Source organism: Melanerpes formicivorus, unplaced genomic scaffold (assembly GCF_026170545.1).
Source record: "Melanerpes formicivorus ecotype bairdi unplaced genomic scaffold, bMelFor1.0.p_v2 SCAF_13, whole genome shotgun sequence".
NCBI lineage: Eukaryota > Metazoa > Chordata > Aves > Piciformes > Picidae > Melanerpes > Melanerpes formicivorus.
In genome coordinates, this window is record NW_027142365.1 from 786,133 (window position 1) to 1,035,010 (window position 248,878).

General features: G+C 55.9%; 8 protein-coding genes across 11 annotated transcripts; 4 read left to right on the top strand and 4 right to left on the bottom strand.

The window, feature by feature from the left end:
• Window positions 1–1,029: 1,029 nt before the first annotated feature.
• Window positions 1,030–125,094, top strand: GPR158 (G protein-coupled receptor 158). Its single transcript, XM_068145757.1, has 11 exons — window positions 1,030–1,898; window positions 11,463–11,568; window positions 53,621–53,723; window positions 56,274–56,491; window positions 68,293–68,361; window positions 89,625–89,734; window positions 106,068–106,306; window positions 115,572–115,710; window positions 119,027–119,132; window positions 121,076–121,222; window positions 121,811–125,094. The coding sequence occupies exons 1-11, from the start codon at window positions 1,030–1,032 to the stop codon at window positions 123,263–123,265; spliced, it is 3,561 nt and encodes a 1,186-aa protein (XP_068001858.1). The 3' UTR covers window positions 123,266–125,094.
• A 17,766-nt stretch (window positions 125,095–142,860) lies between these two features.
• LOC137444781 (M-phase inducer phosphatase 1-like) lies at window positions 142,861–163,400 on the bottom strand. Of its 2 annotated transcripts, XM_068145758.1 has the most exons (25): window positions 162,984–163,400; window positions 161,700–161,786; window positions 161,459–161,551; window positions 160,397–160,627; window positions 160,084–160,106; window positions 159,681–159,796; window positions 159,383–159,415; window positions 158,278–158,459; window positions 157,329–157,437; window positions 155,699–155,786; window positions 152,973–153,058; window positions 152,309–152,363; window positions 151,296–151,331; window positions 151,132–151,168; window positions 150,486–150,584; window positions 149,740–149,850; window positions 148,680–148,799; window positions 148,280–148,354; window positions 147,396–147,548; window positions 147,004–147,096; window positions 146,150–146,212; window positions 145,957–146,055; window positions 145,163–145,293; window positions 144,714–144,825; window positions 142,861–143,359 (listed from the first exon to the last, which is right to left on the bottom strand). In XM_068145758.1, exons 1-25 carry the CDS (start codon window positions 163,371–163,373, stop codon window positions 143,219–143,221), a joined length of 2,763 nt encoding a protein of 920 aa, XP_068001859.1. In that variant the 5' UTR covers window positions 163,374–163,400; the 3' UTR covers window positions 142,861–143,218. The 2 variants fall into 2 exon arrangements, with proteins under 2 accessions (XP_068001859.1, XP_068001860.1); XM_068145759.1 differs by lacking the exon at window positions 161,459–161,551.
• A 3,022-nt stretch (window positions 163,401–166,422) lies between these two features.
• On the bottom strand, window positions 166,423–204,800 carry LOC137445005 (uncharacterized). The gene is made up of 32 exons (XM_068146408.1): window positions 204,564–204,800; window positions 202,894–203,313; window positions 202,680–202,806; window positions 202,170–202,283; window positions 201,510–201,620; window positions 201,307–201,426; window positions 199,932–200,661; window positions 199,609–199,631; window positions 197,410–198,289; window positions 196,941–197,217; window positions 195,846–196,094; window positions 194,223–194,483; window positions 193,832–194,098; window positions 193,541–193,627; window positions 192,461–192,755; window positions 191,622–191,733; window positions 188,602–189,498; window positions 188,205–188,483; window positions 187,546–187,681; window positions 187,225–187,499; window positions 186,050–186,980; window positions 185,049–185,175; window positions 183,229–183,342; window positions 182,174–182,284; window positions 180,494–181,403; window positions 176,823–177,066; window positions 175,682–176,248; window positions 174,534–174,926; window positions 172,218–172,344; window positions 171,334–171,447; window positions 170,002–170,256; window positions 166,423–167,629 (listed from the first exon to the last, which is right to left on the bottom strand). Exons 1-32 carry the CDS (start codon window positions 204,789–204,791, stop codon window positions 166,536–166,538), a joined length of 10,875 nt encoding a protein of 3,624 aa, XP_068002509.1. The 5' UTR covers window positions 204,792–204,800; the 3' UTR covers window positions 166,423–166,535.
• LOC137444784 (tigger transposable element-derived protein 3-like) lies at window positions 187,100–190,216 on the top strand. Its single transcript, XM_068145765.1, has 3 exons — window positions 187,100–187,455; window positions 187,693–187,818; window positions 187,948–190,216. Exons 1-3 carry the CDS (start codon window positions 187,422–187,424, stop codon window positions 189,720–189,722), a joined length of 1,935 nt encoding a protein of 644 aa, XP_068001866.1. The 5' UTR covers window positions 187,100–187,421; the 3' UTR covers window positions 189,723–190,216.
• Window positions 191,754–198,509, top strand: LOC137444785 (uncharacterized). The gene is made up of 4 exons (XM_068145766.1): window positions 191,754–191,920; window positions 193,712–194,346; window positions 195,764–195,967; window positions 196,861–198,509. The coding sequence occupies exons 2-4, from the start codon at window positions 193,809–193,811 to the stop codon at window positions 197,892–197,894; spliced, it is 1,776 nt and encodes a 591-aa protein (XP_068001867.1). The 5' UTR covers window positions 191,754–191,920; window positions 193,712–193,808; the 3' UTR covers window positions 197,895–198,509.
• Window positions 204,801–209,609: 4,809 nt separating the features above from the next.
• Window positions 209,610–225,762, bottom strand: LOC137445006 (zinc finger protein 850-like). Its single transcript, XM_068146409.1, has 13 exons — window positions 225,748–225,762; window positions 225,014–225,491; window positions 224,689–224,815; window positions 224,066–224,173; window positions 223,694–223,807; window positions 221,674–222,729; window positions 219,757–219,848; window positions 219,015–219,516; window positions 218,784–218,885; window positions 217,685–217,783; window positions 216,363–216,464; window positions 216,114–216,227; window positions 209,610–211,433 (listed from the first exon to the last, which is right to left on the bottom strand). Exons 2-13 carry the CDS (start codon window positions 225,392–225,394, stop codon window positions 210,451–210,453), a joined length of 3,780 nt encoding a protein of 1,259 aa, XP_068002510.1. The 5' UTR covers window positions 225,395–225,491; window positions 225,748–225,762; the 3' UTR covers window positions 209,610–210,450.
• A 242-nt stretch (window positions 225,763–226,004) lies between these two features.
• Window positions 226,005–231,567, top strand: LOC137444786 (zinc finger protein 777-like). 3 transcript variants are annotated; one of them, XM_068145767.1, is made up of 6 exons: window positions 226,005–226,259; window positions 226,812–226,938; window positions 228,170–228,280; window positions 229,195–229,377; window positions 229,463–229,597; window positions 230,289–231,567. In XM_068145767.1, the coding sequence occupies exons 1-6, from the start codon at window positions 226,158–226,160 to the stop codon at window positions 231,176–231,178; spliced, it is 1,548 nt and encodes a 515-aa protein (XP_068001868.1). In that variant the 5' UTR covers window positions 226,005–226,157; the 3' UTR covers window positions 231,179–231,567. The 3 variants fall into 3 exon arrangements, with proteins under 3 accessions (XP_068001868.1, XP_068001869.1, XP_068001870.1); XM_068145768.1 differs by having other exon boundaries at window positions 226,006–226,259; window positions 230,292–231,567; XM_068145769.1 differs by lacking the exons at window positions 226,005–226,259; window positions 226,812–226,938 and adding an exon at window positions 226,949–227,060.
• A 6,281-nt stretch (window positions 231,568–237,848) lies between these two features.
• Window positions 237,849–246,720, bottom strand: LOC137444782 (zinc finger protein 783-like). Its single transcript, XM_068145760.1, has 7 exons — window positions 246,608–246,720; window positions 245,781–246,053; window positions 244,362–244,488; window positions 243,343–243,561; window positions 241,787–242,128; window positions 241,005–241,118; window positions 237,849–240,358 (listed from the first exon to the last, which is right to left on the bottom strand). Exons 1-7 carry the CDS (start codon window positions 246,629–246,631, stop codon window positions 239,403–239,405), a joined length of 2,055 nt encoding a protein of 684 aa, XP_068001861.1. The 5' UTR covers window positions 246,632–246,720; the 3' UTR covers window positions 237,849–239,402.
• Between the last annotated feature and the right edge of the window lie 2,158 nt (window positions 246,721–248,878).

Here is a 248,878-nt window from a genome sequence, read left to right on the forward strand (position 1 = left end):
GGGAGATTCTGGAGAGCCGGCGCCTCCCTCCTCTCCTCGCATACCGGCCGCTGACGGGCGGCTCCCCCAGATCACCCCCGACGCGTAGGCGCCGCTCCCCGCCCGGCCAGCGGGCGCCGCTGCCACGCTCCCTGGACGAGCCCCGGGCACGGCACGGGGGGGTCTGCCCTGGGGGCCGGTTCCCAGCCCGCGATCCCCCACCCCAAAGAGAGCAAAACCACTGCTGGTGCGAGGGGAGGGTTTCTCCGCACCGCGCCGAGTCAAGCCGGCGGCACCGGCAGGTGCAGCAGCTACCTCGACGCCTCCCGGCACCGCCTCCCTCCGCACCGCACGGCACCGCTCCCCGGCCCCGTGAATGGCTGCTGGCTGACTGACAGGCGCGGCGGCCACACAGCGCGGTCGCTGCCGGGTGTACACCTATAAGGGCTGGCGGGGAAGGGGTGTCGGGCGGTGCGGGGTTGCCGGTGGCGCCCGGTGAGCAGCCGCCCACGGGCGCAAGCTTGCGTGTGCGTTCTCCGTCGGAGAGCCGAGCGCTGGCTCCCGGGCAGCAGCCCCGCCCGCCTCGTCCTGCCGATCCTTGCAGCGAGTGGCGGTGCCGCGCCGTGGACCCCGCTCTCCCGGCCAGCGGCGCCCGAAGGATGCGGAGCGGCGGAGCTCGGGCAGCGGCGGCGGCGGGGCGCCGCGGGGGGACCCTCCGCTGCGCCGGGCGCCGCCGTCCCTGCGCGCTGCGCCGGGCAGCAGCTCAGTGAGCGCGGTGGCCGCGGCGGGAGGAGGCGCGGGCGGGCCGGCTGCGGCTGTCGCCGAAGGGGCTGCGAGCCGCTCTGCGCCGGCGGTGGGGCTGAGCGGCGCCCGGCGCTGGGCTGGACGCGGGCGGTGCCGCCACAGGTGACTCGCGGCCCGGGGGCCGTTTTCCGTCCCGCTGCCGCTCAGCCGCCCCTGCGCGGTCGTGCCTCTGCGCCGCGGCCGCCTGCGCGCAGCCCGGTCTGCAGCCGCTCCGCTGTGCCTGCGCCACCGGCAGCGCCGGGGGACATGGCTCTGCTCCGGCTTCTTCTCGTCTTGTTCCTCGTCCAGCGGGGGCTCGGGGCTGCCGCCGGTCAAGGGCAGGCGGTGCGCGGCCGGGAGCGGGCGCTCAGAGGAAAGCAGCCGATTTACAACCACATCAAGAGCCAGGATCCTCCACCCGCTCCGCGGAGCCGCTCCACCGAGAGCACCATCTTGGAGCAGCGGCTCGCTGAGGAGGTGCCCCAGGACGTGGCCTCGTTCCTCTACACGGGTGACTCCCGGGAGCTGCGGCGTGCCAACTGCTCCGGGCGCTACGAGCTGGCCAGCCTCGCCGGCAAGTCGCGCTTCACCTCGCACCCCTCCCTTCACGGGGCCCTCGATACCCTCACCCATGCCACCAACTTCCTCAACATGATCCTCCAGAGCAATAAGTCGCGGGAGCAGAACTTGCAGGAGGACCTGGAGTGGTACCGCGCCTTGATCAGGAGCCTCCTGGAGGGGGACCCCAACATCTCGAGGGCAGCTATCACGTTCAGCACGGAGCCTTTCTCCACCCCGCAGGTTTTCCTGCAGGCCAGCAGGCATGAGAGCCAGGTCCTCCTGCAGGACTTGTCCTCCTCGGCTCACCGCCTGGCCAATGCCTCTGTGGAGACAGAGTGGTTCCACAGCCTGAAGCGCAAGTGGAGGCCACACCTGCACAGGAAGGTCTTAAACACGGGCCCCAAAACTTCAGAGAACAGCTGGAAGAGACGGGAGAGCTTCGCTGCTGATAAGAACCACATCAGGTGGTCCTCACCTTACCTGGAGTGTGAGAATGGGAATTACAAACCTGGCTGGCTGGTGACTCTCTCGGCAGCTTTCTATGGGCTACGGCCAAACCTCCTCCCCGAGTTCAGGTAGGAGCAGGTTGCCTCTGCTTGCTTTCTGTTGAGGAAGGGGTGAGGTGGGGGTCTGGTTCTGCTGTCCTCTCCAGGCAGCATCTCTGGAGTGCCCTGAGCAGCCCTTGCCAAGCAGGCTGCTCAGTCACACCGCAGGGGCAGAGCAACCTCGGGCCTGCTTGTGGAGCTCTGCCTTGGTGTGCCTTAGGGAGCTCTTGCTCGGTGCAAGAGCAGCTTCCGTCCTCGGCTTGCACGCGTGGCTGTGTTCTCTGCTCCCATCGGAACAGGTGTGCTGCTGGGGTTGCTCCTGGTCTGCTGCTGCTGGGGAGAGCTGCAGCTGCTAGTTGTAGATTTTCTCACTGCAGGAGGAAGAGGTTTACTGAGGTGCTGCCTCTTACTACACTGCAGAGTTGAGCTTAGATTGACCTCGGCTGGGAAACAGCATTGCTGTGCTGAACTGTGAGATCTGGTGTCCAGAGCATGTCTGCTGAGGGGTGCTCCAGCCTGGACACTGTAGGTAAAGGAGTGTTTGTGGCTACAGGTCTGTCATAGGGCATATGGCTACCACCTGAACTGGCAGTAGGAGAGCTTTCCTCAGGGCTCTGCTGTTACACAGCTGTGTAGTTCATACCTGACACAGGTGAAAATTGTTCGGTTTATTGCTGTTACCCTCTGGACTCTGCCCCTGGGCTGCAGCTAGCAGAGAGCAGGTAGAAAAACCTCCGTTCTTGTGTCCTCTCCATTTGACAGCAAAGAGGAATTTCTCCAAAGAGGGAGAGCAATCTGTGAGTAGAAGATGCTGGATTTTCCCACTGGCACTTGGGTGGTGGTGCTCTTGGGTAGCTGTGCCCTGGGGGATGCCCACTGCCCAGAAGCAGCTGGCATTTCTCAGGGGGTGAGAGGGGAGGACGGGACTTGCTTTGTGCTGCGAGTCAGTAGTGGGTAGAAGAGAACACAGCAGGTGATAGGTGTTTGTGAACAGTTTCCCTGGGTTTAGTCCAGATTCCAGGGGGATCAAACAGGTATGAATGAATCCTTGAAAGAAACCAACTTAAATCTGAATGGAGAGTGTCTGCCTGTTTCTGTTGAATTACCTCTTGCCTTGAGATGTTCACACCTGGGGGGACTGGTGGGGTTAAGGTAAAACGAGCTCATCTGCGGGCTCTGCCGAGTTCCTCTGAGTATCGCTCTCCTGCAGGGCTGTTAGGGACCCTAGCAGGGGGTGCAGCGAAGTGCAGGAAACTTCAGAGGATTGAAATGCAATGTTGCACACTTGATGAACTTGAGGGTGCAGATGAAAGCAAATGCAGGCTGATATGCTTTTGTTGGGGTGAGAGGTTCAAATAACCTGAAGAAGCACCAGGAGGGGGATGGGCTGGCAGCTGCTGACCAGCTAGCTGGGAATTTAAGATCCTGATGGAAGCCAAAGTCAAGCCTCAGTCGTGACTTCAGTGAAGAGTGGGGGGGAAAAAGAGTGTCTTTTCAGCAGGAGCCTACAGCTTCAGCCTCAGCTCTGTGCCAAGATCCTGTGATGCCAGGAAGCATCTCAGTAGTGTTGGTTCCTGCTCTGATGGCTCTGGTTTGACAGAGCACACCGCGGCCACCCTGGCCGGCTGAGGCAACCAGTAGAGGTCCTCCGGGGCGCAGTACAAAGCGCTGCCTCCACTTCCTCACCTTCCCAGCCTCTCTTTGCCATGGGGGAGTCAGTTCAGTTGAAGGAATAGAATAACCTGTGGTCATGCAGACAATTCAAAGGGCATTCATTAAGTACGTTTAGACTTGGAGAAATCTCTCAATGGGATCTGCTGTGTCAGTTGCAAGTGTTCTGGAAGTTTTGTTGTGTCAGATCCAAGAGTGTGTTGGTAAACATTGGTGAGAAAGTGTCAGTTTGGTTTTGGTAACTGAAAAGAGCAGCAGGTGGAAGAAGTCTTTGTAAACATGTGCCTCATCTGGCCAGACTAAATGACAGCTCAGGGTGAATTACATTTTAAGACAGGGTTCTAATAAAACCTTGTTTGGGATACTGAAAAAGTCACTGCAGTTACAGGGGAAATATCATGAGCAAAATCCCCTTCTCCCAAGGCTTATGGGATGTCTTAGTGTTTGCACAGTGGTTTACTTATACTGGATAGGCACAGAGCCTTGGTGTGAGCTCTGAGGAGAAGCAATGGCTTAACGCCTAAGCATGTAATATGAAACTGTAAAACCTAAAGGAGATATTAGAACATTAGTATTAATTAATCTGAGATGCCTCTTGAAATAAGCTTTCTTGCCCCCTCACCATCTGCCTGAGTGACACAGTGGTTTAACTTTAAATTCCTACTTAAGGCCCTTATGCTGAAAAGCAGTATGTATTAACCTTCATCTTTGGAGAGCACCACGTTGGTTCTCCCAGCAGAGTCTCTCTCAACCATCTGTTAGGAGCATGTTAATGGATCAGTTTACATGCTCCTTCCATTTAATAGTCTGGCATCAGGTCATTTATGGTAATTTAGTGCATGCCCCTTTAATAATCTTCTAACAGTTGATGTACTTGCTGCTTTGCTGAGGTTGGGTTTATGGTGTGGTGCATTAGGGCAAGAGACACTCAGGAACAGGTTACCTCAATGGAAGAGTTCCTTCAGATTACAGAAGGAAATCCATTGCTCCTGCTTCTTGGTATCTTGTCTGTTACAGTCACAGGTATGTCAGGTGGTGTAGCAATGGAGAGTTTAATGCTGGCAGTGCTAATGACCATGTTCAACATGTGCTGTTCTGAAGCTGCAGCAAGCCCCCTCCAACTTTGTTCTCCATGTCTTGAAGGGTTATAGTGCATTCTGCCAGAGGAGGCAAGTGTTTCAGGATGGGCCCTCACAGACAGCTTGCTATCTGTCTTAAATTTCACTTCCCCCTCCCTTCTCAAGAGATGACAGCTGAGCTGCCCAGAGTAAAGGCCAAGGCAGGTTGACAGAATGTGGTTGGTTATCTTGCCAAGGCTGGCACTGTAGGCCAACACTGAGATGAAGTGGAGGAAACAAAGATAACCTGATTGTTCTGATGAATGACCCAGAAGCTGTTCAGGCCCAACGAGACCACTAGCATCAGCTCTGAGTGCTGACTCTGCAGCTTCTTAGTGCTTGCTGGTGTTTTGTCTGCATTCACTGATCTCTGCTCTGAAGTGCAGAGAGCATAGCCCCCTGCTTACCACACACAGTGGAGTCTCGTTCAGAAATGAGGATCTACAGAGACCAGAGGAGATCACTTAGTGAGGCTAACCAATCCCTTCATCATTTGGTGGTTACTGAGCTTCAGTGACCTTCCTCTTGCTCCTCTGCCTCACAGAATGAGCCACGTTCTGTGGGACATGGCGATCCAAGGGATGTCTTTACAGCCCTGAGGCGTGAGAAGCTCTATGCTGTGTGTACTTTACCTTCTCCTTGCTGCTTGGCCCCTGCAGAAGAAATGGAAGGTTTTCATTGCTTCTGCAGTCTAGGAGGCCCCTGGAGAGGATCACTTCTTGATGTGGAAGAAATATGTGCAAGTAATCAGCTGCTAGGAACAAACAAGCTTAAAACAAACAAAACCCCAGAAAACAACTCCCCTGGGGTCACTGACTTGATCTCCTGCTGCCACAAGCCCACTTAATGTCATCAACTGACCAATCTCAACCTTAAAGCAGGAGGGTTTCATTCTTGACTCTCCAGTCCCTTGACATGTCAGGTTGGATAGCTGCTTCTGATTCCTGATCCAAAGCCATTCAGTCAGTTCTCATCCATTTATTCCTGTTCCAGAACTGCCTTCTCTCAGAAATAGCTCTTTGGTGATTGTTGCCCTGAGCTATTTATAGGCAGCAGTGCCTTCTCCACCTTTGTTTACTAGACTCCACAAACCAGCTTCCTTTAGCCTCCTGCTATAAACTCTCTGTTGCCATGGTCCCTCCTCTCCAGTCGTCTTCAGTATCTCTTGAATGCAGTTAGTCAGATTCATGTGCGGTGTTTCAGCCTTCTGCAATGACATCAATTACCCCCAAAGTCTGATGAATGAATTGCTGCTTTTGCAGTTCCCAATGTTCTCCTGCCTGCTGCTTCACTTCCTCTGATGCTGTGCTGTCATAAGCTAACATTCCTGGGAGCTGGTCACTGCACTCAGTTTTCCATCTAGGAGGTCAGAGTGTATTTGTCTGTTCCTCACTCAGGTTTATGTCTCTGTTCTCTTTTTTTAATGTTGGCTTCCACTTTTTTCAGTTTTAAAATTATCTTACTGTCTTTAAATAACTCTTCAGTGTCAGAAGATTTGGTCTAGTTAGGCTGAGGACTCAGTCTTAAAGGTCTCTTCATAGTTTCATTCAGGGTTGGAAGGGACCACAAGGATCATCTAGTTCCAACCCCCCTGCCATGGGCAGGGACACCCCACACTAGATCAGCCTGGCCAGAGCCTCATTCAGCCTGGGCTTAAACACCCCCAGGGACGGGGCCCCAACCACCTCCCTGGACAACCCATTCCAGGGTGAAGAACCTCCTCCTCACATCTAGCCTGAATCTCCCCACCTCCAGCTTCATTCCATTCCCCCTAGTCCTATCACTACCTGAGATCCTGAGCAGTCCCTCCCCAGCCTTCCTGTAGCCCCCTTCAGATACTGGAAGGCCACAATGAGGTCACCTGGGAGCCTTCTCTTCTGCAGACTGAACAGCACCAACTCCTTCAGTCTGTCCTCATAGGAGAGGTGCTCCAGCCCTCTGCTCATCTTTGTGGCCCTGCTCTGGACACGTTCCAGCACCTCCACATCCCTCTTGTAATAGGGGCTCCAGAACTGGACACAGTACTCCAGGTGGGGTCTCACCAGAGCTGAGCAGAGGGGGAGAATCACCTCCCTCGACCTGCTAGCCACACTTCTCCTGATGCAGCCCAGGATCTGATTGGCTTTGTGGGCTGCAAGTGCACATTGAGAGCTCCTGTTGAGCTTCTCCTCCCCCAGCACCCCCAAGGCTCTCTCCTCAGGGCTACTTTCCAGCCAGTCCCTGCCCAGCCTGGATTTGTGCCTGGGATTGCCTCCAGCCAGCTGCAGGACCCTGCCCTTGGTCTTATTGAACTTCATGAGGTTGGCTTGTGCCCACCTCTCCAGCCTGCCCAGGTCCCTCTGGATGGATCCCTTCCCTCCAGCTGTCTGCTGCACCACACAGCTTGGTATCATCAGCAAACCTGCTGAGGGTGCACTCAATGCCACTGTCCATGTCCCCCACAAAGATGTTGAATAAGACAGGTCCCAGGACTGATCCCTGAGGGACTCCACTTGTCACTGGCCTCCACTGGGACATGGAGCCATGGACAGCCACTCTTTGGGTGCGGCCATCAAGCCAGTTCCTTATCCATCTAGTGGTCACCCATCAAACCCATGTGTCACCAGCTTGGAGACCAGGATGTGGTGTGGGACACTGTGGAAGGCTTTGCTCAGGTCCAGGTAAATTACATCAGTTGCTCGCCCCTCATCTATTAATTTTGTCACCTGCTCATAGAAGGCCACCAGGTTGGTCAGGCAGGATTTGCCCTTGGCAAAGCCATGCTGACTTCCAACCAAAGCAGTTCTGTGATTCTATGTGGGATCCTTGTGATTCTTGTTCCTAAGCTCTTTTCTTACATCACTTTCTGTTCTGCTCCTTGAGGCCCTTTCTTTCCACCTTCCTCTAACCCCATGGATAGTAATGAGAACACTAAAAAAAAAAGCTGGTTTCTTACTAAATAGCTTGAATTTGGCTCCAGGAAAACTTCCCACAGGGAGATTGATGCAAGTGGTACCTCACCATCACCTTGCATTCCTATCCAAGGTGATGCTTTGTGACAGTTAAGATGCTTGAGCATCCTTAAGCAGAAAACTAAACCAATGAAACCATCACCAGCTCCTGAAGCATCTTTGAAGCTCTGAACTGCAGGAGGTCCCCTGAGGGGCAGCACTGCATGCCATAAACCTGAAGGCAGATTCAAATCTGAAGCAATTCTTCAGACAACAGAGGATTCAGCTCTTAAATGTTTTGGCCCTTGCAGCACTGTTCCAAATGGCCTAGAGGGATTTTCTTTGCAGGTGAATCCTAACTCTGTGCCCACACTGCTATTCCTTACTCTCCAATTCAGCTCACTTTTAGTGAGGAGTGGTTCTCACAAAATGTGTGCTGCAAAGCTGCAGTCATGCTCTGGCTGAGGATGAGGGTAAGTGTCTGTCCTATGAGGTTAGTGGTTACTGTGTGACCAGATGGAAATCATAGAATGCTTTGGGTTGGAAGGGACCTCCAAAGGTCATCCAGCCTGACCCCCTTGCAGGGAGCAAGGACATCCTCCACTAGATCAGATTGCTCAGAGCTTTGTCAGTCTTCACCTTGAATATCTCCATGAATGGGACCTCAACCACCTCCCTGGGCAACCTGTTCTGGTTTTCTACCACCCTCATAGTATAGAACTTGTTCCTGACATCCAGTCTAAATCTGCTCCAACTCCAAACCATGCTGTAATTGACAATGCTGTTGTATGTAAGGTGCCAGTGACTTTGTGCAGTGACTGGTGCTTTGTGAAGTCAGCTGGATATGCTGAGGTGAGAGCTTGAATACTTGAGCGATGCAGAGTCCAGAAGCAGCTTGCACCTGCAGAACCTGCTGATTGCCAGAAAGACCTGCAGCTGAAAGTCACTTCAAGTGATGTCAGGATGAATTTGGGATGCTCTGGTGATACACTGAAGGAGCCTCAGGTGTCAGGTAGTGCACTGCTTGAAAATTAGCATTCTTGAAAGTGTCAGCCTCCAAAAGGAGAAGCCAGGAAAGATCTCTGCTGTGAAGCATGGGCTGTGCTGATTGCAGGATGCATTCTTCTGGAGGGGATTTGGGAGAGAACTGGAGGAAAAAATCTCTTTTCTCCTTGGTATATAAGGAGGACTTCTGAAGGACAGACAGTGTGTAAGGGTGAATGAACATGGCAGCAGGAGTCTGGGCAGGCATTCAGATCTGGGGGATGATATCTGCTTCAGCATGTGATCACCATGCCTTAGACCTGACAGCCTGCAGTGCTTACAAGTGCAGAAACAGCCCTGCAGACTTAGGAGGCAAACTTTGAATGCCTGTTTAGCTGAGTTGTGATGACCTCTGTGCTGAGATCTGGAGGACAAAAATACTGTTTGTCACCATTGAAATGTTGGCAGACTATTGTTCTGTGCAGTTCTGGCTCGAGCTGCCAGGGAGAAAGAGATCAGGCTCCTCCTGCTTTTATTTTGCTGTGGTCTAAGGGTATAGGCAAACAGCCCTTCTGTAGATAGGTTTTACACCATGTTGTTACAGTGAAATATTGTAACTACTGAAACTATCAAGGCAGCTAGTAGGGTGGGGAAGATAAGCCTAAATCAATTCCTGGCACAGACCTGAAGGCAAACAGCATGCCAGCAGACAGTGGTACTGGGGATGAAGGCAGACATGAAAGCCTCTTAAATCAAACCTCTGACCTGACAGAAAATCCTTGATGACATCATTCCTCAGTGATTATCTCTCATGTACAACACAACTAATTCTTCCAGGACTCAATGTTAAACACGAAGGTGCCATCCTTAAGCATCTCTTTGGTGTGGGGACTGTAAGATCGTGGCAGCAGGCAAATATTCATTGTAATAAGGAGATTAACAAAACAGTTACTTGCCAGATGGTCCCCAATCACCAGTGATATTGTTGCTAACTTATCACTGGCTTGGGCTTAGCCAGGCAGCACTGTCGGTGTGGATGACTGTGGTGTGCTGACAAGCTGAGCATGCTCTTAAACTTGGTACTTGTCTTGACTGCTGCTCTCAAGACAGCAGAGCTGCAGTTATTCCCAGTCAGTTCAGTAAATACAACCCTTAGAGCTAGCTGCTCCATATACATTCTAGGAGGATGTGTTCTTCCATATGTTCCATTTTCCAAATGCTGAATCCAAAATAACTGCAACTGTGGGTGGCTAAGCAGGCTCTGCTAGCTCCTGTATTAATCACAGATGAATTGCAGAATGACATCACCCTGTACATGTCAGTGCACCCTGGTGATGGTGGGCTACAGGGCTGAGAACTGAGTGTCACACAACCACAATGCTGGAGGTTGGATGGAACCTTGAGAGATCATCCATCCCAACCCCCCTGCCAGAGCAGGGTCACCCAGGGCAGGTCATGGAAGAACACATCCTGGTGGGCTTTGTCTCCAGAGAAGGAGACTCCACAACCTCTCTGGGCAGCCTGCTCCAGGGCTCTGCCACCCTCACAGTGAAAAATTTTCTTCATGTTCATGTGGTGCCTCCTCTGCTCCAGCTTGCACCCTTTGCCCCTTGTCCTGGCTTTGGACATCCCTGAGGAGAGCCTGGCTCTGTCCTCCCCACACTGCCCTGCACATCTTTATCAAGAGGAAAGAGGTCACCCTTCAGGCTCTTCTCCAAGCTAAAGAGCCCCAGCCCTCAGCCTGTCCTCATAAGGCAGAGCATCCCCAGTGGGCATGAGGATGTTCTGCTTTCTGACTCCTGGCCCACTAGACCATAGCAGTAATTCTTCACATTGCATCATGTCTGGTACGAGGCCATGCTCAAGTGCTTGCTCAGTGTGTGACTGTGCCTAATGCTTCTGGGTGCTCTGTGTCTCTGTCTTGAGTCACTTCTAGGGAGGTTCCTTGGAAATTTGTGTATCCCTTTGTACTGACCCTGTGCTTCTACAGGGCCTGCTCATGGAACCATGCAGCATGCTCTTAAGATGCTTCTCCTCTCCTGGCAGTGATTAGTTTACCCTTAATTTGCAGCCTGTACCTCCCTCTTCATGAAAGTCTGTAGAGGGAAAGGGGAGCTGCTTCTCCTACCAGTTAAAACCAAAACACACCCAAGGGAAAAGCTTTCCATGTGAAGGAAATAAAGACCTGCTTCCCTGAGGTGTTTGAGAGGCTCCCAGGTGACTGTGCTCCTAGTAAGGATAAACCATCACTGTTTCTCCTACTGCATGAACTGATTTCCTTAGAGTAGTCAGAATGGTGCTCATGCTTGAGGGACCCTTGCCAAGGTTATGCCTTTAAGGTTGCTTCCAACTCAAACCCTTCTATGAATCACAGCACTGCTGGCTGGCAGAGATGGGGAGATAAGGGTTTAGTTGCTTGCTGGAGGGGGGACACTGAGCCATGGAGGGGAAACCTGAAGGTGCTGGAGGCTGGGCAGAGTAAAGGGGAGGACACTGCTGTCACTGGTACAGGGGCTCTGTACTTGGGATCATCTGGGGAGGTTGCTGGCCTCAGAAGTGCTGCAGGTTCTTCCTTGTATTTGTCTTAGTTCTTTGCTGCATTGGTAAACGTGAAGGGCCTGGAATTGAGTGTGTAACTCATCCTTAGCTGCTGCCTTGCACTTTGTGTGTTAGATTTACTGAGCTCTTGCCATGATGTCTTGCTGAGGGTCTGACACAAGAACCTGTCTGCAGTCATGGCTTCAGCAACACACAACTCCTCTTCAGAAGCCTCATGCAATTCCAGACTTAGAGGAAAGATGTGGCTGTGCTTTGCAGGTTTACAGCATCCTCAAGAAGTTTAACCTGGTTCTGTAGCTGCTGTGCTCAAGGTTGCTTTTCTCTGTTTGCAGAGGTGTTGTCAAAGTGGACATCAACCTGCAGAAGGTGGACATCGACCAGTGCTCGAGCGAGGGGTGGTTCTCGGGGACGCACAGGTGTCACCTCAACAACTCTGAGGTATGTCTCTCCCTCAGGGGCTCAGCTACGCTTTCACTTTCCGCTAGGAATAACTTTCTGTGGCACAAATGCTGCTTTGTGAGCTTTGAAGGTGTTTCACAGGCTGGAGAAAGCCTGACTCTTCCTGCAGAAGGCATGGGGGTGCGTGTGAGCTCAGGAGTGTCTGTGGTGCAGGGGTGTTGGTGCTTGAAAAGTTACTGTGCAGCAATAAGAGTTTCAGGGGGGAGAAGGATTTGACCAGGGAAACAATTTGTGAGGTGCTACTTGCAGGTCAAAGAATTACTGATTTTTGTGATCAAAGTAGTTGTTTTCCATGTCAGTGTTGCTTGGAAGCAGACAGCCTGGGAGAAATGCAGTGAAAGTAGCACAAATGCTAATAATTATCCAGAAAAATGTGGGCTTTTGGTAGACTGATGCAGCAAAGCAGGCAGAGTTGGATACTCTTAATTCTTTCTTAATGGAAATGCCAACATTTTGACAGAGCTGACTGAATGTTTCTGTTCAGCTCCTTCCTGCTTCCTCCTTCTTCTGAAGGTCTGTCTGGCTCCGTCTGTCAGCGTATTGCTTCTCGTGCAGCCTGACCACTCACGTGTGCTGCATGAGGCTGCACAGCAAAACAAACTAAGTGTGCTTTGGTGTTCTGGGTGGTTTGGTTTGGTTTGGTTGGGGGTTTCATTTGTTTGTTGGGTTTTTTGTTTGGTTCGTGTTTTTTCCTCTTCTTGTGGCAGATGATGTTTTGCACGACGCCCACTTGCTGTCTGCGAGAGGAGGCCTCTTGTGCACTTCTACTCATTCAGAAAAGACAATTAAAATATGGGGAGGGTTGGCAGCTCTCTACCAGAACTCAGATGATGTTTGCCTAATTTGTCACAGAATCACAGTATCATTTGGCTTGGAAGGGACCTCCAGAGCTCATCCAGTCCAACCCCCTGCAGTCAGCAGGGACATCCTCAACTAGATCAGGCTGCCCAGAGCCCTGTCCAGCCTCAACCACCTCCCTGGGCAACCTGTTCCAGTGTTCCACCACCCTCTAACATCCAACCTAAATCTCCTCTGCAATTTCCAACCGTTGGCCCTCATCCTATCACTCTGTAATCAATCCCTCTGCAGCCTTCTTGTGGACCCCCTTCACGTACTGGAAGGCTGCTCATTTATCAAGGCCAAACCTGAATTTAGATCAAGTCTCTTAGTTGTGATGAATTCATCTGCTAGTGTTTGTGCAAGAGCAACTCAGCATTCCTGGAAACATGGCTTTAGCTGCTTTCTACTTGGGAATATTTTTTTTTTTGCCTTTAAGTACTTTTTGACTTCTGAATTCAAGAGAAGACTTCTTTTCTTCTGGGAGGAAGATTATTAAATAGTTTCCCCTGAGTTGTGGTAGATCTTGGGTGCTAATGCATGCTGGTTATCCTGAATGTGGTGATGTGTTTTGGCAAGTGCTCCTCCTTTTCCTAATGTCTTATAACCAAAATTGTCAGCAGGGAGTTGGGACTTTTAAGTTGTATTTCTTCCACCAATGCGGGGGAGGGGGGAGAAGGAGAGGAAGAATATTGAAAGACTAAGGGAATAAAAAAAGGCAAGGCAAAAGGTCAGTGGTGGGTTCAAAGCTTGCTGTGTGCTGTAATGGCCTCTGAATTATGCTCTGTATTCTTAGTGCAGAGGAAAACAGAATCTGACCCAAACTAAGCTGGATATAATCCCACAATAACACTTCCCTTCCAAATCTGAGAGTATGGAGAGCACAGTGCAAAAAGTTCCTCTCTGGGAGGATTTGTTGGAGGAGGGGAATAAAAGGACTTCTTTCACCCTTCACAATTTCCATGGGAACAGAGCAACTTTTATTTCTCTCTAGGATTTGTTCTGCTTATGAAAAGGGATTTTCATCACTGTGGCATTCAATAAAATCTGCCTTCTGTTTTATTACTGCACAAGGCAGGTGGAGAGGCCTTCAGGAAACTGAGTGCAGAATGAAGTTGTACAAAACACAACCTGAAGGGTTGCAGGAAGTTTTCTATGGCTTGCACTATACCCATTCTAATTCCAGTCTTGAGTGCCTCAGTGGAGAATCTCACCTCTGCAGTTTGGTTTCTTGCTGTGCATGAGAATCTGAGGTGGCTGCCTCGGGACTGTTGGGGGACAGGGACTCCCCAGCCTTGAGCCAGGGCTTAGCATTCTGGGCTCCATCCCCTGCTGAGAGGTGGGTGCTGAACACAGGCATAACTTTTCTTTGACTCAAAAAGGCACATTTCAGCTCAGTTCTTCCTGTTGGTTTCTGGGGCGTGCTGTTGTAAACCCGGCTGTGCTCAAGCAAGTTTCTCTGCAGAGCTTTCATTTGCCAGTGTGCTCTGTGCTGTTTTGACAGTAGGAAGCAGGCTGTTTGCTGGTGTGACAAAGGAGGCTTTGTTTTTCCTGCTGGACAGTTGCATGTTTTTGTTTTAGTCAGCTTGCTTTGACACTGTAGTGCATCAGTGAGTTCCTGTGATGCAGAAAGGAACTGAAATGTACATTCTGGAGCAGCTCTTTAATGAGTGATGCTGTACAGGCGAGAGTGGCTCATGTTCACACCTCCAGGTGTTAATAGCATGGGTAAGGAGATGAAAAGCCATTCATAAAGAGGTGCTCAGCTTGTGTGTGGAGCAAAAAGCTGCCAGCTGTTCTTCCTTCTCTGTGGCACTTATTAGAGTGTTACATCAACAAGGCTTCGTGGCTAAGAGCAGGATGTATAGGTAACACAAACCTCTTCTAACAGCAAGCAGGGAGCTCCTTTCCTTACTGTGCCTGAAGGAGGAGACTCCTTGTTTGATACCAGATGGGGAGTTGCTGAGAACAACTTACAGAGAAGGCTTCTTTCCTCTTGCCCTATGGGCACCACTTTAGGAGAGTTCAGTCTTGACTACTTGATTTTTCCAGGCAGGTCCCAGATGCTGCTTTCCACACTTTGTTTCACTGGAATGTGCCCTGTGGAGTAAGGGTAAATGACATAGTTGTGCAGCAATGCTTTCCACCCTGTTTGCCTTATAAATGCTGGTGGAATGATATTCCCAATCCTCTCTTTTATCTTCTTAGAGGCAGAAGTACCTGCTGACTCTGGCATGCTCTGCCCCAGACTACAAAGTCTGTCTCCAGCAGAGTAAGGAAGGCAGAGATCTCTGGATTTCCAGTTCTGCTGAAGCTAGACCCTCCTTCCCCTCTCTAGTTTTGCTGGGTGAGCTGAGTGTTGGGGGCAGCCTTTTTGCAGACCACTTGGTAAGCTTTTGCCATAGTGAATTTCTGAAAGTGGTGACTGCACTCTGCACACCACATGGCCATTAAATCTGAGGTATGAAGGTGAGTGTTTCAGATACAACTTCCCTCTGCCCTAACACTGTGGAAATAGAGCATGTGACAGAGGAGGAAAGGGTTAGCTTAGGAAATGGACAAGAGGAGAAAAGGGAAAAATCCCAGAATGGTTTGGGTTGGAAGGGGCCTTAAAGATCATCTAGTTCCAACCCCCCTGCCATGGGCAGGGCATCTACAGTCTCCCTGGGCAACCTATTCTGGTGTCTCACCACCCTCACTGTCAAGAATGTCTTCCAAATATCCAGTCTAGATCTGTCCCTTCTCAAGTTTAAGTCCTCTCAACCTCTATCTACAACTTAGGGGCTCCTAAAACCCTTCTTTATTTTGTCATATTTCAGTGGCTAAATTCTGCTAGACACTTCAGAGACAACTTTCCTGTTTTCTGTGCTCTCCTGAAGTATGCTGGACAAAAATAATTGACAGTTGGGAGCTGGAATGTAAACATCCAGTAAAGCAGTGGTCTGTGTGTTCTAGAGAGGAAGGAGGAGGGAATGGCTGGGACCCAACAGCTACCAGCAAATGGGTTGTTGTTGAGAGCACTGTGCTGGCTTCATGTGCTCTGGCACTGAATCAGTAGGATATGATGCTGACTGACACTGAGGTTTGGAAGGTCGTCAAGAATTGCCTGAGGATGTGATGGAATATTTGCAGTGCTAGTCCGTGCTTGAAAGAAAAGTAGTGTGTGGCTGGGGAGTTGGTGTTGCAGCTGATGTGCACAAAATGCTTAGGCATACTGTTCCTTGGTGTTCCTCAGCAGCTGGATTGGTGTCCCTGAAATACTTTGCTTGATGGTGCTTTCAAATTTCATACAGAACAAAAGCAAGCACTGGAAACTCTTTCCACTCCCCCTTTCCAATGGGCTGCCTAAACTGCTCAGACAGTAATGCTCCCTGCTTTGTTCTCTCCTGTGCACAGGACACACATCCCTGGTCTGATAGCAGCCCAGATGAACTGGCAGAGAGAGAGTGCCTCCCTTCAGCTTCAGCATGACTGGAAGCTGCCCACCCTGAGTAGGCAGGAAGTTAGGTGAGACCTCAGAGGGAAGCCCAAATGCAGCAGTGGCTAAGGCTGTTTCAGGTGGGATTTATTTGTTCTCTCAGGATTTTATCACCCAAAAGGAGGTTGCTGACCAGGTGTTCTTTTCTGGATTTGGAGGAAGGAGGGACAATACAGAGCTGCAGTCTGCTTTGTTCCCCCTGCCTCATCACCCAAGTAGGGAACAGTTCCCCCCCAAAAATGCATGGGCAAGAGATTGGGTTGTGGGGGGCTGCAGCAGATGAGGCAGGTGATATGTGTAGGGTCAGAAATGATGAAAGTGAATTGGGTAGAGAAGAAAATGATGCAGGTAACTCTGAAATGAACCAAAAGAAAAGATAGTTACCCAGAAAACATGAAGGGATTTCCTTGTGCAGCAGGGCTGGCTGTGGGGGTAAGGAAAGCAGCATTTTCACCCTGCTGGAAGAGTCTTATTCCTTCCCCATACTGCTGGCAGCAGCTGCCAGCACTTTTAGTAGCAGCTTCAGAGTCCTTGTTGAGACACCAACAATAAAATGAAGGCTGAGGAGTGTCTGAAGAAATCAGCTGGCACAGCCCATTGAGCTCGGCCAAACACTTCCACCCCGGCGGCATCAGGCTGTGAAAAACGACAGCGGACTCTGCCGCTCCCCCACCCTTAATGAGGCTGCCAGCAGCTTGCCATGCGAGGCAGGCTCAGCTGACATCCCTCTGGGTTTCAAAGTATTCCACAAATGACAGCGTGCAAAAATATCTGGAGGGAATGAGAGAGGCAGAGTAAACAGAGAAGCTGCAGTGCTGTCTGCGTAGTGCGGGGATCTGTGTGTACAGAGATGCATAGCCCTGCTGCGTGTTTGTTCTGCACACACAGAACCAGCTGAGAAAGGAAAACAAAGCAGCAGAGCAGCCAAAAAGCTTTTCTCCATTGTTTAACAGAACATTGGAGGAGATTGTGCTTTGTACTGTATGTGGTGGTACAGACCACCAGTGCAAAAGAGAGGGAGATAGGAGCTGATTAAAAGTAAAATCAACATGGGGACTGAGTTGGGGGAGAGGAGGGGAGGGGGCAGTGCTTCTCGGGTTTTCTAGGCAGATGCCTTCTAGCGCCCTCGGCAAGTCAGGGAGAGGCTCTTAGTGCACATACTGTGTGAGGGGAGGCATGACAAGAGGTCAGCATCCAGAGCTGGTGTCCCTGGTGTTGCTTGGTACTTGCATTGTTTTGTTGGTTAGGAAAAATGCAGTCAGAACAGAGGGGAAGAAGGGAAAATGAAGCTGTTTGGTGATTGGCTCTGAGTAAGCTGAGTTTGTGGAATGCAGTTAACCTCTAATTCAGAAATAATCATCACCCTTGGAGGTACAGATTGTAGCCACAACAGGGTGAGAGAAGAGCCCAGACCAGCTGCAGAGTGTATGCCAGGATGCCTTCCCTCTTAGAAGAAAACAAGGTCTATGGTGGCAGAGGACAACTACCGAGTGCTGCATCCAATCCTGAGCTGAAGGGGCAGTCAGAAGGGAGCAGCTGGGTTCAGTACTGATGAAACAGGCAGTGCTTCATGGCTGCAGGAGCAGGAAGGTGAATCTGTCCTCACAGGCTGATGGCTGCTCGCACAGCTCGCTGTGTTTGAGGAGCATGCAGCAGACAGAGAAGGTTTCAGATGCTGCTTTAAAAATAACATCATCTGCATTCATGGGAAAAGTCCCTTTGTGACAGCATAGCAGAGCTGATCTGGCACTCCCTCAGACACAGTTACATAAAGTAAGGTGGAGGTTTGTCAGAGCTGTCGGTGACAAACAAGGTGCTATGAAAACCAGTTTTGGTTTAAGGAAGAATCAGGTTGCTTAGCTACAGCATCTTGGCCTCTTTAGGGGAAAAAAGGTGACTCTGTGTTTTGCAGGAGCTGATCTGGGCTGTCAGTTTTCTTCTTTTGAAGAAAACCTTTGCAACATTCCTCTTGCCCCATTTAGCAGGTTGAAGTAGGAGCATTTCAATTCCTCTGGGTCAGTTTTGTTTGCTGCTCTTTTCCTTCCCCCAGATTTGAAGAGTGAAAAGCTGCAGATGATTGGCTGAGTGATGCTGTCTGACAAGGAAGGTAGCAGGGAGGTGTTTGGTGTCTCTTGCTGCTGACAGGTGATGACAGCATTGCATCAGTTCCCAGTTCCTGCAGCTCTGCTGCCACAGATTTCAGATCTTCCTCTGCTGGACAGAGACCTCATTAGGCACCACTAGTTAGTTGAACTGGTGCTTCTCCTCGTGGTGACCAGGAAGGGAAGAGGTGGGGCCCAGAAGTTCAGTTGGTTGGAAGAATGTAGATAAAACACATCTAGTGGGAGCAAAAGGGAAGTTGCAGAGAGGGAGCTGAATGCAAAGAGCAGCTTTTCCTTGGAGGCAGTCTAGAAACTGACTGCTGGTGGCTGGGGCAAGAAATGGAAGATCAGCATCTGTTGGGATCCAGAGCCTTGCAGCAGGGAGCCTGGGGTCTGCAGCCAGACTGGACTGTGCTCCTTGGGCAGGCTAGCTGCACAGCTTCAGTCAGAGCTCTCTCTTGTTCCCACCACATTCAGAGTACTGTAGAAATCTGAAACACTTCATTGTGCATGAACTTGTGCATTAAGCACTAATAGATGTGTGCAGTTAGAGACATGTTCAGCATTGTGGTATTAAAGCATCTGGCCCATCCCATGTGAGGGTCTACATGCTTGTCCTGGGAGGTATGCAAGGAAGATGTGCATCTCCCATATCTTGTGGGGTAATATGGAGACCCTTACCCCCATCTATCCCCCTCTTTCAGCTGGGATGCAGGAGCAAAACAATCAGCTCCAAAGGGATAGACGCTCAGACCCCAACTGGGCTGTGATCTCCAGGTGTGTGAATTACCCTCTCCACGGTTTGGCTTCTGCAGAAAGGTTCCCTGAGCTTGAGAGCTGGAAAGGAGCCTTGATGTGCTCCAGCCAGGAGCATCTTCAGAGTAGGGGTTTTGGGGTGCATTGCAGCATGCATCTACCCCATGGTGCAGACACTTCCAGGAGGAGTTAAGCATCCTGGTACATACTTGAAACCTGTCTGATCAGCTTGCTTAGTGATCTTGATTCAGGATAGCATCCTGGTCAGAAATGAAGCTGCCAGCCTGCTGGCAGCAAAACCTAAACCCTACTGTTGCTGCTCTTGTCCGTGGAAAGCACAGCAGCTTCCTCCTAACTGTGCAGGCTCTGTTCCTGACTGGCATACTTAGCTCTTTGCTTACTCAATGTACTGCAGAGGGGTTCTTGGTTGCTAAAATTCTACTCATGCAGGACTCCCATAGTTAATTTTGTTGCAAAAACCTGGGGCTGGAGGAACAGTAAACCAGTGGGCAGGAACCCTCTTCTGCCTTACTCTGACGGAAAGCTTCCATTAATTGTAGCAACTTTCTCCTGCTTTTTTTCTTGCAATCCTTCATGGTACCTGCACAAGAGGCAAGTTTAATTTAGCCTTGAGATGGAAGCTCATTCCCCTTTTTTTTGCATAACACATTAAAATGAGATTGAAAACACATTAAAAATCCCAAGATGAAAAACTAGAGAGGAGAGCTGCTGGATCTTTGCATCCAAAGTAAGGTTCTGAGGCCTAGTAAGAGCCTTAGTGGAAGCAGACTCATTTAGCTTTATTTTTGGAGCACAGTTTTATAGCTCTAGACATTCCAACACCCTCATTTTCCCTGGGGACTTCTGGTAGGAGGTTGTCTGTCTGTTTTCAGGCAAATGGAAGCTGCTTTGGGCTCACCTCTGCTTTTGCTTTCATGGAACAGATTTGGGGACTGGTTGCACCGCTTGGCATGCCTGGGTGATGCCTGGGCGAGTGCAGGTAGCTGAAGACAGGATTTCATGTCTCGTGCTGAGGACATGTTCTCTCAAGTGTTGCATAAATGCTTAGGGGGAATCACACCTCATAAGTAATGCCCCAAAAGCATGACCTTAGGAGGAGAAAAATGGCTGGGGACAGCCAGTGTGAGCTCAGTGACAGCTGGTCCTACCTAGGGTGAAGGTTAAAAGCAGAGTTATGTTAACAAAAGCCAAGGGATCCTATCACCCATTTTTACAGAGGGTCACTTCATTAGAAGTCTTTCTTGGTCAAACTGGTGATCACATCCTGTGGCATTTGCTAATGTCAGCACCTAACTCTTGAAGAAACACAAATGAGTAAGGGCCAGCCAGGAGAACACCCAGGCAGAGATGCAGCATCACAGCAAGGCTCAGCTGTCCTCTTCCACTCTGCTTGCAGCCCTCTGCTGCTCTCAGATGCACACAGCCACTGCTAGGCACTGCCTGCTTTTTTCTGCTGGAAGCATTTGGGAGTGTGAAGATCCCAGGAAGTGGTAAAAAAATCTCCTTACCTTCAACTGCTTGTGGTCACCAGTGGGAATGATCCACAGCTAGGTTAGAACCATATCTTGTCCAGTGACTTTTTGATGTGTCTTAGCCCAGCACACCATAGAGTGTAGCTGCATCTCTGTTACCTTGAAGATGATGTGCTGCTGCCCTGAGTTGTTGTCATCCAAATCTCTCTACACCTCTTCACTGTTGTCAGTCCACCTCTCCACAACTCCCTGAAACTCCTTTGTAGTAAGGTGGCTGTTGGCCTCTTCTCCCAACTACTAGGCATAGAACAAGAGTAAATGGCCTCAAATTGCTCCAGAGGAGTTTAGGTTGGATAGTAGGGGAAATTTCTTCCCTGAAAGTGTGGTCAGGCATTGGAACAGGCTGGGCAGGGAGGTGGTGGAGTGACTGTCCTTGGAGGTGTTTAAAAAACATGGACATGGCTTAGTGGACATGGTGGTGTTGGGCTGATGGCTGCACTTGATCTTAGAGGTCTTTCCCAGCCTCAATGATTCTATGGAAGTGAAATGCTTCACTTCTCTGTGGTACAGTTAAGTAGTACCACAGGGCTGACTTCTGAGTCAAAGTAAAGGCTGTAGTAAGCTTACAGTGGAGACTGGAAAACATTGTGAATCCTTTCCAGTCTCTGTGGTTAGGACAGTTCCTTCTGCTGGTGTGACTGTTAGCCTGGGAGATATAAATCTACCTCTCTTAGCACAGAAAAAGTAATCTGACCTTCCAAAGTATCCTAAGCTCTTCCAACCAAGCTCTCAGTCTCCATGTTTTGCTTCAGGTTTGTGCCCATTGCCCATGCAGAGCAAGCACCAGCATGTGCTGGGAGCTGGATGTGTTGCTGTGGCTGTTTCAGTTATATCTGGAAACTTGCTCAGTGGTATTTTTAGCCTGTTCTTGTCTTAGCACATCTCTAATTTCTGCTTTTTTCCTTGCTTGTGTCTGAACAGTTTTGTTGTTTCCTGCTGGCTAATGGCTGCTACTAGGAAGGGCTGCTGCTGTAGTAATGGATGGTGACAGACACATGCCAAGGCTTCAGGAATGCAAAGTATGATTCCTTTAGGCTATCACTAACAGAAGAGAAGAAAAGTAATTCTCTGGAGCAAAAGCAAGCCCTTTAGTCTTGTGAAATGTTCCTTTTGGTCTTCTGGAGAAGTCTTCCTGCAATGGATGCTCTGCTCTCTTGACACCACAACCACTGCCGGTGCTCACTAAGCTCACATGTCTGAGCACCACTCCACACAGCATCAACCAAAGCTGGTCAGATGTCAGTGCTGACTCAGCTGGGGTGAAGTGTCTCAGCTCCCAGTTTCTGCTCCCTACAGTACATTTTGCAGGGAAAAACCGGGGTGGGGTCTGCCTCCAGCTGTGTTGTAAGCAAATGTGACTTGTCCCTCCTTGTTCACTTTCCCTGTGGCTGGCATTTGAACAGCCCTGATCATGCCTCCAGTGAAGCAGATCTGATCCAAGCTGCCTAGTCCCACTCTGTGCAGTTCCTCACTCATACACATTTTCTCCTTAACTTCTTTTGCATGCTTAGCACGGCCTTTGCCCCAGGAGAGCTGAAGTTCCGACGAGAAGCGCAGGTCAGAGGCACTCTCAGCTTTTGCCATCAGGAGCAGTGCCTAGAGGCAACAGAGCCAGAGGCTAAAGCATTCCTGTTTCTTCTTTGGAATTGGATCACAGACTCACAGGATGTTAGGGCTTGGAAGGGACCTCAAAAGAGCATCCAGTCCAAGCCCCCTGCCAGAGTGGGACACAGTGGTGCCTTGTCTAAGACAGCAGGAGCCTGTGCTGGCCACGTGGCTTCCATGAGGTATTTGCTCTGTCTGTGGAAGCCAGGAGCTGTAAAGCTTGGCTGCAGTTGGCAGCAGTTTCCTTGATGACTGTGGTATTGTTCAGGCTATGCATCACTACACTGCACTCTCCTGTAAGAATATAGACTACAGCAGAGAGAGGCAGTGCCTGTTCCTAGGGCAGCTGCTTCTCTTTTAAAGTAGCTATCATCCCATTGCTCATTTTAGTCTTGAAAACATAATCGGAGCTATGAAGTTGTTCTAAGTTTAGGGCAGATGTCAGCATCCTTACCCAAGCAGCAGACACTGGATGCTCATGAGAGCTGAGATGAAAAGGGTTGAAGCCTCCTTACCTTGTATCCCCAAAATCATTGCCTGGAGTGGTGGTACCACATCAGGGGCTGTGGTTGTAGCTGGGTGGCTCTGAAGTCCTTTGACCTTCACACCCTAGTCCTCTGTGGCAGTATCCATGGGAATCGTGGAATCATTGAATAGTTTGGATTGGAAAGGAGCAAAGAGATCTCTTCTGCCCCCCTGCCTTTGTTTAATATTTAAAAGGATGTTCTTTAGCACTGCTTTTTAAGTAAGTTTTTCAGGTAATCTTTCTAGTTTGAGAAGCTGTCAGTGCAAACATGACTTGGAGCTCTGGTGTGGTGAACCCCCTAAATAAAAGCAGAATGTACACTTTGTCAGCAAGCATCACTCCCAAATTCAATCAACTACTGAGAAAAGTAAACAGCTAATAACTGGAATGACATCAGATGGGGGGGTGAGAAATAATCAGAATGAAGGAGCTGAAGCAGTTGTAGCTCCAAGTCTCTGCTTCTTTTATTCCATTTAAGCATTAAATTGAATTTTGTATTGGTGAAGCACACAGTGTGATGCACCCAATAAATTAATGGCCAAGTGAGGTGGTGTGTAAGAGGAAAAGGAAGAGATGAGCCAACAGTGTGTGCTTGCAGCCCAGAAGGCAAGTGGCCTCTCAGGCTGCATCCAAGGCAGCATGGCCAGCAGAGCCAGAGGGGCCCCATCCCCTCAGCAGGGCTCTGGGTGACCTGACCTAGCAGAGTATGTCCCTGCTGACTGCAAGGCACTTGGACTAGATGGCATTTGGAGGTCCCTTCCAAGCCAGGCTCCTCTCTGATGTCTCTGTCCTTGTTTGTGTTGCTGGACACAGCCTGGTCTGCCGTAAAGGGCTGGGCTGTTGGAAGCAAGCTTGGGCATGAGGCTGTGCACACTGGCTCTGCTCCCAGCTGCTCATGGCAGTGGTGACTTTCAAGCAGACTCTGCTTTGTGTTTCCCAGCAGCAGATGCCTTTATCTGACCATACTGGAAACCTGTGGTGACAAAACCTCTGCAGTTCTGCTGCTTGGGAAGATTGAACTGCTGAGGTTGGAAGAGACCTTTGGGATTGAGTCCAAGGGCTTGCCTGGAGCTCACAATCCCACCATTACTGCTGGGCCACTGCCGCTGAGCCGCAGCCCTCAGTGCCACATCCATGTGTCTTTTAAACCCCTCCAGGGATGGGGACTCTACCACTCCCCTGGGCAGCCTCTTCCAATGCCTCAGAACCTGTGCTGGGAAGACATTTTTTCTGAATAGCCAACCTGAACCTCCCTTGGCACAACTGGAGGCTGTTGCCTCTTCTCCTGTCACATCTTGCATGTGAGAAGAGGGTGACTCCCACCTCACCCCAACCTCCCTTCAGAGGGTTGTAGGGAGCAAGGAGGTCTACATGTAATACCAGGGTGTCTGAGACTTTAAAGGACACCGTCAAGAATCCCACTGCTTGACATCCATGTTGTCCCCTGGCACATTCCATAAGTGACTTTTCTTGAAGGAAATGGTCAAAAGGTCCTGAGACCTTCAGTGGTTCTTGCAGTAATGTAAAACCTGTGCCAAGTCTTCTCTGTGCTGTGAAAAGATGCTCTGGCTTCTCCTCTGCTGTTAGATTTGGGTCATGTTGGAAGGAGCACTTGGCCATGGCTTCTCCAGGGGGCTTGGGGTTGGACAGCAGCACTACAGCAGTCAGCATGCCTGGCTAGACCAGGCCAGTAGTGGAACAGAGTGAGAGTGGGGAAGTCAAGGTGTTAAATACAACAAAACTGGGTGTGGGGGGGTGGTGTTTGGTTTTCTTCTCTGTTCAGGTACTGACAGACTTGAGACTTCGAATGCTGTGTGCCCTGATCCCACTGGCAGCTTGCTGACACTCCTGTGTTGCTTTTATGAAGGTTTAAAAACAATATGAAAGTAACCCAAAGTCTCTTCTGTCATTTGGGAAAAAGCAGGAACATTTTATTTGGTTCCACTGCTCCCTTTGCACGAGGTCAGGCCCAGGGAGAGCCTCACACTAAGCCTTTTTTTCCTGCCACTAGATTGTGGTGCTTATGGAAGAATAAAGTTTGATCCCTGTTTGCTTTTTGGGGTCAGATTTAGTCTTGATATTTGTTGTTTTCTGGGGGTTTGCAATGACAGTGGGTCCTGCAGTGCACACAGCAGTGGGAGAAGGGATACAGTGCAGGGTGCTTCCTGGGGCTGCTGTGGGAAGAGACAACAGAGTACAAATGCTGCTTGGAAATGCTTATGTAACCTTGTGTTATTTATGCCTTTGTCAAGGTATTTATTCACTGTGAGGTACGACCCTTTGATAGCTGCTCCTGCTCTCACATCCTCCCATTTCAGACATCACTTAAGGATCCTGCAGAGAGTGCCCTTAAAAGAAAAGGGGAAAAAAACCCAAACAAGTTAAAGAAGGTTAATGCTTCATAGCCTTGGAAATGGTTTGGGGCTTTTTAGGAGCACCTCCCCTGTGGAGACAGATGGAGGGAGCTGGGGCTGTTTGGGATGGAGAAAAGGTGGCTCTGAGGAGACCTAATTGTGGCCTCCCAATATCTGAAGGGGGCTACAGGGAAGCTCAGGAAGGACTTTTGAGGGTGTCAGGGAGGGATAGGGCTGGGAGGATGGAGCAGAACTAGAAGTGGGGAGATGCAGATTGGATGTGAGGAAGAAGTTGTTCCCCACGAGGGTGGTGAGAGCCTGGCACAGGTTGCCCAGGGAGGTGGTGGAAGCCTCCTGCCTGGAGGTGTTTGCAGCCAGGCTGGAGGTGGCTGTGAGCAACCTGCTGTGGTGTGAGGTGTCCCTGCCCATGGCAGGGGGTTGGGACTGGCTGAGCCCTGAGCTCCCTTCCAGCCCTGACAATTCTGATTCTATTCTTGGTTAGTAGAAAGATCTTGGTTTCTATTTCTGGCTGTTCTTGAGTTATTGGTTGCTAATATCACATTCCCATGGAAATGAGGGGGAAGGAAAGCAATAATGTTATAAAACTGAAATGATGTGATTTTAATGTCTGCTGTTGTGTCACTTGCCAGGAATAGGCTGAACTGCTGTCTGGTACTTGAGCGCTGCTGTGTTCCATTAGCAGGCAGGATGTTCTGCTGATGGTGACCCATGAGGTTAACTTCCCCAGCCTCAAGCAGTTTTCTGTGGGGACCTGTGGAAGCTTGCACTGACCCAGGCTTGCACTGGTGTAATTCTTACTCTGATTTCTTCAAAGACAAAAAAGAATACAGTAGAGATTCCAAACTCTCTTGGTGTTGCTCTGGCTCAGTATTGCTGCAAGTTAGCAGGGATAAGAATTGATGATGCTGTTGAAAGGAAATAGTGGTGGGGTTTGTTTTCTCTCCTCCATACAATCTAAACCTGATCATTACTTTTTTAGAGCTGTGGCTTGTGCATACAGGAGATGCTTCTGAGGGAAAATGAGACTGGGGTTAAGCTGAAGCTGAGAAACTAGTTCCTGTGCAAAACCTAAGAGCTGGAATCCTCTAGGAGCTGGCACCTGGATGAACTGTGCCACCTTGCAGTTGTGTTAGGCAGAAGCTAGTCTGTAAAGCCAGCTATTCGTTCGGGAAGTGGAGGCCACATCCCATCAGGCATTGTAGCCTCAGCCATGACTCATTGATTGCAAGGCCACGTAGAGAACGTCTGCTGGTCTGATCACCTGCATCATTCAAAGCACAGAATGTCACTTGGTAATTCCTGCTGTGGAGGAAATTCATCTTTCTAGGATGTAAGTAAAAGCTGTCAGGTCTGATAAATGGGAGCTGAACTCAGGTGTGTCTCTGAGAAAAAGCTGCAGTCTGAAATGAGAGACTCCAGTCAATGAGAAATTCCCTGGTTCCTGGGGGAATCTTTCCTGCTGTGTTACTCATGGCTGTGAGCAGCTCCTACTCTGCTGTTGGACTGAGCAGAGGTGTGATCTGGGTGGGTGATCTGTATGCTAATGCTACCCTTTCTGCATTTCTGCCTTTCTCCTCGTGCACTCTTTCCAAACTGTAATTCTCAACTTGATGAAAAATGTGCAGAGCCAAATGAAATGACTAAATTATAGTAGACTGAAGACTAGCAGGAGAGAAAATTGCCAGTGAAGAGACAATGAAAGGAGAGAATTTCAGCTGTGGAAAGCACCTCATCTTGCAGTGCAGTGAATGTTGCAGCTTCTGTGCCAGCAGGCAGGAGTGATGCATCTCAACCCAGACAATTAGGGTAGTAGTGCTGAAGTCATTGAAGCTGTTAAAGTTTGATTGAGAACAGAATTTGGCCACTTATGATCTGTTTTTAGCATATTACTCATACAAAAAACCCCACAAAGATTGGTTTAGTTTTCAGAGCAGATGTCTTCAATGTTTATTTGAGCAGCCTTGTCCAAATGTTCTGAACTGCTGCTCGTTGAGCAGGGTGTTCCTTGAAGCTCTGTTTGCACAGTTCTTGGGTAAGGGGAAGATGTTAGCTCTGCAGAGTGAAGATCATCCAATTCCCCTGCCATGGGCAGGGACACCTCCCACCAGCCCAGGTTGCTCAAGGCTTCATCCAACCTGGTCTTGAACATCTCCAGGGAGGAGGCAGCCACAGCCTCCCTGGGCAGCCTGTGCCAGGGTCTCACCTCCCTCACTGTAAAGAATTTCTTCCTCACTTCCAGTCTAAATCTGCCCTCCTCCAGCTTCAATCCACCCCCCCTCATCCTGTCACTACAAGCCCTTGTAAAAAGCAGCTCTCCAGCTCTCCTGCAGCCCCCTTCAGTTAGAGGAAGGCAGCTCTAAGGTCTCCCTGGAGCCTTCTCTTCTCCAGGCGAAGCAGCCCCAGTTCTGTCAGCCTGTCCCCAGGGGAGAGGTTCTCCAGCCCTATGATCATCTTCATAGCCTTGTCTGGACCCTCTCCAACACTTCAGTGTCCTTGTTTTGAGGGCCCCAGAACTGGACACAGTACTCCCCTTTGGGTAGAGCAGAGGGGGAGAATTGCCTCCCTTGTCTTGCTGGTTACACTGCTTTTGATGCAGCCCAGGACACTTTGTCAGAGCAAATGCTTAAGATGATTTGTGTGTTAGATGTACAACTGTTAGCACACAGTTGCTGTTCTGAGCTGTATTCTTAACCATAAAACCAGAACCAGTTTGACTTTTCTTTCCAGTTCAACACTCTACTGCTCTAATACCGTAAGGTGTGTGCTTAGGTTGTCCCTAGGAGTGTTTGTTTATAGTCAAACATGATGACAAGCAGAAAGTCAACACTTGAGATTGTTTTTGAGAGCAGTGCTGGAGAAGTGAGATTGGTTATCCTGATCCCTGAATGCAAGAGGGATCTCAGCACCCAGGGGTAGGCAGAAGGGACTTAGGTTTATCCTCTTATGAAGGCTATAAATAACTTTATAATTAAAATATATAGCCTTTGAGTTGAAGTTCTGAAGTAATTCCAATGTCAAATAATATCAATACTTCATCATTAGTCTGCTACTTATGTCTGATCTGGGCAGTGCTTGGAGTCTCCTGTGGTGACCATGGGTTCTGGCCTGGGTTTGCTGGAGGCTGTGAATTAACAGAGGCAGGAACACTGCTGGGCAGCAAGGCCCCTTTCTGTTGTCCATGGAACTCAGGACCTTATCAATTGCCTGCAGAAGCAGCTTGTAAAGGTGGATTGTGGTGCAGGGGTTAAAGTGTCCTCCTCGTTCACTCAGCATCTCTCAGTGATTTTTCCCAGAGGGAATGACAGGAGCTAAGGAGAGAGCAGAAGTGCTTGGGCACTGGGAGACAGAGCTTGCAGACTGAGACAAGAGTAGGGATGAACCTGAGCATAACTCAGCTGTTAGCTTCTGGAGCTGCTGAAGCTCCCAAGATCAGAAGTCATTAAGGATGTGCCTGGACTTGTCTGGTGTCAATTTATTTTTCTAAGCCACAATGACAACACTGTTCCCACGTCCAGGCTTACCTTGTGATGGCTCTTGAAGTCTCATGTAAATCATTCTGGGTGAGTAGGAGAAATAGACCAAGACAAGAGGAAATGACCTCAAGTTGTGCCTGGGGAGGTTTAGGTTGGACATTAAGAGAAGTTCTTCACCAAAAAGGTTGTCAGGCCCTTTGGAACAGGCTGTCCAGGGAAGTGGTGGAGTCACCATCCCTGGAGGTCTTTAAAAGAAGCAGCATAGATGTGGCTCTGAAGGATGTGGTTTAGTGGGGGGCTTGGCAGTGCTGAGTTAATGGTCAGACTGGATGATCTTGCAGGTCTTTCCCAACCTAAATGATTATAGGATCCTAAGACCTGCAGTGGTACTGGAGACACTTAAATGTGAGGGCACCTGGTCCAGGGAGTCAGAATGGTTTGGGTTGGAAGGGATCTCCAAAGGTCATCCAGTCCAAACCTCTCTGCAGTAATCAGGGACGTTCTCAGCTAGGTCAGGCTGCCCAGAGCAGAGTCACTCTCTCAGAAAACTTCTGTGCTCTTTTGGAGCAGCCTGGATTCAGCCCTGGGTGTGCTGCATGGCTTCTCAGCAGAGCCTGGGCAGGTGGCTTCTTGCTTTTGCCACTGCTCAAATTTGCTCCTTGCAGCTCCACAGGGCTTGCACACTGGCTGAGAACTGCAGCCTGCCTCAGCCTGCTCCCATCACATCCTTTTGACTCTTTACAGTCGGGGAGCCAGAGACACAAGAAAAGAATACTTGAAAGCTTTCAGGAGCTGAGGGGCAGAGGGGGGTGGATGTGCTGGCCCAGGGCAGAGCTGCGTGCTGGTGCAGCGGCGCAGTGTCCTGGCGTGCAAGGCAGCCTCTTTAGAGATGGTATCTCTGTGCTGCACTGCGTCCTGCAGCAGCCACACACCCACTGGCTCCTGCTGCTTCCTCCCTCCTGTGCTCAGGGGAGCAGGGCTTTCAGAAATCTAAACACAAGAGTGTCCAACCAATTCCTTCTCTCTGAAGCATTCCCCAAGCTGCTGACTCTGACAGTGCCCAGCAGAAAGAGCAGGAATGCCACACAGAGATGGACACAGAGTCACTCTGACTTGGTTTGTACTTCTTCCATACCTTTTCTTCCACACTGCCTTTACTTGCTGCTTCAGGGGGAGCACTCTGTGGTGGGACCTCACAGAATCACAGAAGTCCAGGCTGGAAGGGACCCTAAGGCTCCTCTGGTCCAACCTCTCTAGGTAGCAGTAGAGTTGAAGTGAGCTGGCCCAGCACACTGTCCAGCTGAGTCTTGAAACTGCTCAGTGTTGGAGAATCTGCTTCTGCCCTTGGGGGAGGATTCCAATGTCTGACTGTGCTCATGGGGAAGCATTTTCTTCTGGAATCCAGCTGGAATCTCCCTAGAAGTCACTTGTCCCCATCAGCCCTTGTCCTTTTCATGGGACTTCTGTAAGCAGGGAGTCTCCATCCTCCTGGCAGCCACCCTTTGTGTACTGCTCCATGGCAGTAACCTTGAGCTTTGTTTCTGAGAGGTGACAAAAACATGGAAAACTGAGACAACTGAAGTAGAAAACTTGTAAGAAGCTGGTGATAAAATTTCTGTTAGCCAGCAGGAATCTTGCTGATTCATGCCCACCACGGATCTAGTGACAAAGGAAGAGTCAAGGAGATGGATCAAGTGTTGGAGCTGGGTGGAGGCACAGGGGAGCTCAGCCTCCTCAGCATGACCTGCTCTGGAGAGGGCTGGCACTTGGTGTGCTTGGGAACTGAGCCTTTTCAGGGCAATCGAGCTGAGGCATCCTGAAATCAGACTAAGTGCAAGGCTGGCCACTGTGGGAAGCATTGCCAAGACCTATAAATACCTTTGGAGGTGGTGATGGAGATGTGGGAGGGGAGAGCATTGCTTTGCCTGCATCCAGGGGAAGTCAAACAGTTACCTGAATCGAAGTCCAGGGAAATTCCATGCTCTGGCAGATGTTCTCTGGCTACATGTGGTAGAGTGAAGCAGTGCTGCCCCCAGTCTGCTGCCAGTCCTGCTCTGGTGGGGCAGTTGGGCTTGAAGATCTCCAGAGGTCCCTTCCAAGCCCTAACATCCTGTGAGCCTGTGACAGAGAACACAGACCAAGAGCATAAGGGAGCAGGGTGTGTTCACCAGGCAAGAAAATGAACTACCAACAGCTGTGTGATGTTAGTGGTGTGGCACAGTCATCGGCCCTGGCAGTGAGGTCCTGGGCACAAGACATCATTTGGAGGCACCTGCTTCAGCACTGGCTGGAGAGGTTAGCTGAAACAGAAGAGATCAAACCAGATGACTGGATCCAGCTGTCTTTCAGCCACTGAAGCTCTGTGTGAGACCCAGGGGAAAAACCACCTCATAACTGCTATGGACCAAGGCACTTTTGCCATGTGGTCCTCAGAGCCCAGACTGGCTGTGCTCCACAGATGGAAGCTTCCATGACTTCAGTGCTCTGTAACTTGAATCTTTGCACGCTTCCTAATCAGCAGAGTTACAGTTTAGCCTTGCAGGTCTAGCCTATGGGTTTTGGGTGATCCAGTCTGGTGTGGAGCACGATGGATCAATGCCTCACCCCATCTCCATCTACAGACATGATGGTTTGTTACTCAGTGTGTCACATTTACCCACTTCTGCTGACAGCTTTAATGAGCCAGAGATCTTCAAAGCTGTATTTTCCCCATGGTCACTCAAGAAGTCATGGGGTGGTCAGTGAAGTCAGGCCATCAAGAACTTCAGCGGAAGGCCTAACAATTCCATGTGCCCTGAGGGGAGGAGGAGGTTATTTATAGAGTAGGAGGTCTGCCAACGAAGCTCTGGCAAGTCACACTGTAGCTGGTGCTTCTCTTCTGTGCTATTAATACACATCTTGTCCCTTTGCTTTCTGATGATGTAATTCCCTCTCACTCCTTGCATCCCCTCCCCCAGCCAAACCTACACCTCCGGGAAGCTCCTCTCCAAGTTCTGGATTTGGGAAAGTAGGGCAGTGTCAATCCTCCCTCCCAGAAAGGTTCCTTCTCCTCAGGCTTCTGAGTCAGCTGGCTGTGACTCACAAGTCTGCACTGATGCAGATGAGTCACTCCCCTGGCCGTAGGACCATCCTCCTGTCTGCCAGTGTGTTATCTGCCCTGCACGGGGAGCGCTCCCGGCTGCGAGCAGCTCTTAGGGAGAGGTACCAGAAGAGGGAAAAGCTTCAAGCAAGTGGTGGTCAGTTTGTTTCATCCTTTCAGGGGAGAGGGGGAGGTGGAAGAAGGTGATGGTGGTATAGATTATTCTGGTGATGCTGGCAGCTGTTCTTCCTCTGGCTGCCAAGTTTAGTGGGCAGGAATTCAGGAGACACTGTAAAAGAGTAACTCTTTGCTGGTTAAGTGCAAGAGAGAAGTCTTTAAGAGGATGAAATAGCTGATAGCTGGGAATAAGCCTCTCTCCCCTCCCGCAGCCGCAGGAAGCGTGTCAGCAGCTGCAGCAAGAGCCAGAAAGCTGGATAGTGACCAGGTGCTGTGGAAGCTGCGAGAGTAAATAGTCACAGCTCCTGAGACCTGGTGTTTGTTTCCTTCAGAGGACTCGGAAGAGTGGTATCAGCAAGAAGGGTTTTGCTTTCATCCTTTGACTCAGACCTGCCCCCTGCGGAGGCTCCCCCGGCGGGCAGGTTGTGCCCCTGAGTCTTTCCCTCTTTAACGCTCTCTTTTCTCCTTTTCTTCAAAGGAGGGGACTAGCACCCGGGCATAAAACCAGCAGGGGAGGAATAGAGTGTGTGTGTTGTCTTGGATTGGTGCGGGAGGAAAGGAGCTGAAAGGCTTCAGCACTCTGCAAGGCAGCTCCTGTGGAGCTGGGGAGTCCTGGGCAGCTGAGCTCCGGCGCGGGGAGCTCAGAGATGCAGCAGAAAGGGCACTGGGTTAGGAGGCAGAGTGAGATTCAGCAGCTCTGCAGCTGAACCACTGTATGGCTTCAGGCAAGTCCCTGGTGGCAGCAGAGAGGTCTCTTTCCATGCTGCTGGAGTTACCCCTTCCTTGTGGGCAGCCTTCTTTAGTTTTTCCTGTGGAGATCACTAGTTAGGTTTAGAACACAGCTGGAGGAAGAGCTGCTGCTGGTATCCCTGCCCTGCAATGGCCCAGTGATTAAAGCTCCCACCCAGAATGAAGGAGTCCAGAGTCTAATATTATTCTTTCTGAGTGCATACAGAAGCACCTCGGGTCAGAGGAGTAAAATGCCACCATCCTTAAGGCCCCAGTCGGGGTGGTGGTGTCCCCTGTTGCACTGCTTTCAGCAGCTCTGGCTGGCACAGCAGTCAGTGCCACGGAGAGGCTTGGAGCATGCATATTGGAGTGTTTCAGGGGAGTGCCACACAAAAGGAGAAGTTAGGCTGTCTGCTGTATTATCACTTCACCTTTTGTAACCTTCTCAAAGGGTTTTTTTGGATAAGAGAAGCTGCAGCCTATGAGCACTGGGGTCAGAGATCACAGGAGTGGGGAGGAAAGCGAAGGCTCGTGGTGTCTGAGGACACTGCTTGTCACCTTGGTGCATGCCATCTGATCATCCCCATTTCAATACCTGAAGGGGACCTACAAGAAGGCTAGGGAGGGACTGCTTAGAAAGGTTTGTAGTGATAGGACAAGGGGCAGTGGCTTTGAACTAGAGCAGGGTAGGTGTAAGTTGGACATAAGGAGGAAGCTCTTTGCTGTGAGAGTGGTAAAATAGCAGAGCAGGTTTCCCCCTGATGTAGCTAAGACCCCACCTCTGGAGACATTCCAGGTCAAACTTGACATGGCCCTGGGCAGCCTGATCTAATTGGAGATGTCCCTGCTCCCTGCAGGGGTGATCAAACTCTGTTCAGAGCTTTGTTCTGGGGTTATATCAACCCCCAACACTTGTTTCTGGCTTTTTTTGGGGGGCTAAATTATATGAGCTGCTGGCTGGGTATTTCCCTTCATGAACTCTGAAGGCTGAGAGTCATGTAGGATCCATAAGACATAAAGCATGGTTTACTCAGCTGCTCTCAGCCCTGTTGATAGAAATGCAGCAGTTGCCTGTTCAAAAATAACCCAGCACAGCCTGCATCCTGCTTGTGTTTTGACTCCCAGCATACTTGGAGGCTAATTCAGCTGTAAACCACCATTGTGAACCCTTGGGTAGAGGCAGCATTGTGCAAGTAGGGCTGGGGGCAAGGTGCTGTGCGATTGCCTGGCTGTGCAGGAGTGTCTGGAGTAGTATGGCTGCAGATGGAGAACTGAGGGAGGTCTGCTCTGGGGAGACCTCACCTGGAGTACTCTGTCCAGTTCTGGAGCCCCCAACACAGGCATGGCATGGAGCTGCTGGAGCAGGTCCGGAGGAGGGCCACAAGTATGTTCAGAGGGCTGGAGAGCCTCTGCTGTGAAGAAAGGCTGAAAGAATTGGGGCTGTTCAGTCTGCAGGAGAGAAGGCTTCAGAGAGACCTTAGAGCAGCATTTCAGTGTCTGAGGGGGAGCTACAGGAAGGCTGGGGGGGGACTGTTCAGAACAGCTTCCAGTGAGAGGATGAGGGGCAATGGTTTGAACCTGGGGCAGGGGAGATTTAGGTTAGGCATAAGGAGAAAGCTCTTCACTGTGAGGGTGGTGAAACACTGGAACAGGCTGCCCAGAGATAGGATTAATGCTCCATCCCTGGGAACATTGAAGGTCAAACTTGATGGGCCTCTGACCAGCCTGATCTAGCTGGAGGTGTCCCTGCTGACTGCAGGGGTGTTGGACAGGATGACCTTTGAGGGTCCCTTCCAACCCAGTGCATTCTGTGAACTGCAGCAGTTGTTATCCACTGAGAAAGGCAGCAGCCAGGGGTAGAGGTGACCTCCATGCAGGATGCAGATGATGTGTGCAGGGAGCTTGGGGAGCCAGTGGGTGTGCACTGAAGCCAGCAGAGCTTGCTCCTGCTGCTGGGGCTGAGTGGTGTCAGGATCTGTGCCCCTCACTGTGCCGCTGGGGGAGAGAACAAGCACCCTGTGAGGCTGCAAGCCCTGGTGCTTGGCATGCAGCATGCTCCCAATCTGAAATAGCCACAGGCTGCTCAGCACTCTGCCTCAAACATCCATGCTGTGAGGCAGCCCTGCAGGACTATTTGCAGAGAGGTGTTAGAGGCACTGTGAAGGCAGTGCTCACCGAAACTGGAAGAGGCCTCGAGCAGCCTGGGCTGGTGGAGGTGTCCCTTGCCCCTGGCAGGGGGTGGAACTAGGTCACAGAATCATAGACTCAAGCAGGTTGGAAAGGACCTGAGAGATCATCAAGTCCAACCTATTACCTAATACCAAACACCTCCTGACAACTGAACCCTGGCTCCAAGTGCAACGTTCTGAGCCCACTCCAGTGATGGTGACTCCACCACCTCCCTGGGCAGCACATTCCAAGGCCAATTACTCTTTCTGGGAAGAACTTTCCCCTCATCTCAAGCCTAAACTTCCCCTGGTGCAGCTTGAGACTGTGTCCTCTTGTTCTGGTGCTGCTTGCCTGGGAGAAGAGACCAACCCCTTCCTGGCTACAACCTCCCTTCAGGGAGTTGCAGAGAGCAAGAAGGTCTCCCCTGAGCCTCCTCTTCTCCAGGCTAAGCAACCCCAGCTCCCTCAGCCTCTCCTCAGGCTTTGTCATTTCCACCCTAAACCAATCCACGAATCTGTGCCAGCTCTTTGTGTTGAGAAGTAGCTAACATGGCTTCTCAGTTAGGGCAACGATTACTGCCCCTGCTCTGAACACTTCATTACTTTCTAGGTCAGTGTGGGTTTGAAGTGAACAACTGCAAATGAAGAAGCTGTGTAGAGTTTGAATCCTTTCCAGGAAAGTCATTTGGAGAGGTGTCAGAACTGGGTGCTCTCAGTGCACAGCCACTGAGGAGTGAAATGGAAAATCATGGAATTCCCAGACAAATCACCCAAAACAACCCAACCCAGCCCTGTCCTTGATCTAGCTGTGAGGGTAAAAGCCTTGTTGGGCTTTCCCCATACCCCAGAGAGCAGATCTGGAATCCCACCAGAAGGCTGAGCACAGATGCAAGTGTGTGCCTATATCCTCCCTGGAAAGAGTAGCAGCACAGACATCAGAGGCATTTTTCTCTGTCCCCAACCATCAGGGCACAGCCCAGGGGTGGTTTATCCAACCTTCAACTTGATTTTATTTTTTAAAGCAAAAGAATTACCTCAGTGGATTGACCTCAATTGACTTCAGTCCCTGCCTTTTCCTGCTCTTTGTACACTCATGTTCTGAGGCTGAACTCCTTTATGGAGGCATCTAATAATAATTAAAACTCTAGAGGCTTGCTAAGAGTAGGAAGAAAATAGATGTTGCCTGTGTCCTAGACTCTGTCTCCTGTTTCTCCTGGCAATCCTTGCACACTGCTGTTGCACTGCTTAGGGGACAGCCAAGACCTATCAAATGAAGCAGCTGAGGGTTGGCTGCCTGGGGTGAGTGGCTGGCTGGGGCTGTTGGCTCCCCTGCAGCTGACTAAGTGGATGGGACTGGGTGGAAATGGTATTGCACTGCCCCTGCTCAGGAGGCAGGAAGCTTTGGGCAATTCACTTCTCAAGACACCATCAAGCAGCAGGAGCCCATCTTCTTGTCTCTGCTCTTGGATGGTCACAGAAGCTATTAGCATGCTAATGTCTTGACTTCTGTCTCTTGTACTTGACTCAGTGGTACTGGACACCGGAGATGTGCTTTCCAATGGCTCCACTGAGACTGCCTGCAGCTCTGGCAGTGCTGTGGAGGCATGGAAGCTGTGGAGATAAGAGTCAAAGAAAAAGAATGGTTGGGGTGTTTCTTCTGATGAGTTGTGCTTTGCACTCAGGAGCTAGGCTAAAGGTCCCCTTCCAACTGCTACAAGTTGGTGAAATGTAAAAATGCATTGGAAACTCCAGTGTTTCTGCAGCCACCTCTCTGCCCAGGCCCTGCAGTTGAAGTTGTGACTGCAGGGATGGGTTCTGAAATTGAGCACTCTAATGGGGTTCAGTTGTGTCCTGGCATAAGAAGAGCCAGACCTTGGCAAATCTGTGGGCACACTGATAGTCAGCCTGACTAAACAAGGAGTCTGCCTGGAAGTGGTTTGGAGGCCATCCAGGTGCAGTAGGGACAGTCTGGCAGTGTGGTAGGTAATGAGGACAGGATCTGGGGTCTGTGAGTGATGGGAGCAGAGGGGAGCTGTGCTGTTGGGTGTACTTCTGTTGTCATTTTAGCCTGGCTTTCCATGGAGAAGACACATTTGTGATTGATGTTGTACCACTGCCAGGTTGTCTCATGCAGACAAAATTGAGCCAGCTGGCCAGTAGGACAGGGGTATGGAAGCCACAAATATGTTCTGACCCTGCACACTTTGTGAATAGAAAGGAGCTGAGGACAGTGAAGGATCTCCATGAGGTGGAAGTCTGCAGCTGTTTCAGACAGGAGAGGTTGCACAAGTGCAGGAGGTGTAAGTGTCCCAGCCATGTGAGGGGACTCAAGTAGAGCTCACAGTGCACCAGGAGGTCCATCTCCTGAGAAACTAAACTCCCTCCATTGTGCTGTGGAATTCTGTTTCTTCAGATGGTAACAAAGGCATCCAGAGTAGCAAGAGAGATGTTAAATCCTATTGTCACCCACCCTTTATATGGTCTGAGGTCTAAAAGCAAGGACTTGCATTCTGTCAGTACTACAAAGCACCTCTCAGTCTGGGCACAAGATTTTGAGCAAACCAATTTCTAACACAATCCAAGGGACAAAGCCTTGTGCCAGCCCAGGAGCTTGCTGAGTTCTTGCTGGCTAACCACAAAGGGTACCTCTGCAGGTCACTCTGGGTCTTGGTTCCTCTGTGGCCTTTTAACTGTTTGCCATTCTGATGGCACACAAATGGGTAGTGAAATGTTACACAAAGCAGCATTTCACTGCCAGCTGCACCCCTGCTGTTGATGCTTCCCACTAGGGAGCCCTTGAGTTAAATGGTGCATAGTCAGCTGGCTGTATTTTTCTTCTCTCCCATGCAATGACTTCACCTCATTACCTCCCAGGTGAAACTGGAGCTGTCTGCATCAGCAACCTGCTTCTGATTTCAGGGAAAGAGTGAGGATTTGACTGTTGGCTGTGAAAGGCAGGAGCATTGGGGCACTAAGCCTATTTTAGATCTATTGTACCAACTTTCTGTTGCAGTCACTGCTGCTGGAATTAATTGCTGGGCTTCCTTGGTCAGTTTGGCTTTCAAACACTGCAGTAGAAAGCTGAAGAATGGGAAGGGAAAGGAGAGCAGCAGTACACAAAACCCCAGTGTGTTAAAAACCTTCCCTGTGCCTCCTGAGCAGTGCACAGTAGCCTTAGATGCAGCACTCAGTAGTGCTTGCAGCTTTCCACTGAGCAGTTCTTAAAGCATCTGAGTGTGCAGAACATAAAAATGCATTACTGAAAGAAAGGAGAATAACCCAGGCTGGTTTGCTCCTCTGCTCTAGCAGACCTTTAGATAACACAGGCTGAAAGCTTTTAATTGTCTTTGTAAGACATATCTGAAAGTTCCTCAGCCCCTTACCCATTATTCTAAGGCAGTTAGTTGAGAAAATGTAAATCCTTTCACTTCTGTGGAGAGGAGCAGGGACAATAATTACCAGTGTAAGCTAGGATCAAGTGTATCTGCAAAGAAAAGCCTGTGCTCTCCCAGGGCATCTGCAGCAGGCTGCCCAGGGAGAGGTTCCCTGGCATTCATCTCCTAGCAGGCTAATCCTACACTGACAACACTTAAGAAGAAGAAATCTTTTCTTGCCTTCGTTCTTGCTCAGCATTCAGCATAACCTATTTAGCAGAGAGGCAACAAGCAGCTAAAGCAAAAAATCACAAGCTCAGCTTGTCCTGGTGCTCTGAAACTCGGCACAGAAACTGAGGAAGCTGGTTCCTGTGGAGCAGTTTGACTTGTCTGCGAGGCAGCTGCAGGCAAAGGAGGAGGGAAGGCGGAAAACATCCTCAGGCTCTGTCCCCAGGCAGTTTGGTGCTTCTGCAGGTGGTGCTGTCTGCAGTGCTGCCTCCCACAGGGCCCAGGTGGGAGAAATGCTTCCCACAGAGCCCTGGGGAGCTGAGAGGGTGATGGTGCTCCACCAGCTTGCATGCCAGCGTTCTGATCCCCTTGGGAGTTAGCAGCTTTCCCTTAGCAACTGCTCTGAGGACACAAGGTGCTGAAGACCTTTCAAGCTAAGGGTACAGTGAGACACTGGAGCAGGGCTGCTGGGAGCTGGTTCCTCCACCCAGCATCTCCAGCTGACCTAAAAGTGCTTCAGAGTTTGTGTCCTTCTTTGAATTGCATGGGTTTCTCTGGAAGAGTGGTCCCCAGACATGGACCTGCTTGATGACTTCCTCATCCCTAACCACTCCCTGTGTCCTGTATTCTGGGGCTGTGTAGTGTGGTGGGGATTGGCCTTGGGTTTGATTTTACTCTCATCAAACTGAGCTAACAAAGAATGGAGAAGGAAAGACAGGCAAGAAGCAGAGGGGGGAAACTGAGCAGAGCAATTCCTGCAGGCTGTGGAGGGCAGACAGGAGAGGAGCCAGAACTAAGGGGGAAAGCCCAGGAAGAGCATCTCCCAGAGCTCAGTAACTGTGACACCAAGCTGCCTCCCTGTTGTCTGCTGCTCTGGACTGAGTTCCCTGGACAGGCATCATGTGTCTCTGTCATCCAGGGCTCTCCTGAGTGCTGTAAAATAGTTCAGTGCTCTAATGAAATGTGAAAACCTAGAGGGCACCTTGGCTGGGAGAGAAGTGTGTGAAATAAATGTAAGGAGAGCATTTTGGTGTGAGGAAATGGAAGAGAATTTTACACTTCAGCTCTAGCCCATGAGTGTCACTTAATAAATCACTGACAGTGCTGCCAGGAGGTATGGAAGCACTGAGGAGGTGTGAGTGGAAGTGTGCTGGTATTTAAAGGGTGCAGCTGAGAGGTGAGAGTCTTCTCCTAGGGCGGGGGGGAGACTTGAACTCAAATGCTCAGAAATCAGTAGCTTGCACTGTTCTGGCAGGGTCTGACATAAACCATCCCCAGAAGAGTTTTGTGTGCTAGAGCAGGCTCTGGGGCTGCAAGATGCAAGTTTGGGTCCTTCGATACAAGGGCAGGACCCTGTCTCTGGTGCCTCCTCTGTCATGTAGTAGGTATAGGTACTCCTGGGTTTTCAGTGCCCACTGGGAGACTCTCTTCCTGCAGCCATTACTGAACCCATGTTTTAATCACACAGCATGAAAGTTCTCTCTCTCCTCACCTGTAGCTGTCACTGGAGTGGATTCAGAGAGTTAGATAATTTAAACATAACCCAGGTAATTCTTATTTTGCAAATAAAAGTTGAGAAGTATTTGCTCAGCCTTGCCTGTGGCAGTGCTGGAGCTTTGCTTCAGCCCCTCTCTAATCACTGGAAGGTAGCAAGCTAGGAACAGCTGCAGTTTTTCAACAGGGGCCCTGGATCTGCTTTCCTCAGTCAGTAGCAGTCAGCTCTTTGATCTCTCCATCACCCATCAGTTTGTTAGGGCAGAGAGCAGTGTCAAAGCTGGGCAGCCAGGGGCAGTGCTCAGGGGCAGCACTGGGGCACTTTCCAGGACTGGGCAGGGGGCAGCTGAGCAGGGCCAGGGGAAGGGCGCTCAGTGTGCTCTGCTGCTTAGGATGACCACAAAAAACACAGGTGGAGAGCTGGAGCTGGTCCTTCCCTCTGGAGAATCACAGAAGGGTGGAGGCTGGAAGTGACCTCTGGGGAGCATTGAGTCCAGCTCCCTGCCAAAGCAGGCTCACCCAGGGCAGGCCACACAGGAATGTGTCCAGATGGGGCTGGAATCTCTCCAGAGAAGGAGACTCCACAGCCTCTGGGGGCAGCCTGCTCCAGTGCTCCATCACCCTCAAAGAAGGTTTTCCTGGTGTTGAGGTGTAACCTCCAGTGTTCCCTATCCTATTACTTGGCACCACCACAACGAGCCTGGCACCTTCATTGTGACCCCCCTCAGATATTTGCAGACATGGATAAGATCCCTTCTCAGCCTTCTGAAGACCAAACAGCCCCAGCTCTCTCAGTCTTTCTTCACAGGAAAGCTGTTTCAGTCCCTTCATCGTCCTCATAGCCTCCATGGGACTCTCTCCAGAGGTGGTTGGCTGGGACCTCTGCAGCTGGGCTGTGAGGGCAGGCACCCAAAACCTCAGGCAGGAGGGGAGGGGGACCACAGGGGAGGCTGGCACAGCAGTGGCTTCCTGCATGCAGGCTTGGCTTCTCTTTGGACATCCTCTTTTGCTCCCGTGGGAACAAATCACACTCCTGTCCCCCAGGCATGATTTTCAGCCAGGATTTTGTCTGCCTTACCAGGGGGAGGACAGTGGACCACAGCTTTTGCCACTGGGTGGGACTGATGCCTTCAGGCCACTTACTACCTCCTTGTGATCCATATTAAATAGAGCAGAAAGTAACATTGTGCTGTGCTAGGTATTCTTTGGCAGGAAAAAAATGGTGATTTGCTAATGGCCTTTCCCCAGTTCAGTGCTGTACAGCTCCATTCTGGTGATTAATATTTAATCAGGCACTAATAGCACTTTATGCAGAATTCAGATGTGCTGGTGAGACCTTGCTGCATCTCAGGGCTTTGGGCTCTTGTGCTGCCTGGGGAGCAGTTGTGTGTGTGCTTTAAAATGACACAGCAGCAGCCCTGCTGACAACTCTGCAGTCAGTGCAGAGGAAATATAATAGAACCTAGATAAATGTGACTGCAAGTCGTGACATTTTACACCACTGAGAGCAAAATGAGACCTTTGGAGGCCAGAATTCCTTCAGAAGGCTGGGCACAGCGTGGTTAGGGAAGTGGCATGGAAGTGCAGCTGGCACTGGCTGTCTCTTTGCAAAGTTTTACCTACACAGTGAAAGGTTCATAAAAGTCACAGCAAGTTGTTCTCTTTTCCTTTCTCTCCCCTCTGGCCACTGGCTATCAGCTCTGTGCCGTCAGGCACTATGGCTTGGTCTCTTCTGTTCCTGGACTGCACTGCTAAACAGAAAACCTCAAAGCCAAGGCACCATTAAAATGCTCAGTGAGATCAAATGGAAAGCTCCATGTGTACAATTAAGAGTAATGATGGGGAAAGTCAATCTTCCTGGGGAAGTGAGTGTTGACACACCAGACATTGCCTTTCAGGTTGCAGTGAAAACCCTCGCAGTGTTTTCCTTCAGTTGTCATTCAACTCCCTGGTAATGACACCGCAGGGTTTCCCCACTGACATGTTTGTTGGGCTGTGTGTAAGTGACAAGATGATTATGTCTAAATGGTTGGTAAATGTGTTGGCTCTGAGGGCTCAAATATTTGTGTAAATGATTCTTCCAGAAGCTGAGGAATGCTTGACATCTCCAAGGACAGCAGGGTAGCAGCTTTGCTGGGCACCTCGTTCTAGTGTCCTTTGGATTTCTTGCTCATTTTGGTAGTTCCTTGCTCCAGCAAAGCCTCCATGAGACTCTGAGGAGTTGTTTCAGTGTGGGAAGCAAACCTGTACAGAGAAGGCGACAGAATCTCCCATGCAAGGCAGGGGTTGGAAGGGACCTCTGGAGATCATCCAGTCCAAGCCTCCTGCCAGAGCAGGCTGACCTAGGGCAGGCTGCACAGGACAGCACCAGATCTCCAGAGAAGCAAAGTTTTTGTTGCAGCTGTGAGACATAGGCAGCTCTGAGACCTGCTTCTCTGACAGCAAATGAGGAGAAAATCTGTCTGGAGTTAGTGTCTTCCAGTGGGGCTGCCTCTTACCTCTGTGAGGCTCATTTGTGAGGACAGTTAAGTTTGATCCAACTCACAAAGTGGTTTTGGAGGATGACATTCTGTAATATGCCTCTTGATTGAGAGCTGTGTGATCTTAATAGGAAGAACAATTGAATGATTTTCACAGCTAAGGAGCTGCTGACAGCTTGAGTTAAGGAGATGTGTGTGATGAATGGATGCCAGGATGATGGCCTGAAAACCTTTAGCAATTTTCCCCTAAGCATGTCTTAGGCCAGAAAGAAAAGTGGAATAAAAGAAGGCAGGGAAGAGAGAGCTTTAACTTTCACCACTTCAGGTTGCACAGGTAGAGAAACCTCCCAGAGAAGCAAAGGGGGCTGCAGGCAGGGGCAGGGAAAGGGCAAGCTCTTCCTGTAGGCAGATGGCCTTTCAATGCAGCAGGCAGCTCCCGTGAATCCTGAGTCAGGACATGGAAAGAGTGATGTGTTGACAGGGTAAAGGCAGAGGCTGCTGCTGCAGAGAGGTCTGGGTGGCTATTCTCCTGGTCAGCCACGAGTTGCTGGTGTAAAGAGCAGTGAACCTTCCCGAGGTGAAAGAGTCCCTGGGCTGCCAGAGGTTCTGCTGGTGGGACTGCCTTTTGCAAACAGAGGTCCTTTGCACCCCCACAGCTCTTTTGATTGTCCAGCAAAGATGTGACTCAGTGCAGAGCATTGTTTGGAGCCAGCTTCCCCTGTAATCTCAGGTGATGCTACAAAACAGATGTGCCAAAGGATCTTCAGTTTTCTTGGAGCCCATCTGTGGTTTAGTCCTACCAGTGAGGTTCAGGCTGTGTCCATCAGCTCTCTGGCATTGATTGTGGTGAGCAAGAGGTGCAGCAAAAAGAATTGAAGTCCTGTTAGCAATCATACAACTCTCTTCCTCCCTCAAAGATCTTGGCAGTTGGTTGGGATCACAAGGCAAGCTGACTCTAGCTTTGACAGCAGGGAGTGGGGCCTGCTGAAACAGTGCAGGATGTGAGGATTCAAAAGGTTCAGGAAAGTACTCACTGATAGCACTGGAATTTGCTGAGGACCTTGGAAATCATGAGTGTTATTTGCTAGCTGTCAGGAGCAGCAAGGCTGCCCTACCCTCTGCTCCTGGAGTCTGCTGGAAGGTGGCATCATGGGTGGCACTTGAGGCTAGGGTGCTCTTTGTTCTTCAAGTTTTGTAACTCCTTATTAGCCTTAACAGATGGATGTGTGTTAAAGAAATTGAGTGTCAATGAAAGTATAAAAGCAGGATGAAGCAGGGTGGGGTTGAGTCTATCGTCATTAGCCAGTAATATCAAGCACTGGAGTCACTGGGATGCTGTTTTATTCAAAATAAAGGCAAATGAAGACAGAATTGGATCCTTCTCATTTTGTCTTTCATGTGTCTGTTACAATAGACCTCATATGACAGAGACTGTAGATGTCTTTCGTTCTGTGCAGCTCTGAGCATGTTTTCATGGTTCTGAAATGAGCCACTCCTCCTTTCCTGGAGAATTGTCCCTTTGCATGAACCACTGAATGCTCAGCTGCTGTGGACATGCTGCTGGAACCTGCTCTGCCTTTCCCCAGTGCAGTTTGGGGTTCAGCAGCACAATGGCAGGTGAGGAAAAACGGCTTTGTCTGGAAGATCTGGAGATCAGAGTGTTGGAGAAGGAGAATGAGGAAGGAGAATGCTGGTTCTGGGGATAATGAGAGACACTGCATTTCCCCCTTCCTCCACACTGTTAATTTTGACTTGAGAGAATTAAAGTAGGACTCCTGGTCAGTGACTGCCAACCAGCACCCTCAGGTCCTTCCTTCACCCCCAGGTCCTTCCTTCACCCCCAGGTCCTTCCTTCACCCCCAGGTCCTTCACCCCCAGGTCCTTCACCCCCAGGTCCTTCTCCAAGTCGCAGCTTTCCAGCCACACAACCCCAGGTCTGTAGCTTACCATGGGGTGGCTGTGACCCAGCTGCAGGACCTGGTACTTGGCCTTGTTGAACTTCATACAGTTAGCTCTGGCCCATTGGTCCAGCCTGTCCAGATCCCACTGTAAAGCTTCCCTACCCTCCCTGTAGTTCAAGCACAGTTGCTGCTTTGGCTTTAGCTGCCTGATGGCAATCTCGAACGTCCACTTGAGTTGTCAGTGCGAGCTCACATGCAGACTCTTCTGGGGCGGCTGAGGGTGAGTTATGTATTCTCTTTGATGTGAAGTTGATGTGATTGGCAAATAAATTTCTACCCTTCATATTCCAAATGAACAGCAGCATTTACTTTCATTGCAAAGAGAGGAGTGCAAGATGAGATGTCCCTCCTTGCACTCTGTGTATTCATTTCAGAGTGTTATGAGTTTGCTGTGAGATGTGGATGGGGACCCTGTAATGTCACTGTGAAGAGTTTTCAGGATGCTAATAGTAAAATGTTATAAAGTACTGAAGTGTGCTCCTGAAAGCAGTGTTTCTGGGTTAAATTAATCTGCCTTGAAGCTGTGGAATCTATGAAGAGTAAAAGCATGCTGGGTGCAGTATAGAAATGCTTCTCCTCTCTCCCCCAGAGATGGGTGTCTGGAGGTGGATTCTGGAGGTGGAGGTGTTTAATTGCTCACTTCTTTACATTTGGTCCTTACCCTGGCAACTTCTCCTTCACAAAGCTGCTAATTGTTCTAACACAAGCCTATAAAAGCTCACTGGGGGAAGGAAATTGTGCATGTACAGTAGATTGTAATTTGAAAGGTAGCCAATTGCTGAGTGCATGGCAGTACCTTTCCCAAATTGACTTTAGTTTGAATAGAATTAACTTTAGTGTGTCTGTGGCTTGCTCTGCCAGTCCCAGCCTCACTGCCAGTATTAACAGGGGGGTTAACAGGTTGGGGTCAGCAGTGTGCCAGCCTCAAATGAGCTAATAAAGATAGCAAGGAGTTACAGTAAAATCCAAGCACAGTTTAGCTGGTCAGGGACCCCTCTCTGTCTGGGCTCCCTCGTTCCAGAAGAACAGGGACTTGCTGGAGAGGGTACAGAAAAGGGCTGCAGAGATAAGGGGATTGGAACAACTCTGTGATGGGGAAAGACTGAGAGAATTTGGGCTGCTTAGTCTGGAGAAGAGAAGACTGAGGAGGATCTCATAGATGCTTATCAGTACTTGGGGGTGGGTGTCAGGAGGATGGCAGCAGGCTTTTCTCTGTGGTGCCCAGGGACAGGACAAAGGGTAACAGGTGCCAGCTGGCACTCAGGAAGTTCCATCTAAACATGAGGAGGAACTTCTTAAATTAAAGGATGACAGAGCAGTGGAACAGACTGCCCAGAGATGGGATGGAGACTCCATCTCTGGAGACATTCAGAACCTGCCTGGCTGCATTCCTGTGCAACCTTCTCCAGGTGACCCTGCCTTGGCAGAGGGGTTGGACTGGATGCTCTCCAGAGCTCTGCCCCTCCCAGGCCCTACCACTCTGTGAAATGCTTTCATGATGTTTACATTGTAGTGGGCAAGTTACTACTGTCCAGAGTAAGGATCCTTTCTTCCTTTTCCCCCTCTTTGTTCCCTTGTGAGTGCAATGCTGGCTACATATCCTGCTGTCTATAGCAAAAGACTTCTCATGGTGCAAAGCTGTATGAAATGCCTCATCTTGAGATCCCTTGCAAGTGGCTTCAAAAGAGAAAGTCTTCCAGCCCTGAGAAGGCCATAGGTAAGGACAAATGTGCCACTGGCCTGTGGCCAGGCTGCTCTGTAGTGACTTCCACTCACAGGGCTTTGCTCTGTCCCCTGGAAAGTGAACTTGACATTTGGCTGAGTCTGAGGCAAACTCTTCCAGGTATCTTACTGTCTGCTGAGGTTTCTGTGTCTGCAGTGTACCAGCTGCTGTTTCACCATTTCCAAGAGCTTGAGAACAAGAGGTACATTTCTGTAATTAATAATAGAAAACAATTTCCTTTTCAATTTTAATCTAGGTCCATCCTGCCTTGGGAACCAGCTCCTGGCAGCTGCTGAATAATAAAGAGGAAAAGCCAGCTTGCTTTCCCTGCAGTGGATGAGCCATGGTAGTTGTTACTCATTAGTCTGTTTCCATCCAAGTTCATTCAGCAGCACGGGTGGGTGCTAGGTGCCTCACTGCCTGAAGGCTGCTTTACTTCCTGGGGTTTGGTTCCTGCCACTGCACACTTACAGGAGCTCGGGGAAGAAATAGTTGCAGTGCAGGTAAGCTTGCTGAATTTCCTGGTGAAACCCTCCCCTCCCACCCCTCAAAACCTGCCTTCCAGATTGTCTGCTGTTCAGATAGTGTTATCAGTAGCTACCCTGCCAGTTCCAAAGCTTTTGGTTGCAGGGATGATTGATGCTCTGCTTTGGCTTCCTCTGCAGGCTGGAACAATCTCATCTTGTACCTCTGTGGTGCTGCCGGCTGCCGCCGAGGTTAGCGGGGAGCTCACTTTAGAGCTTCCTGAGCCATCTGCTGCTTTGGGACACCCACTCAGACATGGTGCAGTGCTGAACCAAGGGACAGCAGTGCACTGAGCACAGCGTCACGAAGTCACAGGATGGTGGAGGTCGGAAGTGACCTCTGGAGAGCAGTGAGTCCAACCCCCTCCCAAAGCAGGCTCACCTAGGGCAGACCACACAGGAACGTGTCCAGGTGGGGTTGGAGTCTCTCCAGAGAAGGAGACTCCACAGCCTCTGGGCAGCCTGCTCCAGGGCTCTGTCACCCTCACAGTCAAGAAGCTTTTCCTAATACTGAGGTGCAGCTTCCTGTGTTGCAGTTTGCAGCCCCTGTCCTATCACAAGGCACCACCAGAAAGAGCCTGGCCCCTTCCTGCCCTGCACCCCTCAGATACTGATAGACATTGATCACATCCCCTCTCAGTCTTCTCTTCTCCAGGCTAAACAGCCCCAGGGCTCTCAGCCTTTCCTTGTCAGACAGATGTTCTAGTCCCTTCATCATCCTCACAGCCCCCCTGTGGACTCTCTCTAGTGTATCCCTGTCCCTTCCAGCTTAGAGCTGAACTTAACCTTTGCTTTGGTGTGTGCATAGTTATATGCAGAATCATGGAATGGTTTGGGTTGGAAGGGACCTCTGAAGGTCATCCAGTCCAAGACACACACACCCACCCCTGCCCTGCAGTCAGCAGGGACATCCTCCACTAGACCAGGCTGCCCAGAGCCTTGTCCAGCCTGACCTTGAATACCTTCAGGGATGGGGCCCCAAGTACCTCCCTGGGCAGCATGTTCCAGTGTTCCACCACCCTCATGGTGCAGAACTTGTTCCTAACATCCTATCTAAATCTGCTCTGCTCTGCAGAGTCCTCTTGGAGGATGAATTAAATGAGGGTGTACTTCTGTAGTAAAGATCAGGTTTACTCCAGAGTTGTACAAGAAGGAAGCTGTCCTGTTTGGGGCTGCTGCTAAGACTTGAAGGCACCTGGGCACACTGGTGAGTCTGGGCTGTTCCTTGTAGGTTCCTGCAGGACTCTGGAACCACTAAACTGCAGGTGATGTGCTCCAGCAGATTTCCATGCCTGCAAGAAGGCTCTGTGACCCAGGGGCTCCTTGCTGGGGAAGGGAAGAGAACATTTGCTTTCATATGCACAATAGTTTATTCTCTCTGATAAATACAAATGCTGCTCATAGGTCTGTCTCAAAGCTTCAGAGAACATCTTTATCATGAGTGGCTTTTGTGTTGTTCAGTGGAGGCTGGCTGCAGCTTTGTGTAAAGGAGGAGCTCAGCTTGGGCAGGAAATGGCAGTCATGCAAAACAGGGAAAAGTGTCTTTTAATCACTGAGGCACAGGAATAACCTTGTTGGATTCAGTGCAGACCTGAGGGGAAAATAGTGATGAGCAGAGGGAAGCATCATTAAATATCAAAAGCAGTCGTTTAGAAGCCTTGCAAGGAGGTTACATTCATGGCTAAACCCTGCAGCTCTTGGAGGCAATGGGGGAGTGAGATGTGAGTCACCAAGGCTACACAGGCTTGGGATAAAAACTGAGAGTCTAGATTTCAGACAAGGGAAGCAGAAGAACAGAGGAAAGATTTTTTTCCAGGTGTCCATCTGGAAGGTGGTGGCTCCATATGGGGAGCTGGTTGTGGAGTTTCTTTCCTGGAGACTTCCAAATCCCACCTGAACACCTTTCTGTGCCACCTGCTCGAGGCAACCCTGCTTTAGCAGTGGGCTTGGATGATGACCTCCAGAGGTCCCTTCCAGCTCCCACCCTTCTGTGGCTCCTGGGAAATGCAGTAGAAATGTCAGGATCCAAGAGCTGGCTGGGAAATGCTGCTTTAGTAATGCTGTCCCTTTTAGCTCATTAAAGTATTGCCAGCTCTTTTCCACCACTTGTATCCTCTCTTTGATCTGTGCCTCTACATTGCCCCTTACAGCAGCTGTTTGGGCTGAACTGGAGGCATTTTTTCCCCTGTCCCCGTGGCAGGGCCAGCAGGCTAGCCATGCTGGTGGAACTTCAACAGCCAAGCCCTTTCTGCAGGGCAGTGCAGCCTACAAGATGTTTGGCCATGCCCTGCTGTGCAATCACAGAGCGTTAGGGGCTGGAAGGGACCTGGAGAGATCACCCAGCCCAACCCCCCAGAGATGAGCTGCACAAATATCACACACTCTCCATTAGCCTTTCCTGTTCTGAATGGAGGCAACAAAGCCCAGCTGAGGGGTCTGGAGAACAGCTCTGGTGAGGAGAGACTGAGGGAACTGGCACTGTTCAGTCAGAAGAAGAGGAGGAGAAGGGGAGACCTCATTGCTCTTCACAACTACCTGGAAGGAGGTCGGTGTGAGGTGAGGGTCAGGCTCTTCTCCCTAGTATTAGGTGATAGAACGAGAGGAAATGGCCTGAAATTGTGCCAGGGGAGGGTAAGGTTTGATATCAGGAAGAGTTTCTTTATGGCAGGGGTGGTCAGGCTTTGGAACAGGCTGCCCAGGGAGGTGGAGGAGTAAATATCCCTGAAGGTGTTCCAGAAAGGTGTGGCCATGGCACTTCAGGACATGGCTCAGTGGCCATGGTGATGTTGGGCTGAAGGTTGGACTGGATGATCTTAGAGGCCTTTCCCAACCCAAACAGGTCTGTGATTCTGCAAACTTGGAATGAAGTTTTCTTTGCTTGAAGTCCACACTCTCCTCAGGGCTGCCTGGGCTGAGCTGGCTGTGCTGGTGTGTGTCCTGGCTTGAGAAGGAAACGGGAGTGGCTGCTCTTAGTGTCGGGAAGATGTGTTTTTAATCAAGTTTATAAATGTGCAGGATGGATGTCAGGGTGAAAGCAATGCCTGTTGTCCCAGAGCAGAGATGGTCACAGTCATTGGCAGAGGCAGGCCAGCTCTGAGAGTTTGCTCAAAAACCCAATTAACATCAATTAGTAACCTTTTGCCAAATCCTGCTAGTTTGGTAATTCAGGGAAACACAAACAGGGGAGGATGAACGCTCTGCTGCTCAGAATTGCACCCTCCATGGAGATCAGGACCAGTTCCAGCTCCTGCCCTGTTTTTTGCAGGTTTTGGCAAGCTTTCTTAGTCCCCAGTCTTACCATGTGGCCCATCTCATCTTCCAGGCAGGCTTGTGCCACGCTTGCTGCCAAGTCACAGATGGGAGCAGAAGCAGTTGGCAGAACCAGACATCCAGAGGTAAAGGACCTCTGTGTGTTTTGACAGATTCCCTAACAGCTTCTGGAAGGTCTTCTGCAGATAATGTTTGGTATTTCCATTATTGCCTGTGTGTAAAGCAGGAAATTATCCCAGTAGTGGGGAAAGAGAAAGGTAAAGATGGAATATGAAGAGAATCCTCTCTGATGTGGGCAATACAATAAGGAAGCGAATTAGACATTGCTCTGAAGACAGTGCAACCTGTGCTAATAGTGGAGGGAAAAAAGAGTCTTAATTTATCCTCAAAGCCAAGGAAATCTGGCCCTGAGAAGGTGCTTCAAATGAATCCCCCTGCATTATTTAATGGCTATAACATTCAGTCCCTTTGGTCTCTGTTAGCAGGTTCCCTGCAATTGCTGCGTGGCTGGCTGGGAGAGGAGAAGTTGTCACATTGCTGTGTGGCACATGAGCCAGGAGCAGCCCTGAGCTCTGCTGAAATGCTTTTCAGTACCAGCAGTTCCAGTCCATCATAGGAAGAGCTGGGGTTTGGGGTAGGGTGGTTGGGGTTTTTAAGTAGCCTGATTGTAGCCTGCACCAATATCCTCAGTGGTCTGGAGAGAAGCTGTCTGAAGTGCTGTGGCTGCTGAGAGTCTGTGAGTGTCCAAGCCACTCATCTCCTGCAAACTGCTCTCCTGGTTGGGCTTTCACTCTCCTGCACAGGGTCTGTACTGTGGGAGCACAGTTCATGAGCTGACCTTGGGCTCTCCATATGCATGACTACAGCTGATGAGGAGTGTGGTGCTGCTTATCCCCCCCTACCACCAAGTAACCTGCTTTCAGAGGCCTCTAAATCCACCTTTTCTCCTCTCTTCCATACCTCCTGAGCCAGTACCACAATTTGTATGTTTCTGATCTCCTTTTTGCCATTTCTTAGCCAGGTGTTCCATTTCCACCTTTTGACTTTAGCAACCACATTTGTCACATTTCTCCAGTAACAGGCTGATAACTTTAGCATCTTGGGAGTGCTGGAGAATGGGAAAGGAATCCTTTAGGGTTCCTCAGACATACAGCTGGGAGACTGAACATTACTAAAGGAGTTAATGAGGAGCTAAAGACCTTGCAGCATCTTATACTTAGTGATGCCTCCCTGCTGTAAGTTTGCTGTCCATGCTTTGTCAGCAGTGACAAAAGTATCCTAACATAAAGCTGTAACTGGAATAACCTCTTCCATTGGCTGAGTATTGTAACTGAGATTAATGGAAAACACGTCAGAGGTGTTGCCTTTGACAATCATCTCATGATCTCTGTGACTGAGCTGGCACTCACTGCCACCAGTATTGCTCTGGTCCCATGGTTTAAGAAGAGCAGAAGAATGTCAAAAAGCAGTGGGGAGGTTTCAGCAAAGCCTCAGACTGCTGATGCACATCTTGGCCTGGTGGCCTTGCTCCAGCTCTCTCCAGGCTGTGGTGGATTCTGTTGTGGACTCTTTGGTTGTTGGTTTCTTTTGGGGGTTTGTTGTTGGGCTTTTGTTTTGGTATTTTTGTTTGCTTGTGGCTTGGGGGTTTTGAGGTTGGTTTGGGAGCTTTGGTGTATTTAGGGGGGTGTTGTGGGTTTGGTTTGATTTGATTTTGTTTGGGGGGTTAAATTCTAAAATGCCTGGTTTAAGCTCTGTGCTGCAGGGTGCCAGAGGGCAGATGTTTGGGCTGGTTTGCCTAAGTCCCTAAGTGCCGTGCAGGACACACACCCCTTCTCTTAAGCCACCGCTGGTTTTTGCTCTGCTCTGCCCCTCTTGCTTCCTGCTGTGGCTCTAACACCTGCTTTGTGTATCTGCTGAATACTTTTGTCACTCGGTTCCTGGCTAATCAGATCTGAGAGGGCTTTGCCTCTCTTTTGGCAGGAGGTTTGGCTCAGGCTTCCAAAGCAATTGCAAATGTTATTCACAGGATTTATTTTCCTTCCCACAGATAGATCCTTTATCGCATTAGATTTTTCCCCAGCTTTGTCCTTTGCAGCTAGCAGCATAAAATTGAATCAATGCAACCTTATTTTCAGCTGGTTCAGACCTTGTGTCTGAGTTCTGTTTATTTATAAACAATGCCAAGGTAAAGATTCTGGTCTGCTCTGACTGTGTAATTTAAGGCAGACTCCGCTAACCCTGGGAGCTGTTACATTATACAAACCCTGTACAGCTTAACATAGGAACTTGCAAAGCAGGGGAGAGGCAGCAGGGATGAATGTGCTGTGTGAACTGTGGAGATGCCTATTACTCTCCTTTGAGCAAATATTGTGATGAAGCTGCTCTGATTTGTAGCCAAGCCATCTCTTGAGCACTGCCAGCTGGGAGTTAAAGCAGTGCAAATTCCATGTAGCAGTGTGGTGTCCTGAAGGGCATAGCAGAGGGAGGTTCACTTGATAGCCACTCTGCATCCCTGCGTGCCCCACTGCTGGCTGTGGGGCGTCTACGAGATGGGACACCAAAGGGAGATGCTGGTCTAACCTAAGGCAGCTGCTCTCATGGGTGTCAGAAAGCATGATGATCACCAGTGATCAACTCACAAATACTCAGGAATGTAGTGGAGTTACTAGAATCAGGGAATGAATCACAGGGGGCCTTTGAAGATCAGCCAGTCACAACTTCCCTGCAGCCAGCAGGGACATCCCCAGCTAGATCGGGGTGCTCAGAGATGTGTCTAGCCTGACCTTGAATGTCTCCAGGCTCCACCTCCCTGGGCAGCCTGTTCCAGCATTCCACCACCCTCACAGTCAAGAACTTCTTCCTAGTGTCTGATCTAAATCTGCCCTGCTCTAATTTCAAACCACTGCCCCTCGCCCCTTGCTGCTTGCCCTTCTGAACAGTCCCTCCCCAGCTCTCCTGGAGCCCTGCCTCAGGTACTGCCAGGCTGCTCTGAGGTCTCCTTGGAGCCTTCTCTTCTCCAGGCTGAACAGCCCCATCTCTCTCAGCCTGTCTTTGTAGGAGAGGTGCTCCAGTCCTCTGACCATTTTTCTGGCCTCTAGACCCTTTCCATCAGGTCCACATCCTCCTTGTGTAGTGCCCCTCAAAGCTATTCCCTGAGCTTTGCTTTCACATTTAAAATGAAATCTGAAAGCAGGTCAGTTTTCTGTTTCCATTTTTGCTTCTGTGGAGGTGGATATTTTTCACACATTGGCTTTTTTTGATCCTCTAAGTTCTATATGGATCAAATCCTAAGTAACTTAGCAGCAGATGAATACTTCACTGGTTGTGTCTACACAGTCTGTCGTGGGTTGCTCAGTCTCTGTGCTCCTGGCTGCCTGAAGCCCATGACTGCTGCCGTGGCTGTGCTAGCACAGCCTTGCCAGGGCTCTGGGATCACAGAGTGACAGGGCTTGGAGTCACTTGATCTGCTGGCTGTGCATCTTGCCATGCAGCCCAGGATACACTTACTGCCTTGGGAAGGGACAGGAGAGCTTAGAGTAGTGGGGCTGCTGCTGCTGTAGGTTTCTTCTCTTTCCCCTGGGTCAGATACAGATCTGCACTTTCTCTAACCTATTGCTGACTCTCTTTTGACTGGGCCAGTGTCCACTGCAGTATGATTACCGCTGGGGGGGTGCCAGCACATGCTGCCTGCAGAAGGTTGGTGGCTCAGCTGCCGCTGTGTCAGCCAGCAGTATCACATGGAGCATGGGCTCCAGCCGTCCGAAACCCACCTGCAGCGCTGGGGAAGAGTGCTGCAAACTCAGCAGGAAGAGCCACAGCTCTCTGGTGTCCTACCTAGAGCCAACATGCAAGAGTCAGACCTGGCCCTTGGCTGGTTTGCCAGTGGGGCAGGCTAGAGCACAGCTCTCTCTGCTGTGTGTTGGTGCTGAACGTCAGGAAGAGCAACAAAAACAAAGAGGAGTTTTATATAAGGAGAAAAATGCTGTCAGGCTGGAGGGGCTGCCTGGTTTTCCTTAGAAGTGTGTTGAGTGTCTTCAGTGTTTTGATGCTGGAATGTACCTCTGAGCAGGCTGTGGTGTGATCAGCTGTCTGATGTGTCTCTCTCTCCCTTCCTCGCAGTGCATGCCCATTAAAGGCCTTGGATTTGTGCTCGGAGCCTACAAATGTATTTGCAAAGCTGGATTCTATCATCCCAACATCTTCTCAGTGAACAGCTTCCAGAGTAAGTGCCTCTGCTTGAGTTCTAGAAAGAAAAGAAAGAAGAAAACCGATCTGGCATTAATAATGCAGGGCTCCGTTTCATCCCTGTCAGGGTTGTACAGTAAAATCCCAGCGGTTTGCAGCACTGGGATTATATAATCACTGAAGGAGTTCTAGCCCTTTGGTTTGCCACTCACCACTCTCTGGAGGAGCCTGTAGAACATACCCTCCTGAGGAAGGTTTGGTTTGTAAATAAATTGACAAAGCATGCAAAGAAGGCTTGCTGTGGGGAAGCAGAGAGCTGGCATCTGTGCTCAAGCACAGGCAGTGAGGAGATTAACCTCATGACTTTCTCTTTGGTCAGGGCAGACTAGAGTGCCCCAGCCCCTGGCTTTGTGCAGGCTTTTATTGAGGACCATCCAAAGGAGCAAAACTCTAACAGCTGCTGCTGGGATGTGGCTCAGGCCTGAGAGGTTGGCTGTGTGCTGTGGGTGCCCGGGACACACAGCACAGGCTCGCAGGACTGCTGGTTGGCTGCTCTCCATGTAGTATGTGGTGACATACACACAGAGAAGCTCCCATGCATGACTCAGTTTAAGGAAAACCACGGAATCACAGAAGGGTGGGGGGTGGAAGGAACCTCTGGAGATCATCTAGTCCAACCCCCACTGCTAACACAGCTTCACCCAGAGCAGGATGCACAGGCCGGCATCCAGGCAAGGTCTGAGTGGCTCCAGAGATGGAGACTCCACCACCTCTCTCGCAGCCTGTTCAGTGCTCTGCCACCCTCAAAGTAAGGAAGCTCCTCACATTTAGATGGAACTTCCTATGTTCAGATTTGTGCCTGTTGCCCCTTGTCCTGTCACTGGGCACCACTGAAAAAAGTCTGGCCCCATCCTCCTGGGACCCATTAAGTATTGATCAGCATTGATGAGATTCCCCATCTTCTATTTCTTAGGCTGAGAAGCCTCTGGTCCTTTAGCCTTTCTTCATGAGCTGAAGCAGGTTTGCCTGGAGCAGGTTGCACAGAAAGGTGCAGGTGGGTTTTGAAAGTCTCCACAGAAGGAGACTCCACAGCTGCTTGGGCAGCCTGCTCCAGGGCTCCAGCACCCTCACACTAAAGAAGCTTGTCCTTAAGTCTAGGTGAAACCTGCTGTGTTCTGGTTTGTCTCCTAGGCCTGGCTTGCTTACAGTGAAGATTGCCAGCAAATTTACTTTTCCTTCTTATGCAATAACATTCTTTTTTGCCACCTTTTTCTTTCACCTCTTTCTTCCCTTGACTGCCTGTAGGCCAGGCAGCCTTACAGGGATTTCCAGGCAAGTGTTCACGGATCAGAAAGAGTAGAAATCCTCCTGGGGGCTCTGTCAGTGGCTTCACTTGGAAGGATGAGATGTCAGCTAAGAATCATTGATTGGTGCAGACAAAACACGAAGCTGCCAATAGGTTTGCCAGGTTTCCTGGTGTGGTTGTGTGAATGATGGAAAGCTCTGCTTTCTGCAAGTGCATTGGTTTGGCTCTGGGAGCAGACATGCAACAACATGCTGAACAAATGTTAATTAAGAAAGGCTTTATCTAATTTGAGGCTAATTAATTCACTAGATAGCATCTTTATGAAATTGAGGAACAATCTGAAATCAGAGCAGAGCTTGTACTGTGAGCAGTGAGCAGTTTATGGGTCTGCCCCTCACGTCTCCATGTAAAATGCTTTCCTTGGTCCCAGATCTTGATGTCAGTCTTTCCCCATTCACAAGTCTCCTTCTTTCCCACCTCAAACACAATGGGAAAGCATTTGGTATTTAGTAAGCTGGTCTAAATTGGTCTGCATCTTCTGAGTGTGACAGAGGAGGGTGAAATGGAAGAAGCAGGTCTGACAAACTATCCTGAGACTTCTTGAGAGAGAGGCCAGCTGGGAAGGAGAGGGAACCAGCAGGAGACTGCTTTGCTCCGATAGGGATGACCTGGGTGAGGGAGGTGATTCTCCCCCTCTGCTCTGCTCTCATGAAACCCCACCTGGAGTACTGCATCCAAGTGAGGTGCCCCCAGCCCAAGAAGGACATCAAAATTCTAGAGCAGGTCTGGAGGAGGTCACAAATATGATCAGAGGTCTGGAGCACCTCCCCTCTGGGGACAGGCTGAGAGAGTTGGGACTGTTCAGCCTGGAGAAGAGAAGGCTCTGAGGAAACCTTCTAGCAGCCTTCCAGTACATAAAGAGGGCTACAAGAAGGCTGGGGAGGGACTTTTTACAAGGGCTTATAGTGATAGGATGAGGGGGAATGGATTGAAGCTGGAAGAGGGGAGATTTAGACTGGAGATGAGGAAGAAATTCTTTAGAGTGAGAGTGGTGAGACTCTGGCACAGGTTGCCCAGGGAGGCTGTGGCTGCCTCCTGGCTGGAGGTGTTCATGGCCAGGCTGGATGAGAGCTTGAGCAACCTGGGCTGGTGGGAAGTGTCCCTGTCCACTGCAGGGGGGTGGAACTGGATGATCTTTAAGGTCTCTTCCAAACCATTCTGTGGATCTGCCCATCCTGCACAGCTGAAGTTGTCTCCCCCTCACCCTTCTGGTGCTTTCAGGGAAGGATGCAGAACATCGCTTCACTGGTGGGGAGTTGTCAGAGGAAGTCTACACCTGCCTGCCCTGCAGGGAAGGCTGCTCCTACTGCACAGATGATACCCCCTGCTATGCACAGGAGGACAAGTACTTACGGCTGGCTATCATCTCCTTCCAAACACTCTGCATGCTGCTGGACTTCATCAGCATGCTGGTGGTCTACCATTTTCGGAAGGCAAAGGTAAGCAGATGTGTTTGACTTGGGTTTGCTGCTTGTTGTGTGCTGCAGACTGCCTTCTGTAGCTGGACAGCTTCTCATGCTGACAGGCAGTTTCCCAGGGAAGGAGCTCAGCTCAAGGAGAGGATGGGGTTTTCAGGCAGGAATGTTGTTCTTTAGGCATGGATGTACCTACATTGCTTATGGTTCTTGAGGGAAACCCTCGAGCAGTTCTCAGTTCTTCAGTGAAATCTGCTTCTGTTTGCCTGTGGTCAGCAACAGCCGAGGAATCCTGTTGTGTCTGAAGCTGAAAATACCTGACCTTTGCATAGAGGCATTCCAGCTCAAACATGGAGCTGTCAGGTAGGATACAACTGCTGCAAGGAATTGTAAGTGTCCCTAAGAAATGCTAAGAACCACTGCTAGCAAAGAGAGCAGAGCAGCTGAGCTCAGCCGAGGGTGGAAGAGGCTAATTGCTGCTTTGGTGATGAAAGAGACATGCCAGCCTTGACTCACACTAGATCTCTTCAGAAGGCTCTTGCTTGCTGTGAATCCTCATTCAGATGAACAGTAAAGGGTTCAGAACAGTTGCACTAAAGCCAAGCTGCTTTGCCATCATCTTTCCCTCGCCATGGGCTGCGATGCTGGCAGACTCTGAGTGGGTAGGAGAGCCGTGGGGGTGTGGGGGTCTGGCCTTCCTATCTTCCCAACATCTTGCCCAGCATCTCTGGATGTAAACCAAGCACATCAGTATGAAGTTGGCAGCAGCCAGCAGGCTTTGAAAGGGTGTGTTTCACCTCTGAGAAACAATGGAGAAAAATGCTTAGAGGAGAGTTTCCAACCCAGCAGTTGGGAGTGGTGTTGTCTGCTGGCATTGGCAGTGGTGGAGGACTGGGGCAGAGCCCGGAGAGATGAAGAGCTTTGCCCTGTTCCAGATCATTTCCCTTCCTAACCATTGACAATAGAGAACTAAAAAAGTTTGTATTTAAGTGGTCTCCCCTCCCTATTTGTGAACACTCAAGGACTGCTGGAAATACAGAAATACAAATAATGAGAGGAGGAAATTAAATATCTGGAACACTGATCAAGAGAAAAAACTAACAGTTAACAAGACCCCAGGGGTAGTCATCAACAGGAATAAATCATTTTACCTCTCTTGAGGGAGCTGTGGCAAGGAACAGCAACTGCCTGGTTTTACGTGGTGGTTGCTCTCTGCTGAATGCAGATGTAGTGTGTTTGGAGTTCCCAGATGGTCTGTGCCCTCACTTCCCTCTTTTTCCATGTAGTGCAAATGCATGGAAGTGTTCTGCTAAATGTGACCTCAGGGCTGTGAAGGCAACCCTGGAAATGGCCATTTTGAGCACTGCACAAAACTGCACATGGAGGGAAAGGCAACATGCAGCTGAGTGCTGTAGTTCCCCTCTCCAACACTTAACAAATCAAGGATGTCTTTTGGTCTGTCCTCCTGTAGTGCAGCCCTGATGGGATGCAGTGATTCAGAGCGAGATAATCACAGGCTATTGATGGCTGGTGCCTGCTGGCTTTGCAAGCATACCTTTTCCCTTTAATTTTTTAACTCTGCCCTGGCATGTTGATGTGCTTATGCCTGGATGCCTTTGGTCCTTGCTGCACATCCTGCTTTCTCCTCCCCAGACAGCGATTTCTGGCACTTCAGCTGGAGTGGGATCTTGATGGAGGGAAGAGATCTTGCGCAGGCGGAGCGGCTGCCTTTCCGTGCCGTGCTGTGGGCATACCTGGCAGTTCCCTCAGCACAGACACGGTGCAGTGCTTTGCACAGCCCTTCTCCATCACATCCTAGATTGAGAACCTACTCTCTGATGATTTCTCAGGGAAGTTTACTGTAGTGTTTGAGGTGTGCAGCTTTAAAGACTGTTGTTGGTTTGGGTGGGATGATCACTTCCTTTATTCATAGAACAGCTCATAAAACATCCTTTCCCATTCCTCTGTGGAGTTAAGGCATGCCTGTAGGGATAACTTCTTGTAAATAACTGCAGAGAGACATATGGAAAAGACAAGAGGCGCTGGGGCTGTTAGCCTGCAGCTGCATCTGAGCGTCAGAGCTGATACATCGGCTGCTGGAGTGGCCAAAACCAGCAGCCAGGGTAGGCACGGCTGCAGTGGTGACCCTGCCCTGAGTTTGCAGGGTGTTATGGCATTCACTTCACAAGCCCAAAGGCTTCAGATCTGTGAATATTTGCATTCTACTGCCTGGTTTAGAGGGATTCAGTACTTGTGAGTAGAAAAATAAACCTAGTTCCACTACAGGCACTTTAGGCCTAGAGAAAAACTGAAGTGTGAAGAAAATAAAGATGTAGCTGTAAAACATGTTGGTTGATTGGAGTTCAGCCTCTTGAAGAAGAGGCAGTGAGAAGAGCAGGGCAGCAGGATGCACCTCGTACGTGGTGGTCACTAGACAACACTCTACCCCTCATGGACAAGGTTGGTCTCAACAATGACTTTTCATCACTGTAGCTGCAAGGATCCAGAACCTGCAGTCTGCTCTATATATCTTTACATCAAGCTACATTTGTCCCTACAAAGTTGAGTTACACAGCACCCTTCCCATCAGGGAAACGGGGGGCATTGCCCTCACAGTGATGTCAATCAGCCGCGGATCTATTTGCTCCTCTTTGGTGGTGAAACCAATTGCTGGCTTTTAATTTCTTAACCTTAATGTCTTGCTATTTAAGCCTTGCAGTCTATGAATCATTGCCATCTTTTACCCTGCCAGTACTCCACAGAACTCTACAGCCCACAGCCCCAAAGTTCAGAGTAGTGGTGCTGACAGTAATGCACTTCCAGCACAGGGTGCCAGCCAGGGAGGAAGCTGCCACCAGAGACCAGGCTGCAGTGGCCTTTAATTGGGTTACATTATAATTTCACTTGCAAAATAAATTGTGTAAACTAAAGGTAATTGAATCCTTGAATTTCAGCATTTATTTTCCAACAGCAAGAACTATTACAGCGCAGAACAATTTTCCCCAACTGTTTCAGAGCTAGAAATGAAACTGAGCAAGCTGTAAGGTTGCTGATTGTTACCCTGCTGCTTGCCGAGTCTTGTACTTGTGGCCCTGGTGTGGGGGGTGAGCAGTGAGTGCTCTGTCCCCTGGCAATAAGCTTGCCCCTCTGGTTCTTTGGTGCAGTGACCTCAGGACAGCTGCATTTACCTGAAGGTTCATTTGGGTGTGTGAATGCCCATTTGCAGGTTTGCTGGGGAGGGACTTCCTATCACATCAGCAGAATAATAGCCACATTATTTATTCATCCTGCTGTTTGTCTTGGAGTTGTCTGCTGCTGTGAACCTTCCTTGTACGATCAATAGCAATAGCAGAGTCCCTGGTGGCTCGCAGGAGGTGTTTGGCATTGCTCCCCTGCCAAGGAGAGACTATCTGAAGGAGGCTTTTCTTTTTGACTGGATGTAAGCTCAGAAGAACTATTCCAAGTGTGAGGCCCAGCTGTAGCAGAGGGGCTTTTCAACCAGCAAGGCTTGCAGGATGCCATAGGGCCAGTCTTTTGCTTAGTGAGCTTTTAGTCCCTGGGAAAAGCGTTTGGCCAACAGACAGGGCCAAGATTTGAGTTTGAAATGTGGTATTTGGTGCAGCTGGGATTGGCATTCCAGTGTGCCACTCTCTGGGCCTCATAGTGAGAATCAGTGTAACTGAGGAGAAAAACAAGATGAGGGGATGAAGATGAGAAAATAATTGTGGTGTGGCTGGCTGGTTGGGGGTTTTAAGTTCAACTCAAAGAGAAGAAAGAAACTGCTTCAACGAAGAGACTTGGGAACAATACCAGGGAAAAATTAGCATAAGAACTTTCAAAGGGCAGCAGGAAAGCTGCATTGGCAACTCCAGTGGAGGAGAAGTCTTGCATTCTTCACTAAATGCTCTTTTGTTGCAGAGCCTTAATGGTGGCAACCTCAGAGAAGCTCTGTGTGCTGATTTCTAGCAGCTTTTTTGACTCTGTTGTGTGGTGGAAGCTGAATGCAGATCATTCAGACTGAAACATATGCCAGTTTTCCATTCTTCATTTCTCTGGGCTGAAGTTGAAGGTTTATAGCTCACAGGCAGCAGTCTTCTGCTGTCAGTTTCTCTTTAGGACTCCATGCTGTGAACACAGTCAGATTGCTTTCTGCCTTCCCTGTCCTAGCCATGCCTCCCTCTCTCTGCAGTAAAATCTTGACATTTTTCTCTGACTTCTTCTCATCAATACCAATATAGCTGAAAAGAAACCTTGGATCTCCTGCTTCCCTCTAAGATATCCCAGCTACTACTCGCTCAGTTACTGTGGCAACCTGCTTACTACCTACCAGCGTTTTGCACTCTGGAACTCACTTTACCTTTGGTTCTGTCTGAGCCTTACTGAACTCTTTCTGAGTTCCCCTTTAATAGATGTTTTCTGCAGAATTCTTGTCTCATCTTGTTAGCCTGTGTCATGACTACTGCAGCTGGCCTGGCTGGCTGCAGCTGGCCTTGGACTTGGCAAATGCACTCGTGGCCTCCTCCTGTCTGTTCATGATGATGCTGCAAATGATTTTCTGTCCTGCCACTGCGTGTTCCTCTTTGCATCTCCCTTTTGACACTGCACATGAGCATTACCTTATGGTTTCTGAACTCCCACATGAGCTTTTCTGTCTCTCCTGATGCCATTCCTTTGATGCAGAGGTGTCAACACCAGCCTCCCATCATCATGGGCTTCTTACACTCTTCTGCAAATGCCCCTTGTTCCCTTCAGCCTTTGCTCAAGCTTGGTAGAGGCTGTTTGAGAGCATCCCCTGCCCTCCATAGCATCTCTTCAGATTCAAGTGCTGACAGCATATGTGACTCTGGGCTGATAGGCTGGTACTACTGAGCATGTCTCATGGTATGTGACATTGCCTTGTTCTTCCCATCTGTCCTTCTCTGTCTGCTGGCTCTTACCTTGAACACTTAGTGGAGGAAGGACAGCCTTCTTTCCTTTCTCCTTGTGCAGGGTCCATGGTCACTGGAACCTGAGCTGGGGCTGGGGCTTTCAGCAATACAGTGCTGGGAAGAAAAGTTACACCTTGAATGTATAACCCACTGCAACAGGCACTCTAAGTGATCCAGTTTCATTGCTTGTGTTTCATAAAGGATCAAGGGCCATGTGGTTTGGAGTACAAAGTGTCTGGGGACTTCTTGGATCCCTGGCATCGTGTGCACTTTTATTGCAGTTGATTTATGATTGATGCCTGCTTGACCTTTGCTTTTCCCCGGGTCTTTTTCAAGTAAGAATTATGTTCTGTCTGAGCTCAGCTCTAACCAGCAACACCCAAAAACTACATGTTTTGACCTTTGTGTAAGTAGGTTTTTAGAAGAAAATGAAAAGGCAGGAGGATTATGTGTATTTGGTTTAGGAATACTGCACAAAACCTGCAAATGCCAGACAGCTCTGACAATTTGCCAGAGCAGCACAGAGCTGCAGGCCTATCTTTGGCAAACTGGCCTTTGCTAAGGAAAATAGCACAGTTGCAATCCATATCCTATTAGGAGGCTACCATTCAGCCAGAACAATTATCATCAGAAGTGTTTGTCAGTGTGGTGAGAGGCTGAGCAGGACACAGAATGTAATCTTGGTTCTTTTACAGAGAGGTTTTCAGATGAGGTACAACCCTTCCTCCTTCCAGCTAACGAGTTTGCTGTGGTGGGCTGGGAATGAGTTGCTTGAATTTGGCAACCAGCAACACTGAAACAAAAGCATAGCCTTGTTAAGGCATTGGGCTGTGCAGGGATTCATAGAATGGTTTGGGTTGGAAGGGACCTTGAAGATCATCCAGCTCCAACCCCCCTGCCGTGGGCAAGGACACCTCCTACCATCCAGCCTGGCCTTGAACACCTCTAGGGAAGGGGGCATCCCTGGTCTCCCTGGGCAGCCTGTTCCAGTGTCTCACCACCCTCCCTTCAGTGAATTTCTTCTTGATATTTAGATCCTTTTCTCCCCCCAGCATTCTCTGATGCTGTGTTGTATTCAAAGCTGAGATTGAAGCAGAAGCTGCCTTCACTTTTCCCCCTAACAATTCCTCGCAGACCTTGTCTGCCGGTGAGCCAAGCTCCCCTTCTCTGCAGAGGACCTTCTCAGGACGTCACAGCCCCATTTGGTCATTCTTGCTGTTGCAGAAGTGGCAGAACTGTTTAAGGAAAGCGAGAAACAGTCAGGAGCTGCCAGGCGTTCCCCCTCGCTCCTCCCAGTGTGCCGTGCTCATGTAAGCCACAGCCTGTGGCCCTGCAGAGACCTGCAGGCTGCTCGGCCTGGCACCAGAAGGCTGCAGTTCTGTTAACTCATGATGTGCAGTGTAGCTGACAGAGAATGACTTCAGTTTCCCTTTGGCTTTGGTTGCAGATTTGTTTCTTCTTCTCTGGAAATACTTTGGCACTCACATTGCTGACTGTGGGCTGCTGGTCACAAATTCAGTGCTGATTAACGCTGCTGTGTTTCCTGGATTGCTTTGGACCACAGAGGATTGCAGTGCAGCATCTTCCAGCATTATTTATTCATCATTTTAGCTTTTTGCTTTGCTACACTTGAACTTGGCCAGCTACTTCACATATATATATATACATATGTCATTTCTCTCCTGCAAATAATTGCTAAGCATTTAATTATGGCCCTTCAGCAGTGCCCAAAGGCATGCAGGACTTCCCTTTCCTAATGTGATTTGACACAGAAATGGTGTTACTTGTAGGAGCCAGGGATCCCAAAGGCTGCTAGTGTGGTCTAGATCATATGGACAGACACCCCAAGGCATAATGCAGCCCTTCACAAGCACTTTTGCAGACCTCCTGAGTTTTGATAGTCTCCAGAGAAGAGTCCACAACCTCTCTGGGCAGCCTGCTCCAGTACTCCATCACCCTCAAAGCAGTTTCTCCTTAAGTTCCAGCGAAACCTCTTGTGTTCTGGTTTGTGCCCATTGCCCCTTGTCATGTCACTGGCCACCACTGAAAAGAGCCCAGCCCCATCCTCATGACCTCCACCCATGAGATATTTGTCTGCATTTATGTAGAGATGCAAGACCTGCTGCTCTCCTTTCTGTGTAGCTGTAGCATTCCATACCCACTGGATTCAGAAGCTACCAAGGCCACCAGTCTGGGGTCTTGTCCTCACACTACTTCATCATTCACATTTGCTACCCTGTACCCAAACCCACCTTGCATCTTGCCAGCTGCCCCTTTGGTTGCTTCCTGTGAAACCCTTGATGGTAGGTCACTTGAATTTCTCTCATGGCTTGCTTCAGATTTGCTGGCACTCTCTTGGAAGAATTCCTTGGTCAGTGCAGAGCTGAAAGGTGGTAACTACTCTAAAAAGATCCTGGTTCAGGGTGATGAAGATGATGGTAGAGACCAGTACAAACCTGGTCCTGACCTTTAGTGTAACACATGCTGCAGTGTGTTAATTGCTTCCTTTTGGATTGATCCCAGTACTGCTGGCTGGAGGCTGGATTGAAGTCATACCTAATTCAGTTGTTATTTTTCCTCATTTGACTTGGCCATACCACTCCTCCTCCTCCTCCTCCTCCTCCTCCTCCTCCTCCTCCTCCTCCTCCTCCTCATTATTTTTCATCCAAGGTCTCCATCTCCATTTATGTTTTAGCAAAGCAACCTAGAGAATGTGGGAAAGGTGTGGCAGGGGCAGCTAAGCTGAGCATGAGAGTATGAAACTAGAAGCAAATAAATTGCTGTATCTCTCAGGGATCAGCAATGTGTAACCATTAAGTGAGAGAGGGAAAAGCAGGAAGGACAGTTTTACTGACACAAATAAGCAAACACAGAAATAAAACCCCAAAAGGGAGATGAGCTCACAGACCAAGCAGCAATAAACAAGCTGTACACAGGATGAACAGCCAGAGAAATAAATAAGCAAAACCAAACTAAATGCCAACAGGCAAGGCTGATGAGAAAAAAAACACAAAGCAAACCAAACCACCAAGGCCAAGCAGCTGCTAAGGAGCAGGAAAAGAAACGGAGCAAATGTTGCAGGCAAGTAGAAGAAAATGCCACTGGGTGGAATTCCAGGGCTCTGTCCTTAAATGCCCTGAGAGTATGAATGGTGTGGAGAGTGGAGGTGGACACCAGAGGGTGAAGGTTTTAGAATCACAGAATTGTTTGGGTTGGAAAAGCCCTCCAAGATCCTCCAGTCCAGCTGTCAACCCAGCACCACCATGGCCACCAGACCATGGCTCCAAGTGCCATGGCACACATTTCTTGAACACCTCCAGGGGTGGGGGCTCCACCAGCTCTCTGGGCAGCCTGTTCTGATCCCTCTTGCAGCAAAGAAAATTTTCTTGATCTCCAGCCTAAACCTCTCCTGCCACAATTATAGGCCATTTCCACTCATTCTATCACCTGACCTAGAGAGAAGACACCAACCCCCAGTCACTCCAGCCTCCTTTCAGGGAGTTACAGACTGCAAGGAGGTCTCCCTCAGCCTCCTCTGCTCCAGGCTCAACACCCCCAGCTCCCTCAGCTGCTCCTCCCCAGCCCTGCTCTCCAGACCCTTCCCCAGCTTTGTTGCCCTTCTCTGGACCTTCTCCAGCCTCTCAATGTCCTTCTTGGAGTGAGAGGCCCAAAACTGAGCCCAGGATTTGAGGTATGTCCTCACCAATGCCCAGTACAGCAGCACAATCCCTTCCCTGCTCCTGCTGGGAGTTGCTGTTTGTTTCCATCCTTTCGTTTCTCTTCTTACCAGAGCAAAAGCTGTCGGTTGCAGGTTCCCAGGGAGTCAATCACATGGTGTGCTGCCCACAGCATCAGGGACCTGTGTTTGCAAAGTCTCTGCTGTGGAGGATTCAACTTTTGGTGGAAATCCTGTCTGTCTCATACAGCACAGAGTGCTGGGAGCTCAAGATCATGAAAGGATTGTTGGAGGCAGATGTAAACCTTTTCTAAGCTCCCTAAGCCTTGTGTTCCATACCTTGCACACAGATTTTACATCCCAGGCTAAATCTCTGTGTTCATTAGAAGTGTGAAGTAACTCATGCTGCCATTTCTGGGTTATAGCAGAGTTTGTGCTTTCTGCCATGCCTGTCAAAGCAGTGTGCATGATCCATGGCTTCAGACATCGAAGGCACAAAGTAATTGGGAGGCTGTTCCACTCTAAATTAGAATAACCTTGAAGTACTGCATTGAGTGACTCCGTAACTGGCCTCCAAACGTCCACTTCCAGCTCTCTGCTGTGGTATGAGATCAGAGGTGTCTATGGAAAGCATTTCTGAGAAGTTGTCTGGGGGTATTGATTTTTATAATGCCACTGGAAAAGGTTGAATGCATCTAAATACAGCAGTGTGGTTGCATAAACAATTTCATCCCAGCAGCCATAAGGGATAAGTGTCATCCCTTCGGGTCTTTGTTTAGTGTTCAGGGAAGCTTGTAACAAGTGAGCGTCTCACAGGTACCGAATCAATGGGTTTGGGGCAATGTTTGTCTGCTTTAATGTATGTTTTGTGAGGGTCTGTCTGGAGCATCCTCCCAGATGAAGGGAGGCAGGGCTGTTCCATGGGGAAATGCAGTAGGGCGGTGCTGGATCATCTTTGCATTAGCAGGCCAGAGGGTGAGGCTGCTCCTCTGGCCAAGGGATAGAAATAACTCTATAAAGCACTTAGCTGAATCTGATATGCCACTGAACAATGGAATCACTTGAGCCTGGAACACCTGACAGGGCATTTCAGTTGCTGGGTTCCCAGACTTTTGCATTTGGGATTGTGCTTACTCTTTATACATCATAATAGAGGGGGGAGAGAAAACCAACACAAAACCCTTTTGATTTGTTTTACAGGAACCCAGTGTAAGTGCAGGCTGCGCTCGTGGCGCCCTGCTCAAGTTTCAGGAGTTGCTAAAACAGGCACTGCACCTCTGTCCAGCAAGATAATTGGGGTGTTTGAGTGGTTTGTTGGTGTTGGAAACCTGAGTAAGATTATAGAGTCACTGAAAGGCTGAATTTTTGTCAAGAAATTTCCATCAAGTTTTTTGTCAGCAGAAACTGGACCCCAGGACACTTAAATGTGTGTCTGTAAATCCAGTCAGAGAGAGAGTGCTACTTTTATTAAGTCATAGAATCATTTAGGTTGGAAAAGACCTTTAAGATCATCAAGTTCAACTGTTATCCAACTAGCAAGGCTGGTGCTAAACCATGGCCCTCAGCATCACCTCTCTGCCTCTTTTCAACACCTCCAGGGATAGGGATCCAACCACCTCCTTGGGGAGCCTGCTCAAGTGGTTGAGAACCACTTCAGGGAAGAAGCTGCTTCTGATCTCCAGCCTAAACCTTGTGTGGAGTAACCTGAGGCCATTTCCTCTTGTCCTATCACTTGTTACTAGGGAGAAGAGGCCAACATCCACCTCACGACAGCCTCCTTTCGGGAGCTGTGGAGAGCAAGGAGGTCTCCTCTCTCCCTGCCTTACTTCTGAAAGATAAGCCTCACCCATCTAGAACCATTAGAGAGGTTACTATGAGCCATTGACTGCAGCCCACAAGAGGATTCTGTGATGGGAAGGAAGGGGATTTGTCAACAGACTTTTTTGGCCAAGCCCCTTCTGCTCTCCTGTGTGCTGGGGAAGGCACTGCCTCCCCCCAGAGCAGCCTGTGGAGCACTCGGTCAGGGGAAGGGGATGACCAGAGAAGGGGAACCAGTGTTGATGTTCTGTCTTGAAGGCAAGGCACAGATGCACTGTACATAAATCACCCAGTTTCTTGGCACACACTTCACATTAGGAAAAAGAATTGATTTGATTGATTTGATTGATTTTTGGTGTTTGGTTTGGCTTTTTGTTTTAATTTGGAACTGCGAGAGAGCTCTGCTGGAGAGGCTGCGGCGGAGTCAGCGAGCAGAGGGCACGGTGCTTCACAGCCCCTGGCAAGCTCATGCTGGAATCAACATCTTGGTGCAGGATTTCAGGAAAGATAAAGGTGCTTTCAATCTCAGAAGCACACTCTGTAATCAGTCAGCCTGAGTGTTGTTCACAGGCATTGCAGAAGTCGAATCATTAAATAAGGCAAAACGTTTGAGGGGTTTCTCGAGGTTTAAACACTGCAGCACAAATTCTGCAGCTCAGTTCCTCTCTGTAATTCCCATGATCCACAATTCTTGGCTTTTGAGAGCAATTTTAGCAGTTTCCAAATGCATCCAGGTAATGTGTGTTGAACAGTATTTAGCACAGGGAAGAGTGATGTTTTAAATTGGGGTTTGTAAAACACAGCCATTGTCATGGGCCTGCGAATAAAGGAGTGTGAAGGATGCCACTGTGACAGGCAGCTTAATACTGTGCTTTAATAAGCATCACTGTGGAAGCATTATGCTGTCAAAAGTCTTCTGAAAAGAGCCCAGCTTGCAAATGGCAAGCAGAGAGAATTTTAGCAGAATCCTAGAGTGGTTTGGGTTGGAAGGCACCGTGAGGATTATGCAGTTCCAAAGCCCCTGCCGTGGGCAGGGACACCTTCCACTAAACCAGGCTGCTCAAGACCCTGTCCAGCCTGGCCTCGAACACCTCCAGGGCAGGGGCATCCACAGCCTCCCTGAGCAACCTGTGCCAATGTCTAACCACCCTCATTGTCAAGAATTTCTTCCTCATCCCAGTTTCAATTTGCTCTCCTCAAGCTTCAATCCATTCCCTCTCATCCTGTCACTAGAAGCCCTTTGTCCAAAGTCCCTCCTCAGCACTCCTGCAGTCCCCTTCAGGTGCTGGCAGGCTGCTCTAAGGTCTCCCCAGAGCCTTCTCTTCTCCAGGCTGAACAACCCCAACTCTCCCAGCCTGTCCCATAGTATTGTCTAATATTTGCTATTGGTTTTTGTCTTGCAGAGCATCAGGGCTTCAGGACTGGTGCTGCTGGAAACCATTCTTTTTGGATCCCTTCTTCTGTACTTCCCAGTAAGTCAAACCACAACGGGTTTTCTTTCTTCATCTCAAAATCAGTGTCCTTGTTCTTAAATAAACAATGTGTGAGTCAGCATGGTGAAAAGGGAGATGTTCAAACTAGTTCTGTGACATATCTTATGTCATTTATGTGGGAATTGGTTTAACCTGGCTTTAAAACGTGCTGTGCTCTGCAGACACTCTTGGGTGTTGCAGCAGGCTCGCAGTAATTCTCCACGGGACGGTCAGGGAATTTTCCTGTGGCTTTCACTTGGAAGTTTTCAGATGTGCTGGGTTAAGCTGAGTTTTTGCTTTGAAAGGCAAGAGCTCTCAGAACTGTGCTGCAGGCAGAATATGCAGAGTCTGTGAAAGGAAGACACTGGTTACGCCAAGTATTTCTCTAGAAGGCAGGAGAAAGGACAGGAATGGTTTCAGTGCGTTAGGGGCATGTGTTGTGTGGTTCCTCAAGCTCTGTGACATTGAGATTCCAGATTAGGAAGAAATTCTTCCCCATGAGGGTAGTGAGGTGTTGGAACAGATTGCCCTGAGAGGGTGTGGAGGCTGTAAACCTGGAAGTGTTCAAAGCCAGGCTGGAGAGGGGCTTGAGCAACCTGGGCTAGTAGGGGGTACCCCTGCCCATGGCAGGGTGATTGGAAATGTAAGGTCTCTTCCCACCCAAGCCATGTGCTTGGGAAATGAGATGGTGTTAGCCTTCTGCTGTAAGTGGGGCAAAAGAAGTGATTTCATAGTTGCATGCTTTGAGTGGGGCACAAGAAGTGATTTCCTAGTTGCATGAAGAACATCCCATAGAAGTGAGGAAGTGCAGATCCTCTCTCCTCAAAAATCCCAGGAAGCCTGAGCTTGTCGATTGGCGCCTAAACCAGAGAGAGAGAGACCAGAGAAAGCAAGATCTCAGTGTGAAGTGAATGCAGCTGAGAGAGAGGCTGCAGATCAGGAGCTGGAAACAAAGCTGGGCTTGTGGGTTATTGAAAACTGTGTTTGTGGGGCTTTTGGCTCTCAGCGCTCAGGACCTCCTGTGCTTTTGCAAGGCCATTGTGTAGTGGCTTAGAGACTAGCTGGGAAACCAAGCTCCTGAGCAAATGCAGACCAAGCAGCAAATCAGCTGTAGTTGATGGAGGTGTGAGGAATACTACAATAGACACAAATCCCTGTGGAATTCTCACACGTTATTTTTGGAGTCCCAGGGGCCTCTCCAGACCTGTGTGCATCACTGAATATTCAGTGTGGTTTTCCATCTCTCACTTTGCAGCTGTCAGGAAGGAGGAAGTTTTGAGTTATTCCGTATTGTACAAATGCTTTTTACAACTTGAAGGACCTCTCCCCAGGGTTTTCAGAGCCTCCCTCAGATTCTCCTCCTTCAACAGAACAGGAGGCCATGCCCTGCTTCCTCAGCTGGTGTACAATGCTGGGAAGCATTTACAGAAATCCAGAGCGAGGAGTTTCCTTTCCAGGGCTCCTCTTTGCTGTCCCAAAGAGCCATGGAACCATGGCTTGCCCAGGCAGGGGCTCCATGGGAGCCAGTCAATGTTTGTACAACCTCATCTCCAGGGGATGCCACAAGCCTCAGCGTGGCCCTTGCTGCTCACCTGTCACTGGTTGGTCATTTTCTGTCCCAGTTCTTGTCTTGACTCTCTAATCACTGTGTTTCACAAGGGTGAATGTCCTTTGGTGCTGGTTTTCTGTTGAGCTTCAGCTGCTCACTGTCAGGAATACTGAGATACTGTTGATGGGAAAAGCTCTTCTCTCTCGGCCAAGGAACCCTTGTGGCCATCCACAGCCTTTACACACAGAGAGAGGAGAGGAAGTGGTGCCAGAGGGAGGGGGTTGATAACCAGCACCTCCCCTGCAGACCTCACCTCTCACAGGCATGAGTTAGGCTGTGTGTTGTACAGCTAACATGAGGTGCAGGTTAAAATGTGGCACAGTGTTGCCCAGTCTGAGCCAGACAAGCATCACTGCAGGAAGGGGGTGTCCTTCTTTGGCTGGTTTCCTTGTAGTGTCATCTCTTCTGTTCTGGTTTGGAAGGGTACAACCAAAAAGCTCAACTACGTGTGGAATGACACAGCTTGCCTTAGTGCATGGGCAGTGACAAGAGGTAGAGTGACAGCATCTCAGCTCTAAATAACTCAGATCTCTTAGTTTGAGGATTCAGTGCAAAACTGCATTCTTACTTAAAAAAACCACAATCCCCTTGGATGTTCTGAACTCATTCTCAGGATCTCAGCTAGTGATAGGACTAGGGGGAATGGAATGAAGCTGGAGGTGGGGAGATTCAGGCTGGATGTGAGGAGGAGGTTCTTCACCATGAGAGTGGTGAAACCCTGGAATGGGTTGTCCAGGGAGGTGGTCGAGGCCCCGTCCCTGGGGGTGTTTAAGCCCAGGCTGGATGAGGCTCTGTCCAGCCTGATCTAGTGTGGGGTGTCCCTGCCCATGGCAGGGGGGTTGGAACTAGATGATCCTTGTGGTCCCTTCCAACCCTGAATGAAACTATGAAACTGTGCTCTGAGCCTTCTGCATCTCTCTGCTCCTCTGCACTTCCCTAATTCTTTCTTTTTCTAGATCCATTCACTCAGTCAGTCTTGAATTGTTTGGGGAGCCTTCAGCATACAAATTTCTCTGTGTCCAGAAGGGCTTTATTGCATCTCTGACTTCCCCTACCCTCCAATTAAATGGGAACCCAAACCTGCTTTGTTGCATAGCTTGATTTGTGTCACTAATTGCCACTGTTTTCATGCCCACATGCAGTGATCTATTCATAGTGTGGCAGCATTAATTGAAAAATGATATTATGGGCCAGCTGCTTTTGGTGAGCAGAAGGGCTGTCAGAATGCCCTGCTAACCAAACAGGGAGTGCACATGATGGTCTCCACCAAAACTTATTATTCCAGTGATGCTCTGCTGGTAACAGCACACTGCGCCCGGGTGAGTGAGGAGCATGCAGATGAGTTTTGTCTAGGACAAGCACAGCTCTCGTTTCTCAGGCTCTCACTTCTTTTGTGTGTGTCTGTGTGCTGTGTTCACAGGACACCCCGAGCTGGGAGAGACCTCTGAAAGCCTCTAGTCCAATCTTCTGTGCACAGGAGGCCAGCTGTCAGTCTGGCTGTACAGCAAGGCTGCTAAGTCCTTATCCAGAGGGGTGTTAGAAACCTGCCGGGTTGTAGGTACCATGTTCCATGTTCTCAGCAGGGCACAGTCCTGACATCAGTGATTCAGTTTCATTTATTAGAGCCTGAATGCATTGGTGGGAGACAAATTTCAGTCATTCTTTTTCACCTCCCCAGATGCCCTTCAGTGAAAGAAAGGAAAAACTTCTTTGCTGTGAGGGTGCAGGAGCCCTGGAGCAGGCTGCCCAGAGAGGTTGTGGAGCCTCCTGCTCTGGAGACTTTCAAAACCTTCCTGGATGTTCCTGTGCAATCTTGCTCTAGCAGTGGGGTTGGACTTGATAGTCTCCAGAGGTCTCTTCCAACCCCTTCCACTCTGTGATTCTGTGAAAGCTGGGGGCATGTTCATGTTTTACACCAAACATCTTTTCTGGTTGGTTATTCACACTTCCATCCTGAGACCCAAGGTGCAACATCTGCAGTCAGGTCAAGGGCCTGTGGTTTGTCCTTAAAACTTGGTGAACTTGTTGGACTCAGCTGTTGCCTGCTTCCTTAGTGCAGGGCTGCTGTGATCTGCATCAGGAAGAATCTGAAGCAAGGTGAAAGCAGAAGCAGGTTGTGCCTCAGGAAGACTTGACTTAGATAATCTGATACTACCCAGCTGTTTCTGATAGGAAATTGAGTGCAGTTTGTAAGCCACTGCTGCCAGAGTGAAAGAGGCAGTGTGATAACTCACCAAGGTGGAGATATTAAAGGTAAGACATAGACTGGTGTAATATGAACAGCGGAGTGATAAAGCATGATAATCTGCCTGTCACCTCCTGCCACCTGACAGAGCACTCTGCATTCAGCACGCAGAAAGGCGACAGCAGAATCTCCATCTCCATAATACAGGAGCTGAAATAGACTTTTTTTGCCTCACAGTTCTCAGTCCCTCTTCTTTTATGTATGAGTGCATTAGGTATTGCCTCTCTACTGAGGGTTTAAGTGTTGTACCATGGAGGATGATTAATGGTTAATGATCAGGAGAGATGAGAAATCCAATGCATTGCAATGGAGAGAGATGAAAGTTAATGGTTTTGGAAGAGATCCTTCAGCAAGGAGGTTTCATCCCTCAGAGATGAGACTGCCCTTCTTCACTCCTTCTGCATGCTGAGGATCAGGAAGGGGCAGGCAATGGTGCCTTGCAGTTTGTAATACCGACCACCACACACTGTTAATCAGTTTGCAGGCAGAAGGATATGGTAGCTATGGAAGAAGAGAGAGAAAGAGGTCAGATCAGACAAAACTCTCATTGGAAATCATAGAAACACAGATGGTTTGGGTTGGAAGGGACCTCAGAGGTCATCTAATTCCACCCCTGTGCCACAGGCAGGAACATCTCCTGCTAGACCAGGTTGCTCCAGGCCCCATCCAACCTGGCTCTGAACACTGCCAGGGTTGCAGCCTCCACAACTTCTCAGGACAAGCTGTTCCAGTGCCTCACCAGCCTCACAGGGGAGAATTTCTTCCCTAATGTCTAATGGAAATTGATCTTCTTCCATTTTGAAGCCATTACCCCTTGTCCTGTCACTGCATGGCTTTGTCCCAGGTCCCTCTCCAGTGGCTGGGAGGACTTCAAAGCTAAAAAAACCTGTATTAATCAGTTCCAAGGTAGTGTGTGTGGACAAAACCCTAAGAGGATGAGAAGAGACTTGCTTTTGTCACACCAGCAGTGGCAAGTTTATCCAGTTCTCTTAGAGTGTGGTGGTTTTGTTTGAATCTTCTGCATGAACTGGGCTGCCCGGGTGCCTGACTGCATAGTGTTCAGTTAGTAAAAGAGGACAAGGAAAGGATGATGGTCAGGAAAAAGGAGAGCTTTGCCCTGGATGTGTTTAAGGGTCCTTTGATGTGGTGCTTGGGGATATGGTTTGTAGAGTTCTGGGTTGGACTTGGTGAAGAGGAAGAAGAAAATGAGCAAGCAAACAGTCTAAAAATGAAAAGGAGCCAGAAGTGACATCCTGTACCCTGCTCCAGTGCTGGCTTTTCTCTCATTGTCATGATTCTGTGCTACAGAAGCTATCTGTAAACCCCCAGATGGTACAGGCAGTGCCTGTTCCTTGCTTGCACACAATGATTTCTCACTACTCCTTGCAAGCTTCCTTCTCCTCTCCTAAACCACCACTTACATAACTGTGAAAGGGAAATCTTTTATCCTTTCCTTGTGCTTCCTCTGCACTGACCTGGGCTTCCTCATCTCATACTTAAGTGATGAGCTCTTTGGTGCTGAGATGTCTGGCACAGCTGTGCCGTGCACAGCAGGGTCCTGATCAGTGAGTAAGAGCCACACTACGAATGGCTGTCACTAATGATAGCCCTGAAAGTGTTTAGAAATATTTTATTAAGGGTGTGAGCAAGGACACATGTGATGGTGATCTCTGTTTCATCTTCCCAAAGCTCTGGTAGCATGCAGCTTTGGGTTTTCTAGTACTGCCAGAGGTGATAGATGCTCTGGGAGAGTGAGCTGAGGATATTTGATTTAGGCTTGGAAAGATTAAGCCATAAAAACACCAACAGAAAAGGCTGTTCCAGTCCCCTGTGGGCTGTATTTCAGCATTACTCTGCTAATTTCTCTGGAGCTGCACTCAACTTGCATGTCAAGGCATTTGGGTGATAAAGCAGCAGGGCACAGAAGGAAGGAAATCCACCACTCCCACTCGAAGACCTCAGTTTGCAGGGTTTAAGACAAGAGGGGGAAGAGTGGGACTGCTTGCAGTGTCGAGGGACAAGAGCAAGCAAAGGTCCCAGGGTTACTCAAGTCACTGTTTGAGTCAGCTGCTGCGTGGTCCTGGCACCATGGCTTTGTTAGGCAGCCTGCTCTGGGTTAGGCTGACCTCAGCTTCTGAGGTGCAGACTGAATGTGTTCGAGCCGTCCGTGGAAACTGGAGCACCTCTGCTAGCCTGAGCTGAGAGATCACAGAGCTGCCTCATGCTTGGCATACTGCTGCACATAATGGTCTTTGAGCTCTCAAGCTAATCAGGGATTTAACACTGCTTTTCCATGGCCTCAGTGAGGTTACTCAGTCTCCTGGTCTGACCTTGCCACCAAGGCTGGCTCCTAGACGCTAACAACTGAAGAGGGCTCGGAACCACTCTGGGATTCTGTGCAGGCTGTAATGAAGTTCAGGAAGGAGGCTTGGTTGGGATGATGAAGTTCCTTCTGCTTTTCCTTCAAGTATTTGATCATGTTCAGAGTTTTGTCTTCCTTTGAAGTCTGGGAGTTTCTATAGGAAATAGTTCATATAAGCCCTGCTTCTAAACCCTGGAGGAGATGATTTAATCTTCAGAGCTGCTCTTCCATCTCAATCCAAGTGCAAGTTGTTACATCAGTCAGAGTCCAAAAGGATATATCTATAAACTCATATAAATAGATATTACATAAATGATCTCTGTTGTACTCTGCATGTTCTTCATATTTGTGGCTGTGAAACCTACTGATCTTGCTTGGTTTGTCGACTGGCCTGATCCTTCTCAAATGCAGTTCCTTCTGGGGTGCAGAACAGGTGCTCTCAGTACTCCCAGTCTGAAATCAGCAGCATGCTGAGGTTGTTCTGGAGCTCTGGCAGAGCTTCCTGCCCCATGGAATCAGCTCATTCTTTTTTCTCTCTTTATTGATGGCATTGACTTGAAGTCAGTCTGTGTGCTGGGCTGTGCAGCTAGCTATTTATATCTGTATTTATTAAACTTGTATCTGCTTTCTAAGCCTCAGGGCACATTTACATCTCTGAAATCATTATCCAAATAAGTTTCTGCCATAGTAGCAGGCACTTTGTGTTCAAGTAATCACCAGTTGTTGCTGCAAGGAGGCAAAGTGCTGGCAGAACAAGTCCTTTAGAACCCTAATGAACATCTGTATCAACATAAGGCTCTGTGAGACAATCAGATGCTCTGTTTGATGAAGATAGCTGAATCAGAAAATGCCCTAAATACCTGTTGGAGAGCAGGAGAGGGACTTGGGGGTCCTGGTGGACAGAAGGATGCTCCCGAGCCAGCAATGTGCCCTTGTGGCCAAGAAGGCCAGTGGTGTCCCGGGGGGCATTAGAAGGGCTGCAGGCAGTGGAACATCTCCCTGCAAGGCCAGGCTGAGGGAGCTGGGGCTTGGAACAGAGCAGCCTGAGGGTTGCCCTCACTCCTGGGGATAAAGATGTGCAGGGCTGGAGCTAGGCTCTGCTCAGGGATGGCCAAGGACAGGACAAGGGGCACTGGGGGAAAGCTGGAGCAGAGGAAATTCCATGTGAACATAAGGAGAGACTTTGTCACTGTGAGGGTGACAGAGCCCTGGAGCAGGCTGCCCAGGGGGGCTGTGGAGTCTCCTTCCCTGGAGACTTTCCAAACCCACCTGGATGTTCTGTGTGACCTGCCCTGGGTGTCCCTGCTCTGGCAGGGGGCTTGGACTCAGGGATCTTTCAAGGTCCCTTCCAACCCCTAGTGTTTTGTGGTTCTGTGAAATACCTACAGTGTAAGTTTTAAGCAAGACAATAGATTCAGTAACACAAAAACATTTGCCACTGTCTGCCAGTCTCTGATGTCACCAAGAATATTACAGTAAATAATGTTTTTCACTGCTCTGTGGAACTGTTCTGGAACCAGCAGACATGCAAGCACTAGGCTTGCAGGAAAAGAGACTTGATCTGCTTCAACCCTGACCTGAGATGACTTTCTCTGGCTGTTGTGGGAGTAACAGATAATAAGGAGCACCTCATTTCTCAGGCAGGACATCTCTTCTCTTTAGGGTAAGAGCCATCACTGCTTGCTGCATTTCAAAAAGCAACCTCTAGCATTCTGGGCTTTCCTCAAGGATCTGTAAACTGAGCTAACCTGGTAACATCTAAAGCCCTTCACATCAAATGATGTAGCTGTGAAGGGCACTGTGACTCACAGGGTCACAGGATGTTAGGGGTTGGAAGGGACCTCTGGAGATCTTTGAGTCCAAGCCCCTGCCAGAGCAGGAGCATAGAATCCAGCACTGGACACACAGAACACATCCAGACAAGGCTGGAAAGGCTCCAGAGCAGGAGACTCCACAACCTCTCTGGGCAGCCTGCTCCAGGACTCTGTGACCCTTACAGTAAAGAAGTTCTTCCCCATGTTGAGGTGGAGCCTCCTGTGCTGGAGTGTCCATCCATTGCCCCTTGTCCTGTCACAGGCACAAGTGAGCAGAACCTGTCCCTGTTCCTTCTTTCCTGACCTCCAGCCCTCAGATATTGATGGACTCTCCAGACTGCACAGCCCCAGGGCTCTCAGCCTCTCCTCCCCAGGCAGTGCTGCAGTCCCTGCAGCATCCTGGTAGCCCTCCCTTGGACTCTCTCCAGCAGATCCCTGCCCCTCCTGAGCTGTTTTGACTGCCCAGTGTGTATAGCAGACATGAGAGGTGGTCAGGAGCTTGTAGACATGAAATCAATTTCATAATAGGTAACAAATAATCTTGTTATGCCATGATTAGCATGTTGTTGTTTAGACTGATGGCAAGGGTCCAGCTCTGGATCAGATGAGACAAGCAAGCAAGCTGTCAAAGAACTCCTGAGAAGATAGCTGAGTCAAGAAGATCCATTCTTTGTTATTTCCAACCCAAGAAGAGGAAAAAAAAAGAGCTTTGGGACTGTGATCTAACTTGAAGTAAGGTTTAGTCACAACTGATTAAGAAATAGGTTAGAGAACAGGGGGGGGGAAAAGAAAGCTGAAACCACTTGAGGGAGAAAAGCAGGACAGAGGTCTCTGTTGCTGGACAGTGCCCAGGTGCTCTGCTGGTCTAGGGAGCACTGCAGACACTCTGGAGGGTTTGGGTTTGCCCAAGCAAGTTCAGAGAAACGTGGGCTGGGGTTTGGGTTGGGGTTTTTCCCTCCCCTCTCTGTGTCACTTGCCTGCAGTGGCTGAAACGCTGCAGCGTGATGCTGTGAGCCTGCTGGGCTCATTTCCTCAGCCTCTCCGAAGCGCTGCGTGTTTCTCAGACGTGTCACAAGCAATCCTGTCAGCCTCTGACTGGATGGCTTTGGTTTCAGTCATGAAGAGTTGGGATATAAATAGCAAGTGTTCAACTCCCTTGAAGAAAAGGAAGGTCATGGCTGCCCGAGTACTCTCAGCTCTGCTCCTGAAGGGTTTCTTCTGGCCAGTCTCTCATGTGGGGCCTCCCCACCTGGCTCTTTGATCTCCTTCCTCTGTCTCTACAGCCTGACTTCTCTTTTCAAACCTGCTGCTTCTCCCTGGCCTGTTGGAGGTTGTTGTTTTGGCTTTCTGTTTGCCATCTCATTCCTGGTTCTGGTGACAAGTGTTTGTTCATTCTGCTCCTAAATATTTGGTCCTTCTGCTTTTTGGGGTTTTTTGCTGTTTTTGCTGTACAATTGTTGATCCAACACCCCAAGCAGCTTGGTAGGGAGGATGGAAGAGGAAGTTCATGTAAATAAATTGTTCCTAAATGCAGAGGATTGCCTAGCAACAAAATGCAGCAGAGTGTCTCTCCTGAGGGAGGGTGAGCCTCTTTATTGATAAATGGGTGAGATGTTTGGAGGACTCCCCCTGTGCTCAGGAAGGGGTGGAACATTTGGAGAAAGCCTCCTTCTGCTGTTTTGTTGAGCTGGTAATGAAAGCATTTTGTGGACTGTGCAAGTGAGATGTGTCAGGAATGCAAATGAGAGCTCTTGCCCTGGAAGAGTGATGTTTCTCATGCTTGATTTTTGCAGCTGCAGCAACAGGAGGGCACCAGCAGGTAGTGGTTATGGCTATTTTGGTCAGAGTCTCTTGAAAGGAGGAGACCAAAGATGGTTGACTAGTTAAGCCTTTGGCAGGGAACGTGTTTCCTAGCATGCTTCAATTTGTATCACAGCAAGTCTTCTAAGGGTCCCACTTGCCATAGGGGTAGGCACTGCAGCTCCAGATTGCAGGGCTTAATTCTGCTGCCTCGAGGTCAGGTGAGGTCCTCTGCATCCCTGGGCTGTGTGCTGGCAGAGATGCAGCAGCCGGCGTGCCTGCTCTGCCAGCCCGGGGAGTTGGACGTGCTGAGGAGAGAGGGATTTGTGCTTTATGATCTGCCTGACTTTTGGAGGGGGGAAATGCCTTCCCTCACAAAGAGCTGCGGATTTGAACCCTCCCTTCAGGTGCACTCTGCAAGCCTTAGCTTCTTACCAAGTGTAAGTGGTGAAAACCCCAGCCCATGGAGAGCTTCTTTGTCCAATACCCCACAGCTGGTGGGTTTGTGCTGGATGTGACCCTCGGGTTCAGTTCCCCTCTCTGGCTCAGGAGACACAAACTTCCGCTGCCTTGGAGGGAGCTTTAGCCCTTTGGCTCTGAGATGCTGTAGCACAGGGAGTGCTCAGCCCCTTGTGCTGCTGTCAGTCCCCTCCACTTTGCTTCCTTAAGCAGCAGTAAATGGGAATCAGCACAAACTGACTCCAGTGGAGCAGGGAAGATATTTTACCTATTGCTTAGGTTACCTGCTGGCTGGGAGGGGGAGACCTGGCTTTTAGTACCTCCTCCCATGAATGCTTAAGGGGTTTTTTTTAGTATGAGCAGTGAGTAGCATATGGACCTCTACTGTTACCACTGGGAAAGCAAAGCTTGAAGTTGGTCCTTTTCCAGGGTAGAGCATTAACTGCAGAAACCTGCTAACTGCTGCAGTGAGGGTAGATGAGTTGTTTTAATCACACCAAATGCTCAAAATAATTAAAAAAGATCTCCTCAGAATGTCTTTCCCTTACCCACAGTTACCTCTCTACACTTCTCTTAATGACAGAGCCCCAGCCCTAAGTTACAGAGAGAGCACAGCGCAGCAGCAGGATCTGCAAGGCCTGGTGCTCTCCTGGGTGCTGGAGAGCAAATCTCTAAGAGCTGGAAGTTATGTGAGAGAGAGGACTGAAGGTTTTCATGCCAGTAGAAGATGTCACAGAGGAACAAATTGGCCCATCAAACACAACCTGGCACCTCCAGAGTTTGTGTGGTACCTCTGTTTCTTATTGAGAAAGAAATGACCCAGGCCAGGCAGTAGCAGCTTCACCTATAGGTTTGCTTAGGCATCCGCCAAGGCAGTGATGGGCACAAGCAGAATGTCTGCAAAGGTTAGCAGAGGCAGGCTTAGGGAGGTGAGATGTGCCTGCTCTCCCTCAGGGATTTCACTGTTGCTGAATTTCCGGTTGATGAGCAGCACCACAGATCCCTGAGGTGTCACAGACTTTGCTTTCCAGAGGAGAATTTACTACCCTTGGTTCCCCCAGTCAGTGACTTCACGTGGTGCAGCTCTTCTCTTTCCTGCAGCACTGTACTTCCAACTTCTCAGCAGCTGCTTGATGACCCTCACAGACTGCTTTAAAGTTTTTCAAGTCCATGCTCAGTTTCCTGAAGATATCTCTGCGATCCATCCCTCCCACTTGTGACTTCCCTGCAGCCTTTCCAGGAGGAGGTTTCTCTTCTGATTTGTTGTTCTGCTGTTTGTTTAGTTGGTTGCCACCTACACACATTGAAGCCTTTGAAGACTGCTCTTTCAGAGCTGAGGATATTGTTCTTGTGCTATTAAAGAAAGATTCCTCTTGACAGCTGTAAAGAATTCTTCTCAGGCTTCTGTGAGTTCATCCAGATACGCTGCTGATGTATTGCTCCAGATTGCTTCTTGACAGCATGTTCAGTGTGGCTAGTCTGAGATCACTGCCTCTCATCTTAAGGCTTTGCATCTTTCTTCTGTAATGCAACTGACACTGTCCTGTCAGAGCAGAGCCCTCAGCCATCTAATGCCCATGTTTCCATCTCTCTGTTTCTTCACCCTCTGGTAGTTGAAATCCATAAAACATACTTTGTGTTCTAGGCCTGCTTCTTTCCAGCTCTGTTGAATTGTCTTGAAGTATTTTGCCTCTTTTGAGACCCTTAGTTTAATTAGTTGTAAATGTGAAATTAGGCTAAATATTTCTGAGGCCTTTCCCAGCTTGTTTTCCTCTATGGTACTTCAGAGTTGAAGGAAGAGCTTTGCCATGTGAAGGAGAGGTGAGAACAAGGGAGTGCTGAGGATTGTGAGTGAGTCTTGCAATGCAGGGGTCTTCTTAATGAACTCTGAACATCACATTTACCCCCAGGCTCCCTTTGTAGCCTGTGGAGAGCAGCAGGCACTCTGGAGAGCAGCACTCATAGCCCACCTCAGGTGCCTGTAGAAGGATGCTGTGCCTGTGATGCTCCCTGGTGATTACAGAGGGTGCTCAGGCTGACTGGCTTGGAGTTGGGCATTTCTCTTGGCTTCCCTAGCTCAGGGGTGTGGAAGCTCCACTCCAGATTTCTATTCCCTGTAGAAATTCTGCCCCAATGTGGATGCTGAGTGTGCAGCTGTAGCTGGGCTTTTCTGGACTTCATTAATTACCTGTAATTAATTATTTTAATGACCTAATTGGCTTAATATTCTACTGGAGACCAGTGGGAACATAGACCATGTCATCAGAGGATGTCCCTTGTCGTCCCCCTTCACCCATGAGCCCAGCTGAAGCTGGTAGCCTCAGGTGACAGCAGATTGCCCAGGTGAGCATCTGCTCCTGCTCTGGGAACATTCAGAGGTGGAGTGTCCCCACCATTTCCTCTGGAGGTTGGTCACACAGTGGCCTTTGGCTCGGCCACGCTGCTGTTGTTGCTACAGGTACATAAGCTGCAAATGAAAAGTCAATAGTTCCAGCAGTGATGTCTGCACTAAACTAATCAGCACAGGCTGGACTGAGATCTCTGCCTGGGCTTTGCTGGGGAGAGCTCTTCTGAATTACTGCTTGTCAAAATCAATGCCACAAAACCTTCCTTGCAGAGGGGAGCAGCCAGCTTTGTCCTTCTCCTTGCTGTCATTTGACAGAATATTTCAAAGACCTTCTCTGTCCTTCTTATCCTTTCCAAGTAACCATCTTAAAAGTTGGAGTCAGTAACATTCCTGCCTCCACTTGTGATCCTGCCCAATGCATTGGTCAGAGAGAGCAGGCAGCCAGGGAGGAGGCACCTGAAGAACCTAAAATGTTGGGTAGTTTTCACTCACAACCTTGGTTAAACACCTCACTTGGTTAAACACTTAGTCTAACCCCTTGGTTAGACTAAGACCAGGAGATAAGATGCCCTTGGAACTAAAGAGCTGCATCTTTTGTTTCCCAGGTAGCAGTCTCTGTTTGAAAACAGCCACATCAGCCCCTTCCCTGCACTGTGCATTTGCAGGGATCTCAGCTGTATTGCACTGAAGTGCAAAAGTCTCTGTGAGTCTTCTTCATGACCCATGTCTTGCCTTAAGTCTGCTTGGCAAGTAGCTCTGAATAATTCACTTGATTGTGGCTTGATTTAGCTGCAGCTCTTGCAAGATTTATTTTAATGTAGGCTGCTTCCCCAGCGTGTTCTTAAAGGTTCCTTTTTCTTACAGTCCCAGGCTTGGGCTTGGGAAGGTTGGGTTTGATGATCTCCAAGGGCTTTTCCAACCCTGAGGACTCTGTGACTCTGAAATTGTTTGGGGGTTAACAAGATAAGATACTGCAGAGTGCAGGGCTTTAGATTTTCAAACACAAAGTTGTTTCTGTGTTCAAAAATCTTCTTTAAACAGATTTTAAACCTTCTGTGGTAACATTCTGCTCTCAGTGGAAACTTCTGACCCCCAGCCAGCTCCACATCTGGCCAGCTTGAAGGCTGTGAACTGCTGAGATCAGCCAGCTCTCAAGTCTTCAGGGACTGACTTCTGAGGCTGTTGAAGTTGCTGTTAGGATAAGGGCATTGAAAGCTGGGAGGCTGTGTCCTGGCTTGAGCTACACCAGAGCTAACTCTGTTCTCAGCTCGGTCTCTCCTCAGCAGCTGCACTTCCTGCAGCTCCCAGCTTGTTCCTGCATCAGTGGCTGCTTCTGGCAGTGGGGGCACTGATGGTTAGAGTTCCTGCTAAGCACAGAAGGGCTCCTGCTTACACCTGCTCCTGCAGAAACCACAGTCACTGCTAGGTCTTATGTGCCACACTGTGGTGCCACAAAGCAAGAGGTGTGGGACCTGTAGGGGCAAGTGGACCTTAACCTGCCCAACAAGGGATGTCAAATTCAGTCTGAAGCTGAGGGATCACCAGAGTCCAGCTCTCCTTCAATGGCTGGCACCCAAGGAGGACTTTGTCCAGTCTGCCTTTGATCCCAAACTGTGTGTTGCTGAATCCAGTCCTAGGATCCAGCTCCTGAATCTGGTTCCCATCTGCTGCTGAGTCCAGTCTGGGAATTCCACTTTGCCTGCCCACAGCATCAGTGGTGACAATGCTGTCATTGCCACCAGGGGTTGTGTTCCATCTTGGGTTTGTATTTGTTTGTATATATTTCATGGGTTTGTTATTGTTTTCATCACAGATGCTTCAGTTCTCTATTCCAACCCATCAGCTCTTCTCCCTGTTCCCTTTCTCTTCCCCTTTGGGAAGGGAGAAGGGTTCATAGGGAGCCTCTGTCATTCATCTGGTGGCCAGCCCTGACCCTGACCCTTGACAAGGTGCCAGAGGTGAGCCAATGAATCTCTGAGAGAGAAATCTATAGCAAATGACCAGAAATGTTACCTATTTGCTGCCTGACTTCAGAAACTGTTCGTGAGGCCTGTGTAAACAGCAGTGCTGAAGCTGGATCACTGGCAGCTAAGTGGAGGCTAGAATCTATGGCAAATAAATGCATTGTCTGGCCATGTGCTCAGGGCACTTACAAATGAACCTTTCAGGGCTGGTAGGGTCTGTGGCATAACACTCTTTCTCTTGAGACTGGAGGAAAGACCTGGTGGCACTGGGGAAGGTGGGGGACATTTATTTTCCACAAAATCACCTGTTCAGAGGTGCTCTGCCAGAGGTTAGCTGCAAGCAGGTTTATGAACAGGGGGAGGGGCAAAATAATCAAAGATCAATCAAAAGCTGTTCTAAGTATGCAGTCTGGTGTCAAACCAGCATGACCTCAAAGGCTTTGTCTGCTTAATCACCAGATAGATCTCCCAGGAGGCAAAGTGAACTCCACATCCCATAAAGAGCTCAGTGATCTGTTAGTGCCTGATGAGGCTGTGGTAAAACTTGGTGACAGCAAAGCATTCTGGAGAGCCAGGTTCTAGAAGCCTGTCCTTGTGTTTTCCACCAGTGTGGGTGGTTCTGTGCTTACCCTGTGTGCAGAGGACTTCACAGGCAAGACATGGCTTTGCTGAAGCACAGCCAGGGGGTTCACACGTGTTTTGAGACAGGCACTGGAGAAATCCAACCCACCTGATCTGCCTGTGGCAGGGGGGTTGCAACTAGATGATCCTTGAGGTCCCTTCCAACCCTGACAATTCTGTGATTCTGCAGCTCAGGAAGAGAATTCCAGATTGCAGTAGGCAGGCTTCCAAGCTGGACTTGTGTCGATGGCTCGGGGGAAACTTGTCTTCTTTTATCAATAAACCCAGAGAATCTGAAGTGGTATTTTTTGGCTTTGACATACATCTGAAGTGCATTGCCCCCAGCAGCAGAGTTGGTTCAGTTCCAGTTCAGAGGCCAGAATAAAACCTGCTGAGTAGTTACTGTGGTTTCTGCAGCAGCTCCAAGCTTTACAGAGGCATTGAGCTAATGACCCAGCACAGCTCTGCTTGAGGATGGTGAGGCTGGCAAGGGTGACAGGGTTTGAAGGCACTGTGTGTCCATAGGACTATTACAATAAACTCTTATGGCTTAAAAAACCCACCTGGGGTGGAGATGGAAGGAAGTCTCCTGTGATTAGCCTGGGTGTATGCTCAGCTCTTCCCATAGCCTGGCAGGCTCTGTGTGGTGGCACCGGAAACACTCCCTGGCAGGGCAGGAGTGGTAATGAGTTGTGCATTCACTAATAGTTCAGCAGATGCTCTGAGCTGTGAGTCATGTTTCCAACAGGGAGATGTGGTGCCCATAGTGTACACGGGCTCATGAATGCCTTCATTCATGCCCATCTGGTGAGGTGGCAGCGTGCCCATGGGAAGTGCATTGGTCCCTTTTCTAGAAAGCAGAGTGCCAGACTGTCAGGAGTTTGGATGGGAACTCATCTAATGGTGCAAGCAGCAGCCCCATTGCAGGAAATCCCTTCCTGGTGTTAGGACTCAAGATGCTGTAGGTTACCCAGGAGGATATTTTGTGTGCTGAAGCCAAGCAGGGAACCGTGGCAGAAGAAGGCAGGTGTCCATCTCGAAGCACAGCAGGATCCCAGGAGGAAGCATCTGATGGCTTGTTCCACAGCAGAACTGCCTAGAGACAGCCCAAGAGAGCTGCAGTCAGGCAAGGGCAGATGGTGTTGGGCAGTGGAACAGATCAGATGGATCTCTTCACAGTATCTCCTGGATGCTTGTTAATGGAATTAGCCCAAAAGGCATTATCCTAAATGGCTGTGCCACGGCCTGCAATGAGCTGTGCAGAGTGCTGGCAGCAGATTCTGCAGCGAGACAAGAAAAGCAGGAGGTTTCCTCTGAGGCTTTTTGAGCTCTCTGGGTACAGTTTTAAGAGAGATTTTGTTACTTGGAAATGAGGGGAAAGTCAGTGCACCGTGGGAGAGTCAGCTCAGTTTCACCTGGATCTGGTCCCCAAGGGGCAGGGCCAAATCCATCAGCTTTATGATGTGCACAGAGGAGTTAAGCTGAAAAACAACATAATATTCTGTGTTGCATCAAAGCCTTTCTCACTGTTAGGCTCAGAGAGACGGGGGGGTTCTGTTGGAGAGTCTGTCTAAGTGCTCTATACCTTTTAAGAAGCGATGGCACCGAAGCTCCAAGGCTCATTATGGGCTGAATTCTTGTGAGAGCAATGTCTGTTATGCTTTTAAATGTTGAATTATTCAATGCCAACTCCCTTTGCACTTCCACTGTCCTGCCTGTCCTGATAACCAAAATCTGCTGCAGTGGGCAGGCTGCCTGCATGGGCTTCAGCCCTTGTCTTTAGAGAGCCTGTGCCTGCTCATCATGTCCCCTGAGTACCTGGGCTGTGTCAGCACACTCAGGCTCTCTCCCACGTCTGTAATTCTCCAGCTCTAAACACACTTGACAGTGAGCTGGTGACCTTAGAAAGTCTTTTCATCTCCTCCTCCACAAGTGGTAGCGTGACTGCAGAGGCAGTGTGGTGGCAAGGGCAGTAACAGCTTGAATCACTTGGGGGTTAGAAGCCAACTTCTAAGCGTGTCTGTCCAGACAGCAAAGGTGAGGCACAGCTCAGGAGCTGCTCCACAACCAGGCACTGCCTGACCTCTCTTCTGATTTCCAAATGGGTTTGCCCCAGGGAGCAGAAGCTGACCTGCAGTATGGAGCTGGGTTTCAGGAGCTGGCCCAGCAGAGGGTCTCCCCTTTGCTGATGCACAGGAGAAGGTTTGTGGCATCCCTCAGCAAAGCCTCCAAGCATCCGTAATGAGATTGATGCTGCTGCCGTGATGGAAGGCAGGAGGAAAACAAAAAGGGAGGGTGCACCATTGTCAGATTTTTGGTGGGCAGGGTAATCTTCCAGAGCTGCAGAGGGATTCCCTTGTTCTGCTGAGAGCAGCCTGGCTGTGTGGGTGAATCCTCTGCCCGTCCTACGCTCCGAGAGGGGAGCTCAGCAACCCCTTGCTGCATGCTGTTTGCCGCTTTAAGGAGGCCTTATCTGTGGGAACAACAGAAGGGAATGGGGGTTCTGGTAACCAGAAGGTATACAAGGCTGTTGTGAAACAAAACTAAGACTTCTTTGTGCTGTTTCTTTGGTTGGTTGGGTTTTTCTCTAGCTAGGGGGAGTGAAGGGTGGCCTGCAGCAGCCAGACGTTTCACCAGGGTACATTCTTTTCAGGAATGTGATTCTACCAGGATGAAAACCTTGGGCATGGCTTGTCACAGAACCACAAAAGTGCTGAGGGGTGGAAGGGCCCTCTAGAAACCATCTAGTCCAACTCAGGTTGCAGAGGAATTTGTGCAGACAGGTTTTGAAAGCCTCCAGAGAAGGAGGCTTTGATGTGCTGAGCTTCCAGGGCAGTGTTTCTTTAGCCCCTTGGCTCCAATCCATTAAAGATTATTCAGTTTAAAAACTGAGCCACTAAAATTCACTGTGCTTGTAAGAGACTTAATGCTGACAAAAGCTTAGAGAGGGCAGTCAGCTGAGCATCCCAGTGAGCCCTGATGGGAATAGCAATGACATGTTCATCAAATAACCTTCTGGAAAGCCTAAGAAGCAAGCCAGACATCAGTGTTCAAGTTTTGCTCTTCAGAGCTTGGTCCAGACCGGCCCACATGCAAATTACAGGAGGATACATGGAATATACACAGAAGTGGATGTTTGCCTTTGTAACTATTCTCCAGCATATCAATGGAGGAAGACCCAAAAAGGAATCAGCCTTGGATCAAGTCTCACTGCTGCAGTGGACTTGACCACCGAGTGAGGATGTAGCTGAAAGGAGCCTGCGTGCGGAGGGCAGCTGAGGGCAGCTTCTGCCAGCAGAGCCTCTGCAGCCCTCCTGGTGAGCTGCCACGTGCCAGCTCGCACCAGGCTGCACTGGAGCAGGGCTTGCTTGGTGGGGAGCTAGCCAGACACCTCAGCTGCTCATACACATGTCTCAGTGCAACTCAGGGAGACCTTCTAGACACAAGCAGTTAATATTTCAGCAGGCAACTGCCCCTGAAATCGCTGTGTCAGGTCGCACGGCAGAGAGAGCTGTTCCCCGTGTGCCAAAAACCTGCTGTGCCTGGGAAGTTTGCAGACCTCCCCATTTCAGGCATCTGAGAAATGCTGCTTCCAGGTCAGCTTTGAAATGTTTGCAGTCTCTGTGCCACTCTGTTTTGGACGTTGTTTTCCTGGTTTGTAGGACTCAAAGATCAAACAGGCTACTTCCTACCCTCTGGCAAGCCTCAGGAGGCAGGTTTACAGCTGCAGCCTCTGCTCTGGCCCTGCAGCCTCTGCTCTGGCCCTGCAGCCTCTGCTCTGGCCCTGCAGCCTCTGCTCTGGCCCTGCAGCCTCTGCTCTGGCCCTATAGCCTCTTCTAGCCCTGCAGCCTCTGCTCTGGCCCTGCAGCCTCTGCTCTGGCCCTATAGCCTCTGCTCTGGCCCTGCAGCCTTTGCTCTGCCTCTGCAGCTGTCCTCATCCATAGAACTGTGTGCTAGGATAAGAGGTCGTTGCTATCATCCAGGGCATTCTGAGAGGCTTCTTGCTGGCTGTTCTCTGTACAGAGGCATGGTCATGTGGGGGGGTGCAGTTAGATCTTCCAAGGAGCAGGGGTCCTTTTGCTGCATACTGTTCCCTTTCCTGCAAGAAGAATGTGTCAGATTCCCAGAAAATCACAGTGTCACAGAACTGTTTCATTTGGAAGAGACCTTTGGAGATCATCAAGTCCAACCTTCAATCTGAGACCACCATGGCCATCAAACCATGTCCCCAAGTGCCATGTCCCCACATTTCTCAAACACCTCCAGGGACTGTGACTCTACCACCTCCCAGGACAGCCTGTTCCAATCCCTGACCACTCTTGCAGCAATGTTTCCTAATACCTGATCTAAACCTCCCCGGCACAATTTCAGTTCATTTCCTCTCCTCTCATTCTGTCACCTGATATTAGGGAGAAGAGACCACCACCCAGGATGTCCACGTTGTCCATGTCAGCCCAGTAGCAGTGGAAGCACCAAGGCTGCCTTTTGCCCCATGGATTGATTCAACAAGCCAGGGGTTTTTAATCAAATGGCTTGAGCCTACTTCACAAGACAAAACCATGCCAGCAAAGCACAGCAGCTTCTTCTCTCTCTCTCCTCCCACATGTCTGCCATTTTTGCCCCCACTATCCTAAATATGTCTGTGTCACCCAAAGGACATAGTCCTGGGCTTTTGGCCAAAATCCTGGGCTTGAATTCCCACATGGAACAGCATTTACTTAGGAAAATAATATCATGTGGCAGCCGGTAGGCACAATACTACCTCTGCTGCCAGAATGTACTGACTCGAAATGAAGCTGTGGCAGATGGCCTGAAATGTTTCAGTGCTTGCTTCCTCTAGAGCAGGATTACCCAAGGAGTTTTGTGCTGTGCTGCACTGGGTCCTTTTGCCAGGTTCTGCTCAAATGGATGGGATGCACTCTGTAGTTCAGCTGGACCGGGCAGGGTCTGCAGGTAGAGTAGGGGCAGGGTACAGCCAAATCCCTGGGACAGCAGAGTCCCAGGTAGTGGCTGCCCCCTCCCTGGAGGTGTTCAAGGCCAGGCTGGATGAGGCCTTTTGCAGTCTGGGCTGGTGGGAGGTGTCCCTGCCCATGGCAGGGGAGTTGAAGCTGGAAGATCATTATGGTCCCTTCCAGCTCAAACCATTCTGTGAATCTGAATCTGGGCTTGTCCCTCAGGACAGCACCTGTTGGAACAAGAAGAAATGGCCTCCTGCTTCAGATTGTGACTGAGACCAGCAGCTGAGCAGCCCTGGTTTAGAGAAGGGTGGCATCTTCCTTGGTAATGATGCCCTAGAGACACTGTACCTGCAGAAATACCTTCGTGCTGCTGTCTGTTGAGTGTTGGCCTCCTGCATGGTACTTGGTAGGTAGAGCAAGAGGCCAGCAGGATCTTTTGGTTCTTGTCACTAGAGAAATCCATATGTGAGCAGAGAGATTACTTTCATTAAAGGAGCGGTGATGGATGGGGAGGTTTGATAGAGGTTAGGGGAAAGGTGGGGAAGAAGAAAGAGTGAATATGGCATCAAGTTTTTGGGAGTTTGGACAGAGAGAAGCTGGTGTAGTAGTTTCTAGTGTGGCAGAGTAGTTGACAGAGAAAAATGAGCAGCTCTTTTCTGCTAGGTTTATCAGGAGTGACTTTGAGGTCTAACCTGGTGAAGAGAGTGCATCAAACCAAACTTAAACCAGCTGCACAGTACCAGGATAGCTGAGGGCAAATGGCCTGGTCTGTTCTGTCCTCCTTCTTCTCTGGCTGCATGTTTTCACTGGGTTAAGAAAAGTCAGTGGAATTGCATTTGAAAGTGTTGTCACCTCCCAGTCTGTCACAGGGCTTTTGCCAGCTCTGTTCCAAAGGAGCTGGTGCCTAGGACGGTGCCAGCTGGTGGCTCTGATCATCCCACCACTTTACTAGGAAACCTAAATATACAGCAGTGCGAGCTGGAGTGTGTCTGCTCTCCTGCTCTGCAACTGTTCTGCATTTGGATGAAGCAGCACTCTGGCATTGCAGCAGTACTGAAGCTCTCTCTGTCTTTCTGCCCTGCAGGTTGTCATTCTGTACTTTGAGCCGAGTGTGTTTCGCTGTGTGCTCCTCAGATGGGTTCGGCTGCTGGGCTTTGCCACTGTGTATGGAACTGTGACGCTCAAGCTGCACAGGTATTTCACATCTTATTAATTTCCAGCTCTGTGGGAGGATGTGCAATCTGTGTGGGTGCCTAGATGGAAGAGTGGCAAATATTACCACAAACAAGCCTTGCTTTTGACTTTCTAAAATCACTCTGTGTTTCTCCTCCCTCTTCCTGCTCAATTTGTCCGCTCTCGATCCCAGCAGCGACGTAGGAAGGCAGGCAGGGTCTGATGAAGCATGTGGGCATCAGCTGTAAAACTGTGCAAGAATGCTTGCTCCCAGGAGGGGAATGCATTTTCCTCGAGTCTAGGAAAGTGTTTGCAGCGTTCAGCCGTGTTGAAAGGTTTCCCTGCAAAGTGCTCATGGAGAGCTGCTGTCTAGGTGCTTAGATGCATGATGCTGGGTAAGGCAATGCACCCTGGTGTACATAGCTACTGTCTTTTCTCCTGGCTCACAAATCAAGGGCTGCTTTCTCCAGGCAGTCACAGCTACTTGCTCACAAGCGTCAGTGCCTGCCAGCAAAACTGTGTGGGGAGTTCTGGGCTCCCTGGGGTTGGCACTGCGTTCACAGGAGACTCAAAGGGTTTGACATCCTTCAGAGACCCAGCTTCAGATCCCACTTCCACAGTCTCCTTACAAACTGAAGCTGTTTTGGGGCATGCTGGATAAATCCCAATGCTCTTTCCTCTTTGATGAAAAAACATCCATTGGTAGGCTGCAAGTGGTTTTGTTGAAGCAGAGAGATGCAGTATTGGTGTGTTGGTGCTTGGGCATCTCGACTGAAGTAGACCTGCTCACCTTTTGATCTTCTTCTCATCACCGTGTTGGCACATTAGCTGGAGGAGGTTTGCTATCATGTTCATAAACTGAATGAGGACTGAGAACATCTTGTGTTTTGTGCTGCACTAGCCACATGTCAGACTGTAAGTGGAAAACCCTCCCTGCCTTCCCACTGAAACACAGCCTCTTCTCTTTCATTTGTGTCCCTGCTTACGACTGCACACTTCAGCTGCTAATCTAACTCCGTGCTGCTAAGTCTGGCCTCATCCTTTGCTTTGAGTTTCATCCAGAAAATCCCACACCCTCGTGGTATTTGCTGGGCTGAATAATTTCTGCTGCAAAACGAAAAACAGCTAGAGCACTATAGAAAAGATGTGACAGGGCTGCTGGCTTGGCTTAGTGGTTTGTTATCTATAGCTCAGATACATAGAGAAACAGCCTGAGACTGTGGAAGACTCACTTTGCATTGCAGTTCTGCTGCCCTCACAGGTTGTCTGTGTCATTTGGCATGATGTGAGGAAGGGGTGGCAGCTGATCTTTCATTTGTATGGAGTGAGGACAGGCTGCAAAACTGGGCAGCAAACCTTTCACTCTGGCATTGTTTGCTCAGCTGTTTGGTGTTACTTGGCCTCTGTGCTGGCAGAGTCAGCAAATGGGACAAAGACTGAATAAGAAGCCAAGAATGAACTACATCCTCATCCTTGATCAGCACAAGGCTAGCAGCAGGCTGGACTGCTTACACTACAGTCAACAGGACAACAGGTTGAGGGAAGTGAGTATTCTCCTTTACTCAGCACACCTTAGATCATATCTGCAATGTTGTGTCCAGTTTGGGACTCTCCAAAACATCAGTGAGCTTGAGAAAAAGGCCAGCAGCATGGCCAGGGCTGGGAGCACTTGCCCTGCTAGGAGAGGTTGAGGGAACAGGGCTTGTTCAGCTGAAGAGACATGGCATTGGAGGGACCTAAGAGCAGCCATCCAACACCTACAAGGAGGTTACAGAGGAGATGGAGCCATGCTCTTTACAGCAGTGTGGAGTGGGAGGACAAAGGACAAGGACAAACTGACAGGGGAGACTGCAACTTTATACAGCATAAATTAGCATCAGGGGCAGTGGTCTACAGGGAAAACATTTTCACTATCAGAGTAAACAGGCAGTGGAGCTGGTTGCCTTATGAGGCTGTGAATTTCCCTACTAGGATCTGCCAAACCTAATTCAATCCACAGTCAGTGCAGAGCTGAAGAACAGCTTACTGCAGGCACCACAAATCCTCATCACAAGCACTGGTTCCCTCCTGCAGGTAGCCTGTGTCTTGCCTGAGGGAAGCACCGATTGCTAGCAAGCAACCTGTGACTGTTTGAAGCTTTAATGGGAAAACCACCATTGTGTAAAAGCAGCTCCCAATGGCAAGCAGGAAGTCTAAAGCTGTATTTCTCCACAAATGAGGTGCTTTGAGTGGCACTGGAGCTTGAAGGTTATCCAAAGGCAGGTAGGAGGCACTGGAGGTCTTTGAGGTTTCCTGAGGGTCGTTCTCATGAAGGAGAAATCAGAGGAGCCCAAAGCAGATGCTTGAGGCAGAGTAAAGGAGGAGGGGAGTCATGTACTGATTCATCCCCTGAGCGCCCGTCACAGTCAGTTCCTGCAGTGCCTCCTCTGAAATTGCCTCTTCCTTATTCATTGTGCATTTTGAAAATAATGAGCTGATGTTTATGGAGATGGAAGGATGGGAGCAAGGAAATGAGCTTCATTTAAGCCAGCTAGCTGCAGAGCCGTGAACACAAAGCTCACTGCTTTCCTCAGCAAGGACTTCTTCAAAACCAGAAGTGAAGATCTTTCAAATGTGAACCTCCTGAGTTCAGAAGAGCTGCTGATGCTGCACCTCGCAGTGTGCTTCCCTCCTGAAGAATCTCCAGGTCCTTTTTCAAGCCTTGCATTTTGTGAGCATGTGACCTCATTGTTTTAATTCATATTAATATTTTGTGAACTCTGCCATCTTGGTGTCAGGATTCACGCAGAATCTTCAGCTCTGGATTAAAGCACAAGAATGGAAGCAAGCTGTAGGTATGGGCATGCAGACAGATGTGTGTGTCTGTATCCACAGCCTGTCTTACAGGCACTTCAGGAGAATGAAACCCAGGAAGAGAGCCTCCATTTCTTCTACTGCTGAGTGAAAGTGAGGAGAACAGAGAGGTGAGGAGAACGGAGAGGTGAGGAGAACGGAGAGGTGAGGAGAATGGAGAGGTGAGGAGAATGGAGAGGTGAGGAGAATGGAGAGGTGAGGAGAATGGAGAGGTGAGGAGAATGGAGAGGTGAGGAGAATGGTCATCAGCAGGGCCCTCTCTGCCTGACATGCCTGCGCTGCTGGTTTCTCCCACGCTGTCCCTTGTGCCTGGCTGCTGGAGGGCACAGCAGAGAGGTGGAGGCTCTGAGGGCTGGGGGCACAGTGAAAGGCTGGGAGATCCACTTTAGGGAGGCAGGGACTTGGGCTTGCTGCAAAGGTGTGTGCCCACAAAGTAGAAGTTGCTAAGGAGCAAAGTTTCACTGACTGGGCTGGTCATGTTAGAGTCTGTCCTCTCCTTAGCATGCCTTCACCCAATTAATTCATTTCCTGAGTGTAATTCATTTTGGTTGCCTCCTGCAAACCTTTGCTAGTCTGTTTATCTTTGTGGTACACAGCACACCAAAGCTTCAGATGAGCATCAAGGGAGGGCAGGACATTCCACATGGCATTCCTGCACGATGCACACCCAAGATGAAATTCTCACTTCTTTAGTTCTTCCAGATGAAGCAAGAGTCCCATCCAGTTTCACTGTAGCATTTTCATTCCTATTCAGATCTGCATTATTAAAGTCCTGCTTAGCTCCTCTGTATCTCTGCTATCCTCCAGCAATAACTAGCTTTAACTAGACAGCACTACACCCCTGGTTCATATTCCTGAATAAAATATCTACTTTCATCTGTATAAGCTAATAAAATGTAGCACAAGGGTTAGAAAGACACTCAGTGCAGAATTCATCTTGATGGAGCACAGTGTAGAAGTGGGACTAATAAACATTATCTGTAAGCAAAAAAAATCCAGCAGCACATAAAGTAGGGAAGATTATTAGAGTGCTGTGATCCTGCAAATGTTCTCATCCCCATTCCTATTAATATTTAATTTATACTAAAGTATTGCAGACACAGCTGTACAGTTCCACAGGGCTGCCTGCTTTAATCACCTTCAGGTAGCACACATTCTGCTTTGTCAGAGGGCCCTGAGTTTAGCTAGGACAATTCAAACAGGAGGTAAAGAGAGTACCTGGTCTTCCAATACTGTATTCTGTTGCTGTCTTGATTAGGACAACCCCACCCCCCCAAACCAACAGTGGGTTAGAAGGCCCTCTGCAGGTACCACAAGGCCTTTCAGGTGGTTTTTCATGTCATGAAAGAGGCAGATTGTCATAGAATCATAGAATGGCTTGAGTAGGAAGGGACCTTAAAGATCCCCTGGTTCAAACTCCCCTGCCACAGGCAGAGACACCTCCTGCTGGAGCAGGTTGCTCAAAACCTCATCCAGCCTGGTCTTGAACACCTTCAGGGTTGAAGCATCCACAGCTTCCCTGGGTAGCATTCCAGTGTCTCAGCACCCTCAGAGTAAAGAACTTCTTCCTAATGTCCAGTTTAAGGGGGAGAAAGGACTGGTCTTGCTCATCTGATTATATGATAACAGCTTCAGAGCTGGAGCTCACCCTCTCAGAGACCTTGTCCAACTCCAGGACCACCTCCCATGGCAAACCTTCATGCTGTGATGCTGTGCAGCAGCATCTCCTTCCTAGCAGATGTGTTTGCACATGCATTTGCAGTACAGCATAGCTCTGCAGGCTGAGTTCCTGCTCCTTGCACGGGAAGGACAGAAGTGGTCAGTGGAGCAGGGTACCTGCTGGCTAGGATTATGGCATGAAAGAGAAACCAGCATTGCAATACATCAGCTGCAGGCTATTTGTGGAGGAGGGAGTTAAGTGTGTGACTCACACTCCACAGTTGAGTTGAAGCAGAGCTCTGCAGATCACATAGGCTGATTGTCCATGGAAAATCCTGACTGGAGGGGAGGGAGGCTCCTGGTGGGCTGCTGTGAAGGGTCAGGAGTGAGCATGATCCTATTTAGCACTTCCAGTTGCAGTGAAGAACTAAGCCCTAAACGATTCTCCTCACATTTGTGGGCAACACAAAGCTTGGAAAATGGTACATTTTGGTTCAGAAAGTACAGGAATGAAAAGCAGTCTTCAGTGTTTGGTACCTTGGGTTTAGTCAGAAGGGTAGCCCTGGGGGGTTGGATTTGATCTCTGGAGGTCCCTTCCAGCCCCTAGCACTCTGTGATTCTATGAATACAGCCAAAAGGCAAATTACAGTTAGGGACTAGTTAAAGACACAAAATTAAGAAGAATAAGGGCTTGAAAAGTTATCAGCAGAGGAGTGATGTCACAGCAGGGGGTGACATCTTTGATACGAATGCTTTAGGTCCTGTTCCTGAGGTGTGCAGCAGAGGATGTGGTTCAGAGAGCACTTGAGGGCTGGGAAAAGTGTTTGATACTGCAAAGCCTAAGCTGGTTTTCAGAGCAGCAAGAAGACCAAGAGATGGCTTCTTGTGTGGTGTGCAAACAAGCAGGGAGAGAAAAAGTAGTCACAAAGGACTCTTTAATCTATTGGACTGAGGTTTAATAAGATCTGGTAGGTGGAAGCCAATGCCAGAGGAATCTGACACAAATCCCCCTCAGAAGGCTGCACAGCTATTGAAAACCCTCACAAGAGGAATAAGGCCATTTTGGTGCTGCTTTCAGATCAAGGCTGATGCTCTTCTAGGAAGATACTCTGTAGTTAAACACTCCTACAGATTGCAGGAGTGGCTGTGGAGCAGTGTAATAGTCTGTGCCACACAGCTGATCAGGCTGTGGTGTTTTGGGGTCAGTCCTGTGCTAGTCTGTTGAACCTTTCTAGAGCTCTTCATGGGGAACGCTGCTGAGCAATGGAGGATTTAAAGCTATTAAAAAAATACTAGGAAAAAAATGTACTATAACAAACAAGTACTGTGGGTAGCAGAGGCCATATCTGCAGCTCTTTGCTGACTGGGCAGAGATAGATCTATGTGATGTTGTTTCTGTGTCATAAGTATCTCCTGTGAGCCTGGCAGCTGCACTGAAAGACAAGAAGCATCTGTGGAAGCCCTTGATTTTCAGCTTGCATGTTGGGCTTCTAGCTCTACAGGAGAGCCACTGCTCCTCCGTGCCAGCCACTGGATTCTTTTGCTTGCTCTAGGGGATGCTTAACATAGACCAATAACTCAAACACTACTGTACAAGGTCCTGAGTAACCTTCTGTCTTTGATCCAGCTTTGGTCACAAGGGCTGGATTAGGCCAGCTCCTAATCTCTCTTTGGAACCTTGGCTGTTCTGGCGTTCTGTGAATCAATCGACACAAAAATTCCCCAGATGCCTGATGAGTTTGAACAGCCTTGCCAGGATTTTCATTCCCTGCAGTGCAATCTACTCCAGGCACCCATTTGCAGAGGAATGTTGTTAATGGTGACAGTATTTTATCAGGTGGAAATTTCACCCCAAGCAGTTATCACTGTTCGTGGGCTCCGTTTCCACTGGCGGCAGCACTGCTCCAGCTCGTGGCAGGCGGAGGTGTTCCTGATCTTACCTGCTGGCAGAGTGGCTTCAGTCTTATCTTTTGCAGACAAGCTGAAGAAGAAACTTTCCTTTCCAATACATATGAAGGCCTTAGCTGTGATACCTGCATGCACAACCACAAGATAAAGTTAATATTTATTCCACAAGTGGAAGGAGAGTGCAGTGCTGATAAAGAGCTGCTTTTTTCAGTGGAGCTGCTAAAGCACTGCTGCTGTCAATCACATTATAAAGTGATTAGCATTTGTTTTATTAGAGTGGGTGCCAACCCCTCAGCAAATGTTACAACTAAACATTACAGTTCTGTGGCTTGCTGTTCCACATTTCACTAACCCCTGCCAGCTTTGCATCAGACAAAAAGGGCTTGGCAGCCCAGCACCTCTTCTTGAGCTCTGCTGGGACAGGGAAGTCTGCATTGTGGATCCAAGAGGAGGATTGTATCCAGAGGATGTGATTAGTCTTTCTTATAGCTAAAGGAAGCAAAATAGTAGGACAAGTTCTTTGTTACCTCTGTGCTGTGCAATTATCTGCAGAGGTAATGAATGCATGGAAATGAGAGCAGAACACATCAAAGGCTGAACCTTTCAGTGTGTCCTCCTCAGTGCCCTCGTGGTTAGAAAGTGCAGCTTTGGATTGTCCTTGTTCAGGATCACTGAACTTCTGTTAGAAAAGGAAGCATAGCTTGGAAGGCTGTTGGTGCAAGTGGTCTGCATGGTTAGTTGATGTGGACTGGAAGAGATGTTTCCACATGCTGAGTGTGTTTATTTGCAGGGAAAACACAAATGTTGGGTATCCCACTAGGGAGTTCCATTTCTGTTAGCTGAAATTCAGGGTGGTTTTATTTTTCCTGTAAATGAAGTTTCCATGTTTGCATGTGATGAGCAATGAGGAGGTAAGACTGAGACTGTGGTGTGATAAAGACATCAAACCATGTCAGTGTTTGCCTTTGGATGTGTTCAGGTGCTTGCTCTTCTGGACACCCTGTCTGGAAGCAGCTGTGTGAACCTCTCCTAACAAGTTCACTCCTGACTTCCACCACCAAAACCTTCTGACAGAAGGAAGTGAAAAGGAAGGGAGAAAAAAAACTCACTCCAAAAGATATGAAAGAAATGGAGGGGCATAAGGATGGTGATGAGTTACAAGTTGTAAAGATGAGATTCCTGTCCCTTCAGCTGCTGGTGTTTGCTTCCTGCACCTTTAATAACGGAGAGGCATGTTGAAGCGCTGTGCGGGAGTGTCCTGTCATGGCAGAAGAGGAAGCAAGCCCTTGCAATTCAACTCGTGAGGGGATCCTTTTGTGCCAAAAGATTGTGTGCATAGTGCCTTAGAGAGTGTTCCACAGATACAGCACTGCCTGGGCTCTTCCTGGGGTTTTTTTCAAGGTATATACTTAACCCACTTTAATTTGAGAAGCACTTGTCTGGAGTGTCCTCTGACAGTGCCGCTGGACCCACAGGCAGCGGCAGCTTTGAGCTGTGTGCACCTTCCCCTGCAGCAACCTCCTCGTAAAGGCCAAGGGAAAGCACAGATGTTAGGCATCTGCTGTGTGAGGCAAGGTGGCTGGGGGGTTATTTATTTTTTTCTAATGGGCAAAAAGACAAAGCAAATAGATGCATCAGGCTGGAGCCATCAGGGTTTGTGCCTCCTGCTTCGCTTGCAGGGCAGGGCATGATTTAATCCAGTTTGGTGAATTCTGAAGCTACATCAAGCTCTCCACAGTCTTCTCTGGGTCTTGGGAATTTTGTTTCCAGGCTGCTGGATCTGCCCCAGCTGTCCTACTGCCTGATGTGTGATGGGGTGGAAAGGGGAACAGAGTGAAGCATCCATCTATGAACATTAAGACATTTATCTTCGTAGTGTTGGTTGTGTTGTTTGCCTTCAGCTGCTGGCTGCTGTTTAGTGCATTTGTTAGTGGTCTGTGCTAGGGATATAGAATAGTTCAGTCCTCACAGGAGACAGCTGCTAGCAGAGTGAATTGTAACTCACACAGCTCCACTAAACCTTTGCTTGCTGCTTTTTGATCCAGAGAAAAGCCTGGCATTCCTCTAGGCTGCCTTCAGTGTGTGGAAGCATTGCAGCTGCTGTGGGCTGCTGAATCTTCTGAGTCCTGTAGGAAATTTCCTAGGTATTGTTTTCTTCAAGTTGCAACTGGATCAGAATGCCTGCTGCCTTGAGGTCAGAAGGAAGGAGGCATTTTGGGTTTCTGGGCTCATTAACAAAGCTGAAAAGGTGCTGTCAACATTTTATAAGCGAGGCTTATCATCCTCTGATCAGAAGTCCAAGGCTTGCAAGTGAACTATGGAGAAGAAAGGAAAGAAGCTCTCTCTGTATCCAGATATGTAGCCACCTCCAAATTTACTTTGGCCTGGATTTGGGCTTTATCTGTGCAAGACTTTCACTGTCTGTAGTGTGACTATTTTAGGAGCAAAAATAGAAGCTTTGGCATAAGGTTTTGCCCAGCTACCTCACTGCTGCTCACTAGAAAATGCCTCTGACATTTGCAGAGGCTGTTGAAATTGTCTGTGAACATTTTCAGTGGGAGAGGATGCCTGTATGGAACAGCACTGACAGGGAGGGGAGCTGGTGTCAGCCTGGCTGGTTCTACTCAGCAGTCTTTGGTAAATGGAGCAGTGGGAGCTGGGAGCAGGAGGGGAGTTGGCTTTTGTACATCCAACTCCACAGCGCTTGGTGAAGCAAACTTTGTAGTGAAATCCTTGAAGTGTTCTTGACCTGTCTAAGGGAAGGATCACCAGGAGTCCATTCTTGCATCTGTTTGCAGTGTAAGCTCCCTGATCAATAGTGCCCTGGAGATCTTTTGTACTGCCCCTTCTGAAGGGTTTCGATAAGGGCAGGGAACTGAATGGCTCTAGGTGTACAGAAGGAAAATAACTACCTGATGATTGGTAAGAAACAAATAATTAGCTTAGCCCAAGCTGGTATGGGCTGAAGGGTTTATGACCTTCAGCCTAAACTGCTGGCAGTGGCAGTCTGAAAGATCCCTTCATTGAGATTGCTGCCACCAAACCCACCTCAGGTTTGAATGAGGAGCTCAGCAAGATTGGTTTGCTTATGGAGAAGGATGTCTGAGGAGCTGCCCTCATCTTTGCCAGGTGAAGGATGTAGAAATTGGAACACATCTCTCAGGAGTAAGTTACTGAAATGGCTCCGTTACCAACACAGGAGATGGCTTCTGCCTGGCCCAAGGGCCTGGAGCTTCCAGAACTCTCAGAGTCTCACACAGGATTCCCTGGTCATGAGCTCTTGATTTTAGTGCCACTGGAGCAAGTGTGTGATGTAGCCTTAAACCTGAGGAGTTGACAGGCAGGAGACATGGCACTGCCAGCTCTCTGGGCACAGACTGAAGGGCTTTAGTGAGTGCTTTGTATGGGCACAGTGTGCTCTGGAAGAGCTCAAGAGTTCCACCGCAGAGGGTCAGAGGTTTCACTGACTCTCTGCAGTTCTGCTCATCTCAGCAGGGGTTGGGGGGGGATTAGTGCAGTAAGTGGTTTATTAGAAGAGATAATTAGCACAAAGCAGATGAGGATTTCATAAATAAGAAGTCTTAGTCTGCATCACTGAAACCTTGCTCCGTGACGTGGCCAAGTCCCCTTGCTGAGCCCTTCGTACCTCAGGTCCCCAGCACTTGGTACATCCACCAGCACTCGCCCAGCACAGGCAAAGCCAGCTGAGGAATAACCATTTCTGATGAGCCCTACCTGGATGATAGGGTGGTGTGAACAAAAGCTCTTCAGAAAGCAACACACACACAGTCTGAGTGTCTTCTGCAGTGGCAGCTAGCAGGCAGCTGGACGGATGCAGGCAGCGGGGCAGTGAGCTGGGGAGCCAAGAGGCACTGGGGAAAAGAAAACCTCAGCTGGTCTGACAGAAGACTCCAGCTACAGTCCTAGACACTGGCTGCAGGCACAGAAAGCTTTTTGATCTATAGTCCACCAGGAAATTGAGCTTTTGTCAGGTGGGAATTTAGACTTGCAGGTGAAAGGAGAAAATAAAGCAGATGTATAGCATGAAAAATGTCAGAATCTGGGCTACATTGAAAGAAATCATTTTGTGTGCTCCTTCCAGGCTTACCTGCAGATTGGCAGACAAAAGCTACTTCAAATCAATACATTCTCATCAAAGCAAGTCATATTTTTAGACTCTTTCCATGTTATTAAATATGCATGAGGCTGCCAAGTCCAGTGCTGCCCACATGGGCATGAATGAGTGGTTCTGATTGCAGTGGGAAACCTATTGGGCTCCTGCTGCCTCCCAGAGCTTGGAGCCTCCCTTTGAATGGCATGTGACCCCCCCTCACCTTCCTCAGCCTGCCTGGAGGTGAAGGCAGCACAGTATAGCACCTGTGGGTGGAGCCAGAAGAACTTTTTCAGCCACTGTAGGACTCCCTTTACCCACGTGGCATTAAGGCTAACCTAGCAAACTACTGTAGGGAGTAGGTTGGTCATGACCCACCTGCCTTTGCTTGCTGGGGGCAGTTCTTGCCAGGCTCTGAGGGAGAACACACTTGACTCCTTTTCACAGCCTGCTTTTCTAGCCACACATCTGGTGATTTTGTGTCACATTAGTTTGCCACAAGAGGAAACCACTTGCAAACTCTTGGGAAAATCACAAGGAAGCTGTGCCTTCCCAATCCCATTTTTGGCAGTAAATGCAATCTGGGAAGGAAAAAGGACAGCACTGCTGCCCTGATCACTCAGTCCACACCACTGCCTGAGCACTGGCTTGTTCATCTGCTGTCAGGATGTCCTCAGGTAGGAATATTGCCACTCATTAAGCATTGATTAGCCCAGGTGAGGATTTGAAGCCAGGCACTCCTCCAGAGCAACAGAAGCAGTCCTGCAGCACAATCTCCCCCAGGCATCAGTGCTGGCTCCAGTCCTATTCAATATCTTTATCAGTGACATTGATGAGGGGACAGACAGACAGACAGGCCTTAGTTATTGATGTTCTCTCTTTGTCATCTTTCCTGATGTGGAAACAAAAGCTGTGCTCAGTGTTTGTGTGTGTGCCTGGGTATCAGGCATGAAGTGTAGGTCCCCTTCTGTCCTGGCATGCTGCCATGCACCTCTCATCACTAACTTGTCACTTGTAGTAGAATCCCAGCAGTTTACCAGCTCAGAGTGGCATGGCCACTGCTGCTCCAGACAAAGCAGGCAAGACACAGTCCCTGCACCACGGGAGGGCAATGCACTTCACGAGAGCTTAACCTCTTCTCTTTATGCTGTAGCTCTCCTATCACAATAAAAAGTCTGGAACAGAACAGTTTGCCAGGATGACTCAGTGAAGCCACGAAGTGAGAGATACTAGGAATGAAAACCAAACCCACTGTGGCTGCCAGGGCAGGGTCCTTCACCCTGCCACTCGCACGCTCAGCAGACAGGTTGGGGGCAGGGAGTTTGGGGGCTGTGTTTTCTGTTCCTGGGACAGAGTATGGATAGGACGTGAACATTTGGTGTGGCTTTATGTATTTACTGAAATCATGCATTGCATCTCAGGATGTGACTTCCAGAGCAGCGGCCCCATGCTTTGCTCACTGTTTCCAAGCTGAAGCTCCCAGCCAGCAGCGTGAACCAGGACACTCTGTCCCTCGGCTTCAGATCCGCTTGTGGCATTGCTTCTTTTCCTGGCTGCTGGGCTTCCCTTGGCTGTTTGCAACCAGGCCCTCCCCTCATCTATTTATATGGAGCCAGCCTTCCACAAACAACCCTTGGACCATGTAGCTTAATTCTTCCTGGAGCTGGCAGTGCAGGCAGCAGAGGGGCAGTAGCTGCAGTGGTCTCCAGGCAGGTCATCAGCCTGAGCTGTGCCTCCTCTTCACTCGGTAAGAGCATGGCTGTTGCATACCAGCTTTAGTACTGCCTGTAGCTGTCTGTGGGTCAAAGCTTTGCTTGAAGGCAGCTGTGACTTCCAGCAAAGCAGGCAGAGCTCATTGCAGTGTTCTGCCTGATCTGCCTGCAAACAGAGCTGGTGGCATCTCACTGAAAATTATGCTTTACCAACAACAGTGCAGAGAAGTGAAGTGCATGTGGGAGAAGAGCTTGGAGATGCTGATGAAGATGGTTAAGTTTCTGCTTCTGCCTTGGATCAGAGGCCAAATGTCTCAACCTATGCCCTAAGCTTCTACCAGGACACTTCCAGCCATTTTGGGGGTAGGCAGGACAGGAGGAGGAGCTTTCAGTTGACATTGCCTTACTTGATACTCATAATCAAGCATCAGTTTGCCCTGGGATTTGAATCCAAGGCTACATCTATATTCATATATCAAATAGCATCAGAGGGCATAACTGGATGCTGGAATTCCTTCCTCTGTGCTGCTGAATCGTTTGAGCAGTCCCTGGGATAACCTGCATGCTCCCAAGCATGGTTCAGGAGGTGGCACAGGCCACTGCAGTGTGCATACAGCCACCCTGCATTGGCAAGTAATGGTATGGATGCTGGCTGGCATCAGTGCCAGGGACACCTCTGGGCATGTGTCATTTCCTAGTGTAGATGCAGCCCACCAGCTTCACTTCCTTGGCCCTTGTGAGGAGTCTCTGACATTTGCTCAGTAGCTGCTTCAACCCAAAGTGCAGATACAGAGCAGTCCAAAACAGGAGGGCTGAGCATTGTGTCCCCAGAAGTCAGGGCAAGGACTTTAATCAAGAACTCCCTGGTCTTCTGCAGGAGGGCACCAGCCATCAGACAGTAAGTGTTTGCTGAGGCAATCTGGCCTCACATTGCAGTGATTCAACTGTTTTATGGTGAATTTTGATAGCATGTGAGTCAGAGGTACAGGAAAGAGAATGGCCTTCCAGCCTGGTGAGTGGGCATGCTCTTGGGAGGGGAAACTCCAGGGCATTGCCTCTGCTTTGAGAGTGTTCAGCAGTACCTGGGAGAGGAGACAGAGCACATCAGACAGGGGCGAGGTGGTAACCAGAGTGGGTTTGGATTCCTCCTGAAGCAGGAAGGTGAGAGAATTGCAGCACTGGAGCTGTGTTCTGGTTGAGTGCTTTTATGCCACAGCCCCTGGCAAGGAGATTCTCAAAACTGCAAATCTGATGCAGCTCTCCTTACAGCATCTCAGGAAAAGAACTGGTGTGTGATTTCCAAGTGTGAAGGTTGGGTTGCCTGTAAGCCTACAGGTCCCAGGAAGGAGTGGTGGTGGTGGCAGATGCTTGTTTCTGTGAGGAGGAGGAGGAAACAGGAAAGGTGGTTTGATCCAGATCGGAGGAGTTTTGACTGCTGTGCTGCAGACTGTTCTTTGTTTCAGTGTGGGGTAACAGCAGCCCACCCCTCTGCCTTGGAAGCTGCCTCACACTCCCCAGTCCATCAGCAAGCACTGGGGAAAATACAACAGGTCCTGCCTTGTTACATCCAAAAAAGGCTCAACAGAGTCCCCAAGAGCTGACTTGAGAGGCCCAAAACAGAAGTTTCCAGGAGCTCCCAGCTGGTTTGTGTGATTTCTCCGACTCCCCAACCACCACAAACACGCACAAGGAGCTTTTCCTCAGCTGGCACACTGTAGCTGTGGCAGGTGGTGGTTCCCAATTCACCTGCTCCTGCCTTCAGAGAATCTCAGAACCTTAGGGGTTGGAAGGGACCTCTGAAAGTCACCCAGTCCAACCCCCCTGCCAGAGCAGGATCAGCCTAGAGCAGATCACACAGGAACACATCCAGGTGTGCCTTGAAAGTCTGATGAGACAGAGTCTCCACCACCTCTCTGGGCAGCCTCCTCCAGTGCTCTGCCACCCTTAGACTAAAGAAGTTCCTCCTCATATTTAAAGGGAACTGCCTGTGTTCAAGCTCATGCCCATTACCTCTTGCCTGTCACTGGGGACCACTCAGAAGAGCCTGGCCCCATCTGCCTGGCACCCACCCCTTAGATACTTGTCAGCATTGATCAGATCCCACTCAGCCTCCTCTCCAGGCTAACCAGCCCCAGCTCTCTGAGCCTTTCCTCGTATGAGAGGTGTTCCTGTCCTCGGAGAAGCTGAGTAGTGATCAGCATTCACAAGTGCAAGCAGGAAATCCCTCACTTACTGATCTTTAGTGTTCTAAGAGGCAGGATTTAGCAGTGCTGCCGTGGAACAGGAGTGCTGCAGCTGAGCAGTGCAGAGGGAGTCACCTCCTTGCCTCGGTGGAATCTCCTCTCTGTCCTGCCTGAAGTCTTTGGGAAGCTGCTTCCAACATAAAACACTTAGCATCTGTAACAAGAGAGCAGAGCATCCATCAAACATGGAAAGATCAAGAACTGTGACTCCCTGCAGAGTAACTGTTTAGAGGAAGCAGCTGAGTAGTGGTGAACACCCTCAGATCTTCGACTTCACCCAGTGCACGCTGCCAGGACCGTTTGTAGTCAGGTGATGATTCATTCTGGTGGATGTGGGAAAGCTTTTGTGCTTCTGCTTGAAAGGTACTGCTCTGGTGTTTGTTTGAGAGGCACCCCGTGTGCTTCTGCCTTCTCTGAGACCAAGACAAGCACAGACATGAATCTGAGTGGGGATGGTTGGATGGTTTTTGCTAACAGGGTGAGCCTGGTTGTGGAGCTTAGGCCACTGGAAAGAAGCATAGAAAAGTCTGGGCTGGAAGGGACCCCCAAAGGTCACCCAGTCCAACCCCCTCTGCAGTCAGCAGGGGCATCCTCAACTGGATCAGGTTGCCCAGAGCCCTGTCCAGCCTCACCTGGAGTATCTCCAAGGACTTGGGAGCTGAGCACTAAAGTTCCCTAAACTTCAGTGATAATTTGTCCCTTCCTGGATACCAGGAGTATTCACTGGGCATGCTCATGCCCAGGAATCAGGCACCACCATGGTTTTGAGGACAAAGTCACTGAAACAGCTCACCACTCTGAAAGGCTCTTCACCCCAAGCTCTAAAACAGCCTTTAAACTTCAGCCCATCTGCTTCCAAAGGTTTGGGTAGATCAAAACTTCCTTGATGGCTTTTCCTCACTGCCCAGCCTTGGTAGCTTGGCAGAGTCAAGAGAGAAGCACTGCAGGGGCAGCCCCTGAGGCCTTCTTTTCTCCTTAGAAAACAGCTAAGGAAAAGGTTGGATGCTTCTGGCAGATCCCATGCTGAGGCAACACAAAGATGTTCTGTGCTACATAAAGAGTCAAACCCTCCTCCTTCCTGAGGCCATTTCCTCATGCCTTTTGGTGGCCTTCATGCTCCCAGCAGAACCTTTGTCTTGTTCAGCAGGTGGTGATGGGTAGAAAATGCAGGTGATGCCTCCTTGAAGGGTTCTTGGCAGGAGCAAACCTATTCTGAGTGCAAATGTTTTGGGAGCATTACCTGCTAGGTGGCTGCTGCCTGTGTTCCTGACATATGATGTGGCTTTTCTTAAGGTGATTCTATCCCAGCTCAAAAAAAACCCAAAACCACCCACCCCTGGTTTTGCTTCTAATTAGCAAAGTGCCTTCCACAGTTATTTGTGGGAGGAGTAGGTCATTGTCTCGGAAGCATCAAACTCAATGGGAAGAACATCCAAGAAGAGGTGATTTTTCCTCTGGAAATAGGATGAGCAGGCAGCATCCAAATGAAATGAAATCACACACAGAGTTGCTGTTTTATGGAAATTGCCTTCCCTTTTCCAGAGGCAGAAGTCCTCCACTGGGAGCTGGAGAGCAGCAAACAGCCTGGGAGCACAGCATGGGAATGTCTGTGTCTAGCATCAGCGGAGCTGCTGCTGCCTGCTCTGGCTGGGCAGCGCTCTCTGGGCAGCACTCAGCTCCGCTTTAAAGAGGATGGATGTGGAAGTGATCACAACGGCTCCAGCTGCACTCTGCTGCAGTGCTGTCAGGGGAAAGCATGTTGATAATTGTTTTTTAATAATCTGATAGGGAAATAACATGCAAATCTCCTGCCTGCAGCGCTGCTGCTGCTGCCCTCCTTAATTCTGCCCTCTCTGAATGCTTCCCAGGGTGCTGAAGGTGTTCCTGTCCCGCACGGCTCAGCGCATCCCCTACATGACGGGCGGGCGAGTGATGAGGATGCTGGCTGTTATTCTCCTGATAGTCTTTTGGTTCCTGGTTGGCTGGACTTCTGCAATAACCCAAAATTTGGAGAGAAACATCCCCCTCATCGGCCAAGGGCAGACGTCTGACCACCTGATCTTCAACATGTGCCTCCTAGACCGCTGGGATTACATGATGGCTGTCGGTACGTTCGTCTCCTGCCTCCCCTTCAGTGCCTACAACAAATCCTTGGGTTGGCTTTTCCTTTCTCTTCTCTTAGAATGTCTTGAAGAGTTTTGTCAGACTGCCTAATGTCACCTGAAAAGGCTTCTAGGGATATAGCATGTCAAGGGATGGGGTTTTGAATGGGCTGAGAAGCAAAATGTGATGAAGGTGTGCTGAGGCTTTTATGACTTTCAAAGGTTTGTAACTTGGATTGCAGGGACAGAGCGATGGGTGCTCAGGAAACGGCATCTTGGAAAGCAGAAGGTCTTCTGTACTGTTCAAGTGAGAAATGGTAGCTAGGCTAAGGAAAGCCTTTTGCACTGCACAACTGAGCAGAGCTCTTGGGCAAGGAAGGAAAGAACTTGCCAGGACCAATTGTTCATAACCTTGCAGAAATTGGTGTCAAAGCAATGGGGATAGAAAACCCACATCAGACCTCCCACCCCGACCTTGAACCTGTCCAACCTGGCCCTGAACACCTCCAGGGAGCGGCTATCCACAGCCTCCCTGGGCAACCTGTTCCAGTGTCTCCCCACCCTCACTTCTTCCTAATCTCAGCCTCAATCTGCCCTCGTCCAGCTCAAAGCCACTGCACTCCAAGGCCTTTATTTAAAATGGTGAATGACAACTGCTGGGTGCTAATTTCTGCAAGGTGGTTATTTCATGTGAAAACCAGAGGCTATGTTGGCATGTCCTCTCTCACCTGCAGCCCTTGCCGGAGCATCTCCCTCTTTCACTTGGCAGTCCATGATTTACTGAAGTGCAGAGAGGGAGTTTTCAAGGTTGCAGATTAGTGGAGTGAGAATCAGCAAGGCTCTGTTAGAAACTCGTCATGAGATGAATCCTTTCTGCTACCAGAGATTAGTTGAGTTAGGATTTATGAAGCAGTTTCCATACTAATCATGCTACTTAGACTCTATCTCCAGAGGCTTTTATTGCAGTGATATTTTATATTTATGTGTCCATTTAGTTTAAGAGGATGCTCTGTGTGGGAGGAGCAGGGCTTAGCCACACAGCCTGTCACCACTCCTGGCGCTGCCTCTGTGCCCTGTGATGTGCTGATGAGAAAAATTAGCATCCAGCCTCTCTTAGTTTCTCTGCACAGCACGGTTTGAGTGCACGTTCTCTGAGCTTGGGTACTTGTGGGCAGCTTATTTGTTCCTTGCCTGGAACAATTTAATTTCCTTTGTTGTGTTACTCTCTTTATTTCCTTTGGTTTTGTTTCTGCATCACTTTCAAGGCTGGGGCATCCATCACACTGAGAAGCTATGGGTGACAGCCTGAGATTTGGGAGAAGAACCTGAGGCTTGAAAATGCTCAGGCACAGAGCTCTTTTCCTATGGCCTGAGTACTTTCTATAGCTCTGCCTGTCACAACCAGCTTCCAAGTCAGAAAAAAGACCCCAAGCAAGAAACTTTCTGGTACCTAGTGGCTGGCAGTGTCACAAATTGAACTATTTTTCTTGTACCAAGGGGAAAATACTGTGAGTGAAGCAGATACCCACACAGGATCTAAAAGAACTTCCCAGGAACTGGAAGAATAAAGCATAGTAAGTGTGATGAGCAGAGCCCCAAGAGCAGAGGAAGGCAGAGGTGCACAGGCATGCACAAGCACAGACAACAAGCAGAGGTGAAATCTTGGCAGGGGAATATTCCTGACTTGGGCAGGGTCAGGGCTTCACCAAGCACCAGCAGGATTTGAACTGTAGGGGTTTTAATCCCCAGATGCATTCTGTGTGTTGCCAATGTTTCCTTTATACCAGAAGTGAATGCCAGGTGTGAGCTCTGCACAGGGAGGCGTTTGGCTCCTGGCTGGCCAGAGCTGTGCTGCTCCCATGCAGCTGGCCTGAGACGCTGCCCAGTGATGGGTGAGTGATGCTTTGGGTCTTGGGCATCAGGGGGATTTCAGCCATGAGGCTGCATCATGATTACTGCATGCCCTCAGCCAGGGAAAGGAACACAGTGAGCATTACAGACTGTTCCCAGCAGAGCTCCCTCCCACTGTTCAGTTGTTGACACTTAACCTACATAATGTCTGCATCTAAAGAGGGCAGCAGTTGCCAGGACAGGCTCTGGGCATTAAGGCTGCCTGGACAGTTTGGATCTGGGGCATTGTAATACAGCCTTACAAGGCCTGTCATTACATTTTCTGCAGGCCCTCTGGGGCATTCAGTGAGTGATGATTATTTCTTTGTGTTATGCCCATTTGGGGTGGCCCTATGCCATGTTCAGGGTGTGCTGTTCAGAGCATGCCATGGCAAAGGGACTGTGTGGTTCCAAGTGGGGCGTTTTAAACCCTGCTCTGCTTAGCACTGATGTGGAAAGATTAGAGCCAAAACTGTCAACAGCAGCTATCTATTTTGAGTGTCTGTCTTGAGACATCTAGAGACCAGTTTTTCAGAGGACAGCCAGGAGGTGCTTGTCAGAACTCAGCACTGGTGAGGATCTGCCTTCAGTTCTCACCTTAGGTACTTTAAGAGTGTAGCATGTAAAAACAGTGATCACTGTGAAAAGTTCATTCTCAGGGGTAAGCCCAGGCTGCTGCATGTGTTCCTGGCACGAGTGAGACTCCTGGGTGTGTTGCTCACACTCAGTTCAGTGTCTGTGGCTGCACTGCCATGCAAAACCATCTCTAGGCTCACAGGCAGGTCAGGATGTCCCTTGCATTGCAAGGCAGACTTGTGCCTGTGTGGGGAATGGGTTGCATTGTGCCCCCACCAGCCTGTGGACCTCTGCTCTTCTTTCTCAGCCCTGCACAGCCACAGGCCATGGAAGTTTGGGTAGGAAAAAGAAGTCAGGATTTGATAACATTCTTTCTCTACACACAGGTCCCTATTGCTGTGCCTGGGTAATTAAAATGAGGTTCTGAGAGAGAGCTAAGTCTCTGGTAATTTATAACTTGCTAGGAGTAACTCCACACTGGAGACTCACACGTGTGAGCACAGCTCACTGAAACACAGGAGAAGCCTTCTTCAGCTAAGAGGAGAACTTCTCCTGTGACATGGTGCAGCTCTCCAGGTGGGAGATTGGATGCAGTGGGGCAGAAAGAGACTGTGCTGGCTGGCAACACAGTGCAATCCAGGACACAAATCTTCCCCTCTTTCAAAATGCTGTGTGCTTGGCTGCAGCTGGCACCCTGAGTGAATGAGCAGGGGGAGGAGCTGTGCTCTCAGATCCAGAGCTCACTTCATTCCAATAAAGGGGATTTGAAAGTTAGACATTAGTCCAATGAAATGAAGTGTGGAGGAGAAGTAGGTGAGTTGTAGCTGTGAGAGCTGTAATCAGTAATTTATGTCTAAAGCCTGAGGACAAAAAAGGTCCAGCTGGTGGAACAGTGCTGTTTTGCCAGCACTGCAAAGTTCAGAATAGCAAATGAACTTAGTCAGGGTGCAGCTGTAATCAGCTTTCCCTCACCAGTGTAGGGAAAGGACACAGAACATGCCACCTCCTGTGCCTGTGCTTGGTCTGCAGACATGGGGTTCAAGTAAATCAGTGTGGCCAGACACAGAACCCCAGAGAGTCATGGAAATGAGCTTTAGTCATAGAATAGGATCATAGAATCAATAAGGTTGGAAAAGACCTCAGAGATCATCAGGTCCAACCTGTCACCCAAGACCTCATGACTACTAAACCCTTCAGGAGTGTCATTTTCTGCAGGTGTCTCTTGGACAGCAGTGCAAGCAAGCCCAGGGCTGGACCTTCTGACTCAGGGAGCCCCTTTCAGCAGCTGTAGCTCTAGCTGTAGCCGTCCCCAGCAAGAGGCTGGCCTGAAGGAGCACAAGAGAAAGGCATTTCTGGTAGGGTGGGAGATTGAAAAGCATCCAGGACAGCCTGAATTAACTCACCCTCCCAACCATGGCAGGAAGGAAACAGAATTTAGGATTTAAGCTCTTCACAGATATGGGCAAATTTCTCTCTGCTGTCATCTTGCAGTGACAGGGTGGCATTACCCTCATTTTACACAGCCAGAGCTGAGGCACAATAAGATTAGGGTTATATGGTGCATTTAATTGGATGCTCATTTGGCAGTACCCTTGGCTCAGTTACAGAGCTGAGTCAAGTCTATGTGCAAGATGTTATGTATGGTCTCACTGGCTACAAGCACAGCCCTCTGTGCTCAGTTCTGCTGCCAGTCACATCAACAGTGCAACCCAATGTTTGAGCTGGCACCCACATAGCAAGAGGAATGCTCCCTGGGACCATTTCTGCAAAGCTGGGCTTGAGTGGAGACTTTTTTCCTATGGACAGGAGCCTGGGGGACAGGGGAAGTCAGACCTCAGTTGTGCACAGAACAGCTTTTTGCCTCCTGCAGTCCTTCCTCTCATTCACTAGACATCAAAATGTCATTTGCAGCAAATTGGAGAGCTTTATTCATTAGCCAGCCTTGATTTATCTCTGCAATTGCTCTGTCACATGCATTAAATGATGGTCTCTTAAGAAGGGTTGTAGTGAACTGAAGGTTATACATGGAGAAAGAGAGCAAGTTAAGGCTGCACAGTTGGCATTTTAACTTAGTGCTGGACAGCAAAGCTGCAGAGGAAGGGATGAAGAACTTCCCTGGGGACTCTGAGCAGAGATGGTGTGTAAGCCATGTCAGAAACCCAGCTTCACACTCTTGACTGTTCATGTTTCCTTACATCACCTTTGCTTTTCTGAAGCTCTCCTCAAGGCATGCCCTTGCTGCCTTCACTCCATTCATCATCTGTGGGTGTTCTCTTCCTGCACCCACTCAAGTGTAGGGAGGCTTTCAAGGACTTTTCCCAATGATTTTCCTCAAAAGAGAGGAAGGTGACTTTGGTCACTGTCTTCAGTTCATCATCTCTTGCTCTGCAGTACTGAGCAGTCAGGCAGAGCACAGACATCTGCAGAGCAGGCAGTGAGAGAGGGTCTGGGTGAACATGGAATTTACTTGTGCTGAGGCCTGGGCAGGCAGGAGCAGACCAGTCTGCCTTTGCCACACTGTGCAAAGCATGGCACAACCCAGCTGATGGGCACTGAAATAAAATGGCACAGAAACTGCCTTGGGACAGGGCTCTGCACAGACAGTTGCTTCTTTAGCAAAGCCCAGTGAATCTATTAACCCAGATCTTCAGAGGAGGTTTGGTGAGTCAGCAGTACCAACCTTGGGTCTGTTCTCCTGTGCACAGCAGATAGGTTTCACATACTGAGGTCATTTGCCACAGAACCACAGACCGGTAGGGGTTGGAAGGAACCTTGAAGACCATGTAGTCCAACCTCCCTGCCAGAGCAGGATCACCCAGAGTAAATCACTCAGGAGCACATCCAGGTGGGTTTGGAATGCCTCCAGAGATGGAGACTTCAGAGATGGAGGCTGCCTCGCTGGGACTTCACATTTTCTGTCCAGAGGGATGTTGAAACTTCTTTGTCTGCTAGGCATTCCCATCGTGTTTCAGAAGGAGGAAAGGAGGTATTCCATCTTCTTGTGCTCAGTAAGTGAAATGGGATAGGTGTGATAAATCACAGAACATCAGGGGTTGGAAGGGACCTTGAAAGATTCTTTAGACCAGCCCCCCATGTAAAGGAACAAGATCACATCTTTTGAGCTCTGAATCTGAGGGGTTTGGGCAGGTTTGCAGCATGGTAGGATAGTCCTTTAGCAGTCAAGAAGGCACTCTTCTGCACCAGGCTTTGGGTGGAAAACTGCTCAGCAAGCCAAAGAGACATTTCATATCACATCTGATGGATTTCAATCATCCCAGGTATTTGGCACAGTCAGCAGTGTGCCACAGACAGGACTAACCACACCTCAGAGATGAGTGGTACCTTAGGAACCTGCTGGATGGAGGCCAGCTCTGCTCCTGTGTCTGCCTGTTTGAAGTTGATTCTGTCTGTGGACTTTGTTGTTGTGGCAAGTGCCTTCGTGTGTCACCAGAAAGGCCATCCTAGCATAAAGCAAAACTGCATCTTCAGGCTGTTGTTACAAATTGCACTAATAGGCTGCAGCTAATTATCTGAACTTGATTTCCCCCCTCAAGCACAGTTTCTACATGATCCATCCAAGTTGTGTAATTAGTGGTTTAGCTAATAAATTGGGTTTCTAGCAGTGTGGATAGTTTGTTATTGCTCATGAAATTGTTGTAGCATGGGGCTTAGCCAGGACAGGAACTCTGTCATTTTACCTTCTGCTGCAGGAGCTGTTCCCTGCCTGTGTTGCTCACACTGGTGATTCTCTGCAGCCAGGGATGCCACTGCTGCTCTGCTTGCTTGCAAGCATCAGGCACTGAATGGTGCAAACCCTTCTGCTCCAATATATTAATGCTCTGCAATCTCCTCTCGATGTCTCAGGACCTCCTTGTGACTGTGAGTGTGGAACTGGAAACGGTGACAGGCCTGGAGATGCAGTTTGTACTTACTCATTGAAGCTGGGGGTTATGAGGGAGCTGACTGTGGCTCTTTTACTTTCATTTCAGACAAATCTGTGTACAACCAAAATGTAATTCTTTGAGCAATCCTTCTAATTCTTCAAACCTTGAGCAGACTTTTTTCCTGCTAAAAATAAGCACCATTTGGCCCACAGTCTCCAGCTGAAGTAGGAAGAGCTGCAGCCTGTGGCATTTGAAGCAGGCATTGTCATTGCTTTGGAAGCCAAACTTTTTCTTGGTTGAAGTGGAATACCTGGCACTGAAAATTCCTATTCTCATGGCTTTACAAACCAAACCTTTTCAACCTCTCAGCTGCTCTTAGCACTCTCAACTGATCTTTTCATAGATTCATAGAACGGTTTGAGTTGGAAGGGACCTTGAAGATCAGCCAGGTCCAAACCCCTGCCATGGGCAGTGACACCTCCCACCAGCACAGGTTGCTCAAGGCCTCATCCAAACTGACCTTGAACACCTCCAGGGAGGGGGCAGCCACAGCCTCCCTGGGCACCTTGTCCCAGTGTCTCCCCACTCTCACTGGGAAGAGTCACCAAGAGCCTTGGGGCTCTTCTCACTTCAGCTGAGCAAGAGAAAGAAGAATGGACCATGGGTGGTTTTGTGGAGAAGACCTCATGTGTGACAGTCAGCTCCTCTGGTCAGCTCTGCTGCTAATTTGGGCTGGTTTACTGCAGGGGAACTTTGGGTGAGAGGCAAAATGACAAGAAATAGTCTCTGTGGCATGTTCTGAACAGGATGAGTAGGAAGAGTTTCCATAGAACACAGGGCAGCAAGAGGCAGTGATTTGGCTTTAGCAGCCCAGTTGAGGCCATCTTCTTCTTTTCAGTCTCTCCCCAGTCAATAGGGAGCAGCTAGAGCAGTGTGTTTCAGGGCCAGGATGCTGCATGTGTGAGGCAAGCTGACTTGGAGAGTAAACCCCAAACTGCTGGCATTGTTAAAGGAGCCTTTGGTCTGCTTTCATTGAAGCAAAATTTGTCTTTCACTTTCTTGGAGAGGACTTTAAGGAGCATGCTGGCTGGGCAGGGCACTCCTGTGTAGGTGTTTGTAAGAAACCAGAGTACCAGACTCCCCTGGTAGCACAGCTAATTAGTTAGGGATGGAAGGGAACTAGCAGCCAGTTTGTGGGGGGTGTATGGGGAGTGTGGGAGAGACAGCAGCGTGAGTGCTCTTGTAGAGCTCCAGAAGAGGCTGGGGCACATGGTTCATACCATGCTGCTTTCATGGTGGCACTCTCTGTAAGGTCTCAGGTCAAACTTCTGAAGTAAGGAAGGTTCATTGTTGTTGGGATTTTGAGGAGGGAGGAAGGAGAATAGCAGCCTGGGTGGATTATGCCTTTTCAGCTGTTTATGTAGCTGGTGAAGCTGCTGGGGTTGTGTAGGATATGTTCTAGCAAGAATGGTGGTTATAAAGCTAGAGCCTGGGGCTTGATAAAAGGGAGAAATGTGCAAAGTGTTCTCCAGGGTTCAAACTAACTTCTTACCAGGGCAGAGGGAGGGCTGGGAACTCCCTTCCTTCTAATCTTACCCAGACTTGACTCTTACTGCTTGTAGCTGGGAGCCATAGGAAGCTGGACGTTTCAGAATGCTCTGCACTATGGTGTAGGTAACTCAGCAGCTAAGCTCTGTCAGAAGCAGAGGAACCAGGGCACCTGTTCTCCTGAGATGCCCAGTGCAGATGGTTTCTTTCAATCTGTTGTCAGAGCAGGGTTCACAAGCAATGTGTGTCCTTATCCAAACCAGACCAGTGATGATCTGCTGGTGACTACCCCAGGGTGATGTCACTGCTCACCAGTTCCAGTTCCACAGCAACATGTGCTGGGAAGAGCAAATGTGAAAAAGAACTACATCTGTGTTACACCACCTTTGCAGTCTGTACTGCACAGATTCAGCAAGGCAAAAGCAGTGTGTGGGTGACAGCAGGATCAGTCCCTCCCTTCCTGAAGCTGGTCTGGAGCAGTGCAGGGGTCTGCCGTGGGACTGCACATCATGGGCAGGCTCAACCACTTCCAGCCATCATCAACCCAGACTGCAAGGCAAGAGGCACAGGCACCAGCTCAGCTGATAACGAGGGGGCAGAGCTGAGGGGTTTGATTTATGGGAGGAGAGGTTTTCCAAGATGGGTCTGAAATGATTTCATTTGTATGAGAAGCAAAATGATGTCACAGCAGCCTGTCTACAGGAAACTGAGGTCAGAGTACTGCTGAGTATGGATGAGTTAGCTCTTAACAAGATAGTTTAAGTTGATCCTGACCCTTTCCTCCTCCTTCCTTCCTTCACTCATGTTTCTCCTTACAGAGAAAACCACATTATTTATTAGAATTACATTAGGCCCACAGAAATGACTCAGCATGTTATGGGCAGCAGCAGAATTGCCTGCCACGAGCAGAGGAATATTTAAGCCAAGCTGTATTGCTGTATCTGAGTTATAAACCTTTGAAATGAAACTGTTGTCTTTAAAAGCTTGTAGCCCAGTGGTAGAGGCAGGTGCTGGTGCTGCAAGGAGAACCAGAGCTGCAAATAAAACTGTTTGTTCTGAGAAGTGATGTCAAACTTCTGTAGTAGCCACCTGGAAAAGGAGCAAGACATTGTCTTAAAGTTTGTCAATTGAAAAACTGAAACCTCATGACTGCAGAGCTTCCTGACCTGCAGGAAAGAAGTGAGTAAACTGCAAACTCAATGTGTCGTGTGCAAGAGTGGGAATGCCTCTGTGTGTGTGTGTGCATGTGTGAGTCTGTGCCGGCTGTGCACAGCTACTCACACGTGCAAAAGATGCTGTGGTGCTGCAGATTTCCTTCCCTTTTCCGTATGTAAAACTAACTGCAAATTATTTCTTTCTGTTCTTCTCACAGCTGAATTTTTATTCCTCTTGTGGGGTGTTTATCTCTGCTATGCAGTGCGGACAGTCCCATCAGCATTTCATGAGCCACGTTATATGGCTGTTGCAGTTCACAATGAGCTCATTATCTCTGCTATATTCCATACAATTAGGCAAGTGATCTGTAGATCTAGTAATTAACTCTTTATCTTTCAGGTTTTCATGTGGTGCAACTTAAAATGGGTGAATGGGCTAGGATGCATAATGGAAGGTCTCCTTAAGGATTGAATTCTGCCAGTTGAGTGATTGCTAAACTCAAAACTGTTCCCATAGGATTCGAGAACATGTGCAATCAACTTGTTAATTGGGTCATTAGGGTGAGGTGGGGTTTTGCCTCCAGTATAGATAGTTGATAAGTTCTTGGATCCAACTGAAGTATATCTGATAGATACAGCAAAACTGCTGCCAGCCTTCAGCCACCTGCATACTGCTCTCTGGTTTGTATCCCTAGCAGAACAGCAGGTAAGAACCTTGCTTTGTGTGACCATTTCCTGCTGTGTGGCAGCCTGGCAAGGTGCAGCTATGTGCTAAGAGAATTGCACTGCTGTGTGCATGAAGCAGAGTGGTTCACATGCCAGCACACTCAGCACATACGAGCCTGGCAGAGCCACGCAGAGCACCTCTGCCTGACGGGGTTTGGAGCCAGCTCTGCACTTCATACGTGTTGATTAGTAGGGGAGTAACAAATAAATCAGGTCTTGGCCAGAGCCACATCAAAATCTCTACACATGCCCTCCCTGCAGAGTGCCCTGGAAGAATTAATTGGTCCTAGAAAATTCCAACCAGCCAGAGAGCTGAATTTCAACTCCTGCTGCAGGACATTCTTCCTCACACCTTCCTTTGCCTCCTGGCAGACCTTAGCTACTAAGATTTGGTTTGGTTTGGTGGTTTTGCATCACTCCATTGCTTCAGTTACTCTTCTCTGCTCCATGCTCTGTCTTGGAACTCACATTTCTCTTGGCCTTCTTGATGTTTGCTTCCATGGGGGTTCTTTTTCTTCAGTGTAAACATGAGCAAGGCAAAGCTTTTGTCTCTATTCCTTCCAGATGCTCTTTGCCCTTAGCATTCTTCGAACCTTCTCTGCACTTCTCAGGCTGTTGCACCTTTTTGTTTCCTTCACCTTCTCCTAAACCCCTATCTCAGCATCCACAGGCTCCCCAGATCTTCCTTTGTGCTTTCTAATGTAAAGCTCTGCAAATATATGTCTAAAAACCTGCCCTGGATGAAAGACATTTTCATTTCTGGTGGATCCAAAATGCAGCTCCAAGACTTTTGCATTGCTTGTAACTAACATAACAAATCCTCAGTCAAACTTCTCCCCCTCAATTACTGTTCCTAAACCATACCTTGAGCCATGCTAGGAGATCCATTTTGAGTTCACTGGAAAGGTTCTCCTGTGGGCTGCAAGTTTCTCTGAACAATAGGAAAGGTTGGAAGTAATCTTGGATTCCAGAGAGAGGAAAAGGGAAAGTGTGGCATTTCAATAGCTGCCTTCTGAAGGAGGAGTAGGTCTTTCAGTTGATCCTGTTGGCAGCCTGCTCTGTCAGCCTGAGGTCTGCTGAGTTTCGTCTTCCTTTTAATTAAAGGAAAGCACATTTTGCATTGGTTGTTTGCCCTCTGTCTGAGGGATGCTGGCTTGTGGGTAAGAATGTCCTGAAGTGTGTGATCCCACCTAAGGCTGCAGCCGTTTCTGCACGCAGAAATCTCCATCCAATCTCTCTGAAGCTCACATTTCCTTGCCTTTTGTTTTTCTTTTTCTTCTGTGCTCCACACCAAGTCCTGGATGTAACAAAGAGCAGAAATCTAATCCTCAGCTTTGTAAGATGTATCTGAGTTGTCATGGAGCTGAAAGCACTGGAGCCTTGAAGGACACCTTCTCTTACAAGGCAGCCATGCAGTCTGGAAGCTCCCAAAGCTCACATGAGACTGATGTGAGCACTAAAGAAACCTTTGACCTGTTTGCATTTTGATTCTCTTTAGAAGTAGCATTCCCATTGCAGAAACAAGGTCCCTTGCTTCTCTTCAGGTCAGCACAGCATTCCATTCCTCCATTGCTCTTTCTTTTGTATGACTGAGAAAAGCCAAATGGATATGGACAAATATCTCCTCCAACAGAAACCTCATCTCCCGCTAGGGCCTCAGTGGCTACTGTCAGTGGCTTCTGGCTTTCAGGATATAGTGTGGATTCCTTAATCTGGCCAGTTTCACACATCAGGCAAGCAAAAAGCCTTCACAATTTGAAGACTAAGGGTTCATAGAATCATTCTGGCTGAAGAAGACCTCTGAGATCATCAAAGTCCATCATCGACCTAGCACCACCATGACCATTAAACCATGTCTGCAGCTTCTGACCGCTCTCCACTCTGTTGTTACCTCCAGCAGTTTCTCCTGTCACCTGCAGTAGTTCTCATGCTGTGTTCGGGTAGCTAAACCTTATAGCCCTCAAGAGCAGCATCTCTGTAAGAAATATTTGCAGTGTTTGGCTGTGTTCATGAAACGTTTCAGTGACAGAGTAGTAAGCAAGGGATGGTGGCTGTCTGGTGGTGGCATCTAAGGCAGTGTTTCCTGCCAGACCATTCCTGTTAACAAAAGCTTCTGCAAAATGTGCATCTGTGGACTTGGATAAGTTGCAAATGTCCTTTCATTCTGAATGCTTTCTGTACACCTGCAAGTTCCAAGCCAGTGCTGCACCCATTCATCTGCTGCCCTGCTTGGCCTTTCTGCCTGCAGGAGCCCCGCGGAGCAGATCAGCCAAGCGTGCTCCAGCCTCCTCTAACTGCAGTGCTTGTTCTACCACCCTTTTAGAAAGCTCAGCAAGGAATTGCTTCAACTGGGAGGTTCAGCCACTCCTTTCCTAGCATTCAGGGGCTCTTGGGTCCTGCAGTACTGAGCTGGGCAGTGCTGCAATCAAGACCATTACTCTGCTCCCCACTGAAGCCTGTTCCAGTTCAGTTGTCTCTCTGAGGGCTCAGCAGCCACGCTCTGCAGCTGTGAGCTGTGGCCAGCCTGTGTTTTGGGAGTGCACTGCCATTTATCACAGCACATGTGCTTACTTAACCTCAACTCATCCCTTCAGATCCTCAGGGTGTGCAAACTGCCATAACTCAGCACAGGCCAAAGAGGCTATGACAGTATAAACCATCCCCAAATCCAGCTAAACAGGAGTGAGGAGGATGGAATAAGCAAGGTCCTTTAAAGCCTGGGGTTTCTTTTCTAGTCTGTCTTGGCTTGTTCTGTTTGGTTGTGGTTTGTTGTTGTTTCTGAGTTGTAAAGCATGTGGCTGTAGCTCTTAGCCTGTATGAGAGCAGTACAGAACAAAGCCAGTTGTGTTTGGCATTTCAATGAAAAGAGCCCTAAGGAATATGGAAAATGTTCATTCTCATGCACTGGAGAAAAGGCACTGAACTGCAACTTGAATTCTATTTGCAGGTTCATTCTTGCTTCAAGACTTCAGTCTGACTGGATGCTGATGCTGTTCTTTGCACACACACACTTGACTGTGACAGTCACTGTTGGGCTACTTCTGATCCCTAAGGTATTGGAGTCTCTTCTCTCCTTTCTTTGCCAAGGCCAGGGAAGATAAATGTTGTCATGCTGTATAAAATTAGCAAGCAGCTGACAGAAAAGGAAGACATAAAATTGCCTTTAAAAGCTGTGTGGGTTTTTATTCTAAAAAGATTCTTTCTCCCAGCTTTCAAAACATCAGGGGTTTAGAGTACTTAAAACCTTCATGCAATTAATGCAAGAAGAACCCTGCCTAATGATGCTTATCTCAGGTACTGGGATGAGCATGCTGCTGCCAGAGGTAGCTGGGACCAGACAAAGAGTTTGGGTAGGGGGTGGAAAGCCTGGGATGGACTGCCAAATAAAACTGGAATGAGGAGCTTGGACTAGCCAAGAGATAGAGAGGCTGGGATGCTAACCAGGCAGTTGTTGCAGGCTGGGAAAGGAGAGCCCTTTGAGAGCCAGAGGCTGGGGTGGACAGAGGCTGTATGCACAGACATGGCCTGTGGTACGGAGCCAGGAGTGCTGCTGGCTAAGAAGAGCAGTGTACAGGGGGGGACAAGAGAATGGAGGACAAGAGGAGAGAGGGAAGAAAAGAAGCAGAGCCCTGAGCACTGAGGCACAGCTCCTGTCAGGCTCTGGGAGCCAAGTGACTGTCCAAGGGCAGAAGAAGCACAGCCAGCTCCAGCTGGCTCTAGCACCAGTGCACAGGATTTGAGTGGAGCTCTCTTCTGAGGCAGCAGCCCAGGAAAGCAAATAGCTTCAGGATGGCTTTTGACATGAGCAACAACATCAGTCAAGAAGTGCAAGTCCAAGGGAACAGCCAAGGTGAAGGCTGCACATGAAGGAAGGATGCTGAGCATCCAAGCTGGTACAGCTTCCAGGGTCATGAAGCTGCAGCTTCTGCACATGTGTCAGAGCAGGCTGTGCTGACAACAGCCCTAGCAAGGAGGCTCCTCAGTGCAGCCCTCGTGCTGAATAACCTTGGCTGCTTTGAAATGGCTTTGCTGGCCTTTGGCAGCAAGCTTGGTGCTCTCTCTTCATATCCTGTGTGGCCTCTCTTCAAAGATGTCCTTCTGGGCCAACTTGGACAATTTGGTGACCTTCCTGAAGCTGACTCATAACTCCTGATCAGCATTTCCATTTCTTCCTTATTATCTGTGCAGCACTGCACAGCCTTTCCCCCCCAGCACGACAAAGAAGTCAGAGAATGAAGAGAAGATTCACAAGGTCTGGATCCATTCATAAAGCTCTGAGGCCAGGTGACTGTGGGGATGGTAGCTGCAGACAACTGACTCAATACACTAAATCAATGATTAAGTTAACCTCTCCAGAGGTTGTCAGCTATCTATTTGGTCATGTTGAATCTAGCATTAGCTAAAAGATAGAAGGGAGAGATTAACTTGCCTTTTTTGATTTGGTTTTTTCTCCCTTTTTTTCCTCTTTTTTCCCCCCTGTTTTTTTTTCTCTTTTTTACTTCTCCTCTGTTTTTTTTTTTTCCTTTTCCTTTTTTTTTCCCATTACTCTTTTTTTTTTAACTTTTCAGAGCCAGGGTGTGAGGGTTGCAGGTTATTCAACAGAATGGAAGCAAGCAAATAGAGCCTGACAGTTTCAGCAGCCTAATTGGAACTGGCTAGGGGAAAAGAAATCAAATTCCATAGTAGCTTAATTCAAATGCAATGTAAAGAGGTTTCAGATAAGCACCAGGGTAAGGGGAGAGGCTTTGCCTTATGCAAGTCTCTAAGGTTTACCAAGCTGAGTCGTGATCAATAAGAGTTCCTTCTGTGCAGTGCTCAGTCTATAGGACACTGCAGCAGGGATGCCTGTAGCTGGAGTTTTGGGTACAGACAATCACCTGAAGCCCATGGGAGGTTCATTGTGCTGTAAAAACTGTTGGTGCAAACTCTTAGAGCTGTGTTGAACTAAACCTCTGCACTGATGGCAACCTCTTTTTTCTCTGAATGCTTGTTGCAGTTTTCACACTCAAGCAATAACCCAAGAGATGATATAGCCACAGAAGCTTATGAAGATGAGCTGGATATGGGTCGCTCTGGGTCCTATCTCAACAGCAGCATCAATTCAGCGTGGAGTGAGCACAGTCTGGATCCTGAAGACATTCGGGTATACAGACCTCCTTTCAGTAGCATTGGTGTAGAGAAACCTTTCTGCCTACCACCAACTTCTCAGTTGTTTCCATTAGGGAAACAATCCCTACGAGGGAGAAGAGACCAGCCCCCACCTCACCTCTCCCTCCTTTGAGGCTTTTGAACATCAGGAGCTGTTTATCAGTTCACATTTTGTAATTGCCTTGAGGCAGGGTTTGGTGTTGGTGTGGTTAGGCCTTTCTGTGGCACAGCTATTAAAAACCACGTGGTTAGCACAGAGCCCTACCTTGTTCTAGCTGAGATGATAGAAGGGCTTGTGTCCCTCCAGGGCAGACAGAGCTCGGCAGGGCAGCAGACGCCTCAGCACTGTGAAAGATGTGTATGAGCTGTGCAGGCAGTGGGGGGTGACAGGTTGGTGCATGAGGGCTCAACTGACTGTGTTCAAGTGGGGGGAAAAATGGGGTTCAAGTTGCTGGAGAATTGTCACGTTGGGGAGTTAGGAAAGAGGGAAATACTTTTAGTGCCTTTTTTAGAGCAAGGGGGTGGGGGGGTGCCTTCGTCAGGCTCTGTCCATACAGGCGTTGCCGTGCCCTTTGTTTTGCAGGATGAGTTGAAGAAACTCTATGCCCAGCTTGAAATCTATAAAAGGAAAAAGATGATTGCCAATAACCCACATCTGCAGAAGAAGAGATGCTCTAAAAAGGGCTTGGGGCGCTCCATAATGCGGCGCATCACGGAGATCCCGGAGACGGTCACCAGGCAGTGCTCCAGGGATGAGAAGGAGCTGATGGAGAGCAGCGCTGTGAAGAACATGGCCACGCTGAAGAAAAACCCTCCAGACTCCACCGGTTCTGCGAAGCCGAAAGAAGAGACTTTGAAAAACAGAGTTTTTTCCTTGAAGAAGTCCCACAGCACTTACGATCACGTCAGGGATCAAACAGAAGAGCCAAATAGCTTAGCCACAGAGAGCGCAGAAGTCATCGCTGCTGAGAATTCCGTTCTGGACTCCTTGAATGGGAACAAATTAACCAAAAACACTGCTGAAAAGGTTGAAGCTGTCTCCGCTGAATCGGTCCCTTTGGTGTGCAAATCAGCCAGCGCCCACAACTTAAGTGCCGATAAGAAGCCTCTGCATCCCAGAACGTCCGTGCTGCAGAAATCCCTCAGCGTTATCGCTAGTGCCAAGGAAAAGACTCTGGGGCTGACAGGCAAAACACAAAGTCTAGAAGAAAGCACTAAAGCTCAGAAACCTCAGCAGAAGGGGAAAGAGGCCGGCAAAAAACACTCGGCCTCCGAGAAAGGGGAGCAAAAGGACTCCCTCCGGAAGAACTCTACCCACTCTGAGGAAACAAAGAAAACCCATAAAGCTGGAATTATTAAACAGCAGAGGGTTGGTCAGACACCTGCAAGTGCAGACACAGGCCCAGCTAAGTCTCTGCACAAGGACAATTTCGACATAGGAGAAGTTTGTCCTTGGGAGATATATGACCAAATTCCCGGTCCTGTGCCTTCTGACCCCAAAGCTCAAAGACACGTGTCTATTGCTTCCTCAGAGCCAGAGAAAAACCACCCTCCCCAGCCGAAGGGGAAGGTTCATCCTAAGCTGAAACCACCCGAGGAGTACCAGCAGTCAAATCAAAAGAGCGCAGAGAAGGCGGAGGCAGCCCCTCGGGAGACACAAGAGCAGCAGGTCTTGGAGCATGAGAGCAAACAGACAAACTCCAAGTCTCAGGTCTCCCCCGGGCTGAAGTGTGACAATGTTAATAGCTATACACCTAGTATCTGTGCTGAGGAAGGGGGGCAGCCACCCCAGAAAGCAGCAGGGAAAGAAAACCTCCATAAATTGGCAGAACAGAAAAGAAATGCCTCCTCCGAGGGGAATGTGCTGTCCGCCGACCCCCGCAAGCCCAGCGCTCACCTCCAGCAGCCTCCGGCATCCCGAGCCGAGATCTGCCCCTGGGAGTACGAGACAGCAGATTTACCCAATGCAGACAGGAGTGTAGCTTTACTGAGCACCTCTGCTCTCAGTGCAAATAAAACAGCAACACCTCGAAAGTAAGAGGCTTTCGGACTGAGGAGAGTAGCGACGCGGAGAAGGAAGGGAGACAACAGGAAAAGACAGAGGGGACTTAGGCCAACCAAACAAAACAGGGATCTGAAAATTCCTAAGGAGCATCACTTGAAACCAAGGGATTCAGCACTACAATTAAGTAGGAGTTAAGCAAAGTAAATTATCATTAATGTTTGTTATTCTTTATTTGTTGAGTGCCAACAATGTGGTCAGCGGTGCCCAGAGTAGGGTCCCTGCGCCCAGGATGTGTGCGTGAGAGCAGCCTCCCTCCAAACCGCTCCTGCTTCCAAATGGCAACAAAGGGAACCAGCGGGGAGCAAACGCACAGCGGAGATCCCAGCCCCGAGTGCCGCGGCTGGCTTCAAGCCTGCCCTGGGGACCTTAAAGATCCGGCAGCAGCAGGGCAGAGGAAATGCCCTGCTGGCAAAAAACAAAGGGTATCCGTGAGCAGCTCCATGGCAGGGGGCGACTCCCCCCGGGCTGTGTCGCGTCCGGCTCGCACTGCTGCCTCCATGCATCCCAGAACACATTTGCTGTAACGATTGCTCTCTCCTTTTCTGTTCTTATACCATGTGTTTCAGCGCCTTGCTGTGGCTCAGGCTCAAGCATCCCACACTGTAGCACTTTTTATTTATTCACTTACTTATTTGTTTAGCAAATAACTTGGCTGCTGTGACACAGCAAACACCTTGCTGCAGCCTGCAGATCACTCCAGATTGCAAGCTCAACTCTGCCTGCTGGAGACCTCTCTGGTTAGAATTGCAGCAGTCTTTCACTGGCTTACAAAAGCTCTGCTTCCTTTGGGCTGTGGAGACTGAGTTATTTATTGGAGAGTTGTTTATTTGGAGGTTTATTTATTCGAATATTTATTTATTTGAATATTTATTTATTTGGAGATTGATTTTTTTATTATTTGAAGATGTATTTCTTTGGAGATTTCTTTATTTGGGTGTCTGGGTTTGGTTTTTGTTTCCCTTTGCCTGTGACAGGGATTTTTTTGTTTGGTTTTGGTTGCTCTCTGTAACTTCAGTTTGTGGTTTGTGTTATTCAGGGGTTTTCCACGCAGCAAGTTGCTTGCTCTGCATTTCCCTCTCCATGCTGATGGACTTTGTTGTGGTGGAAATGCAGTCCCCTTGGCTGTATATCCTGGGAAGCCTTGGCACAACTTACCTGTTGTTTGTTACTGCTTGGGAAGTATCACCTCAGCAAACCACTTACAGTAACCATCACTGGTGGGAATCTCGTTCAGCACTGCATCCTGAGCACAGCCTGCTGAGCAAGACAAGGCAGGATGACAAGGAAGAGACCCCAGAACAGATCACTTGCCCTACTGAAACTGGGAGAGAGCTTAGCTGGCTGACCCCCCCCTGCACTGTGCTGGCCAGGCCTCTTGGCACACCTCCAGACACTGGCCTTGGAATGAGGAGAGAAGGCCAAAGCACTGCTCTTCCCCTCAGATATGCAACTGTAGGAGAGAGTGGGGGTGGGATGGTGACATCTCCCTCCCACTCCCCAAAATGCTTTGATTATTTTCTTAATTTCATTAATTTATTCATCCACCTGCAGTGAGAGTCAGTGCTTGATACAGAGCTCTCTGCAGCCATAGCTGCACTCCTCCTCCTCCACAGGAACTTCATTCATAGGTGGCTCCTTCTCAGCTGGGAGTCATAGTGATGGTTGACCACCAGGGTCTGAGGACATCTTGCAAAGATTCTGAGGAGTATCACTATTGATGATGATGATGATGATGATGATGATAAAAAGCCCTCAGCCAGCTAAATGCAGCCCCAGTGCTGCTCACTAGAACAGACCATACATGCAGTACTCCAAAACAAAGACAGCTCAATCCTAAAGAACTTGGACAGTTGGAGGGAAGGGATGGGGTGAAAGAACAGGAAATGAGGATGATTTAATGCAATGTGTTGTTTAATATATATATAATATATATATAAAATAGATATTTATATATGTTTAATATATATATATATAATGTCCTATCTAACACACACATGCACATGCCTGTATGTAGTATAAACTGATTCTTGTGGCATCATAGGAAAAGTGGCTGTAAGATAAAATGTGATGAGCAGAGAGACTTAGACAAAGCAGGCATGAGGAGGACTTCTGTCCTTTAAAAGGGACAGGAGTCCCTGGGCATGCCTGCCCTGAGAGATCAAGTGAATCTGAGCTTCCTACTGCCTCTGCCAAGCCCAAACCTGGAAGGTGCTGACACCTGAGGCGGCTCAGGTCGGCTCAGGTCTCAGTGCTGTCTGAACACATCGGCCTCACCCATCAGTTCTGCTTGTTAGCTCCAGATTCGAGTGGCCAGCCTGCCCCAGCCAGCCTGGGTAGCCTGGGTGGTGCTCAGTTCCACTGTGGGGACAGGCTGGCTTAGGTCTTTACAACCCTGGATCTGTCTTACTCTCCCACCTCTCTTTGTAGGGGGTGGTTATGGCCTAGGAGGTCTTTGCCCTCAACACACATCTTCTGGCCAAGCCTCTTGCAGCCCCAGTTCTGGAGCGTGGTAGGAGTTGGAAGGGACCACTGGAGATCACCCAGGCCAGCCCCTCTGCCAAAGTAGGATCACCAAGGGCAGGTGGGTCTTGAAAGTCTCCCCAAAAGGAGACTCCACAACCTCTCTGGGCAGCCTGCTCCATCCTCACAGGAAAGAAGCTCTTCCTGCTCCCTGTGAGACGGAGTCAGGTACCAGAGCCTGGGTGCTCAGGCCTCTGTGCATCCACCTTACACACAGTGCCAGTGGCAGCCTACCTGCAGCCCAAACCTAACTCTGCTTAGCCTGGAGAAGGGCTGAGGCTGGAGTCAGTGTGCCCAGATTTGCCTTTCCAAGTCACTTGTGGCATCTGCCAGTAACTGTTCCATCAGCTTCAGCAGGGCTTGATCAGCCCCTTGGGGGCAATGTAACTCTAAAGTTCCCTGTGTGGGGAGAGCTCCATCCTGGGAGCACACTGCCCCTGCATGCAGAGAGGTGCACAGATGACAGCCTGCTGAGTACAGTGCCCACCTGGCACCTCTGCTGCCCCTGAAGGGTTCTGCAGCCCATCTTAGCTGTGTGTTGTGTGAACAGGGTGGGGGCACAGCTCGTGGCAGGCTGCCCCAACTCACTGAGGTTGGAAGTCAGCACCCACGGAGGAGTCCTGAAAGGAGATGTCTGCACACACTCACTGCCTCTTGCAGGCTGGCAGCTGCAAGGAGGAGCCACCAGCCCTGGTGCCCTCACTCTTGCCCTCTGTTCTTTACCTTGGGGCCCAGCGAGGATGTGCTGCCCCTGCCCTGCTCTGCAGCAGCCACATTGTGGCACAACATGCACCAAGGGTGAGGGATCCACCTTGGCACACAGCACCACTGCACAGCTGGCAGGACCAAGGCCTTTGTGCCTGACTCTATCTGTGCCACTGCTATCAGCCCACAATCCCTTGCTTGGTTTCTTTTCCCTCCCTTTCTTTTTAAAAGATAACTTCCTCAGAAACACAGCAGTGAAGCCACTTCCTTGCCTGGTGGCAACCAGCCCAGCTGCATGGCAAGTGAAGGAGGGATGGGTGGTTTAGCAGGGGAGGCACTGGCTGGGATGTGCCTCTTTGGGTTTGGTTTTCTTTCATCCTGACCCTTTCCTTCACTTCTTAATGTCTGTAACAGTTCTTTAGGCTCATTGTGGTCACATCTCCTGAGACTGAGACCATTGGAGAACTTCCCTTTAGACAGCAAAAAACCAAGGCAAGCTTTCCCCAGTTTATTCAGCAGCTTGCTGTTTGGGCCACAGGCTCCAATGGGGCTTCAGTTGTTTCACACTGCAGAACACGAGGGCCAAACTTCACTCACCTCTCCTGTTTCACTATGATGCTGCTAGAAGCATTGCTTAATGAAGGCATACAGAGGAAGTCATAAATCATGTCCTGGATATCATGGGTTTCTCCACCAGCACACACTGGCTAGCTTGCTTAGTTGTCTTCTGGAGTTCCATTGTCATGACTCAGCCAAGGGAAGTGCAGCTCGAGGCTCAAGATGTTTTCTAGCAGATCCATCAAGAGAGAAGCTGACACCCCCCAGGTCTCAGACATGTGCTGGGTTGTCCTTTCCAATGCATGTGCAAGCTGCATCTCCTTTCTGTTGAAGCCATGGGGTAGAAGTGGTGAGGTTCCTGCTGATCCTACCAGACCTGCATCGTCCATGCAAGACTCTGCGCTTTACAATCCCAGCCAGTGCACACCCCTCATCAGCTTTGGTGGCATCACAGACCTGAAACCAGACAAGACTTTTCTATTTGCTCTCTCCTTAGGCTTTTGCATGCACCTGACAACAGGCAGGCCTGAGAAAACACTGCCTTTGACTTCTAACATTTTAGCTACTCCGAGCTGTAGAGTATATCGAGCTGTAAGTCTCTTCACTTTATAATGTGGTTCTTCTGACGATGTTCTCTGGCAACCAACAAGCATCCACCATGAAATACTTGATAGATTTATGTTGTAATGTGTTGCAGCATGTAAATAATGTAACTTCCCTCCAATAAAGCACATTTATATGAAACCTGCCTGCTGCAGGCTGCCTGCTGTGCCTCTCTGAGGTCCTCGCTGATCCAAACTGAGAAGCTTTCTCAGCAAACAGGTAGCAGTGAATGTTGCAGCTGCTGTGAGAAGCCAAGCAGTGGGGAAGAGGTTGTGCAGTCTCATCCTTGGAGCTTTCCATGCACCAGCTGGATGGAAAGCCCTGATCTTAACAGTTGGCCTTGCTTTGAGCACTCTGTCGGAGTGAAGAACTCCCAAGATCACAGAAAGATTCATTCAGGTTGGAAAAGATCCTCAGGATCACCAAGTCCAACTCAGAAGCCTACTCTACAAGGCTCACCCCTAAACCATAGCCCCAGGCACCACATTTCAGTCACCAAACCACTACCCAGGGTTGGTGACTCAACCACCTCCCTGGGCAGTGCATTCCAATCCCTGACCACTCTCTTCCCTACTGTCCTGTCCAGTCTAAACCTGCCCCGTGGCAGCTTGAGGCCATTGCCTCTTGTTCTGTCACTAATCACCTGTGAGAAGGGAGCAGCAGCAGCCTCTCCACAGCCTTCTTTCAGGTAGTTGTAGACAGATCTCACCTGAATGGTCTTGAGCTGGTGCACAGTTGAAAGAATATCTTCCACAAGAAAAAACCCAAACCTGGGGGGGGGAAGGCTGCTGGAGGCTGCTGGACTCCTCTGACACCTGGAGGATTGTCTTAATCAGTCTGAAGGAATCAGTAGAGGGATTCTAAGTGCTGGCAGGTTGTGTGAGTTCAGTTCTTCAGCGGGGCAGCTGGCTTGGTTCAGGGCTGCATGCCTGCCTGCAGAGAGGTGACTTCAAGCCCAGCAATTGGTCTTTAATAAAGTATCCTCTGGGGGTTGGTTTTCATTTAAAAAGCAGCATTTGGGCAGGTGGCAGCAAACTTTGTGCAGCTCTGAAGGAGCTTGCTTGGGTTTTTTTCATCAACTTGGAAATTAGCTTTAAGTAAAGGTAGAAACTGAGTGAAAGCTCTTGCTGGAGTCCCGTGGTCTGGCAGGCTGTCAGCACCTTGCAGTGGTCAATCTCCTGCTGCTTTAAGACTTGGAACATTGAACCCTGTGTGCAGGTGATTTTTCTTCTTTCCTCCCCCTCCCCCTCCCACCCCCCTCCCCATTTATTCCTGAGTTAGCTCTTCGGGTTACAAACAAACCAAACCCTGCACCCCTTGCCATCAAACTGCTGGATTTGTGAATTGGCTCCAATTTTCCACTGTGCCCAAGCAGGGAGGGGGCAGCCACAGCCGCCCTGGGCACCCTGTTCCAGTGCCTGCCCACCCTCACTGTAAGGAGTGCTTGCAGATGGAAACCAGGTTGAGTTGACCTACTTGAGCTGAAAGTGGTATCACATGAGGAAGCTTTTCTCCCTTAGGTGCTTTTGGTGGTGGTTTTGTTTGGGGTTGGGGATTTTTGTTGAAGCTGCAGGGGGGGCAGGGGTTGTGTGGTTCCAAGCAGTCCCCTTGGAGAAGTCACTGCAGGGAAATCACAGCAGCAGCAGAGAGGACCTCTGTCCAGCTCTGCTCCCACATCACCTTTTGTGAGGCAGCTGTTGGCCAAAGCAGATGATTTGTGTGAGCTGGGTGGTGCTTCTCTGCAGGCAGGGGATCCTAATGGTTATGTTTCTGCTCCTTTCCCTGCTTTCAGTTGACAACATTTCGGTTTCCACTTGCTGGCAGCAGTCTGTCAGCTCTCTGAGGGTGTTTCTGTTTGTTTATTTGCTTTACAGCAACTTGCTGCAAAACTTTGATTTGCATCTCAGCTCAGCTGGTTCACTGCAAAGCCAGCAGGATCCTCAGAGAGGTCTTTGTGTTTGGAAGCAGAGGGCAACAGTTTCACAGTTTATGCAGCTCCCAGTCATCCAGGACAGCTGAGCTGAATTGGCCACAGGTGAGCCCCAGCCCAGCAGCATCACACTCGGTGCACAGGGAGGAGTTGGCTGGGGAGGAGGAAGGCTCCTGCTAGAGCTCCTCCTTACCCTGCTCCTCTCCTGCCCCTCTCCTGCCCTCAGTGCCTTCCTTCCTGGGTGCTGTGGCTGCTGCAGCTTTGCTTCATGTTCTTTGTGCAGACATTGGTACCAGCTTGGCTGTTTCATCAAATCCATTCTTACTCCAGCCTGTGGCTGTTCTCTCTTTTTGCTGCTCCCCTTCTCTGCTGGGGAAGGGTCACTGGGGACAGAGCAACTGCTGGGGTTTAGCCCCAGATAGGAGCTAAACATAGACAGTAGGCCACCAAACGAGCTGCCCTGTGTTGGGTCAGGATCTGGCTCACATTCTTACCAGGGAAATAGAAACCTACTCTCAGCAGCCTACCTGCTACAAAACCCCTGAGAAATCACTCAAGGAACCAGAGCTGCCACTGCCCCTCCACATTCCTGCTTCCCAGCTGGTGGTCCCACCAGCTGCTGCCTGGCCTTTGCCACCCTGCAGGCAGTACAAAAGGTTCACTTTTTCTGTGGCAGCATCCTGGTGGCTTGGGTTGGGTTTGTTCTCTTTTCAGCCAGAGGTCAGAAGCATTGTGCTGCAAACTAAAGCCTTTCCCAGCTTTCTCCTGGCTCTTTAGCTCACTTGGATCACCCAGAGTTGCTGTCCCCAGCTGAGTGCTGGGCAGAGACCAGCACTATGATCCTCTTCCCCAAACACTTGGGTTTTGAATCAAAGCTACTGTACAGACCAGAGCTGTCTTGGTGACAGACCTGTCCCGTGCCCCGAGCCTGAGCCAGGCAGGACAAAGCCACACTCACTTCTCTGCCTAGCTGTGAGCTTCCAGGGCAATGTTTGGTGAATCATTTAGAGGCAGAGGGTTTTTTTCACAGGCCAGGCTCCCTGTGCCTGGATTTTCCATCACTGGGTGGGTAGGAGCTGACCACTGCCATGAGCTGGTCGCTGTCTTAGATGCTGCTGGTGTCACTAACACCCCAGCACGATGCTGCTCCTCACCCTGCAGGTGGCAGCGGATGCTGCAGTGTTGCATGGTGGTAAGGTTGGCTCACAGAGCTCACCGTGGCTCACAGAGCAGGGGATATCAGCTTGCAGGTCATGGAAGCTTGGTTGGTAATGTCAGCAACTTCCTTTTGGCTGCTCTATAACTTGATGTTCTTAGCAAAACAGATAAAGCTGACCTGACCTGGCCTGACCTTTGCCTACCTTCAAGCTCTTGTGGTCTCCTGAGCTGTTCAGCTTGCTGGGCTGTAGCACTGGTGTCAGGAGTCGTCCAGGCTCTCCCTTGCCCACCTGCACAGCTTGCTGGAGCTGCCTTAGCATCCCTGTGTGCAGATGAAGGGTGAATCTGAAATCCTCCTGGCTCCTCCAAGTACTCTCCAAATGTCACAGGGACCATCTTTGGTATTTGCATCTCTGGTACATCTGGTACAGTTTGGGATGTCTGTTTAACTTCAGCAGCTCCTCAGCCCTGCTCAACTCCATGGAGCCAGGTAAATTCAAAGAAATAATGTCAAAGTCTGCTCCTCTTTGCATCCTCACCTAAAATAGCTGAGATCTGTAAACAGACTCAGAGGAAAGGTAGCTTGTGGCAGAAGGTGGAGATTAAACTTGTCAGGAGCATCCACTTAAATGCCACCAGCAGATCCTTCATGCAAAGTAAACCCAGGTCTTGAAGAAAGCTTTAAGTGCATTTCCTGATCCTCCTTTCCAGCACTCTCCCTTACAGAGAGTGCTCAAAAGCAGCTCATTTCCTGAGGGGCTCAGATGCTGCACTTGCTGCTTTGTGGCTGCAGAGTTCTTTTACAACTGCTGCATGCCTGCTCTCCAGCTCTCATCTGGCCTCGTGAGAGCTCTTCTCCAGTGGCTTTCATTGGCTTTGTTTGTTGCTTCCAAGTAGGACACTGAAAAGAAGAGAGAAGCACCAAAAGCTGAGGTGTTTTCAGGAATCCTCTTTTCCCTGTCTCTCCTCTGTGCTTCCTTGCCTTTCTTGTCCTTACCTTTGGCCTTCCTTGCCTTTGACTCTTCTTGGTGGTCCCCAGTGACAGGACAAGAGGTAAAGGACATAAACCTCCCTCCTGCCCAGGGAGGTGGTGGAGTCCCCATCCCTGGAGGTGTTTAGGAAGAGCCTGGATGAGGCACTTGGTGCTGTGGGTTGGTTGATCAGATGGTGCTGGGTGAGAGGTTGGACTGGATGATCTCAAAGGTCTTTTCCAACCTGGTTAATTCTATTGTAAACCTGAACACAGGAAGCTCCTAAACATGAGGAGGAGCTTTGCCACGCTGCAGGCAGCAGAGCACCGGAGCAGGCTGCATGGAGAGGTTGTGGATCTGCCTTAGGTGATCCTGCTCTGGCAGGGTGGGGTTGGACCTGAGGATCTTCAGAGGCCCCTTCCAACCACCCTGTGATTCCATGGTCTCCATCTTTGGGTCAAAGTCTGCACTGCAGTTTCCCCTGCCTTTTCCACTCTGCCTTTGCTCAGCCCTGCTGCTTCTCCTGGTGTTGCAGGTTCAAAACCACCACATGCTCCATCCCCACATCCCAACCATTCATCATTCCTCGACTTTGGCTCTGAATTCTCTTCTCCCCACAACAGGCATTTTGCTCCAGGCACCGCTGCCCACTTGCCTGAACCACCCCCTTTGCCTCATCCCCCCTCAGTCTTTCAGTGTTCTCTGAGCAGCACAGGGCAGGAGGGGCAGCACCACTGCAGCAGCGTGGGCTGAGCCAGGTACTGTACACAAATGCACCCAGCCCAACTCCTGAGGTTTCTCTCTTTTTCGCAGTGTCCAGCCTAGGGTGAGAGGAGAGAAGTACAAAAGCAAATGAGGCAGGGGGGTGGCTGCCACCTGGGTATAGTGACCAGAACAGAACTCTTCTTCTCCTGCTGTGTTTGCCTAGGGAGATATCATTGAAGTTCTGCTAAGAGTGTCTAAAATTAATTCTAAGAGCTTGACCTAATGCTGTTGGCTAAGGTCTGGAAGTGTCCGTGCAGGACCACATCCTCTGCAGCAAGGCAGAACCCCTGTGCTCGCTTACATGAGCTGCACATCCTGAAGGGAATGTTACAGCTCCATTTGCCTTGCTGACAGACCTCTAGCCATGTGCACAGGCTGCTGCTTCTGCTCCCTCTCCCCAAACCTTGACTTCCCCTTGCTTAGCACCAGGCTGGCCTGGGCTCTGCTGTGTGTGGGAGCAGCTGTGGCAGCAGGGCTGTGGTGCTAATAAATCAATCACACTGAAGGGCAAGGTCTCTTGTACCTTCTGGATACACCTTTCAGGGGTCTTGGGCTTTGGATTAAATGCTCCCTTCTCGTTATTACTGCCAGGAGGTGTCCTTTCAGCTCACTGCTGTTGTCCCTGTGCTGTGTGACACTGCTGTTCACGCACAGAGACTCCATCTAATGACACAAACTTTGCTGTCTTGCTGAGCCTGAGCAGAGCAGCTTTCTGGCTGAGGTGCTGCCTGTCCCCCAGCACATTTAAGGCCTGACTCTCTGGAGAGTGTGCACTGGTGTTAAGTGGTCTCTGCTTAGCAACTTGTCCCTTTAGCTGGACATTTTCTCTTGTCCCTTGCTCCAACATGGGACTCAGTGTCCTGATAGAGGATTCCTGTGCTGCCTTTGGCTCTGTGCTTCCCAAGGGCTGTATTGCAGTGGTTCCTCATTGCCAGGGAAAGATTCTGCCTCTTTGGTGCCAGTGTGTACTGGCAGCTTGGTCTCTCTGCTGCCTTGCACCCAGCAGCAGCTGCTTTGGGTGGGACTGTCCTGAACGAATCTCACCATGTGGAAACCTGCACACAAAGGACCCTTGTGTGGGCACAGAGTCACAGAATGAGAGAGTGTGGAAGGGACCTCTGGAGATCATCTAGCCCAAGCCTCCTGCCAGAGCAGGTTCCCCCAGAGCAGGTAGCACAGGACTGGGACTGCCAGGGGAGGTCTATTCTGCACACTCCCTGCACACCAAAGACAAGGCCTGCAGGAGGCCATCTAAATGGCACACTGAAGCTGCTGCCTCTTCATTTCCAAAGGGAGATTGGGATGGCTTGCTCAGACTTGGGAGTATCCAAGCTGTCTCATCCTAGGTGAGATGTGGGATCCCACATAGGAGGTGATTCATCCTCTACTGGACATACTGGCACTGCCAATGCCTTCGGCCTCCTTCCAGCCTCCCAACTCTTCATCTGGCAAGGATCAGTCAGATACCCAATCTGGCAGCATGGGTGGCTGGCTGAGCAAGGCAGAGCAGGCAGAGGCCAGACACAGCCCCCACTTTTAAACAGGATGCAGAATGCTCATTAGCATTCACTATGGAGTGGAAATGTGTGCAGCAACCACACACAGCAGAAGGGAGCTGCTCTGGGTCGATCTCTCCCAGGAGCTGAGAGGGGATTTCACTGAAGTGCCTCCATCTGGTCTCTGTGTATTGCACACTCTGCATGGCTGCATGTTGCAGGTATGTCCTGATGTGGTCCCTTGCACCCTGCAGCTGCAGAACCCCTAGCCCTGGGAGCTCAGCAAGTCCCAGCAGTGATTATTCCCCACTCTCTGCAGCAGGGAGGTGCTGTGCTTCCTGCAGCAAGAGATGCCTGAAAATGAAATGTAATTACAGTTCCACCTAGAGCCTGGTCAAGCTCCATCTGTTTGGCTGAGATGAACGTTACAGCCACGAGCTGTGCCAGGAGCTGACGTGCAGGAGGCTGCCTGAGTCCTCAACCTGTTGTCTGCTCCTTTCCCCAGTGTGCTGCTGCTGTTCAGTGGCAGGCTGAGATGAGAACCAGGGAAGCCACAGGGAGTTTTTCTCCCTTGACTTAAGTAGGTTTAAATCAGGCCCTAAAATACATTTCTCTCTTTAGGAGGCAGGATGTACCAGAATGGTGAGGAGCTGTGAGTGGCTTAATCACCACATTTACTCAGCTTTATGACTAATGCCTGTGTCACTTAACAAGTTTTATTAACAACATAGTGACCTTGAAAACTCTGTGCATCTGACTAACTCCTTCTCTCTCATGAGTAAGTGCTCTATATATTAAGCAAGGATGTAATTGCAATGATGTCACCCAAAGTGACTCCAAGGCTAAAATTACTCTAACTAATACATGGCTTGCCATTTCAGTTGAAACTGATATGGGGGTTAAATATTGCAGGAATACCTTGAATTACTGAAATTAAGGGTGGCAGCACAGGATCAGTATCAGATGAAGTGTGTGTGTGTGGTGAGGGGAGCACTGAGGCTAGTACTCACAGGTGGGAAGTGGTAGGTAGGACAGAATGCTTCCAGCACTGGCAAATGCTTCTTGGGGCTGGGATGAATTTGGGGGTCTCTAAGTTGCCACCTGTGAAAACCTGGATGTCCACAGGTCACAATGCTAAAGCTGTGGCAGGTCCTGCCCAGCACAAAGTGAGGCTTCAAAGCTGCTCCACACACAAGTGAAGAGAGCTGGACAGTTACTGTGCAGTCCCAGGGAGGGGCTGAGGCTCAGCATATCCATGCTGAGGGTGCAAATGGTCCATCACAGCCCAACCCACTCAGAAACCTAACCCCTCCCTTCTTTTTGCCCCCCAGCCAGCACCTACCCCCAACCCCAAGCCCCACATCTACTCAGCCACTTCAGTCCCTTCTCTTCCTCAGACACTTGGATGCCACAGCACAGGTGTGATGTATGCAGTGTGATCACACCTCCCCACACCCAGAGCTGGCCTGCCTGCTGCTGGAGCCAAGCTTCTCCACCACCCAGCTGAACACCCTCCCCTTCCTCTGGGGAATGGATACCCACATGTTCCTCTGCACATGCATCTTGTGGCTCGCCCTGCATCTCAGCTCTGCAGCCCACAGCAGTGCAGTGAACTCTGTCCATCAGTAGCAGCTGAAGCACCAGGACTCCACATCCCCCTTGCCTGTGAAGCAGCTACCTGGAGCCACAGGCAGGTGAGAGCTGACCTCTTTCCAAATGCTCTCACAGCCAAACCCTTGATTTAACGCTACTCAGCAGTGCAAGGGCAGCACTCCTGAGTCAGTTCCCCCCTACAATAGCAGAGTGATGGCACAGTGTTCCCAAGGGTGACTCCAGGGGGTGTGCTTAGCTGCTCAGACTCCTCTCCTCTCGTTTGGAGATGTAGCAGAGGGCTGTTGGCATCCCGTGCTGGTGGAGGGGCTGAGCCCAGAGCAGGCAGGTGGAGCAATCACCATGAGCAGCAGAGCCTTCTGCCAGGCCTGCTGTACAGATGGGACACAATTGCTCACCCCAGTGACCACCCCTCACCCTCTGTTCTAGCCACATCTTGTACCAGGAGCAGGAAGGAGCCATGGTTCTCCTGTGCTGCAGGGGCTGGGCAAAAACCCAGCAAGAGAGAGAGCTCCACCGTGCAAGGTGTGTGGGAGGCAGGAGGGAGGAAACCCAGGGTGTGTCAACAGCTTTTATTTGCAGAGACAGCCCAAAACAGCATCCAGCTGGGGAAGAGCCAACATCTGGGGGTCTCCTTAGACCCCTTTACAAAGTTTAGCAGGGGAGTAATTGTGTCCCAAACTCCACATCTAAGAGGGCAAATAAAACAGCCCCAAATCACTTTGAACAAGACAAGGGTTCAGTCACCATCCTGGGAGGCAGATCTGCAGCTGTGGTGCTGAGGGAGAAGATTCAGTGCTGGAGCTGGCACTGCCATGCTGGTCTCACTTGAGTGGGGCTGTTCCCAGAGTAGAGGAGGGCTCTGGGGATGGCACCTTCCCGTCCAGAGCCTTTCCAAAATGCTGCTGCCTCCTGTGCAGCAGGGCAGCAGATGCCTGTGTCGCTGCAGCCAGCCTCTTGGGGGATGCCAGTGGCAATGCTATGCTCTTAAGATCCTACTGAACACAGCTAAGGTTCATAGAGTCACAAAATGGTCTGGGTTGGAAGGGACCTCCAAAGGTCATCCAGCCCAACCCCCCTGCAGGCAGCAGGGACATCCTCCACTAGAGCAGGCTGTTGAGCCTGACATGGACTCCAGGGATGGGGCCTCAACCACCTCCCTTTTCGACCTGCTGCAGTGCAGAGCTTGTTCCTAACAGCAGCCTCCATCTCCTCTTCTCTCATTCCAAACCATTGCCCCTGCTGCTGTCCCTGCAGGCCTTTGGGAACAGTCCCTCTGCAGCCTTCCTGTAGCCCCTTCAGGTACTGGAAGGTTGCTTTAAGGTCTCCCTGCAGCCTTCTCTGAGCTGAAAACTCCCAGCTCCCTCGGCCTGTCCTTGTAGCAGAGGTGCTCCAGACCCCATAGCATTTTCTTGGCTTCCTCCGGACCTGCTCCATCAGGTCCAGGTCCTTCCTGTGTTGAGGGCTCCAGAGCTGGACACAGTACTCCAGGTGAGGTCTCACCAGAGCAGAGCAAAGCGTCAGAACCACCTCTCTCCATCTGCTGGCCACACTTCCTTTGATGCAGCCTAGGGTGGGCTTGACCTTCCGGGCTGCAAGGGCACAATGTGAAAGGCTTCATCAAGAAGGAATCTCAACCAGCTCCAGAGCTTTTGTCCTGGCACAATCGGTGTGCTCTGTGGCTTAGCTTTCCCCTTTGATACATTGCTTTCAAAAGGGCTTGAAAGAGCTTCCTGTAGCTATTGCTGCTCTCTCCCGCTAAGCCTGACCACTGCACGGCATTACCTCTCCCCCTCAAAGTTAATGCCGAGGAAGTCATCAATAAGGTAGAAAAGTGATGCTAGGCTGTGCTTAAGAACCATTGTTTGCTAGGAAAGGTGCTGGGGGAGACTTTGCTGGTGGTTTGCACCTCTCTGGTTGAATCAGAAGCACATTTCTTCCCTCCCTCCCTTAACTAACAATGCAGGAAGCATTTGAAATGCACATTTCATCCCAGACCTATTTATCTTTAGACTCCCTACCTGAATGCGGGGACTTCATTAGGTGGAAAAGCTCAGCCCTCCTTTATGTGAAGTTCTAGGAATTAAAGAGCTGCAAAGAGGATGATGAAAGCATGAACCCTAAAGGCTCAACGATGGGAAGGCAATTAAAACTTGGAGGCTTTGCAGCTAGCCAGAGCAAGAGTGGCGATGCATTTTTGCATGGCTGAGCAGCCTACTGTCGCGGCAGAGGAGCAGCGACCTCCCCCGTGGCAGCAACAGGGACAGGCAGCCTGCTTTCTGTCAGGAATGGACCCAAGGGTCCTCAGGGGTCCTGTGTGAACACTGTCACTCTGCACCCATAGCTTCAGGCACCAGAAAACCCACAGCAGTGTGCACTGAATCCTTCAGAGCAGCCTGGGCAACCCAGCCTGAGCTTTGTTCCCCTCTTCATTCTGGAAATCAGCTGACAAATCCCTCCCTGCCCCCCGGCAGGCTTCAGAGAGAGCCCTTCCCTGGGCAGGGGGGTTAGCTCTCCTCACCTCCCCCTTTGCCAGCAGTACTGAGCCCTGGGGACACCACAACCCTTCCTTCAAGCATACACCTGGGGAGTAGCTAGCCCCCCCCCCCCGAGGATACAAACCTGCAGGGTCCCAGCCCTTCCCCACCCGGCTGGGGCAGTGCCAGGGTCTCTAAAGCACTCTGTCCAGCACTGATACACAATGAATTGTACAACACGAGGAACACCTCACACTCCATGCCTGACTTAAGCATTTCTTGAACCCTGTCTAAATCAGGTGCCAAAGAACAGCATCCCCAACAGTGGCCACAGCAATCAGAGAGGATATTTCAAGCAGAATCCTCTGTGGGAGGCTCCATTTTCCCATTAGAAACTTCCTTCTCCTCCCTGGTTGTTTCTCTGCCAGCACTGGTGTTTGCAGCTCCTCTCCTTTGCTGACAGCATCACTCCTAGGCACCAGGGAGGGAATGAAGTGACTAAAAAGGAGTAAGCTGGTTCACCACAGGCAGCCAGGAGCACACAGGCTGTGGGTGAGGCTGGGAAAAGGAGCTGCAAGCATGAGGCCAGAAGCTCACAGCTGTACAGGAGGCTGTATAGTTCATACAGCCACAGCTCACTGATGTATTTATGCTCTCTCAGCCTCCTCTAATGCTACTCCGCTGGGAGGCTGTGAATGCATCGTGTGGGCATGGACTAGGGGGGAAAATGAGCCCAGCATGATTCCATCCAACCATGTGGCAAACTTTGATCATTCATTAGGCAAGAAAGGGCAATATTCAAACCCTCTCCTCGTGCTAAAAATAAACCCAAAGTGCAGAAACCAATTCTGCAGCCTGGCCCCAGCCTGAGCCTTCGGAGGGCTGCAGGTCAGGCTGGGGCTGCTGCAGCTGCAGTGACCTGAGAGGAGAGGGTTGGTGCTTGGGAGCTTGAGGAGAGGCTGCTCCAGGCTGTGTGCTCTGTTCCCCTCAGCTGTGGCTCTGGAAGGCTTTTCTGCCTCTGTTAGTGTCTCTCCTTGTGACTGTGTAAAGGAACACATGGTGCTGCAGCGTTACCTGGAAGCATTCCATGCCAGGGTAAGAGCAGAGCCTTGGGCTTTCCACTTCCCTCTTACTGTGTCCTTCCTCTCCTCTGCAAGTGGGAGCACTGAAAGCCTGTGGCTACCTTGTTTAGGTCATTTGCTGGAGAAAGACAACCTGGGAACGTGAAGTGCCTCTGCTGTGGCAGCTTCTGCCAGCCAGATCATGACTAGAAAAAGATTTGGGCTGCCCAGTTCAAGAGACTGGAGAGAGGCCAGGGGAGAGCCATGAGGGGGATGAAGGGACCTGAACATCTCTCCTGTGAGGAAAGACTGAGAGCCCTGGGGCTGTTTAGTGTGGAAAGGAGAAGGCTGAGAGGGGATCTGATCAATGTCTATCAATAGCTGAGGGCCAGGGGTCAGGATGAAGGGGCCAGGCTCTGCCTGGTGGTGTCCAGTGGCAGGACAAGGAGCAAGAGGTACAAGCTGGAACCCAGGAAGCTTCAGCTCACCATGAAGAGAAACTCCTTCACTGAGGGTGCTGGAGCCCTGCAGCAGGCTGCACAGGGAGTTTGTGGAGGTTCCTTCTCTGGAGAATGTCCAAACCCACCTGGCTGTGCCCCTGGGTGCCCTGCCCTGGCAGGGGTTGGATCTCTGGAGGGCTCTTGGGAGCTTGCCCACTCAGCAGGGCTGTGGCACTGCTGTTTGCTTGCTTGAATCTTTGGCATGGTGCCCAGGTTTTACACCCTTGTCCTGGTCACAGCCAGGCTGCTGCTTTGGGAGCTGCAGCAGCAAGCCCTCAGTGCAATCCCATCTGCCCTTCCCTCCTACTCCAATTCTCCTCTGTTCTGAGTGGTGGGGAGGGCACAGGTTCAACCCAACACCACCAAGGTCAGCGAGGGGTCTGGAGGGAAAGCTGTGTGAGGAAAAGCTGAGGGAGCTGGGGGCGTTCAGCCTGGAGCCTTAGAGGGGACCCTTCTCACTCTCTACAACTACCTAAGAAGAAGTTGTAGTCAGATGGGGGTCAGGCTCTGCTCCCAGGCAACCAGTGACAGGACAAGAGGGCATGGCCTGAGGCTGTGCCAGGGGAGGTTTAGGTTGGGTATGAGGAAGCACTGCCTCAGAAAGGGGAATTAGAGGCTGGGAGGAAGCCCAGGGCGGTGCTGGAGTCACCAATCCTGGAGGTCATGAAGAAGAGCTTGGATGAGGCACTTGGTGCAGGGTTTAGCTGATGGGGTGGTGCTGGGTCATAGCTTGGACTTGATGATCTCAGAGGTCTTTCCCAGCCTCAGTAATGCTCTGATGCTGTCTGTACACAGGTGCACATCTGGGCAGGCACAACCCTTCCTGCCTTGCTGTGCTGCCTGTTCTGTGGCCCTCACCTGCCAGCATCCTGTCCCTTTAACTGCAGCCCAGGAGGCAGAGGTTGCCAGCTGAAGGGAGGCTTTTTATAGCATTAGTCTGTGGGGAAAGTCTTCAACCAAAATGCTTTTTCTGATCACATTTGCAATTCATGCAGGCTGTGACCAGGAGTCCATTAATTGAGCACTGAGAAAAACAAACCCAAACTCTCCTAATTATTGCAGCCACTGTTCATGACCTTCCCCTCCCTCCAGTGAGCAAAGCAGCAACATGCCAGTGCTGGGAGCTTCCCTCGCTGCTGCTGCACCACTGCTCCTCAGAAGGCTATTTGCTCTCCCTGAGCATTTTTACATGCAGATGACAAACCAAGCTTCTCTCATTGCCAAATTGTATCTGCTCCTTCACCAAGAGACACCTCGCAGTGCCTCTGAGTCAGAGTAACCAGGCAACCCTAAGCTTCCAGGCTAGGAGGCACAGGAGAATGTGACCTCCTGCAGTAAGGGAAATGATCATTTCAATCTCTGTCACAGGAGCTGGAGGGGGGCTGGGACCCCAGCGTAGTCCAGGCTGCCAGAAATCCTCAGGCTCCCCAGATGTCCCAGCCAGAAGCTGAGGGCTGCAGGGTTCTTGCCTGTTCTCCCAGTGCTGCTGGGCAGCTGGACTCAGAGCTCCTGCCGAGACCTCACCTCCAGACCCTTCACCAGCTTCCTTGCCCTTCTGACTGGCAAAGGTGACACTCATCTACAAGGGCCAGAGGCAGGACCCAGGGTACTACAGCCCTGTCAGTGTGACCTTGCTGCTGGGGAGATCATCATCAGTGCCATTGCACAGCCTGTGCAGAGCAGCCAGGGGCTCAGCCCCAGCCAGCCTGGGTCCAGGAAGGGCAGGTCCTGCTTGAGAAACCTGAGCTCCTTCTACAGCAGGATGACAGGGGAAAGGCTGCAGGTGTTGGCAACTGGGCTTCAATAAAGCCTTTCATACTGTCTGCCACAGCAGCCCCCTGGCTGTGTGGGCACCTGGAGGGGTTAGGAAGGGGCTGGGTGGCTGAGCATGAAGAGTGGAGGGGAATGGAGAGGAGTGCAGCTGGCAGGCAGCCACCAGTGGTGTTCCCCAGGGCTCAGCACCGGGGCCAGCTCTCTTTAATGTCTTTATCAATGATCTGGATGAGGGCACTGAGGCTCCCTCGGTGAGTGTGCAGACCCCAGGCTGGGTGGGAGAGGACAGGAAGGCTCTGCAGAAGGATCTGGCCAGGCTGGATCCATGAGCCAAGCTCAGCTGCTTGAGGTTTAACAAGACCAAGGTCCTGCCCTTGGGTCACAACCCCATGAAGGCTCCAGGCTGGGGCAGAAAAGGACCCAAGTGATGTTTGACAGCAGCTGAACATGAGGCAGCAGTGCCCAGGGGGCCAAGAAGGCTACCAGCATCCTGGCCTGGATCAGCAGTGGTGTGGCAGCAGGAACAGGGCAGGGGTCATGCCCTGGCCGGGGCAGAGGTGAGGCTGCATCTCACAGCCTGGGGCCAGTTTGGGGCCTGACTCCAAGAACATTGAGGTGCTGGAGTGTGAACAGAGAAGGGCAATGACACTAGAGAACAGTTCTGGTGAGGAGCATCTGAGGGAACTGGAATGGTCGAGCCTGAAGGAGAGCGAGAGGAGACCCGAGGGGGATGCCTCGGCTCCCCAGAAAGGGGAAGGGGCTGAAGAGAGCAAAACCGCCGAGTGGCCGCCAGGGGGCGCCGGTTAGCATCGGCTAGCGCCGGTCCCCGGAGCGCAGCGGAGAGCAGCGGAGCTCGCCCCGGCCCCGGCCGGCAGGGCAGCGGAGCCTCCCTTCCATCCCTGCCTGTCCTGGCAGGAGGTGCTGCCGCAGAAGCGGCCGAAGCCCCAGCGAGGGAAGCAGCGTCAGCAGCACGCTGGCAAGGCTCTGCCCTGGCGCCATTCAATGAGCACCTGCAGCCTCGGAGGGAGCAGCAGCAAAGTGCTGCTGGGGACAGAGCTGTGGCACCTGGTGCCTCTGGGATCACCCAAACCAGCCCCACGCTACAGGGACCCCAGTGCCCAGCGCTCCCAGCTCGGAAACACCAAACCAAAGCCGCAGCTGAACTCCAATGACCAGGAAAGCAGCAGGCAGCTCTGATCTCTGGGTAGAACAAAGGTTCCCTTTAGACTGTCCTCCAGAGGCCTCCCCCAGTGGGGAGCAGCTCAGCACGGTGGGAACCTCCCTCTGGAACGATCCCTTTCCCATTTTTACTTCACCACAACCATTAGGCTACAAAAACCCCCACAGAACCTGCAGCAGAGGAAAAGAATTCAAGAGCCCCAGGCCCAGCCCCCAGGCCCAGCCCCTGCCCTGCAGCAGCAGCAGGCTGCAGCACAAGCCCGAGGATGCAGAGCACATTGGCTTCGTTCGACTGTATTTAAATAAAAGAAAGGGGGTGGAAAATAAAAGGAAGGGAACAGGCACTAAAAGGCACTGACTGCTCACACCACCGTGCACCCACGGAGCCCCCCAGGCAGGTGACAGCCTCCTCCCCGACCCCAGCAGGCTGTGGGGTAGATCCCAGTCCACGAGAAGCTGATCCCAGGCAGCAGCCTGATGACAACCTCGGCAAGAGTCAGCTCCCAGGCAGCAGCCAGGCCGCCCCCTGCGAGACCCAGAGCAGAGAGGGCGCCCAAGAACCACCAGGCCGCGGCCCCCTCCCACCACAGCCTCCCCCCTGCGTGGTGGGGCTCAGCTCTCAGAGCTTCTTCAGGCGACTGTAGAGTTCCCTCTTGCTCTTCTCGCCGGCCCAGGTGCGGCTCTTGGTGCGGAACCGCTTCAGGTCCTCCTTGAAGTCCTCGTGGTGCATGGGCCGATAGCCCTGGGGCTCGCAGAAGCTCTGGGGAGAGAGCAGAGCATTGCTGGGGCTGGAGACACCTCAAATCTGAGTCCAAGCATCAGCCCAGCACCACCAGGGCCATCAAACCCTGCCCCCAGGTGCCATGGCCCCAGCTGTCTGGAACGCCTCCAGAGGCCCCAGCTGCCTCGGCCTGTCTGCGCAGGAGGTGCTCCAAGCCCTCCCAGCATCTTCCTGCTTTCCTCTGAGCCCACCAGAGCAAACAGAGGCAGCCCCTCTCACCCAGGGTAAAGCCTTCACAGCAAAGCCAAGTGCTGCTCAGGTTGCAGCCACTGCAGAAGCCAGTTGCAGGGACATGAAGGACTCAGCCCCCAGCTCCCACCCCAGGTTTCCTGGCAGGCACCAAGACACAACCCAAGTCTGGCAGCATCCACCCAGAGCTAGCACAGATTGGAGGGATGCTTGGTGGCTGGGAGCTGGCTAGCTTCTGCTCCCCTCAGCAGAGCAAAGGCTGCTGTTGGCTGTTCCATGCTGCCATCTTCAGGCCCTTGGTCCTCCTATCTCGGGAGAGGGCCCCAGAACAAGACCTGGGCACCCACTGCTGCCAGGTGCCAGGGAGAGCCAAACCCACAGGCAGCAATCACTGCTGCCAACAGCAGCACCCCAAGTGCTGGGAAAACAAATAGCCCTCCAGGAAATCACACCCAGCCAGCTCCAGAGAGGCTCAGATGTCTCACATCCCTCTGAGAACAGACACCAAGTGACAGAACCCCAGAGGCACTCTGAAGTGGGGGAGGCTGAATGGGACCAAAGTGCCAGTGAGGCCTCTGCAGGCATCAGAGCAGCAGGGAGAAGCAGCTGGAGGAGGAGAGTTCAGCCACTGCCATGCTGAAGCAGCAGAAGCTCAGTGAAACACCAACCTCTGGGCACCAGGAAGAGCTGCTGAGCATTTGGTTTCTGGTTCTGGCATTAGAGACTGGAAGGTGCAGCAGTGGATGGCAGCTTCAGACTGGGGGTTAGGAGGAAGTTCTTTACAGGAGGGTGGGGAGACACTGGAACAGGCTGCCAGGGGGATGTGGATGCCCCCTGCCTGGAGGTGTTCAGTGCCAGGTTGGATGGGGCCCTAAGCAGCCTGGGCTGGTGGGAGGTGTCCCTGCCCATGGCAAGGGGATTGGAACTGGATGAGCTTTAAGATCTCTTCCAACCCAAACCGTTCTGTGGACCTATGAACTGCTCCCAGTGCAGAGAGCAGCACGGAAGAGAGCAGGGGGAGCCACCAGCAAAAGCAGCTCAGCTCCAGAGAGGAGGCTGAAGCAGCAGGAATGCAGCAGGGGTTAGCTGTGGTGTCCTCTCCTGGGGGGGGCAGGCCGGGGGGGGGCAGGGGCAGGCTACTCACACGGCAGCGCAGGAAGAAGTCTCTGTAGCCACCCTTCAGGACGTAGAGCTCTGGGTAGTGCAGCCTGGGGTACTCGTTGCCCAGCCTGTCCCTCTCCCTCACAAACCGGCACCTGCAGCAGGGACAAAGCCACCTCAGGCCCTGCACTCCACAGGCACCATGGGCCAGCAGCTCCCACCCAACCTTCCCACCCCTCAGGCTACAGAGGTCACGCCAGGGGCAGGCCTGCAGGCCACGAGCTGTGGCTGGCTGCTGCTGCTTTCCCATCTCTAAGCACAAGTGGATGAGGAAGGGGCTGGGGCTGCCTGGACTTCAGTAAAGCTTTTGCTGTTCTCTCCCCCATGGTGAACAATTTGCTGGCTTGACCAGCTGATGGCTGAGCACAGAGTGGTAGCAGCAGCCCTGGCACAGGCCTGTGCTCCCCAGCAGAGGGCTGGGGCACCACTCACATGCGAGGGCCGCGCTCCGAGGAGAACTCGCAGTGGAACACCAGGATCACTCGCTTGTTGCCCGAGGCCTGGATCGGCTTCTTCAGCAAGTAGTCTTCCACATCCTCCTCCATGTGCAGGTTCACAGCACCCTGTGAGGGCAGAGGCACCACTGAGCAGATGCAGCAAGTAAAGGAGAACCAATAAACCCATCCCAGGTCCTTGCAAGCTGTTTGCTCATCTTCTGTGTCCTGGAGGAGCTCTGGCAGCTCTCTCCAGCCATTGGGAACAGCTTCAAACCCAAACCTGCCCCAGGCTGCCCAGGGCAGTGGTGGAGCCCTCACCATCCCTGCAGGGGCTTCAGAGCTGCAGAGATGTGGTGCTGAGGGCCATGGTTTAGTGGTGCCCTGGCAGTGCTGGGGTAAGGGTTGGTCTGGATCTTAAAAGGCCTTTTCCAGCTTAAATGAATCAGAGACTCTATGATCCCGTTTAAATCATTTGATGTCCTGATTCTGGCTCCCCTAGATGTCAGGCTGCTGACACCAAGTGTCCTGGAACCATCTCCCTGCTTGCCACACAGGCCACCACCTCCTCTGCTAAAGGCAAGGGGAAGATTCCTTCCTTTGAGGGAGAAGTCACTGTGCAGAGCGAGGCTGAGCTCAGCATCCCCAGGCTCAGGCTGCACCTGGGCTTCAGACCCCAGTGGGGCACCTTGGCTCTACCACCCACACAGCCTCAGACACTGGAGGCAGGAGCAGCCCCACACAGGGCTAGGTGACCTGTCTGCACCTCCCCACCCCTCCCCACCCCCATACCTTGATGTGGCCTCCCTCGTACTCGTAGGGGTAGCGGCAGTCGATGATCAGGCAGCGCTTGATGGAGCTGGCGAACTTCCCAGTCAGCACAGACACCACCTGAAACAAGCCCCACAGCTCAGCTGCTTTGAGAGGCTTCTGGGCCATCCCCTCACCCAGCAAAGCAGCCTCCCTGCTGGCCCTCAGCACATACCATCTCTGAGTCAATGTACTTCAAATCCTGGTGTTTCCCATCCACAGTGTGGAACAAATAACCCTGCAGCAGAGAGACAGCAAAGGGTCAGCCGTGGAGGACACGGCCTGGGCTCCAGCCTGCAACAGGCTTTGTGGACAAGAATCTCTTCAGCAAAGCTCAAGGGTTAAACCCAAGCTCTAAGCATCCAGGGACAGAATTTTGGTTCTGGCTGCTGTGCTGAAGGGATTTTGAAGCACCACAAATGAGTTGGGTTTGTGCCCAGCACAAAGCACCCAGCACAAAGCACCCAGCTCTTCAACAGCCTTCCCCTGTCATCTGCTACCAGTGCCTGGGGAGGTTCAGCAGCCCATGAAGGTGATGGCAGGGCTAGAAGCCCTCTGCTGTGAGGCCAGGCTGAGAAGGGCTGGGTGGTTCAGCCTGCAGAAGAGAAGGCTCCAGGGAGACCTTAGAGCAGCCTTGCAGTATCTGAAGGGGCTCCAGGAGAGCTGGGGAGGGACTTTGTACAAAGGCAGAGAGACAGGGTGAGGGGTGATGGCTTCAGACTGGAAGAAGCTGGATTTAGATCAGACATGAGGAAGAAACTCTTCCCCATGAGGGTGGTGAGGCCCTGGAACTGCCCAGAGAAGCTGTGGAACCTCCAACTCTGGGAGCATTCAAGGCCTGGTTGGATGAGGCCTTGAGCAGCCTGGGCTAGCAGGTGTCCCTGCCCATGGCAGGAGGTTGGAACTCCATGAAGGTCCTTTCCAACACACACCAGGCTGTGGTTTGGACTGCTGAAGAAGGGAAGTGCTTTACTTCAGCTGGTTTGAGACCAGTGAAACATCCACATTAACCCTTGGCCATCAAATTACCTTGGAGAAGTCCCCAATGAGGTCTCTCTGGTCACTGTCCAAAATGCTTTCAATCTCTGCTGTGGAGGACTTTGTCTTCACTATTTTCAAGCTCTGGAAGAAGACAGCTTAAAGATCAAGATGAGAGCAGACAGCAGAGAGCTTTCCCCACACCAAAACCTCAGGGGTTACTCTGAAGCCCTGAACTCCAGCTCTGCCCTGGGATGAAGGCAAACCTCAGGCTCAGCACCACACCACCACCAGTGCCCCAAGCCTCCTGCACTATGCAGGGGCAGCAGAGTGGTGCTGCAAATCCCCCTCAAAGCTCTCCTGTTACCCTTCACAGCTCACACCCAGGTTAGATCCCCTCCTGACCACTTCCTGGCTACACAGCTGGATGCCAGGCCACCAACCGTGGAGTCCTCAGAAGATGCTCCAGGCAGGCTCCTTCTCTTCTTGCTCTTCCCTGGAGAGCTCTCCTCCTGGGACCTCTCCATCCTCTTCTGGGTGGCTCTCCCTGCAGCAGCAGGCAGAGCGGCGGAGCCGAAGAGCCTGCAGCGCTTGGCCTGCAAGGAAGAGCTGTCAGAGGAACCAAGCCAGGCCCAGGCTCCCAGCCTGCCACAGAGGGAACCTTCTGCAAGATCTGCCCAGGAGCAAGGGGCACAAACTGGAGCCCAGGAGGTTTCAGCTGAGCAGGAGGAGAAAGTTGTTTGTTGTGAGGCTGCTGGAGGCCTGTCCCAGGCTGCCCAGAGAGGTTGTGGAGTCTCCTGGTGTGGAGAGCTTCCAACCCCCCCTGGGCACTGTGCTCCTGGGCAAGCTGCTGTGGGTGACCCTGCTTCAGCAAGGGGGTTGGACCAGAGGTCCCTTCCAACCCCTACCCTGGTGGGGTTTGGGGATTTATCCTCATTAGCTGACAATGGAACAGCAGATTAAGGAGTTTTGCAGGAATCTAAACTCTCTTCATGAGCTATTATCAGAAGGTGGAGCACAGGCACTGCAGGCCAGGCTGTGCAGGATGTCTTGGAGGCATATCAACAAGCATCTGATAAGGGAAGCCAATCTCTTCCCACATTGCCCAAGTCAATACCTGCACACACACACAATGGGCATTGTTCCCCACTGCCAAGGCCTTCCAGGAACAGGCTGTGGAGATAACAGACACTGGAGGGGGCCAGGGGAAGGGGCTCATGCCAGATGCTGGGTCGATGTCAGCAGGGGGGACTTGCCCCAGCAGTGAGAAGTGCAGGCAGAGCAGCAGGGTGTGTGCTGTGCCCCCTGTGCCTCCCAGCTCACTCACCCTGCTCTCTGCTCTCCTCATCACCAGCGGCGCCGTCCACAGGCTCGACACGTCCGAGGGCAGCTCCTCAGCGCCCTGGGGAGGGAAGCAGTCCACTCTCTAGCTCACCACAGGTCAGACTGTAAGGGTAGCTTCTGCTCAGCCTGGGCAGAGCCTGCTGCTGGCTGGCAGAGCAGCTCTGGGAGTTTAACTCAGTCAATCAGTGAAATAATGGAGCTGGACCGAGATGGGCTGCAGGAGGGGGCCAGCTCACCCACCAGCCCAGGCTGCCCAAGGCCTCATCCAGCCTGGCCTTGAACGCCTCCAGGGAGGAGACATCCACAGCCTGCCTGGGCAGCCTGCTGCAGTGTCTCCCCACCCTGACTGTGAGTGCAAAATGTGCATCCTGCTTCCCTCCTACCTTCAAGTCTTGGTCATCAAGCAGCTCTGCAAAGCCATCATCATCTTCACTCTCAGAGGAAGGCAGAGAAGAGTGCTGCAGAAAAGCTGCCCTGCAGTTCTCCTGGTCACCCACAGGCAGCTGAGAGAAGAGAGTTTTAGCAACACTGCTGGGCAGGTTGGTGTAACCCCAGAGGTGAAGCCAGCCCTCTCACTGCACAGCTCCAAACAGAGCCCCCAGGCTGAGTGCCAGTGCTCCTGTTTGAGCCCTCCCCCAGCACCTCACGGAGCACCAGGCCTCTGCTCTGGCAGCAGCTCTGCAGGGCAGGCGCAAAGGTGAGAGGGATGGTGTCCACAGGAACAAGAATTCACACCAACTCTGAAGCTAAGCACAAGACCAAGAGTGCTAAGCAGGATCAGAGCCTGGTTTGAGTTGGAAGGGACCTTAAAGATTCCAGTCCCTGCCATGGCAGGGACACCTCCTGCTGGATCAGGTTGGTCAAGGCACAGCCAGCCTGGACAGGAACACTGTCAGGCTTGGAGCTTCCCTGGGTAAGCTGTTCCAGTGCCTCTCCACCCTCACAGGGAAGAGTTTCTTCCTGAGGTCTCAGCTAAATTAGGAGGAAGTTGTTCCCCATAAAGCTTAGCCCCCAGCTCCCTTTCTGTGCCAGGACCAAGCATTTCTAAGCAACAGGACACGAGCAAGGGGACACTGGCCTCCCCCTGGGCAGCTGCAGGCACACAGCTGGCTTCACTGCCAGGGGCAGATGCACCTGGGACATCTGCAAAGCCAGCCTGAACTGCTGCATTTCACACCTCTGGCCACACTGCCCTGACCTCTGCAGTGACTCATCCTGCTGCAGGACACTCCAGGTTTCCACCCTCTGCCCACCCCAGCAGCCAAGCCCGAGGACCTGCTTATCTGTGAGGCTTTGATAACGAGTTATGAAGCTGCTCCAGCTGGCAGGTGCAGAGTGGTGATCAGCAGCATTGTCTGGGGATCAGGATGTGGTTTCCCTCTCCCAGATGGTTGGTGTGCAGAAGAATAGGTGAGAACTTGTGAAGAGCTCTGGGGCACTTACCAGCTGAGCTGGAGATGAATTCTGCCTTGGCCCAGGAACACCTTTGCCCTCCCTTACATGCACAGGACAACGAGCAGCTGGCTTGGTTGGCTTCTTAAACTCAAACGACTCCTGAATTGAAACAAAAGCAGGAGCAGAGTGATCGTTTGCCCAAGATGAGACACTGTGGGAGCTGCTGGGACTGGTGCAGCACTCCAGCTCTTGGCTAACTGCTTGGCATCTTGGACTGAAGTTCCCTGCTGCCGCCAGTCTGGAGGGGAAGGCTTTCAGACTCAGGATGTTGCAACAGGGATTTGTTGAAGCTAATCAAGTTGTATCCTCTTGGTATCACCTACACAGAATCACAGAACTATGCAGCTTGGAAGATCAGGTTGCCCAGGGAGGTTGTGGCTGCCCCCTTCCTGGTGGTGCTCAAGGCCAGGTTGGTTGAGACCTTTAACAACCTGGGCTGGTGGGAGGTGGATGAGCTTTAAAGGTCCCTTCCAACCCAAACCATTCTGTGAGTCAGCCACAAGTGCAAGGCCAATCCCTTGAGCTCCCCTAAGAGAAGCCAGGCAAAGCTTTATGGCTGAACCAGAGGCAGGCAGAGGGAGAGAAGCCCTTTCCTACCCCATCTGCTGCTGGACAGGTGTCCCAATCCATTCCTTTGGTGGGAACTAAAGGTGTGGGGCAGTTTCTGCTCCCAAGGCACAAGCAACAGGACAAGGGGAAAGTTCCCCTTCCACCAGCAGAGGAGCAGCACTTACATTCTCCTTATTCTCATCTTGCTCCAGCAGTTTAAAATCACTCTCCAGGGAGTCAGAATGGTTCCTCTTCAGAGCAGGGCTGGATCCCAGGAGGCTTTGCTACCAGGTGCACACAGAAGGGCCAGGTCAGTTTTGTGCAGCTTCCTCTTTGCAAGAGGTGAGCAGTGTCTGGAATGGCCCTGTCCTGAGCTGCAGGTACCAGAGCACCTCAGCTCTGCTGGGGACACAGCCACCTCACTGAGGTTTCACACCAACAGCCATCAGCCTTCGAGCTCAGGAGCTGCAGTACCACAGAGCAGCCCTTCCTGGGGCCAGAAAACCAACACAGCTCTGGAGCACAGTTACCCAAAACCCACTTAGACCACACCAGAATCCCTTAGCACTGCAGCAGCAGCAGGCAGCAGCCCCCAGCCAGCCCCCAGCAGTGGCCAGCAGCCCCCAGCCAGCCCCCAGCCATGGCCAGCAGCCCCCAGCAGCCCCCAGCCAGCCCCCAGCCGTGGCCAGCAGCCCCCAGCCAGCCCCCAGCCATGGCCAGCAGCCCCCAGCAGCCCCCAGCCGTGGCCAGCAGCCCCCAGCCAGCCCCCAGCCAGCCCCCAGCCAGCCCCCAGCCAGCCCCCAGCCAGCCCCCAGCAGCAGCCCCCCTTACCGGCAGGGAATGGATCCTCCTGAAGGGGATCCGGAGGCTGCAAGGACACAACCAAGAGCTTGTATCAGACAGAGCAGCAAGGGCAGTGGAGCCCACTTGTTTTTTCCCCACCCCTCCATAAGCCCCAGGTCACCACCAAGCAGTTCAAACAGAATTGTACTCACTTCAGCCTGCTGGACTCGAGAATTGCTCTCTCAAACCTAAAAGCAAGAGAGAAGCCTCCCAGTCAGCACCCAAGGACAGCAGCCCCAGCCCCAACCAACCTCCTGCTTCAGTCAGGGAGCTCTGCTGAGCAGAGGCCAACAGTTTCTGGATGGCTTTGTCTTCCTCAGAAGCTGTTTAGCCACCTGTCCCATCCTAGCCCTTGCAACACCAGCTAGAGCCCTTCCAACACAGTCCCTCCCAGCACTGTCTGGACAAGCAGCTCAGCTGAAGGGAGGGAAGCTCAGCAGAGCAAGGACCAACAGCTGAGGCTCAGCTGGGTCCAGTCAGAGACTGAGGGCAGCAGCTCCCCAGCCCCGAGAAGGGCAACAAAGCTGGGAAGGGGCTGGGGAGCAGCAGCTGGGGGGGCTGGGGCTGGAGGAGGCTGAGGGGAGACCTCCTGGCTCCCTGCAGCAACCTGCAAGGAGGCTGAGCCAGGTGGGGTTGGGCTGTGCTCCCAAAGAAGAGGGGACAGGACCAGAGGAAACAGCCTCCAGCTGCCCCAGGGGAGGTTTAGGTTGGCCACTAGAAGAAAGTTCCTCACTGGAAGGGCTCTGAAGCAGTGGCCCAGGCTCTGCAGGCAGGTGGGACAATTCCAGTCTAAGGATGGCAGATTCCAGGCTCACAGCAACTGCTTGCTGTCAGCTAAGGCACAAAGCAGCAATTCAGCTGAGAGAGGACTGCAGCTTACAGGGAATTTGGTGCAGCCCCAGGCTCCTGGCAAGGTGCCCATGTCACACTCAAGCAGTTGGTCCAGCCCCACAGTAACTCAGACCCAGGACTAGTTAAGCACTCTGGGACACAGCCAAGCCCCAAGGCCAGCACCTCTCCTGCAGGGCACTACAGCTCCTGGAGGCTCAGGGAGAAGAGCCTCCTGTGCCAGCAAAGCAGGAGCCACCTGCAGCCTCTCACCAGCCCCAGCTGGGGGTGGGGGAAGCTGAGCCCCAGAAGTCAGGCTGCACCTCTGGATACCTACGTTTCCTCCATGATGTCATTTGAGGCTGCAGGCCCAGGGGAATCCAAAGCACAACCTGCAGGGCAGAGAGAGATCACCTGCTGAGCACAGCCAGCAAGCAGCAAGGATGGGAAGCTGTGGAGGCTCCAAGCCTAGAAGTGTTTCAAGCTAGGTTGGATGAGGCCTTGAGCAGCCTGGACTAGTGGAAGGTGTCCCTGCACATGGTAGGAGGGGTTGGAACTAAATGATCTTTAAGGTCCCTTCCAAGCTAAACCATCTGAGACTCTGTGGCATCTGAAGGGCAAGAGGCTGGGGCCAGGCTCAAGCCAGTGGTGCCCAGGGACAGCACAAGGGGCAGAGGGCACAGACTGGAGCCCAGGAGGTTCCATCTGAAGCCAAGGAGAAAGTTGTTTGTTGTGAGGGTGCTGGAGGCCTGTCCCAGGCTGCCCAGAGAGGTTGTGGAGTCTGCTGGTGTGGAGAGCTCCCAACCCCCCCTGGGCACTGTGCCCCTGGGCAGTGTGCTGGGGGTGCCCTGCTGGGGCAGGGCTTGGGCTGGGTGATCCCCAGAGGTCCTTCCAACCCCACCAGGATGGGATTCAGGGATTAGTTCCCTGTCCCTGGAAGCCAGGGAAATGCAGGAGGCCTCCCATGCCCTGCTGACACTGTGGTGCTGGGAGAGGCCTACCTGAGTCTGTGGACTCCGAGGACTCCGTCCGCTGCAAGCCGCTGGTGCTCCTGCCCTCCAGCCCCTGCTCAGCATCTGCAGCCTCACTGCAAGGGAAGGGAAGGGTTGGGCCTCAGAGCACAGGCAGGGAGAGGCATTTCAGACAGGAACTGTCACAGTATCACAGTATCACAGTATCACTTAGGTTGGAAAGGACCTCGAGGATCATCGAGTCCAACCTGACACCGCAGACCCCATGACTAGACCATGGCACCAAGTGCCACGTCCAATCTCCCCTTGAACGCCTCCAGGGTCGATGACTCAACCACCTCCCTGGGCAACCCATTCCAATGCCGAATGACTCGCTCGGTGAAGAACTTCCTCCTCACCTCGAGTCTGAACCTCCCCTGGCGCAGCTTGAGACTGTGTCCTGGCTGCCTTCTGGTCACCAAAGGTTTATGTCCTGAGCTTCTGCCCCCGCAGGCACCCAGAGGTTCCCCGAGGAGAGCCTTGGGGTGAGGCTGCTGGAGCCCTGCCCCAGGCTGCCCAGAGAGGTTGTGCAGAGCTTCCAACCCCCCCTGGGCATTGTGCTCCTGGGCAAGCTGCTGGGGGTGCCCTGCTGGAGCAGGGGGTTGGGCGAGCTCTAGAGGTCCCTCCAAGCCACCCCAGAGCCTGAGTGGCAGCAGCTCCTGCTCCAAGGCCCGTACAAGCCCAGGCAGGGACCCAGCTGCTGAGCCCCAGCACAGCCCCCTGTCCTGTGTGGGGAGGGCTCACAGCAGCTCCAGCACAGGCACACACCACATCTAACCTTACTCTGGAGCACCTTCAGGCAGGGAAGGGCTCCCTCCCTGGGGCTCCTCCAGCACGGGGGTAACCAAAAGGCCAGCCCAGGGTGCAAGCTACAGCCTTACATCATGAGCAGAGGGAAGCTGGTTTAGAGGAACCCCAGGAACCTGCAAGGGGAAGCAGCATAAAGCAAGCAGGTGACTGCAGCCAGCAGCACGACCTAGCAACAGCAAGGGAAGGAGTACCAGGGGGAGCACCAAGGGCAGGGCTGGCCAGGGCACAACAGGAGCAAAACTGAGCCAAACTGCAGAGGTTCCTCTGGGAATAGTGAGTTGGAGTCTGGAGGAAGAGCAGAATGGGATTGAGCAACTGCCTGGCTGGAGCTGTGGGGAGGGAGGAGCAGCAGAGCCCAGAGCCTGCAGCAGTCCCCATGTGTGAAACTGGAGAGAATGGGGTGCAGGAACCAGGGGAGGGTGGCAGAGGGGTTGAAGTACTTGGGACACAGACCTCCCTTTGCAGCAGGGAGTGAGAGCAGAGCTGATGCAGCCCACAGGGCATGGAGAATGGACACAAAAGGACCAGCAGGGATTTGGGGGAGTGGGGAAAGCAGCCAGGCCTGCAGGCAGGCAGAGTCCAGAGCAGGAGATGGTGGCACATGGTGGGACCCAGCAGAGAGCAGATGGCCCACGGCACAGCAGCTGTGGCCACACGTGGGCCAGGGGAGCAGGGACTGCCACGGGGCTGGGGAAGGGGCGGCCCGGGCTCAGGGCCCCTAGGAGAGGGGCAGCAGAGAGGAGATCTGGGGGTGAGGGGCAGCAGAGAAGGAGGTCTGGGGGTGAGGGGCAGCAGAGAGGAGGTCTGGGGGTGAGGGGCAGCAGAGAGGAGGTCTGGGGGTGAGGGGCAGCAGAGAGGAGGTCTGGGGGTGAGGGGCAGCAGAGGGGAGGTCTGGGGGTGAGGGGCAGCAGAGGGGAGGTCTGGGGGTGAGGGGCAGCAGAGGGGAGGTCTGGGGGTGAGGGGCAGCAGAGGGGGGTGGGGCGCAGAGCCCCCGGGGGGAGGCATCAGGAGTGGATGGAGGTGGGGGCAGGGCCGGGGGGCGCTGAGGGAGGGGTGGAGGTCCCGGGCTGGCAAGGACGGGGGGGAGGGGGCACGGGGGCAAGCTCCTGCAGGCCTCATTTCGGGGAGGGGGCAGGGAGAAACAGCCCCTCCGGGCCTCCCCTCGTGGGGAGGGGTAGGAGAGGTCCCCGGAGCCTCAGCTCTCAGGACGGCACTCGGAAGGAAAGGCAGAATGGGGTCCTCTAGGCCTTGCCTCTGAGGGGAGATGGAGGTTGAGATCCTCCAGGCCTCCGCTGGGGGGGGGCGAGGGGGAGACCCAGGAGGCTGCGCCTGGGAGGCAGAAGAAAAGCTCTACGGGGCCTCAGTTTCCAGAGGGGGAGGAGGAGGGCAAAGGAGGTCCCTGCGGCCTTGCCCCGCACAGAGGAGGGGGCAGGGAAAGAGCTCCTCGGGGCTCTGCAGCCGAGGGCGGCACAAAACCACTGCCCCGAGGCTGTGCGGGGGCTGTGCGGGACACCTCCTGGAGACCTTTTCCGGGGGCGTAGGACAAGACCCCTCCGAGGCCTTGTTGGAGAGGGAAACATCTCAAGGTGCCAGTGCTGGGGGGAGCAGGGTGCAACGGAAAGAGAAGAGAGCTCCTCAAGGCTTTGGGGGTTTGCCTTTTACCCGGGGGGGTGAAAAATAAAACAAAGAGAGAAGAAAAAGCAGAAGAGCTCCCCCCGGGGCCCCCAGCAAGAGAGAGGCCCTGGAGGCCTCGGAGAGCGGGAGGCGAGAAGGGAAGCGGCTGCCCGAGGCCCCGCCGAGCAGCCAGAAGGGAAGGAAGAGAGGAGTGGGCCCCTGGCGGGGAGCTGGAGCAGGGGGCAGGCGCCAGGCCAAGCGAGGGGCGCGGGAGGGGGCAGGCTGCCACTCACCTTCTTCCCAGCTGCTCCATGGTGAGGCGAAGGTCGGAGACCGGCGAGAGGTCGGCTGGAAAGAGAGACTTGACCACAGCTGGCGAAGCTGGAGAGGTCGGAGAAAGGAGGAGAAGGCGGCGGCGATAAGAAGTTCCCCGTGCAGGATCCATGGCAGGCGAAGGTCTCGCTGTCAGCGCGGCCCGCACCGCTTTGGCCCCGGCCGCTACCCGTCTGCCGCTCCAAAGCTGGCGCCAAACTTCCCCTCCGCCAATCAAAGCGCGCCGCTGCCCGGGGGCGGGTCATTTTCTGCGGTTCTCCCCGCCCACTGCGCTCGCGCCCACCAATAGGAGTGGAGGCGCGTGCCGCAATCCCCGCCTCCGCCTGTTGCTTGACGTCTCTCCTGCCCTATGGGAAGCCAGCCAGCCTCGAGGGGAGGGACCGAGCGGTAATGGGAAACTATCTTTCCCAGGATGCAGCGCGGGGTGGGGGCCGCGCTGCATGCTGGGAAGTGTAGTTCCCGCTCAGACCGCGCCGCCTCTGCCGGCCCCGCGCCCGAGCAAAGGCCTAAGCCTCAGCCTAAGCCTCAGCCCAGATGAGAGGGAAAACGCAGGAACGCAGCGAGTGAACTGCGCCGCGGGGAGCCGAGGAACCCCTCCTGGTCGGTTCTCCTCAAATAAGATCTTTGTGAGACGAATAACCCCAAGGGAAGCAGCAGCTGCTCCTGCGAGGGGTTGAGAGCAAGAGGCCCAGGGGAACACACAGGCAGGGAGCTGCTGCAGCAGGGCCAGGGCAGGCCACGGCAGGGCTGGCAGCCCTCCGCTGGGAGCCCTCCGCTGGGAGCCCTCCGCTGGGAGCCCTCCGCTGGGAGCCCTCCGCTGGGAGCCCTCCGCTGGGAGCCCTCTGCTGGGAGCCAGGCTGAGAGAGTTGGCCTTGGGCAGCATGGAGAGGAGAAGGCTGCAGGGAGAGCTTTGGAGGCCTTCAGTGCTTCAAGGGCTGAGCAGAGAGCTGGGGACAGAGTTTGGAGCCTGCTGGGCCAGGCCAAGGGGTGGTGGTTTGAGCTGAGAGAGGGAGAGTCAGACTGGGGAGAAGGGAGAGATCTTCTGTAGCATGAGGGTGGTGAGAGCCTGGCCCAGGCTGCCCAGGGAGCTGGGAGCTGCCCCATGCCTGGCACAGTGCAGCTCAGGCTGGTTGGGGCCCTCAGCAGCCTCCATCTGCAGCTCTGCCTGCCCTGGCTGCAGCTCTCCCTGCCCTGGCTGCAGCTCTGCCTGCCCTGGCTGCAGCTCTGCCTGCCCTGGCTGCAGCTCTGCCTGCCCTGGCTGCAGCTCTGCCTGCCCTGGCTGCAGCTCTGCCTGCCCTGGCTGCAGCTCTGCCTGCCCTGGCTGCAGCTCTGCCTGCCCTGGCTGCAGGGGCTGGGACTGGATGACTTAATTAGTATAGGTCCCTTACAAACCAAACCACTCCATGATTTGATTCTATGCCTGCAGCCCTGAGACAGGGACCCTGGAGCAGTGGGAGTGGGAGAGGAGAGCTGTGGAGGCACAGCACGCTCACCTCAGCCTGGGAGCAGCAGAAAGCAGGCCCAGCTGGGCCACATAACCCCTGCAGGCCATGCCTGTGTCCTCTGCCTGCAGGAGCCTGTGAGACTTACCCAGCTCTGCTCTGTGCCTTAAAAATGGATGCACACCCAGCTCCCCAGAGTGCATCTTCCCCACCTCTTCCCACAGCCGTGGAGCAGGATGAAGGGGGCAGTGGTGGTGCTGTGGGAGGGAGAAGACTGCTCTTCCATCAGCAGTTCCCACCAGCACAGCAACCTCATGGCTCCACCCCGAGTCCCTGGGGTGGCTGCATCCCCACACTGCCCCCAGCACACCGTGAAAGCTGCCAGAGACCAGCGTGGGCAACCAGAGCCTCTCCCCTGCCTCCCCTGCTCGCTTGTGCACCCTCAGTGCCTGACAGGGCAGGTGGGACACTGCCACTGGGACTCCTGGCCTGCAGAGCAGCATGCAGACGCCTCAGTGCAGGACAACACATCTTTAATGCTCAGAGCACCCGGCAGGAGATGCAGCGAAGCACAGAGGGGGGAGGGGGTCCGGCCCAGGCAGCGAGGTGGCAGCAGGGGGCTGCAGGAGGTGGCAGCAGGGGGCTGCAGGAGGTGGCAGCAGGGGGTGGCAGCAGGGGGCGGCAGCAGGGGGTGGCAGCAGGGGGCCGCAGCGTGCCCACCCCTCCGTCTGCTCAGGAGCCAGCGCAGCGCGGGGCGGGGGCTGCCGTCAGCCCCGCAGCCGGATGATGGTCTCCTGGGACCAGAGCCAGAAGTAGGGGAAGACCTCCTCGGTGAAGGAGGCCTGGAACTGGAGGAGCTGCTCCATGCTCTCTGCGTTGTGGAAGGTCACTCGGCCGGCCTCGCAGTCCAGCTGGACGCGCACCCTGCGGGGCTGCTCCCGCGGCGCCAGGGGCGCGGGGGTCGTGTGCAGCGCCGCGTACTGCCGGTCCCAGCCCAGCCGCAGCGCCCAGATCTTCCCCATGGCCGTGCTGAGCGACTGCTCCCTCCCCACCGAGCCCAGGGCCACCCCCACGGCCCAGCAGGTCCCGCTCCCTACCTCCACCTCCCAGTAATGCCTCCCGGCTGTGAACCCCTGGCGGCCCAGGACGCTGGGGCTGCCCGAGAATCTCCTGGGGGTGCTGGGGAGGCTCTGCTGTCCTTCTGCCAGCCTCACGCTCCTGCAGTCCTCAGAGAGGACCAGGTCTGGGCTCGCCGTCTCTGGGTCCAGCGTCACCTGCACTAACACGTGAGAGAAACAGAACCCAGCCTGCTGAGGGCTAGAAGGGACCTCCAGAGATCATCCACTCCAACCCCCCTGCCCCAGCAGGGCCCCCACAGCACACTGCCCAGGGGCACAGTGCCCGGGGGGGTTGGAAGCTCTCCACACCAGGAGACTCCACAACCTCTCTGGGCAGCCTGGGACAGTGACCCACACGCAGCAGCTCCTAACCCTGCTCCACCCAGTCCCAGGCAGAGCCAGAGATGCTCCTTCACCTGCGATGTTCTACTGCCATCCCGTGGCCATCCCACAAGGCTAGAGAGGTGCCACCGCACCCTGCCACCGCCCGAGGCCCTCTGCTAATGGGACTCTAGGTCATGGAGGGCACTGCAGCACCAGGGAAACTCAGGCACCTCAGGTTCCTCACCCCTGAGAGGGCAGTGGTGCCAGGCCACATGGCCCCCAGTTTGCACCTAAAAGCCACCTCGAAATGCATCTGGCCCCGCTGCTTAACCAGCCTCCCAAGCCTTGTGAGACCTGGGATTGTGCAGCCTGCAGAAAAGGAGGCTGAGAGGAGACCTGGCTCTCTGCAACTCCCTGAGAGGAGGCTGGAGCCAGGTGGGGTTGGTCTCTTCTCCCAGGGAACAAGTAACAGGAAATGGCCTCAGGTTGCCCCAGGGGAAGTTTAGGTTGGACATGAAGAACAATCTCTTGCCCTTGAGGGCTGTCCAGGCCTGGCCCAGGCTGCCCAGGGCAGTGCTGCAGTCCCCAGCCCTGGAGGGATTTCCAAGCCCTGGGGCTGTGGTGCTGAGGGCCATGGTCTGGTGGTGCCCTGGCAGTGCAGGGTTAAGGGTTGGACTCCATGGGCTTAGAAGTCTTTCCAACCAAACCCACTCCACAATTCCATGCTTTTCATTTGTGCCAGTCACCTCCAGCATCTTACCTCTTTCTCTGTCCATCTCACTCAGCACTTTCCCTAGAGGAAGGAAAAGAAGGCACTGAGCCTCTCCTGCTCTCATGGCATCTCTGCAGGACACCAACCAGCCACGGAGCTCCCTCCCCACCTGCACAGCCCCAGGCTCCAGCAAAGCCCATCCTGGGGACAGGCCCTGGCTGGAGCAGGCTGCTCTGCCCCCAGCCCTGCACAGCTGCAGCCAGGCAGGGAGGACCTCCTGCTGCGCCGGGGCAGCACCGCAGGGAGCCGGCGGTGCCTGGCACTGCTCACGGGGTCTTTGCCTTACCTCTGAAGTTGGCCACGGTGGCTGTGAGCAGCTGGCTCAGCTCACAGAGGTTCCCCACCTGCCTCTGCAGCTCTGGTGAAACTGGCTCCGGGACTGGGACCTTCGCTGCCTCGCAGCTGAGGGGAGAGCAGCGTGGGGAGGAGCTCAGACCCCAGCAACCACCCAGGAGGGAAACAGGGGAGGACCTCCTACAGCAACTGAGCTCAGGGGACCCATCCCCCTGCACTGGCACAGGAACCCCATCCTGAGCAGGGGGTGCACCGACTTCTGACCCCAGACAAGGTCACACGAAGCCCCAGATGCTCAGGAGGGCCAAGGCAGCTCTCTCTTGGCTCCTGCAGTGCCTCCAGAGCTCTGCCTGGAGGAGCCACGGGGGCAGAGCGACACCGAACCCATTCCATACCTGCTCAGGGTTCTGCCAACATCCTGGAAGAGAGAAAGCTCCAGCTCAGGGCTGGCACTGCCCAGAAGGACCACAGTCCCCAGTTAGAGTCTCCCCCTGGCTGCAGGGTGATGGGGAGTGGGGCTGACACCATCCCCCTGGGGACTCAGTCACTCATCCTCAGCTCGCCCACAGCAGCCACTCCTGGTGCTGCAGGGTCACAGCCTGGCCCCGGGCACCACACTGCCCTTCACCCCCAGGCTCGGGGTGCCAGGGGGGTGTCCCCAGCCCCAGCAGGGTGGGTCACAGGGCCAGGTGGGGGACACAGCCTCACCATGAGGAACTCAGCTGCCTGCTGGTCACGTTTCTTCTCGATCTCTGCAATCACCCTGTCCAGCAGGGACCTCCTCTCCGAAGCTCTGGAGACGTAGTGGCTGCGCTGCTCGGCAAGCTCCTGGTGTGCCTGGGCCAGCTGGGCCAGCAGAGCCTCCTTCTGCTCCTGCAGGAACTGCTGCAGCTCCTCAAAGGTGTCCCTCAGCCTCTGCTGCTCCAAGGCCACCTTGCTCTGCAAGGAACCCACACAGAGGCTGTTGAGCTCTAGGGCTCAGGGAGCCAACAATGCAGAGAGAGGGGCAAGGATCAGAGGGGAGAGGGTTGGGGAGATGCTGGAAAAGCCCTGCCTCTAGGGAGCAATCACCCCCTGCACCAGTACAGATGAAGAATGGCCTGCAGGGAAGCAGCTCCATGGAGGACCTGGCAGTACTAGGGACAAGTTCACCACGAACCAGCACTGTGCCCTCAGGGCCAAGGTCTCCTGGGGGGCATGAAGAGTGTGGGCAGAGGTTGAGGGAGCTTCTGCTCACCTTCTGCTCTGCCCTAGGCAGGCCACAGATGGAGGACTGGGCCCTGTTCTGGGCTCCCCAGTTCCAGAGAGCCAGGGAACTGCTGGGGAGAGCCCAGGGGAGGCTGGGAAGCTGCTGAGGGGCCTGGAGCAGCTCTGGGAGCAGCAAGGGCTGAGAGCCCTGGGGCTGAGAGCCTGCAGCAGAGCAGCCCCAGAGGGCAGCTGAGCAATGCTCAGCAAGAGCTGAAGGGAGCAGGGGGGCAAGAGGCTGGGGCCAGGCTCTGCTCAGTGGTGCCCAGGGACAGCAGAAGGGGCAGAGGGCACAGACTGGACCCCAGGAGGCTCTGTCTGAAGAGGAGGAGAAAGTTGTTTGTTGTGAGGGTGCTGGAGGCCTGTCCCAGGCTGCCCAGAGAGGTTGTGGAGTCTGCTGGTGTGGAGAGCTTCCAACCCCCCCTGGGCACTGTGCCCCTGGGCATTGTGCTGCTGGGCAGTGTGCTGCTGGGCACTGTGCTGGGGGTGCCCTGCACTGGGTGATCTCCAGAGCTCCCTTCCAACCCTTCCATGCTGAGCCTGAGGGATTCTGTGACGAGCAGAGAAGGGAGCGGTGACAAAGTCTGGGTGCTGACGGAGCCAAGGTGGTAGAGGAGTCTGAAGGAGAGCAGGTTGGAGTGGGGATCAGAGACAGAGAGAGGGGAGAGAGAAGAATGTGGTTATGGAGGAGGAGCAAATAGCTGTGGGGAAAGATGCACCCATGGAGAGAAGCAGGTGGCAGGTGGGGGCATGGGGAACCACACACCAGCAGGACATCGCTTTGCTTCTCTCCTCCAGGCTTAAGATCTTCTCTCTCCTTCTGCATGAGCACCAGGTCCCTCTGGAGCACCTCCTGGAGGGGGCAAAGTGTCACTGGCAGGGTTCCACCGGCAGGAGTTTGGTGATGTCAGCTAACAGCCCGTGGGGTAATGGCAGGGGGGGTTGAGCTCAGAGCCAGCTCCCACCTCTCCCAGAGAGGTGAGGGAGATCCCCAGGCACAGCTGGTTTGGCTCCTGAGCAGCTTCATGTGGGAACCCTCAAGCCTGTGGTTTGGGCTTGGGGTTTTCTTAATTGGGAAAAATGACTTCTGGTGTGGGTGGTGACAGCTGTGGGGAGAGGGCTGTGGGCAGAGCCTGCTGAGCCTCAGCCACACTCCACAAATTCCCTCCTGCTCCTCCCAGCCGTGGCCAGAGGCAGAGCGGACCCCAGCCCACACTGAGGGGTGCAGCTGATGTCCCCTGTCCCTGGCTGTAGAGGCACCAGGGGCTTTGTGGGGCCACAAGGGGGGAGAGCTGCTGGGGGGCTGAGGGGAGGTGGGGAACAGTGAGGGAGCCATGAGACAAACAGCAGCCCCAGTAGGGTGGGGGGGGATATGGGACCCCAGCCCATGCCCCGGGGAGGCCCATGACCAGAGGAGACCCCAGCCCCTGCCAGGTGCAGACCCCAAGCCATGACCAGAGGAGACCCCAGCCCCTGCCAGGTGCAGACCCCAAGCCATGACCAGACCCCAGCCCCTGCCAGGTGCAGACCCCAAGCCATGACCAGACCCCAGCCCCTGCCAGGTGCAGACCCCAGCCCATGACCAGACCTCAGCCCCTGCCAGGTGCAGACCCAAACCCATGACCAGACCCCAGCCCCTGCCAGGTGCAGACCCCAACCCATGACCAGACCCCAGCCCCTGCCAGGTGCGGACCCCAACCCATGACCAGACCCCAGCCCCTGCCAGGTGCAGACCCCAGCCCATGCCAGGTGCAGACCCCAAGCCATGACCAGACCCCAGCCCCTGCCAGGTGCAGACCCCAGCCCATGCCAGGTGCAGACCCCAAGCCATGACCAGACCCCAGCCCCTGCCAGGTGCGGACCCCAGCCCATGACCAGACCCCAGCCCCTGCCAGGTGCAGACCCCAGCCCATGACCAGACCCCAGCCCCTGCCAGGTGCGGACCCCAGCCCATGACCAGACCCCAGCCCCTGCCCCGAGGGTTCCCTGCTGTGCGGCTGACGCAGACCCCAGCCCGTGCCCCGCGGGCACCCCGCCGTGCCGCCGGTACCCGCAGGCGCTGCGCCGCCTCCCCCGCGGGCCGCGCCGGGTGCTGGCGGTGCGCAGGTTCGTCCCAGCAGCGAGGGCAGAGCGGGCAGCGGCAGCTCTCGCAGAACAGCGCCAGGGCCTCGCCGTGCCGCCGGCAGCGGGGCCGCCCCGCCTCGGCCTCCAGCTCCGCCGCCAGCTCGGCCACGGCGCCTAGCGCCCGGTTGTGCCGCAGCGAGCCCGGGCCCAGCGGCGCCCGGCACTGCGGGCAGGCGGCGCCGGGGCCCCGCAGCAGCGCCGACAGGCAGCGGCGGCAGAAGCTGTGGCCGCACTCGGTGAGCACCGGCTCGGAGAAGAGCTCCAGGCAGACGGAGCAGCTCGCCTCGGCCAGCAGCCGCTCCGCCAGCGCCGCCATGGCCGGGCCGGGGCGGGGCAGCGCCCCCGCGCCTCTGCCTCTGCTGCTCCGCGCCCGGCCCCCCGGAACCGCGGCCGGGGAGCGCTGCGCGGGGGCTGGAGACAAAGGCGTGGGGCACCAGGGGTCCCACAGCAGGGCCTGCTGCCTCCCACCGCTGAGCAGCGCTCAGCCCAAACAGCCCTCTGCTATCAGAGGACCGCAGAATGGTTTGGGTTGGAAGAGACCTTTGAGATCACAGAGCCTCCAGCCGTGAGCACTGCCTGCTCACCACCGAACCATGGCCCTCGGCTCTGAAACCCCTCCAGGGATGGGGACTGCAGCACTGCCCTGGGCAGCCTGGGCCAGCCTGGACAGCCCTCAAGGGGCAGAGATTGTTCCTCCTGTCCAACCTAAACCTGCCCTGGGGCACCTTCAGGACATTCCCTCTTGTCCTATCACTTGTTCCTTGGGAGACCAACCCCCCCCCCCCCCGGCTCCAGCCTCCTTGCAGGGAGTTGCAGGGAGCCAGAAGGTCTCCCCTCAGCCTCCTCTCCCCCAGGCTCAACACCCCCAGCTCCCTCAGCTGCTCCTCCCCAGCCCTGCTCTGCAGACCCCTCCCCAGCCTCATTGTCCTCCTCTCGACATGTTCCAACACCTCAGTGTCTTTGGAGTGAAAGACCCAAAACTGACCCCAGGCTTCAAGGTGTGACCTCACCAGTCCCCAGCCCGGGGCACAAGCCCTGCCCTGCTCCTGCTGCCCACGTTGCTGATCCAAGCCTTGTTCAGCTACTGACACCCCACAGGCCGTGGCTGCCAATAACCTGCAGGCCACTCGGGGCACGACAAGGCTGCTGGTGGCAGATGCCACCCCAGGTTTGTCCCCTGCAGCACAACCACCTCTGTTACTCCTGAGGCACTGCCACCCCCAGCTCGGCACCTGCTGCGGGCTGCAGTGCCTGTGCCGTGCCCCCACCGTGCGTGGGAGCTGCGGCTGCAAACTGTTGACGCTGGAGCTGCTGAAGGTCACCTGGCCGTGGTGAAAGCCTGGCAGTGCCCAGCAACACCCAGCAAAGAGTGAGTGCTGCCAGTGGGGGCTGCCAGCCTGGCCACGCTGAGGTGAGGAGGGGGCTGGCTGCCCTCAAGGTACCCCAGGTGGGTCTCAGCACCACGGAGGGGGCACCAGGGGCACCTCAGTGGCTGCTTTGCCAAAAAAATACCAGAATCCACCATCTGGGGGAGAAGAATGGACAGTGCTGGGCCTGTGGTGCTGCCAGCATGATGAACACAAGCTGCTGAGCACCACTCAGCTCTGCTCTTAATTTGTCCCTCCCTAATTGCATCAAGCCCTGGTGAGGGATGTGAGGAGGCTGCTGGAGGCCTGGGGGCTGCTGCCAGGCCCTCTTGTCCCACACCAGCATCTCCCTGCCCCAAATCAGCCTCATCACACCGCGTTTAACCTGCCTCAGACTCCACACCATTCCCTGAAAGCCCAAACTGCTCCCAGGGCCTTCCAGGCACCACCTCAGGAACCTCAGCTGAGCCAGGTGGCAGCCCCAGAAGGCTCCTCACGGCGGCGTGGGGCTGGTGGCCCTTGGCAGCATCTCTCCGGTGCACAGGAGAGGCTGGGAGCGACACACAGGAGGGGTTCATGCACTTGGTAAGTGCTGGGGCAAGGACTTGGCTTCTGCAAGGGCATTAATAGGTCCCAACAACTTTTCCCATCATCACTGTTTATTGAGGCCACTGTCCAACACCAGACCTGAGCCCAGCCTCCCCACAGCACCAGCAGCCCAGTGCACAGCGGGGAGCTGCTGGCACTGCCTCAGCCACGGCCCAGCCCTTTGGGTGCATCTCACCCAGCCCAAATACAGAAGCTGTGAGGAGGACAAGCCACCAAGGACCAAGCCACTATAGACAGGAGCTCAAACCAGCAGTGAGGAGATGTGACCTGTGTCCTGTCACCACAGCCTGGGAACCCTGGCAGCCAGGAGGTCTCCCATGGGCAGCCCCCATCTGGTCATGGCTTTCCTTGGAGCCATGCCAGGACCCGCTCATGCATCTGGGGCAGGAGTCCTGTTGCTCTGCCACAGTCAATGCCACCAGCAAGGGCAGGAGTCGATGCCACTGGCAAAGGTGAGGGTGTCCTGCTCGCAGCAGCACGGAGCAGAAGAGCAGACCTCAAGGTCTTGCCCACAGGTCCATCATGACCCTGCAGCACCCAGGACCTACGTCCCGTGACGGCTTGGCAACGCCTTTGGTACGGCTCTGGCGGCGGCAGGAGGTCTCTGGTGGTCACCACACACCCGAGGAGGTGAGGATCAAGCACTAGCAATGAGAGTGTGGAGGAGCCTTGCCGAGGGGGATCCTGCCAGGAAAGGGATCTTTTACTGCAACTAGGATTTGTGTTCTGTTGGATCATTGCACACAGCCCCCGGAGCCGGGCAGGCACCTAGAACACCAAGAACTTCCCTCCTCATCTGCATCCTGATCACCAACCCGCCTTGTGGGGGCGCTCCTTGTCACACCCAGCCCTGCAGAGCCAGGACCAGGCAGCAGCTCTGCAGAGCTGCAGGACAAAAGGGACTGTGCCAGAGTGAAGCCTCCAGGGCAATTGAAAACCTAATTAAAAAAAACAACGTTAAAAAAATCCCCAGAAGCCTAAGCCAAGGAAACAACCACCCAGGCCGCCCAAGCCACCCCACACCAGACCCAAAGAGGAGCTCCAGATCTTGGCCAGCCTAAGCTTCCTCTCCCCGTGAAAAGTTCCTCCAGGTTTATTCAACACCCAACCAGTGACTTCAAAAAGCAGTGCTGAGTCCTGCTCTGGCCAAGCCCCCTGCAGAGGTTTCTTCTGCTCCTTGCTGTGCTTTGTTGGTTTTGCTTTTGTTTCCCCCTACACTCAGCTGCTCTGGCCACCCGGACAGAGAGATTCAGAGCATCCTCTCACTCTGCCGCGCCTCGCTTGCTTTAATTCATTAATTTATTTCCCAATCAGCCTAAGTCTCCACCAGACCAGCGGCGCTACCGCACAGCTCCCGTCCTGTCCGTGCCCTGAGCCGGGGGTAAGGAGGAGAAGGGATGGAGGGAGGGCGGGGGAGATGAGTCCGGGAGGAGGAAGAGGAGGGACGAAGGGATGGGGAGGCGGGGTAGGGAAGGGAGGGAGAGGAAGCCGTCGGCAGCCCCTCACTCTCCCATGTGCGTCCTCAGGTGGTACTTGAGGGACTGCTTGTAGCGGAAGCACTTGGTGCACTCGGTGCAGGGGTAGGGCCGCTCGCCGGTGTGCGCCCGCTGGTGCTCCAGGAGGTGGTGCTTCTGGGTGAAGTTCTTGCCGCACTCGGTGCAGTGGTAGGGCCGCTCGCCCGTGTGGATCCGCTGGTGCTCCAGCAGGTGGTGCTTGCGGATGAAGCCCTTGCCGCAGACGGCGCAGGCGTGCGGGCGCTCCCGCGTGTGGATGCGGTAGTGGTTGGTGAGCTTGGACTTCTCGCTGAAGGTCTTCTCGCACTGGCTGCACTGGTAGGGCCGCTCGCCGGTGTGAGTCCGCTGGTGCCGCAGCAGGTGGGAGGGCCGGGTGAAGTTCTTGCCGCACTGCGGGCAGAGGAAGGCCATCTCGCTCTTGCCGGCGTGGATGCGCTGGTGCATGAGGAGGCTGATCTGCAGGCGGAAGCTGCGCCGGCACTCGCCGCAGGTGAAGGGCCGCTCCCCGACGTGCGTGATCTGGTGCTTGCTGAGGCTCGACTTGTGGCTGAAGCTGCTCTCGCACTCCGAGCACTTGTAGGGCTTCCCCGGGGGCGGCGGCCGCGCCGGGGGCTTGAGGCCGTGCTCGGGGCGCCGCGGGACCCCCACGCCGCGGCGGTTGTGGCTGCGCTGGTGCAGCAGGAACTGCTGCTTGTTGCGGAAGCTGAGGTCGCACTCGTGGCACTCGTAGGGCCCTTCCTTCAGGTGGTTGCGCTGGTGGATCATGAAGTTGATCTTTAGCATGAAGCTCTTCCCGCACTCGGGGCAGATGTAGGGCCTCTCCCGCGTGCGGTTCCGCTGCTGGCCGGCGCTGGGCTTCATCTCGCCGGAGTCTCGCTCGCAGGCTTGGCCCTTCCTGACGCGGGCGGCCGCCAGGCTGCGGGGCTGCGGCTTGGAGCTGCGCTGCACCTCGCGGACCAGCCCCGCGTCGTGGTGGCTGGGGAAGGCCGGCGGCTCCGTCCTGCCCGAGAACATGGCACACGGCTCCACGTCGGCGTCGTCCTCCTCCTCCTCCTCCTCCGTCTTGATCACGATCCCGTCCTCTGCGCGGGGCAACGGCAGAACAGTTAGGGTCATCGGGTGGGCAGAGTGGCCTTCGGTGCAGCCGGGGGCGCCACAGAAACATCTGCACAGGCCTCTGCACCTGCCCTGCCAGGGCACCCACAGCCCTGCACCCTGGGATGGGGCACAGCCTCTGGCAGGGAGGAGAGACCAACTGCCTCCTGGACCAACGTGTCCCCCAGACAGACAAACCGCCGCCTGGGAGGAGTAGCTGACACCCCTCAGGCTGTGCTGCCATCCAGCATGACCTGGACAGGTTGGAGAGCTGGGCAGAGAGCAACCTCCTGAAGGCCAACAAGGGCAGGGGGAGGGTCCTGCATCTGAGGAAGAACAACCCCAGGGGTCAGTGCAGGCTGGGGAAAGGCTCTGGGAGTGCTGGTGGACAGCAGCATGGCCATGAGCCAGCAGGGTGCCCGCGGGGCCCAGAAGGACAATGGACTGGAACCTCTTAAGCAAGGATGAGGGTCTTGGGGCTTTTAGTATGGAGAGGAGCAGCCTGAGGGGGATCTCATCAATGCTGAGCAATACTTCAAGGGTGGCTGTCAGGAGGCTGCCACCAGGCTTTGTTCTGTGGTGCCCAGGGGCAGCACAAGGGGCAGTGGGCACAAACTTGGGCATGAGAAGTTCCACCTGAACAGGAGGAGGAACTTCTTTAACTGAAGGCTGCTGGAGCCCTGGAGCAGGCTGCCCAGAGAGGTGGTGGAGTCTCCATCTCTGGGGAGATTCCAAACCTGCCTTCATGTGCTCCTGGGTGACCTTCTCTAGGTGCCCCTGCCTTGGCAGGGGGGTTGGACTCGATACCCCTCCCATAGAGTGTCTCTGTGACCCTCTGGGAGGTGAGCTGAGCCCTGCCCCACCAAAAGGTTTTGCAACCACAGGATGCTGCTGTGAGCAGGGACAGCAGTGCCCAGGTGAGGCCTGAGGTGGCTGAAGCATTTCAGAGCAGCTCCATCTGCTGATGCAGGGCTGGGTGACCCCACCGCTGCCCACGCCTGGCACTGCTGGAGGCACCACAGCCTGGTCCCCAGCTCTGCTCCTGGATCAAGGCACCCTGCCTGGCAACGTCCCCTCCCCTCAGCTTCCCAGCAGCCACCATGGGGAATGACCTCCCAAAGAGTGGTGGGAATGATGACCTGGCCTGGTGTGAGAGAGGTGGCCTGGTGTTTCTGTCAGTGGGAGGGAGGGAGGGATGCCTCACACGTCACTCCCAGCTGGACTTTGGGCCAGCCTAGGGACTTTTCCAGGAAGAGCAGCCAGGCTTTCCCAAGAGGCAGCTGACAGGAGCAGGATGTGCCAGAACTGCAGCTCTCTCCTTACCCATGGAGGGGTTCAGCAGGGAAAACCCACAGCCCCAGGTCCTCCTCCCCACCTCCTGGCAGTGAAGTTTCCCCTGTGTGGACCCAGAGGCTATCCCTGCTCTGGCACCTCAAACCCAGCATGGTAGGGGCTGGAAGGGACCTCTGGGGATCACCCAGCCCAAGCCCTGCCCCAGCAGGGCACCCACAGCACAGTGCCCAGGGGGGGTTGGAAGCTCTCCACACCAGCAGACTCCACAACCTCTCTGGGCAGCCTGGGACAGGCCTCCAGCACCCTCACAACAAACAACTTTCTCCTCCTGCTCAGGTGGAACCTCCTGGGCTCCAGTTTGTGCCCTCTGCCCCTTGTGCTGGCCCTGGGCACCACTGAGCAGAGTCTGGCCCCAGCCTCTTGCCCCCGCCCAGGGCTGCTCTTCTCCAGGCTCAAGAGCCTCAGGTCTCAGCCTTTCAGAGATGCTCCTGAGTCCCTCAATATCTTCCCAGCCTGCCCTGGGCTCTCCCCAGCAGTTCCCTGTCTCTCTTGAACTGGGGAGCCCAGAACTGGACCCAGGAGCCCAGCTGCAGCCTCAGTGGTGCAGAGTAACAGGGTGAAGAGAACCTCCCTCAGCTTGCTGGCCACACTCCTCTTCATGCCCTGCAGGAGACCATTTGCTTTCATGACCACAAGGGCTTATTGCTGGCTCTTGGGCCACTTGCTGTCCCCCAGCACTCCCAGGTCCTTCAGAGAGCTGCTCCCTAGCAGGTCCACCCTCACCTGTACTGCTGCAGGAGGCTGTTCCTCCCCAGGGGCAGGACCCTACATCTGCCCTTGCTGAGCTGCCCTGCACCCACCCGGAGCCAGACCTCTCCCAGCTGCAGGGGACCAAGGCCCTGCTCTGAGCAGGTCAGGTGCCCTCAGACACCACACCCTGGCACCTCCCATGCGTGCTGCCTCCTCCCCCCGGCCTGAGGCCTGAGCGCCTGCTCTGCAGGCTGCTGCAGTCAGCACCTCCCCTGCTGCTCCCTCTCCATGCGACCCCCCGCGGCCAGCCCCTCACCCGTGCAGCCGCCGTGGTGGACGATGACTCTCTGGATCTCGCTGAAGTCAGCTCCGTACTCGGAGGAGTCCCCGAGGCTGGTTCCCGGCAGCTCCCTGGGGGGCGACACGGAGCCGTAGGGGCTCTCGCAGGCTGCCTCCTCGTCCGGGCTCTGGAAGCTGCCCTCGGACTGCCCGGACATGCCGTGCAGCTCGGCGTTCTCGGGGCTGTCCTCGGGAAGCAGCTCCTCCGTTTTGATCACCACCCTTATCCCGGCTGCAGGGGAGAGAGAGCCCCACCCGCGTCAGCGCCGGCAGCCGGCCCAGGGGCTGCTCCCGCGGCCCCCATCGGCTCCCCCCGCCCGCTGCTCCCACAGAGGCTCAGCTGCTCCTGCCCTGCTCCAGCTCCTGCCCTTCAGCCACCCCTGCCACATTCCTGCCTGCTCCCCCGCTGGGAGGGGCCGCTCGGCGCTCCCCAGCACCCCACAGCCCCGGCCGCAGTGCTGGGCAGATCCCAATCTCACAGAAGGGTTTGGGTTGGAAGGGACCTTGAAGATCATTCAGTTCCAAGCCCTCTGCACAGGCAGGGACACCTCCCACCAGCCCAGGTTGCTCAAGGTCTTATGCAGCCTGGCCTTGAAGGCTTCCAGGGAGGAGACGTCCACAGCCTCCCTGAGCAACCCATTCCAGAGTCTCCCCACCCTCACTGTAAAGAATTTCTTGCTAATCTCCAGCCTGAACTCCCCTCAAGCTTAAGGTGATCCTTCCCCTTGCTGGCCTGGATTTAACTTCATCATTCTCCTGCCCAAGAGCATGGGCAGGGGCTCACAGTGATCCCACATCCCCAGCAGCAGAGCTGACACCATCTCTTCTAGGACCATCTCCTCTAGGCCACCTCATCATCTCCTCAGCTCCAGGACTCCCTGTTGCCCTGCTCTCTGCCTTGGAGAATCCTCTCAGCACCCCAGGTGCCAGTGCCCAGGATGGGCATGAGCTACCCAAGGATAAACCCAGGCACATCCACACAAGCAGAGGGGTTGAGAGGACTTTTTTGGCTGGATGGCTTCTCCCAGTGGGACTCAATTGTCTTTTCTTGCCAGGCTCCTTGAGGATCTGCTCTGGTTGCAGATGTTTCCCTTCCTGGCTAGTGCCCAACTCTCTGGGCTCCGTGTGCCCTGGTTTAGATGTTGAGCTGCACCTGGACATCACAGCTCTCATCAGCCAAACTCCTCCTGCCTGCACACCAGCCTTCTGACAGCCTCCAGGGGCACAGCCCTCAGCAGCACCTGCTCTGGTCTTGGGGTGAGCAGCTCCTCTCTGAAGGCAGCCTAGGGCCACCCTGGTGCCCTCTCACCTGCGGTGGCATCGGTGATGATCTCACTCTCCTCCAGGTCCTGCTCGTTCCTGGCCCCAGACTCCTCCCCCTGCTCGATCTGAGACAGAACACCAGGCTTGGAAATTGCGTAGTCTGGGGAGACACAGAGGGGTGCAGAGGGGGTTACTGCCCAGGGGATCCCTACAGCAGCTCCCACCTGGCCCCAGCACGGCACGTGGGGAGACACCCAGGAGCATCTGCAAAGGGGCTGCAGGCAGAACAACCCCGTGCCAGGCTCCCTGGATGGGCAGAAGGGATTGGTAAGAGGCAGGAGCTGAGGTGCCACCCCCAGAGGAGCTACCTTGCAGAGGAAACCCAAGGCCTGTGTTTTTCTGGCCAGGTTTTACAGCTTCCCAGCCAAGTATCTGGCTCTCTGAAGCCAGAAGGGTTTCACCCCTGGCCCCAGCAGAGCTGGGATTTCTCCTGCAGCTGCAGAAGGAAATACCCCAGAGGAGCACAACCAAGACACATCAGACAATCTTCCCCCTGCAAAAGCTTCCTCCAAAGGGATGTGTGGGCTGGTACCTGCTGCAGCCCAGGAGCCCTTCCCACAGCCTTGGGGAGAGTGCTGGTTTGTCACCAAGGAAGGGGCCTCAGGAGGTCTCCAGCCTACCTACCCACAGGGAGCTTCCATACAGCTGGAACAGCACCGTGCCCTGAGCTGGGAGCAAACCCAGGCACTGCCCAAGGGATGCCCATACCCAGACTAGAAACCTCCTCCTCTGGCTTAAGTCTCCTGCTAAAGTCAGACATTCAGGGCTCAAAGGGATCTCCAAGGAGGACTCAGAAGGTGCCCAAGCCTGTGGGTAGCCAAGAGCCCTGCAGAACCTGCCCTGAGCAGGGCAGGGGCACCCTGTATTTACCCATGGAGATCAGGGACTCGTAGTTGCCCTTCATCACATTCTTGTACAGCTCCTTCTGCCACTCCTCCAGCTTCTCCCACTCCTTGTTGTTGAAGTAGACGGAGACGTCGTCAAACGTCACCGGCACCTGCAGGCACAAGCAGCACAGCCTCAAGCAGCCTCCTTGCCCCTGCCTGGACACCACCAGGCCGCCCCTGCTCCACAGCCATCAGCAGGCTGGGCTTTGTATTGAGAACAACTCAGAGTCACACTATGGCAGGGGCTGGAAGGGACCTCTGGAGAGCACCCAGTCCAACCCCCTGCCAAGGCAGGGGCACCATGAGAGGGTCACCCAGGAACACAACCAGGGGGGGTTGGAATCTCTCCAGAGATGGAAACTCCACCACCTCTCTGGGCAGCCTGCTCCAGGGCTCCAGCACTCCTCCTGTTCAGGTGGAACTTCTCATGCCCAACTTTGTGCCCACTGCCCCTTGTGCTGCCCCTGGGCACCACAGAACAAAGCCTGGTGGCAGCCTCCTGACAGCCACCCTTGAAGTATTGCTCAGCATTGATGAGATCCCCCCCAGGCTGCTCCCCTCCAGGCTCAGCAGCCCCAATCCTCTCAGCCTCTCCTCCTGCCAGAGAGGCTTCAGTCCCTCAGCACCTTTGCAGCCCTGTGCTGTGCCCTCCCCAGCAGTTCCCTGTCCACCACTAGAGCTGGATCTCTACGAGATGAAAGGTCTCAGCCAAAGGGCTGGCTCCCGGTGATGACCCCAGGCTGTGATCTGCCCAAGTGACACCATCCTCTTCCTCTTGATGGCTCCCCAGAGGTGACCAGGCTTAGGACTGCCAGGAGGGAGCATGAAGGAGATAACATCGGGCACGAGGGCAGGAGCTCATCTCTATGGATGAGCTGACGCAAGAGCCCAGATTCAGTTACCCCACAGCTCCAGGGAGAGCTGCACCAGGGCCTGAAGGGCTCCAGGTTGCCCCCCAGGAGCAGACTGCAGCTCTGGAGCCAGGCAGTCATCCCTAAGGATAAATTCAGGATGCATGAGCTGGGCTGTGCTCAGCTTCTACTCCGTGACTGAACTAAGGGGGTGTGGGGCTCTGAACCCCCGTTCCAGACCCCCTCCACTCTCTGCAGTGACCTTCCCTTTGCCACAGAGCCACAGAATTGTTTGGCCTGGAGAAGCTCTCTAAGATCACTGACTCCAAGCATCAACCCAACACCGCCCTGGCCATCGAGCCGTGGCCCCAGGTGCCATGGCCCCAGGGTTCTTCAACACCTCCAGGCATGGGGACTCCACCACCCCCTGGGCAGCCTGGGCCAGGCCCTGACCACTCTTGCAGCAAAGAAATTTTCCTTCATGTGCAACTTAAACCTCCCCCGGGGCAATTTCAGGACATATCCTCTCATTCTAACACCTGATACTAGACAGAAGAGCCCAAGCCCCCCCTGGCTCCAGCCTCCTTGCAGGGAGCTGCAGGGAGCCAGAAGGTCTCCCTCAGCCTCCTCCAGGCTCAACACCCCCAGCTCCCTCAGCTGCTCCTCCCCAGCCCTGCTCTCCAGACCCTTCCCCAGCTTTGTTGCCCTTCTCTGGCCCTGCTGCAGCTCCTCAATGTCCTTGGAGTGAGTGGCCCAAAACTGAGCAGAGTTTTGTCATACAGGGTCCCATCTGCAATCTTTTAGCAAGAGGGTCGTGAAACACAAACCAGGAATGAGCACTGGGGGTGGGCTGCTCCTGGAGCTCAGCTAAACCAAGCTGGGAGCACAGGGAGCTCCTCTGCCTTCCCCCAGATGCCAGAGGTTCCCCAATCCCTGCAGCAGCAGCTCCTGCTTCCTCCTTCCTCAACCCAGGGCACCCTCACATCACTGCCCCAAGGTGGTCAGAGGAACAAGCCCCACACCTGCAGAGCTTCAACCCAGCCATGGTTAAAAAACGACACAAAAGGGTCAATGGCTGATGGGCAGCGCAGCGAGGGAGGCAGCGCAGCGAGGGAGGCAGCGCAGCGAGGGAGGCAGCGCAGCGAGGGAGGCAGCGCCGCAGCCCCTGGATGGAGCACAGAGGGACCTTCCTCCTCGGCCCATCTCAGGGGGGGACCTTCCTCCTCGGCCCATCTCAGGGGGGGATGTCCCTCCCACGACAGGCAGGTGCTGGCAGGGGCCAGCCAGGGAAGGTGTGAGGAGCACCTCCGCTGCATCCAGCTCCCGACAGCGAGCGCTCCCCCGCGCCGGGGCCATCCTTGCTCCCCCCGTGCCCGCCCCTCCCCATCCTGCCTTCCACCAGCATTTGGGGAGCGGTTTGGGCTCCGGCACCCCCACAGAACCGTTACCTTGGGGACTTCCCCCTTCCTGCCGGGGGGCAGCCGCAGGATCCAGAAGTTCCTGTTCTTGAGGAGGTTCTCCATGTTCTCCAGGCGCCGCTGCAGCAGCCCGTACTCCTGGATCAGGGTGCCCAGAGCTGCGCACTTGCTCTCCAGCTGGTTCCCCAGCTCGGCTGCCGTCTTCTCACAGTCGATCAGCTTCTTCTCTGCCATCCCCGTCCGCCCCTCCAGGTCCAGCAGGCGCGTGGAATGGGAGTCCACCTTCCTCTCCACCGCCTGCACGGCCGCCACCACCGTCAGAGACAGCTCGGCCGTCTGTGTCTCCCGCTCCGAGGTGCGCTCGGGGCCGGCCGCCTGCCGGAGGGGCGCGGGGCAGCGCGGTGGCAGCACCGGCTCCGGCGCCTGCGAGGAGAGAGGTGGGGGTCACGGCACGGGGAGCCGCCGCGGGGGGGTGGGGTTGCCGCAGTGCTCAGCGCTCCCCATGTCCCCGAGGACGTCCCGGTGTCCCTGCTAAGCTGCTTATGGCGACCGCGCAGGTCCCGCGGGCTGGGCAGGACTCGCCACGGCAGGGGGGACCCCGCACGGCGGGGACAGAGGTGACAGCGAGGGGGCGGTGGGGATGTGACATGGGACAGCCGAGCCTCGTTGCCATGGTCACGGCGAAAGGACACCCCGGGGGGCTGGCGGGCGCTGTCAGGACAAGGACGCCCCGTCGCCATGGGGACCGGGCGGTGACATGGAGGGGGGGAACGACAGGGCAGCGGGGCTGTCACGGGGGCGGCGGCGGAGCCGCTTCCCAGCCCGCTGCGCCCGGCCGCCGGGGCTGGGGGGGGGCGGAAGGACGGGCAGGCCCGGCCCCCGACGGCAGCTCAGGCGCCGCCGGCCGCGGAGGCCTGGCTCGGCCCGGCTCGGCCCGGCTCGGCCCGACCGCGCCGCGCCCCCGGGGCTGCCCGCGCCGCCGCCGGCCGTGCGCGCACCGCTGCCGGTCCGTTCCCCCGGGGGGGCGGCCGCGGCCCCGCACACTGACAGTCCCCGCCGGCCTCCCTCCCGGCCGCCCACCTCGCCACCTCCCGCCGCGGCCCCGACGGCGCGGCCCGCCCCGACGTGCGGCCCGCGGGGCTCCGGGCAGGGCCTCGCCCGGCGTGCGGAGCCCTTACCTGAGCGGGGGCCCCCTCGGCCATGGCCCTTTGTTCCCGCCCCGGGGGCCGCGGCCGGGAGGATCCAGCGCCCGCTCGCTCCTTCACCTCCGCCCGCCGCCGGGCATCGGGCTGGGCCCGGGGCGGCTCGGCGCGGCGGGGCGGCGGCAGCGGGGTGGAGGGGCGCGGCGGGGAGGCGCGGCGGGGCGGGGCAGCGGCGGCCCGGCCCGGCCCGACCGGGGAGAGCGGTCGGGGAAAGGCGCGGGGGGGGAAGCGGCGAAGGAGGGGGCGGGGGAGGAGGAGGGGCGGCGGCGACGGCGGCGTGAGACCGAGCGCGGCTCCGGGTCCCGGCTCCGCCGCTCCGCGCTGGGCGCTCCGGCCCCGCCGCTGCCCCGCCGAGCCGGCAGGGGGCGGGCGGGACGCCGCCGTCGCGCGCGGGCCGCGCCGGGGGCCGCGCCGGGCGGGGCAGAGCGGGGAGCCCTCTGCCACCGCAGCGCCCCCTGTCGCACCGACGGCATCACCACCACGCCGCCGCGCACCGTCGGGGCCCCCCCCGCCGGCACTGCCCGGCCGGCTCCGGGCCTGCCGCTGCCCCGAGGGAAAGGAGCGGGGACGCCCGTGCGGGGGGCGGCGGGATCCGGCCCGTGCGGGGGGACCGGGAGGGGAACGGACTGGGGGGAGCTGGGGAGAGGCTGGGGATGACTGGAGAGGCACTGGGGCCACTGGACAGGACGGGGGGGCTGCAGAGGGCCTGAGGTCACTGAAGGAGCTGGGGGGACCGAGGAAGGACTGTGTGCAGCTGGGAAGGAGCTGGGGGAACTGGGCAGGGATGGGGATAGCGGTGGGGGGCCTTGGAGTACCTGGGGCAGCCCCAGGGGAAAGTGGGCTTGCAGGGAGGAGCGGCGGAGGATGAGGAGGGGCCGGGGGCGGCTGGGCTGCCAGGGCTAGCGAGCGGTGCGCTGCGCCAGGCAGGGGCTGCGGGTAGCTGGGGCCGGTCCTGGGGTAACCGGGAGGACGAGGACTGCGGCTTGACGGGGGAAGGAGTGGGGGTGACCTGGGGAGGACTGAGGAGGCGCTAACGCGGGGGGAGGGCTAACTGGTGAGGCCCCGAGAGAATTGGGGGGGTGGGTGTCTGGGGCACTCCCTCGGGCGCTGCGCTAACCGAGGGAAGAGAAGGGCAACGGGAGAGGCACGGGCAGCCGGGCTGGGCGCGGGAGCAGCCGGGGGGCGGCAGGGAGTCCCTGGCAGGGAGCTGGGGAGACACTGGCAGCGCTGGGGGAGGGTACCGGGGGGTCCCGTCGGGCGCCGCCATGGCCGGGGGCGGAGCTACTGCGGGCGCCCCCTGGCGGCCCACGCTCGGGAGCAGGGCTCCCCCCTCCTTGTGTCCCCTCCGCGCCCCGCGGGCTCTGAAATGGCGGCCGGAGGGTGCGGTTGCCATAGCGACCAAGCAGACCCCCTCCCCACCACCCGGGATGAGACATCGCTGCCTCCCGGCTGGCACGGCGTCAGGACTGTCCCCTCCTGTCCCATCCTCTTTCCCCCAGTCAGCCCTGTTCTGTCTTCTGCATCCATCCCCTTTTGTCATCTGTCACCTCCCAGCCTGCCCCATCCAGGTCTTACTGTCTCGTCCAATTCTGTCTGTCCTATCCCATCCCTCCTGTCCCTTGCACCATGTCCCATCCCACCACACTGCATCCACTCTGTGCCATCCCATCCTGCCCTCTTCAACCTGTTCCATCCCCTCCCCATCTCATCCTATCCCCCTCCTGTCCTATCCTCTGTGCCCCATACCACCTACCCTGTCCCCTCCTTTCCCCTCCCACCAGGGGATGCCAGCACCGTGGGCAGCCTGAAGCACAGATTTCAGTTCCACCTTTGGTCCATCCCAAGCCAGGACCCCTTTGAAGGGTTCATCCCAAATCCATCTCAGCCCCTCTGAGCTCTGGGGGTGCTCTGGTGGTTGCATCCTAGGCAGGGCTGGGAGAGGATTGTTCCCCCTGTGCCAAGCTCCAACTGAGAATAGCCTGGGCAACGCTGGGCTGGGGGGAAACTGCTGGAAGGGCAACACTTCCCCCCTCCCCACCACCCTGTGTGTGGCATTGCCCTGGCATGGCCAGCAGCAGGGAGCAGGAGCCCTGACCTGCTCCATGGTGCAACTGAGAGAGCATCAGGAGCTTCCTCTAAGCCAGGGCTTGAGACCCATCTGCTGCAGCTGTGAGCACCATCCTGCAGAGTATGCTGGTCACCAACAGGGGAGGGGCAGAAGGTGGAAGAGGGGACACAGGGACAGCTGAGGCTGCAGAGACACCAAACCTAGGCCAGTCTGGCCCCTGCAAACAGCCCAGGGGAGAAGAGGCACTCCCCACCCTGGCAGGTCCCCACCGTGAGCTGAGGGAGTGACAGCGGAAGGTGGATGCACTGCTGGAGAAGGGAAGGATCCTCCTGAGACACCTGCTGTATGCCACCCCCCACCAGCCCCCTGTCCCCAGGGCACATCGAGACAAAACTTGGCACCATCTGGCAGGGCCAGGCCTGGCACAAAGAGTTTATTGGCAGCCCCGGTACAAAGAGCTTGGGTGCGCGCGAGCGAGGACGTGGCGATGCCAACCCAGCCTGGCTCCATGTGGTGCCTGCCCCTCCAACACACCTCAGCCTCCATGTGCCAAGGTCCCCCCAGCTCTGCCACAATGCCACAGGGCACTGCGTGGCCAGGCCACCTCATCTGTTGAGATGAGCCCACGGCACAAGCAGCTGAGCCATGCCAGGGCTCTTCTCCATGCCAGGGGGCAAGTCCATGACATCCCAGCCACACTTACTGGTGCTTCTCGTGGCATCAGCGGTGCCTCTTGTGGCACAGGGCTGTCCCAGCTCAGCCAGAGCTGAGGCTGGTGACCCCTCAGCCACTGCACAGCCTCTCATGGAGCTGCCACGCTGAGCAGCGATGTCCAAACCAAAGGCATTGAGCCACAGCAGAGAAAAAGCTTAAATACACGAACCCCGAAAGCCAGACACCGACTGCAGCATCCCCACAGCAGCCTCACCTGCTGGACACCAACCATGGTGGCCCCAGAGCAGCCTCCTTTGCTGGACACCGACTGCAGCATCCCCACAGCAGCCTCACCTGCTGGACACCAACCATGGTGGCCCCAGAGCAGCCTCCTTTGCTGGACACCGACTGCAGCATCCCCACAGCAGCCTCACCTGCTGGACACCAACCATGGTGGCCCCAGAGCAGCCCCCTTTGCTGGACACTGACCGCAGCATCCCCACAGCAGCCTCACCTGCTGGACACCAACCATGGTGGCCCCAGAGCAGCCTCCTTTGCTGGACACTGACTGCAGCATCCCCACAGCAGCCTCACCTGCTGGACACCAACCATGGTGGCCCCAGAGCAGCCTCCTTTGCTGGACACCGACTGCAGCATCCCCACAGCAGCCTCACCTGCTGGACACCAGACACAGCAGCCCCAGAGCTGCACCAAGCAGCCAGATTTTACCAGCCCTTGCTTCCTTGATGCTAACCTTGGTTCACGTGGTTGCCCAGCTGTGAGGTCACCCTGGTAAAAGCTACTAACTAGCGGGGCGGTGGCGGCGCGGCGCAGGCATCGCGGCAAGCGGGGGCCGGGGCTCACTCAGCTGAAGACGAGCTTGGGGATGGAAACAACTTCTGTATTGACAGACTTTACAAAAAGTTCTTACAAAACACCACCACGAAGCAGCAGAGCCGACGACACAGAGCGGGGGGAGGAGACAACCACGCAACAGCCACGGCGGGGACCACACCGAGCAGCGCCCGGAGCGCCCAGCCCCTATTTACAGCCAGAGGCCTGGAGGGGGCGGGGCAGTGCTCCGGAGCGTTTGAAGTGTTTCAAGATCCACTGTGAAATATAGTGCCACACGTTTGCCTTTAGTATCATCATAATTAATTATAATAATAATAACAACAGACTACTCCTAGGTTAACTAAAAACCAAACAACTCTTTACAGGGGTCATGGGAAGTCGCTGTCACTCGTCTCTGACTTACCTGAGTGTGAGACCAAACCCAGTTAGAAAACAACAAACCACCTTCAAGCCACAGGAGTCTGTCTGATAGGCCACAGGGGAAACCACAACCCAGCTGAGACCAGCGACATCCACAGAGCACAGATGTGTCCTCCTCGGGCGAGTCGCTCCCACAACAGTGCCCTTCCTGACTCCTCCAATGTCCTCAGCCCCTTTTCCTTCCTGTCCTTTCCTCCTGCACCTACTTTTTTCACCTTGCTCTTTGTCACTCTCTTCTGGGTTGTTTTTTTCCCTTCATCATGTCCCTACCCATGTCTCTGCCTCACTTCTCTTCCCTCCATCCCAGCCCCGGCCTGGCAGCGTGGTGCTGCTGCCGAGGCAGGGCGGCAGGAAAGGCCTGGCAAGGGCACCTTCCTTCCCTCCCAACGAGTGGATACAAAGCAAGCAAGAGCTGGTCACTCCTGGATATGCACAAAGACCAGGTGGGGGAACACCTGCTAAACACAGAGCCCGGAGAGCCCCTCAGGACTCTTCTCTACAGGCAAGAATCCGAACCCAGGTAGGGGCCAGCGAGGCCTCCGCTGCTCTGCGGGTCCCAGCACAAGCCCTTGGTGGGGTCCAAGAGGTGCCTTGAGCAGAGTCCGTTGGGTTCCTGTTGTTTTCTCTCAGAGGAATTCCTTGGATGCTTGGCCACAGCAGGCTTTGCAGCATGACCAACACAGATTAGCTGCGACGCCTGTCACCTCCCATCCTGCTTGCACGTGGTGGTAACCCCACCCCACCACCACCACCTCCTCCTCCTCCTCCTCCTCCTCCTGCCGCGGCGCTACTGAGGAGTTTCTTTTTTGACGCAGTAGCTGCCGGTCTGGGTGGCAGACTCCAGGCTGAGCTGCGACTCCTCCGTGGGCCGGGGGTTGCGAGAGTGAATCTTCTGGTGGCAGTTGAGGGACTCCTTGTAGCGGAAGTGCTTGCCGCAGACGGGGCACTGGTAGGGGGTCTCCCCGGTGTGCACCCGCCAGTGCTTGAGCAGGTGGTCGCGCCGGATGAAGCTCTTGCCGCACTCGGTGCACTGGTAGGGCCTCTCCCCGGTGTGGATGCGCTGGTGCCGGATGGCCTTGGAGAGGTCTCGGAAGTCCTTCCCGCAGTAGGTGCAGGTCAGCGGCCCGTCGCCCTTCCCCGTGTGCAGCTTCTGGTGCAGGATGAGGCTGACCTCCAGGCTGAAGCTCTCCTTGCACTGGGAGCAGGTGTAGGGTCTCTCCACCATGTTGTTCACCTGGTGCCTGACGAAGCCATACTTGAATTCGGAGCTCTTCTCCCCTTCGGGGCGCTTGGAGGGCTTGGAGCGGGAGGAGCCCTGGCCTTTGGGAGTCTTGGATTTGGGGCGGAAGCTTTCTCCCTGCTCCAGGGACGTGCAGGCTTCCTCGCTGGAGTGCGCTTTCTGGTGGCTGGCAAACTCCTCCTTCTCCAGGAAGCTCTGCCCACAGTCGCAGCAGATGTAGGGACCCTCCGCCGCGGCCGCCTCCTCGGGGAGGTCCTTCTTGGCCAAGTCTCTCCCGCGGCGGGAGGAGCGCCTCAGCCCGCTGCCCGCGGAGGCCCTCTGCTGCGAGCTGGGTCCGCTCGGGTTCTTGCCGCTTGGCTTTACCTCTTCCTCCGGGCCGGAGAAGACCTCTTCCCACTTTCCTGACAAGGAGCTGGGAAGCTTAAGGCTTTCAGAAGCTTCCTCGTCGCACTGCTGTGGATCTGGCAGGGCAGAGACATTTGTGTCATTTCTCTGGGACAAGAACCACCTCCTGATTTAGCACGCACGTCCTTCAGGGCAGAGCCAGCCTCTGCCTTGCCCCCTCAGGACAGAACCTGACACTATGGGCCTCCAAGTCTTGCTTTAGAGCTACCTGAGCCTCACTGGAATGGAAACAAAGCCAAAGTGTTTTAACTTGGAACCACAGAATCACTGCTGTGGGAAGAGAATCACTGAGGTTGGAAAGCACTTGAAGGTCATCGAGTCCAACCCTTAACCCAGCACTGCCAGATCGCTGCTAAACCATGGCCCTCAGCACCACACCTCCACAGCTTTGAAACCCCCACAGGGGTGGGGACTGCACCACTGCCCTGGGCAGCCTGGGCCAGGCCTGGGCAGCCCTCAAGGGGAAGAAATTCTTCCTGGTGTCCAACCTAAACTTAATCCCTGTTCTGGTCATGCTGGCCACTTCAGTGCTGACCCATGCCATGATAAAGCTCGGACAGCACAATGCTGAGACCTCTCTATACAGCTGGACAAAGACAGCAGTGGGCTCCTCAGCAGGAGGTGAGGTGGAACAGGTCTTTGAGAACATCTGGTTTAGGATAAAGGCAGAAAAGAAATACAAGGCAGGGGAATAAAACCTCTTTTCCTTCTGGACTTGTACAGAGCCTGGAACTGAACTCATGTGGTTTAAATGGCAGTAACTCAAAGCAACCTGCTCACCTCCACCTCAAGCATGACCAAGCCTGCAAGCTGGCTTCTAACTCACATGTAGTAGGGACCTCCGGGACCTCCTCTTCGTCAGAGCCCTCGTGGCTTTCCAGCGGAGTCTCCTCATGTTTGCACCATGAGCTGTCATCAGGACCAGGAAAGGAAAACTCTGTGCACAAGGGAAAGAAGGACAGAATGTCAGGCTCACAGGAACAGCTGCTCTACAGAGGATTGCAGGACTGGTGGTCACATCAAGTATGAGACAACCAGCACAGCAAAGTCAGTCTGGTGCCCAAGGACAGAGATGGCAAAACTCAGCAGCAGAGGCAAGTGGGAGGGTGCAGCCACGTCTCCGCCTCCCACCTCCCCTGTGAGCACAGGCTGAGCGCTGGGGCTGTTCAGCCTGGAGGAGAGAAGGCTCCAGAGGGACCTCAGAGCAGCCTTTTGACAAAGGCTTGTAGTGATAGGACAAAGGGCAACAGAGTGAAGCTTGAGGAGGGGAGACTTAGACTGGAGATTAGGAAAAAATTCTTCCTAGGGAGGCTGTGGCTGCCCAGGGAGGCTGTGGCTGCCCCAGGGAGGCTGTGGCTGCCCCAGGGGGGCTGTGGCTGCCCAGGGAGGCTGTGGCTGCCCCAGGGGGGCTGTGGCTGCCCAGGGAGGCTGTGGCTGCCCCAGGGAGGCTGTGGCTGCCCCGGGGAGGCTGTGGCTGCCCTGGGAGGCTGTGGCTGCCCGGGGAGGTTGTGGCTGCCCGGGGAGGCTGTGGCTGCCCAGGGAGGCTGTGGCTGCCCTGGGAGGCTGTGGCTGCCCGGGGAGGCTGTGGCTGCCCCGGGGAGGCTGTGGCTGCCCGGGGAGGCTGTGGCTGCCCTGGGAGGTTGTGGCTGCCCTGGGAGGTTGTGGCTGCCCAGGGAGGCTGTGGCTGCCCAGGGAGGTTGTGGCTGCCCAGGGAGGCTGTGGCTGCCCCCTGCCTGGAGGTGTTGAAGGCCAGGCTGGAAGAGGTCTTGAGCAACCTGGGCTGGTGGGAGGTGTCCCCACCCATGTCAAGGGTGTTGGAAGTGAATGATCTTCAAGACCCCTTCCCACCCATGCTGTGAATCTATGAATCCCAGTGCCCACCAGTGCTGGGGTCTGTGGGGCTTTCTCCTCCCTCGGAGTCATCTGGATCCTCCACATTGGGATCCTCTCCTTGCTCGATCCTCGTCAGGAGGTCAGGCTTCGAAATGGCAGCATCTGCACAGCAAAATGAAGATCAGGACATAGGCTTTGTCCTCGCCAGAAAGAGACAGAGGCTCTCACACCTTGGCCCACCAACCTTCCTTCACTGCTGGGGACGCCAGGTAACGGAAAGAGAGGCTTAGGAAGATGCTCTCACATCTGCAGTGCTCACCTGGTCTGGGCCCTGGGGACATGAGCGGACTGCAGGAGCACACTCTGCTCAGGTGAGGAGCACCTCCCAGCCTGCAGCGTGAGGAGGAGAATAAGAAAATGCATCTGTGCTTACCTCCAGGCTTCCTTTCTTCTCCTCTCTGCTAAGCGCCGCGGATCCATTACAATGGGGACTTCAGCTCGGGGACCGCACCAGAGCTGTCAGCCAGCGGCAGCAGGGGAAGTGCCCTCCCCATGCGGTTCCCTCCAGCCAGGACCGCTCCATCCGACTCGCCCGAGTCACCGGCTGCTTGCGGATTTGGGTGGGGGAAAGGGGACAATCACAACCTCTCCTCAGGGTGGAGAGAGCAAAACTTCCTTTCCAAACAAGTGTGAGTCTCTGGGTGTTCGTTCCCACCGCTGCTCTGGTGGATCCGGCTGCCTTAAAACGAGGGCCAAGCCCCTACAGCTCCTCACTCAAAGGAAACCTTCAGATGAAGCACAGATACATTTTTCTAAGCTCCAGGCTCAGATCCACAGATCTCCTTCATCAGGGGGACTGTCCCCTTCCTGCACCTCTAGGGCAGGACACAGGTGTTTGAAGAGAACGGGGAGACAGTGTTTGACCTTCACCTTTATCCCTGGCATGCAGGGACTGAAGAAGTCTGTTTAAAACAAAGGGGAACAGGGGATAAAAGAAGCCCCAAAGGCTTGGATCGCCCAGAACTGGGCACACCAGCAGCTTCAGCAGCTGGGGAGGTGATGCCAGCCTAGCAGGAACCACATCTGTGCTTCCACTCATTGCCTGTGGCCGTGCTGCCAAGGCCAGGCCACGCCTCAGGACACAGGCAGGTGCTGATGATGGCAGCGTGCCCCCTGGGGGACTCCCCGCAGCCAGGAGCAGGAAGAGTGAGCAGAACTTGTTTGTTTAACCATGAACGTGCTGCCCTCAGCCACCGGAGGGGAAAGAGGAACCTGCCCTGGCCAGCTCATTAGGAGCAGATTTCACAGCAGCTTGTGCAAGAGATGATCCCTGGAAGGCCAGGAAGAGCCTCGAGTTGCTGACAAAGCCTCTCTCCTCCTTTACCAAAAGCTCTGCAGCTGGGGGTCTGACACCCCCCAGAGAGAGCTGGAAAGAACCTCAGAGGCAGGGCACAGCTCTGCCGCCCTGCACGGCAAGCGGGCTGGCACAGCCCCCTCGCTGCATCTCTGGACCTTGTACTTTCTGTGTGTGTGTGACCAAAAAACCTTCCCTCTCCCCACCTTTCCTTTGCTGGAGGGTTCTCTGGCTTCCCCTCCTCCTCAGGACCCAGGTGCTCACTTGGCTCCTACCGCCCATAGGAAACGTCAGGAGAGGCGGTGCCCGCAGCGCCGCTCGGCACATCCGTCCGGCGCTGCCCCACGCTGGCGAGGACCCAGCCAACAGCTGGTGAAAGCTGGCACAAGGGCACTGCCAGGCACCACCCACCCTCCCCAGCCCTGCCAGGCGACAGCAGTGCTTCCGTCCCCCAGGCCCCGGGGAACCTGGCGCGTCAGAAGGCTCTCGGGAGCAAACCCCAGCTCAGCTTTACCCATGGAGACGACGGCCTCGTAGTTGCCTTTCATGATGTGTCGGTACAGCTCCTTCTGCCACTCGTTCAGGCTCTTCCACTCCTCCTCGGAGAAGTTGAAAGAAGCATCGTTGAAGGCCACAGGGACCTGCAGAGAGAAGCATCCTAGGCTCAGGCGCTTTGTCTCTTGAAGGAAGGAGGCAGGGATGTTTTCTCATTCAAACTGCTCTAGTCTGTCCCACACACCTGGCTCAGGTGGCTTCACCCCAGCCCACAAGGGACACAACAAGGGACACAAGGGGGTTTTCCCTCCCTGCTCAACTTCCTCATAGAATCATATTGTTTCATTTGAAAAAGACCTCTAAGAGCATCCAGTCCAACATCAACCCAGCACCGCCATGGCCAAACCATGGCCCCAGGTGCCATGGCCACAGGTTTCTTGAAGGCCTCCAGGGACGGTGACTCCACCACCTCCCTGGGCAGCCTCTTCCACTCCCTAACTGTGCTTTCAGCAAAGAAATTTTTCCTCATGTCCAACCTAAACCTCCCTTGGCATGACTTCAGGCCATTTCCTCTCATTCTATAACCTGATACCTGGGAGAAGAGACTGACCACCGCCTCAATCCAAGCTCCCTTCAGGGAGTTGGAGAGAGCTGCAGGCTCCTTTGTGCAATATCCAACACAAGACTCTTTTCCCACCTCCCTTTTGACACGAGTCTGCTGCCACTTGCCTCTGAGCAAGGGATGGCACCAAACCCACCAGGCACACTAGGCTGAGCCATGCAGGTCTGCAGAACTCAAAACCAGCTCAAGCCACACGAAGGAGCTGGTGATGCCAGAGAGGTAATTTTGGAGCGTAAGCAGCAATGTGTGACTTACACAAAGCAACTCGTGCTGGTGCTGCTTGAGCAGCACCAAAGACAGCGCTGCAGGGAAGCTGTGTCCTGCTCAGCACTGCAGATGCCCTGCAGCAGGGCTGTGAGCACAGGGGAAGGCGAAGCACCCGAGCAGAGAACCGGTACCTTGGGGACTTCCCCCTTCACCCCGGGGGGCAGCCGCAGGATCCAGAAGTTCCTGTTCTTGAGGAGGTTCTCCATGTTCTCCAGGCGCCGCTGCAGCTGCCCGTACTCCTGGATCAGGGTGCCCAGAGCTGTCCACTTGCTCTCCAGCTGGTTCCCGAACTCCACTGCTGTCTTCTCGCAGCCGATCAGCTTGGATTCCGCCATCCTCATCCTCCCCTCCAGGTTCATCAGCTGGGCAGACTGGATGTTCACCTTCCTGTCCACAGCCTGGATCTCGGTGACCAGCGTCAGGGAGATCTCGGCGGCCGGCAGCTCGGCCTCCCCGGTGGGGCTTTGCTCGGGGGTGGCCAGAGGCTGCTCCAGGGCCAGCTCCTGGGATTCCATGTCCCACTCCAGCTCCTGCGGGACACAGACAGGCTCGTGGGCTCCACCGCCCCAGCGAGGAGCGGCCGGGCGGCCGCGGCGTGAAGGGGCCACTGTAGGGGCCGGGCTGGGCCCGCAGCGGCGCCGAAAGCCCTCAGGCCCAGCTGCCGCCGGCGGAACGGGAGACGGGGCCAGGCCGGGGGGCGGCGGCCGGCGGCGGGAGGAGACGGGGCGGTGGCAGCGCTTACCTGAGCGGGGGCCCAGTCGGCCATGGCCCAGCGGGGCGCGGCGGGCGGCGGCGAGGGCGGCGGCGACGGCGGCGGGACGGAGCGGGCGGCGGCGGAGCGGGCCCGGCGCCTTCTCAGCAGCGGCGGGGCAGAGCGGCCATGCCGAGAGCGCGGGGCACGCTGGGAACGGAGGCGGCAACGGGCACCGTACCGCGACGCCTAGCGGCGGGAGGACCGCGCAAGGCCCTGGATGAATGGCGCCGGCCCCCGCCACCTCCGCAGCCAGCGGCCCCACGCTGATTGGGCGGAGGAGCGGCCAATCCAGTCGGCGCCGCTGAGGGCTCACCAATAGGCGGGTAGAGCGGAGGGCGGGGGCTGGGCACAACGCGCGCGCTCCCGCTGCCAGGAGCGGCGCCGCGCGGGGCGGGGGCGGGGGTCGTGCTCGTGCTCGTGCTGGGGTTGTACCGAGGCCGAAGAGACCTCACCGAGCCCGGCGGGACACCAGCGCGGGGGAGGGGCCAGGGCCCGGCCCAGCTACTCCATCGGCACCGGAGCCCGGCGGAGCGCGGCGGCACCGGAGCCTACCAGGGCGCGGCGGCTCCGGTTCCCCTGCTCCACAGGCGGCCGCACAGGCAGCGGCGCCGCCCCGTTCCCCTTCCCGCCAGCCGTGCGCCGTCATCCCGGTGCGGCGCATCGCTGAGCCCCCGCCGTCCATCCCGCAGGGCGGGCCTCGCCGTTAGCTGCCGCCGCGTCTCCCCGAGGAGTGGGCCGGTGGCGGTGCCATGAAGGAGGACATCGAGCGTCCCGTCGCCCTGGGTGAGGCACCCGGGTCCTGCCCGGTCCCAGCTGCCGGCCACGGCCTAGCCGCGAGTGAGGCCACGGGCACGGTGGTGTGGACACCGGCACAGCTGGTGGCGGGGCGGCAGCGGGGTGTCGGTGGGACCGCGCCGGCTGCCCGTGCTCGCCGCCGCGGGGGCTGCCAAGGCTGGCCTGGCCTGTCGCGATCCGCGACTGTGGCGGCATCACCGGCTGGCCCTCTTGTCTCCGTGACAGGTTACGCAGTCACCAAACCCGACATCCTGGCCGAGGTGGAGCGAGGGGAGGAGGTGGCGGCGGCGGGGCTCTACGTGGAGCACCGGAGCCCCGGGCCACTTGCAGCACCCACCGGCCTTGCCCAGGGTGAGTGGGATGGGACACGGGGCACCGCATGGGGGCCGGGGGATAGACCAAACACTGCTGAACTGCTGGGCTTGGTCCTGCGGGTTCCCGGTGAGGGGGCTGCGCCGCAACACCTTCCTGTCTCTGCAGGGGACTGGCTGGGGAAGGAGGTGAAGAGCGAGGAGGGGGTGTCCCCACCGCCCGGCTCCCCCCCGTCCTGCCACACCGGCCCCGGCGACATCCTCATCCCGCTGGGGGAACAGGGCTGCAGCTACTGTAGTGTCGTCGAGCCGGAGCCAAATCCCGGGGCCAGTAACAGTGGCTTCGCCACCGAGTGCAGCCGCGGGGTCGGGCATAAGCCGGACCTGGTGCGGCACCGTTTGGCACAGGGCGGGGATGGCAGCTACGACTGTGGCCGGTGTGGGAGAGGCTTCTGCGAGCCGATGGGGCCGGGGGCCATGGGCAGCCCCATGTGCCGCTCATCCCCGTGCGCCGGCCGCGCCGTGGGCACGGCCGAGGGGGGTACGGCAGCGCCGCGGAAGGAGAGGAAGGAGCTGTCCCTGACGGAGAAGGTGCGGGTGCTGGAGATGCTGGAGGGCCCCAAAGTGTCGCAGAGCGAGCTGGCCAAGCGCTTCGGGGTGTCGCAGCCCCAGATCTGCCGCATCATCAAGAACAAGGAGCGGATCCTGAGCGAGTGGCACCGCAACGGGGACCCGGAGCGCAAACGCAAGCGGGAGGGGAAGGACGCGGCCCTGGAAGCTGCCCTGCTGCGCTGGGTGCAGGGCGCCCGCGCCGCCGACCTGCCCATCAGCGGCTCGGTTCTCCAGCTCAAGGCCAAACACCTTGCCGAGGCGCTGGGCCGTCCCAGCCTGGAGCCCAGCGGCAGCTGGCTGGCTCGCTTCGAGACGCACCACAGCTTCGCCTTCAAGAAGCCGCCTTCGGAGAGGGGGGACGCGGAGCAGCCCACGGCCGAGCAGTGGGCTGGCACGGTGCTTCCCGGCCTCCTCCGCAGCTATGCCCCCTCTGAGATCTACGCCTGCGGGCAGACGGGCGTCCTGCTCCTGGCCAGCTCCCCCAGCAGGGCTGAGAGCGCCAGCGACCGGCTGATGCTTCTGCTCTGCGCCAACGCCAGCGGCTCGGAGAAGATCCCGTTGTGGGTGGTGGGGGAGAGCCCCCGGCCCCGCTGCCTGCGTGGAATCAACCTGGAGCAGATGCCCTGGAGCTACCGCGGCAGCAGCATGGCCGACGTGACCGCCCCGCTCTTCACTGAGTGGCTTCGGGACTTCAACGAGGGGATGCGGCGCCAGGGGAGGAGCGTGCTGCTCCTCCTCACCAAGCACGAGGCACACCCCTACCTCCAGCTCTCCAACGTCAGGATAGTCTTTGTCCCGCCAGCCACGGCCCTGGCCCAGCCCATGGACCGTGGCATCACGAGCGACTTCAAGGGCCACTACCGGCGCCGGTTGCTGAGGTGGCAGCTGGCAGAGCGCGGCACCGGGCAGCCGACCCTCCTGGATGTCCTGCACATGCTGGCACAAGCCTGGGGCGACGTGCGCCCGGCGCTCATCGCCAGCTGCTTCCGTGCCGCTGGCTTCAGCCTCAACGCCGGCCCCGAGGCCCAGGCACCCAGCCTGCCCGGCGCGGAGCACCGCGGGCCGATGGACCGGGAGCTGGAGCGCGATGGGGAGCCCGGGGAGGGGGCTGACGGGGAGGCGGAGGGCGAGGACACAGGAGAGCTGGCGGTGCAGCCCTGCCCCTCAGAGAGGGAGGTGTGGGGCAGCCTGGCGACGCTGCGGCGCTACCTGGAGTTCCGAGCCACTTCACCGGACGTCTTCCAGACCTTCTACGAGCTGGAGGACGTGCTGCACGTGGTGTCAGCCAGCGCGGTGCAAGCCCTCAGCGGGGACAGCGCTGCCAAGGAGTGAGAGGAGCAGCCGAGTGCAGGGCCAGACCTGCTTCTGCTGGTGACAGCGACCGGTGCCCGGCAGGGCTGTCACCAGGCTGGCCTGGCCATCGCCTCCAGCAGCAGGGCCAGCTGAGTTGTGCTGTGGGGTTTGCTGTGGGTCTGCATGTGAGCAGCCTGGCAGGGAGCACTGCGAAGCCACTGTGCTCTGGATGGCACCCACTGGGGCAGTGACAATGCTGGTGGCACGAACCTGCTTCCAAACCTTCTTCTCCCACAGGGTGGCTTCAACAACCAACAGGAGCTGTGGTGGAGCTGCCCCTGGCTGGGTATTTGCTCTGAGTGGTGTGGGTTTGTTTGCTGGGGGGAACAGGGAGTGGTTGCTGGGGTGTCCCATTGCTGGGTACCGTGGCTCCTGGCCGCAAGGATTCGGGGGTGCCGGGTGCCACCGGCTGCTGTCACCATGTGGTGCCCAGCGGTTTGCAACAGACATTAAAAAGGCCACATTCAGCACAGCACATCATGGGTGGTGGTTGGAGTCTTTCAATGTCGTGTCCCACACCTTCCCTTTCCCTCCCTCACCCTGGTCTGGTGGCACTGTGGCCACTGCTGGGCCCCTGCAGCATCCGGCCTGCACTGCACACAGGCAGCATCCCCAGGCAGTGGGGATGTGGCTGATGACCCTGGTGGGGCTGTGCCAGCCCTGGTGTCTACATGGTGTGGATGGCACCCATGTGCATCTTGGGGGTCCCCTGCACAGTCCCCCCCCTGCCATCTTCACTGTGCTGCACACCCTAACAGGTACCCACTGTGCACCCTGACCCCTGTACCCAGGACCCCAGAGTGGGAGGGGGTACGAGGTGACCCTTCACATGTGCATGGAGAGCCAGGAGGTGTCTGAGGACTTGAGCACCATCAGTGTGCACAGGACGGAGTGCAAGGAGCACCTTGAAGGATGCAGGAGGTGCCAAGGCCCCCCTAGGGGGCAGCCAGATGCCTGCCAGAGTGAACGTGGCTTGCAGTGCAAGGGGCACACAGGGAGGGGTGCCCGGGGGGTGCCCACCAGGGATGCACAGTCTCTGGGGTACAGGGGGGTTCCCCTGGAGGGCTGTGGGGGCAGTGAGGGTGACCAGAGAAGTGCTCACTGGGACACACAGTCACTGGGGTTGCTCAGCCTGGAGGAAAGGAGGCTGGGGGGAGACCTCCTGCCACTCTCCAGCTCCCTGCAAAGGAAGTTGGAGCCACATGTGGGTTGGTCTCTTCTCCCAAGGAAGAAGGGACAGAACAGGAGGAAACAGCCTCAAAGTGCCTCAGGGAAGGTTTGGGTTTGACATTAGAAGAAACTTCACTGAAAGGGTTCTCAGCAACTTGGAACGTGCTCCCCAGGGAGGTGGCTGAATCCCTCTGCCTGGTATTTCAGGCTGGCAGAGGTGCAACGCTGAGGGATGTGCTTTAGCACCAGCCTGGGCAGAGCTAGAGAAGGGTTGCACTTAAAGATCTTAATGGTCTTCTGCCATCCAAACTATTCCATAACTCCATAGCCATGGTTCCATGACTCTATAGCTCCATGACCCAATGGCTCCATGACCCAACGGTTCCATGGCTCCATGACCCAATGGCTCCATGACCCAATGGCTCCATGACCCAACGGTTCCATGGCTCCATGACCCAATGGCTCCACGACCCAATGGCTCCATGACTCCGTGACCCAATGGCTCCATGACCCAATGGCTCCATGACCCAATGGCTCCATGACCCAATGGCTCCATGACCCCGTGGCTCCATGACTCCGTGACCCAATGGCTTCATGACCCAATGGCTCCATGACCCAATGGCTCCATGACCCAATGGCTCCATGACCCCGTGGCTCCATGACTCCGTGACCCAGTGGCTCCCTGTCCCCATGGCTCCATGGCCTCACCGCTCCCCGCGGCTGCCTCCCGTCCGCTCCTTCCTCCGCGCTCGGGGCGCAGGTGCGCGGCGGAGCCGGCAGGGGGCGCGGCTCCGCGCAGCGGCGCGCAGGGCCCGCGGCGCTGGGAGGCGGAGGAAATGCAGGCGAGTTCCGCCGAGGCGGGAGCCATTACCCGCCGCCGCCGCCGGAGCTGAGCCCCCCTCCGAGCCCGGCCCCTCCGCCGACCGGCCCTCCCCCCCCCCCTCCCCTTCCCTCTCCCCGCTTCTTCCCTCCCCTCCCCTCCCCTTCGCACGCCCGGCCCGGCACAGGTAGGCGCCGCCGCCCCTGCCCCGGGGGGTGCTGAGGAAGGGCGGGTTGAGGGGGGGGAAAGGCCTACGGCCGGGGCCCGCTGCCCGGTGCCTGCCCCCGGCCACCCCCCCGGCTCCAGCCCCGGCTCCTTTGTCCCCGGTGCCCGGCGGAAGCCGAACAAAAGCCGCCCGCGGACGGCCCCGGCCCTGCCCCCGGGGGTGCCGCCGGGAGCCGGTTCCCCCCCCGGGCATCACGGCCTGGGAGCGGGGCGGGAGGAGGAGGAGCTGCTCGGGCGAGGGCTTGAGCTGGCCCCGGCAGGGGTCCTGCCGGAGATGCTGAGCGCGGCCGAGGACTTTGCGGTGGGGCTGGGGGCTGAGGGGGTCGGCAGGGCCGAGGGAAGCTCCATGGCCAAGAGCCTGCCCGGCCCCGGCCCCGGCCCCGGCGGCTTCGCCATCGGCGCAGGAGCTGCGCTGTGCCGGGGCTGTGCCGGGGCTGTGCCGGGGCTGTGCCGGGGCTGTGCCGGGGCTGTGCCGGGGCTGTGCCGGGGGCTCGAGGCGCACAGCAGGAGCTCGGGAAGCGCAGCACGGCCCCGCTCTGTGCCACGGCCCCGCTGTGTGCCACGGCCCCGCTCTGAGCCACGGCCCCGCTGTGTGCCACGGCCCCGCTCTGTGCCACGGCCCCGCTCTGAGCCACGGCCCCGCTCTGTGCCACGGCCCCGCTCTGTGCCACGGCCCCGGGGCTCTCGCTGGGGTCGAGCTGCCTCCAGGGTCTGTGATGTGCCTTGGTCCTTGCTGTAGCCCTGAGGCCCTTGTCCGAGCTCGCGGTGCTCAGCGTGGCCAAGGCTTCCGCCATGCTCTAGAGGCACTTGCTGTTGTCGTGGTGTTTGCCATGGCACCAAGGGCCTCATGGGAGCTCGAGGTGCTCACCAAGACCAAAGCCTCCTCTCAGGACTCACCCCTGGCCCTGGCACTCACCATGGCCCCAAGGTCCTCGGCGGGAGCTTGATGTAGTCACTGTGCCTGAGGCCTTCTGTGGTACCTTGGCCATGGCCTTGAGGTGCTTGCCATGGCCACAGACTTCACCATGGCTCCAGGGTCCTCACCAGGAACCTTAGCTGCTCGCTGGGCTCCTGCTGCTCTCAGCACCCCGAGGCTTTGCCGATGCATCTTGACCACAGTCTGCACCTTGGCCTTGAGATGCTCTTCTTGCTCAGTGCCTTTGCCACAGCCCCTAGGTCTGTCCTGCGGCCAAGGTCTGTGTCACAGTGCTGGGGCCCTTGCTGCCAGCCTCACCGCGGCCGAGGCCTTCACCGCAGCCCTGAGACCCCCTCTGCCACAGCGCTGAGGTGCTTGCCATCACCAAGGTCCTTGCTGTGGCCATGAGGTGCTGACCATGGCCAGCGCTCTCCATAGCCCAGAGGCAATGGCTGTGGCCCTGCTGTGGTGCCGGGGTGCTTGCCAAGGCTGTGCCCTGGAGGCACTCACCGTGCCACCAGAGGTGCTCCCCATCGCTGCTGTCGTGGCCATGAGGCCTTGAGGCACCCTCCACCACCCTCAGCCTGGCCCCGAGGTGCTCCTCAGCACCCTGGGTGTGGCCCCGAGGCACTTGCCACAGCTGAGGGGCTCACCACGGCCCCTCACCGCGTGCCCGTGGCTCCCACCGCTGTCACTGTGACCACGACCCTCTCCGCGGCCCCCGTGGCAGCTGGCTGGGGGCCCCGGGTTCCTCTAGGTGGGAGGGGGCCAGGGGCCCTCGCTGTCACCCCACGCCGCCGCCACCCACTGCTGCCCTTTCCTTTTCTCCCCTCCCAGGTGCTCTCGAGCTGGGGCGAGGGGATGAGGTGCCCCCGTGCCGCGTGGTGTGCCGGAGCGGCTCTTTAGATCCTCCCCGGCCCAAGCCTCCCCTGCCATGGATGCCTCGGGGGCTCTTGCTTCGGCTCCCTCCTCCGCGGCTCCCTCGGGCTCCCGCAGCCCCATGTTCCCCCCAGGAGCCGACAGAGAGGAGTGGGGACCGAGGTTCAATTGTGCCCCTTCCACCTCTGCCGCAGCCTCGCAGGCGATGCCAGCGTCTGGCCGGAAGAGGAAGGCCAACTTCTCCAATGACGAGACCGAGACGCTGGTCTGGAATGTGGTGCGGCACTTCAGCGCCCTGTACGGGTCCGAGGCGCTGCGGGCGCACCCCGTGCGGCGGAAGCAGCTCTGGACCCAGATCCAAAGCCGCGTCAACTTCCTGGGCTACACCGAGCGCTCCATCGACGACCTCAAGCACAAGTGGCGCGACCTGCGCCTGGACGTCAAGAAGAAGATCACCTCCAAGAAGCACCTGCCGGTGAACCGCGCCGGCGGGCCGCTCCACAAGCCGCGCCTCACGCCCCTCGAGAAGATGGTGGCTTCCACCTTCCTGCAGGCCAGCCACGACTCGGAGCCCGAGATCATCTTGGACCCAGGTCAGTGCCGCTGGCTCCCTGGGGACAGCTCCGGCTGCGTCCCCCCGCCGTGGGCTGCCAGTGACGGCTGGCGTGGTGGCGTCGCCGGGCTGCGCCTCCCCTGGGCTCTGCCAGGCCTTCGCGTTCGCTGCTTGGATCTGGAGGTTAGGAGGAAATTCTTCGCAGTGAGGCTGGGGAGACCCTGGCACAGGTTGCCCAGGGAGGTGTCCCAGGCCAGGCTGGATGAGGCCTTGGGCAGCCTGGGCTGGTGGAGGTGTCCCTGCCCATGGCAGGGGGCTGGAACTGGAGGAGCTTTAAGGTCCCTTCCCACCCAAACCATTCTGTGAATCTGAGAGTCACGGAAGGAGACTTTGAGGTTTTCCTCTGGGAAGTGGTTTGTGTCTGAGCAGCAAACCACCGAGGCTGGAAGCTGCATGCCCTGGAATTAACAATCCAGTGTGGAAGTAACCTGGGACTGAGGGGAACACCTCAGACTTGGTGGGACAGAGTCTCTTTTGGGTCTTGCCGGCCACCATCCGAAGGCAGCTGGTCCAGGACGGCACAGGATTTTGTTTCTCCTGTTCCTTTGGGGATCAGTGCCCTCCATGGTCACCTGAGGGCAGAGGGAGTGAGAGCAGCTGCTTCAGGGGAAACTCACAGTGTCCTGCAGTGGGGGATCTTGGTGGGCGCTCTGCCTCTGACCCCTCTGTCACCTGCAGAGCAAACCTTGTGTCTCTTACTGGTCCTGCTCGTGGTAACTCAGATGTGTGAGAGGTGCTCAAGAGGAAGACACCAGTGAAAGACTCAGCCTCACAGCAGTCCTGAGCTGGGCCTATGGGTGCACCCCAACTGGGCTTTGCTCCTGCTCAGAGGCAAACATCCTCCCCAGCCCTTTCCTTTCCGTGAGGGGGACATGTCTGGCTGCTCCCTGTCCCCGGAGGACACCAGGGTTAGTTGTTCTGGCTCCCTCCTCTGCGCTTGGCTCCTCAGGTTCCAGTGGGGCCAGGTGGGCAGTGTGGGGCCCAGGTTCAGGCTTGGCTTTGTCGCTGAACTGGATGTCTGCAGAGTGGGCTGAAAGAAAATGTCATGGGGGAAGAAGGGAATCTTGGGGGATGTTTAGGGGTTGCCAGGAAAGAGGCCTGAGGGGACAGCTAGGGGATGCCAAGGAAGACGACTTGGGGACATCTTAGGAGATAGCAAGGAAGAGGTCCTGGGGGATATTTAGGGGTGGGGGAAGGTTCAGGGTGGTGCTGAGGGTGAGCAGTTGGGCTGGCCAGCCATGCTGGAGGAGTGTCTGCACTGCAATGTCACCATGTCCCCCACACAGCCTACAGATTCCCCTGGGACCCTTCCCTTGGGGGGACCCTTCCCAGGCAGGCTGGTGAGCTGCCGGCACAGGGGCAGCGGTGCCTGAGGCCGGGTTCTTTGTGTCCCACAGACCTGTTCTTCCCCGGTGCCACCAAGCAGTCCTTCATGCACCTGCAGCCCGGCGTCAGCCACCCCAGCATCTACATCGACACCAACGGGCAGCCCTCGGCGCTGCCGGATGTGGAGGGCTCGGCGGTGCCGCGGCTGGCGGTGCAGAGCCCTGACCCTGCTGCCGTCTGCGAGTACAGCCGCGGGGAAGGGCAGAGCAGCTCAGGTAGGGCTGCGGCGGTGCAGGGAGGGCCTGGGGGCCTGGATGCAGCATGGAGGATGGGAGTTGGCGGTTTGCTGCCAAGAAGCCGATCCTGGCGCAGCACCGTGCTGCGGTGCGGCTGGATGTGGCCCTGGGGGTAGCAGTGCGGGGTAGAAACCGAGAAGAGAGGTTTCATGGAGTCACAGAATCAGTGTGGCTGGAGGAGACCCTTCAGGTCACAGAGTCCAACCCTTACCCCAGCACTGCCAGGGCACCACCAAACCATGGCCCTCAGCAGCACATCTCTAAGGCTCTGAAGCCCTTCCAGGGCTGGGGACTGCACCACTGCCCTGGGCGGCCTGGGCCAGGCCTGGACAATACTCATGAGGAAGAAATTGTTCCTCATGTCCAACCCCTGGGGCACCTTGAGGCCATTTCCTCTGGTCCTGTCACTTGTTCCGTGGGAGAAGAGACCAAGCCCCACCTGGCTCCAGCCTCCTTTCAGGGAGTTTGGGAGAGCCAGAAGGTCTCCTCCCCTCAGCCTCCTTTTCTTCAGGCTGAACCCCAGGTTCCCCAGCTGCTCCTCACCAGACTGGAGCCCTGCACCTGCCCAGCCCATGCCACCATGTCCTGCTCTGCCAGTCCCAAAGGGCTGCAGGTGCCCAGCTGGGAACCTGGAGCACAGGTCCATGGCTCTCAAGGGTCGTCCTGTGGTGGGAGAAGGTGACAAATCCAAGGGGAGGCAAAGGCCATGGCTGTCCCTGCCCCACACGGGGAGCTGGGGAGCGTGAGGGCTGCGCAGACAGGGGATGGTGGCCTGCTGTGTCCCTCGGGTGAGCATGAGTGGGACTCTGATGTCGTGGGGCGACGAGGGGCTGGGGCAGCGGCTGGGTCTCACCAGAGGACTTCTCTTCCAGCCGAGCCGGGCGCGGAGCTGCGCACGCCAGAGGTGTCGGCCGTTTCCCCGTCCCTGCGGAACGACTCCCTCGTGTCCTACGCCTCCATGTCCGAGGAGGAGGAGCGGGAAGGCCGCGAGGGGGAGAGGGGCCACGGCGCGGCCGCGGGGGTGCAGCCCGGGCCCGAAGCCCCCGCGTCGGCGGAGGAAGACCTGAAACTGTCGCGCCAGGCCATGCTGATCCGCCGCTGCAGCTCCCAGGGCTCCGTCACCTCCCTGCCCGAGGACCCTCTCAACCCTGTGGACGCTCACTCGGACTGGGGCCACGAGGGGGTGTCCGACCTGCCCGCCCTGGGCCGCGGGCTCGACTCCTCGCACCCTGAGGAGCATGCGGGGGGCTCAGGCCCCGAGATGGGGGCTTTGCCCAGGGTACTGATGGGGCCCGCCTGGGAGAAGCCTTCAGCAGAGGAGGAGCCCCCGGCCCGCTCCCCGCTGCACGGAGCCCTGACCGAGGAGTCGCTGCCCTCCTCTGCCTCCCCCCCAGGAGATGCCCCCAGCGCCCCCGGCCCACCCCGGGGCCTGGGCTGCTCCCGCCTGCGGGAGGATCACCGCCGGGAGAGCTGGAGGACTAACATCCATCACCTGCTGGACCTGGAGGAGCAGTGGGACCAGCTGTACCACCAGGAGCTGGCCATGTGGCAGGAGGAGCGTGCCACCCAGCGCGAGGAGAGGGCCCGCGACCGCGAGCTGCAGTTCCGCCTGCTGGGCGTCCTGACGGACATCCGCGACGAGCTGCGCTACCTGCGCCAGGAGCGCGCCAGCGCGCGCCAGAGCCCCGCGCCGCCGCCCCCCGACCCGCGCCCGGACCCCAGCCCGCTCCTCGAGCAGCCCAAGGCCGAGCCCGCCTTTCCCGAGCCTCAGGCTGGCACTGCCAACTGGGCAGAGACCGCCGTGCCCGGCCGAAGCCCCTTTGGAAACCGGGGCCGGGGTCGGCGTCGGGGCCGGCCGCGCGGTTCCGCCTCCCGACACAGACGACTCTTCCTCGCCAACAGCTAGGGACGGGCAGGGACTGCCAAGGACACGGCGTGCCCACTGCCCTCCCGGTACCTGCTGTGGGTGCCAGGCTGTGGGCGGAGGGACGTGCACGTAGGAAACGTTGTCCGTGGGTCGTGGTGTGCCCGAGCCAGCTCGGTGCCTGCCTGGCCGGCACACCTGGACCCCCCCGTGAGCGTGGGGAAGGCACAGGCGGGCACGGGCGACCGACTCTGGGCACACGTGTGCCCAGGGCAGGGTTAGAGCTGTACACACGCGTGTGTAAGGCTGGGCGAGCTCCGGGGAGGCCTGGCTGTGCCCGTGGCCATGCCTCTGCCACGGCAGGGCCCGTGAGCGAGCGGGGCACAGGCGTGTGGCCGCGGGGCCGCGGGACAGCGCTAGTCGAGTAGGATTGCTACCTTGGGGGGGACACGGGAGGAGGGAGGGGGGTTAGGACACTTAGTCGCTGACGTGCGAACCTTTTATGCAAATCATTTAATGACCTAATTTGCATATAACCATAAACCTCTGTTAAAAAAAAATGCTGAAAAACCCACAAAAAAAATCCCCCCAGAAAAACCCCAAACAGCTCAGAAAGGCTCTGCGTGTGCGTGCCCCGGCACGGCTCCAGCCTGTGCTCCTGCCCCGCTGGTGTCCGCAGCGTCACCGGCACCAGGCGGCCCTGGGCTTGGCTCCACCCCTGCTGCCGCCCAGCCTGCTTGGCTTGGACGCTGAGCAGGGTCCCCAGGGAGTCTGCAGTGTCCCTGAGCACTGTGGCGTTCCCCAAGCAGCGTCCAAGGGTCCCAGGACACGTGCAGTGTCCCCAGCAGTGTGCAGTGTCCCCAGCAGTGTGCAGTGCCCCCAGGGGGCATGCAGTGTCCCCAGCAGTGTGCAGTGTCCCCAGCAGTGTGCAGTGCCCCCAGGGGGCATGCAGTGTCCCCAGCAGTGTGCTGTCCCCCAGCATCTGCAGTGTCCCCAGGAGCTCCAGCCGCAGCCCACCTGGAGGGGACAGCACACCTGAAAGCCCCACCCTGAGCTGCTGTCCCACTCCCTGCCAACCATAGCACCTGAGACCCATGGCCACATTCCTGCTGGGTGGCAGCTTGTCACCCAGGTGGGACAGGGCAGGTGGGAGGTGTGGGGGTCTTTGTGCAGCCCAACCAGAGCAAGGCCACCACAGCTGGTGACACCAGGAGTCCTGGCAGCTCCTGCAACCAATTCCATGGTCCCACTCACACTGCTGTGTGTCCCACGGTGGCTCTCCCAGCCCCATCCCTCAGCTCTCGGCTGCCTTCCTGGGTGCCAGACTCTGGGGATGGGGTTAGGAGCTGGGGGGAGATAAAGGGATGCTGAGGGGGGCAGATTGGGGACCACAGTGAGGAGATGGAACCCCACAATCCCACTGTCCCATGGTGACTCCCTCAGCCCATCCCCAAGATTGCTGCTGCCTTTCTGGGTGCAGAGCCCTGGGGATAGGAGCAGCAGAGAGATGGGAGGACTTTGGGGTTAGACTGGGGACCCCAGGGTGCCACTGCCCCACGCCCCACGGCGATTCCCTCTGCTCACAGGCACTGCCGCTGCCTTCCTGAGCACAGGATCCTGGCCGTGGGGCTAGGAACTGGAGGGAGGTGGAGAGACCCCAGGGGGGAGATTGGGGACCCCAATGGGGAGATGCAGCCCAGCACAACTTTATTCTGTATCGTATGGTCCATACAAAACGACACCCCAAGCACTGTACAGAGCAGGACGGCGTGGGGCGAGCTGGGGGGGCAGTAAAAATAAGCGGGGGGGGGGTGGCAAGGAGCAGAGCAGCAGGCTTGGGGAGGTGGCAGCAGGGGCTGGAAAAATGCCTGGTGGGGGGGCTGCTCCCCACCCCGTGCAGCAAGATTGTCTGGTGGAGAGAGCGGCGGAAGGGCTGAAGAGCGTCCGTCCGTGGCGGGGGGACAGCCCTGGGCTGGGGCAGGGGGCGCCTCTATTTGGTAGGAAGCTGCGTGGCCGGCGCCTGCCCCCGTCCCAGGTTCGGGGGCCGGGGCGGGTCTCAGTCCGCAACCGGCTATCCGCTAGTCCCCGGGGGGCATAATACCGGGAGGGGGCAGCGGCGGGGGTCCCGCCTCGGCCCCGTGGACCCGCTGGTGATCCTTGAGGGACTCCTTGTAGCGGAAGCTGCGCCCGCAGGCCGGGCACTGGTAGGGCCTCTCGCCGGTGTGGATGCGTTGGTGCTTGAGCAGGTTCTGCTTGCGGATGAAGCTCTTGCCGCAGGCGGCGCAGGCGAAGGGGCGCTCGCCGGTGTGCAGCCGCTGGTGGTTCTGCAGGTGCTCCTTGCGGCTGTAGCACTTGCCGCACTCGGAGCACTTGTAGGGCCGCTCGCCGCGGTGGATCATCTGGTGCCGCACCAGCCCCGAGTGGCAGTTGAAGCTCTTGCCGCACTCCGCGCAGGGGTAGGGCCGCTCGGCCGCGTGGCTGCGCTGGTGGATCCGCAGGCTCTTCTTGCCGCTGAAGCTCTTCCCGCACTCGGCGCAGCCGTGCGGACGCTCCTCGGTGGGGCCCGGCGTGGCGCTGGGCACCCCCGCGGGCTCGGCCCCGGGGCCCGGCTCTGGCGCCGGAGCTTTGGCCAGTCTGTGCTGCGCCGGCATGGCCACGGCCGTCGGCACCGCCGCCGCCGGTCCCTCGGGGTTCCCGAAGCCCGCTCCCGGGAAGAGCAGCTCCCCGGAGCCCCCTGGCAAACCCACCTCCTCGGGGGGCTCGGCGTGGGGGCACCGCTCCTCCGTCTTCACCAGCATCCCCTCGCTGGCTGCAGGGGAGAGAACCAGTCAAGAGAATTGGTTTAGTTGGGAACAGCCTTTCCAGATCATGGAGCCATGGCTGGGGCTGAACCATGGCCCTCAGCACCACATCTCTGCAGCTTCGAAACCCCTCCAGGGATGGGGACTGAACCACCTCCCTGGGCACCTTGGGACAGTGTTTCAGAACCCTTTCAGGGAAGAATTTTCTTCTAATGTCCAACCTGAACCTCCCCTGGGGCACCTTCAGGCCATTTCCTCTTGTCCTATCACTTGTTCCTTGGGAGACCAACCCCCACCTGGCTCCAGCCAGGTCAAGAGCCAGAAGGTCTCCTCTCAGCCTCCTCTCCTCCAGGCTCAACATCCCCAGGTCCCTCAGCTGCTCCTCCCCAGCCCTGTTCTCCAGACCCTTTGTTGCCCTTCTCTGGGCCTGCTCCAGCTCCTCGATGTCCTTCATGGAGCGAGAGGCCCCAAAATGAACCCTTCACCAGCTTCACTACCCCTCTCTGGACTGGCCCTTCTCAGAAAGGCTTTGGCCAACACCTGCCAGAGACACTGCAGGGCCGTCCCCCTGCCCCAGCCCAGCCTGGATGGGTCCTCTCCGCACCCCAGCCCCACGGTGCCAGCCCCACGGTGCCAGCCCCAGCATCGCTCACCAGGCCCAGGACCTGTCAGCATCTCCCTGTCGGGCAGCTCCCAGGGCTCGCGGACGCAGGGCTCCTCCTCCTGCTTGATCCAGGACAGGAAGTCGTGCGCCGTGATCAGGGCATCCGCACCTGCAGGGGGCAGGGACAGGCGCTCAGCGGAGCGGGGCCGCGCCGCACCGGGAGGCGGCGGGCAGGAGTGTGGCACAGCTCACCTGCGCAGGGGTCAGCTGGCAGTGCCCGCTCCTCCGCAAACTGCTGCTCCCCCACGAAGGCCACCTCCTGCTTGATGCGGGACAGGATGTCGGAGGTGGAGATCAGCGACTCTGCTCGTGGGGAGAGGCTTGGTCAGGGCCAGGATGTGGCCGCCTGGCACAGCCCACGGCCAGCTCGCCGCGGGGTGTGGCAGCCGCGGGGGACACCCCTGTCCCGCAGCAGTTGTGGAGCATCAAACACCCCCAGGGCAGCTGTGGGGATGTGTGACCCTGGAACAGCCCGAGGGGATGAGGCAACCACGGCACAGCCCTGGGGGACTGAAGCACAGCTCCTGGGGACAGGTGAGCATAGCACAGCCCTTGGGGATGGGTGAGCATGGCACAGCCCATGGGCTCTGACACGGCATGGTGGCAGGAGGGACACACAGACCTTCCAGCAACAGCTGCCCAAGAGCCCCAGCACACCAGGGGCCTTTCTGGGGTCATTTGTGGTGGGCCCTAGTCATATAACCCCAAAACTGGGCCCTGGGAGGGGGCTCAGAGTACTGGGGAAGGCACAAGGATATGCCTGAGCTGGGGAACAGAAGGGTGGGGAAAACACAGCATGGCAGTGGGGAGGGGGGCACCCAGCACTGCACTGGTGCCCACCCAGTGCCTCACCCGCACAGGTGTCCGGTGGCAGCTCCCTCTGCTCCAGCTCCCTCTGCTCGGGGACACAGGGGCCCTCCCCACGCTCGCTGCGGGGCTGCACCTCGCTTCTGGAGAGGGCACCATCTGCAAAGGGAGACAGCACAGCTGGCACCAGTGCTGTGCCCACACATCCCTCCCCAGCACCCAGGGGCTGCCAGACCCTGGCATCAACCCTGGAGGAGAACCTGCTGAAATTCAGCAGGACCTGCAAGCTGGAGATCGGCACAGACGCTCAGGCCGCGGCTTTTGGGAGACAAGGACGTGCTCCCTGCGGCCAGGTGGCACCGGCTGCCCCACGCGGCAGCACCGGCACAGCACGTCGCACCCCGTGGCACGAGCCACGCAGGGTTCCCTCCGGAACAGGAGGTCCCAGGGCCACAGTGTGGGCCACCGCCACCCGCCCACGGGGGAGCAGGGCACGGACGGGGAGGTGCAGCCATCGGCCCATGCCACCAGGGAGAGGGCGAAAGGGCTCTTTACCCAGGGAGATCAAGGACTCGTAGTTCTCCTTCACCAGGTTATTGTACAGCTCCTTCTGCCACTCCTCCAGGTTCTTCCACTCCTCCGCCGAGAAGTAGACAGCGATGTCAACGAACGTCACCGGCACCTGCGGGGACAGGCCCCTGGCAGCTCAGCCTCCCCGGGGAGCCGAGGCTCCCCCTGCAAGCCCCCCGGCCCCCCTGGGAGTCATTACCTTGGGGACCTCACCGCGGGGGCCGGGGGGCAGCCGCAGCACCCAGAAGTTCCTGTTCTTGAGGAGGTTCTCCACGTTCTCCAGGCGCCGCTGCAGCAGCCCGTACTCCTGGATCAGGGTGCCCAGCACTGCCCACTTGCTCTCCAGCTGGTTCCCGAACTCCATGGCTGTCTTCTCGCAGTCCAGGAGCTTCTTCTCGGCCGTGCCGGATCGCCCCTCCAGGCTGAGCAGGCGTGTGGCCAGCAGGTCGATCTTCCTCTCCATGGCCTGCACCGTGGCCACCACGGTCCAGAGCGAGGCCTCGGCGGAGTGGAGCTGTGCCTCCCGCACGTGTGCGCGCTCGGGCAGCAGCGGCGGCTGCAGCGGCATCAGGTGCGGGGCCTCCACGTTCCACTCCTGCACCTGAACCGTGGGGAGCGCCTGGGTGGGAGGCAGCCCAGGGTCACCCACTCTGGGGCATGCCCAGAGCCCCTGTGGCAAGTGCCACTCGCCCTGATCTGAGAGCCTTTGGCCGCCATCGCCACCTGCCACCCCACGCCAGGGATGCCCAGGTGTGATGCCCATAGTCCTCCCAGCCCCGGGTACCACTGAGGAACCACCCTCTCAGCACCACCACCGTGCCCACCCCATGCCAGCTACTCGGCCTGGCAGCATCTGGCCCCTGGGACAGTTGGTGCTGCCCAGACAAGGAAGGAGCTGCTGGTGCCCACTCTGAGCTCCTGAAGGGGACAAGGCAGGTGAGTGCCACAGGCCCAAGGGCATGACCAGGATGAAGAGGGTCCAGCAGTGCCACTGGGCAGGACATGCTGGACTGGGGAGGAATTGTGGTGCAGGCATGGTGGCCACGGGGCCAGTGCTGATCACTGTCCTCTGGAAGACACTGCCCAGCAGCAGGCAGGTGACCACGCCATGGGGGCAACCCCCACCTTGGCACCCCATACCCCCTACCCCTTGTAGGACCCCACCAGCAGGATGGGGTGGGGCCACGTGGGTAGGGAGCAGCTGGGGGCACAGGGCACCTGCACGAGGGGGCCCTGGGGACATCCTGGGCACACACAGGGCCAGTCTGCATCATAGGTGCCCAGTGCAGCCCAGGGCTGGAGCCTGCACAGAGCACCGTGGGGACACAGGGACACGCCAGGGCAGCGGAGCCTGGGCACACCCCAGGGGCACTGCGGCCATCCCGGGGCAGAGGTGCCTGGGGCCGTGCCAGGGGCACTGTGGCCATCCCGGGGCAGCACTGCCTGGTCACATCCTGACGGCACAGGGACATCCTGGGGGCACCAGGACATCCCAGGTCAGCGGTGCCCAGCCACATCCAAGGGCCATGGGGGCATCCTGGGTCAGTAGTGCCCGGTCACATCTCGGGGACGAGGGGACACGCCGGGGGCACCGGGACATCCCGGCTCAGCGGTGCCCGGTGCCAGCCCGGGGACGCAGGGACGTCGCAGGTCAAGTCCCCCCGGGGCAGCTCGGGGATGGAGGGCGCAGAGGGTCTCCGGGGGTCCCGGTCGGAGGGTGCCGGGGGGGGGCAGGGGCACCGCGGGAGGTCCCGGCCGGGGCGCACGGGCCGGCCCGGGGCGGCGGCGGGGAGCGGCGGGCGGGGCGGCTCCGCCTCCGGTTACCGGTCCCGGTGTCCCCCCCCCCGGGCCTGGCCGGGCCGCGCTTACCTGGGCGGGCGCCCACTCGGCCATGGCCCCGCGGTGCTGGGCCGGGCCCCGGTGGCTGGGGCCGGGCCGCGGCGGGGAGAGCGCGGAGCGGAGCGGGGCCGCGCTGCCGCCCTCCGCAGCGCCGGGGCTGGGACCGGGAGCGGGAGCGGGGCCGCTGTCGGTAGCTGCGCGCTGCGGGCCGGGCCCCGCCGCCCCGCCGAGGAGCCAGGGGCAGCCGGGGAATTGCATCCGCCTCCTCCGGGCTCGGCGGCGGCAGGCGGGGGGAGCGGCGGAGCGCGGAGCGCGGAGCAGTGCCGCCTACCGGCACCGGCAGCCCGGCCGCCCCGCCACGGCACCGGCACCGCCCCGCCGCGGCACCGGCAGCGACCGGACACCGCCACCGGCAGCCCCGCCACCGGCTTTGCCGATGCCCCGCCACCGGCAGCTCCCCGCCAGCGGCAGCCACGACCCAGCTGCCACCGGGCACGGCCACGGGCATCGGCACTGGCGTCGGCACTGGGATGAGATTAGGGGCAGCCTGGCATGGGCACTGCTACCAGCCCAGAACGGACACCAGGATCGACCTAGCACGGGCATGGGCATCGGTGCCAGCACTGGCATCAGGATCGACCTAGCACGGGCACCCGCATCAGCACTGGCACCAGCACTGGCACCAGCATCAGCCCAGCACTGGCACAGGCACTGGGGCTGGTCTCAGCATGACCATCGGCACCAGCAGCACCGGTGTGGGCACCGGCACCAGTAACAAGCCCATTAGCAGTGTCAGAACTGGTATTGGCACTGGCACAATGGCCCTGACACAATGGCCCTGGCACAGACATTGGCACTAGCATCAGCATGGCCATTGGTACCAGCACCAATTGTGGCACTGGCACAGGCAGCAGTACCGGTCGGCAGCATCAGCACCAGGGGTGGCACTGGCATCGGCATTGCCACCAGCACCAAGCCCTGGCACTGACACTGGCATCATGGGCACCAGCATCACCATCAGTCTCAGCACCGAGCCCAGGCCCTGGCACCAGCATCAGCCCCCAGCCCCAGTGTCACCAGCCCCGAGCCCAGGGGGTGTCCCAAGCCCCCGCGGTGCCACTCAGCCCCGCGGCCCTGCTGGCTACCTGCGGGTCCCAGTCCTGCACAGGAAGGAGTCAGGGCTTGGGGGGGTCTCACCGCCACCCCGGGACCCTTCGGTCCTACCGATACGGTGCTGGTGCCGGGGGGAGCCCAAGGAGTTCGCCACGGCTCCGCCTGCACCTCCCCGCACCCAGGCTCGGCTCAGGCGGCGCCGCCGGAGCGCGACCCAGGCTGCGGCAGCGGGACCGGGACCGGGACCGGGACCGGGAGTGTTACCGGGCGGCGCGGCGGAAGGCCGAGCGGACATTCCGCTGGAGGCTCTGCTCCCGTGAATCCGCCCCGGTCCCCACGGCCCAGCGCCCCGGCGGTGTCCGGCAGCCCTCGGGGCCGGGCCGGGGCAGTTGGCGCCCAGCAGGTCCCAGGGGCTGGCGGCGTCCCCTGGGACCCCAAAGGTGGCAGCTGCCGGGGGGCTGCGGGAGCCCCACGGGGGCAGCCCAAAGCTGGGGCGGCAGCTCGGGGCAGGGCTCATTCCCACCGGGGAGGGGATGGGAAAGGGAGAGGCAACATGAAAACTGAGCCTGTGTGGGTGCACAGAGCTGCCCCCTGCCCAGCACTGCCTGCTCCATCCCCACCCCAGGGCAGCTGGGGCCCACCTGGATCCCACCCAGATGTGCTGGGATTCCCCTGGATCTGAGGTGCTGGAAACCATCTGGACCTGAGGGGTGCTGGGATTCACCTGGATCCCTGAGGAGCTGGGATTCAGCAGCATCCCTGCGGTGCTGGGGCTCACTTGGAGCCCAAACAGGGGTGCTGGGGCTCAGGTGCAGCATCCTGGTCTTGCTTCTGCTGTTCAGAGGGGGCTTTTGTCACTGCTGCCCCTGGCACGGTGACACAGAGCAGGGAGAGCTTCATGCTTGTGGATGAAACAAGACCTAAAGCTTTGAATAAAGGAATACAGAGGTTGGAGATTCTCTGTAGAGGACCTTGCAGTGGTTTGGGTGGGAAAGAACCTTTAAAGCTGATCTCATCTACCACCCTCAGTGCCAAACACTTCTCCCTTCTCTCCAGTCTGAATCTTGCTCTCTCAGCTCAAACCATCAGCCCTTGCCCTGTCACATCAGGCCCTGCTCAAAACTCTGGCCCCAGCTTTCTTGAAGCACTGAAAGGCCACCAAAGGTCTCCCTGGAGCCTTCTCTTCTCTAGGCTGCACAACCTCAACTCTCAGCCTGGCCTCACAGAGGGACCCTCCAGACCTTGGCAGCAGCCTCCCTCAACCTGCTGCCCACACTCTGCTTCATGCCCCCTGGACACCGTTGGCCTCCTGGGCCATAGGGGCAGGTTGCTGGCTTACGGTGAGCATGGTGTCCCCCAGCACCCCCAGGCCCTTCTCCCTGGAGCTGCTTCCCAGCAGGACATCCCCTTACCTCTACTGGTGCAGGGCACTATTCCTTCTCAGGGGCAGGACCCCACACTTGCCCTGGTTGGACTTCATGAGATTCCTCTCCACCCAAGGCTCCAGACCAGCCAGGTCACACTTAAGTATGAGCCATTCTCTCTGGACAAGGAAAGATTTGGTCATAACAGGGTGGAAAGAGCCCAGGACAGCTTCTGGGACAGGGGTCACACATGAACTGGTGACTTCTCAAGTGAGTGGTGAGCCTGGCTCTTTCCATGACACTATTGCCACACACTGGGTGCACTTGTGGGGCCTGTCCCCACTCTGAGTTCTCTGGTGGGGGATCAAGTCTACCTGGTGGCCAAAGCTCTCCCCACAGCTTGTGCAGATGTCTGAGGACACCAGAGACCCTTTGGTGTGAGGCTGCTTCACAAGACCAGCTTCCAGCTTAACACTCCCCAGGCATTCTGTGCACAGAAGGAGCCTTTCCCCCTCAGGGGCTTGCTGATGAAACAGGAACTCTGAATTCCTCTGGTTCTCCTTCCTCAAGAGAGCCATCCTCTCTTCTGCTTCCCACTGCCTTGGCCTCATCTGCTGCTGAAGGCAGAAATCCCTCAAACCAGCTCAATGGGTCATGACTCTGCAGGTTTAAAGTAACTTCTGCTCCACAGACCTCCTGCTAGGGCCTCTGCTGAGGCACACAGAGGACAGGGAGGTGATAGGAGACAGCCAGCATTGGCTTCAGTGAGGGCAAGTCCTTCCTGACCAGTCGTGTGGCTTTCCATGCTGAAGCGACATCATCGGTGGAAGAGCTCTTGAGGTTTCCTCCCTAGACTTCTGGAAGGCCTCTGACACAATTCCAACGAGATCCTTCTCTATCTAAACTGGAGAGGGTTGGATCTGACAGCCAGAGTGCTCGGTGGTAAGGAACTGGTTGGAGGGTCACACTCAGAGGGGGGTGGTGAATGGTTCCAGGTCCAGATGGAGATGAGTGACAAGTGGTGTCCCTCAGAGGTCCCTGCTGGGACCAGCAGTTAATGTCTCCATCAATGACCTGGACAGGGACACCGAGGCACTCTCAGCACGTTTGCAGGCAGCACCAAGCTGAGGGGGCAGGCAACACACTTGAGGGACAGGATCCATCCTGAGCCACCTGGACAGGCTGCAGAAGTGGAGCCACGGCAATCTCCCGAGGTTCAACAAGGCCGAGTGCGGGGTCCTGCACCTGGGCAGGGGCAACCCCAAGCACAAATCCAGGCTGGGGATGAAGGGCTGCAGAGCAGCCCCCTGGAGGGCTTAGGGATGCTGGGGGGTGAGAAGCTGGACATGAGCTAGCACCCAGCGCTGCCAGCCCAGCCCCAGCCTGTTCTGCAGGGTGGGCAGCAGGGGCAGGGAGGGGATTCTACCCCTCTGCTGTGCTCTGCTGAGACCTCCCCTGCAGCGCTGGGGCAGCGCTGGGGCAGCGCTGGAGACCGCACACCGTGCCCCGGTGGGCTGCAAGAGCCATTCCGGCGCCCGGGGCACGGCAGTTTGACAGCGGCCTCCCCGGCCCTTGCTGCCCGGGGCCTCCGAGGTGCGGCGTCCCTGAGGAGAGGTCCCGGGCGCTTGTGCACGCCCAGTGCCCCGGGCCTCGGAGCCGCTCACCGGCCCTGCCGCGCCGCCATCTTCCGCCGCAGCGCCACGTCCCGCCTTTCGCCCGGGCAGCAGCCAATCGAGTGGAGCGAGCCTGCCCACCCTTTCTCGCTATTGGTCGACTGCCACTTGGCCCCGCCCTTCCATAAGCGCACACTTCTCCACCGCAGCCAATCACCACGGGCACCTGTGGCGCGGCCTCCACCAGGAGGGTTAGGTTGATTTCCATTGGCCAGCGAAGGCTAGATCAGGGCGCTTGATTGGAGGAGGCGAGTGTGACGCCATGAGGAGGTGGGGAATACGAGCCCGCGCCTTCTGGTTGTCATAGCAACGGCGGAGCGGGGCCGGGCTGCAGCGGGGCCCGGCCGCGGCCAGGCCAGCGCGGGAGCGCGGGCCCAGAGCTTCCCCACGGAGCACCCGCGGCGGGGAGGGCCTCCCGGGAACCTGAGGAGGGACGCGAGAGGAGCGATGCGCTGCCACAAAGCACCCCGGCCCGGCCGTGCCGCCCCCGGCAGGCTCCCCTTGGCGGGAGGGGAGCGGAGCCCGGGGCCGAGCCCCGGCCCAGGCTGGGCAGAACCCAGCGCTTCCCACGGAGTCGCTGCGGCAGGTCTCCGGTTCCGTTCCACCGCCCCTCACTTCCACAGCCAAGCTCTGCCGTGGGAAAAGGGCACCCGGGAGGTGCGGCCCTGGAGCTCCTCCTCTTGCTCCAGCCTGGCTCTTCTCCCCCTCCAGTAACCTGCTGCACCTCTCCAACGACTCTAATTTAAAACAAGCCAACCAGAACCAGAAGAGATCTTCAGAAACACAGAGAGGGCTGTCCAACCACGTGTCACAACTCTCTGACCGCCAGGGAGCCCAAAGGGCTCTTGCCTGACAGCCACTGCCTGCTGCTTCCGCGCTGGCTCTGCACGAGGCTCAACAGCACCCAAAGGTGACAGATCCTCTGCCCAAACTGCTTTATTACTCAATGAACCATCTCCTTGCAGTGTCACCACCTGCCCTGCTCTCAGCAGCGTGCAGGACACCGACTCTGAGCAAAACCACAGTTTTCTGGCAGGGAACCTGGAGGGAGCTCTCCAAAGGCTGCGATTTCACAGGATTTGGAACACTGAGCCGAGGCAGGAGCCCCAGGACGAGGTGGTGAAGCTAAGTGCAACACAACTTTTAAGGCTATGCAAAATGAAAACCACATTCCAGGCTCACCTTACAATCCCAGACTTCAGGAACCCCTCCTCAGGCTGTGGCAGCCCAAAAGCCCCACAGGCTGCCTCTCAGGCCCTGCTTCCCCTCCTCCTGAAGAGGCTTTTCCCAAACAGCCACCGGCTCAACACTTCCTTTCTGGAAGCACTGCACACCCAGAGGGGGTTCCTGGAGCCGTTTTTCCCGTGAGTGGACAATCAGTGGCTCCTCTCTGAGCCCTGCCCACCAGCTCTCAGCAGCACAGGCATGACAGTTCAGACCTTCTCCAGCTTGAAGCACCAGAGTTTGTTCCATGTGTGGATGACTTCTTTCTCATGTGGATTCCTTGCCGAGTGCCACAGACCTTCCTCCAAAGCTCCACCACATCCCCAACAGCCCCAGGCACCGCTGAGAGCCATCACACAGCTCTGCAGGGGAGAACAACCTCCTCACCTTCTCCCTTTACCTGGGAGGGGGCTCAGGATGGCTGTCGGGCAGCCTCCCACCCAGGGTGCGCCTCAGAGCTGGGGGCTGCTGCCAGAAGCCTGCTGCCAGCCCGGCAAGGGCGAGGGCCGAGGGGCTGCGAGCCCCCCGCCCGGCTGGGCGCTGCTATATGGAGTGCATGACGGAGCCCCTGAGCTCCGCGCAGGGCCAGCCGGCCAGGCCCAGCTGCGTGTCCTGCACGTGGCTCTCCTGGTGCTTCAGGAAGCTCCTGCGCAGCACAAACCTCTTCCTGCAGAGCGGGCAGTGGAAGAGGCCCTGCCCCGAGTGGCGCCGCTGGTGGTTCAGGAGGTAGTCCTTGCGCCGGTAGCTTTTGTCGCACTCGGAGCACTTGTAGGGCCGCGCGTCCGTGTGCGTCATCTGGTGCCGCAGCAGCCACGAGTGGCAGACGAAGCTTTTCCCGCAGTCGCTGCAGATGTAGGACTTGCCCCTGGCCTGGCCCTGCTGCTGGCTCGCCGGGCTGCCCCGGGGCTGCCGGCACCGCAGGCAGCCCTCCGCTTTGTCCGGGGGGTGGTCCCAGCAGGGGCTGCCCAAGGGGTTTTCCACCGGGAAGTTCTCCTCCCCCTCCGGCGAGGGCTGCTCCTCGGCGCTCAGCCCCTCCTGGGCAGCCAGCCCGGCCCTGCCCGCGGGGGCCTGGCCGCGCACAGGCTGCAGCCCCTCGCAGGGGGCGCCGGCAGCCCCCAGCCCCACCTCCCTCTGCCCCGGGGCGCAGGGCTGGGGGTGCAGCAGGTGCAAAACCCTCTCGCTGAGGCTCTTCTCACACGTGGGGCCCGGGAACGTCTCCCCCTCTCGGGCTGCCAGGGGAGGCTGGAGCTGCTCCAGCTGGCTGCAGCTCCTCTCACCCCTGCTGTAGGGGCAGGGCCTCTTCCCAGGGCTGCTCTCCGCAGCGCTGAAGAACTCCAGGGGCTCGGCGAGGCCGTGCCCACTGCTGCTGCCTGCCATCGCTTCTGAAGGCCACTGACCATCCCATGGCACTCCAGGGCTAGGGTCCTTGCAGAGCTTCTCTCCAGGCCGTACTGGCAGCTCTGGCTCACAGGCTGTGCTTTCAAAGCAGTCTGCTGGGGGGTCTGCCTTGGAGCTCTCATCCTGCACTGAAACACAGAATTCAGAACCAGTTAAGGAATCTCCCAAGAGGATCCCTGAGAGCCTACAGCCAGGTCACACTAACAGGCAAGAGAAGTGCAGTGGGAGGTTTTACTACTGAGAAGGGAACAAGCAGCAGTGTTCCACTGAAAGAGAACCTTCATGAGAATAGATCCCTGAATCCCAGCATGGTGAGGATTGGAAGGCAGCTCTGGAGCTCCCCCAGCCCAGGCCCTGCCCCAGCAGGGCACCCACAGCACACTGCCCAGGGGCACAATGCCCAGGGGGGGTTGGAAGCTCTCCACACCAGGAGACTCCACAACCTCTCTGGGCAGCCTGGGACAGGCCTCCAGCACCCTCACAACAAACAACTTTCTCCTCCTGCTCAGAGGGAACCTCCTGGGGTCCAGTCTGTGCCCTCTGCCCCTTGTGCTGTCCCTGGGCACCACTCAGCAGAGCCTGGCCCCAGCCTCTTGCCCCCCACAGCTCCTTCAGCTCTTGCTGAGCATTGCTCAGCTCCCCTCTGGGGCTGCTCTGCTGCAGGCTCTCAGCCCCAGGGCTCTCAGCCTTTGCTGCTCCCAGAGCTGCTCCAGGCCCCTCAGCAGCTCCCCAGCCTGCCCTGGGCTCTCTCCAGTAATCTTTTTGCAATCTTTTTTCCCCCCCAATCTACACAAAAATTCCCTCTCACAATGTCCTGATTCAGGTGTCTGAAATGTGAGGTCTCAGCTCCCTGCCTGAGCAGACACTGTGTCACCTCGATGTGTCAGCTGCTCCCTGGGCACTGCAGTGAGGCTCTGGAGAAGGCCAAGCTGAGGCACTGGGGCCAGCTCAGCTCAGCATGGATGGCCCCTTCTGAAGAGTTGTCTCCACAGCCTGGCCTTCCAGCCCCACCCAAATGGGACCTGTTACCTGAGCTGTGTTGGTACAGCTCTAGGAAGACATTTTCTATGCTGAGGGTGGTGAGAGCCTGGCCCAGGCTGCCCAGGGAGCTGCCCCATGCCTGGCACCAGTGCAGCTCAGGCTGGTTGGGGCTGGGAGCAGCCTGCCCTGGCTGGGGATGTCCCTGCTGGCTGCTGGGGCTGGGGCTGGGTGAGCTTTGAAGCTCCCTTCCCACCCAAACCTCTCTGTGGTTCTATGGTTTGCTGTGGGACCAACTGTTCTGCTGACCTGCAAATTCCCTCCTCCTGGAATTCCTCTTTCCTGGGACAAATCCCCAGTGCTGCCTGATGATTTCCACCAGTGCTTTTCAGCTCAGCTCTGCAACACTGCCTGGGTTTTTCCTGTCCCCTCAGGATCTGTGACCCTTCCAGCATCTGGGAGCTGCAGAAAGCCTCCACTGAGCATCACAGATCACCAGGTCCAGCCCTCACCCCAGCCCTGCCAGGGCACCACCAGGCCACGGCCCTCAGCACCACAGCCCCAGGGCTTTGAAACCCCACGGGGGATGAGGACTGCACCACAGCCAGGGCAGCCTGCTCCCATCAGGAAGGGCCACAAGGCCTCTCAGCAGCACCAACCAGCCCAGCCCAAAGTTACCTGTGCTGCATAAACCTCCTGAGCTCTTTTCTCTCTCACATCTGCACACAAGCATGTTCCCACAGGCCATGCTAAAGCCTGGATGGAAAAGGTTGCTCTGCAGCAACTGCCTAAGCACGTCCTCTCACACCAGAGACTTCAGGCTGTGCCTAAGCACAGGCTGCAGGGTCAGGAACAGACTGGCTGGCTGGGGAGCTCCCCCTGTGAACTCCCCCAGAGCAGCTGCAAGAGGTCTTCCTGGAGCAGGAGTGAGGTGGAGCTGGTGCAGCCTTACATCATGGCAATGGCCTAGATGGCCAAATCCTTCCCTGTCACATCCCCATGCACACTGAGATTCCCCCCCTTGGTCTCCTCTACAGGAACTTCACCAGGTGCCAGGAATGTTTCAGGGCTTCCAGACTGCCAACTGATTCCCACCCAAAAGACTCCTCTGCACCCCCTCCTCAGCTACCCCCCCAGTGCTGTACAACCAGCCCCAGGCTGTGGCCAAGGAGACTGCATTTAATTAACACCCATTTTGCACACCCAGAGAAGCCTGACCCAGAGATGATCTTCAAGGCCTTTTCCAGCCAAAGATAATTCCATCAATCTCCCTCCATTAACTGCACCTCAAGCATGGTGCTGCTCTGCATGGTCACTAACCCTCCTCTGAGTGAGTGTCAGCACAGCCTGAGCTCCACACAGCACATCCAGAGCTCCACACAGCACACCCTGAGCTCCACACAGCACATCCTGAGCTCCACACAGCACACCCTGAGCTCCACACAGCGCACCCTGAGCTCCACACAGCACACCCAGAGCTCCACACAGCACACCCAGAGCTCCACACAGCACACCCTGAGCTCCACACAGCACATCCTGAGCTCCACACAGCACACCCTGAGCTCCACACAGCACACCCAGAGCTCCACACAGCACACCCAGAGCTCCACACAGCACACCCTGAGCTCCACACAGCGCACCCTGAGCTCCACACAGCGCACCCTGAGCTCCACACAGCACAGCCTGAGCTCCACACAGCACACCCTGAGCTCCACACAGCACACCCAGAGCTCCACACAGCACAGAGCTCCACACAGCACACCCAGAGCTCCACACAGCACACCCAGAGCTCCACACAGCACAGAGCTCCACACAGCACACCCAGAGCTCCACACAGCACACCCAGAGCTCCACACAGCACAGAGCTCCACACAGCACACCCAGAGCTCCACACAGCACACCCAGAGCTCCACACAGCACACCCAGAGCTCCACACAGCACACCCAGAGCTCCACACAGCACACCCAGAGCTCCACACAGCACACCCAGAGCTCCACACAGCACAGAGCTCCACACAGCACACCCAGAGCTCCACACAGCACACCCTGAGCTCCACACAGCACACCCAGAGCTCCACACAGCACACCCAGAGCTCCACACAGCACAGAGCTCCACACAGCACACCCAGAGCTCCACACAGCACACCCAGAGCTCCACACAGCACAGAGCTCCACACAGCACACCCAGAGCTCCACACAGCACACCCAGAGCTCCACACAGCACACCCAGAGCTCCACACAGCACATCCTGAGCTCCACACAGCACACCCAGAGCTCCACACAGCACATCCTGAGCTCCACACAGCACATCCAGAGCTCCACACAGCGCACCCTGAGCTCCACACAGCACATCCAGAGCTCCACACAGCACACCCTGAGCTCCACACAGCACACCCAGAGCTCCACACAGCACACCCTGAGCTCCACACAGCGCACCCTGAGCTCCACACAGCGCACCCTGAGCTCCACACAGCGCACCCTGAGCTCCACACAGCGCACCCAGAGCTCCACACAGCACACCCTGAGCTCCACACAGCACATCCTGAGCTCCACACAGCACATCCTGAGCTCCACACAGCACATCCAGAGCTCCACACAGCACACCCAGAGCTCCACACAGCACACCCTGAGCTCCACACAGCGCACCCAGAGCTCCACACAGCACACCCTGAGCTCCACACAGCACAGAGCTCCACACAGCACACCCTGAGCTCCACACAGCACACCCATAGCTCCACACAGCACATCCTGAGCTCCACACAGCACAGAGCTCCACACAGCGCACCCAGAGCTCCACACAGCACACCCAGAGCTCCACACAGCGCACCCAGAGCTCCACACAGCACATCCTGAGCTCCACACAGCACATCCTGAGCTCCACACAGCACATCCTGAGCTCCACACAGCACAGAGCTCCACACAGCACAGAGCTCCACACAGCACACCCAGAGCTCCACACAGCACACCCAGAGCTCCACACAGCACATCCTGAGCTCCACACAGCACACCCAGAGCTCCACACAGCACACCCAGAGCTCCACACAGCACATCCTGAGCTCCACACAGCACAGAGCTCCACACAGCACAGAGCTCCACACAGCGCACCCTGAGCTCCACACAGCACACCCTGAGCTCCACACAGCACACCCTGAGCTCCACACAGCACAGCCTGAGCTCCACACAGCACACCCTGAGCTCCACACAGCACAGAGCTCCACACAGCACACCCAGAGCTCCACACAGCACACCCAGAGCTCCACACAGCGCACCCAGAGCTCCACACAGCACACCCAGAGCTCCACACAGCACACCCTGAGCTCCACACAGCACAGAGCTCCACACAGCACACCCAGAGCTCCACACAGCACATCCTGAGCTCCACACAGCACATCCTGAGCTCCACACAGCACATCCAGAGCTCCACACAGCACATCCAGAGCTCCACACAGCACATCCAGAGCTCCACACAGCGCACCCAGAGCTCCACACAGCACATCCTGCAAGTGCTTTGCTTTAAAGCTGCCTTCTGTTCCTGCAGGAGACATTCCCTCCTTGGGGAAAGCAAAGCCAGGGCTTGCTCTCCACTGGTACAAGGTTTAGACACAACCAAAGTCAGCTGGAAGCCCAAATCTGACCCAGAAAGCTCAGGCACAGCCCCCAGCAGCACCTCAAAGCTGACACTGCAGTGACCAGCTCTCAGCCAGCAGACTGAGGTTTGGTCTGGCTCCTCCATGGCTTCACTTACAAGGTTGTGACATTTAATATAGCATCTCAAAAGACTCCAAACTAGATTTAGTGCCCCAGAAACCTCTGCTGAAATCCACCACTAACCTGCACTTGCATCTGCAGAGGTTTCCTCTCTCTCCAGGCCTCGTGGCTCAGGGCACCGTGGCTCCTCCTCTTGCTTAATCCAGGACAAAACGTGGGCTGGGTAAGGCTGGAACCCTGCTGGGGAGAAGAATTTGACACAGATGAGAAAGGGGCAAAAGATGGAAGACTGGGGAGCTCACAAGGACAAGGCAAACACCACACCAGAAGGGATCACTGCCACAGCAGGAGCCTCTGCCAGGGAGTCCTCACCTGCCTCGGGGTCCCTCGGGAGCTCCTGGCCCTCCTCCGCACAGCTCTCCTGGCCTTGCTTGGGCTGGCCTGAGGCCTCAGGCTCGTAAAACGTGTGCTCTGCTGGAGGAGAGAAGGGACAGCAAGGGTCTCCTGATGTCCCAAGCTCAGGATCTCACAAGGGTGAAGCCTGCCTGTGCTTTGGGGCTTGTTCTCCCCCAAGCCAAGGTCCCACAAACCCAGGTTCTTAATGGAACCTAAAGGAAAGGTCTGAACCTCCCAGTTCTGCAGGCACTGGAAGCCAAGTGAAGGCACAGGGCAGCACACAGGCAGGGCTGCTGCTCTGTGTGAGGAGGAAGGACTGACAGGCACGAAGGAGAGCACTTTATCTCTCACACAAAGAGGTGCCACCAAGTGAGGAGGCACCAAACAGGTCCCTGGGCTGTCCTCACACAGCAGCAGTCAGTGTGCTTGCCAAAAAATCCAGGGAGGAGATGGGAGGAGGAAAAAGGCAACCTGAAGCCTCTGGAATCTCATGAAGTTCCACAAGGGCAAGTGTGGGGTCCTGCCCCTGGGGAGGAACAACCTCCTGCAGCACAGGTGAGGGGTTGACCAGATGGGAAACAGCTCTGTGAAGGACCTGGGAGTGCTGGGGGACAGCAAGTTCCCCATGAGCCAGCACTGAGCCCTCGTGGCCCAGAAGGCAAACGGTCTTCTGGAGGGCAAGCTGCTGTGGGTGCCCTGCTTGAGCAGGGGAGTCAGACTGGATGGTCTCCAGAGGTCCCTCCCAACTCCTACCCTGCTGGGGTTCAGGGATATGCAGGAGGAGAGGTGCTGCAGCCCTGCAGGGGATGTCTGCAGGGGATGTGGAGCTGAGGAGTGCCACAGCCATTCCATTCCCCTGCAGCCAGGACAAGCTGGCAGAGTCCTGCCTGCACCCCACCACATGGCACCAACCACAGAGCTCACTCCTTGCCTCCTCCACATTAACCCATGGCCCCCAAAAGTGACTAAGTGCCTCCTCCTGCACTAGATAGCTCATCAGCTCCAAGCTCTCAAGCTGAAGGAGGCAAAGGAAGGGATTTAAGGGAGAACAAACCATTTCCTACCCCATACTGCTTGGTGCTATCAGCCACAGCCTCAGCATGCCCCAGATGGCTGTGAAGGGAAGGAGGCAGCAGCAGCCCTCACCCGTGGGGGCTGGCAGAGCCTGTCCCAAGCTGGGAGCTTTTCATGAAACATTTGCAATAGAGGAGAGGAGGTGGAAAAAAACCCAACCAACAACCACCTCTTGGAATTTAATCCTCTGTTTCCTTCTGGCTCCAAGGTATGTGGTTACTCACCCGGGCAGGGCTCCTCAGGAGCTCCTCCAGCCTCCTCCTCCTCCTGCTGATCCGCAGCACACAACTCTTCCTCTTGCTTAATCTGGATTATGCTGTCCTCTGTTAACAGCAACCAGTGCTGGGTTAGCTGCACACACCAAGCTCACTCCATCCTCATCCCACCCCAGGCACCACTGCTGGGCTCTGGAGAAAACCTCACCTCAATTCCACTTCTCTCTCACCAACCTCCCTTAAGCAGACCTGAAACATCTGCCATAACCCCCTCAGCATAGGTCTGAGCCCCAGCAACACACCCCAGTTGTCAGGCAAGTGGAAAGACCACTCTGCTGTGGTGTCTGTCAGCAAAGGAGAGGATGCTCTGCAAGGTCCCGGGGCAGCAGGGTGCCAGCCGAACTCCCCTGCTGGAGGTCTGCTTCTCTTTGCCATGGCCTCTCAGTCCCCCTCAGTGAGACATGTGTGTGCCTTGTGACCCAGCAGAGACAGACTGGTGAGAGGCAGGGGTGAAACTGAGCCAAAAATGGTAAAAACATAAGGAAAAGCAGATGGCTCCATGAGCTTCATGGCTCCATCATGCCAACCAGAGGGGGAGCCAGGGTCACCTCCCCTGCCTGGCAGTGCAGCTCTGGCCCAACTGCTGGGGGACAGCAGGGCTGCCTGGTGCCACGGCACGCAGCTCAGCAGCCAGAAAGGAGGAGAAGGGGTTTGATGGAGTGTTCTGGTGGAATCATGGAAGGGTCTGGCTTGGAAGGGACCTTTACTACCTCCCTGCAGTCAGCAGGGACTCCTGCAGCTAGAGCTCAGAGCCCCAGACAACGTGACCTGGAGTGATGCCAGGGATGGGGCAGCTCTCACCTCTGTGGGCAACCTGGGCCAGAGCCTTAGCACCCTCAGTGGCAAAGACTCCTTCCTTCCACCCAGCCTAAATCTCTCTGAGTTTACAACCATTAAGAATGGCAGGGCTGAGATGCCCAGCAACCACCTCTGGACCCCATTCAACACCGCGAGCACCCTGGAGAGGCGCTGATGCCCCCAGAAGAGCCCTGCTGGTGGGGTTTTGGCCATCCATGTCCCGACAGCCTGCCTGTCCCGAGCCACTCACCGCTGCCACTCTCCACAGGGTCACCTCTCCCATCCTCATCCTCGCAGGGCTGGTTCCCATCTTCCCAGCGGGCCCGGGCATCGCGTCTGGGGGTGCCAGGCTCTGCGGGGGGCGGAAGGTAGGTGAGGGGCACCCGGGGGTGCTGCCCGGGTAGGGGTGGAGGGATACGTCGGGACCCTCCCGCCGCCCACCTCCCGCCCGAGCCACCCGGCCGCCTCGCCAGACCCTTACCGGGGGGCAGGAGCGGGCGTGCGTTGCTGCGGAGCACGGCGCGGTTGAGGGCTCGCTGCCAGCCGCGCAGTGCCCGCCACTCGCGCTGCCCGAACTGCACCCACACGTCCTCCAGGCTCACCGGGCCCCGCGCCGCCCGGGGCCGCGCCGCCTCCCGCCCGGGGCCGCGCCTGGCCGCCGCCCGCGGGGCCGCGCCGCCGCCGCCGCCGCCGCTCTCCAGCCGCCGCTCCAGCGCCTGGAGCCGGCCCCGCAGAGCCAGCGCGGCCCGCAGCTGCCGCTCCGCCCGCGCCAGCCGGGCTTCCAGCCGGAGCAGCCGCGCCGCCACCGCCTCCTCCTGCCCGACACGGGGACCGGCCATGGCCGCCGAGCCCGGCCCGGCCCCAGCGCTCCACACCGAGCCCGGCCCCGCCGCCGCTGACACCGGCCCAGCCCCGGCCCGGCCCCGCCGCTCCGGGCCCGCAGCGCCCCCTGCCGCCGCCCGTGACACGCACTGCGGCGCCCCCTGGAGGTGGGGCGGGGCCGGGAGGGAGGCAGGATCGCAGCGCGGTCCACGCGGGGATGGGGATCCAGGAAGCGATCCGGAAACATCTCAGAGCCAGGGGGCGGAAAGATCCTGGGAGCGCTGGGAGGGATCCAGGATCATCTCAGAGCCACCAGGCGCTGGGGCCGCTCAGAGCTTGGGAGGAGCAGGGATCACCCCGGGAGACAAAGCAGCTCCCTGCTTGGCGGGCTCCGGTCTCACTGGAGTCAGCAGGACGCCGCTGGAAGTCACCTGCTTGTTGGACGAGACCCAGGCTCCTCTGGGTATCAAATGCCAACTGCCGGGGGACTCTCCTTCAGCACAGCAAAGCAGAACCAGTCACTGCTCACCACTTTGGCCACCAAGCAAGGAGTGACAGAACATGAACCCCTCTGCCCTCACAGATCCCTGCTCAGGCCACAGACACCTGCACGGAGAGGGGCTCACCACGGGCAGACTCACGCGAGAGCTGGGAAATCAAAGACCTCAGTAGCATGAGCATGAGAAAAGGTGACAGCTGGGGCACCAAGAACAGCCCTGGCTGAAGATGCTTCAGCATGTGTGGCTCTGTGAGCTCCCACGGGGTGGGTGCCGGGAGATTCACCCCCTCTGCTGTGGGCGAGAATCTAATTAACTTCAGCAGCTCTGAAACCAGCACAGCAGAGTTCCTGACCTATGCTTTGCTGAGAACAGACCTGGAAAGAGATCTCTTTCCTTAGCCAAAGGAGTTTCCAGGCTGAAACACCTCCCACAGCAGCCAGAGGAACATTTCTGTTGCCATGGGGATGAGCCAGCCACCTGCACCCTCCCCTCGACAGGCACTTTGGGACCTGGAAGCGATAGAGGGGTTTCTAAAGCCCAATTAGTGATGAGGAAAACACGGAGGAGGAGGAGGAGGAGGTTGAAAACAGGAAGCAGCTGGAACTGCACCGTGGGTTTGGACACTCTGCTAAACACTGGGAATGTTTTCCTTAATGATTTGGGGTATGATGAGAGTTGATGCCCAGGAACAACAACCAGACTCCAGGGGAAGAGGGGGATGAAGGCAAGAATGCAGCACAAAGAGAAGAACAGTTAATGTGAAGGTGGTCAGCAGAAAGCCACCCCAAACCCACCAGCCTGGGAGGAGCAGAGGGCCTCTCCCCACCCAGGAGACTTGTAGAAGTGTGACAAGGAATTTGGGTGACATCGCACTCCAGGGTGGGGGCAGAGTGGATGGAAACTGCCTGGTGCACAGAGACCTGGGGGTGTCAATGACCGTGCCTAAAGATGAGCCAGGGGGTGCCCAGGTGACCTGGGAGGCCACCAGCAGCCTGGCCTGGAGCAGCAGTGGTGTGGGCAGCAGGAGCAGGGCAGGGATTGTGCCCCTGGGCTGGGCACTGGGGAGGCCACAGCTCAAATCCTTGGGTCAGTTTTGGGCCTCTCACTCCAAGAAAGACATTGAGGAGCTGGAGCAGGGCCAGGGAAGGACAACACAGGGTCTGGAGGGCAGGTCTGGTGAGGAGCAGCTGAGGCACCCGGGGTTGTTAAACCTGGAGAAAAGGAGGCCAAGGGGAGACCCTTCTGGCTCTCTGCTGCTCCCTGAAAGGAGGCTGGAGCCAGGTGGATGTTGGTTTCTTCACCAGCCCAATAGATTGCAGGGGTTTGTGATCAAAAACTATGCTTTCCAGCTCTAGCTTCCTGTGGGAAACAGCACCGGGCCTGCAGCAGTGTGAGGAGAGGGCTGGGAAGCAGCTGGCTGCTCCTCCTTGCTGCAGGGGGCATGTGCCAGCGAGGCCTCGCCCTGTACCTGTCTAGTGGCCTGGAGTCTTCTGTGCACCGCAGACTCACCCAGGAGGCTGGACAGCAGAACCTGCTCCAGGGGAGCAGACGAGAAAACTCCAGAGAAAGCAGAACTTGCAAACCAACCCAGCCGCAGCAGAAGCAGCCCAGACAGCTCGACTCACACCCCGGAGAGAGAGCCCCAAACCGCTTTTATTCGGGAGAGCCTTCTGGGCGGGCTATGGGCTGAGGGCAGCGTGAGGTTCTGTGGCCAAAGAGATGGGCACCGGTGCCAAGGACAATCCTAACTCTCCCCTGGTGGCACCTCCCATAGGCCATCTCCTCCTGCCTGCCATGGCTGCAGGGCCGCCTAGAAGCCATGTGGCATGGGCTGCCTGGTGCCCGGCGCGGGCTGCCTGGTGCCCAGTGCGGGCTGCCTGGTGCCCGGTGTGGGCTGCTTGGCGCTCGGCGCGGGCGGGCAGCTCCGCTGGCGCAGGTGGATCTTCTGGTGCTGGAGCAGGTGCTGCTTCTGGGTGAAGCGCTTGGGGCACTCGGGGCAGGGGTAGGGCCGCTCCCCGGTGTGGATGCGCTGGTGCCGGATCAGGTTGGAGGGGTGGCTGAAGGTCTTGCCGCAGTATGGGCACCACAGGACCCCTCCTCTGCGGCCCGAGTGCACACGCTGGTGCACCACCAGGGTCTTCTTCTCGGAGAAGCACTCCTGGCACTTGTCACACTTGTAGGTCCTGCCCCATTGGTGGAGCCTGCGCCCTGCCTTGCAGCTGATGCCGCTGGCGACGCTCTTCATGCACCTGAGGCTGCTGGGCACGTCCAGGGCTGGGACACCGGCGTGGGGTTTTGTGCTCTGGGTCTGCTTGAACCTCTCCATGGATGTGTGAGTCCTGTCTGCTGTGTGGGTCCTGCCCTCCATGAAGGCCCTGCTCTCCACGCAGGTCTCGCCATCCACACGGATCACATCCTGCAGGAGGGCCCTGTGCTCCACGTGGCTCCTGCCTTCCACATGGGGCAGTGGGTGCTGCTGCTGGAGGCAGCCCTGCTCATCTCCAGCGTGCTCACTGCCCCACTGTGTGCTGCGGCTCTCCTGGGGAGCCGCCCACATCTTGCTTAGAGAGAAGCCCTTCCCACCTGCCGTACAGTGAGGCCTCTTGCCGGCACCGCTCTGCCTGCAGAAGATGACAGCGCTGCTGTCACTGAGGTCCTCTCCCCCTGCTGTGGCTGAGAGCAGCCTGCTCATGTTCTGCTTTCCCTGCTCCACGGGAGAGCTGTTCTGATGATCAAAGGGCAGTGCCCCGCTGGGGACCTGGAAAAGCAGCTCCTCTGACTCTCCTGATGAAGCCAGGGGGGGCTGGGAGCTCTGGGGGCATTCCTCAGTGTCCTGCTGCTCCACTTTGAACGTCACCACCTCCTCCACCGGAACTGCAGAGAGCAACAAAGGCAACATTCAGTGTGGTGACACAGGAGGCCTCTGCCATCCCCCCACTCCCTCCCCCACCATCTGCCTGACTGGGGGAGCACAGCAGGAGGCTGTGTCACACAGCAGCAGCCAGCTGCAGCAGCAAGAGGGACAACACAGCCCAGAAGCACTGGGACGCTTCCCTCGGAGGGGGCTCTAGCAGGCAGGGGGCAGAGGGAAGCTTTGCCTTTCCCAGAGAGCAGAGAGCAGCAACTTCCACAACCATCTCCAGCCACCTTCCTTCTAAGCACTGAGATTTGTGGCTGTGCTGAGTTGAAGCTCATGGAGTCCAACCACGAACCCAGCACTGCCAGGGCACTGCTGAACCGTGGCCCTCAGCACCACATCTCGACAGCTCTGAAACCCCTCTGGGGACAGGGACTGCACCACTGCCCTGGGCAGCCTGGGACAGGCCTGGACAGCCCTCAAGGGGCAGAAATTGGCCTCAATGGGCCCCAGGGGAAGTTTAGGTTGTTCTTTGGGAGCAGAGACCAATCCCCACTCCTCCTTTCAGGGAGCTGCAGAGTGGCAGAAGGTCTCCCCTCAGCCTCCTCTTCTCCAGGCTCAACACCCCCAGCTCCCTCAGCTGCTCCTCCCCAGCCCTGCTCTCCAGACCCTTCCCAGCTTTGTTGCCCTTCTCTGACCCTGCTCCAGCTCCTTGGAGTGAGGGGCTCAAAACTGACCCCAGGATTCAAGGTGTGGCCTCACCAGTGCCCAGTCCAGGGGTACAATCCTGTACCTGGAAGACCCAGGCTGTGGTCTGCTGTGGTGCCATCCTTTGGGGGCACAAAAGGATCCACCTCTAAAACCAGGACACCAATGATAGCCACCAGGGGCCCACCTGCCCCTCCTCAGTTCCCATGTCTTAGCACAGACTCTCCCACAGCAAGAGTGCTGGGGGCTCCCAACCCCTCCAGCTGCACTCACCCACACTGAGCTCCGTGAGCTCCACAGCCTCCATGGCTTCTCGCTCCTCCACACACGGCTCGGCCTCCTGCTTCACACCACCCACAGAGCTCAGCTCTGGGAAGCTGGGGGCTGCTGAGGCAAAGAGGAAAAGTCTTTAGTGGTTATCTCAGCAAAATCCCTGACTCCCAGCATGGTGGAGTTGGAAGGGACCTCTGGAGATCATCCAGCCCCACCCTGCCACTAAAGAAGGTTCACCCTCAGCAGCTTGCCCAGGAGCACAGTGCCCAGGGGGGGTTGGAAGCTCTCCACACCAGCAGACTCCACAACCTCTCTGGGCAGCCTGGGACAGGCCTCCAGCACCCTCACACCAAAGAGTGATTCATCTCTTGCCTGCACTTGGTTCTGCCAGAGCCTCTCTCGAAGCCGTCTCAATCTCATGGCAGGGAGCTTCTACCCTCTGAAGCTGGGCCAGGAGGTCAGGTTTGGAGATTGCATCATCTGTGGAGGAACAGAAATATGACAGTTCCTGTGCTACACCAAAACACCCACTGTGTCCAAGGGGAAGCACAGACTCACCCGTGCTCCTGAGGCCAGCTCTGGTGGGCACGACACAAGGAACAAATGATAGGACAAGAGCAAATGGCCACAAGTTGCCCCAGGGGAGGTTTGGGTTGGACATGAGGAGCAACTTCTTCTACAAAAGGGCTGTCAAGGCCTGGCCCAGGCTGCCCAGGGCAGTGGTGGAGTCCCCATCCCTGGAGGGGTTTCAGAGCTGTGGAGATGTGCTGCTGAGGGCCATGGCTTGGTGGTGCCCTGGCAGTGCTGGGGTAAGGGTTGGACTCCATGAGCTTAAAGCTCTCTTCTGACCAAGATGATTCTGATTCTAACACAGTTTGGCAGCTAGGAAATGGCAGCTTCCACCTCTGCCAAGCCAACTTCTCAGAGGAAGAAGTTCCCAGAGCAGAGCTGCTGGTCTGGAAGTGGTGATGCCTGACGGACCCAGGGACACCTACCCAGGGAGATGAGAGCTTCGTTCCTCCCTCTGAGCACGTTGGTGTACAGCTCCCTCTGCCAGCTCTCCAGACTCTCCCACTCCTCAGGGGAGGAGGATGCGACCTTGCTCTCCACCAGGGCCTGCAACTGCAAAAGAGACACAGATCCAGAACCTGGAGCTGGCAAAATCCTTGGGAGACATCCTGGTGTCTATCGCTGCTGCTGCCCATCACGGACTGAGAGGAAGAAGAAGTCCTGCCTCGGGATGACCTTGCGACACAAGCAGCTCCTCGAGGTGGGTGGTTGTGCCCCCCCAACCCCCAGCCCTTAAGAGCCATCTGTTACCTTGGAGACCTCCCCCCCAGGAGGCAGCCGCAGGATCCAGAAGTTCCTGTTCTTGAGGAGGTTCTCCACGTTCTCCAGGCGCCGCTGGAGCTGCCCGTACTCCTGGATCAGGGTGCCCAGCACGGCCAGTTTGCTCTCCAGCTGGTTCCCGAAGTCCACCACCGTTTTCTCGTAGTCCAAGTACTTCTTCTCGGCGGTCACCGCCCGGTGCTCCAGGCTGAGCAGCCTCGAGGTGTGGGCGTCCACGCTGCGCTCCACCGCCTGCACGGCCGCCACCACCGTCCACAGCGAGATGCTGGCGCCGCTCGGACACGGGGCTTTGACCGGGGCGCCCGGGAGAGCCTCGGGGAAGCAGAAGCTCCGGGGGTGCAGGGACTCCATTCCCGCTCCTCTCTCTGCCCGGAGCCGAGCTTGCTACTGGCTGTTCTCCGGGGCTGCCGCACGGCGTCCACCGAGCGTCCACCGCTGCTGCTCGTTGCTGGGGGTGGGCAGAAAGGGAACCGGGTCAGGTCCAGTCGCGGGACACCGGGCTCGGCCTCCTCGCTCGCCCTGGGGCCGCAGCACAGCGGGCCCGGTGCTCCGTTCCCTGTCCGGGGCAGCGCACAGCGAGCCCGGTTCTCCCCCGGGCAGGAAGCCCCGGCGCGCACGGCCCGGGTTTGCCCTCCCCTGCGCGGTCGCCGCCTCGGACCCTTCCCCTCTGCGTCCACTCCGGCAGTAACCCACCCGAGCCTCACCGAGCCCCGGAGCCTTACCGAGTGACGGAGGCCGCACCGCGCCGCCAGGGGGCGTCGCTTCCTCCGCCGCTCGCCACTGCGCCCCCTGGCGGCGGCAGCGCTGCCTGACGGCTGTCAGCCTCCGGAAGGTGTCCGGTTCCAACGTGGGGCTGGAGGGACGCAGCCAGCTGCGGGAGAGACCTCCCAGCGCGCCCCCCAGCGCCGCCACAGGCGGGCGGCCAGCGGGGAGAGCCCGGCCTGGGGTAACGCAGACCCCCCCGGTTACCGGTGCGGGCAGGTGTGCGGCTCGGTCCTCCCGGCTGGCAGAGGGCGCCGCGCGGTGCGGCGGGCGCGGGGTGGTGCCGGGGCCGCTGGGGCAGGGGGTCCGCGCGGCTGGGCTGCCCCGAGACCTCCCGACCGCCGGCGGGGCCATGGCGGAGCTGCGGGGCCGCCTGCGGGAGCTGGAGCAGCGGCTGGAGCGGGCGGAGGCGGCGCTGAGGAGCGGACACCCCTGGCGGCCGCGCATCCCCGCGGTACCCAGCGGAGCGGGGGGAGCTCAGCATGCCTTGGAAGGGGCGAGGAGGGGGCGGCGGTGGGGCTGAGGGGTGGCCTGGGGCTGGTAGTGAGCCGGGGGGGGGTGGTTGTTAGGGGGAGATGGGGGCTGGAGGTGAGCCGGGGGGGTGACTTCATTGTGGGGCTGAGAGAGGGCTGGAGGCTGGTGAGAAGCCATGAAGTTACTTGGGGGGCTGGAAGGGAGCCTGAGGCGCGGCTTCGGGGGGCTATGGTGCGGGGCTGAGGGGTGTCTGGGGGCTGTAGTGATCCGTGGGGTGATGGGGGCTGGAAATGGGCCTGCAGCGGGGGTCACTTGTAGGGCCCTCGTGGGGCTGGGAGTGAGCCTGTGGGGCCACCTAGGGGCTACTGGGTCGGGGAGGGGGCTGGGGGAGCCTGACAGTCGCTCAGGGGGCGTGGAGTGGCTGGGAGCTGCCCGAGGGTTGCCCGAGGTGGCTTCTAGGTGAAACCAGTGGGGCTGCTTGCGGGGCTGGGGGTCCCTCCAGCCCCCTCCAGCCCCAGCCCTGCGCTCCCAGGTGCCGATGAGTTTCGAGGAGGTGGCAGTGCGCTTCAGCAGGCAGGAGTGGGCTGAGCTGGACGACGAGCAGAGGGACTTGTACCGCAGCGTCATGGAGGACAACTACCAGATGCTGATGTCCCTGTGTAGGCTCCGTTCCTGCCCAGGGCAGCTCCCCCGGGGTTGCTTTTCTGCCTCTTTGCCTTCCCCGGGAATTCTCCAGCCCTCAGATGATTTGCTCTGTTCCCTGCCCCTCAGAGGCTGGCAGGTACATGCAGGAGGGGGTAGTAAGTGCTCAGTGGCTTCTCCTTGTGGAGGACAGGTAGGCTGAGCTCCCCGAGCCCTCAGCACAGAAATTGCCTCTTCCACCTCTCTGCAGATCTCTTCCCATTGTCGTGCTGTGGGGAGGAGCTGGTGGTGCGTCCTCAGGGCAGGGAGGGGGATCTCATGGGGCAGCATTTGAGGGGGGGCAAGGCTGGGTGTTCAGGCAGACACATGGCCCTGGCAGCTGCAATGGAGCCTTCCAAAAGGCCCAGCTGGGTTTGTTGTTGAAAGCCTGCTCCATCCTGAATGTTTCTGTGACTCCACAGTAGGTACTGAGATGTGATGGAGGGAATCCCCCCCCTCTGCTCTGCTGAGACCCCACCTGCAGTGCTGGAGTCCTCAGCACAGCACAGGCAGGGAGCTGCTGCAGCAGGGCCAGGGGAGGCCACAGCAGTGCTGGCAGGGCTGGAAGCCCTCTGCTGGGAGCCAGGCTGAGAGAGTTGGCCTTGGGCAGCATGGAGAGGAGAAGGCTGCAGGGAGAGCTTTGGAGGCCTTCAGTGCTTCAAGGGCTGAGCAGAGAGCTGGGGACAGAGTTTGGAGCCTGCTGGGCCAGGCCAAGGGGTGGTGGTTTGAGCTGAGAGAGGGAGAGTCAGACTGGGGAGAAGGGAGAGATCTTTTGTAGCATGAGGGTGGTGAGAGCCTGGCCCAGGCTGCCCAGGGAGCTGGGAGCTGCCCCATGCCTGGCACAGTGCAGCTCAGGCTGGTTGGGGCTGGGAGCAGCCTGCCCTGGCTGGGGATGTCCCTGCTGGCTGCAGGGGCTGCACTGGCTGAGCTCTGGAGCTCCCTTCCCAGCCAAGACAGTGTGGGATTCCATGGTGTCTGGCTGTTGGTGCTGGGGGCTCTCAGACATCCCAGGGGGTGCTTTGCAGACTGTCCCCAGGCAGTGCTGCCTGCTGGTGCTGGTCCCTGTCCCTAACTCCCTGTGTGCTGGCTCTGCCCTGAGTTGGAGCTGGGGTTGTTTTGGGCCAGGCCTGGCTATGTGGACGTGCTGCTGGTGCATCCACAGTGATGTTGTCACCCCTCACCTCTGATGTCTGCCTTGCTCCTGAGCAGACTGTGACCTCTCCAAGCCTGACCTCATAGCTCAGATGGAGGGAGAAGAGCTGAGCATGCCAGTGGAGTCAAACCTGAAGACAAAAGATGTGTCCCCAGCACCAGCTGTAGGTGGGTGAAACCTTGCACCAGGATCCTGGCTGCTTCATGGGGGAGATGTGGGCCCTGCCCTCAGCCACGAGGTGGCTCTGGATGGTCTGACTGGGAGGACACTGAGACACTCTGGCAGCCTGGGGCCTTCCCCTGACTCAGCAGCTGCTGTGTGCTGAAGAGATGCTCTGAGCTCCCAGCCCTTCTCCTGCCCCTGAGGAAAAACAGCTCCCTCCTGTACCAGAACAGGGGAGGAGGTGAACTGATGGGAAGCAGCTCCACAGAGAAGGTCCTGAGGATGCTGGGAGACAACAAGTTGCCCAGGAGCCAGCACTGTGCCCTTGGGGCCAAGAAGAGCAATGGTGTCCTGGGGGACATGAAGAGTGTGGGCAGCAGGTTGAGGAAGGTTCTCCTCACCCTCAGCTCTGCCCTACTGAGGCCACAGCTGGAGGACTGAGGCCTGTTCTGGGCTCCCCAGTTCCAGAGAGCCAGGGAACTGCTGAGGGGCCTGGAGCAGCTCTGGGAGCAGCAAAGGCTGAGAGCCCTGGGGCTGAGAGCCTGCAGCAGAGCAGCCCCAGAGGGCAGCTGAGCAATGCCCAGCAAGAGCTAAAGGAGTTGTGGGGGGCAAGAGGCTGGGGCCAGGCTCTGCTGAGTGGTGCCCAGGGCCAGCACAAGGGGCAGAGGGCACAAACTGGAGCCCAGGAGGTTCCACCTGAGCAGGAGGAGAAAGTTGTTTGTTGTGAGGGTGCTGGAGGCCTGTCCCAGGCTGCCCAGAGAGGTTGTGGAGTCTGCTGGTGTGGAGAGCTTCCAACCCCCCCTGGGCATTGTGCTCCTGGGCACTGTGCTGAGGGTGCCCTGCTGGAGCAGGGAGGATTGAATTGGATGATCTCCAGAGGTCACTTCCAGCCCCTCCATGCTGGGATTTTCCTCTCCAGAACCAGAGTGCCTGAGCTGTGTGAGTGGTGATGGTCTGATGGAGATGAAGATAAAGGAGTCTTGCATGGAGAACTCTCTGCACCTAGAGGAAAGGAGCAGCCCTGTGGTGGCACTGTGTGAGGAGAAGTCTCAGCACCTAGAGGACAGGAACAGCCCCATGGTGGCAGTGATCAGCAGTGCATGTAAGTGACTGGCAAAGGCAGCTGGTGTGAGGGGGCCTGGGCTGTGTCTCACCCAGCCTCACCATCCCTTCTCTTGCCTTCACAGCACAGGTCCCACCTGAAGCCACTGCTGTCCCTACAGACCTCAGCCAGCCAACTCCATCCCCCTCCTGCCCTTTCACCACACAATGTCATGAAGGAGTGAGTCTGAACAGGGGTGCATCGCCTCCTCCTGCAGCAGGTACTGGGGCAGAGCCCTCCACTCCTCCCTGGTGGGGCCAGCAGCTTGAAGGAGCTGTTGGCCTGCCCAGGGAGCAGCAGAGGGTTTGCCTGGGGCTCACTCTGGGCCTGGGGAGCAGAGTTGCCAGCAGAAAAGGACCTGGAGGGGTTGGTCAGCATGGGTGGAAATGAGCCAGGGAGTGCCCAAGGGGCCAGGAAGGCCTCCAGCAGCCTGGTTTGGATCAGCAGTGATGTAGGCAGCAGGGGCAGGGCAGGGATGGTGCCCCTGGGCTGGGCACTGGGGAGGCCGGAGCTGGAATCCTGGGGTCAGTTTTTGGCCTCTCACTCCAGGAAGGACATTGAGGAGCCGGAGAGGGGCCAGAGAAGGACAACAAAGGGTCTGGAGGACAGGTCTGCTGAGGAGCAGCTGAGGGACCTGGGGTTGCTGAGCCTGGAGAAGAGGAGGCTGAGGGGAGACCTTCTGGCTCTCTGCTGCTCCCTGCAAGGGGGGGTTGGTCTCTTCTCCCAAGGAACAAGGGACAGGACCAGAGGAAATGGCCTCAGGTTGCCCCAGGGGAGATTTAGGTTGAGTGTGAGGAAGGATTTCTTCCCCTTGAGCTGGCTGCTGGCTGGAGAGGGGGTGGAAGAAAAGCCCTTTGTGCCTTGTCCTCAGATCCAGGGGGAGAGTGAGCTTTGGGTTCTGTTTGTTCCAGCAGATGCCGAGGAGGGGATCCCCATGGAGGTGCCTCCGGAGGAGGGGACTGAAAGGAAGCCAGCAGCGCCTGAAACGGCCTCGCAGGCTCCAGAGGAGGAAGGGAAGGTGAAGGATGCAGGGCAGGGCAGCCCAGCGCCGGCAGCAGACGTTCCTGCGGTGGCAGGCAGGCAGGTGCCAGATGCCTGCGGAGCTGCGGTCCAGGCGGATCCCAGCAGCGCCGCCCCGGCAGGGCCGGCGGAGCGCCGAGCGGCCACCGTCCAGCGCAGCTCCTGCCGGGAGAAGTCCTACTCCTGCCTGGTGTGCAGGAAGAACTTCCTGCTGAAGATCAACCTCCTCATCCACCAGCGGAGCCACAGCAACGCCGAGCCCTACGCCTGCCCCCACTGCGGCCGCACCTTCATGGCCAAGAAGAAGATCCGGCGCCACCTCCGCGCCTGGGCGCTGAAGGGCTTCTGCCAGCCCCCGGAGGGCGAGGAGTGCCCCAGCCGGGCACCCTGCCCGGCCCCCCAGCCCCACGCCGCCCCCCGCGAGAGCGCCTGGGGGAAGCCCAGCCCCGGCAGGTGCCCGCGGTCGCCCGCCCAGATCATGTACAGCTGCAGCGACTGCAGGGAGAACTTCTCCAGCCAGAGCTTCCTGATCCTGCACCAGCGCCGCCACGCCAAGCACCACGGCATCCTCTGCCCCTGCTGCAACCGCAGCTTCGCCTGCGCCTCGGCCTTCGTCCGGCACCACTGGTCCCACACCAGCTGCCGGCCCTACCAGTGCGGCATCTGCCAGAAGACCTTCAAGCGGCGCTACCACCTCAGCGTCCACCAGCGGACCCACGTGCGGCAGGAGAGGCCCTTCCCCTGCAGGGACCAGCTCCCGCTGCCGGCAGCCGCGGTGTAGCCGCTGGCCCGGGGGTGGGAGGAGCAGGGTGGGGAGCTGGGAGTTGTCCAGAGCTCACTGTGGGACTTCCCTTCTCTCTGCCTTGGCCGTGAGCAGGTCGATGAATTCCGGAGCACGGCTGGCATCCGCTGGTTGCTCCTGCCTCCCTGTGGGGACAGAGGACACCCCAGGGCGGGTGGCTCCTCGTCCCCAAGGCCCACCGGAGCGGCCAGTGCCGGGGGGACACTGGGAGTGGGACTGGGCACGCGGGAGCAGTTGTCTCTTTCCTGGAGAGCACCAATAGATGTAGAAACCAGGATGTGGAGTGCAGCTTCCTTCGGCTCCAGGGCATCTGTCCCCAGCTGGACGGGGGGGTACTGGGAATGCTGCTGGGGTCACGGTGAGGAAGCAATGGGGGATAGGGAATGCTGGTGTGGTCCTTCCAGTGGGATGTGGCCGGGGAGTGGGGGGTGATGGGGAAAACTGGGCATGGGGGCTTCACGGGGATGGAATAGCAGGCAGGAGCCAGGATCCCAGTGTGGGGATGAGAATGGGGGTCCTGGTCCTGCCCAGCTGTCCCTGGCTGGCCTTGGGGGCTACTAGGAATGGCAGGGGGTCCTCCCAGTGGGATGTGGTGGAGGACAGGGGTGGTACTGAGGAGTCCTAGAGGAGTTCTTCCGGTGGGGATGTGGAGGAGGATGAGGGTGCAGGGAATGCTGGTGGGATGCAGTAAGGGATGGAGGTACTGGGAATGCTGGGGGGCGAGCCATGGGGAACAGGGGGTACCGGGAATGCTGGTGGGATCCTCCCGATGGGCTGAAGTGATGGGGGCGTTCCGCGGGACTGCAGGACCCCGCAGGGGCCACGGGGCCGGGGGAGGTCCGGTCCTGCCTATCCTTTCCCAGCCGTACTGGGATGTATGAGCGGAGGTGCCGGGAATGCCGGTGGGATCCTGCCGGTGGGGCGCGGTGGGGGAGTGATGCTGGAGGAGCCCTGGGCGTGCAGGGACTCGGGAGCACCGTCGGTGCCGGCGTGAGCCGGGGGGCGGGGGGCGTCGGGAGGGTGTTACCAGCCCGGGTGCGGCTCCGCGGCGGGCCGGCAGGGGGCGCCGCGAGGCGGCGGCAGAGGCAGAGCGGCGCGTGCGGCCATGGCCCGTTGGGGCCCCGCGCAGGTACCGGGGAGGGGGCGGGGGGCGGCGGCGGCTCCCCTCCACCTCCTGCCCCCCCGGCACCCCCCCCGGCACCCCCCCCGGCACCCCCCGGCACCGGGCTGAGGGCGCCGCCGCCGGGCGGGGGACGCCGGCACCGGCATCAGACGGGGGGCGGCGGGCCCGGATGGGGCCCTGGCGGCTGGGGAGGGGCCGGGCCGGGCCGCACCGGTCCCGCGGCCCCGCACCCTCTGCCTGCTCACCCTCTCCTCCCCGCAGCAGGAGCCCGAGTGGGGACCCGAGGCCTGGCTCCCGCCGCAGCCCCCCGCAGTCGGTCCCGGTCCCGGTCCCGGTCCCGGCGCCGGCGCCGGTGCCGGCCCCGAGGGGGAGAAAGCGGCGTCGGCGGTGCCCGAGATCTCGCTGTGGACGGTGGTGGCGGCGGTGCAGGCGGTGGAGAGGAAGGTGGAGTCGCAGGCCCTGCGGCTGCTGAGCCTGGAGGGCCGCGCCGAGACGGCCGAGAAGAAGGTGTCCGGGCTGGAGAGGGCCGTGCGGGACTTCGGCGCCCGCCTGGAGCGCAAATGGGCGGCGCTGGCCGCCCTGCTCCGCGACAACGCCCGGCGCCTGGAGCACGTCGAGCGGCAGCTCCAGCACCGCGGGCACGGGACACCCCCGGCCGCGCCGGGGCCCAGTGGCGACCAGCCCAAGGTAATGGGGACGAGCCCCAGGGGGGCAGGAAGGAGCCCCAGCTCACAGGCGTGAGCACAGAGTAGCAGGGACCAGCCCGATGTAAGCAGGATGAGCCCTGGGCGATGGGGACCAGCCCCAGCTAAGGGTCATGTGGCCAAGGTAATGGGGTGGTGGCCCTGTGGCCAGTGACCTGCAGCGTTGGGCAGCAGCACGGGCAAGGCTGCTGTGGTGCTTTGCCTGCACCTCCCTGTCCCTGGTGAAGGTGGGGAGCAGAACACAGTCCCCACGAGCATTTTCAGCTCTCTTGGGTCCTGCTGCTCACCTCACCCACCCACCTTCTGCCCTGGCTTCTGCCCGTGACCCAGCTCCTTCCCATAGGAGCTCCGGGCCCACACTGCCTAACCCTGTAGTCTGCTTCCCTGGGGAGTGGTAGGGACTGGGGGAGGTTGGCCGAGGTGGAGAAGCTCCAAGACCACCACTGCCCGCTGTGGTTTCAGGTGCCGGCGGCGTGCGAAGAGGATGCAGCCAATTTGCCTGAGGAGTGGGGGAGCTTGGACAGCCAGCAGAAGGAGCTCTACAGGCTTGCCATGAAGGGCAATTATGAGGCCGTGGTCTCTTTTGGTGAGGATCTCTCTCTGCTCATGTGTCAGACACGTCACCCCTGGGCTGAATCCGGCTTGAACCCCTTGGGGGTTGCTGTCTTGGCTGGGTGGAGGAGAGGGAGCAAGAGGTGATGCCTGCCCATGTGTAAGGCTCGGTTGTGGCAGGAGCTGTGCTTCATGCTCAGGCCATGCACCTGGAGAACATTTCCTGCTGCCAACACAGCAGTGGGGGCCAAGATTCATCCCTGCCAGCCCTGAGGCTTTGTCCCCATGAGCAGGGACACTGCACGAGTCCCAGGACTTGGCACAGGGTCTGTGGGATCACTTGGAGGCCTCCCCGCGGTGGAGAGCAGTCCCTGCTGGGGACTGCAGGTGATGTGTGCCCTGCAAGCTGTGTCCCAGCACCGGGGCAGGGGCTGCAGGGGCTTGCTGCAGATGCTGCTGAGTTGTGTCACTAATTATTTGGGGCTGAAATTGGAAAGGCTGAGTGCCCTCCTCTCCCTTCTTGGGGTAAGTGGGCTGGCTGGCTGGCAGCAGCCTGCTTCTTTGGAGGGTCCTACAAGTCCAGGACCCCTCCTTTTGGAGCCCAGGTCACCTCTGGGCACTCCACAGCCCCCACTGTGTGAGAGCACTCCCTTATCAACACAGGGTTCTCTTACCAACAGCTAATACTGCCTCCTTCCCAGGGCTTGGGGACATCAGCTCCAAACTAGGGGCTGAGGATGAGGAGGATCTGGGGCCGAGGAGCCAGGGGCTGCTGGAGAAGGGAGAGGTGCAGGAGGACCTCGGTGTCGGTGAGTCGTGGCAGTGCTGCCCACACAGCGAGGGGGACTGGAGCCTGCCTTCAGCAGTGCTGCTGCTGCTGTCCCACTAGAGGCAGGGCCAGCTGAGCTCATCATGTGCCCACAGGGAGCGTTCCCAGTCTTGCACAGGCTCAGAAACTCTTGGGAGTTTAAGCCACTGTCATTTGGGCCTCCTTGAGGCCAAATCTTGAAGTTCAGAAAAGCCTCCTTGTCAACATTGAGGGGAGACTGAGGGCAGTGGGAGCCTGTCCCAGAGAGCTGGGAGCTGCCCCACCCCTGGCACCAGTGCAGCTCTGGGGTGCTGAGCAACCTGCTCTGGTTGCAGTTGACCCTGCTGGCTGCAGGGCTTGCACTGGGTGAGCTTGAGAGGTCCCTTCCAACCCATTCCATGATTCTGTGAATATGGAGCTGCCAAGCACAGCCATGGGAGTGCTGAGAGTGGACAGGGGGATCCCCTCCTGCCTACAGCCCTGCCCAGCTTGTCCTCTGTGGGGTGAGGGGACCCAGAGCTGACCCAAGATGTGAGGTGTGACCTCAGAAGCTTCCCGGGGCAGGAGTGACTCTGAGTCTCTCGGCAGGTGAGAAGATTGTGATCAAGACAGAGGAGCAGCAGCCCCAGGAGGAAGGCTCTGAAATGCTGACTCTGCCACAGGCGGCCTCGGCGAGGCTGGAGGAGGAGGCTCCCCTGGGGCAGGGGCAGCCGGTGCCCTGGCAGAGCCAGGCCAGCTTGGACGAGCAGAAGGGCTGCGGGGAGGCCCTGGGGGAGTTCTGCAGCCACGGCGCCGAGCCCGAGTTCAAGCCTGTGGTGGTGCCGGCGGAAGCTCACCCGGCCCCGGGCCTGCCCTTCCCAACAGACCACGTTCTGGGCATGGTGGGCACCGACCAGCCCTTCGGCCTGCCCCAGGGGGTGCCGCCGGGAGCAGACCCCGCGGCAGAGTCGACTTCCTCGCAGCCCGGCTCGGAGGAGCAGCGTCCGTGCGCCGCGGGGGCAGAGCCTGCGGCGCTGGGGGACTGGAAGAGCATGCGGCTGAAATGCAACCTGCTGGCCCAGCAAGAGCAGCAGCAGCAGCAGAGCCAGGCCCGGAAGAGCAACGGCTCCTTCATCTGCACCGCCTGCGGCAAGAGCCTGGCGCACCACGCGGCGCTGCTGCGGCACCAGCGCCTGCACACCGGCGAGAGGCCCTTCCAGTGCCCCGCCTGCGGCAAGAGCTTCAACGAGAAGTCCAACCTCAACAAGCACTACCGCATCCACACGGGCGAGCGGCCCTACCGCTGCGCCGCCTGCGGCAAGGGCTTCATCCAGAAGCACCACCTGCAGAAGCACCAGCGCATCCACGGCGCCCAGCTGCGCGGCGGCTGGGCGGGACGGCCGCCGAGGGCCAGCGCCGCGGGCGAGCGGCTCTACCGCTGCATCGAGTGCGCAGAGAGCTTCCCCCAGAAGGCGTCGCTGGAGGAGCACCAGCGCCGCCACACCCAGCAGCGACCCTTCCAGTGCAGCGGCTGCAGCAAGAGCTTCCGGCACCGCCAGTCCCTCAACCACCACCAGAAGATCCACGCCCTGCCCGGCTCCGCCGCCGGCCTGCCCGGCCGGGAGCGGCAGCTGCAGCCCGGCTCCTGCAAGGCTCTGGCGCAGGACGGTCGCTAGGCTGAGGGCTGCAGCAGCCTGCGGGGACAGGATGCGCAGTGCCCACCCCCACGGGCCTCCTGGCGCTGCCACACCGCTGCCCACAACACCTTCAGCCTGCCCACAGCGCCGGGGGCTGCCTGGACCCTGGGGGGCTCTCCGCGATGCCGTGGGGCTGCCCGGACCCCGGGGGGCTCTCTGCGATGCCGTGGGGCTGCCCGGACCCCGGGGGGCTCTCCGCGATGCCGTGGGGCTGCCCGGACCCCGGGGGGCTCTCCGCAATGCCGTGGGGCTGCCCGGACCCCGGGGGGCTCTCCGCGATGCCGTGGGGCTCCTGGCAGCTGCAGAGCTCTGGACTGGCTGGGCCGCGAGGAGGACAGAGACGGCCACGTGGGCAGGGCACGGCGCTGAGGGGTGAGGAGCCTGGCCTGGAAGGCAGCAGAGGAGGCTCAGCAGAGGAGACCCCAGGAGAAGGGGCCCGGGCTGAGCAGCGGCTGTGCCGTGCCACGGAGCGGCAGGACTCCGTTATTTCAGCAGCGGCGGCGTGGAGGTGACTGAGGGAGGGCTGCTGTGGCTGGGCAGCAGTTGGGAAGTCTCAGATAAAGGACTGGGCTGATGTGGTCTCCTGTGGTGCTGCGGCTGAGGGGAGCAGCAGCCCCACGGCTCTGCTGTCACCGCAGCTTCCCAGCCCTGCGCTGCCACCAGGAGCTGTGCTGGGGAGGGCAGGGCCTGGCTCCCACCCTGCTGTTGGTCACCCTGGGATGAGGCCTCAGGACTCACCTGAAGCTGAAGCCAGGAGTGTGGTGGAGCCCTGGGGAGGAGCAGGATAGGACAGGGCAGGGCAGCTGCCTTCTGACCGCGGGGGCAGGAATCTGGCACTGCCTCATGGCAACTGGCACTGCCCCATAGGAAGGTAGGAGCCGCCCCAGCTGATGGAGTGTGGCCAGAGGAGGCCACAGAGATGACCCAAGGGCTGGAGCACCTCTGCTGTGAGGCTGTGTTGGGCTTGGGCAGCCTGGAGGAGAGAAGGCTCCAGGGAGACCTTCTGGTGGCCTTCAGTGCTTGGAGGAGCTGAGCAAGCTGGGGGCAGCCTCTGAGCAGGGCAAAGGCTGATGGTTTGAACTGGGATTTGTGACGCTGAGGGCAGTGAGAGCCTGGCCCAGGCTGCCCAGGGAGCTGGGGACTGCCCCATGCCTGGCACAGTGCAGCTCAGGCTGGTTGGGGCTGGGCCTGGCTGAGCTTGAGAGATCCTTTCCAACCTAACCCAGTCCATGGTTGTGTGGCTGTGGAGCTGCCAACCCCAGCCCCACTCTGCAGGACCTGGCATCCATGAGATTCCCTGGCAGCTCCTGCCTGCAGCCCTGCCCAGCCCCTTGGCTATCAGCCCCCAGCTGCAGAGGGCTCAACCTCCCAGGCCCCAGTGGGAGCACTGCTGATGGCATCCTGGGAGGAGGTGCTGGGGACACTGGGGGGTGAGAGCCCCCCAGGGACACCTGCTGCTTCACCCCTGGGGCTGAGGTCCTGGTGGCCATACCCACCAGTGGCACCTGCAGGGTTCTGGGCCCAGTGCAGGTGACTGGGGGGTACTGGGGGTGTCCAGCAAGGCCTGGGACAGTGGCAGAGAGCCAGAATGTCCTTGCCCCGAGGGCTGCAGGGCCTCAGGTCCAGCCCTGCTCTCCCTGTGGGACACTCCTGGGGCCCTGGCCAGCACCACCTGCAGAAGGTGGGGACAGAGCTGCCAGCAGTGACCACCATGGGCCCCCCAGGATCTTCCTTCACTGTCAGCACTTGAGGGTGCCAGCTCCAACCCCCCAGGACCAGGCAGAGCTACAGCCAAAGCGTTTATTGACCTGAGCAGGGCAGCTGGGGCCTCACAGGGCACACTGGTCCCACTCACAGCAGCTCGAGGCAGAGGCTGGCCCCTCCCCGCCCCCCACCAACTGGGGGGCACTGGGATCTCTCCCCAGGCTCAGCCTTGCTGCCAGGCCATCACCACAGGACACTGACCATGCTGGTGTCCCCCAGGCTGGCAGCAGCACTGTGCCCCTGGGGGCACGAGGATGACTCATCTGCCAGTCACTGCTCCTTGGCTAATGCTGCTGAGTGCCCTGCAGTCCTGGGGACAGCAGCTGATGAATTGGGCCCACAGGAGCAGCAGGACCTTGAGTATGCCCCCAAGGAGCAGCTCTGACACTGCTGTCCCTCCCAGGGGGCATAGAGGTGGCCCAGGATCACGCTGGGGGGCGGTGTGGGGCAGCTCCTTGGTGTGCAAAGCACCACTGCAGCCCAGCAGACCTCCTGAGTGGCCAGGAATGGAAAAGTAGGAGAAGGGAAGTGGTGTCCAGGGGAGGGACAGGGACCTGGTGACCTCAGGCCACTGCATCAGACCACTCCGTGATAAACACAAAGCAGACAACTGCACTCCAGGGTCCCAGCAGCAGCTGCTGTGAGGAGTGATGCCTCCAGGACCCCTCTCCCCCTCTGTCTGCATGTCCTGCTCCCAGCAGCACACAGCACAGCTGCCAGGCTCTGGCCTGGTTTGCCCCAGGTCCCTGTCTGCCTCAGGGCAGGCCTTGCTCCATCAGCCCTCTGAGGTAGCTAGCAGAACTCGTCTCACGGGGTTGGGGACGGTGGGTTCAGAGGTGACTCGAGGGGAGGGCAGCTGTGGGCTGGAGAGGGAGGGGCCAGGGGAAGGGGACTGAACCCCAAAGAGCTCCAGGCCCCAAGGAGGGCTGCAAGCTCCTCCCCCAGGCAGCAGCTCCTGCAGCTCAGGGGGAGTCTCACCCCTGAGGCATCTATAAAGTGACTCCATCTGTGCAGGCTGGTCCTGAGGGGGTTGACTCCTGGGGGCGCTGGTGGCCCCGATGGGCTGGGCCTGGGTGAAGGGAGGGGGCGGTGCTGGGACTGCAGAGGGTCCCAGGGCACCTCTGTGAGCAGAGAACGGTGTGATTCGATTCATTTCTTTCAGTGCAACACCTGAGTGCTTCCAGCCCAGGCAGGGCTCAGGTCCTCACCAGGGCGGGGGACAGGACACCAAGGGTGCCCTGGGGACGCCACACTCTGATCTGGTGTCTTGGTCAAGAAACAGCAGCGAAGGGCAGAGCCCCACGGGGCTCCATCAGCTCCATCCTCCTGCTGCTGCGGTGCTGGGCGCCAGGGCAGCTCCAGGGCGAGCTCAGCACAGCCTGAGGAGAGTGGTTTTGGATCGCTGGAGGCAGCTGTGGTTGGCTCTCTGTGGGGGCACCCAAGCTTTGGGTTCCTTCTACAGGCCAGGAAGGCTCCTGCAGCCCAGCAGGCAGAGGGCTCTCTGGGCCCCAGCGCCCTGCCGCGCGCGGCGCCGGCACGCAGCGCTTCCTCTCCGGCCACGGCCGCCTCTCCCGGCTCATTGCTCCACGACCCTTGCCCTGCTTCCCAGCCTGACCACGGGCTGGATGGCTGCCCCGGCCCAGCCCCGGCCGCTCCTCGACGGCGCCTCCGGCTCCGGGGAGCCCTCCCGGGGCGCGGGAGCCGCCGCGGGGCCTGCGCCGGCCGGGGGCGGCTGGAGAGCAGCGCCCAGGGCTCGCTGGCGCTCGTGGATCTGCTGGTGGCGCTCCAGGTGGCTCCTGCGGGTGAAGCTCTTGAGGCAGGTGCCGCAGCAGTGCGGCCGCTCGCGCGCGTGGGTCCGCATGTGCCGCCGCAGGGAGCGGGGGCAGGACAGGACCTTCTTGCAGTGGCTGCACTTCAGCAGGGGCTTCTTGGGAGCCCTGGAGAGGCAGCCGGCGGCCGGGCTGCCCCTGTCCGGCGGCTCCTCCTTGGCGCGGCCCAGCGAGGCGCCGCCGCCGCAGGGCCCCCCGCCGCCCGGGCCGGGGGCGCCGCCGTAGGGGCTGCCCCCCGGGCTCCGCCGGGGCCGCGTCCGCAGCTCGGGGTGGACGTTGCCCCAGACCTTGGCCCCGAAGGCCCTGTCCTTGATGTGGATGCTGTGGTGCAGCTGCAGGCGGTGCGGGCTGTGGAAGCTGAGCTCGCAGAGGGGGCACTCGTAGGGCCCGGCGGTGGCGTGGCTGCGCTGGTGGATGATGAGGTTGATCTTCAGGCGGAAGCGCTTCCCGCACTCGGTGCAGGGGTGGCCCCACTCCCGCACGTGCCCGCGCCGGCAGCTGCCCAGCAGCAGCCTGCTGCTCTCGCACCGGCTCGGCCTCTTCTTGCCCTTGGCCTTGGCCTGCTCGCCCCTGGGGCTCTGCTGGCCCTCCGAGCTGGGGGAGGCCGCAGCAGCCTCCTGCGGCTCCTCGGGCTCCTCCTTCTTCACCCCGACGACCGCAGAGGCTTCCCTGGGTGCTGCTTCGCTCTGCAGTGAGGTCTCCTCTGCAAGGCAACGACACAGCTTGGGCTCTCCTGCTCCAGGGCCCCTGGGCAGCCGGCACCGAGATGCCTTGCCGGCACCGAGCTGCCTTGCCGGCACCGAGCTGCCTTGCCAGCACCGAGATGCCTTGCCAGCACCGAGCCCCTGCCCCCAGGCATCGTAGAACCAGGGGGCTTGGGGAAGACCTTTGGGATCATGGAGTCCAACCCCTACCCCAGCTCTGTCAGGGCTGAACCTGCCCTGGGGCCACCTGAGGCCATTTCCTCTCATCCTGTCACTTGTTCCTGGGGAGCAGAGCCCAGGCCCCACCTGGCTCCAGCCTCCTGTCAGGGAGCTGCAGGGGGCCAGGTCTCCCCTCAGCCTCTGTCTCCAGCCTAGAAACCCCCAGCTCCCTCAGCCTCTCCTCACCAGACCTTTTCCCCAGACCCTTCAGCAGCTTTGTTGTCCTTCTCTGGACCTGCTCCAGCTCCTCAGTGTCCTCAGGGTCACAGGGCTGGCCCCAGGATTCAAGGATACAATTCTCTGACTCTGCTGCCCCCTCCCCTGCCTGGTGTCCAAGTCCTGAAGCTCTTCCCCCTCCCCATTTGCAGCTTGCTAGCAGGCTGGGAGCTGCAGGGCCCCAGGTGCCCCCTGCTCAGGGTTACTCACCTGTGTCAGACCCAGCTGGGTCCTCTTCCACCTCCACCTCAGGCTCACCTTCCCTGCAGAGCTGCTGTGCTGCTGTGCCCAGGGTCAGGCTGTTCATGACCACGAGGGGGGCTTCTGTTTGCAGAGAAAGGCAGAGGAGCTGTCAGCAGCTGAGGAGAGCTCACAGCTCCCTGCTCTGCTGTGCTGCCAACCAGGGCCTGTGCTGGGGGCATGCAGGAGAGCCAGAGCGAGCTGCAGCTCAGGAGTCACACCCAGGGGTGCCAGGGGAGCCTTAGGTTGGGTGTAAGCAGTAACTTCTTTCCCTGGAGGGTTGGCAAGGCCTGGCCCAGGCTGCTGAGGGCAGAGGTGGAGTCCCCATTACTACAGGGGTTCAAAAGCCATGGAGGTGTGGTGCTGAGGGCCATGGTTTGGTGGTGCCCTGGCAGGGACCAGCCAGAGCCTTCATTTAGAAGACACCACCACCAAAAAAGCCCCAAAGCAGCCCTGCCCACCGAGGCACCACAGGAACAAGCACCACAGGCACAGGCTCAAGGGCAGTTCCCCCTCCACCTCCCATGAGGGGCCCATGGAGCTGGCCAGTGGAGAGCTCAGGGCCACAAGCCCCTGCCCTTTGCCCTGGCAGCACCTTGACAAAGGCAGCCCAAGGCTTCTGCTCTTCCCTGGAGGTGTCCTCTAGGCACAGTCAGCTGCAGGCCCCCTGCCAGACACTGCTGGCAGGCCTGAGAGAGCTGGGACAGGCATGGCCCCGGGAAGCAAACCCTGCTGGCACCTGTGGGTCTCACCTTTGTCACCCTCTATGGGGACTTCATCTGCTCCCAAGACCTCTTCCTCCTGGTCTGCCTCTTCTGGTGTCTGCAAGGCCTTCTCACACTCTGTGACCTCTCTCTGGCTGGCTGTGATGCTCCTCTGGGGGGGGCTCTGCCCATCTCTGATGCTTGTCTGTGGGTGATCCTGGCTGGGGGGGATGCTGCTCTGTGATGGCCTCCCCCTGTCTGGGCTGGCTGGCTGTGGAGGCTGCTGGCTGCTGCTGCTGGGAGTCTGGGGACTCTCCTGTCTGTCAGTGACACAGAGCTCTTCACCACTCTGGCTGCAGGATGGGAGGCCAGGCTTGGGCACAGCATGGTCTGCTCAGGGGGCAGAGCAGAGGACAGGGCATTTGGTTAGGCACAGGCTGAACCTTCATTCTGGTCCTCTCTCTCCACCACCCCAGACCCAGCTGGCACTGCAGACTGGCACAAACTTGGCCTCAGGTTGCCCCAGGGCAGGTTTAAGGACATGAGGAACAATCTCTTGCCCTTGAGGGCTGTCCAGGCCTGGCCCAGGCTGCCCAGGGCAGTGCTGCAGTCCCCACCCTGGAGGGGTTTCAGAGCTGTGGAGCTGTGGTGCTGAGGGCCATGGCTTGGTGCTGGCAGTGCTGGGGTCAGGGTTGGACTCTGGGAGCTTCAAGGTCTCTTCCACCCACCCCATCCTGTGGCTGTATGGAGTGCAGGTTCCATGCTCTGACAGGGAAGGTGCTGCTGCCCTTTGGCAGGATCCAGCCCTGAGCACAGCTGCACCACAGAGAAGATCTAAGCAGCAGAACATGAACTAAAAGCCCAAAGGGGAGGGGAAGGCTCTGTCTGTGCAGCAGCTTCTCCCTCTGGGGCTGAGAGCCTGCAGCAGAGCAGCCCCGGGGGGGGATCCTCTCCATGCTCAGCAAGAGCTAAAGGGAACAAGAGGCTGGGGCCAGGCTCTGCTCTGTGCTGCCCAGGGCCAGCACAAGGGGCAGAGGGCACAGACTGGACCCCAGGAGGTTCCACCTGAGCAGGAGGAGAAAGTTGTTTGTTGTGAGGGTGCTGGAGGCCTGTCCCAGGCTGCCCAGAGAGGTTGTGGAGTCTGCTGGTGTGGAGAGCTTCCAACCCCCCCTGGGCACTGTGCTGCTGGGCACTGTGCTGTGGGTGCCCTGCTGGAGCAGGGCTTGGGCTGGGGGAGCTCCAGAGGTCCTTCCAAGCCCTCCCTGCTGGGGTGCTGTGGGTCTGTATCTCTTCCCAGGAGCATTTGACAAGGTCCTTCCAGCTTGTTCTGCTGTGACTCTATGAAACCAACCCTCAGAGGCACTCAGGACTCTCCAACCCAAACCTGCCCTGGGGCAGCCTGAGGCCATCTCCTCTGGTCCTGTCTCTTGTTGCTTGGGAGGAGGCCAAACCCCCTGGCTCCAGCCTCCTTCCAGTGCCTGTGGAGTTTTAGTCAACACAGCCAACAGACCCTCAGAGCAGTTCTTCTCTAGGAGACTCCTGGGAGGTCTCCTGACAAAACTGGGACAGAACTGCCACCTCCTCCTGGCACACACCAGCCTCACCTGGGGCAGCTTCTCTGGGGACTTCATCTGTTCCCAAAGCCTCTTCTGCCTGGTCCATGGCTTCTGGTGCCTGCAGGAGCTCCTGCTCCCTGGTGCATGGCTCTGGGGGCTCCTGATGGTATCCAGTGTGTGTCTGAGGCTGCTTCTGACCATCTCTGATGCAGAGCTCTTCATCCCTCTCCATCCTGGAGAGGATGTCAGGCTTGGACACAGCATAGTCTGCCCATGGGACAGAGGAGCAGTGGGCAGCAGGTTCACTGGGAGCTGCCAGGCTCTCAGGGTGCCCCTGCTCTGCCCAAGCCCAGGGGAGCAGGCAGTGCAAACATCAAGGAATGATCCTTGCCCCCATGGGGAAGGGGCTGCTGCTTTCTGGGCCCTGCTCCACCCCTGAGCACAGCTGCAGCTCCAGTGCAGAGCATGAACTAAAACCTCCCTTTAGTCTGGAGGGGAGCAGCCTGAGGGGGATCTCATCAGTGCTGACCAGTGCTCCAGGGGTGGCTGTCAGGAGGATGGGGTCAGACTCCCATCAGTGGCACCCAGGGGCAGCACAAGGGGCAGTGGGCACAACCTTGGGCATGAGAAGTTCCACCTGAACAGGAGGAGGAACTTCTTTAACTGAAGGCTGCTGGAGCCCTGGAGCAGGCTGCCCAGAGAGGTGGTGGAGTCTCCATCCCTGGGGAGATTCCAAACCTGCCTGGATGTGCTCCTGGGTGACCTGCCCTGGGCAACCTGTTCCAGTGTCTCACCTAACCTCCAGCCTCAATCTGCCCTCTCCCAGCTCAAAGCCACTGTCCCCCCTCCTGTCACCACAAGCCCCTGTCAGAAGTCCCTCCCTTCAGCACTGGTTCCCTACCTTTGCCTCACAAGCATCTTTCATCCCTCTGCCAAGAGGAGGCAGGGCAGTGTGGCTCTGAGCCCCCAGGAGAGGCTCTGCTGGCTGCAGGCCTCCAGCCCCCCCAGCCAGCCCTCAGCAGCTGCCAGGCCCAGCCAGCACCCCCAGGTGCCAGCCCAGCTCTTACCCAGGGAGAGCAGGGTCTCGTAGTTGCCCCTCATGACAGCCCTGTAGAGGTCCTTCTGCCAGCTCTCCAGCCGGGCCCACTCCTGCTCGTTGAAGTACACAGAGATGTCGTCGAAGGTCAGCGGCACCTGGGGGCACAGCGGCTGCTGACTGCCAGGGCAGGAGCCAGCAGGCACCTGCCCCCAGCTGGCACAGCCCAGGGCACAGAGCACAGCCTCCCAGAGTCCAACCCTGGCCCCAGCACTGCCAGGGCAGCACCAGCCATGGCCCCAGGGCAGCACCAACCATGGCCCCAGCACTGCCAGGGCAGCACCAACCATGGCCCCAGGGCAGCACCAGCCATGGCCCCAGGGCAGCACCAACCATGGCCCCAGCAGTGCCAGGGCAGCACCAACCATGGCCCTCAGCACCACAGCTCCAGGGCTCTGAAACCCCTCCAGGGCTGGGGACTGCAGCACTGCCCTGGGCAGCCTGGGCCAGGCCTGGACAGCCCTCAAGGGGCAGAAATTGTTCCTCCTGTCCAACCTAAACCTCCCCTGGGGCAACCTGAGGCCATTTCCTCTCATCCTGTCCCTTGTTCCTAGGGAGCAGAGCCCAACCCCCCCTGGCTCAGCCTCCTCTCAGAAGGTCTCCCCCCAGCCTCCTTCTCTCCAGGCCCAACAGGTCAGCTGCTCCTCCCCAGCCCTGTTCTCCAGACCCTTCCCCAGCTTCATTGCCCATCTCTGGCCCTGCTCCAGCCCCTCGATGTCCTCCTTGGAGGGAGTGACCCAAAACTGACCCCAGTGTTAGGTGTGACCTCTGCTGGGGCTGAGTATGGAACCTGCTCACTTTGGTTCCTGCCTTCCCTGTGGCTCTTCTGCACACTTGCTCTCCTCTCACTCAAAGGACCATGGGCAGACCCAGCAGGGTACAAAGGGAGCTGGTTTGAGCTGCTCCTCCTTGAAGCAGCAGCTCTGGAGCCAGAGACTCTCTCTTGCATTGAGAGTCCACCCAAGGAAATTTGCCAGGACTGAGAGAGCTCTCCCCAGCTGCTCTGGTGAGCCAGGAGCTGTCCTGGATGTACCCTCGAGTGAGCCCCTACCCCTCTTGGGTGAGGGGAGCCCTTCTGCGGGTACCCCTGGGTGGGAGCTTCTTTTGTGAGTGAGTGTGGGCACAGCTTGAGTCATCTTCATGGGAAGGAACCTTCCCCACAGCCAGGGCTCGGCTGTGAGCCGTGCTGCCCACGGCCACCCAGCTGCTCCACGCTGCTCCTCTTGGACTGCACCAGACCTGCGCTGCAGCTGGCCACTGCTCTTTGCTGGGTGGCTCCCACAGGCCCACAGCTCACCAGTGCTCAGCCTCTCAGGACCACTCGGGCACCTCCCCACCTGCCCCCCGCACCGCCAGGGCGCTGCCAGGAGCCAGCCCGCACAGCCTTTACCTTGGGGACCTCGCCGCGGGCGCTGGGGGGCAGCCGCAGCAGCCAGAAGTTCCTGTTCCTCAGGAGGTTCTCCACGTTGTCCAGGCGCTGCTGGAGCTGCCCATAGTCCTGCAGGAGGCTGCCCAGGGCGGCCAGGTTGCTGCCCAGCTCCCCCACCAGGTTCTCGCAGGCCAGCAGCCTCCGCTCTGCCCTCTCCGTCCGGCTGCGCAGCTCCTGCAGCTGCTGCGCCTCCGCCTGCGCCCGCACCGACCGCGGCCTGAGGGAGCCCAGGGACTGCGGGGCGGGGGTCAGGGGTCAGGGGCGGGGGTCAGGGGTCAGGGCGCCCCGGCACCGCCAGCCACAGCTGGCCCCTGTAGGGCCCCCATGCCCCAGACTGGCTGCCCCCCCCCCCGCCCATGCCCCCGGGCCGGCACCTCTGGGGGGGCTCCCTCCGTGCCCTGACCCCAAGGCCCCCCAAGGCCCCCCCAGGCCCCCCAGCCCTCCCCAGCCCCGCAGGGACCAGCACTCTGGGGGTGCCCCCCAGCCCCCACCCCCTGGCCCCTGGCCCCGAGGGGACCTTCCTGCTCCTGCCCCGAGCCAGCACCTCCGGGCCCCCTCCCCACGAGCCGGCCCCGCGCCCCCCGCCCGGGCACCCCCCGGGCCCGCAGCCGCTCCCCCAGGGTCGCCTCCCCGGAGAGCCCCGAAGGGACCCCGCGGGGACCCCTCCGCGCCCCTCCGCCTCGGGGCTGCGCGACCGCGGGGGTCCGGCCCGGCGCGGGGCGCTGGCGGCTCCGCCCGGCGGCTCCCTGCGCTCCCGGGGCCGCGTCCCGGCCCGCTGCGGCCCTCACCTGCGCGGGGCCCCGGCGGGACATGGCCGCCGCCGCCGCCGCCGCCGCCACCGGCCCCGCGCGCCCTGCGGCAGCGCCGCCCCCGGGGCAGGGCCTGGCGCGGCCTGCAGCGCCGCCTGGCGGCCGGGAGGAGCGGAGGCGGGACGCGGTGGCCCCGACCCCACGGCGAGCGGCGCCGGGAGAGCGCCGAGGCTGGGGGCAGGGCGGGGGCGGAAGGGGGGGGCAGGAGCTGCGGCAGCCCCGCGGCGCCCAGCACGGCCTGCAGCGCGTCCGTCTCACGGGCTTTATTTGGCGGCACGGGGGCAGCGACCCCTCCGGGAAGTTCGGGGGCACGGGGGGTGCCGTGGGGCTGACCTTGTGCCCCGCAGACCCCTCCAGCTGCCCCAGAGCTGGGAGGGAGCAGCCGAGCCCCCGGGCACAGCCTGGGGGCGTTCACGTCCCCAGCTCTCTGCTGGCACTGCTCCTTGCCACGCCGCCCGGCTGCTCACCACCTCCCGCAGGACACAGTGGGGGCTGCTGGGATGTCCCCACGCTGTCTGGCAGCCCCGTCCCCGGGTCTGGCTGCTGCCAGCAGACGAGCAGTGACCCCCCGGGGCCGTGCCGTTACCCGTCACGGCTGCGGGATGCCACCAGGGTACCCTGTGGCTCGTGCCGGTTCCTCATCCTCCTTCCCGGCTCTGTCCTGTGGGATCAAGCACAGCGTCACCCCGGGGGGGACACGCAGCAGGAGGTTGGTGTGGTGACCTCCCAACCCCTGGCAGCGCTGGGGCCGGCACCCGGCACCGTGTGGCACGTCGTGGCTCCTCCAGACCTTTCGGGCTGCGCTGGCTCCACGGGCGCCCGGCTGCGCAGCTGCCCCTCACTGTCCTCACCACCGTGCCAGGGCATCGACCGCGCCTCCTGCCGGGACAGACCGGGGTGCAGAGCGGCCATGGGGGTGACACTGAGGAGCTGGCGGCACATTTCCCTCCGTCCCCGCAGCCGCCTGCCCGGGGCGGGGCCCTGCTCACCTCGCTCAGGACGGAGAAGCAGCCGGAGCAGGGCCGGTGCGGCCAGCGCCGTGCCCCCGCGCTCAGCCCCTGCGGAGGGAAAGGACATTCCCGGCCCTGGCACAGCCTGCTGCTGTGGCTGGCACCTCTGTGGGCACCCCCAAGTCTGGGCAGTGCGAGCACAGGCAGGGAGGTGCCAGCAGGGAGCCGAGGAGAGGGTCTGGCAAGCCCCCTTTGCCACCGTGGGTGGGGAGATGCCTGGCAGTGCCCAGCCCCTCCCCAGCTCTGCCCAGCCCACCCTCACCCCGCACACGACCAACCTCTCTTCCTTGTGTCACCTTGGAGTCAGCAGGGCTGGCTCCAGCCAGGATGGCCACAGCAGCAGCAAAGCTGCACAGCAGCCACAGCCTCATGGTGCTGTGCTGGGGCACGACTGCCTGGCTCAGGCTGCCTCGGGGCTGCCACTCTCTGCTCTCCTGCCTGGACCTTGGCCCCTGAGGTCAGTGTCCAGAGCTGGGTCTGGCTGCTGGCTGCGGTCGATCGGAACGAGCCGATGCCAGGAGAGACCTCAGTGGGGTCAGAGGCACAGGGAGGAGCAGACAGAGCCAGAACTGCTGGACAAGAGATGGAGCAGAGCTCCCTCTGCGACTCCAAGCCTGGATTAGAAATACTGGGGAGCACAATGGGATCCTGGGGCTCCTCCACCTCCTCCCACAGAATCACAGAGCCGCTTGGGTTAGAAGACGACCTTCAAGATCATCAAGTCCTGCATCAGCCCAGGGCAGCACCAACCATGGCCTCAGCACCGCAGCTCCCACAGCCCTCAAACCCCCGCAGGGCTGGGGACCGCAGCTCTGCCCTGGGCAGCCTGGGCCAGGCCTGGACAGCGCTCAAGGGGCAGAGATTGTTCCTCAGGTCCAACCTAAAGCTGCCCTGGGGCAACCTGAGGCCCTTGGCCCGGCTGAACCTCATCCTGCTGGCCTGGCCAGAGCTGCACGGTCGCCGCTCGGCTCGGGCTGACTCGTGACGGGGCACTGCGAGAGGAGCCCCGGGTGGTCGCCCCCACCGCAGCCCCCGCCAGGCCTGGCGCTCTCCTGCCCGGGCGCAGCCTGCACCACCCCGGCGCTGCGCAGCCCCCGGGCCGGCCCCAGGGCCTTCATCGGGAAGCGGTGAGCCGAGCCCCACCGCAAGCCAGAGGCCGCGTCCGGGCCCCCGCGGGAGGGGCGGCGGGAGGGCGCGCGCCCACGCGCAGACATCCGGAGCGCGGTCCCGGTAGAGGCGC

Excerpts from the sequence above, each read along its gene's own strand:
- LOC137444781 (XM_068145758.1), bottom strand. The coding sequence starts at position 163,373 with ATGGCGGCGCTGGCGGAGCGGCTGCTGGCCGAGGCGAGCTGCTCCGTC. Across the intron at positions 150,585-151,131 it reads GGAGGATCCATTCCCTGCCG|CAAAGCCTCCTGGGATCCAG; the intron begins GTAAGGGGGGCT and ends TGCACCTGGTAG. Across the intron at positions 147,097-147,395 it reads CATCTTCTGAGGACTCCACG|AGCTTGAAAATAGTGAAGAC; the intron begins GTTGGTGGCCTG and ends GTCTTCTTCCAG.
- LOC137444784 (XM_068145765.1), top strand. The coding sequence starts at position 187,422 with ATGAAGGAGGACATCGAGCGTCCCGTCGCCCTGG. Across the intron at positions 187,456-187,692 it reads CGAGCGTCCCGTCGCCCTGG|GTTACGCAGTCACCAAACCC; the intron begins GTGAGGCACCCG and ends TCTCCGTGACAG. Across the intron at positions 187,819-187,947 it reads ACCCACCGGCCTTGCCCAGG|GGGACTGGCTGGGGAAGGAG; the intron begins GTGAGTGGGATG and ends CTGTCTCTGCAG.
- LOC137444786 (XM_068145767.1), top strand. The coding sequence starts at position 226,158 with ATGGCGGAGCTGCGGGGCCGCCTGCGGGAGCTGGAGCAGCGGCTGGAG. Across the intron at positions 229,378-229,462 it reads GGCAGTGATCAGCAGTGCAT|CACAGGTCCCACCTGAAGCC; the intron begins GTAAGTGACTGG and ends TTGCCTTCACAG. Across the intron at positions 229,598-230,288 it reads ATCGCCTCCTCCTGCAGCAG|CAGATGCCGAGGAGGGGATC; the intron begins GTACTGGGGCAG and ends TGTTTGTTCCAG.
- LOC137445006 (XM_068146409.1), bottom strand. The coding sequence starts at position 225,394 with ATGGAGTCCCTGCACCCCCGGAGCTTCTGCTTCCCCGAGGCTCTCCCG. Across the intron at positions 223,808-224,065 it reads TCTGGCAGAACCAAGTGCAG|CAGCCCCCAGCTTCCCAGAG; the intron begins GCAAGAGATGAA and ends TCTTTGCCTCAG. Across the intron at positions 222,730-223,693 it reads GCTCACGGAGCTCAGTGTGG|TTCCGGTGGAGGAGGTGGTG; the intron begins GTGAGTGCAGCT and ends TGCTCTCTGCAG.
- LOC137444782 (XM_068145760.1), bottom strand. The coding sequence starts at position 246,631 with ATGTCCCGCCGGGGCCCCGCGCAG. Across the intron at positions 246,054-246,607 it reads CCCGCCGGGGCCCCGCGCAG|TCCCTGGGCTCCCTCAGGCC; the intron begins GTGAGGGCCGCA and ends CCCGCCCCGCAG. Across the intron at positions 242,129-243,342 it reads CCCCAGAGAAGCTGCCCCAG|ACCATGCTGTGCCCAAGCCT; the intron begins GTGAGGCTGGTG and ends CCCCCTGAGCAG.
- LOC137444785 (XM_068145766.1), top strand. The coding sequence starts at position 193,809 with ATGGATGCCTCGGGGGCTCTTGCTTCGGCTCCCTCCTCCGCGGCTCCC. Across the intron at positions 194,347-195,763 it reads CGAGATCATCTTGGACCCAG|ACCTGTTCTTCCCCGGTGCC; the intron begins GTCAGTGCCGCT and ends TGTGTCCCACAG. Across the intron at positions 195,968-196,860 it reads GGAAGGGCAGAGCAGCTCAG|CCGAGCCGGGCGCGGAGCTG; the intron begins GTAGGGCTGCGG and ends CTTCTCTTCCAG.
- LOC137445005 (XM_068146408.1), bottom strand. The coding sequence starts at position 204,791 with ATGCAATTCCCCGGCTGCCCCTGGCTCCTCGGCGGGGCGGCGGGGCCC. Across the intron at positions 198,290-199,608 it reads GCCCCACGCCGTCCTGCTCT|GTAGCAATCCTACTCGACTA; the intron begins GTACAGTGCTTG and ends GTCCCCCCCAAG. Across the intron at positions 192,756-193,540 it reads GTGGGAGCCACGGGCACGCG|AGCATGGCGGAAGCCTTGGC; the intron begins GTGAGGGGCCGT and ends AAGTGCCTCTAG.
- GPR158 (XM_068145757.1), top strand. The coding sequence starts at position 1,030 with ATGGCTCTGCTCCGGCTTCTTCTCGTCTTGTTCCTCGTCCAGCGGGGG. Across the intron at positions 11,569-53,620 it reads GTCACCTCAACAACTCTGAG|TGCATGCCCATTAAAGGCCT; the intron begins GTATGTCTCTCC and ends CCTTCCTCGCAG. Across the intron at positions 115,711-119,026 it reads GCTATATTCCATACAATTAG|GTTCATTCTTGCTTCAAGAC; the intron begins GCAAGTGATCTG and ends TTCTATTTGCAG.